The sequence below is a fragment of the Meles meles genome, chromosome 15, assembly GCF_922984935.1.
Source record: "Meles meles chromosome 15, mMelMel3.1 paternal haplotype, whole genome shotgun sequence".
NCBI lineage: Eukaryota > Metazoa > Chordata > Mammalia > Carnivora > Mustelidae > Meles > Meles meles.
Window position 1 is genome coordinate 66,042,409 of NC_060080.1, and position 288,358 is coordinate 66,330,766.

General features: G+C 42.3%; 1 protein-coding gene and 1 pseudogene across 8 annotated transcripts; one reads left to right on the plus strand and one right to left on the minus strand.

Moving 5' to 3' along the window:
- Window positions 1-18,688: 18,688 nt before the first annotated feature.
- CCDC85A (coiled-coil domain containing 85A) lies at window positions 18,689-216,662 on the minus strand. Of its 8 annotated transcripts, XM_045979919.1 has the most exons (7): window positions 216,285-216,662; window positions 207,811-208,768; window positions 58,881-58,957; window positions 31,797-31,931; window positions 28,670-28,789; window positions 25,080-25,178; window positions 18,689-21,088 (listed from the first exon to the last, which is right to left on the minus strand). In XM_045979919.1, the coding sequence occupies exons 1-7, from the start codon at window positions 216,546-216,548 to the stop codon at window positions 20,999-21,001; spliced, it is 1,743 nt and encodes a 580-aa protein (XP_045835875.1). In that variant the 5' UTR covers window positions 216,549-216,662; the 3' UTR covers window positions 18,689-20,998. The 8 variants fall into 8 exon arrangements, 7 of the variants coding, with proteins under 7 accessions (XP_045835875.1, XP_045835877.1, XP_045835876.1 ...); XM_045979921.1 differs by lacking the exon at window positions 31,797-31,931; XM_045979920.1 differs by lacking the exon at window positions 25,080-25,178.
- An 18,778-nt stretch (window positions 216,663-235,440) lies between these two features.
- Window positions 235,441-236,778, plus strand: LOC123925940 (annotated as a pseudogene).
- Window positions 236,779-288,358: the final 51,580 nt, after the last annotated feature.

A 288,358-nucleotide genomic window follows, 5' to 3' on the forward strand; every position in this document is an offset into this window, starting at 1 on the left:
AGTGCTATGAAGGTAAGTAGTTAGTCCCACAGGTGGCCATGTGTTTACTTTGGGTGGTGAGGAAGGGAAATGGCTCCTGCCAGTTCCTTTGCTCCTGGAGAAGTTCCTCAAGGATTTCTGTCCAAATAAATCTCCTTCTCATATGCCCTAGGTGGGGGACTCCTTTTCCTCTCACACACCTGCTCACCCAAAGCCAAGCCCACTGAATTTTTTAATTCCAGGTTTTGAGTACTGCTGTTTTTAAGAACTCATGTAATTCAGCTCCCCTGGTCTCAAAGCCATGTTATGGGGATTCATCTTTGCCATGCAGGCTCCCCAGTGTGGAGCTCTATTTCTCTCTCTCCTCCATGTGGCAGAGTCCTTCCCTCTTTTTGGAGATCCCCACGTGTTTGTTTAATTTCTGATCATTTCTCCACCCTTCCTACCCGTCTCTTCTCTTCTGCTAGTGTTTGGGTTGTATAGTTTATCTGTGGGATAAGGTGAGGCTAGGTTTCTCCTACTCTGCCATGTTCCCCAGAATTATACCAGTATACTTTTAATATTAAAACTCATTCTTGGGTGCCTGAGTGGCTCAGTGGGTTAAAGCCTCTGCCTTTGGCTCAGGTCATGATCCCAGGGTCCTGGGATCGAGCCCCGCATGGGGCTCTCTGCTCAGCAGGGAGCCTGCTTCCTCCTCTCTCTCTGCCTGCCTCTCTGCCTACTTGTGATCTCTGTCTGTTAAATAAAATAAAATCTTTTAAATAAAAAAACTCATTCTTAAACAAATTTACTTTAATCTTAGCCAGTACTGACCATGTATAAAATTTAATTTCAGAAGTTCCTTTTCTATAAGCATTCTACAACTTTTTTACATTCAGATTTTGTCCTATATTTCTCTAACTAGCCTCACTATAGGACAAAAAAAAATTGTTTTTTCAACAAAAATGTATTTCCATTCCTTGTACTTTATTTTTATCAAAAACATACATCCTTTCTTGCATATAGAGTTGTTCCCATATTATTTTTAGCAGCTTTAACCTCACATATTAATTAGAATTTTTAATTCTTTGAAGATTTAACTTCTAGGAAAATGAGCAGTAGTAACTGTGTATTGTCTGTTTCAGCAGCATTTTTTGGACTGGCAAATTTATGAATATATTTAATAACTTTAAGAATCATGTTTCTTCAGGGGCGCCTGGGTGGCTCAGCGGGTTAAAGCCTCTGCCTTCAGCTCAGGTCATGTTCCCAGGGTCCTGGGATCGAGCCCCGCATCGGGCTGTCTGCTTAGCGGGGAGCCTGCTTCCTCCTCTCTCTCTCTCTCTCTGCCTGCCTCTCTGCCTACTTGTGGTCTCTATCTGTCAAATAAATAAATCTTAAAAAAAAAAAAAAAAAGAATCATGTTTCTTCATAGTACAATCTTTTTAATAAAGCACAAAACATGTTTACATATGGACCCAAATTTATTTTTGGTTTCTCTGTAGTAAGAAGGCCAAAGGTAGATATACCTATGCTAAGTACTTAAGGTTTATTATTTATCTTATTTGGTAGTGACCTAGATATTCAATGAATTCAACCTAATTCAGTCTAATTCATCACTTGGCAAAGCTTCAGCATTTTAGGTTACCAAAATAATTTGGGAAAGCTGTTTTAAAAATTTACCTAGGGGCACATGGGTGGCACAGTCGTGTAAGTGTGTGACTCTTGAATTTGACCCAGGTCATGATCTCAGGATCATGGGATCAAGCCCCACACTGGGCCCTGCACTGGGCATGGCACATGCTTAAGAGTCTCTCACTCTCTCCCTCTACACCTCCCTCCCTCCCCACCCCATGTGTGCTACACACTTGCGCACCCTTTCTCTCAAAAAAAATTACTTAAAAACTTGTTTTTTTTGTTATCTGTTTGATTTACTTGTTCTTAATAATTATGCTTAGATTATCCAAAAAAACTTTGGAGACATCAAAGTCAATCATCTTCCCATGCTAGTATTTCTTTTAAACATTTTGTAATAGACGTAATAGTAACTTTAAACCCAGACAAAATAAAATTTTAATTTTAAGGCTAATAACTTTGAAGACATGTCTATTTTAATTAAACAAACAACATTAAATTATTTTGAATATTGAATAATTTTTCAGAGCACATGATCTTGAAAAACATTTGGGTTAGTTTCTTTCTGAGAGTTTTAGAATGCTGATACTTATTAGTGCTTGCCTTTAAGTCAACTATAAACAACACTTGTATAAATTTTAATACCATCCAGAGGTATAGAAAATACTACATTTATAACATATGTATGGGAATACATTTGAACACACAGATCGAACACAAACCAAAATCTTATGCCCTTTGTTTTTACTATTTGTGGAGAGGGAATTATAGATCTGATTTCCAAATACCTCCTGCTCTTTGTTCTGATTAAAAAAAAGTCCAGGGGCGCCTGGGTGGCTCAGTTGTTGGGTGGCTGCCTTTGGCTCAGGTTATGATCCCAGGGTCCTGGGATTGAGCCTCGCATCTGACTCCCTGCTCAGTGGGGAGTCTGCTTCTCCCTTTCTCTCTGCCTACTTGTGATCTCTGTCTGCCAAATAAATAAATAAAATCTTTAAAAAAAAAAAAAGTCCATATTTCAAAGAATGGCTCTTAGGTTCCAGAGAAGGTAGAGGTAGAAAATTTGCATTATAAAGGCATAAGGACCATTTATGAGGTTTTTTTTTCCCCAGGGAAACGTTTTGGGACAGAATGCCTTCTAATCAGAGGTGCTAGAGCCTGGGAATAAGAACATGTCTAGCAGTTTGTATTTTAAAAAGGTCTCTTCCTTTGTCCCCTTTTTTCCTTTAGTCATGGGTGATAGTAGATTGTTTATATTTCAAAAACATGAAAGAATGTATAGCTGTACACAATAGAAAAAAATGCAGGTTTTTTTTAAGAGATTTGATATAATTGCTATTAAAATTTTTCCCTTAAGTACAAGATAATTTTGTTCTAATATCCTGATTTTTTTGTAATATCTATAAGCATTTTGAGAAGAAAAGGGGAGGTTTTGAGATTAGTGAAGGTACGTAGGCTTAGATTTGTTTTCAGAGTTACAATTCTGGTTTTGCTGAGATTTGCAAAACAAAGACATTTTTGGTAATTTTTTTCTAAAGAACTAGATTACATGTTGAATATTAAGGAATTGACACACCATTTTTTTTCCCTTTGGTGTAAGTGTAACTTTATTTTCTTTACAGTGCTATACTAGTTTCAGGTGTACAGTCTAATGATTCAATAATTCCATACATCACCTAGGGCTCATCACAAGTGTACTCTTTAATTCCCATCACCTATTTAACCCATCCCCCACCCCCTCCCCTCTGATAACCATCAATTTTTTCTTTATAATTAAGAGTCTGTTTTTTGGTTCGTGTCTCTGTTGCTCTTTTTCTCTTTTGCTCCTTTGTTTCTTAAATTCCATGTGGGAATGAAAACATATGATATTTGTCTTTCTCTGACTTACTTAGCATAATACTCTCTGACTCCATCCATGTTGTTGCAAACAAAGATTTCATTCCTTTTTGTGGCTGGATAATATTCCATTATATATCACTTCTTATTCATCTATCAGTGGATACTTGGGCTGTATTCATATCTTGACTTGTAAATACTGTTGCTATAAACATAGGAGTGTATACATTTCTTTGAATTGGTGTTTTTGTATTCTTTGGGTAACTACCTAGTAGTTCAATTGCTGGATGGTAGGATAGTTCTACTTTTAACTTTTTAGGAACCTCCATACTGGTTTCCAGAGCAGCTTTAGCAATTCATATTACCATCAAGAGTGCGTAAGTGTTCCTTTTTCTCCATGTCCTCAACAATACACGTTGTATCTTGAGGTTTGTTGTTGTTTTGGCTTTTTTTTTTTTCTTGGTTTTGCCATTCTGACAAATGGGGTGAGGTGATATCTCATTGTAGTTTTGATTTGCATTTCTCTGATGGTAAGAGACATGACCATTTTTTCATGTGTCATCCATCCGTAGATCTCCTTTGGAGAAATGTCTGTTCATGTCTTTTCCCCATTTTTTAATTAGATTTCTTGTTAGCAGTTGTTAAATTGTATAAGTTCTTTATATATTTTGGAAACCCTTTATTGAATATGTCATTTACAAATATCTTCTCCCACTCCATAGGTTGTCTTTTAATTTTGTTGATTGTCTCCTTCACTGTGCAGAAGCTTTTTATTTTGATGCAATCCCAATAGTTGATTTTTGCATTTTTATTTCCCTCGCCTCAGGAGACCTCTCTAGAAAAAGTTCCTATAATCAATGTAAAAAAGGTTACTGCCTGTATTCTTTTTTAGGATTTTTATAGTTTCAGGTCTCACATTTATGTCTTTAATCTAATTTGAATTTATTTTTGTGTATGGTGTAATAATGAAATCCAGTTTTTTTTCTTTAGCATGTTGCTATCCAGTTCCCCCAACACCAAATACCATTTGTTGAAGAGACTGTCCTTTTTCCATTGGATAGTCTTCCCTGCTTTGTCAAAGATTAAGTGACCATATTGTTGTAGGTTTGTTTCTAGACTTTTCTATTCCATTCTATTGATCAATGTCTATTTTTGTGCCAGTACTGTACTGTTTTAATTACCACAGCTTTGTAATATAACTCGAGTCTGGAACTGTGAGGCCTCCAGTTTTGCTTCCTCTTTTTTTTTTTTAATCTTTTTTTTTTTTTTAAGATTTTATTTATTTATTTGACAGAGAGAGAGATCACAAGTAGGCAGAGAGGCGGGCAGAGAGAGAGGAGGAGGAAGGCTCCCTGCGGAGCAGAGAACCCGATTCGGGGCTCGATCCCAGGACCCTGAGATCATGACCTGAGCCACCCAGGTGCCCCTGCTTCTTTTTTTTAAATTAACATTTAATGTATTATTAGCCCCAGGGGTACAGATCTGTGAATCACCAGGTTTACACTCCAGCTTTGCTTTTCTTTTCAAAATTGCTTTGGCTTTTCGAGCTCTTTTGTGGTTTCATAAAAATTTTAGAATTGTTTGTTTTAGTTCTGTGAAAAAATGCTGTTGGTGTTTCAATGGGGATTGCATTAAATGTGTAGATTACTTTGGGTAGTATAGACATTTTAACAATATTTGTTCTTCCAATCCACGAGCATGGAATGTCTCCATTTCTTTGTGTCATCTTCAATTTCTCTCACCAGTATTAATTATAGTTTTCAGAGTTAGGTTTATTCCTAAGTATTATATTCTTTTTGGTACAGTTCTGAATAAGACCGTTTCCTTAATTTCTTTTTCTGCTGCTTCATTATTACTGTATAGAAGTGTGACAATTTTCTGTACATTGGTTTTGTATCCTGCACCTTGCTGAATTCATTTATTAGTTCTGGTACCTTTTTTGATGATGTCTTTAGGGTTTTCTATATATAGTATTATGTCATCTGCAAACAGTGAAAGTTCTATTTCTTCCTTAACTATTTGGATATCTTTTATTTCTTTTTGTTATCTGATCTCTGTGGCTAGGTCTTCTAGTACTACGTTGAATAAAAATGGTGACAGTGCACATCTTTGTCTTTTTCCTGATCTTAAGAGAAAAGTGCTCAGTCTTTCCTCATTGAGTATGATGTTAGCTATGGGTTTTTCATATATGGCCTTTATTAGGTTGATGTATGTTCCTTCAAAACCTACTTTGTTGAGGATTTTTTTACCATGAATGGATATTGTGCCTTGTCAGATGCTTTTTCTGTCTCTATTGAAATGATCATAGGGATCTCATCCTTTCTCTTATTGATGTGATGTTTCATGTTGATTGATTTGCAAATATTGAATGAACTTGCAACCCAGGAATAAACCCACTTGATTGTAGTGAATGATTTTTTAAATATATAGTTGGATTTGGTTTGCTAGTATTTTGCTGAGGATTTTTGCATCTATGTTTATCAAAGATAGCAGCCTGTTCTCTTTTTTTGTGATGTATTCATCTGGTTTTGGTATCAGGGTAATGCTGATCTCATACAATAAATTTGAAAGTTTTACTTTTTCTATTTTTTGGAATAGTTTGATAAGAACAGTTATTAACTCTTCTTTCAATGTCTGGTAGAATCTGTCTGCAAAGCTGTCTGGTTCTGCAATTCTGTCAGAAGTTTTTTGATTACTGATGCAATTTCATTAGTGGCAATTGGTCCATTCAAATTCTGTATTTCTTCCTGCTTCAGTTTTGGTAGGTTATATGTTTCTAGGAATTTATCCATTTATTCTAGGTTGTCCAATTTGTTGGCATATACTATACTATAATATTCTTTTATAATTGCACTTCTGTGGTGTTGGTTATTATTTCTCCTCTCTCACTTGTGATTTTGAGTTCTCTTTTTTCTTGATAAATCTGCCTAGAGGTTTATCAATATTAATTTTTTCAAAGAACCTTCTGGTTTCACTGATCTATCCTATTGGTTTTTAAATTTTGATTTCATTTATTTCTGCTCTAATCTTTATTATTTCCTTCCTTTTACTGCTTTTGGGTTTTTTTGTTGATGTTGTCTTTTTCTAGATCCTTTAGGTGTAACGTAAACTTGTTTCTTTGAAATTTTTCTTGCTTCTTGAGTTAGGCCTCTATTGCCTTAAACTTCCCTCTTCAAACAGCTTTTGCTGCATCCCAAAGATTTTGGACTATTGTATTTTCATTTTCATTTCTTCCATGTAATTTTTTTATTTGTTTGATTTCTTGGTAGAGTCATTCATTCTTTAGCATATTATTTAGCCTCCATGTTTTTGTGTTCTTTTCAGTTTTGTTTTGTTTTGTTTTCTTATGATTGATTTCTAGTTTCATAGTGTTGTCAGAAAAGGTGCATACAGTTTGCCTGGGTGTTTCAGTTGGTTAAGCCTCTGCCTTCAGCTCAAGTCATGATCTAGGGATTCTGGGATGGAGCTCCGTGTTGGGTTTCCTGCTCAGCTGGGAGCCTGCTTCTCCCTCTCCCTTTGTCACTCTCTTGTGTTTTCTCTCTGTGTCAAATAAAAAATCTTAAAAAAAAAAAAAAAAAAAGGCACCTGGGTGGCTCAGTGTGTTAAGCCTCTGCCTTCAGCTCAGGTCATGATCTCAGGGTCCTGGGATCAAGTCCCGCATCGGGCTCTCAGCTCGGCAGGGAGCCTGCTTCCTCCTCTCTCTCTCTCTGCTTGCCTCTCTGCCTACTTGTGATCTCTTTCTGTCAAATAAATAAATAAAATCTTTTAAAAAGAAAAGAAAAGATGCACACAATGACCTTGATCTTTTTGAATTTGTTGACTTGTTTTGCGGCCTAATATGTGATCTTTTATGGAGAATGTTCCATGTGCACTTGAGAAAAATGTGTATTCAGATGTTTTAGGATGGAATGTTCTGAAAATATGTGTAAAATCCATCTGGTCCAGTGTGTCATTCAAAGCCATTGTTTCCTTGTTGATTTTCTGTTTGGATGATCTGTCCATTGATGTAAGGAGGGTGTTAAAATTCCTTACTAAGGCTGTACTACCTTTGATTACTTTTAAATATTTTGGTGCTTCCATATTAGGTGCATAAATATTTACGATTATTATATCTTCTTATTGGATTGTTCCCTTTATTAGTATAAATTATCCCTGTCTCTTGTTACAGTCTTTGTTGTTTAAAGTCTATTTTGTCTAACGTAATATTGCTACTCTAGCTTTCTTCTGACATTCATTTGCATGATAAATGTTTCTCCATCCCCTTTCAGTCTGCATGTGTCTTTAGGTGTGAAGTGAGTCTATGTAGTCAGCATCTAGATTTTTTTTTTTAATCCATTCCATCATCCAGTGCCTTTTGATTGGAGCCTTTAGTCCATTTACATTCAAAGTAATTATTGAGAAGTATATTTTTATTGCCATTTTGTTCTTGTTTTCTGGTTGTCTTTGTAGTTCTTCTCTGATCCTATCTTCTCTTGCTCTCTTCTCTCACAGTTTCCTGGCTTTCTTTGGTGATATACTTGGATTTCTTTCTCTTTATGGTTTGCACATCAATTACTGGTTTTAGATTTGTGGTTACCATTCGGTTTATATATAACATCTTCTGCACATAGCAGTCTATATTGATCATTTAAGTTTGAATCCATTCTTTAGTCTTCTCCTTCCCACATTTTAGATATATGGTGTCCTATTTTACATCTATTTATTTTGTGAGTTCCTTGCCGTATTTTACAAAAACATTTTTTACTGCTTTTGTGTTTCCTACTTTCCTACTGTCATTTCTGGTCTTTCCTTTCCACCCAAAGAGTGCCCTTGAATATTTCTTGTAGGGCTGGTTTAGGGATCACAAATTCATTTAAATTTTGTTGAGAAAACTCTTTATCTCACCTTCTATTCTGAATTATAGGTTCTTGGCTACAGATTTTCCCCTTTCAGCTCTTTAAACTTAATCATGCCACTTCTCTGGCTTGGAAAGTTTCTCCTAAAAAAATCCCTTGATAGGAAGCCTGGGCGGCTCAGTTGGTCAAGTGTCTGGTTTTGGCTCAGGTCATAATCTAAGGACCTAGGATCCAGTCCTGTATCTAGCTCCCTGCTCAGTGGGGAGCCTGCTTTTTCCTCTTTTCTTGCTCCTCTCCCCTGTTCATGCTCTTGGACATGCACGCACGCTCTCTCTCTCTCTCTCTCTCCCCGTCAAATAAAAAGAAAAAAAAAAATCTTAAAAAAAAAAATCCTTGCCCTTGTATGTAACTGTCTTGTTTTGCTGTTTTAAAATTTTTATTACTATATTTTTGCTGTTTTAATTATAATATATCTTGGTGTGGGTCTGGTTTTGTTGATTTTTTTTTTTTTTTTTTTTTTTGGAGGGCTCTCTGAGACTCCTTGATCTGAATATTGTTTCCTTCCCCAGATAGGGATGTTTTCATCTATTATCTTTTCAAATAGATTTTCTACCCCCCTTTTCTCTCTTCCTCAGGTATTCCTATAATGTGAATATTGTTATGTTTCATGAAGTCCCTGATTTCCCTATGTCTAGTCTCATTTTGCATAATTTGTTTTTCTCACTTTGCTCAGCTTGATTGCTTTCCATTACTCTGTCTTCTAGGTTATTAATTTGTTCTTCCTCTTCTTCTAGCCAGCCGTTTTTTCCATCTAACATGCTTCTTGTTTTGTTTATTGAGCCCTTTGTCTCTGCTATGTTATTCCTTATGTCTGTGTCTTCTACTCTTTCCTCAAATCCATTGAGTATCTTTATGATCCTTACTTTAAATTTTCTATCAAGCATGTTACTTACATCTGTGTCACTTAGGTCTCTGGACACGGCCTTGTCCTATTCTTTCATTTGGGACAAATTCCTCTGTCTTCTCATTTTGTCTAATTCTATGTGCATACCCTGTGTGTTAGGAAAATCTCCTACTTCTGTGCTTGAGGGTAATGGCTTTATGAAGAAAAGGTCCTATAGTGCCTTGCAATGTAGTGTCCCCTGCTCCTCAGGGCCTGGCACTTCAGGGAGTGTCTCTGATGCACGCTGGCATGTCCTGCTGCTATGTCTTGGTTGCTTTATTTTTTAGGCCAGTTGTCTGCAGTGGCTCTCTTTGCCTCTTGTAGGCAGTGTTTGGTTCCTGTGGTGTTAGTAGACCAGTTGGAGGCCATCTTGGGCTTAAGTTTAGTTAGACTACTGATTTGCCAGAGACTCAATAGCACCAAATTGCAGAGCACTTTGCCTGTGAGAAGTTTTCGTTGGTGAACAGGCCCTGCAACCTGAGTGCAGGAGGGTGGGACTTTGTGCAAGCAATGTAGATGGTGAATGTTGGTGCCCAGGCTGGCTCCTGCAGGTGTCCTGTGTTTATGCTGGAAGGTGGGGAAGTAAATGGCACCTGCCAGATCCTTTGCTCCTAGAGAAGTCCCTCAGGAAACTCTGCCCCTCTGGGACAGTCTCTAAGTTTAGTAAATAACTCCCTCCCATATATGCCAAGGCATTGTCCAAACTGCTGCTTCTATGCTGTATCTCTCATGGCTGTTTGTGGTACTGTGTCTTTAAGGGTGGGGACTCAGCTTCCTCTCACTTTCTGGGCTCCCCAGAACAGAGCCCACTGATTTTTAAAATTCCAGGCTTAAGTCTCACTAGTTGTAAGACCTCAAGAAAGTTGTAAGATCTCAATGCCAAATGTTATGGGGTCATCTTCTCCTTGCAGGCTCCTTGGTGTGAGGGTCTGTTTCTCTCCCATCTTAGTGCCTGTGAATACTTCCTTACTTCCAATGGTTTAACTCCTATGTCTCCGACCTTCTCTATCTTTAGTTGCAGAATTTGTTCTGCCAGTCTTTGGGTCATTTTCTGGGTTATTTACACTGATCTGAGTGTTAACTAGTTGCATATATGGGACAAGGTGAGCTTACTGTTCTCCTACTCTGCTATCTTGCTAGCCTTCTCTGGGTCTTGCCTTCGTATCCATTCAGTCACTCTGTCTTTTGATTGGAGCATTGAGCCCATTAACGTTTTTTAAAAGATTTATTTATTTTGAGAGAGAATGAGCAAGCAGGGGGAGAGGAAGAGGGAGAAGAAAACTCCCACAAAACAGGAAGCCCTATGTTTACCTAGATCATGACCTGAGCTGAAGGCCGATGCATAACTGAGCCAACCAGGCACCCTGGATCCATTAACATTTAAACTTATTATTGATTAGTATGTACTATTTGCCACTTTACTTTCTGGTTGATTTTGTAGTTCTCTGTCACTTTCTTCTTCTCCTGCTCTCTTTCCCTGTGGTGTGATGGCTTTCTTTAGTGTTATGCTTGGTTTTCTTTCTCTTCAGCTTTTCCGTATGGTTGATTTTTGATTTGTGGTTACCATTAGGTTCATATATAACATAGGTATCACAGTTTATATTAGTTGATTGTTAAGGTCAAACACATTGTAAAAGCACTAACTTTTTACTCCCCTTTCCATATTTTATATATATGATGTCATATTTTTTTTAAATTTATTTATTTTTATTTGTTTATTTACAGCATAACAGTGTTCATTGTTATGATGTCATATTTTACATCTTGTCATATGGTGTATCCTCTGACTAATTGTTGAAGATATAATTGACTTTACTATTTTTGTGTTTTAGCCTCCTACTGGGTTTATAGGGGACTGATCTATTTTTATTACATGTTTGCTTTTACATGTCAAACATTTTCCTTTTATAATTTTCTCCTTGTTATGGCCTTTTCTTTTCACTGAAAGAATTCCCTTTAGCATTTCTTGTAAGGTCTAGTTAGTGGTGATGAACATCTTTAATTTTTGTTTTGGAAACTCTTTATCTCTCATCAATTCTGAATATCCTTCCTCGGTGGTGTATCTTGATTGTAGAGTTTTGATTTTTTTTTTTTTCCATTCAGCACTTTGAATAGGTCATGCAACTCTCTTCTGTCCTGCACAGTTTCTGCTGAAGATAGCCCATAGCCTTATAGGGGGAGTCCCTTGTATGTAACTGCTGCTTTTTTCTTGCTGCTTTTAAGATTTTCTCTTAATCATTAATTTTTGCCATTTTAATTATTATGTGTCTTGGTGTGGACTTCCTTGAATTCACCTTGTTTGGGACTATATGAATCCTGGACCTGGATGTCTATTTCTTTCCTCAGAGTAGGGAAATTTTCAACGATTATTTCTTCACTTAAGCTTTCTGCCCCCTTGTTTCTCTTTTCTCATTCTGGGATCCCTATAATGAGAATGTCACTATGCTTGATGGTGTGGCAGGTGTCCCTTAACCTGTTCTCATTTTTTCTTTTTGCTGTTCAGCTTGGTTTCATTACCCTGTCTTACAAATAACTGATCAATTCTGTATCTTCTAATCTGCTATTTATTCCCTCTAGTATATTTTTTCATTTCAGTTGTATTCTTCATCTCTGTATATCTATATTTTTATAAATATATATTTATATTTTTATATATCTATATTTTTATAAATACACACACACACACACACACACACACACACACACACACACACATAGACATATATTTACACCCCCCTCCCCGCCCCTGCCCATCTCCTGTTGAAGTTCTCACTGAGTTTATCTACTCTTTCCTTAAATCTGGTGAGTAGATTTATGGCCATTATTGTGAAATTTTTATCAGGCATATTGCTTATCTCCATTTCACTTAGCTCTTTCTTGTGATTTTTGTTTTGTTCTTTCATTTGGGGCATATTCCTCTCTCTCTTCATTTCGCCTAACCCCCTGTGTTTGCTTCTGTGTATTAGGTAGATAACTGTGTCTCCTGGTCTTGAAAATAATGGTGTGGTACAGAAGAGGTCCTGTGGTGCCCTTTAGTGCAAACCCCCTTGGTCACCAAGACCAGGTGTCCCAAACACCACTCCTGAGTAGATTGTATGCTCCCTCCTGTTGTGGCACAATTGCTATGGGCATGCTGGTGATTTGGACTGGCCCTCAGCCCAGCTGTCTGCAATGACCTTCACTTGCTCTGGGCATACTGGGCAAGGTTTGATGACTGTTGAGAGGCCTAGCTGCAGCCTCCACCGACTTCCTGGTGGACAGGGCTGTAATTCACCCTGACTGTCCCCATTTAGCTGCTGGGACAACTGTGGTACACCAAAGGGCAGGGTTTTCTCTCAACGCAGCATTCTAGGAGGCTCAGCTATGGGAAATGCAGGCATACTGGTGTGGGGAGTTATTTCTCCTGCTCCTTGGGACAGGAGTCACTTTGGAATGGCACCATTCTGCCAGGGCTGGCTGCCAAGTCTGATGGGACGGGAGCTGCTTTTGAGCTGTGCCTTTCCAGGTGAGCTTGTTGTGTGGGGAGGATCTGCAGAGAAACTTCAGGCTAGGACATGGAAGTGCTAGCATGTTAAGTAGAGAGTGTTTGAACAGGTTTGTGAACGAGTCCAGATATGTATGCTGGGTAGCTGATATCTGGAGGGCAAGTAAAGTGGTGCCTATCAGGTCCTGACAATCCTGACCTCCAGCACACATCCTAAGATTTGTCAAATATCCTTCATGATGTATACCACTGGTGGTTTTCGATCTGTGGCTGCTATACTGTGTCTCAGGCCAAGTGTGCTGACCCTTTAAGGGGTAGGGACTACGTTTCCTGTAATCCTTTAGGCTGTCCTAGATTTTCAAACCAGATCTTACAGTGATTCATCTTCCCAGTGTAGGTCCCCAGGGCAGATATGGGGGTCTGATCCCCTTGTGCCTCCATGCTCGTGATGTCCCTCCCATTTGAGATTAGTTGTGCTGGGGTGTTGGTTTTTCACCATGTCTCTGCCCGCCCCCTGCCCCTGTTGATGTGGCCTTTTCTTTTTTGACTAGTTGTGGCAGATCTGTTCTGCCAGTTTTCAGGTCATCTTAAGAGCTAGTTGAAATGGGTATAGTTATTGCTTCATTATGTTTATCAAACTAGCTGAGCTCAGGATCCTTCTACTCTGCCATTTTTCTTGGATTTCCTTGTATATCTTATTTACAAAGAATTTTCACTGATACTGGTGACAGAAAACTAATCTTGGCTGAACGTAATCTTGACTGAATATGTTGCTAAGACAGTCACCAAGCAAGGTCTCCTACTGTGGCAAGTTGCAGATATTGTATATGCACGGGTCTCTGGAATATCATGGTTTGGCCCTTTTTAAAAACTTATGGTTTCTCCAGTGAAGACTTGCATGAGACCCATCTCCTTAAGTGTCCCCTGGCTCCATTTTAAAACCTCCCTTGCCACAAATTACCCAATTTCATTTCATCCTTTACATGTTGATAAGTTATAGTTTATCCAACCTCAACATGGAAAAAGTACAGGCTACTATAGGATTTGGGTGCTTTGGAGAACTTCTGTTTTCCACTTAGAACAGTATCTTTTTATCTTTCTACTCTCTGGCAAAGAAAGGTCCCAGGTAGGATGGGGGATTATAATAGCAAGCCAACTTTGAGAAAGCAAAAGTACTTGAGAAGCAGATTAAAGCTTTGGGCATCTCCCAAGCAGGGTCATCCTCTGAGTTAGATGTATCCGTGACTCAAAAAAAATACAGGTATGTGGCTGTGGCAGAGACAACCGAAGGAGAGAGTACCCTTAGAACTTTTGTCCTCTTTGGAAGGGGACAGAAGCCTGATCGATGCCATAGAACAATAGCTCCTCGCCATGTGCAGTCCTTCAGTAGAGCTGCTCAGAAGGGAACAGCCAGTCATGGTAAGATCTTCCCTTTGGATCAATGTGTGGGTTGAGAATGTTTCATCCACTCACTTCTGTGGCTCAAACCCCATTTTGACTAAATGGCATGCAGAGGAACACCACGTTTGCCAGCTTACTGTCTTTAGAAATGTTGGTGTCAGTAGACCCTGTAAATGCCCACACTCCTATTCCTATGGTGGGCCTTTGTGGCCTGTACAGAGGGAGTGGGGGAAATTCCAACTCATGTCTCATAAGGGTCTACAGATGGGTCCAGTTGGGGCAACTTGCCCCTATGGACTACATTACTCATCTTCCCAATACTGATACCATCTGGAGGAAACAGGGATGCAGTGGGCTGAATGCAGAACTGTTTGGTTAATGATCACTCATGAGCCCTATCCATTAACCCTTGGCTTTGACAGTTGGGCTATTCTAAGTGATGAACCCTATAGCTTGGACAATGAAATATATACTAAGGGATGGATGTTCATGATTAAGCCTTTGTGGAGTCAGGATAGATGGAAAGACATTTGGGCTGGCCTGTAAAAGCTTAAGGCAGTCTTCAGTGCCTTCCATGTCCTGGTTCATAAGGCACTGGCAATTCTTGGCAGTCAGGAAACTGATGCCCTAGCCCAAGTATGAGCCCTAGCAACTGACCCTTCAGTAGACAGAGCAGACTTGGTATAGAGAAAAAGTGTCCACCATAGCAGCCTGATGGGATGGCATATTGCCAAGGATGCCAGATTACCCTTAAAATACACTGACTGGGCTTATGGACTAACACGATAAATGTGTTTTTAAATGATCCTCAAGGCAACTACAAAAGAATCTGCATCCATCCACCTGAGTTCCCAACTGGTAAGGGATCAGTAGATTGATTATATTGACTCTCTTTCTTCTGGGTGAGGGTTATAAATATGTCCTGGTTTGTGTGGACACTGTAGCTGGCCTAACTCAAGATTTCCCCGTTGCCATGCAAACCAGGCTGCCATTATTAGGGGACTAGAGAAACTGAGTACCATGTACAAATACACTCCTCATATAGATGGTGATCAGGGCCACATTTCAAAGGTCATGATATATAAGACTGGGCAGTCTTCCACTACTATTGAGATTTTGCCTCAGCACTTTTTACCTTATTTCCCAGATGGACTAGAGGATGAGGGGAGGGGTCAGAAGAAGTAGATGGAAAATAAACCTAAGGAATGAGGAAGGACTTGAAGCCCCATTTGCTAATTTCTTTTTATTTTATCACATAAAGAGAATATAGAATCTTTTTTTTAAACAGTGGTTAAAGGAATCACTTGTTTAGACACACTGTTTATTTCAATAAAATAAAGCTATTGCATCTTCCAGTTTGCTGTATTAGGAGACCATATATCCAAGCCATGGCACACAGAGTGTATAATTTTCTTGAGTAAGATTTGGGGCAGTCTGTAACAGAATCCTAAATCAAACTAGTTTACAATAATAAGGAAAAATTGAATCTATTTGAGAGTCCAGAATCAGAGTGGACCCAAGACAAGGTATAATCAGTGTTTCAGGCCACTTTTCTCCACTATTCTCTTGGCTCTACCTTTATCTTAGATGCTCAGGATGACTTTTCTAATGGCAGCCCATGTGACTATAGGCAACAGAAAACTCTTAGCACTCCCACACTGGACAGGGAAAACCTCTGCCCTACCCATCCAGTAGAATTTCTTCCAAGAGTTTAAAAGAGCCTTGTTAGGTCTTATACCCACACTGGACCACAGGAATGCCATGTGTTGATTGGCTTAACACATGCCATGTGTTGATTGGCTTCTTCAGCCAAATATTAGCATGTAGGATGAGCCTACAAAGGCCAGCTTTGAGTCTAGGCATTAATTAAGATTCAGCTCTGGAACTGGAAATTACTTCTGGATTCACTTGAACAATGTAGAGGAGGGATATGTTTCTAAAACAAAGGAGGGCTCTCTTAGGAGGAAAAGAAAAATGAATCCTGGGTAACCAATCAGTGTGTTCATTGTTTGAATGCAAGGGCTAGACTGAGCCTGGGAAATGGTGATGGTTAAAAAAAAAAAAACAAAAAAAAAACCTTAGATACTGTTACTTGGTCTGTCAGAAACCCATTCCTACCTAACCTAGATTACTACAAAGGGAAAACACTTTTAAAAATAAGGCCTATCTGAAATGCCATTGTAAGCTCATGCATCTTGGCCCAAACCCAACAACGAATCCATGGAATCAAAGGCCAATTTCAGATACTTTCTGCTTCTATAAATTGCATTCCTGATTAGCATATGAATCTGTTTCCATGGACATTATGATGTTGTATATTGTATGCTATCACTTCAGAACAGGATCTAGAAAACTAAGGGTCCAACAATGGGAAAGGGACAGTCTTCTTGGTAATAAGACCAGATGGAATTATAACTTCGGCATGGAAACTATTAAAAAAACCTACTGTAAAAATAAGAGGATTTTGTGTTTTAAATCTCAATGAAATGAGACTATATGTTGTGTATGTCTTATTGTTACTTTCAAAAGGTTTTCAGATAGCCTTATGACATTAAAACTTAAAAAATAAGGCAGGGTGCCTGGGTGGCTCAGTCGTTAAGTGTCTGCCTTTGGCTCAGGTCATGATATCAGAGTCCTGGGATTGAGCCCCGTATCGGGTTCCCTGCTTGGCGGGGAGCCTGCTTCTCCCTCGCCCACTCCCCCTGCTTGTGTTCCTTCTCTCACTCTCTCTCTCAATGTTAAATAAATAAATAAAATCTTTTTAAAAAATTAAGGCAATTAAAAAACAGCTCTGAAAAGAAGGATGGAAGAATGAAGGAAAAACGGTAGAGGAAGTAAGGGAAAGCACTATGGGAACAATAGTAGCCATTTCTCTTAACTTTCAGACTTTTAAAAATCTTCTAGTAATTTCTGGCAAAATTTCTTGGCTTCAAGCCTGCTGAATTGCTCTCAGCAGTGTCCTTTCTACTGTACAGTCAATGTACGGAGTTTTTCATGGTAACATTCTCAGGATGTGAAATTAATTCATTATAATGAATGTAGTATTTATCTTTTTTTGAGAATACTGGTCACAGTTGTGAAATTCCCCTTTCTTTTCCTTGGTATATTTTCATTAAGTTGTGTGTTTCTGATTCATAGTCATGGCTTCCCACCAATATTGGGTGATACTTGGCTGCATACCCATCTTAGTATGGATATTTCCTCATTAACATGCTGTTTACCACACAACTTGCTTGAAGAAACGGCTCAGCGTGTTGTGTTTGGGGGATTCCTAACCCTGAGTGTAGGGGACAGTGGGACAAACTTCTAGGCAGGCTGTGTCAGTACCTAATGATCTGGGCACAGAGGGTCCTTTTCCTCTCGTTGTTTAATAAATGGAAGACCTTGCCCTGTGCCTCCAATTCAAGTATCCTTACTCTCTGCTTCTCTGCTCTGGCCTAGGAGAAATTATCCTTTGTTCTCTATCTGACCCAAGGAGGCAGCGATTATATGCAGGAATCAAAATGCCTAGCTACTGTCAGTTGCCCCAGAAGCCCATGCAATGAAGGTTCAAAGTATGCCTAATTTGGAGTACCCTTGCAGCCATTCTATTAACAATCCCTTCCATCTTGTACTTGGAATAATGAATCCGTTGTTTCAGCCAGATATTGTTTGTCTTTCATTTTCCAAGAATTTATCTTAATTGTTGGTTCACAGAATACACTATTTATGTTCTTGTGAGATTATAAATTAAATAACTCTTCTACCATTTTTGGAGTTTAAGACGAGGAGGGAGCTATCGCTGATATTCCACCATTTTGAAGTGAAATTCTTTATTCTCAAAATGTTTTCAGGGATATGAAAAATACAGAATTAAGTAGTTGTGGAAATTTTGTTTTTCAGACTTATTCATTCCTATGAGAATCAGACCATTATCCCTTCTCTCTCTCCATTTCCACCATGACCATCTGGGATTGGCCAGGATAAGGCCTGAGGATATATAAGCTGATCTATAGAAAACAAAGCTTGAAAGTGTGAACCGTGCAGGTAGAATCTCTTTATGTGGTTAATAGACCTTTCACATTGATGTGGTTCCCTCCTAGCCTAATGGTATAACATTGCCGCAGCTCATGGGTCTAGGCTCCTATGTCTTGGAGGGCTCATCATTACTCCTCATGGACGGTCAAGACCATAAGCTTTGGAACTATGGAGACTCTAGAGAACCTTACAATAAGGCAATGAGATAGATGTTCTCTCTTTTCACCATTTTAGGACACAGTCTCAGCAAGGTTACATTGTTTGAACTCATAGCTAAGTTGGCTTTGCTAAGCCAAAAAGCCTTTCTTCAGTGCTGGACTTACTAAAGCATCCGTTATGTTGGCTCCAGCCATTGTGATGTATGACACACTCACATCCGGTGATATATTACTGGATGTCACATCAGTTCTGAATTTTCTATTGTGCCTTGAGCATATGGTAAAAATGTAAAAGGCATTCATTTGAAAAGCTTAGATTATGATTGTCAGTCTGTCAGCTTCGAGGCTGGTAATAATATTCTGCCAAGATGCATAAATTAACCTTTGTTCCAGAGAAAAGGAGGAGATCATTAAACTGGTCACAGAATGATGCCACACATTTTTATTGATAAACATATTAGGTAAAAGCAAGATTCAGGTCATGGACTATTACGTCAGTTAAAGTTGGGGCTAATGCTCAGTGGTAGGAAGCCTTTTCCCATCTTCTCAGTGGTTTCCTAGGAGTAGGTGTGTTCTCTGAGCATGTGGGTGTGTGCATTTGCCAATTTGGGTCTTGGTCTCATAGGTATATGTGTTCCTTCAGTATTGAGGCCAAGTTTTCCACTCTGCACTATCTCCCCTTAGTATATTTCCTCCTATTGATGGTTTTAACAATAATTGAATTCAATTCAATCTATGTGAATTATAACAAGGGAAAGATTTTATAACACTGATTTTTAAATATTCTTAAATACGATTCTAAATTTTTAACTATAATAGAGAACAGTGTGAACTGAGTAACCTGAATATTAAATCCCTCATTTTGAACATATTTTAAAAGATTCCTTTGTTTTATATTTAAGATAATGAATCATCCATATTAGCATCGTTAATACTATCATACAGGAACATTGTGATACTTAGTGACTATTAGAAATCTACTCAATGTAGGAAAAGCATTTTGAAGGAAAGAGAACACTGAGATTAAATAATTTATTACTGTTGCTAAGATGAACACATATACTTGATACTCAATTTTATGCAGAACTTTAAAAAAATAGTTTTAATACAGTATCAAAATTTACACAAGTATTTTGTCAAAAGACCAGTGTTCCTTGTATTAGCTTTCTGCAGTGTCTACCGCAGGCACAAAAACTTGTTTTAAATGTCTTCAGAGCGTAGGAATACAACAATTTAAGGATGAAAGCTTTTCTACGAGAGAAGGTGTAAATATAGCAAGCAATTTTCTTTTACAGAGTAATAATATAACATTTCAAAAGAAAGATGAGCTTACCTGGTAACCCAATTATAATACTTAGATAATTCTATAGTAAATCAATTCATAAATATTTTCAGAAAACAGAGGGCTGTTTTTTCATCACAGTAACATTTTAAGAAGTGTAACGAAATTCCTTCACATTTTGCACCAATAACAATTAATACACTGTAATGAGTCCATTTAAAAACAACAGCAACAATGAATATCTGCTATGAAGCCAATCTGAGTAATTTAGAAGAAATCTAAAAACTGGGAATTGTTGCATTCCTACTTTTACAATCGTAAACTACAATAAAAACTTAGCATTCTGACACAGGCCTTTTGCACATTCATACAAGAAACTATCATTGCATCTGAAAAAACACAATACCTATCATAGCATTTCCAATACACACAGCCTAATATTATGTGTATATATATATATATACCAAAAATAAGAAACTAAGCAAAGCTAGCACACTTCGTTTTCAAACCTCAAGCAATCTGAACAAGAGCTTTTAGCCTCAATGAAGGACATGCGTCAGTTTCATAAAACTGTTAGCTGCTGTAGGCAAAGAAAGCTTTTTTCATAAATGCGGTGCAATATTTTAAAGTTTACATAAAGTTTATTAAATATAACAGCAGATCTAGAAACTAAATTGTAGAAATTGACATCTCACAGCTGGAAACACTTAGAAAAATTATGTTTGCTTGTTCTTTAATTGGAATTAATATTAACATCAATGGATACACTGAATGAATATGGAAGTTGGTATGTCCCCAAGATGTGTCTTCATGAATATAGCAAGATTAAAAGAAAAGCTATATTTATCCTGATCCCTTAAAATAAATGGTACTCTCTGATAAGCACTCTACAAAGTCTTGCTACGCTTCTAGCTGGTAAAGAGAATTTATGTAGTATTTTTAGCACCTCAAAAGTCAAAACAAACATCCCAGAAACTTTATCTTACATCCAAATTCATTATGCATCAGGAATTCGAAATTGTTGACTATAATAGAAGAAACAGGTGCCTCTCAAACTTGGAAAGCTGGAAGACACCTCTTCCTCAACACAGTGTGGTCGGAAAGTCCCACCGTTCTGTGCAATGAGTCAACTCCACCAGACTGGATTCTTCCAATCATGCAGTCTCCCAGTGACAATTTTAGATCTGAGGAGTCAAAAACATTTTAGGTCTAATGAAAATACTGGTACTCAAATGGTAATTTTCAAAGCTGTCTGAAATTGACTTGAGATGAGCTGTTGTGGACATGGAAATGAGAGATGAAATACAGCGTCAGTAATACTAAAGGTTTGAGGGAAAATATGTGCAATGTACAATCACTCCAGGTTATTCAATGAGTCCAGGTTTGTGGAAACCCACTTTTTTCTTCTTTTATCTCTCTCTGGCAGTGACGATCTCTTGTTTGAAAGACTGCCTTTTACATCGGTCCTTTGTACTGGTTTCCAGACAAATGTTGCCTAATCCCAGGACAGGAACCTGCAGCATCTCCAAGTTTCCTCCACACAACCTTAAGAAAGGTAAAATTAAGTAAGTAAGTAAGTAAGCAAACAAAAATAAGGGTCATAATTGCCCCCTCCACAAAGAGAGTTGTGGTTTTTAAATGGGGATCTATGAGGGGGCAAAGAGAAATGTGAAGACGAGACAAAATATCTCCATGAATGAACTCAAACACAGTGAAATGTGATGGAAGTTTCTAAATCACAAAAGCTGCTCAGTAGAGGCAACTACTATGCTTTGTCAGCAATGAGGGTCGAAATTAAATAATGATATGCCAACTTACTCTAGGTACATGGGTGGTCCTCAACTCCAGCTGTACACTGTGCACTTGAAACTTACACAGTAAGTCCCACTCTCGGACTGACTGCACTGGTAGAGGGGAGGCATGGTCATCTGTATTTTTAAAGCTCCTAATATAATTCTGGATAGCCATAACTAAGGACACATGAGCAAAATCACCCTGGTTTCTATATCCTACATCTTGAACCAGGGATACCAAAATGTTTTCTCCACCAAGGAAAGGACGTTTTTGTTTTTGAGCTATTTTAAGCCCTGAGCTACTAGACTTAGGCCACTAGTAAATTTCCCTGGTTGTCCCTACAGAGTGGGGGGTGGCCCCCTCGGTCATAAATCTTAACTACCAAATAATACACTCTCTCAGATTATCAAAGCAGAGAGCATACAAATGCAGGAATAATACTAAGGATACATTCAAGAATCACCAAATAGATACAATATGTCAAAAACTGGGTCATTTTAGAAAGAGGATAGCAAAAGGTGAGATTAAGAAACCCAAGTAAAACCTCTGAATTCACCGATGATATACCAATATGTTAATTGGAAAATGTACTCCCTTCCCCCAATTAATGGTCATAACCCTCCTTAGGGTGATTCACTATAAAGATTATTTTCAGATTGATTCATTCCCCAAAATTTATATAGCTCTAACATGAACACAAAACCAGTTGGTTCATAATTGAAAGACGGTTTCTCTTTTTTTTGTTTGTTTTCGCATTTATTTTAAATAGAGCAGATACTTTAGGGAAACCCAATACAAGTCATCATTACACATAAGAATACAGCATTCTGTCTACCTTCATTTCTAAGCCAATTTTAGCGGACACAACTATGTGGTAGATATGACCTGTCCTATTTGAAGAGGAGTATACTGATGGTCCTTAGACAGTAGGAGACGAATGATCTAGCAATGGAGGGCTCAACCTGCCCACAAGAGTTAGGGAAAGTCTCGTTTCTTAATAGACAGTGAAAAGGAGCAAACATTGAATGGGAGAGCCAAGGGATGCTATGGACTTGCCCTTCCTAGCCCTTCCGTGGTACACACAAACACCGCTGACAGCAGTGCTTTGAAGGTCTCGCTGTATCCTCTGCTGCTAAGCCAAAGACCTCCAGGAGCACTGACACAAAGCATTAGATGGTTACAACTTCAAAGTGCTAGTGCTCCCCAAGTATTCAACTGTAGGATGTCATGGGCCTTAACCCTGAAATTACAATGTGGTGGAAGGAGAGTCCAAGAAGGCAAAACTCTGAAAGGAGCCAATGATACTAAGGTGGACGCAGAGTAGGGACTTGTTAACTCAAAGCAAGACTAGGTGGGTGTCTGAATCAAACAATTTTTCAGCTCTTCTCGGGGAATTTGCAAGAGTCAAATAGACCTAAAAAACTAATATATTGCACTGTAAGAAACCATTAAATCTATTTTTAGGATACAGTTTGGAAAGAGAATAAAAGTATCTCTTCCTAATCAACATGATGCCAACAGTCACTTCTTTGTATAGATGTTGACAACCGATCTCCAGGAGGAACAGCAGAAACAGAGGCAAAACTTACTAACCTACGTTCTGGTTGAGTCTTTGACCTGACCTCACATTATAAGAAAACTTTGTATTTCTGTGACAGTATTATATAAAGCACATAGTTCCTTCATTGGGTTTAAGAACCTTGGCTAGGTTCTAAGAAATTACTTATCTATTAAAATTGCTCACAATCTGTTTTTCTCTTTATTCTCTAGCATGCAGTATGAGTGTTTGGGGGTCATATAATTTATAATGGTGACAAAAACATTTTAAATAAACACCTTTTTCTCTTAGCTTTTAAAGAGTTTCCAAGTGTAAGAGTGCTAACCATCGGATTTGCGTTGGCTTGCGTTTTTTCATCAAACTTTGGGAATCAAGGACAAAAGTAGACAGGAACTGCTCAAGGCAAACAAGGAGGGCAAGCTTTTGGCTTCCCGAAAATATCTTCTACGGGGAAAACCACCACTGCCATTGCATATGGTCTTCTGAAGCACTTTTGGAAATACAGGCCAACAAAAAGATAAACACGAAATAATTGAGACTCAGTCCGCTTCTTCTGTGACTAAGAAATGAATTATCCAATGTCCGGAAGTCTTATATCTAAAACAAAAAGGCAAGAAAACAAGGAATCCTGACATGTATTTTTTACAGAACTTCAGGAATTATGAAAAGTAGAGAGTGTCCCTTCTGGAAGATGCATTGCCTTTCCTTCTTGCGGAAAGAAAGTGCAAGTCCCCAGATTTACCCCACTGGTGATTACTGGTACTCAGAGGACATCTGGGTATAGTCCTGACTTATTGCTCATTAAAGAACAATTCGAGAGAGCAACTTTATTTTGGGATTTTAGCTTCTTCAAATACAAAATGCAACTGTGGGGATCATACCCAGAGCTCCTTCTCTAAACTGCCCAGGGGCTGGGGTGAAACCCCAGCACCTAAATTACAAAGGATCCTGTACTTCTCTTTGGAGAACCACCGGTGGAATGATCTCTATGCTCCTTTCTGGTTCTAGAATTCCTAATGTTTGAACTTTCTCCCTCCATAGTCAAGAGATGAAAGGCTATAGGATTTTTTGTGTGTGTGGCTTAACTATTTGACTTGATCTGAAGGACATACTCAAATTGAAAACTGTAAGGTCAGACTGAAAAGCTACAGAAGGTGGGAAGAGTGGTGCATTGTGGAAATTATGACTTCTAGAACTAATGACCTTTTGAAAACAGATGAAAACAGATGCAGGAAAGAAAAATAGCTACAACACAAAGAAGCAGAAGAATGAAACTGTGGCCCCAGCACATATAAAATGCCCAGGGGACTTAAAACATTTACTGGATTCCAAGAATACCTCAAGGAAGTAGATACATGAGGATATCTGGTCCTAATAGCTTAAAGGTATTTCTAAGCAATTTTGATACCCTCATGGACAAAGAATGTGAGGACAAAAGTCCAACAGAGCCAGTTAAAATCAGTGCTTAATATAATCTGGTTGTTTTAGCTTTTTAACAAACTTTACCAATTATATTCTTGTGAATTCTTGGATTAAATGATATACCCATGCATATTACTCAAAATTTAGTCAGGGATTAATAATAAAATCCAAATCCCATTATTGATATGCATCAACATAGCAGGTCAACTATTTTTTTTTACTGTGTTCTGCTCTGATTTCTATGTGTCTATCTCTTATGTTCATATTTATTTCCTCTTAACCATTTTCTGAGCTTTTATCCAGCACTGAAATGTAAAGATACTACTTTATGTGACATGAAGTGCCCATATCACATGATTTTTTTCCTAAATATGGTTATAAATAAGTTTGAAGAAGGCTGTGTTTTGTTTTATCACAGGCTTTTAAACACTGATTTTTAGGTACCGCTTGAAAGTATGAAACAGAAACCCATTTCTCAAAAGTAGCACCACAATGTTAGGCAATAAACAATTTAAAAATGTTCATAGATCATTCTGGAATCCAGAATTGGCTGATTGTTGCTTACCTCAATATATTTTGTGGCTGTTAATAATACTGCAATAAAATATACTAAAGATAAGAACAAGGGGAATTGGTTTTATTTTTATATAAAAAAATAAAGACATTTGGCCAGCATTTTGAAAAGTAGGTATCCATAAAGTGGTAACTAAGCTATGATGGGGCTTTCAACACAGAATACACAATAAAGCACATTAAACTTACATTGCACATTTCTCTGACTATAGCTTTTTCTGTCTCACTAAGGTCATTTTCATACTCTTTACCCTGTTGACGATCTATAGTTTCCTGAACATCCAAGACCTGGATTTGTTGAAAAAGAAAAGCAAATTTCACATGGAAAAAAACTTGTTAGTTATGAATTAAACCATCAAGGAGCTTCACTTTGTAAAACCTTTGGTTTTCTCCGTGTCTGCACATCAGAGTGGATTAATATATGGCAGATCTTTTAAAAGGGATCAATTCTACTTGATTTTCAAATGGCCATGAAAAGCAATTGTATCACTAATAGTCAATTGAATGTATCTAATTGTAGACATTGATGAATTTAGTTAATTGGGTCATTAAGATAATGTGACTATGCCCACCATTTGGAGAAATTCTTGCTGTACTGTAAAGGTGAGCAATATAATTAACGATGTGCCACATAATCCAAATGATATGTAGACATGGCCTATAGAAAAGAGGACTAGAGGACTGAAGGACTAAACCGGTCAGAACCCAGGAATATGTACATAAGAACGCTACTGGCATCACAGTTCTTGCCTGGACATGTTCCCAGGGCCTAGAAAAGGCCTATGATAATGGTTCTTTGATAATATCAAAGAGAAAAACTGACTCCTTTCAGTAAAAATACTTGAGCAGCACTTTATCTTTCATTATCTTTCATTAGAGCAAAGAAAGAAAGTGTTGGCATGAGATGCTTTTAAGCAATCTTAGAGGCCTCTGATTCCACTTCTTTTACGTTATCTCTAAATGGATTCTAAATATTTCTTCAAATAGGTTTACAAGTTTTCAGGCCGTACTTTCTATAGGTCAAAAGGGGAGAAAACTTTGGTTTTGAGTGTAATTTTTCTCTATATCCTTTTATAAGCCAAAGCACTAAGAAAGCAAAAAGACCCAAGAAAACAAAGCCCCCAAAGTAACGCTTCTCCTAAAAGCTCCAAGAATCCCCACTGAACTGTGACATTGCTAACCTCCTTTGTTCTGTTGTTATCACGGTCAATGCTGATGGTCACACCTAAAGGCGTCGCGTAAGAACTAGCACCAGTGAACATTTGAGCCCAAATAAATGACTTAAGCATGAAGCGGGACCTTCATGTCCAGTTCATAGATAGTTTGCATGGATATTTACTGGAGTTCAGTCCTGCAATAATCTAATTCACAGACTATTCCTTTGTTAACTCAAAATGTCTAGCCATTATTACTCTGTAGGTACTACTACTTTCAGGGAGGATATCATGGTAGTAAATGAAAGAGTTACCCTGCTACTCCAATTAGAATCCGTTCACATTCTCTATATAGTCAGAGGAAATTCTGACTATGCTCAGTGAATATTCATAGAAAACTCCTGGAACAAGCTCATTTGCCTACAAATTCAATTTCTAATGCACCTCAGAGAAGTGTACTTCAACTCAGTTAATTTCAACTAAATGAAGTGAAGCTCCAATTAATAGCATGCATTTTAAAGCAAGATAAATGTGGTGTTATTACAAGTGGGCTAATTTCTCACACTGATTTATAACACTTTTCTCCCAAACCACAGCCACAGAGTTTGTTTGTTTTAGAGCCTAGAGATTTTGGTGGTCGGGGGGCAGAGAGGGGTGGGGGATCTATCAGAAGATGAGAAACTGAGCCATTGTTTTAACTCTTTCACAACAGAGAAATTTTATGTTATAAATCAGCTCTAGGATCTGTGGGCTTTTGAAAACAAAACACATTGGGTGGCTACATTTCTTCTTTTAGGCTGTGATATTCCTAAGACGCATTTCCCAAAGGCAGTATGTCCCATAGGCACATATTTCTGTTTCATGACACAGTTAACTCATGGAAGCAAACGTATTTTGTATTCAAGAGCCTCCCCTTAGCCAATAAAGATGCTTCAGTTGCTCAGTACTACCCATCTGCCGAGTGAGGACACTTAACATGTTCTGATTATAACATAATTATTTTTCTCTCTTAAGATAAAAATTTTATATGAAAATTAGAGAATGAATTCAGAGAAAATTGAAGAGCTCCTCCTTCCCTTCCCTCTTAAGCCATAGGAACACAGGTGCAATGAAAAACTGGGGAAAGATTGCAGTGCTATCCACTATGCTGATCTGACTCGAACTACACTTGCCACTTAATAAGGCAATGGGCAGAAGCAGTCTTCAGTCCGAAATGCAGAGCAGAGTATGTGCAGATGCTAATAGTACAGGACTAAAGACACTTGCTTTTTCTTTTTAAGATGCATCATAAGATGCGTCTGGTTCATGCTCAAGTAACAGCCCGTTTATCAGGCTGCTCATGCTACATGACACCCAAATGCTGCCGCCCAGAGCAAGGCAGTGGTCAGTTGATAAAACAGTCCCCACCGGCTGCACGGCGGTGCCCCTCATTCTGCTGTGTCATCCCATGCTAATTCCTCTCGGTTCCTCACTTGGTGAATTATCCCAACCAAGACGGAAGAGCCAAGTGCACGGCCCTGGCCAGCTGCATGGTTCTGCTACCTTCCCTCATCTGCAATCAGTATATGCTTGGGAGGAGCAGCTCATTTCATGGAAGTTACAGCAAAATATAATGGGGGAGCTATATCTCCTGCTGAAACCAAATCCAATACATATTCTGAATTTCTTATGTGGTTATTTGCTTTATGCATGCCCCAGAAAGGGTGACCCACTCCAAAAGAGTGCATCTTAAGGCTGCTGATAAATCATTCCAAAACCAAAACCATTTTAGTAAAGCTGTGAAACTCCTAGGGCAAGGGCAGGACTGAAGCATGCTACCTACCTGATAGCTCCGAAAGGTTTGATGGAGGCTACGTATTAGGAATCACAGATAATTTGAAGGACAGTGGGTCATACCTTGGAACTGATAAAATTTCAGGGAACCGTCCTAATTGTTAAGGTGATTTTTATTGCCTATATCCGTTTCTTCTCTTAAATAATATATTATTAATTTACTTATGGTGCTTATCTATTAAAAAACTCACTATTGGTAAAGAGAATAAATAATACATTTCAGTTGGATCTTGTTGGCAGATACTCGGAGGATCTGAGTAAAAACCAAAAATAAAACTAGCTTTATGAATAAGACCCTCTGTTTTCTAACACTCTATGGAACAGCTTTAACTAGAGTTTGAAGACCTAATTTCCAGTTAATGGGGGGACAGAGGAGGTTTTTAGTTCAAGATTTTCTTTTAGTCGTGGCACCATGAACTTCACTTGCATGAGGAAAGAAAACTCAGGTATCCTTCCTTATTTTGGCCAACCCTTGAGACCCTCTTTTGAAATCATGCATGCTAACGACACTGCCCATCACATACCCAGAACGAGAGTTTACACACATTGATAAACATGCACATCAGACTTCAACTTCAATGCAGAGTGATATGAATCACATTACTCAAAACAAAATGATAAAACTAGAGATTTTTCAACTGGAAGTACTCAAACTCATAGTTGCAAAAAAAAAAAAAAATCAAAAATTAAAGTCTCTACGGTTAAAACAAGACTGTGAGGACTACCACACTAGAGCGAACAAGCCACGACACAACTGAAATTCTGGATCAACGGTTGGACACAGTTGGTTACCTTAAGAGAATGTACCACGGGTTCAGGCTGCTGAGAAGGTGTGGTATGTCCACTGAAGCTAGCTGGAGAGTTGGGTGGACTGTTACTCCCATCAGCCCCAGATGACAACCTAAAAGAACCCTTAGTAGAAAATCAACAACTTTGTTATTAAAACAAAAGTCGTCTAATAACTGCATAGATGTCATTCAGTATTCAATTTCACTGCCAAATGAGAATCAGCTGCTTAGCTGTGTTTTTTTTTTAGCCTGCCCTAAGACACTCTCAACCTGTTAATTGGAATACGCTTGCTGCTTGACCAGCAAGAACACTTAAGCAAGAGCCATCGCTATGCATGTCCAGATGTCATTCCTGATTTGCCAAAGAGAACAATGCCCCCTCAGGAATGCCCATTAAGAACATTTCAAGAATGATTTTTAAAACGTAAAGATACTCAAGAGTAGGGAGTTTGCGAGATACTCAGCAGCTGAGTTAAACATGCTCACTCAGCAAGACAAATGGTATATTCCATATGTCTCAGGAAATATGCACACATTTCATTCTTGCATTGGAGAAACGGTGTGTCTTATAAAACCCTTCTTGGAGGCAAAGACCCAAAGCGGAGCATTTTCCAAAGAGATTTACCCAAACTCAGCATTTGCTTTACAGAAGAATTATTTTTTGTTTAAAAAAAAAAAAAAAAAAAAAAAAAAAAAAAAAAAAAAACTATGGCCACAAATTATATATTTGTACTTATGTGACTCTTTGACTTCATTGCTGAAAAATCAGCACTCGGGCATGATTAACTTGATCTTTGAGAATGCTCGCCACCCATACAGGAACTGGGGAAAAAGTAAAACTTCAATTATGTCCCCTCCTAGAAAAAGCCGCCAAATGGGAATTCCCTGAAGCTGTTCTTATGGAGATCATGATACTCAAAGGGCCTGAGAGAATTTAATTTCTGCCCAGCAAATCTACAGATTTTCTTCATGCCTAACAGATTAATAACGGCTCCATTTCCCTTGATCTTATGACTCTAATACCCTGAGAAGGAGCCACTGAGGGTGGCTTCATCAAGGGAAGACACAACTGTGCTTAGGGACATTTATTTTCCAGCACCTACAGAAGAGCTTCTGTGTCGTGCATTTTAGGGATGGGAGGGGAGGGTCTGAGAACAGGAACAGGTACAAGTATGGGTTTTATGCAGACCCTATTCTTTGTAGAGAAGTTGACAACTTCCATTGATTTTCACAAAGATGGTCATTTTTGCAGCTTGGAGAATCTTACCCCTTCCCTTGCCACTCTTTCTTCCTACGTCCTTGAAGGCTATCCTTGCCACATCACAAGCCAACTAGAGCCATGTTCTTTTCCTTGCTCAAAGAAATATGCAATCAAATTGGGAGCTGCCCCCATCCTTACTAGCCGCCAGGGAGAGGAAGCTGTAGGACATTTAGGGGACCTCTCCAGCTCTGTCCTCCACTGCTACTAATGATTATGTTAATAGCAGGTGATGACATAGGAAAGCCAATTCTGATAGTCCCAACACCTTCTGGGGGGAGAATGTCTATGTCTCCCTGTATTTGTAATTCAGATCAAATCAGACATAATAGTGCCCAAAACAAATAATAGAAGGAAACTTATTAGAAGTTTTAAGGTGGTGAAGGGGCCCACCATTCCCCTCAATATCACCACCAAATTTTGGACACCCTTTTCCTGTATAGAGATGAAATGTTTCCAAAATGAAGGAGTTCTAAAGGAAGCCCTTCTCTGAAGAGCTCTGGTTCCCTACTATTTTCTTTCCCTATCTGCTTCAAACTTCTCATTTAGGACCTACCAATGCAATGCAGGTGGCCCTCTGGTTGCTAATCTCACCGGGCAGGCCATAGTTTTCAGCTATCCTTCTTTCCAGCCCTTCCTGTCCAACCTTCTGCTGCCCAGCACTTCCGTTTCAAATGTTCCCTTCCCAGAACTGGCAAAACAGTAAGCATATCAATTCTAGCATGCTTTTGCTTGGGTGTGGGGCCTTTGATCTTTTGGGGGCATTAGATTTTAAAGAATGTCTAAAATCCATGATAGCTGGTTTCCCTAAACCAAATCCTTTGGGTACGCTAGCATTGTTAAAACATAAGGAGAGTCCTGTTCTTCCCTTAAACACTACTTTTTGAAATAATAACAATGGCTAAAGTTGGAACTGCCCAGTGGGGACAACTCATTCAGGGATTAAAGTTCTCCTTCAAGTCTCCTTCTGTGCCAAGGACTAGTTATCACTGGGAAGATCATTGTTCGTATTTTATGTGGTTTTGGTAAAGTCACAAAGGTGAGCAAATGCCTGGTAAAGTTGTATACCAACAGGTGCTCCGTCCTTCTCTAGATTATAACGCAATCAAGCACTTCATTCAGTCACATCCCATTTAATTACTCTAAAACAAAAGGCCATGTATCTCTGTGACCGGTATTTGAAGAATTATCTAGATTCAATCAATATCCCCTCTTAGTTGACTAATACATTTTCACATAACTGTTTTTGAAATATGCTGAGTGGAATGCTAGTGAAACAACTGATTTCAAACAGTCCCTTGCAGTTTATTACAATAATGTTAAGCCTGTTTGTTTAAATTGTGACTTGGCTGCCTCAGGAAACAGGGAATTTAAAAAGAAGAAAATCTTAAGAAAACTGGAAATGTGATTCCCAGCTTCCAGGTTGTTTTCCAACGACACGTGATCGCCTAGTGCACATACCACTGCTTGGGTCAGCGAGCACTTTTAAAAGGCGAGGAATAATTTTCTGGGCTGGTCTACAGACAATTCATTTACATGGCCAGGGATCTTTTAAACTCCTTTTCCTGAAAGGTGCATGGTACCTTTGTTCTCCAGTTGCTTGAGGTTACGCAACTTTTCAACCCCAAGTTCAGGAAACAAAACAAAACAAAACAAAACAAACAAAAACAAAGCAAAACAACACCACTGACGCTGATCGTTTAGGAGATGAAAGACTCTACTCCCAGCTTCCCTCCCCAGAACAGACACACACAGCAACTTTCTTTCATGTGTACAGATTTGCTCTCTACCCCCCCAAGTGTCACTTTTCCTCTAGCAACAAAAGCCATCTGTATGCACAAGCAAATGCAGCAGCTGACCCATCTTCACTCACCGGGAGAGTGGGCAGGCATCGTCCTATTCCTCGGCACCCTTGCCACCACTGCAAGACCCGCCGGGCTCTGGGCCCCCAGCCTTTCTCCATATTTGAGCTGTTTCTAGTTGGAGGTTGCCTTCTATTCTGGGTGGCCTTATATTTGGAACAATATAGTACAATCACTCAGAAAAATACTCTTTCCCAAGTCTCAAGAAAGCAGATAGAACAAGAAGCTTAATGAAATGAACCACAATGACCACAATGGCAAGCTGTAACATGCACCTCGAATTAGGGGAAAAAAATAAAGTAAAACTGACGTCCTGTCTAGTAGAGCTAATAATGATTTTTTTTAAAGCTTTTGACTAATTCTTAAGTTACTGAAAAGAGATATGTGATAATACCAAACTTCCAGAAAAAACTGAAGCTACTTAGACAACGTTGTTCATTTGGTTTTACTTGTGAGAAACAGAGAATTAACCGTTAAATCTTCTTCGTGTTTAAAAACATTCGAAATGCAATTGGGAGCACTACACCCTTTTGTTAAGAAACACAAGGTGGGTAGATATATTCACCAACATTTAGAAAAACTGACACTGTATCAGATCCTCAGCAACATTTGTGCACACTGAAGACTGTGTAATGAGCTAGGAGGTCATCGCTGCATTAAAATAACCATTTTACATGGGCTGTATACATCATTATCAAAATATCTATTGATCAGTTAATCTCCAAATTTCTATACTTGTTAGAACTAGAGATACCAGATAAATAAAAAAATTTCAGTTTTTTCTATGGCTAAATAACATGATTCTATTAAAATTATCAGAAGAAAACACTTCAGTCGTGTTTAGTCGTCTCCCTGACAACTTACACTAAGACCCTTATCTAAGTGTGCCCATCTTAATAAGAATTTTTTTTTAAATATAGAAAATTCACCAAATAGTAGCCAAATTCTGGTGTCTGAATGTTTAATTTTAGGAGGTTGAAAAATGACAACATAATTCTTCAGTTCCCACTGATCTCTTTTTGTAGAAGTGTATGCTGTGTTGTGAATAGCACTGGCCCAATTTCCACTCTTCTCCAACGTTTGGAGGCTGAACAATGAAAAAAGAGTAATGATGACCTCAGCTGGTACTCGCAAATCTCTCTTCTGAATCTATGGAATCACTAGAACTGGTTACCTATTACATAAGTCAGCCACACAGATTCCTCACATGTAACAGAGCAAATTATATATTTAGACTATGATGATCATTTCATTGGTAGCAACACGGATTTGAACATGGCTCTTTAAGTGATCGACTAATGTTGTCAGATCTAATTTCTTCCCATCAAAAGAATTCTATCCAGTAATTTATAATGTGGTTTACAGCTTAGAATCCACCTCTCCACCATAGTTCTATTTCTGAGATAATCATTAAAAAGTACTGTATTTTGTTTTTCTTACAAATAAATCCTATCTTCCAGATTTGGTTCCCTTCATTACTCAAACATCTTAAACATCTCTCAGATTTTACATTTCCGGATTCAATGACAGAGTAAGACATACAGGGATTCCTACTTCCCTTTTCCTTAATGTGTAGTGAGATTGAATCTCAATGCCTCTCCAATGAAACAAACTCATTATCGTAACCATAAAATCTAACATCTATAATTATTTAGAAGCCTGCTGGAAGGAGCAGCCCTTTAGCTACAGTATTTCCCCACTTTTGTAAAGTAGATTCAACACGACATAATAGCTGTGCCTTTCAGCATCTTGTAAACGGTTCTTTTAAAACATTATATATAGATTGCATAGTATTATTAATCTCATAAGAGGGGGCCGTATAGGGGCACCTGGGTGGCTCAGTGGGTTGGGCCTCTGCCTTTGGCTCGGGTCGTGATCTCGGGGTACTGGGATCAAGCCCCACATTGGGCTCTCTGCTTAGCAGAGAGCCTGCTTCCCGCTTCTCTCTGCCTGTCTCTCTGCCTACTTGTGACCTCTGTCAAATAAATAAATAAATATTTTTTTAAAAAAAAAAGAGGGGGCCGTATATATGGGCCAGATTTTCATGGAAGAATAAACTACTTGATGGTATAGCCATTTTAATTTTAAAGGGAAAGATACTCTTCGAATGAGGTCTATTGACTTTCTACTCATGCTGGCAACTTTAAAAACAAAGCAAAACTCCAGGTCATGCAAAAACGTACTCTGGACTGGCCATCAATTTGACCTTCGAGTACATTAAATGGTATTTATGTACTAATGAAAGCTTAGCTCTCTCTTAGCTCTCCAATGGTCATCACACTATTTTCTGAAGGCTACCTCATAAAACATAATAAGCCTCACTAACTCTATAGGTAGAATTGTTTTTGGCAACTTCAGAGCTTGAAGCAGGGGCGCCCAGATTCTGCCTATCAACCAGGAGAACAACCTCAAACCTCAAAAAGTCCCTTTCTATTTTTTTTTAAAGATTTTATTTATTTATTTGACAGAGATCACAAGTAGACAGAGAGGCAGGCAGAGAGAGAGAGGGAAGCAGGCTCGCTGCTGAGCAGAGAGCCTGATGCAGGACTCGATCCCAGGACCCTGAGATCATGACCTGAGCCGAAGGCAGTGGCTTAACCCACGGAGCCACCCAGGCGCCCCCCTTTCTATTTTTTTGAGGAGTTCCGTTTTTGCTTGGTTTTGTTTTCTGCAGTTTTCCAAAATTCCAAACTTACAAAGAATGCCTGAATGACCCTACTATTCCCCTAGACGTCTGTGTACTCGTCAGCCACTTTATATCCAGGTACGTAGCATAACCCATAAATTGATTTAGGTATCAGGAGGACCACTCTAAATGCTAATAGCAAAAAAATGCTCTGCGTCAAGACTGAGTGGGAGGTAAATTACAGATTATTTACTATGTGGTAAGTACTCATTATAGAGATCATGAAATCTAGTGCTGTAAGCAAACACTCTAGATCAAGACACAAAAACATCCCTTACTATCACTGAAGAAGATAAAATGTATTGGTACTCTTATCACATGATATCTTGAAGACGTTTGTCTAAGAAAATTGGAACTTGAGATATTTCCTAGTATTGTCCTTACAATACAGACTTCTCCTCAGAATTAAGGGAACAAAAGAAGCCACTCAGTTTTTAAAAGATCATCTAAACAATAAGAAAATATATTAATTATGGTCTCATGGGATAAAATTATTATAATTCATAATAGTTTTAAGAGAACCAACAAGAGGAAGCTATTGTGATTAAGTTGTCTTCTTGCTATTTTATGGTTACATTTCTTTTATTGTTATTGTAGTTAGCATTCTGGAAGTTTCCATTCTTTGGCCTTCCAGAAGCACATATTAAAAGTCTTTAACACAAAAAATGTGTTGTTATATTTTATATAAAATACAGGCTTCCCACTTAGATATAAATCAGATGTAATACATTTGTAACAAACTTTGGAGCCCAGCCCTCTCATCTATTATAGGAAGCCAACTATGGAAAGCTAAAGATTGATCGGCGAAAGTGGTTTCCTGTTAGTTAAAGATGTTCAATTTTTAATAAGGTCTGAAGCTAGGTCAAACTATCATATGGTGCATCAGAATGCATACCTAGTTGAGGAAGGAGGATGAATTTTCTTTCCTTCTTACGGGACAAAGAATGATGCTTTGCTTCATTTCATCAGGAAAGTACTTTGTTCAGTTTGACCAGTCTTCATTCTGACATACTTTTTATGAAACTGCACTAGCACACAAACAGAAGCTTTAGAGGTTACCTTGACAGATCTTTTCCAAAAGATTCCTGTGAATGAGCATAGAAATGCTGAGACCCTCTGCTCTAATACAGGACAGTTAGTTGGCTGTATTCAAAGTGTATTTTTATTTTTTTTAATGATTTTATTTTTTTATTTGACAGAGATCACAAGCAGGCGGCGGGGGGTGGGGAGCAGGCTTCCCACTGAGCAGAGAGCCTGATGTGGGGCTCGATCCCAGGACCCTGAGATCATGACCTGAGCAGAAGACAGAGTCTTTAACCCACTGAGCCACCCAGGTGCCCAGAAAAGTGTATTTTTAAAACTAAAATGAACTCATGTAAGGAATGTCTTCAATACCGATTTAAAATAGTAAGCAGTTTCCTAAATTTATGGCTATTCATTTATTCACTTAAATATTTACTAAGCAGCTACCAAGGTAACATCCCATGTTATGCCAGGTAGATTGGATCTAATCCAATAACTTTTTGTGTAAAAAAAAAAACAAAAAACAAAAAAACTAGCACAGTAAGTCATTGACTTTAGAGGTCACACTGCCTGGGCTCACAATCTTGGCCAGATCCTGAGCCTCAGTTTCCCCATCCATAAAGTGTGGGTACTTATGATACAAGGGTGCCTCACTCGATGAGGCTGCTTATATGAAAAGAGCTCTTAAAATGGCGTCTGGCTCACATCAAATGCTCTGCAGCAATTTGTTGTCCTTATGAATGTGTTTGCTTTGCCTATCAACACATTTTATAAATTATATGTCAACCTACTTTCATATGTTCGTTATCCAGAGTAGTTTTCAACCTGAGGTGAGCTGGCCCTCCAACAGGGACATCTGGCAAAAATGCAGACATTTACTGGCTGTTAAAATTGGGCAATTTCTGTGGGGGCATTTATGGGTTGAGGCCAAGGACGCTGCTGAATGCCTGACAATGTCCAGGTTGGCCCCCACAACAAAGAATTATCCAGCCCCAAAGGTCAACAGTGCTCAAGTTGAGGAAGTCTGATTCAGAGAAGGAGAACTGCACTGGAAAACAGCAAAGCCACATTTCTGGCAACAGCTTTGTAGATTCTGCAGATGAGGGTAAGTGCCCCCCCTCCCCCCCGATTTGGTGATTGGGATGATTTTAAAGGAAACTCTCTGAGCTTCAGCCCTCAAGTGGTCTAAGTATATAGACATCTACCTTCCCATCCCAGATAGGAAATTACTCTAACAGAAGGGAAAGAATTAAAAACACCCCAAACATCCTACTGTTAACAACGCTAGCAGAAACACAATACAAATGGGCAGCACAGGGCAGCGGTCCAAAGAACGAAGAACTCTCTGAGAGGAGACCGAGAGCATGTTGCAAGCACCTTGAGTCCCACAGAGAATTAAATTGGCAGAAGGCGCTTTTCTGGAAATGATGAAAAGAAATAAAGCTTCCTTAGCAATATGGCTGGTAGAGATCCGGCACTCAATTTTAAGCAGTCACACTAGGAAAGAAAACAATTGCCAGCCAATAGAAATGAGGGCCCTGACCCATGAAACAACATCCCGGGGCAGATGAGAGCATCGTGTGAGGGAAATCAGAGAGAAATCCCTACCCGTCCGGCAACCACTCTCTTCTTCACTTGTGGCTCAGGGTTGTATTCAGTCTATGGGTTTGCCCATAGACTGTCCAACAGCTGGACGACTTACTGAGGGCGTGTCTGAGTCCCCAGAATACTCAGCCACGGAGCTCCTGCTACCTGTTAGGACTCTCCTAAATGCTGCCATTTAAAATATTCTTCAAACGGGGTGCCTGGGTGGCTCGGTGGGTTAAAGCCTCTGCCTTCATCTCAGGTCATGATCCCAGGGTCCCTGCTTCCCTTCCCTCTCTGCCTGCCTCTCTGCCTGCTTGTGATCTCTGTCTGTCAAATAAATAAAATCTTTAAAAAATATATTCTTCAAACTACTACATGTTAATATCTATTAAGACACTAGCTGTTGGCCTGGTGCTGTTCTCAATAATTTAATCATTTATGCTCCATAATTTTTGTGTAGGTTCTTAGAGATCTTCTGTTCTGTGCACCCACTGCTTAGTCCCTGGGCTGCAAAGAGATCCTGGGGAGGATCTGGTTGTCTGAAATGGCCCAGGGTTTGGGCCGGGGGTGGGGGGACGTGGGGGGGGATTGGAATAAAAGTGTGTTAATATTAATAACTGATACAGATTGAACCGGTGTATACCAGCTTAAGGTCAGCTCTGTACTCATTTGACTTGCGCCGTTTGAGGCATCTAACTGTGGCCCCAAGAGTTACATCCAGTCTGTATCTAGAATCATAACCCCAGGATTTTGAAACTTGGAATTTTACAAAATCGCCTAAAGAATTTGTGGAAAATTACTGACCATTCACTTTGGAATACTGTAAGAGTCATGCTATAAATGAAATGCAATAGGGATCCAGAGAAATACAGTTGTCAAGAGAATAGTCTATTTCCTGTTCTTTCTTCCATTTGAGTTTGGGTTCAGTGATACTTTTTTGGATCTCATGCTTTTCTTGATACCATAACATACTACGATCCCGAATGTCACTCTCTTGATTCTGGTTCCCATTCATTCATATTCATATTCTCTCTCCCTCTCTGATCCTGGAATAGATTATCTTAAAAACTTGCTTCAATCCTGGCTTTGCTGATACGTAAGTAATGATCATGAGAACTTTACTTTCATTGTTTAACAGATGCGTATCATTACTTGGACCACTCACCTTAAGGTAAACTGATAAGAATCTGGCTCACAGCTCAATTTTAAGCCCTGTCACATTTAACAGTAAGATTTCATGTATCTTTGAGCTCCTTGAGGTCACTGTACTTGACTTTTATTATCTTTGTAAATGTGATCACTAGTACCCTATCTGTACATAGTGGTTGCTCAATAAACTTAGTATATTACTGGATGGTCAAAATCTAGGTGTGAGATTGTGACTTCTCCTTGATCATCTCAAGAACAGTTGTGTCAATGCTTTCCTTGTGTGTCTATACATTTGGTAATTAGAAGCCACTCAACTACTTCCCAAGTAAGTAAAGCACACCTCTAGAGTGCTAGCGTGGCCTGAATCAAGAAGGGAAACTCCGTGTCTTTGATGGTCCAGATTCTGGCAAGTTAAACTCTGAGTAAATTCCCATTATTTTTTGTTGTTGTTCTCATTACCCAGTTACTCATATTTGAGGAAAATAAATTCATCCTGAAAATCTTCAATCTCTTCTACTTCTAAAGCTATAGTAAAGCTCAAATGTGTTAAAATAGCAACTGAAAAGATCACTGGGGTTGGTTAGCAGACCAAAAGTAGAAAGAGACTTAGACCAGGGCATCCAAAGTATATGCTGGTTCTCATCAAAATCATTATGTGATGCCAAACATTAAGTAGTGAAAATAAAGTAATATCAAAAGAGATATTATTCTCAACTTCACTAAATGCAGGCCAATCTGTAAGAATTCAGGTGTTCTCAGCCAGGGAAACTGGAAGATAATATTTATTCACTCATTTTCATTTCTTATGCCAAATAATGGCTAAGATTGTGGTCTGTAGAGTCACAGAAGAGACGGTAAAGAGCTTTAACTCAAAGAACCTAAAATTTTAGACATTTTCCCTGTTTAGGGAAACAGAAGTCATTCAGAAGGATGTGAGGGACAGAGCAGCAAGTACTGAGGCTGACAGGAAAGGCGGGAATCCGATTGTGGAGAACCTTCTACAGCACATGGAGGATTCTGTGCTAAGGCAGGAGCTGTGATTAGACCCAGTTTGTGTTCTAGAGACCCTTCTAGTAATAATGTGAAGAATGATCTAGGTGGGACAAGGCTAGCTGGGATAAAGTCCAATTAGGAGGTCATCCAAGAAATCTAAATGAAAAGTGATTGCTCTCTGCTCACCAGACAACAACATAAGGAATGATAGGATAATACTGACGGACTACAGCGCAGGGCCCTGTGAGCCTTTACGGTAATCTGAATCCAGGATGGGTCCCTGGTTTCTGGCTGGGCACTGGCTAGAGGGTCATGCGGTTAACCAGGCCAGAAAATGCCAAAGCAAGTCATGTATCTAATTCCTTCATCAGATTTGAAAATCAAGATGAAAGAAGTAATTAACAATATAAAGCCCTGAAACATCTCTCTCACAGACACCCTTACAGGGGTTTTCTTCTGACAGGTAAAAGAATTTGCAAAATCTTTAAATGGATTGTCATGCCATGATGAAAATATCCCATCAAATAATACTGTGTTCTTGGGAGAACAACAAAGTAACTTTGAGATACCCGAGACTCCAGGTGAAACTTGCAGATATAGAAATACAGTTTCAAAAATAAAATAAACTAAATGAAAGTAATTACAAAGATTAACACGATGCCTTTTTACAAGAATTAGAGAAGGCAAATTCCAGAAGAAAAGAATCCGTATCTTGAAAGGGCTAGGACAGCAAACACCGGGTATCTCTGTAGCCAGAATGACAGCAGACAAAGAATAACAATGAAGCCCTGATTTAAAAAAAAAAAAAAATTTAGCTGTGAAACAATAGGTAGGAAATGTGAACAATTACATTTACGTACATTCTGCTTCTAGGTAATGAGTTTATGTGCTTAGTTCTTGTCTTTTGTTAACATACAATCCTCAGTGAGAAACACTCAAATTTCTAGGGGAAAAAAATGATACACTTAAATGATTCTCCAATCAGGTTGACATCAATTAAATAGTGAAGATTGATGGCATTTTTGCTGAGAAAAAACATATCTGAAGACTTTTAGGGTTATAAGAATGGGGGTTGAGGAGGCTGGAGTAGGACCCAGAGTCAGGACCTGCAGCTGAATGGCCAGTGTAGACACCCAAAGCAAAAAAGGAACTTGGGTTAACACTGCATTTGGCTTGCTGAACAAAGTTGACTGATGCTGGTGTTAAATCCCTCAGCACTCCCCGGAGCCCGGTGGTAGACGTGCCCAGAGCTAGAGCCCCAGGGACTAAATGACTATTTAAGAGAAATATTTGCTGAGTTGACTAAGAACTGCTACTCTGTGAGGTGGAGTTGGCTGCCCTGGCTTTGGCAAAAGGAAGAGTCTTCTTTCTCCTCTTTTGCTACAGGCTCCCGCACAAAATGGGAAGGTCAAGATGAGAGAGCGGTAGCACCAGCTTCATCCCAGGGCAGCCACTAGAAAGAGTACTTCTGCCCCAACCAGCACAGGATGCACCCCTGTTCCATCCGTCCCATTTCTTGGAAGCTCCATCTTGGGAGGATTCGCAGTGGCTTTATGTGTGAAGACGCACAGGAACAGAAGCAGCCGAAACGAATGCCGTGTAGCCTCTGCACATGAGGTGGAAATGACATCTCTAGCCGGAAGTGATAAACACCCCCCCCCACCCCCCGCAGTGAGAACATCATCTGGGCAGAAAAGGAAGCATCTTGAAAGCATGAGCTCTCTTTTCACAACCAGCTCTTACCAGGAAGGAAGGAAGAGACAAATAGGCTTATGTGTGTCCTACCTCATAACGTAAATAACTTATGATGAAAAACAAGAGTTTTGGATTCAAACTATAAACGCTCATTGGAGTCAATAATATTCAGAAAGGTGAGCCAATGACCCATCAGAGAATTTTAAAATAAAGGGTAAAACTGTAAGGACCGATTTAGAAACTGTCCATGCACCCCCCCCCCCAGGGGATTTACTTGGAAACAAGTCCCGGAAACCAGCTCCAGGTAACAAAGCCCAGAAAAAGGGTGGGTCTGGCCAGGTGGAGACATCCGATCAGTGGGGGGGGGGGGGGGGGGGGGGGGTTTGCATACTGTCTCCTTAGCTATGAAGGAGTAGGGACCCCCGCCCTCTGGGAACTTTTTTGGCGCCAATCCTAATCAAGGTCTAATAGGCTGGTTCAAATGTCTACTAAGGTAAATTGTAATTCAATTGGTCACCTAGCATCACTGTGGAGTTTCCTGTGTGTTACATTTTCATTGGCCTCCTGTGCGTGGCCAGGCCCAACCGCATGGCCTTTGCCCTTAAAACCTAGTCTGTGAAACAGAAGGGTCGCCCTCTCTTGTAACGGGTGCGGCCCCGAACGTTCGGTTAGATTCTTGATGCTTGGCGCGAAATAAAGCTTTGCTTGACTTTCGCCTTATATCAGTCTCGCTCCTTTAATCACGGACCCATTATTGGGGTACCCAGTTTTGGGGGGACCCAACAAAACCACTTTGCAGAATGAGTACACAAATCATCTGTGATTCTGGGAGATTAAAGAAGTTGAATGAGCCTCTCCTTCCAATCTGGACTATATTTTCTCCTTCCCTCTCTTTAAATTTTAGAGTGTCCCAAGGCACAGTCCACAAACCTTCCCCACCCCCGCCCAACATTCATTCAACAAGAAGTTCTAATTCAGTCCCATATCCATGTATTCTTGCAAATTTGTATCTCCAGCCCTAACCCTCCCCGACTTTCTCCTCTATGTCTGACTCTGCAGGTGACATCTCCTCATAGATGTCTGCCTCAGAGGTACCATGTCCAACATAGAACTTGACTCCCCAGTACCTCCTAACCCATCCCCCCTCCAGGGTTCCCCATCTCCATAAACACCACCACCAATCATACAAAATTACTTACATGAAAACCCAAGGAGTCATTCCTGATTCTTCCCAGGGCTGTCACACTGGACTAACCCTGGGCTGTCACTTGCTGTCCAGCCTATGTAAACGGTTCCTTCTGGGGTTGTCAGTCCTCAAACTATGAAGCCACATGCAACCTCTTTCCCTTATAGTCCAGATCTAGTCTATCATGGAGCACTCTCACCTCTTTCGATAAATCCTCTGAATCCAACACTTCCTCACCATCTCCATGCTACCACTTAGTACAAGCTTCCACCACCCTCTCAGGCTACTGATCTAGCTTCCTAACGCATGTCCCTATGTCCTCCCCAACCTGCCTCTAACTTCTTCAGTTTGGTCTCTACCCAGCATTCCTAGTGACCTTCTGGTAATGTAACTAGATGTATCACACCCATACTCCGTTCCTCCAGTGGCTCTCTATGAACTAAGACCCAAACCCAGACACTTGACTTTGGTCAACAAAATCCACAGGATCTGTTACCTGCCTGTCTCTGACCTTACCACCTCACCTCCTGTTATCCTCCGTCTCACACACTCTGTTCCAGCCACACTAACTTTCTTGTGCTTGTTTCCTCACACATGCCTAGTTCACTGCCCCTGAAAGCCTTTGCCCTTGCTGTTCTCACTTCCTGTGATGCTCTCCCTTACTCCTTCCAACCCCTCCTGATGTCACTTCCTCAGAGAGGCTTCTTCTAACTCCATGCAAAATACCCTCTCACTTCAATCACTTACCACTTCTGTACCCTGCTTTTGTTTCCTTCAAAGTCATTATTACTGCCACATATTACATATTTGGCATTTTAAAAAGAGTAGGCCACTAAAATGTAAGCTGCATGAATTCAGGGCTGTATCCCCATTGTCTAAAGCATTATCTGTATGTAAGAGGTGCTCACAAAATATCCAGGGGGTCAACTATTGAAAGAACAGCCAATATAAGCCATCAATTCTCCATGATCTACAGAAATCCCATTCACTTTTAGTTAGGGGTTGTTGTTTTGGTTATACTAAGGAAAGCAGGGGAAGCCCACTAATCACCTATCTTTGAATGGATATCTCTGCACTGATCTAACAATAAGCGTCAACATTTCTCATTCCAAATAGTAAGGTCACTGCTTTTGCCTAACCTCCATGAGATTCTGGGGGTAAAAGACAGCATCAATAGCTGATACAAAAAGCAGTTTCCCCTCATCCCTCCATACAATCTCTGACCACAGCTAATGCCACAAACCAAGGCTGCCCGGTTAGAAATTTTCGTTTCTCCTGGAGCCTCTAGGGCCAAAATTTGGAGAACACTACCCAAGTAAAGGACCTGGCTGACCCTTAAAATGCACGGCTAAAATTTCCTGGAAAGTTTTGAAAAGTAACATCGCAAAGCTTTAGGAAAGGCAAGTTTTAAAAAGAAATTTTTTGAAAGAATTTTTACAATAGTCTCATCCTGGAAAACAATCTGGTTAACCAGTAGTAAGTTTTCCTAAGCTAGCCAAAGTGGTTTAGGAAAAAAAAAAAAAAAAAAAGTCTTTTGCTAGCTCCAGAGGGAAATGACCCGGAGACTAATGAGCTCCATACGCTACGCTACTCGCAGCCTGACCCTCAGCAAGTCACTTGTTCTCAATAGAGAGGCTAAAATGGAGAGTCCTATCAATTAGCTTCATGTGGTGCCTGGGACGGGTGACTAATAGGCCTGATTGCAAGGCACTCTGAAAACATTAAGAGCTATAGAGAAGTTTCCTAATTTCCAGATGGCCATCAGTTGCCATGAAAGCAATGTGAATGCATCTGGCTCTTTTTAAGTTCTTTTCCACCCTTTGGCTCTTCTGAGGTCAATCAGTCCCCCTGACAAAGACCAAAAGATGAGTGAGCATTCTTCTCGCACTCCTATAGGTCTCCTCCTGATCCACAGGAAACACGGAGGAGACGCAAGCTAGCCTTTGCTCTCCTTTGTTCCTTCCAAAGTACCTCGCAGATCCCCATGAAGAGAGACTGCGTGAATGGCCAGAGGAAGGCTTTTCCTTTTTTTGTCCTTTTCAAGCGTAACACAGATCATCATTAAAAACCACAGATTTGACAAAGATCATGGGAGAAGAGAATATGAATGACCTGAGAAATACAGAAGTCACTTTATTCTTACTAGTGATCTCCTGATTTCTCATTCTATCATGTGATGTCCTCACTTAAAGAAAAAGGGAGATTAATTGGTTTCTGACCTCCTTCCATGCCAGAAATGGCTTTCCTCATTCACAGATAGACATGGATTTAGAATTTCACTTGTCTGTGAAGGAGTACACAGCATTTCACGTTCTTTCCAAGCTACCCGTCGTGTGGTATCTATTTTAAAGACGAGCTTGCCCCATGTTATCTTCACCAATTGCTCTAAGATGCATAAGGACACAAAAACAATATAAATCAATCACTCATTAAAGTACAGCTTCAATCCTCAGACATAATGTGTTTCAGAAAAGTACAAACTTCCTATCTGTTAGTACCACAACAACTGTCCTGTAGGGGAGGACTTGCCTTTTCAGTTCAAATGCAAGCATCTTGATCTCCAACAAATTTTCCTCCCAAACCTAAGTGGCTTGTTGGAAAGAACAGCTTTGCCTCTTCCCAACTACTCCTCTGGTTCACTCACAGCACATTTCAAATCCCACATATTGATAACTGAGGGCAGGTGTGGGGATGACAGGAGAAAGAAACTTAAGCCAATGAAAATAGAAATAGTACTCATTGGGGAAAGTTTTTGTATATTATAAATTATTTATGCACAAGTGAAAATTTGCATACCAATATGAGGGACCAATTTAAAAAATAGTATGAAGAGATACCCCAAGAAACTGACAAACAATTTCGGGGTAGAGTAGGTCAGCAAACTACTGTTGGAGTTCAATCCAGACCCTTTCATCTGTTTTATAAGTAGTTTTGTTAGAACACACCCACACCTGTTCATTTAGCTATTCTGTTTCCAGCTCCTCTGGTGGCACTGGAGAATGCCACCAGACTGGAGTAGTTGAAAAACACCATATGGCTCACAACTTTGAAAATATTTACTATGTAGCCCTTTATTTAAAAGGTGCCAAGTCCTGGTTGAGGTGATAAGAACATTATGGCAGACTGGAATAGTCTGGGAATTTTTTGGAGAAGGAGAAGAGTGGCTTACAAAGAAACTATAATTGAACCAGAAAGGATAAGTATTAAGTAGAAAAATATTCTTTCTTGACTAATCAGTTATCTAGGGGCTAGAAATGTCCTTAAGATTAATAAAAGAAGGAAATCTTCCCATGCTGAGAGAATCATTATCAGAGCAATGAAGTCTCTCACTGACTAATAAAACAGATGGACTAACGACTCAGCTGGGTTTCTTGGCAAATTCCCAATTCAGACCCTAAGGATGCTACACCAGAGGTTTGCTCTGGATGGTGATGGAGATCGCAGTGGTGGCTGGTGGTATTTTCACCACTATCTTGCTTCAAAAGACACACATTTGCCTTGCCACAGGTTTCAGCAAAATGGGGAGAATGCTAGACTCGTGATAACAGAAAATCTGGGCACAAACCTTGCCTTAGCCCATGAGTGAACACTCTCTCACCTGCAAAACAGAGATTATCATAGGAGCCAGGGTCAGGATGGGTCAGTATCAAGATGGCTTCCAATAGGCAGGACCTCCACTGATACTTAGAATGTGGTTCTAGGGCTTGGGACAACAACAAACCTCCAAGCCGGAACGGGCCACTCAACCAGCCCCATCTTGTGTGCTGTCTGTACCATGAGGGTGACTCAACTATGAGAGTTACAGATTCTCGTACGGCAGCCATTTTGCTGTGGCCCAAGCAGTGTTTCTCAAGGGATAAAGGTCCATTTCAGGCTGCAGCCCCATCATTTAAGAGCTTGTAAAAATAAAAGAATTGGGCACTCTCCCTTTCATGACCTCCAACATCTCTCCTTGGGCCCTATAGACTTAAGATTCTGAATACTGAAGACCAACAGGATTGCTGCCTTCAAACAGAATGAACATAAAAGATATCTCTAAAATAAGCATAATTTAATAAGGTGATAAAGTATTAAAAATCAATGTATTAGCAACATTGGACATTTTCTAGGCTGAAAGACCAAAGTCTTATTGATTCGTAAGTAACTACAGCATCATTTACAGCCCTAAGAAACCACCCAGAACTGAGAGCTGTCTTATGATGCTCTCATGACTGGTTCTAAAGAACTCTGTCAATATCAAGGTCATGAGCAGGGTACTTGTTTTAAGTGAAAAACATTGGAGAGGCAACTGCCCTTACCTGCCCTCATATCCTTCTTAACCTCATTCCCCAATGTCAAAGGCTCAGTGCAACTGGTTTCCTAACCAAGACAGTCCTCTTTAATTATATGAATGCCTGTGAGGCCACATGAGTCATCCTCTTCAAAAGTGAGCGTTTAGGGGGTCTAGTCTTTTTTTTTTTTTTTTTTAGATTTTATTTATTTGACAGAGATCACAAGTAGGCAGAGAGGCCGGCAGAGAGAGAGAGAGAGGAGGAAACAGGCTCCCTGCTGAGCAGAGAGCCCGATGCGGGGCTCGATCCCAGGACCCTGAGATCATGACCTGAGCCAAAGGCAGAGGCTTCAACCCACTGAGCCACCCAGGCGCCCCTAGACTGTCGAGTCCTAAATCGATCTCTCCAAAGTCCTTTTCAACTGGCAAAGAACCTGAGCTGTCATCACCGACCAGCGTATCATTTGCTGAACTTACTGACAAAAGTGCATGAGTTTTGCTGGTTAAGGACTCATGCGTTAAAATACAAGTGAGACAGAAACAAGGAATGGAAAGTGAATGGGGCTGGTTCCAAACAAAACAACAAATTTCAAAATGCAAAGCTGCTGCAGCTCCCTCTTTGTCTAAAACTCTTTGTCAAAAAGATGTCAGCCAAATTCCAACTGTAGCTTCTGTTACCTTTTGGCTCTCAATACATGCTTGCCACCCAAAAGAATAAAGACCTATCTTTCCCACACAATTCATTTGTGACTAAGTTCTGGAATTGTCATTTTTTTTTTTTTAGATTTTATTTATTTATTTGACAGACAGAGATCACAGTTGGCAGAAAGAGAGAGAGGAAGGGAAGCAGGCTCCCCGCTGAGCAGAGAGCCCCATGCAGGGCTCGATCCCAGGACCCCGGGATCATGACCTGGGCCGAAGGCAGAGGCTTTAACCCACTGAGCCACCCAGGCACCCCATGTCATTTATTTCTGAGTGTGTATTTTATGTTTTTCTTGTATGAGATTTCTGGACTTGTGGATATTAAGTCTTCTTGCATATGAAAATGTTTCAATAAAGAAATTACCTTTTTGGCACTAAGATACACCTGCCTTGGGTTTCAAAAACAGCTGAAATATCTTGGCTATTAAAAAGCCTCCCTTTCTTAGAGCCAGCTTTTACGTAAGTCCAGGATGGCTCCCATCTGGTCCTGGGTTTATTAGTTACTTGTTATCTGGAACATCAGAACTTCTGCATCACATGTTGTTCTGATGCAAATAAGAGGCATTTTGGGTTAAAAAAAATAAGGCAGTACCAAATTTCTTTATTATACGACATTTGAGTCAGATTTACATTTCTTTTTGATCCTTAAATTTCTACATGCAATTTTTCCCCTAATAAACTGCTAAGAGCAGAAGCTTGATTAATAAAACTAGCAAAATAAGTCCAAGGGTATTAAGCAAGGTGGTTAGCTATCTCCTTGTTGTGCTCCATATTTTTTTCTTTTTAAAAAATATTAGGGGTGCCTGGGTGGCTCAGTGGTTAAGTCTCTGCCTTCGGCTCAGGTCATGATCTCAGGGTCCTGGGATTGAGCCCCCCATCCGGCTCTCTGCTCCGTGGGGAGCCTGCTTCCCCCTCTCTCTCTGACTGCCTCTCTGCCTACTTGTGATCTCTCTTTGTGTGAAAGAAATAAAATCTTTATAAAAATATTAATTCAAAAGCTGCTTCTACTCCATTAACCTAGATTATGAAAGTCAGAAAGATCTCCAAGAAGATAAAAATTCTGAAAGAGTGCTTGAATTTTTTGTGTCCTTGGACTAGACAAATACCTCCGCTGAGTCAGTTTTTGGGGAGTACTGATAAACTTGAGGATAAGAAGTTCTCCCAAAGGAAAGAATGAGACAGAAGAGAGACACGTGAATGAAGAATAACAGAGTGCTCTGAAAAGGAAAGAACATTTTTTTCGAATGGACTGATCCTTCACTAAAGGTAACACTTCCTCCCCTCCTTCATTTCTGGGTGTACCCCAAGAACCTATGGGAAGGAGTATTTGTCCCATAGGCTTTAGATCTTGAACAAGGTAGACCGCAAGCAGGAGTGGGGGGATTTTCTCAGCCACGAGAATAAGGCCCTTCAGACTCAAAACAATTGAGGGGAACCCTGTAATTTATTTCCTATGTTGTCTTCACACTGCTTCTCTACACATACTTTACTTAGCTTCCTACAATAAGCTCCTACCCAGTCATACAGGCTGGATGGCCCAGAGTCTAAAAGATATTCGGCAAGAGTTCCATGGGAACTGTAAAGGCAACGCAGGTCATTGTCTCACGGTGTACCCCTGACGATTCCTCTTTAAGGGCAACAAGAAAATCTGAGGAAAGGCCCGGTCCACTGACTGCTAGCTCTTACTTCCGATGCTTTACGGTACAGAACGAATCCAATACATCAGTTAGCCTTTGAAAAAAATATATATTTTTTCCTCTGGACATTGTTCCTTCTGTGTATCCTTTGTATAGCAGACTTCAATTCATATGCATGTCTTGTTTTTCTCCTCAGTCTATCACACCGGAAAAAAAAAAAAAATAATGTGGGTTATATCGGGTCTTTGTCATCTCGTTTTCACAGTAATTTCTTTTTGGCTTATCTCCGAATTGGATTCCTGACAAGTATGTTCTATTTTAAAAATATAAAGAATACAGATGGTTTCCATGTGAGTTGCAGGTAAATAAAAGTTAAATTTTAAACATTTCTTACATTGGTATACTCTTTCGTCGTCATTTTAAAAAATTCTCTCTGAAATGTCGGATCTTCACTTATCCTATGGAATCCTTTAAAATACTTTTAAAATGTGATTTTTAAAAAAATGTTCACATTAGTTTATGTGCTCAGGAAAGAATATTCTAAGCTCAGGTGCTCTTTCTCTATCATCTGTGCCAACTTTTTAACGGTAGCTCCTTCTCATGCAACGACAGCTAACAGGTAAATAATACCTGATTAGAGGACTCATACTTTCGGGCTCTCTTTGAAACTCTGCGTTCACATGCTGGATTTAAAGTCTGTCTCCAGGATGCTTGTGGGATCCCAGGGAGCTCGGCAGAGGAAGAGGGCTGTGCTCTCTGCTTATGACTCATGTTCCAGCCGGACCTCCACTGAGCTCCTCTTTCCCACTGGTAGCAACCCTCTCAATCTACTGCTTTAGTCTCTAGTGTGCTTGACTAAAGACCCCTTCATTCTAGGACTTGGGCACAACCTTTCTTTTTCTTTCTTTCTTTCTTTTTTTTTTAATCCTTGAGCTCAGAATATTCAGGGCTGAGAAGGGACTAACCTTACCAAATGAAGACAAAGACACCTTTGTTCTTGACCAAAGAGGAATTGATAGGCATTTACATACTCAATCTTGTTTATATTTAAATACCTATACTCTTAGGGAAAACTAGTCCCTTTACATTCATTACGGAGGGCTTATACAAAGAAAAAATGAACATTAAGGGACGTTAATGCAATTAACGTATGCAATTGTGTATCTCTCAAAATACACAAGCTAACACTACTCGGACTGGTATGTGAGCCCCTCTATACGTATATTAATGCGACATGAGCTGAAAGATAGACAGCCTTGACTGTTCCTTAAACAGCTATCTGATGAAATCTGATTAACTTTAGAACCCAATGAGGTAGAATAACCCATGATGACATCAATATGTCCCTGTAAATAAGGGACCCACTATGGCATAAAGTTGTAGTTTTAAGGAATATCAAAATAAAAAGGACACCTCTATTTTGTATATACATTATACACATACACAGACTTTCTCTGGATAGAGAGTCATGGATTTGTACAGCTGACCAGAACCTTCCATACCAGTTACAGCTATCTTCTTTGTTACTCAAAGGGTATTAGGTTCACAACGTTTAAGACACTTCATCTTGGTTCTACAGCTTATTAGGCTAAATCCTAGCTCTTGTAATTCCTATTCTCTGTTTGTTCTAGCATCTTCACAGGGATGATTTAATTGCTTGGTAACTAAGAGTCCAAAGTCACTAGGTCTCAGCTTTCTAAAATTAACTCGGTTATGTTTTATTTTTCGCACAATGCTAGCTTAAATATAATTTAGGAAAATCTCAAATCATTTAAAAATTTATTTACTTAAACTGTCTTAATCTGCCAAAGAACTCCATTATTTGTCTCTATTACAGTGATTATATTATGTTTAGGCTATACAGATACTGCCTGTATTATATTTGTCTACTTTATATTTACAAGATATTAAGAGGCATCAACTTTAATTTTTAATGTGTTGGAAGCATGAGTGATCACTTTTCTCATGCTACAGCAAAAAACCACAACACAACAAAACAAAACAAAACAAAAAACCCAAACAACTGGAAGTAGAGACTTTTAAATAAGAAATGCCTGAATCCTGTTGCAGGAAAGGTTTGAATTGGAAAGAGAGGACAAGGTGAAGTGGGTGGGTGCCTTTTTCACAAAAAAGAGAAGTGGTGACCTCCAGTGGGAAATGGAAAGCAAAGGGAGGCAGCTCAGATAGGCTCAATCTCCCCATCTATATAAGCTTTTATTAGACCCAAGTTTTCACAGTTTACTGTTTTTTAAATATATATATATCCATATCGCAATAGTATTTACATTTAACTGATTCCATATCAAACACTATACAATCTTTTCTATCGCTTTCTATATGCAATTATAAAAGGAAAGACTGTTTCATCTTTTTTGATTTTTTACTTTACTTTGGATACAAAATATAAGAAAGAGTAGAAAGTCATTTCTCCAAGAAAACATTAATTTCTCATTAATTAATTCCATCTCAAGTTTTCCCTGAATATCCTCCACGTTGCTTCTCATTCAAATATCTATGATCCTAGTTGATGATAATACACAGTAAAAATTTTTGCTGAGCAAGTCCTTTTTTTTTTTTTTTTTGGTGACAAATTCTGTCAAGAACAGGTAACCAAAATGCTATTTTTATGGCTACTCCAAATAAAAAACTTAATATGCCCTAGTGATAGAATTATTATCATGCCAGTATAGATATAAAAAGAAGTCCTGTTAAATAAGAATGGATACCACAGTCCCTAATAATTGAGTGTTTTTTACATTCAATAATTCTCTTAAGTTTAGTAAGTGGCATAGCTGAATTTCTATTGCATTTCTAGTTCATCTATTTTCTCTTATTAGAATAAAGACTTCACATCACATGTCTGAGATCCTCAAACAATAACCCTTGAGCATGGGGGTGGGGAGGCACAGAAGAATGTTGTAAACCCCCTCACTCTGAAAGCCTCCGTGTTGATTTTGATGTTTTTCCTATGCATTTCACTCTCTTCTGTATTTTCTCTCATACATTTAGCTTTTTCCTAAATCCAGTTTCCCTTTATTAAGGTTCTCCAACATGACTTTTCCCCCCATAAATTTACTTTCCACATCTATTTGTCTCTTTTATTCCAATACACCCACGCCACTTGGGCAGCTCCCATCTGTCCTCCGAAAACTATTGAACTATACATAAAAAATTTTTTTCTTTCCTTTAATTATATAAATCATGGTGATTTGGAGAAAATGGCAACCCACAAGCATTATTTCTTTGGAGGAGTCCATTTTTTTCCCCCAAATGCGACTCCAGCAGCAACCAGCCCTTAATGGATTTAACTAATTTTTTCTATCAGTAGCATCTGGATTCTACTTGTGCCACATAGAGTTGCTATCCATGAAAAAAAAAATTGCCTCAATTTCCCCTTAGGAGTGCCAGAATTTTCAAGCAAGTAACAATCGAAGAATGGCATCACTTGCTTTAAGCATCCTGTAAATCATTACTCTGTGCCTGTTTTTTGTGCAATAGTGACTGATTTTTCTCCTTTCACAGCAATTCCAAACACTAGAAAAGCCAGACATTTATGTTCCTACAAGACAAAAATGACTTGAGAAACAACGTCAGAAAATACAAAAAAGAGAAAGAGCAACAACCTAAGTATCTCCATGGCAAAGGCAGGAGAAGCACATGAGGGAAATTTAGGTGTTAGAAGGAATCCTCTCATTTCTGTCTGGGACAATGGCCATCTGCATAGGTACACACAGGTGAGGGAGCTTTTCAGAGACGTGAGGCTGGACCTGGGGTGTGTTGCCATGGAAGTGACAAACTCAATTTCATTAGAGCCCGTGTACCCTCCTCAGCATTCCTGGCAATGGTGACAGGTTCCTTTCCTTTGTTCAGAAACTTCTCTGGAAACGACCCTGCCTCCTTCCCAATGCACTGCATTGTGAGGCCACAATGTAACCAAATTACACGAGGGGAAGGTTTTTTCATTTCCATTCCTAAAATTCGACTCTTCTGTGTGTGCTAGCACGACAGAAATAGAAACACTTGCTGAAAGGAGCCCACAGTGGCGATCGAGTTGCCATGCTTTTCAAACACTGAAATTTGCTGAACCCACAGCACATGGGCAGCCACAAGACACAAGACAGATCAGGGCACCTTTACGGATTCTAATGAATCTCGGAAAAGTTAATCTCAAGAGGTGGGTGGTTGGCTTTGGAGAGGGACACAGAGTGCTTTCCAGGCAGATGCTGGTGCCGAAGCATTTGAAGAGAGGGAACAGATTTCCCAGTAGGACTTTTAACAAATGTACTTAATTGACTTTGGAATCAGAGCAAACTGCTTATTTCCGGTCTCTTCTTGATGCAAAACCCAAACTCAACACAAAATGGTGAGAAGAATTTTTAAAAATTGGTTTTTACCTCATGGTGAAGTTGGACTAGTGACTGATTTCTTCAAAACATGGTATTATTTATAATAAACTCATCAGCCAGTTGTTCTCTAACATCTACTGTAAGATATTTTCTGGCTGAGTAGACTTCCTCACAGATAGAGCACATAAACATTGTAGACAGGTCTGGATTAAAAATCCTTGTGACCATCAAGAAAAGGATCATGGGATGAGTTGAGAGATCCAAGCAAGATTTTAAAATTTGGGCTAAAGTAACAAATTTCATGGGTACCTTAAAAACTACTACTGTATCTATTTGTTTCCCTCACCACCACCCACCTCCAATTCACTCTGAACAAAAAGGCCTTCTCAGACCATATTCTGTTCAGTATGAATGTCTCATGCAGATATGGGTGTGTATGTTTGTACTAAACTAGGATTCTGAAGTATTTTGGAAATGTGTCAGGGAGGAGAAGTCTCTATAAAATGCAATTTTTTTAAATTTATGATGGATACCACGCATGGCTTAAAGAAAAATAGAACATCTACTTTAAATCAACGAATAGAATGTCTGATAAATGTTAGAGGGCTAAACAAATGCAATGTTAATTAAAATAAGTGTTAAAAAAAAAGAATTGGACCATAAGATAAAAACGGATTTAGCAGCTTACCTATACTGAATGACAAATAGTATAAAATGATTAAAGAGGAGCTATGCATTTTCTAGAAGAACACTGAATAGGCCCACATCTTAGCTTGAGTCCATCCTTCATTAGCTGTCTGACTAGGACTATACTCTTAACATTCTGTGAATCTTGTAGGCCTTTACTTAAAAAAATGGGGTTGTCTCAAGAAATGGGCAGAAGACATGAACAGACATTTCTGCAAAGAAGACATCCAGATGGCCAACAGACACATAAAAAAGTGTTCCACATCACTCGGCATCAGGGAAATACAAATCAAAACCACAATGAGATACCATCTCACACGAGTCAGAATGGCTAAAATTAACAAGTCAGGAAATGATAGATTTTGGCGAGGATGCGGAGAAAGGGTAACCCTCCTACATGGCTGGTGGGAATGCAAACTGGTGTAGCCACTCTGGAAAACAGCATGGAAGTTCCTCACAAAGGAAATAGAGCTACCCTATGACCCAGCAATTGCACTACTGGGTATTTACCCTAAAGATACAAATGTAGTGATCTAAAGGAGCATGTGCACCTGAATGTTTACAGCAGCAATGTCTACAATAGCCAAACTATGGAAAGAACCTAGATGTCCATCAACAGGATGAATGGATAAAGAAGATGTGGTACACAACCACACACACACACAGTGGAATACTATGCAGCCATCAAAAGAAACGAAATCTTGCCATTTGCAACGATGTGGATGGAACTAAAGGGTATTATGCTGAGTGAAGTAAGTCAATCAGAGAAAGACGATTATTATATGATCTCCCTGATATGAGGAATCTGAGAGACAGGGGAGGGGGTTTTGAGGGGTAGGGAAGGAAAAAATGAAATAAGATGGGATCAGGAGGGAGACAAAGCCAAAGAGACTCTTAATCTCACAAACAAACTGAGGGTTTCAGGGGGTTGGGGGAGTAGGGGTAGGGTGGCTGGATGATGGACATTGGGGAAGGTATAGGTACATCACTTTTAACTTTGATATAAAATTTCTTGCACCTGCTTTCTACCATATTGGGTCTTGTATCTATAAATATCTACTTACATCATTGTGGGTGACTCCACCTCATTAGATTCAAAAAATTAAAAAACTTCATATACAGTGGCTACATTTATTTAATTCACATAAAATCTTCATTTAGGGTTCCTATCATATTAAATATGTACACAGTGGAGCTGACAGACCAGTCTGAGCAGTTTAAACACTCTGTGTCTTATGAGAGGTTCATTGCAATCCCATGAAATATTTTTCTATGTAATCAGTAAAAAAATATCCACCTTAGATTATGTGTCCAAGGAAGAATATCCTAAATTCAGGTGATCTTTAATCATCCAATGTACCAACGTTCCAAAAAAATTTCTGAGATTCGCTGATGTCACATATTGCAAGATTTCCTTCTTTTTTAAAGACTGAATAATATGTCATTATATGTATATGCCACATTTTCTTTATCCATTCGTCTCTTGATGGAAATTTAGGTTGCTTTCCCATTTTCGCTAAAGTGAACAGTGCTGCAACGAACACAGGATTGCTAGTATTTCTTTGAGACCCTGATTTTAATTCTTTTGGGTAAATATCCAGAAGAAAGATTGCTGGATCATCTGGTAATGATCACTTGGTAATATGACAAATGAAATAAGCCAATCACAAAAGGACAAGTATCACTTGATTCCACTTATATGAGGTATCTAAAATACTCAAACTCATAGAAGCAAAGACTGAATGGTGATTGTCAGAGGCTGAGGGGAAGAGAAGATGGGGTGCTGCTAATCACCATGCACAAAATTTCAGATATGCAAAATGAATTAAGTTCTGGAGATCTAATGTACTTCACACCTGTAAATAATAATAACTGTTACGCACTCGAAAATCTGAAAAGAGGGTAGATCTCATGTCTTCCTATCAAATATATAAAGGCATTTTCTTTTCAAGTACTAAAATAGCAAATAATATTGCATTTTCTGTTATTACATTAGGACTCTTTTGAAATACTGTGTTCACAAACTGGCCTTAAAGTACGGTTCAGTGATTCTTGTGAGATACTGTAGAAATCACGGCAGAGCAGAGAGCTACATGCTCACAGGGGCCCCAGGCTGGAACTCCAACCACGCCTGCCTCCTGTAGCCTCCTCTTCACCAGCGGATAGAACCGACTCAATCTTCACCACCGCCTTTTTCTAGCTGTTTATGAATTTTAAAATACCATTCATTCTGGGACTTGGTAACTTCAAATGGATGTAAAACTGGACCCACGCTTTATTTCTACTTAGGCCTCCGAGAGGAACCTTCCGAGGAGGAACCTTATCATTTATAAATTAAGAAACTGAAGCCTTTGCATCTAACCAGAGAGAAATCCACAAGCACTTATTACACTCATCTTGTTTACTTTTAACTATGTACTGCTGGGCCAAAGTTGTGACTCTCAGTTCATTATACCCAATTTTACATAATGAATAAAAATAAGCATTAAGGAGATTTCTTCCTCCAGGAAAATGCTTTACATAATTAGTCTACATGCTAAACTATCAGCAAAGAACCTGGCCACAGCCACAAGAGATATCCAGTATACTTGGAACCCCACTGCCAACTATATTCTTTTTCCTATTTATCCTACGTCAAGAAGATCTATTTTTAAACTTGGGAATAAAACAGAATACCTTCTTATCAAGGCACAGAGAGCAAGTTCTTACAACGGGAAAATCAAGTGTTCAGAGATCGAGACTAATGTATGCAGGGATGTCAGCTAGTAACATTGAATTGACCTTGCCAGTCAGCTAACATCATGCAGTCAGAAATAGTTTCCGCAGGGAAAGCACGTAATTATTTGTAATAGCACCAGTAACATCCAAGAATAAGTCGCCTACACCTTTGTGTTATCCGATCCAAATATCCGATCCAAATCTCAGCCTTCCGTGAGTATTCCCTTCACAGGATTCTCACTGCTCTGAAACTTACTGTTTTCCATCCTCAGCTCTCATGCGCTGGCTGCTCATTTCACTTGTATTGATACAAGTACTTGCAACTGGTGGTCCTATCATATCTATCTTAGCTATAAATGAAGGCAACACTCTCAGATACAGAAACTTAACAAAATACCATTTTGAACCGAGACCTATTGTATTCTTTGCATATATGTCCAACAGCGTGTTTCAAACAGTGGATTTTCTTTTCATTAAAGTACCCTGGACATGTAAAAAGCTGTTTAATTCTAAAGCATTGTTTTTCCATTTTAACATCTCTGAAACCAGCAAGAATCTGACATGGTATAATTGATAACATCTTTTTCCATTCTTCGTGGTACTTAGGATAATGGTGCATCCCACATCAATAACAACTTAAGAGTCAGTAAAACATGATCCTTTCTAGCCTTTTCTTGGGGAGAAAGAAAACCTTCTTTGATAGAAAATAGCAATGCATTTAAAAACATATGTTTGAAGACGTCAGCCTGAAAAGTTGTTTAATCTCCTCTACTTCTCGACTGTGCAAGTACTCCGTATTTAAGTACGCACACTCTTGATATATCAAGTACAGCTGAAGACTCTTCTGATTGCGCTTCAAGACTTCTAACACTTTTACAGATTTTTAAAAATCAATCCTGTAATCATTTTCATATTTGTTGTGCCTCTTTTTAAATAGCATAGCGCACATGCTAGCATTTCAATGTTTGACATGAGCCTCCATTCCCACACAGAGGGAAGCTAAGAAACAGATCTCTCTCTCTCTCTCTTTTTTTTCATCTTTTCACTTACATTCTCAGTTGCCCCAGAGATGTTATAACCATATAGGACACTCACAATAACCTGATTATATTTTTAGGTTTCTTGGAACAGAAAGAAGTTAGATGTTTTCAGTCAAGGGTCCTGGCACAGTCATACTGTGAATCTCGTATAAAGGACAAATGGCAAAGAAAACTTTAAAAATGGAAAGTATAGAAGAGCAAAGAGAAAACTCTACCAGCAGTATCTTATTTTATGATGCAAATAATCCCTTCTGTCAACATGAGTATTGACATATGCATAGTTTGAGAAGGGAGAGAAGTAGATTGATTTCATTTAATCTCATGATTTTTAGCCAGCTGACTGGCCAGTGAAAGAAAGAGAAAGGCATTCTTAGATGCAGTACCTGACAGACCAAATCGTCCTTAATGAGCAAAAACAGCTGGAAAACAAAACAAGATTTAAAAAGATCTAAAATATCTTTGCAAAGTGTTCATGTTTATGTGTCTTCTCCCGAATTATAACCAGTCTCTTTCTTTCAGTGAACTACTCTTTGCTGAGTTTTTTAGAGGTGAATTTTCCATTAGTCACTTAGGAAATAGAAATCGTCACCAGACCGTATAAAGAACACTAGTGATTAATGCTTAGAAAACTCCTTTCATAAAATATTAAAATACTTTACTGCCCCCATGTCTGTAAAGGAAACCAACCTAGAAATCAGGTAATTTGTTCAACTCCTCAACAAAACATTCCCCGAGAACCATCACCTCACCCAACATCATTCTCACCAAGATATTTCAGCCCATAGAGATAATATTCTAAGTAAAATATATGGTGAGGCATTAAATCCCAGAAAAAGTGCCACTTTACATTCACCAGGGAAAAGAAATTAAGCCCCAAAGTAAAACTGTCAATTACTGTCATTGCTTTGTTGCACTGAAAGAGTTCAATTAGTTCACAAAGAATTTTAGCAAGTACTAATTTAATTAACATATGAAATCTTCAAACTACCTACAGCTTTCCCTAGCTCATAAGTTAGCAAAATTTTCATTTAAATAAGAGGCCCTTCCCTATATTCTCCAACTACATGCAAGATGTATATGAGTAGTACTAGCAAAGTATTTATTACTTCTTTTCATTTTCTCTTTCTCTTGTTTCCTTCCTTTCAAAATTACTTTGCATTCTTAGTTTCAGACACCTGCATCCTTTGGTTTCACACTTAAGAATCCAGATAACATGATGGTCATTATGGAAAGCACACTCTACATTGATGAATGACTATTTACAAAATGATTTCTATCACTGAAAGGAGAAAATGTAATTGAGACTTAAAATTCCAGATAACATGCTAACAACTCAAATGACACTGACTAGCTATGAGCTTCTGGAAGTCACCCACCTGGGGCAGCATGCGATTTTCTTCCTCCAGCTGTCTTACTCTTGCCTCCAGCTGCCTAACATAGGACAAGGTTGATTCTAAAATTAAAAAGAAAGAACTCACATTATACACACAGGTCTTGTTTAGTGCACTGTCAGGATATTTCTGGTTCAATTTATTCAAATCAGGTAGTGACAATGTAGTCTGTTATTTAAAAAAAAAAAAAAAAAGTCTTTCTCCCCAGAAAACCAGTAACAAAAGCCATTGAAACCACAAGCAAGCACTTTGAACAACTGTACCATGTTAAGAACAAGTAGAGGAATTTCTGGGGGGTGAGGCTGTAGGCTTTCCTCCACAATGCAGCCCTCATGCAGTCCTCAGAATGTCAAACATCTTGAAGACACTTACTCCCTTTTCTACTTATTCTGGGCATTTTGAGCTTTCAAGGCACTGTCCCCCACATAAGACTTTTTGTAATGTTAATTATAACCAAAGTAAATTACAAAGTCATATTAAAAATAAAAAATTAAGATATTTCCAATATCCAGGTCCCTTCATTTTCCCAATAAATACTTCTAGTCTTAAATGCAACATTCATTCTTCTCCCCAATCTCCAGATACATTGGCCGTAATCCAGAGAACCGCCACCAAACAGCTAAGTGGAGGGGAGGCTAGATTTTGACTCTGATTTTGATCGAATATGACACAGACCCAAGTTTTCCCCAAATCTTTAGGTAAGCCAGCAGCTGACTTTAAAACTCATTCTTGCTTTCATTTCTTCAGGAGCGCAAGTGTGTGCTGACGGGTGGCAATCAGCATTAGGCTTAGAGTCTGTGAACTCTAAAGTTGATAGCTTTACCTCAGGTAAGGATTCACAGGTGAAGAAAAGAGGAGTTGCACATTGAGTTACAATCTGACAGGAACCCTTCATTATAGCAACAGGGTTGCCATTGATTCATTACTCAAGAACGAATGCTCGACACACATACTTCAGGTATAGTAAAATGTACATGACAATAGAATACCTCCAGCGTATTTCCATAGTTAATCTTAGAGCAGCATCGTTAATATTAAACCTCGGCGCAAGTTCTTCAGCTTCAGAAACATAAAACAGCAAGAAGACAGATCAAGATGGGAGTGCATTTCGATGGCAAATATTTGGAGCCCCTAACAATCTGAAGTTAGAATGGATACTGATGCAAATTAATACCTTGATCCGAAATTCATCCTAAAACTCTAATTTTTATATGGAAATTGGTTATAGGAACTCAATTCCATTTTTGTGACCTTCAAAGCAGATAGTATTTTATTTTCTTAAAATACATAAGAAACTTCAGTCCTTAATTTGCAAATGTAACAATTAAGCTCATCCCCCATGGGTTTATAGCATGCCCATTTTTCACAAATGTTTGCAGAAAGTCCCTATCACTGACATTAATATAACCATGCACTGATCTCACACCAGTGGGCAAGACTTGAGGTTTGAGCATCCCTCACATAAGAAAGACAAGGTAAAGGAAACTGGAGGCACTGCCCAGAAATACGCTTTCATTTTTTAGCTCATGAAATGTGAAGAGTTTGCTTTATGGACTCTTCTAAAGGGCGAAATAAATAAATAAATAAATGAGGGGGGCATAAATGAATAACAAATATATTGATTTCATGAATCTGCTTTGCTCTAGCAAATGAATAAGTGATTTGCAGATCATTAAAATATGAATGTAAATTGTCTGATTAACACAGTTTTGCAAGCGCCACTCTCTACTCTAGAGAAACAACCACTTGATAAGGCCATCCAAGGGAAAAGTTGCTCAGAAATTCTACTGACACCATGAACAAGTATAATTCTTTTCTTCTGTGCTCATCATTTATATGTTATCTTTATTTTCCCTAAACTGCACTATCCCCTAAGCCTTGATACTTAGAACAGCTCAAACGACTCTACACAGAGTGCTTGGGTGACATTTGAAAATGCCACTGAACGGATTTTAATTCAGTAACTATCTTCAGTCATTTTAATCAACTTCTCTTTTTTAAAGTTTTTCAGTTTACATATTCGATGGTTTCATTAAGTGTCTACCTATATTAAGAAATACCTAGCATGTCAGCTCAAAAAAAGAAAGTAAATTTTTGAACTGGGAAAACATTCCTGAAGTCCAATTTTTAATGTCAAGTTAAAATAGATGAAATCCCCATCTTTGTTTCTCAGCATTCACTGCAAATATAGGCTGGGACAGAAAAAGATAGGAAACATTTTTAGATTGGTAAAGTAATTTTTACAGATTAGCCTTACAAGATAAAGGCAAAGAGCTAAGGAGGGTTTTGAGTTCATTCATTCAACACATCACACACTGCCCCTGTCAGCGGTTTGTGTCAGTCCCCTTCCTAGGGTTGAGATGGAGAGAAGGTCAGTTTCTCAGACTACAAATTCAGCTTTAGGATTACATGCCCATGTTTTGTGTTCCAGAAGGCCCTATTGTTCCAGGTTGTCTCTGTTGCAATTCTTACTGAACAGTGAGAAACAGTAAGTTTCTTACTGAAACAGTAAGAAAACTCCTCAGGGGACGGGGGTGGGGGAGGGACAGGAAGAATAGCTCATGTGCATGCATAAATAAGAGATTCCCCACTGTTAGTTCTTTTATTCATCAAGAACCTGATTATACAATTTCTTAATGGGAGTGGAGGAGGCAAACATTTTTCTGGGTTATCACTGGGTCCTCAAGTCCCTATACAAAAAAACCATCCAAGAAACCACTCAGTCCTTCTACTGTGAAAGGAAAGAATAAGAAACATTTTGTTAAACTTTTAGGCTTGTGAGATTTATTTGTTACTGCTCCATAGGCTAGCCAATCCTGTCTAGTAGTAAGTAGCCAACAATGGGATAGAAAATACATAACCATTTTAAAATAAGATATAATAGGAATAAAGTGTAAGAAACTCTATACTTTTATTTAATTACGCTCAAAGATTTTATTTACTTATGTATTTGAAAGAGACGACGTGAGCCGAAACAAATGCTTAAGGGACTGAGCCATCCAAGCACCTCAAAACTCCCTACTTTGGCAATCCATCACAACGTATATTCCAGTCTTAGCAGAATCCTGGATAAAACACTGGAATAGTTTCCTTGTAAGAAAGAAAAGGAGCCCTTTTATGCTACAGCGCCTTTGGCTGTGTTGGTACAACCCCTTCCCCAGGCTGCTTCTTCCCCTTTCTTTCTCATTCAGGGGATTTCCAAAGTGGTGCCACCTATCACATAAGCCAGGTTTCCATTACACGCAGGGGATGAGGACTGCCGGGAGGCATTAAGGTAAGAAACATCTCTGAAGAACACTGGCATTCTTTTTTTCTTAACTGAGGTATCGCTGACGTGCAATGTTCTCTTAGTTTCAGGTGACAACACAGCGGTTCCAGAGCTCTCTACGTTCTGCCGTGCTCCTGGGTTTTTTGATTATTAAGTGATACCCACAGACACATGCGCACGTAGCCCTGAATTAGAATGCCCTATGATTTGAACTGATCATCCCATCTTCTACCAGGGGCTGACAGCTGTCAAAACTTTGATTTCAGAAGGTCATCTGGCTTTCAGAGCTCTGAGAATGAGGCTCCAGAGAAACAGCGAAACACTAGGCTCACCTAGATCTCCCTAGATCTCCCATGTGTTCCAGAAGGAACCGGTCTTTCAGAAGTATATAACCAGTTGTGGGGAAGGAAGAAGGGAAAGTAAAGGAAATGATCCGGGAATGTGAACTTCAGTGCGGAATCATGCGAAACGTGAGCCCAGAAAGAGATCAGGATTGGCTGATCCAATCAGGAAAGGATTGGCTGCTGTTCTTGGGAACGAGAAACTTGGGCTTCATGGATCAACAGAAGTTTGACAGGCCAGAGAGAATGAAAGTATAGCCACAGGGCAGAAAAGGACCAGAAGCCCAGAATGATCCTGGTGTGAAGAGGGAAAGGAGGCACATGGAGGAGGATAAAGGGGAACATATTAGGGAGAAGGAGGAAAGGCCAAGTTGCTTCCCACAATTCAGGGTATGAAAAACCAACATTGAAACCCAGTTACACAGATGGTGATTTGCTTTTAACATCCCCAAAAGGTATTTTCTCTTTCCACCATGGGAAACCGAGGACATGGACCCGCTAGAAAAGCAAGGTTAAGCACACAATACTGATGTGAAAAGCCAATGACATTGTCAAGATGTTCTCTGGGTAAATCTTGGGCGTATTTTCAAAGCAGAAGCAATTTATCACCATGTATCTTACTTTTCTTTAAACCTACAGGTCAAAGTCCACAGCCCCTCTCCCAGTAAGACAAGTGCAAGAAATGGTCAATAGTCACAAGAATTCTTAAGTTCCTATCTTCTAACTGGTGCCAGTTTCAGAACTGGAATGTACCTTAGGGGTTTCCTAGTTCAGCCTATCCTTGATGCACTGAGTCATTAGGCAGATGAGAGAAAAAAACCCAGAAGGTACTAATTTGGCCTCTAACACTGAGGATTAAATATTTTAAGAAGACTTTGTTTCATTGCTGGGGCACCACAGTGATTGCCCTCTTGGGACTTTTAATCATTAAGTGATATCAAGCTTCTTACATAGGTAAATTCCAAGTTCTCCCTTCTCCCTGATGTTAGACATTCTAGATGGATCTTTCCTTAAAATAACTTGATATTTTCTTTGGACAACATCTGGGACTTGATTTACTTTCATCTTACCTGAAATGCTTTCAATCACACAAAGTAGCTCGACTTTTTCCTCTGCTAGTTTGAAAATACTCTGCTCAAAACGTTAAGCCCTCTCACTTCCCCTTGCTTTCTAAAGTGGCATTTCTTTTTGTAAGGGAACATCCACCCTTGAAATCACCCACGAATTACTGATTATTGTACATAAAAGGTTTATTGTTGGTAGTTGCTACTGTCTAAGGTTTGTCAAACCTCTGAGTAGTTTTGATTAGATGAAGTACTATCGGGTCTCCAAAATTTCAGGGCAGAAAATAATATCTAGTAATGGTCCATTCTAAGACAAATTACAGCATTTGGAAGAGCAAACAGGAAGAAAATCACTTGGAAGATTTTGCAGCTGTGGGTTTGAATGGAAGCTTTTCGATGGCCCTCTCAGAGTCAGCCCCCTCAGCCAGAGGCCAATGACCATGTGGTTGAAATCTGGAGGCAATCTCTTCGATAAACCCCAACTTCTAAGGACACGGCTTGGATTAGTTCCAAATTAATCCCACTGTCTGCAGGCTTTTGCACATTCTTACGAAAATTACTTCAGAATTATTATTTTTAAAAATTATTACTGTTCCGACTTGAAGTGTTTCTCTTTCTTCCTCAGGCAAGCAAAGGTCAGCCTCCTACTTAGAATTCATATTAGCTCCAGAAATATAAGTGATTACATTTCTCACTATAATTTGATGCCTTTCTTATTAAAAAAAAAAAATCTTGCTGGAATCAGCATTTTCAGATTTGCTTGGATATTTCATTCAAACTGCCCTATTCATGGACAGAAATTTTTTTTTTTAATGGAAGTTTAATTGTCCTAAGTAAAAAATGATTATCAGGTCTTGCTCCAGTCCGTTATCTATGGGGCTCCCTCTGTACCAGCCTGAAAGAGATAGGAAATATCTTCCATCCTGTTCCTCCCATGTAGTAAACTGGTCACTGGTTATTCACTGGCCCCACATTTCTTTAGGTCTGAGTCTCTCCGACTCCTTCCCCTGGCCAAATACTCACTCTACTCTGCCTAGTGCAACGCTCCTTATTCTTCTGTGTATGATATGAAAGACAGCTTTCTAACGATTAGAACATCACAAGATTGGAGTATACTGCTTTGGACCATAATGGGCTTGACATTATTGGAGGTGTTTGGAGAAACCGTACTAAGATGCTGCAGAGATATCTACCTATGGATGCTCTCAGGGCTGTTTGAAGTTCAGAGATCCTAAATTTTTAAATTCTTCCTATTTCATGAATCTCTTCTCAACTCACTTGTTAATAAATCCTGTACTGAGTGCCTTGTGATTTCTCTTTAGCTACTTGCTCTATGTTGTTTTTCCTCATATTTTCATTTTTTGCCCAAATATGCTACATGAACATATTCCCTAAACTTCACACGGTGACTGGTGGTGTTCCCTAAGGGGGTTTAATACAGATGTGTCAATTTACTTTAATACCAAGACTTCTTCACCCAACAGAGAGTGTCCTCCTGTATGCCAGACAATGTCCCAGATACTGGGGATATGGCAGCAAGCCAAAGGGGTGAGAGTCTGTGAGTTCACGGAGTTTGCATTTGGGATTGGGGGTCAGAGGGAGATGGGCAACGGAAAGAAAACACAAGGTTCTGGGAAAGTGATCTGTGCAACGAGGACAAGACAGAGTACTGGTGCAGCGAGATCTGGGGAAGTACAGCTAGGTGAGGGAGCATGGCCCGGAAGAGCTCTAAGGCTAACGTCCTACGAATAAGCCAGCTAAGAAAAGACCTGAGAGAAGAGAGTTGTAGGCATGAGGCAAGGTTAATGCACAGGCCCAAGCTCGGAAGATTCGCATTCTGGAATGCAGTTGTGAAGGGGCAAGTGACAGCCCCTGAGACGGGTCCGTCTTGTCACCTTCTTCTCCTCCACTGCTTAGGTTTTTGAAACACTGTCCTCTTTTTGCCTTTTACCGCCAGGCCTAGACTTAAACCTTTTGACCAACAGGCTTCTCTTGCGATAGAAACGTCTAGAACGTGTTTGGTTCTGCTCTCTCTCACATTCAAATTCTGTTTCAACCCACAGTGGCCACGGTTTTCTTTCTAAAATGCTAAGCCCGCTCATTTCTTTCTCCACTCAGAACTCTGCAGGAACCCACCATCTTCCTCCACATAAAAGCCAAAGTCCTTCAAAAGTCCAGCAGAGCCCCATATGATCTGGGCCCCTGGTACCAGTCAACCTTCATGTCACCGCACCCCTTGCTCCAGCCACGCATCTGCCTTTCTGCCCTCAATACCCCAGGTGTGCTCCTGCTTTCTTCTGTTCCCCCTTTCTGCAGTGCTCCTCCCTAGAGAGCTGCTTGCTCAATTCTTCACTTCCCACAAGTCTTTGTCAAAATCTCAGATTCTCCATGTGACTCACAGAGTCCACCTCATTTAATCCTCTCTCCCACCCCCCCCCACCTCTACGCGACCTTCCTGAGCTCCAAGCCTGTTGTACTTACTTTTCTCAAAACACTTCATCACCTTCTATCATACAAGTTAACTTGTGCACGCGTTATCTTTACTGTAGAAGTTCAATCTCTCCCCATCAGAGTGTAAACTCCACAAGGCGGAGACCCTAGTTGTGTTGAGGGAGGACCTCCAGGTGCCTAGAATGGAGTCTCTTACAATTAAAATGTACTGAATATGTCACCTAGTTATGCAGACAGTGCCCTGAAAGGGAATTATTTTATGGTACAGGTAGACACTTTTCCATCACTCCAGGCAAGGCAGGATTTGTATTTAAATGGAGCTATAAATAAGTAAATAAATAAATGGAGCTTAATACCAATTCTGTTGTGCCATTTCAGAAACCTACTAGAGAACGTTAAACTTTGGGTAGAAACTTGGCAGAAGTTCTCAAATTATGCCAGATCAAATCACTGGTGGGTAATTTCAGTATGAAAATGTGAAATGTGCCAAGCAGGCTAAAAAAACTGTGTGTGTGTGTGTGTGTGTGTGTGTTGTGTGTTAGGGAGCTGGAGAGCAAGAAAGAGGTAAAGAGGGAATGAGAAGAATAGGGAGCAAAGAGAGACAGAACAACAGTTGTGAGGATGCATAAAAAATGGACCATTTCTACCACTCATTGCTTAGAATACCATATAAAATATGTCTTGCAGCTGGAAATCCGCTCTAGTTAGTAAGCTGGCATTTTGGTTGGCATGGCACCTTCACTGAACATCTCCTCCCGGCCCCCCTCTGTGGGGGGTGTCCTGAGGGTCCAACGGCACACACACAGCTGTGGGGGTACCGGCAGGTGTCCGCTGAGCCTGAGGGAGGGGCTCGGAGCTGTCAGAGGGCAACTGGACCAGGACGGTGGGCAGCGGTCCATATCAAAACAGGTTATGCTTCTTTGAGAAGGGAAAAACCTGTCATTTTAAAGGTAAAGGAATCAAAGCAAGGGGCTGTCCTGTTTATTTCAATTAGAATGAAGGCTGAAAATACCACATCTCTTTCCAAGACTGCTCTGACAGAAAACATCACAAGTCCCTTTCTCCTAGTGCCACACAAGTCCTGTGTGTTTTGAAACAGTTGAGATTTTGTTTCATTTATTGTCGATAAAAGAGGAAATTAAATGGATATGGAACCCCGAGGATCTGCATATAAGTCAATTTAGAAATCAGAAAAAAAATAATCCTAACTTTGGTACCAGAAAATAGTCACCAAAGATTTGTCCTAATCTCTCCTCTTCCCAAATGAAGTGTTTTTAAAATGGGAGAAAATGGCACTGTTTGCGTATTTGCTGTCATCCACCTGGCCTGTTCCTTGGTAACGGACACACAATTTTTTCAGCCTCCATTTCTCTTTCTCTCTCTCTCACGGAGCTGGAGGCTCCGTGTGGCAAGTTCCTGCCTTCCTGTTCCTTTCTCAGTTGCCTTATGACTAGCACAGACCTACGTGCTACAAGGTGTTCAGTGACTTATTGATGAAGGAAGGAATGAATCAATGTCCCATCACCCTGTACGCAAGAGCTCCCACTCCTAAGCAAAGTTTGTTCTTCTTGGATAGTTTCAAGATTTTATTTATTTATTTGACAGAGATCACAAGTAGGCAGAGAGGCAGGCAGAGGGAGAGGGAGAACCAGGCTCCCCGCTGAGCAGAGAGCCCGATGTGGGGCTCGATCCCAGGACCCTGGGATCATGACCTGAGCTGAAGGCAGAGGCTTTAACCCACTGAGCCACCGAGGAGCCCCTCTTCTCGGACAGCTTGAAGCCGTTAACTCCAAGTGCCGTCAGATTTTCACCTAGAAAGCACACAATAACGTGCAATCTAAATTGCAGTCGGATTCCGAGGAACATTTGGGTCCTAACATTGCCTTCACTTTTACTATTCTCTTTGAAACCATCAGCCCCACAACGGAAGCACTAGGTAAACAGTAATAAATTGGCAAAAGGATGGGGGACTATATGGAAAATATTTCAAACTTTAAAGAGCTGTTGAGCATGAGTACCATTTTCACAGCTATTCGGGGTTCAAATGCGTCTTACTTTCCACTGTTCCGTTGTTGCTGTCCTTGTTGTCATTTCCTAGAGAAAATAACTGCCTTTTCCCAAGGCCAGAGCATAAAAACTGATGTCATTTTAGTAAATGTAACAATTTTTTTCAATGTAGGTGGCCCCCTTGTAAGCATATCTTGTCAGTGTTGTCAACAAATGTGCAAGGAAGTAAATCTTTAAGAAAGCTTTCAAAGGACAGTAAAACCTACAAAAATGTTACTCTTTAGGTAATTATTCTGACTTATGAATTTTTGATTTTTTCTTAACATTTAGATGTTTTCTAAAAGCCTGTATATAGTTTCTACTGTCATACTTGTCAGCAAAGTAATTTTTACCAAATTATACAGCAAAGCATCATTAATTTGGATCCCGTCATTTGGGAATTCACAAAAATTTTTTCAGTTGAGCCTATACATGCTCCCAGCCCTGGCGATGAAACAGTTGGCAGAACAAACTCACTGTAAGACAATTAGGGAGTAGTTCTCTCATATAAGAAAAGCTAAGTTTTCCCAATGTTTCAGCATTTTCTGTGCACACAGATAATGGATGAATCTTGATGGATATTCTAGAATTACCTAGATTATTCTAGAATATCTAGATTCTAGATATAACATTCTAGAATCTATATAACAGATAATGGATTTTAGTATTTTCTGTGCACACAGATAATGGATGGTTAATTTAGATAAACAAAACTAGAAATACCACATATTTTGGAACTTTTTTTATTTTTATTTTTTGGTATACTAGCTCTTTTGGTATATTTATCAAAAAGCACTCTGTAATCACAGGCAGTTAACATGTATTTGAGTACTAACTAGGTGCTAAACACTCACTCTTTCCTGTGCTACAAATATTCACTGAAACCAAAAGGGCCTCCTCTGCTTAAAGAGCATTCTAGAATGGAAGAGAGACTCACATGCATAGACACATAAATAGCTATGGTACTCTCCCAGACACCCTCCAACACTTGGCTTAGACCCCAAATCATCAGAGAAACATACGGGGCATTCAAGTTGAAACCTGAATTGGCAAGTCCTCAAAATGGAAATGAGCCACGGGCACTCCTAGAGCAGAAAGAAGGCTTGAGTGGCTAAAGCAAGGTGGAGAGGTAAGGACAGAGGAGAAAGGATCCTGCTTCAGTAGGAAGGTGAGCAGATGCTCAGTGTGTCAGTGGGCCAATGCAAGGAGCCTGGATTTCGTACTGTTCACATTGAGGAGCCATTATGGAAGGGGGCTTTGCCACTATCATGTTACACAACTGATTTACTTTCAAATGCTCTTCCTGGCTACTCTGTGGAGGAGAGAAGAACATGGGTAAAGGCAAAGTGATGGCTGAGGGGGCCTCTAGGTGTGTGGGGAGAGGACTGCAGGTTACGAATGAGTTACAGCCGTGGGGCAGAGAGCACTGGCCTCACTCGCTACGTCTCTTCGAGGAGACAGCCACAGAGCACATGCACAGAGTAGAGGTAAGGTATTATGGGGAAAAGAGGAATCAAAGATACAGCTACAGTTTTGACATGAATACGGATAGTGGTGGCAATCGTGAGCTGGCTTGGAACAGGAGCACAACGGGGGCTCTGAAATCAAGAAATCTATTTTATTCATGTTAGGTTTAATATTTGTACTGGATATGTGAGGTAAGACCTAAAAGGGGACATAAATTCATAAGTCTGGAACTCAGACAAGACACTGGGGATTTTAGTTTCAAGGTCAAAGTCAAGAGCAGAGAGCCCTTGTGGAAAGGAAGCCTGAGGGCGGGAGCTGGATCTGAGTATGAAAGCCTGGGGGAGGAGGCAGAGTCCCAGGGCCAACACCTCTCTGCAGTCTCCCATCTGTCCCCAACCCCGAGCCTCCGAAAGCTGACCACTGCCCAGCCTCCCTGGTAGACACAGCCTGGATCTGTGTGTCTTGCGCATAGGAATATTTTAATGGGACCCCTTTATCCATCTTCACTCACTTCTGTTTCATTCCTAAATCCAGTCCTCCCACTTTCTTGTTGATCTCTTGCTGCTGCATTTAGCCTGCCCCCCTCATTCTTCACCCTCCGGGACCCCGTGCCCTCCCACAGTACTTGTGGAAGGAGGGAAACAGAGCACAGTGGCTAGCAGTCCTAGCTCTGTGGATTTTAATCTTCCCTCACTGAACACAAATATTGTAGCAAATGATCTTTAAGAGTCTAAGACCCACGGTTCCTGGCTATCAATTATCAAGCACTTTTCAATAATCCTTACTAGTGGTTAAACCACTAAAGGCAGCCAAGATAGGCTTCCTAACAGTACATGTATATTTCTGCTATTTCATTTATTCATCAAACAAAAATTTGTGGAACAGCTACGATGTATGAGACCTTGGGGAAGCAGAGAATATTTAAGATGATGTTGTCATGTTCTGAGAAATGGGGGGAAGCACACCCATGTGTTGGAAGCATACCAGTTCTGATTATCACAGCTCAACATTCTTATCTGAGGTTTGTTCACATTTTCAAATACCGTCCTTTCAGAATATCTCCTTACAGATTTCCGTCCTAACTTTGTACACTTAAAAACTCTTTCCCCCCAAGAAAATCATCAGGTTAAGAAAAATAACATCTTGGGGAGCCTAGGTGGCTCAGTAGGTTAAAGCCTCTGCCTTCAGCTCGGGTCATGTTCCCAGGGTCCTGGGATGGAGCCCCGCATCGGGCTCTCTGCTCAGCAGGGAGCCTGCTTCCTCCTCTCTCTCTGCCTGCCTCTCTGCCTACTTGTGATCTCTGTCAAATAAATAAATAAAATCTTAAAAAAAAAGAAAGAAAAAAGAAAAACAACATCTTGGTAGAAAGGAATATTAACCGATGCCATCGATGAGAACAAAGTATTGGATGTGTACAAAAATAAGAACTCAAAAAACTATAAAAGCACTACTTAATCTAAGTAAAACGATGGTACTCTCAAGATAACAGCTTTTTTTCTGACACGAGGAAACTTGATACAGGAAGTGTATCTCAAAAGTCCCATTAAACACAGCCAATACAGGCCAACTTGAACGTCTCTATCCTGTTTTTCACGTCCTTTGATTTTTAGAGACACTTCATATAGTAAAGGAGGATCGGGTAGGAAGATGGCATTCTAGCTAGGAAAGTTTCTGCTGACCCCAAAGTTCATTTAGACTCTTCTGGATTCACAAGTATTCAATCATTTTGTCTTCACTCAACAGTTGCTAGGCAACAACAGACTAAGCAATTTGGTCAAGCAAGTAAATCAAATGACACAAATAATGACTAGTAACTTTAACTGGATTTATCATGCATTAAACGCTTTGCTAAAAAGGCATATGCATTTTTCACATGTGTTAATGCATTTAATCCTCACTTCAAAACTATGAAGCCGGTATTATTACCCCCATCTTCGAGATGAAAGATTAAGGCTTAACCGTGGTGAGTAACTCCTCAAAGTCACAAAGCTAGTGAGCACGACTCTGGACCTCAACCTGAGATCTGTGCCCATGAAGCCCACCATCTGTGGCATCATGAATGATCCTCTTTGCTGGAGAACATAGGTCCTGAAGAGACACAGAGCAAAGGCTAAATAAAGAAATTAACCAAAGAACGTGACCAGCACCAGGACGGTCTGATTTAAATTCCTACCATAACAGAGCACTATACCATCACTCAACTGATGCATTTATTGACAAGAACGAAAACCCTATCTTTCCCTAAGATGCAAATTAGTGCATCACCTCTTTGGTTCATATGGTGGAGCCTTCAAGTAAAGAAGAGTCAGCCAAAGCGGGGAAGGTAGTTTCACAGTCAACAAAACCATCAAACCATCCCAAGTTAAAGGCCCGGCTCTGCCCAGTCATCAGAGTGCACTTAACAAATGCGGAAGCCGTTCACAATGCAACCTTTGGAAACATTCACAAACTTCTTACAACCCAGGTCTCGGAATCTTCAGTCTTGGAAGAAAATGACGACAAAGGCAAAAGGCAGTTTCCCCTGGGTTATAAATGTCTGATTTTTGTTTTCAAAGTAGCTGCTTTCCTGAATCTTCCCTGGAACAACTTCTGAACAGCTGGACAACCCAATGAAAAGTTCACTCTGCTTAATTTAATGTCACCACTCTCAAAGCTGTTAACTTTCTTCCTGGTGATAACAAGAGACAATTTGATATAAATCACCTAACAGAAGTAACCATAGGCCTTTGGACAGAGGTTGCTTACTCCACCAAATCAGGCATCTCAATGCACTGTTTTTTAAAGTAATCATCCTTGTCCACAAAATCCTATGGACCCTGAAACTATGTATCAATATTCTTTTTTTTTTTTTAATTTTTTATTTCTTTGACAGAGAGAAATCACAACTAGGCAGAGAGGCAGGCAGAGAGAGAGGAGGAAGCAGGCTCCCTGCCAAGCAGAGAGCCCGATGCGGGGCTCGATCCCAGGACCCTGGGACCATGACCTGAGCCGAAGGCAGAGGCTTTAACCCACTGAGCCACCCAGGCGCCCCTCAATATTCTTGGTATGGGAAAAATAAGTAGGTACAACAATAAATTTCTATACCTAAAATAACTGTAATCTTCAAATAATGGTTTCTCAAGATCTGTACAGCCCCAAATTACATGTACAACGATCAAAATGATATATTTTTTAAAGATTTACTTATTTATTTGGTGGGGGGAAAGAGGCCAAGGAGGAGGGAGAGAGAATTTCCAGCAGACTCCCCACTGAGTGATGAACCTGACTTGGGGCTAGATCCCACAACCTTGAGATGATGACCTGAGCCCAAACCAAAAGTTAGACACTCAACTGACTGAGTCACCGAGGTGCCCCAGAAAGGATATTTTAAATTAATTTTGGTACAAAATGAATCTATTAAATTTTGTTCTGATGATACTAATTTTCAGATTGATTATGTATTATCCTAGAATGCTATGTGCTGTATTATGAAATGGCATTCTTAAGTCAATGATTTTTATTCTCCCTCACAAAACACAAGAGTGCTTCCTTAACCTTCAAAGCAGATAGAATTGAAGATCTAAGTTTTCACTGAATTACTTATCACCGTACAGTTATTCTGTTTAGGGAAAACCTTAAATCATAAATAAAAAGTTCATAAACAAAAATTGAAGAAGAAATCAACTGTGAAATGCTAAAACGGACTGTGAATGCCACATTCCTTAGGGAAGGGACTGTGTTTTATTCATGTTTATAACTCCAAATCTGGCACCAACATTAAACTCTAAATAGTCATTATACTAAGGGGCATGTTTCTTCAACATGAAAATAATGGCCTTTGAGTATTTTAAGAGTTCAAAACATCCCTATGAAGTTCAAGTGTATGAGAGGTAGGAAAAAATGCCAGCAGTTAGCTTCAAGGAAGAAAGAAAACTGTAAATAAAGTAGAAGTACAAATAAGATCCCAATAAAAACATTCCCCACAGAACACATTAAGATTAAAAAAAAAAAAAAAGGGCGGGGGCAGGGTGTCTACTGGTCCCAAGTGGCTTGAGTGGGCACTTGAATTAAATAATAATAATAATAATAATAATTATAAAAATAATGTTTTTATACACTTGGGAAAATCCCATTCTAATAAGGTATCTCAGGGCGTGCTGGGTGGAGGGAGGCTGGTCAAAGAGGTATCTCTTGCAGCCGCACGCCTTCAATTATACTTAGCATTATTCTATCCTGGCTCCTCTAAGGGTACACAACTACGGGGCACCATCATTGTGTAAAGAGAATTACAAGTCTATTTTCTCCCTGAGGATAAACTAAGTTATGCAAGAACTTAAAATAATGCAGGAGAGGGTCTGCTAGCAGAATTGTTTATAAATTATATTCCTCTTCCCTCTCTGTATGGCTCAGCTCTCTGCCATTAGCAGCAACAACCTAAATGGGGCTTCTGTTTGAGGCTACTGGCTTAGCAGATTTACTGAGAAAGAATGTCTTAAAATCATCATATTAGATGGAAGAATGGGACAAGATGAATTGTTTTCAATTTCCATTCTGTCCTTAAGAAGTACCCAGGAACATTAAGGTAGAATAAAACGATATCCCATGGCCTATGTATATTCATATCATAAAAAATGATGGATACCTCTTACATTTACAAATATATATATATTTTCATAATGGGCACTTTAGCAAACTGATCTATAGGTAGATTAATCTTCTCCATCTAAATAACAATTCACTTGAAATTTATTTTCCTATTGCTGTCTATGCGGGGATGACAGGGAAGTCAGTCTATCATCAAGAGACACCAACTTCTCTTATTCCACCACTCCTATCAAGCCAAGAATGTAGCTCCGATATACATGGAGAAAAATAAATTACTCGGAAGGAGCACATATAATAATTCTGAAGACAGCTTTCCTCAATTCTATGTAAATAAGGTAAAATCAGCCTTATTTTTATAGAGGCCCAGAAAAATACTAGCACGGTGGATCACTACTGTCATGGAATATTTGATAGATACATAGGGAGGAAACAAACGTTTCCAAGCTTAGCCAAGTCCTACCCATCAGGTCAGAGAAGGTTCTACCCAAGGAAAGGAGTTGCAAATGAAGGTTCTCAAACTCATGAGGGCCAGGAACTGCCTGTTACTATCTTCTGCTGGCTCTGATCGAAATAGCAAACAGCTGCACGGTAACGCCAAAGTTAACTTATACAATACAGAGCGTCCCTGGAGCCCTAACCCAGCCTCCTTCCCAGTGGCTGGATTCAGCCTCCATTTCTTACACTGTCAGCAGCCACCTTCTGTCTTGCTCTTCGGTCTCCGGAACCGAGGCCTTTGCTCATTACCCAGTCACCCTGTTGTGTGGGGTCCAGTGAATTTCCTAGCCAATTTCCAGGACATTTCACAGCACCCAGCCTTTGGCGCCTGGGTCTCCCGCATGACTTGAGCCTCACAGCAGTATGAGCTGTGCCCGCTGTTTAATTTGTTCTACTGTGTTTCCTATTGATCTTATTCCACTTTTATCAGCACCTGGAAAGTACATGCAATATTAGTTTTAAAACAACACTTACTGATATTGTGTTCTTTTAGGCGGCCTTTTAAAAGTTATTTTTTTTTTAAGATTTTATTTATTTGACAGAGATCACAAGTAGGCAGAGAGAGAGAGGAGGAAGCAGGCTCCCTGCTGAGCAGATAGCCGGATGTGGGACTTGATCCCAGGACCCTTGGGACCATGACCTGAGCCGAAGGCAGAGGCTTAACCCACTGAGCCACCCAGGTGCCTAAGTCATCCCAACCTTCTGTACTCCCGAAAGTCCATGTCCTGTGTGCAGATGCTTTCAATCTGCTCTGACAAACTAGATTCCAGGCTCAGGTACCAGACCTGGAATCCAGCCACAAACCAAAAGTCAGGCTGCGGAGTGGAAAGCACCCTTAAGGAAAGCAAAGGCCAGGAAGAAAGGCAGGTGCTAGACCTTCAAAGGAGGCACGTTAGACTTGGAGCTTACTCTGGTTGCCCTGTGCCTGACTTCCAGGACCAAGCATCTTTCCTGTTCATTTGCTTCTATCAGCTTTAACTAGAAATCTTCCAGACAGTTCCAGCTCTTATATGACCCTGCTTTGTCTGTGCAATATTCTCCTTATGCAACTGTAAGAATCACTCCCCCAGGACACTCATGGCGGGAGGGGGGGGGGGGGCGTCTGGTAGAGATGTAGTTAAGAGCCCAGATGCTGGCGTCAGACTGCCTAAGCTTTCATCCTGGCTCCGCCCACCCCCTTCTCTGTGGCCTTGATGAAGTTACTACACTCCTGTGTCTCAGTTTCCCCATCCGTAAAATGGGTTAATAACACATGTACCTCCTAGGTGGAAGACTAAGTAACTAAGTGTAAGGCACGGAGGACAGTAAACCCCAGCTGCCGTTATTACCAGACTCCTAGTGCAAAGGTGGGTTTTACCACCACCACCACGGGCCCTCTCTGGTGGAACAGATGGCTTGCTTAGCTGTGCCCTCCTACTGCAGGGCCATAGTGGCAGAAAGAACTATGCTCAACATTTGTGTCACCGTCTATGACACTGTGGTCCTCATACATGATCGTCAGCCTAGCTTTCTCATCTTAGATCTTCATGAGCTACTCGGTCTCAGCCAGCCACACCAACACTGCCAAGTCACAGCGACTTTCACCGAGAGAACCCCGACTACCGCATGGAGCACTGGACAGCAGCAGAGGGAATCTGAAATGGGAGTGAAAACCAGATGAAGAAAAATGGGGGTGATTAAAAAGAAAGTAGATGCCTCTGCTTTGAAGCAGCACGGATTACAAGACCAAGTGTGCCCAAAATTTGTTTGCTGAGTGTCCATAAACTGACCAGTTACACTTTGGCTGTTAATAAACCCTGTTTAGGTCCCAACAAAGGTCACCATAGAGAGTAGATTTGCCTATCCAACAAATATTTTAATGCTCTAGACACTGGGATATAGTAGAGTGCAAACAACAGATTGCAAGAGAGAAGAAAAGAAATCAATTAACGTCAAATGAGTTAAGGGGAGTGAAAGAATGACTGGATGGTCAGGGAAGGCCTCTCTTAGGAATGGGTATTTAAAAATGATAAATACTGAATGAATGAGAGCCAGCCATGGTTCAGGATGAACCTTCTAGATAGAAGGGGTAGCACCTGCTAAGGCCCTGCAATGGAAATGAGCAGTTTTTTTTATTTTTTGGTTTTTTAGTCAAGAGTAAAATTAGAAAGAAAACTGTTAATCAACAAGTCTGTTTCTGCCTCAAAACAGCTTGGTCATGGGAGGTCATGTGATCTCTCCCAGCTCTAAAGTCCTATAAGCTTATATAACCAGTGATATATCCTGGGGCTCCTGGGTGGCTCAGTCGGTTAAGCATCTGCCTTTGGCTCAGGTCATGATCTCAGGGTCCTGGGATCGAGCCCTGCATCAGGCCCTATACTCAGTGAGGAGTCTGCTCTAGGATTCTCTCTCTCACTCTGCCCCTCCCCCTGCTCATGCTCTCACTTACTCATTCTCTCTTTCTCAGATGAATAAAATCTTTAAAAAAAAAAAAAAAGTGGGGCACCTGGGTGGCTCAGTGGATTAAGCCGCTGCCTTCGGCTCAGGTCATGATCTCAGGGTCCTGGGATCGAGCCCCACATCGGGCTCTCTGCTCCGCAGGGAGCCTGCTTCCTCCTCTCTCTCTCTGCCTGCCTCTCTGCCTACTTGTGATCTCTCTGTCAAATGAATAAATAAAATCTTAAAAAAAAAAAAAAAAGTAAGGTATCCATAGGCAGATTATACAGGCTCTAGAACTCTGGTCTGTTATACAAACATGCCAGAGGAAGGCCTTTCAGTAGATGACCTACACAGCAGACATCAGTCTTCATTAGAAGAATAAAGAAGATGGACGGCATTCTAGAAACTTTGTGGTGATCTACTCAAAGAGGACAGAAAGAGGAGATTAGTAGGATAATCCTCCATGTCACATCAAAAGGACCCCAGGTGGGGCACCTGGGTGACTCAGTCCATTAAGCATTTGCCTTGGGCTCTAGTCATGATGCGAAGGGTCCCGAGATTGAGCCCCGCACCAGGCTCCCTACTCAGTGGAGAGCCTGCTTCTCCTTTTCCCTCTGCTGCTGCTTCTCCTGCGTGTACTGTGTGTGTGTGTGTGTGTGTGTGTGTGTGTGTGTGTGTCTCAAATGAATAAAAAAAAAAGTCTTTACGTTAAAAAGAAAGGGCCACAGAACTCAGGATGGAGGAGATATGGGTAAAGGAGGACTGGAGGTTACGTAGCAGCAGGCAAGCAGATCCACAAACCACTTGGAATTTAAAAAATTATTTCAATTTCTTTTTGTAAACTGAGACAGATTTTATAAAATTTAAACTCCAAAGACTGTTTAAGAGCATCAGTCAGACTACTCTGTTGGGGGCTTTGAAACAAACACCCCTTTCAAGTCCCTCCTGAAAAGCTCATTTCCTATGATGAACACAACTCCAATATTTCAGGTAAAATTTCCTCTTAATGAGGAAGGAATAGAGTCTGGGGACAGATGAACTGGGTTTCTTGGCTAAGTATTTAATTTCCCACTTAGCTTTGCAAGCAGAGATAGACAGCCCTAATTCAAACATTAATATTCATGAAAAAATGGCATAATGTTTCATTTGGAGAGAAGATTTGGGAGAAATGCTACATCTAGCAACACCAGCTTAGACTTTCTGAACTGTTACCTGCTGGTGTAGGTGTGCTCCTTAATACAGAAGGAAACCTCCAATTAACATGGAATTTATTTTGTGAAAATATCTTTACAGATAAATTGCTCAAATAGATGGCTCGGAAACCATAGCAACTATATATTTTAATTAAAGTTTGCCGCTTCGAAGGAAAATCTTGCATAATTGGTACCTACGTGTCTTTGCTGAATTGGCTTAGCTATGGGAAATACAGGCTTTTAATAACGGGAAAAGAAAAATCTTCCCCTTTACCATCTCTCATTTACTACGTGCATCTCTTATACTGTTTTAGATAGCTTGAGTTAATTTTCCAATATGCATAAAGCTAAAATTAGCCCTATGAATAGAAAGTCCACTTAAACACATAACAAAAAAAAATTATAATTCTGGCTTAAGAATGGATTTCCAGGGGCACCTGGGTGGCTCAGTCATTAAGCACCTGCCTTAAGCTCAGGTCATGATCTCAGGTTCCTGGTATCCAGCCCCACATGGGTCTCCCTGCTCGGCGGTGAGCCTGCTGCTCCCTCTTCCTTTCTCACTCCCTCTGCTTGTGTTCTCTCTTACTGTGTTTCTTTCTGTCAAATAAAGTCTTTAAAAAAAAAAAAAAAAAAAAAAAGAATGGATTTCCAGCCATGGATAAGACACACAAAAAGAACAAGATATTTTAAGAACCTTTTGACAACTATTATTAATACTTCCAATTTATTGAATGTCAATGATGTCTGCTTACTATAGAAAAGTGCCATTTTGCCATTTTGTGAATAACTGCCGGAAACAGAAACAGGACTCTTTAACCACACACTTATTTAACAAACACTTACTGGCAGTCAACCATGTTTCTGTACTGAAAAAACAAAAAACAAAAAACAAAATCCTAATAGAGTATATTTAACAGAACAACCCTCTACTGTGTACTTTTGGGACACTTACTGTTTTATCCCTACAATAGTATCACGATGATTCCAAAGATAGGTTGGATGGGATCTAGGAAAGTTTAGTGACGCCTTCCAAGTCAGGTATAAAGACTGTGTCTACACCTGCAAGCCAGTCCATGCCTTCCAAAGAACTGACCAGCTAGCTTCACTGATAGCTCTTAATTTTTGTAGATAATAACAAAGCCCAAAGCAAAACTCAGGTAAATCCCTGACTGATCTTTCTACGCATTTAACAGGAGCAGAGGTCCTTTGTGTGGGCCCTTGAACACAGCTAAAAGCAGAACTACAGTTCTAAGACTTTGCTTAACTAAATATATAAGAGAAAAAAATAAAAGCTGCAAAAGGATCATTTAGTCCCTGATATCAAGAACAGGTTATAATAGAATCAGGCAACTGTCCATATAACCATATAAGTGATGTGGCAAACATTAATGGTTAAAAAGCTACCCAAACCAGGGGTGCCTGGGTGGCTCAGTCGGTTAAGCATCCAACTCTTGGATTCGGCTCGGATCTTGATCTAATGACTCATGCGATCGAGCTCCACATCAGTCTCCGAACTCAGCAGGAATCTGCTTGGATATTCTTTCCCTCTGCCTCTTCCCCACCCTTGCTTTCTTTCTCTCTCTCAAATAAATAAATCTTTAAAAAGAAAAAAGGAAAGAAAGAAAACTATCCTATCCAAACCAAATTTGGCATGGGACAGTTCTTAGGATGATTCCAAATGAAAATTTGAAATTTATTTTACTCGAAATGTATAATCTCCTTAGCAGTGAACTAATCCAAAACTCTAAGCTCTTTTAACAAACACATCGCAGGAATGTATTCATTATTATGATTACTTAACTGTTAACTGTAACATTCCCCTGTCACCACTCAATTCTGGTTCCAGGTCTCCCAACACAGAGTCCACCACTGAGCAGGCTTGTCTACCCATTCCCACCAAGCTGGCAAGATTCCAACTTAACCCAAGTAGGAAAGCTGGATTTATTACTCTTTTTGTCTGCAGTTACTCTGTTTACACGCATTCATTTTCCCAGGTCCTACTTATCCACCTGCCACCTGAAAGAAGGGGGTCTTACTGTGGTCTTACCTCCTCAGATGCATACATTCCTTGAGGGCAGGAGCTTGGCTGACACCCCACAGTGCCTGGTACAATGTTAGACATGTGGTGTAAATGGCATGAACGCTTGCTACCCTAGTAAATATTGCCAGTCTTAAAGTCATTACCGTAAGTAGATTCAATCACTAAAACACAGTCACGTTTACTTCCCCCGTTTATGAAATTTTCCCAATCCCAAAAGATGCTGGGGGGTGGGGGTGGTAGAGATCAAGCTGTTCTTAAGTTATTTATGCAAAATGCAGTCTGATAAAACAATTAGTATTTTTTCCTACTCTGGATGACAAAATGTTTAAACAGATTGTATTAAGGAATTACCTCAGCCAACCCCACAGAACGCGGGGTGATGGGCTGAATTCCAGAAGCTTATTTGTATATCAGTTGTTTAGAAAGAGGAAAACATTTTCCCACTGACAGAAATGTCCGATGTGGGGGTGAGTTTTCCAGAAGCCTCTAAGAGATAAAGTTAAAGGGGCTGGAAGACAAGCAGATCTGGGGAGGCTGACTTTATACCTACCACCAGCGCTCTGAGAAGGGAAGGAGGAACAATTACAGGCACTTGCCACACCCCTTCCTCTGTGTTGTGATCTGGGAAACAGGGACCAGTGTCCCTCTGCCGAGGGACAGGAAATCCCTAACAGCAGTGGAGTCTCCACCATAACTTTCAAGAGGAAAGAGAGAATGAAAAACCAAGTTAAAAGTGAATGGAAGGAGCCATGTGTGGCTACCCAACTGGACAGGGCATTTGTATATCAGCGGCTTCATGAATGAATGGTAGACACACATGAGGGGCCGCTCAACTGACAGGCATCTGAGAAACCACAGAGCCCAGTCTTCCTCAAATTGTGCGTTTCCAAACTCTAGGCCCCCTCACCAGGTCAACGGCTGCTCTGGTGGGAAGACATTCCATGGTCAGTCAGCTTGAGAGCCACAAGGCTAAAGGAAAATCAATCATAGGTCATCACTGGCTACCTTAAGCTAATAACGAACATATTAAGTATTGGTGATATCGGAGGGAGATACACCATACAGCATTCCCCAAACTATTTTGACACGGAATGCTTTTCACAAAAGATAACACTATGCAGGTCATAGGTTGGAAAATGCACTTCAACCCATCCTCTGCATTTTACAGATGAAACTGAGACCTAGAGAAGCACGAATAATTTCCGGAGGTAGCAAGGTTCTATGTGGAACAGCAGGGGTCTGAACTCAGCATTTTCCTGCTCCGGGTCCATACTCCTTCTTCGACAGCAACAGTTTCTAACTCCAGTGCTAACCACAGGTTCAGTTCTGTCAGGGGGTAGTGCCTCAGCCCCACTTTCTCTCCTTAGGACCCTGAGGCTCTGCCTTCCCTTTCCTTTCAGGGCTAAATGCCCATGCTCATTGAAGACTGCCCTTGACTACTGTCCCTAATCTACTGTACTTAATACCTTTTCCAGTCTCCACCGCCAGCTCACCTGGATCTCTGCAGATCACCTGCAGCCAGTATCCCCCACCACAACGTGGCTGATCACCAGCCCAAACACACCTGCTGCCCTTAAGGAACCTCTTCAGCAACGATCACTCCCTGCGGCGACACCATCCCCTGATACCACACACTCCCTTCGCAGGCCCAGCCCCAACTACCTTCTTAGAATGCCACCCACCCCCTTGCCCCGAGGCCTCTGCCCGGTCCATCCAACCTAAGTCCCTGCCCTCCTTGTGAATATCTGGTATGTTCCATCCCTGTTCCTCCCGAGCTATTTGTTGCCACAGGCAACACCCTGTACAATGCCTGTAGGACAACCTTCTGCCACAGCAAGTATCCATGGCAACCAGATGGGGCCAGCAAATAGAATTAAAGTCCACAGATAATTCCCCAAAGTTAGCTTAGCCAATAGATGATTTATCAGAGCAGTCAATGTTTGGCAAAACAGAGTAGAGTGGGCTCCAAATCCTCTTTGTTGCACCATGGTCTGCTGGGCGACGACACGCCTTAAAGTGAGAGCCTGGAAGGGAGAGAAAGCACCGCGAGCCTTGCCTGGCTTCAAGAACAAAACCCTGCCCCAGAAAGGAAGCAGATGAGGCAGGATGCAAATCAGGGTATCGGTCCTCCTTATTCCCGCTCCAGATTCATTGACGTTATTGATGGCCTAGGATATGCCAGGTAATATAAGGAATATAAAGAAACAGAACACACCTGAGATTTGCACAGGTTAGTTAGAAAAATAAAGGCAACATGTATAAAAAGATAAATATTCTTTAAATGTCTACTAAAATAACAACAGAAGACAAAGTTATCGGACAAGGGAACATGATTAACTACCAAATGGCTCCTACTAACAGTAACAGCCAGGGATGTTCCCAGCAATCAGGACAATCCCTCATCTATGAACATAACAAAAGGCTTTCACAATGCAAAGGGCAGTAAGATCATGGGACTCACCCATTCTTCCTTAAAATGGGCACGTTAAGATCTAAGGCATGTGAGGCTTAAGTAAGATGGTAGAGAGGAAGCATTTCAGAAGCTTACACAGCTCTACACATCTAGCTAACATGCTTCTGTATTTCAGGATCAAACCACAGGCTAACAAGTCTATCCTTTGCACACAATACTTCAGAAATAATACATCAACTCAGTTTTGAGACTTGCGAATATCATCAGATTTTCAAAATTTGAGACGAATTGGTACATAGAAAGCATTCGATATCAAATACGCATTAAAATTAAAGTTCCATGCAGATAATATTTCCTTCTGTGACCTTAAAATCACTTTGTGAAGGGGATACTCCTAAAACAAATCATCTTTCCTACTGAGAACTGTACCATAATTGGGTGTCTGTTTCTGACCGAGGATTCAGTATTACCACTGTTGCAAACAGGATCTACCATCTTGTAAAAACAAGGATAAAATAATCATAAGTCTTTACAGTGATGAAAAGTACTAAAGGTATTCTACAAATCCTATGATACGGGCATCGTGCTTGGTACATATTGATTAGACATCATAAATTGTACCCACATCACAAACTACAACCCTGTTACGCTACAAATTCAAGCCCAAGGTACTGTGGTAACTATAATGAACATTAAACAATTATCAATGATTTGTTTGTTTTTGCCTTTTTAGCATGATCTCCAGGTGTTCAAACGTAGTCCAAGAAATTCTGACTTAGGCCACCATTTTCTCCTGAACCGTGTCTCATGACAAACAGAGGCTTTCTAAATCATGTCATCAACAGAGAGCTGTCGTTCAAGAAAAAAGTGCTTGGCAGATATTTACTACAGATAATGATAGCGACGGTGGGGTTTCTACACCTCCAGACTTAGTCTGGAGGTCACCATTACTGCAACACCACTCTTCATCTTCCCCAACCTCCTGCTTCAATCAAAGCTAGAAAACCAGATGCCCAACATCACACCTAAGCAAACAATGCCACTAGGAAGCAAGGGCCCCTGAAACCCCATTATCTACTGCGGTTTCCAGCTTAGTTCCCCTTAGGACTTAGTTCTCCTTGCACTACAGGTTTCCGTTTGGTGGTTGTGGGCTTGGCTGGCTGTCTTGTTGCTACTCTGGACTACCCCCGAGAGACCAGGCATGAGAGCACTGGGGAAGTGGGGCTCCCTACTTCACCTTGCACCAGCTCTGAGAACTTGAACGAGTCACACAGCCTTCAGATCTGGTCTTCATCTCCAAAAGGGAAACTCTACTGCTACATTTTTGGAATTACTGTAAAGATAAACTGAATTCACACAGAAGTTTCTGACACAGGGGCGTCTGGGTGGCTCAGTGGGTTAAGGCCTCTGCCTTGGGCTCGGGTCATGTTCCCAGGGTCCTGGGATCCCACCTTGCATCGGGCTCTCTGCTCGGCGGGGAGCCTGCTTCCTCCTCTCTGCCTGCCTCTCTGCCTACTTGTGATCTCTGTCAAATAAGTAAATAAATAAAATCTTAAAAAAAAAAAAGTTTCTGACACAGAGAGTCTCATTAAACATTAGTTACCTTCCCTTTAGTGCAAAGTCACTACAAACAAGCACAACCACAATGATTAAGAGATCATTAACTCGAGCTTTTAGGAGCAATCTAGAAGGAACTCTCCCCAAAATTGCTAAAAGCTGAAAAACACCAACATTATATGTTTAATCATTGATACAAAGTGTCAAATGGAGAAAGGCATTGAGACCGGAGGAAAGGTATGAATTATGCAGTGTGAACGAGGGCAGAAGAAAAATAGGAAGCAATCAAAGAGGAAGGTTGTCCCCAGTGATGGGCTCTAAGATTTGGGACATTCAAGTTTGTATTCTCTTTCTTTCTCTTCCCCTCAACCTCAGCACCAGAGATCACCAAGAATTCTGAAGAGTGTTAGAAACTGAAACAAAATCTAAATCAAAATTATCCTTCTTTTCCTATGTTGTTAAGTCAAAACGCCAGCCTGTAACAGTAATGTATCCACGGAAATGGATAAGGACACTGCCAATGAACTTACAGGAGATTTGGGTGGAAAGGTCTGATTCCACATTTTTTTCATGAAAGTCACCAGCGTCGCAAGGATCAAGAGTTCCTTGAAGATCTGAATTCTGGAGAGAACTAAAGGTTCAAGCTGTGGGAGGAGTAGGGATTCAGCAGTCTCGCTTTCTGTCTTTTCAGGCCTACAAAACTTAAGTGGGAAATCGTGAACTAACCCTCCCTTCCTGAAAAGCGTGCACAGTTTTCTACACAACCTTGCTTCCATTTGGCTTCCTGGAAGAATTCCTGGCTGCTTCTTTTTTTCAGTGGTTCAGAGTGCTGTACGCTCACATAGTCAGATGTTAAGGAGACAGCTGTGACAACAGAAATCCCATTTTGTTCTTTTTCCACCATTGGGGCGATTCTTAAATGCGTATTCTCAAACGCAGCCAAAGACTTAAAAAAATTATTGGTCAGGGCGCCTGGTTGGCTCAGTGGGTTAAGCTGCTGCCTTCGGCTCAGGTCATGATCTCAGGGTCCTGGGATCGAGTCCCGCATCGGGCTCTCTGCTCGGCAGCGAGCCTGCTTCCCTCTCTCTCTCTCTGCCTGCCTCTCTGTCTACTTGTGATCTCTCTCTGACAAATAAATAAATAAAATCTTTAAAAATAAAAAAAATAATAAAATTATCGGTCAGACTAATGCTAAATCCAGGGAATGTGAAATCAATTAAGAATGTTCTCAGATGCTCCAATAAAATAAAGTTGAAGCAGATCAATTTTTTTGTAGTTTGTGTGCTTGACTGGTCTGATTGATTGATTTAGTTCTTAATATAGAATCATCATTGTGATCCAATTTTGCAAAGGCCTTGTTATAAATTAGAATAGAGGAAATACATTCTGTCTAAAAAGAATTACTCTGAGATTTTTGTTGCATCCTAGGCAAACACTGAGATTTCTTGTTGAGTCTCATAATGGCAGTTGGCAGGAATAACAAAGCTAGATTCCAGCAAGAACATGGGTTAACCTCTTCAGGATCCCTGCCCTGTCCTTGGTCCATCAGAAACCCTCTTGCATTGGGGGGCAGCTCACCACCCCACCACCTTTGTCAAAATAAGCAATCACTGCTCGAGAACCAGCAGCACAAGTGAACATGGCCACAACACTTCACCCAAGGCATGCCCCTGTCTCCCCCAAGACGGGAAGTGTGGGGTAAACACTGGCCGGACCCAGAGACACCAAACGATTCTACCCCTGTCATAGCTGGATGGGACCAGGAGTATGTAAATTTCTTCGGGCCTCTGGTTTTTCCTATGTCGGATGGGATAAAAAGAGGTAAAAGTTGATGGTGTGAATAGTGTGACTCCTCCGGGGCCTTGTACAAATGTTTAGAGGGCCAAAAACTGATGGAGAAAGAAAAAAACAGTAGTTTTCTCCTAGGCAGAGTACACATTATGTTATAACCACTTAGGCAGCAACCATCAAGTCTAGGCATGGGGCTGGCATCCAGCCGACTGTGGTGCAGTGAAGTCAGCCTCAAACCCCACTGCCATCCTTTGGGCCCTCAACCAGCATGATGGTCAGAGTCAATGCCAACTCCTCTCACCAGGATACACCAAAGCTTACTTGTTTAAACCCTTCTTAAAGCTCTTGTCTCAGTGACCATTGGAAGATGAACCAACAACAAGCAGACTCATTTTCCCAGTTCACCAAACTGTCTCAAAGTTCATTTCCAAATGTTGTTAACCAGACATCACACACAATCTCGCCACTTCTCACATGAGCATCACTATTACTTTCTGAGCAGTATTTTCTACTGTGGCATCAAGCAAGTTCTTAGGATACCATAAAATATTTTAGAAACCAAGTCTATAATGCCAACCGGGCTCTGCGAAGATTCTGTGATCATTAATATGGCTGTGTCACTATGCTGTAAGCTGAAGCTCATGAAACGTATTTATAAAAACTGCTGTGATCAGTGGAGCCACCTATCAGATTGAGGAGCTGAATCAGACGTCAAGAAAAATTTAATGTTAACCATTGTAAGAACTCACGTCATAAACCACGTGTTTTCTTCTCAACAGTGCTTGAGCAAGAAATAAAATCTGAAATCTTACACAGCACTTCCTTTCCTATGAAAAATTCTGTTACCTAAGTTCGTATGTTAGGTTTTCTCTCTTTTTTTTTTCCCACAGAAGGAATGCCTAGGTAGGTCCCCATCTGACCAAAATAAATTTTATTAACTCTAAGCACAGAGTTATCATATGAATAATCTTTCCCAATTTCTGGAGGAAGCCGTCTTCAGGTCCAGTTAACAGCTTGGAACTTTGGAAGCCGGGGAATCTACTTTTCCTTTCCACCTCCAAAAGGGCGTTCTGGTTTCTGGAGAAGACTTTGGTCTTCTTCCTCTCAGTCTTCCCATAGGTACATCCTTCTCTCTGACCCTGAAATAGCCTGTCAGTTGCAAGGCTCGGATTCCCTCTTAAGTCTGTGTGACTCCAAAGCCAAAGAAGCTGGCTTTGAGGCGCAAAATACATGCCTACAGATCAAATGAGACAGTACATGAGGTAGATCTGCCAGAGAAGAACATTTTTTTTTTTTTTTAAAGACTGCTACCTGGCATGTCCATCTTTTCTTTTTCTTTTTTTTTTTTTTTTTTAGATTTTTATTTATTTATTTGACAGAGAGAGATCACAAGTAGGCAGAGAGGCAGGCAGAGAGAGAGAGGAGGAAGCAGGCTCCCTGCCGAGCAGGGAGCCCGATGCGGGACTCGATCCCAGGACCCCGATATCATGACCCGAGCCGAAGGCAGAGGCCCAACCCACTGAGCCACCCAGGCGCCCCAGAGAAGAACATTTTGATGAACATAAATCTCTCCTGTGGAAGTAGCCGAGACGTCCTTCAGTAAGTGAAGGAATAAACCGTGGCATAGCCAGACCATGAAGTAACACCCAGTGCTAACAACAACGCACATTGCTAAGTGAAAGCAGCCCATCTGAAAACGCTACCGACTGTATGATTCCAAGTAAAAGACATTCTGGAAAAGGCAAAACAATGAAGGCAGTAATAAGATCAGTGGTGGCCTGGGGTGGGGTGGGAGGACGAAGAGGCAGAGCATAGGATTTTTAGGTCAGTTATTTTCATATTCATATTTCATATGATGTCTATGACATCATAAAGATAGCTATCTGTCATTATACTGTCCAAACCCTCAGAATGTACTACCTCAAGAATGAACCCTGAAGTGAACTGTGGACGTTGGTGATTACGATGTGTCAGTGTGGGTTCATCATTCATAACCCCTGTGCCACACTGGTGAGGGATGTTTATAATGAGGGAGGCTATGCATGTGTTGGGACAGGGGGTCAATGGAAAAACTCCATACCTTCCTTTCAATTTTGCTGTAAATCTGAAAGTTCTCTAAAAAATAAAGTCTAAAAAAAAAAAAAAAAAAAGTCTTGCTGGGGGGTGGGAAAAAAAAGTCTGAAAATGTTGAATCACACTGGCTTCTCATGACTAGTTCAGGGTCATGTCAAGATATGCTCAAGATGGTCTGGGCTGGGATCATACTGCCAGGTCACCAAAGATCCTCCTTAAATATCCAGTCACACTACAAAAATAAAAACAGGATGATCTTGGAGTGAATGAACTTCAGGATGGGAGTGACTCATAGAAAACGTACTTCCTAAAGACACTTAATTGTTTGCTATTGACAATGATGTCATCGTGGCTGTGCTCAGAAACGCCTTTCTTTCCTGCGTTGTTACTGACAACTAAGCTCACCTTAGCTGTCAACAGCCACTGCGCAAAGCACTCAAGAAGTCAGAGTGTGTGTGTGTGTGTGTGTGTGTGTGTGTGTATTTTAGGATTTTATTTATTTACTTAGAGAGCGAGCATGCACGAGCAAGGAGAGGGAAAGAGGGAGAAGGAGAGAAGAACCTCAGGCAGACTCCACAGTGAGCATGGAGCCCAGCGCAGGGCTCAATCTCATAAGCCCGAGATCATGACCAGAGCTGAAACCAAGAGTCTGACGCTTACCCGACGGAGCCACACAGGCACCCCAAGAAGTCACTTCTATATATGAATCATATCCACCTGTCTGTTCATAACAGATGTATTTGGAAACGATCTGTCTGTGTAAATCAAAGTTCCTATATGTCAAGTCATTTGATACCATGTGGTGTTTCTTCTTGTCATAGGTGTCGTATCTTCTGCAGCAATACCAGGAGCAGACAAGAACATCATGGCATTGGAAGGAACTGTCAACGATTACAGGCTACTCCATCAACTTTGCTCCCCTGCAGGCCACTGCTGGAGTATTCTTGGGCTCTTCGTGCAACCCAAGCTATCACTGGGCCCGCCATCTTGCCTCGCCAAGGTAAAGCCTAGCATGTGAGCAAGGCACCAGCTCTGATGCCGTGGATACACTGGTTCTCCTCCTGAGCTGTTATAAGAACACAACTTTGGGCAGTTTTTTTTTTTTAAATATTTTATTTATTTATTTATTTGACAGATATTACAGTAGGCAGAGAGGCAGGTAGAGAGAGAGAGGAGGAAGCAGGCTCCCTGCCAAGCAGAGAGCCCGATGTGGGACTTGATCCCAGGACCCTGGGACCATGACCTGAGCTGAAGGGAGAGGCTTTAACCCACTGAGCCACCCAGGCACCAACTTTGGGCAGTTTTTAACTGCCTTGGTTTCCTCACCTGCAAATGAAGATATTAATACTTTGTAGAATTGCTGTCAGAATAGGAAATGAGTAACTGGCAAAAATAAACAATCAATGACGTTAATTATTATTACTTTTACATGCAGACATTGGTTAAGAAGAGCAAACTCAAAGTTTCCACGTGTGTCACTCAATATAAGAAAAAAGGCCACTTATTCAGTAAATATTAGTTCACTAAATTTATATTTATACTACAATTTACACTACTATGAATTAGGCCTGCATGGAGCTTAACTCCCAGAGAAAACTGATTTTATTGCAGGACTTGAGCCCAGCCGTTTTTTTGTTTTGATTTTTGCTTTTTTTAAAATACAGATAATTTTTGTACTATGGAATTAATATATTTCATCATGGTAAACTTCATTATCTATCATTTTTCTTGCTCTGCATATTTAAAAGTAGGTAATCCCTTTAACTGGTAGACTACAACATGTAAGGAAAGGAAAATGAGTTAAACATTTATAATATAGTATTTATATGCAAAGACTCCAATTTTTTCTATTCAAAGCACAGAAAGTTAATTATAAAGATAACCCCCTAGATTTCTCTGTTTTGGGCTATGGTTTAAGAATTCTTTAAAAAAAATCTTTAACCTTATCTCCAGATTAGAAGCCCATTTTTTAAAAAAGATTTTATTTATTTATTTGACAGACAGAGATCACAAGCAGGCAAAGAGGCAGGCTGGTGGGACGGTGGGGAAGCAGGCTCCCCGCTGAGCAGAGAGCCCGATGCGGGGCTCGATCCCAGGACCCCGGGATCATGACCTGAGCCGAAGGCAGAGGCTTTAACCCACTGAGCCACCCAGGTGCTCCTAAAAATCTATATTATTAAAAGAGTCATATAAATTTTGAATCTAGCAAAACTACTCATTCTAAATTTTCAGTCAATCAACCTGAACTAGGCAAAATGTCTTTGTAACATAAGCAAGCTAGGTAAGGAAAACTGTAACCCCTTTCAGATGATGGTATCCCACTATAGCGTCTTGTCCAGAAGGACCGGAGTTACACCTTGCTCACTGCTGTAAGCACCCAGGCTGGGCCTGGCACATAGTAGATATTCAATAAATATCTTTGCCTAACCAGGTGGCAAACACGCTTATTACTTCAGTAAGCGTACATTTGAGCGTACTCGGCAGATCTCCGGGTAGAAACAGTATGGAGCATGCCACGGATTGAATGTGCACGTTCTCTCAAATCCCTATGGTGAAGCCCTAACCTTCAAAGTGAGGGCATTTGGAGGTGGGGCCTTTGAGCAGTAATTGGGTCCTGAGGGCTCAACCTCATGGGGTTGTAAGGGGATTAGTGCCCTTATAAGAAAAAACACGAGGATCATTCCTCTCTCCCTCCATCATGTAAGGAGACACAATCAAGAAAAGGGCCCTCTCCAGAATGTGACCATGTGGACACAATCAGCCTAGACTGCCAAACTCTAGAACCCCGAGACGTAAAGTTATGGTCTTAGGTCACCTAGCCCATGTTATTTCTGTGAGAGCAGCACAACTGCTAAGCCATGACATGTACTTACTATATAAAATAAATATAAAGAAAGCATTTCTGATTCATACTTTTTACAAATTTAAACTGATATCACCATAATGTCTCTCATTAAACTGGATGTAGGATTATGTATATGGTTACATAAAGAGTTAAAATTTTCTTATTTCTATAAAACATTTTCAACCCAGCTGTTTAGGAAGATGTCCTTTCTTGCTGTTCTGTAATCTTCACAGAACTTACAACACAGGGGAGAGGCTGCAACGTTCCCGTTCATGTTCGTTGTTGTAGCCCTATCATTTTGTACAGCTCCGGCACATGGCAAGCATTTAATACAATTTTTGTGAAGAAAGTGGAAAAAAAGGAAGAGACAGCAAGAGACAGGAGGGACTCTCTTTTTGAACAACTTTATAGTTCAACTGAAAAGAAATGTATCAATCTTGAAATTGTCATTTTGGGTACTGAATATCATTATCTGGGAAACAAGAGTACTTGATTATTAAATCAGCAATGCTGATTACAGAATCAGAAGCACTCTATGCTGAATTAAATTCAGCAATTAATCAAAGCCAGTGTGTCTGTTTGTAAATATCAATATTGAATTTTAAGCATACAAACCAGCCTATCGATTAACACTAAGGCCATGAATTTGATCACTGAATGTTGAGACATAATTTGCTGATTTCTGCAAGTAATGAAACCAAAGCCATTGCTGCAGCCTGATAAAAGGTAAACTGAGGCAAATTAAAACTTTTGAAAAGATTATTTGAACAAACATCAACCGAAATCAGGCAGCATCAAACCAAAAGTGGTTAGGAGCACTCCAACAACAACAACTAGGGGCAAGGTTTTTATAGTGAAGATGTGGTTAACAGAGCAAAGATATTATTTGACTGCTTATAACTTAAGCAATTCCTTTATTTGGCCAAGTCCAGTTAGCGGTTTGTAAATGGCTGTTCTCAAATACCGTTTTCTCATATTCGAGTATATTGACTGATTTAAGTTTTGGTTCACTTATGTAGCTGAGCAAGACATCAGAGCAACTTGAGTAATGGTCTCCTTCTTTAAAAACTTTTACAAGCTTAATCTTGGCTGCCTTTGAGGCAGATACTGAAATTACAGAATCCTTTGGAGTCATCATCTACTGACTATGCACTTGCCTTCTTTTTTTTTTTTTTTAAAGATTTTATTTATTCATTTGACAGAGAGAGAGCAAGCACATGCAGGGGGAGCAGCAGAGGCAGAGGGAGAAGTAGGCTCTCCCCTGAGCAGGGAGACCCAGGGCCCTGGGATCATGACCTGAGCCGAAGGCAGATGCTTAACCAACTGAGCCACCCAGGCGCCCCTGCCCTTGCCTTTTGAATAAATCTGGAAGTAGAGGTTGTGTACTACAAAGATTATACTCTCAACTGCAGACACAGAGCAATATATTTTAGTGCTTTAAAGCATAGGAACCAAGAAGCAAGTGCTGGCAAGGATGTGGAGCAAAAGGAACTCTTGGCACACTGTTGGTGGGAATGCAAGCTAGCGCAGTAGTATGGAAAATACTACAGAGGTTCCTCAAAAAGTTAAAAATAGAATTATCCTATGATCCAGTAATTCCACTACTGGCTATTAACCCAAAGAATACAAAAATACTAATTCAAAAGGATCTACCCGATATTTATTGAAGCATCATTTAAAGTAGCCAAACTATGGAAGTAACCGCAGTGTCCCAGACAATGGATAAAGAAGATGCAGCATACACATAACGGAATATTACTCAGCCATACAAAATTTCAATCCCATCATTGGCAACAACATAGACGGATGTAGAAAATGCAATGTTAAGTGAAACATGTCCGAGAAAGACAAATACCACATGATTTCACCCAGACGTGGAATTCAAGAAACAAACCAAATGAATAAAGAAAAAAGAGGCAAACCGACAGAGAACAAACACATGGTTACCAGAGGGGAGGTTGGTGTGGGGACAGGTGAAATAGTTCGTGGGGAGTAAGAGTACACTTACCATGATGAGCACGGAGTTATGTACAGAATTGTTGAGTCACTATATTGTACACCTGAAACTAATGTAACACTGTATGTTAATTATACCCTAATTAAACACAGGAACTGGAGACTGCCCAGGTTTAAATCTCAACTCCTGTACTCACTAGCCGTGTGACCTAGGACACGTCACTTGACATCTCTATGTATCAATAAAATGGGGTTAATATCTAATTCACATACTTGCTGGAAAATCTAGTTAATACCTGTGAACACCGAAAATAGTATCTGCTAAACTGTGGCTGTTCAGTAAATGGTAGCCATTACTAACAAAGACCTATGTATTCACCTCCACGCCTTAAAGTGACAATATGTCAGTAGCATAATGTACTAAATATACTCATGACAACCATTATTACTCTTTAAATTTTCTTTATAATCCCGAAGATCATATTCCATGGATTTCTAAAATAAATATTTAAAAAATTTTAAACATTAAAATTCAAAATTAAAATTTAAACATTAAACATAAGGAAGCTTAACTCAAGTTAGTCATTTTCTTTAAAGTATTTCAGATATGTTTCTATCTCCTAGGTTCTCCCATGGATTAAAACTTAGAGGGAGCATCAGATGAATTCTATTTTTTTTTTTTTTGCACATTTGTTATTTCAGCATTTCTGAGTTTCATTTTCACCATAACATTGCTGTGGGCAGCCTGACCATTCTTCCCATAATTTGGATTTCCTATTCTGCTACCAGCACAGATGCAAATAAAATCACGAGTGTTATTTCACCTCATAATTAAGTCTATGTGGTCTGGTGAACTCTCATATAAATGCACCAGCCCTAGAGGAATTAGCGATGCCACTGCACAAAAGTCAGGCTTGCCTGCATGTCGTGTTCATCAGATTTAAAACCCATCTCCGAGCCCATCGTCAGCGCCATTGTTTAGTGGGAGTGTGAGAGTGTTTCAAAAACACGATGTATTTGAATTAGCACTTCTGTGAATTCTTCTTAAGTCCAGAAAGCCCAAATGATAAGTGCTACCTTCCATTCAACTGCAAACTCAAAGGTCACTCTTACTGTCTGGGGGCACTGGTCATGAAATGTGATGGGATTCCTGATAAGATGCCCTAACCCCCAATGAGAGCACACTTACGACAGCCCAGTTCATAGCAGTGCAAGGAACCATCACAATTGCTCCCTAGTTAAAATAACTCATGTAATGGGTTTCATCTGATGAAAATCACCAGGAAAAACACAGAGATCGAATATCGACTCTTTCTGGTTTCTGTTCCAAAATTTATCTCTTTCACAGCTCCTCCTGGCTTTGCTTGAGAATGGGAACTTCCTCAACTTCCTCGGCTCTTAATGATGTCAGATCCCAAAAATGTCCTTGCAGGCTGTGAGCATCTAAGCATCCTTCATCAGGAGATAATCAACCAACATACTGCTTGTCTATTAATGACACCAGAACACAACATACTTCATACTTATCAAATAATTGCCCCTTGCAGTCAACAAAGACAGTTCAAAACTTTTATGGATATAATTTTCTTCCTTTAATGAAAAATTTAAAAAAAAAAAAAAAAAGCTTATGGGATTTTCTCATCTGCACTAGAAACATACCTACCAAAAAGGCAAAAAATAATGGATCAATTCCTATAAAGACAAACTCCTCATTTCCCCCAAATCTTCTGCTTCAAGCAATTACCATCCTTTGAATGCCTTTACTGCTCAGTGCCCTTCAAAGGTCCTATTTATTCTTCCAGGTTCAGGGTTTGAATCAAGTTCTTCCTACTTGTGGCAGTCCTTGCTGACCTTTCTCCTTGTGCTCATGAACAAATACCAAGCGAGCGTACTCTGGGCCAGGTCTCCAGCCGAGAATTGAGGGTGCAACAGAGAGGAGAAGAACCAGTGATGCCGTCTGGGTTCCTGGAGTCCAGTATGTATCTTTTGAACTATCTTTCATTGAACCACAAAATCATGCACTTGTTTTCATTTAAACAGTACATACTGGTTACTTCCTCTGGCCAGGGGGGTGAGGATTGAGGGTTTAGAGAAGACCCGAAGCGGTTTACTCCACCTCTAGCACAGGGAATAGGCCAACAAGTACAGAATTACAACGCAACAAGATGCAATCCTTTCTGGGCTGAGGATGAGACTGCAGACGACTTCACAGCAGTTGCGTACGAACAAAGGGCTAGGGCACTATGCTGTGATGTGAGCAGCCTATGACAAAAGTCCAAAGATGTTCTAACTCTGAATTTTGTGAGAAATCTCTGACTAGAAACACAATCGCCATTGTTTCCAACAGTCCACAAGCTTTACACTTGTGTCAAGGACAGGATATTCCTAGAGTTCCAGAAAAGAAGTCAGCAGGTCCGTCCCAAGGAGGCATGGAGTGTAAAGTGGAGAAGCGCTGGCCTGGGAATCCCGAGGAATGACTAGGAATCACTGGCCTGACTCCTCCCTATTTTAGCTTAGCAGGACCGGGAGCACATGGCCTAGTTTCTCCCCCACTCAGGTTCTCAGCTTATATGCGCTGACAAAGCCGTTGATTTCATTTATCTCACAGGGTTCATTTGAGCATCAGATGCCAGGAGAGGGATGGAAATGCGATTTACTAAAATTCCGTTCTCAGTTCTCATAACTGGGCTGGCTGGCTGTAGAGAATGGGATAAGAGGAAGGTTGGAAGAGCTGACCCGACAGACCTTAAACGCGATACCCTTGCACAGTGTGAATCTCACATGGGTATTTGTAAAAATGCACTTTACAGTGCAATCGCTATGTTCCTCTAAGATTAGGTTCACACCAGAGAACAGCAGAAACAAAGAGGTCTTTGTATGGGAAAGAGGGTATCTAGACGCCCTAATCTCTGTCCAGATCTATTTGTACTAAACAAACAGTACGAAAACAAATGTATTTCTCTTAGATTGTTCTCCTCCTGTAATCAAGAGGTTAGTTTTTCTAGTCCCAAATTCTGAGGGGCCAAACCTAAGTCATTTTCTGGCAGGTGGGAAAGAAGAAGGAAATCTCTAGGGCCAAAGCAGGGCATGTTAATCCTAGTGGTGTTACAACTCAATCTCCTTCCTGCCCACCACCTCAACACAAGTCAATCTCTCTCAGAAGCCCCTTGTTACATGTTACTTCATTTTATCTACCCAAGTATCTTCTACTGCCCTAGGTCAAACAAAGCCTCTATTCTTGAAGGAGCAGATCTATGTACTTTCTTTTAAACCTTACCTTTTAAGCTGTTCTTTATGCATAGAATGTCCTTCTTCTGCTTCAGCACCAAGAAAAATCCAAATGCCATACCGTCTATAAAGTTTCTCAGCACCCCAAGCATCATCCCTGAAGACCTTTCCCTCTCACTTCCTATTCACTTGGTGCTGATCCCATATTATCAAGAAATTTTTTTTAAAAAAATCACGATTTAGCCTTGTACCCCTTGTGTATCAGAATCATGGGAGGTAGGCACGTGCTTATTTAAAATAGAGGTTCCCTGACTCTAGAAATTCTGACTGGGATGAGGTGGCTGAGGGAACTATTTTCGGCAGCATCCTATGTGATTCTGTCTCAGATAGCAGTGCGGTCCTACCCAGAGACAATGTGCTGCTGTAAATTCATCCTGTGACAGAATTCTGCACACTCACATGTCTGCACACACACTCAAAACCCACTCCACACCCTCAAAGGACACATTAGTGATCACACAGTAATTTGATTTGCCTCATAAATATTTCATACAACACAAATGAGTATCACTTCGAGTGTGAAAATACTTTAAGGCAGGGCTTTTTAAAATTTCAGCATCCAAAGTCTAGAGGTTCAATATTTTTACAAAACTTCTGGTGCAAAAACTTATTAGCAGCTTGGACAGATTTAAAAAAGAAGAAGGGTTGAATATTGCTCTTTTGATTCATTACTGTTTATAAAATAAAACCAGTGTTTCAAAATCCACATTACTTAAGTAGTGCTCCAGGCTGAACTCTATAGTTGGTATTTGTAGGAAAAATGATTGTGATTAAATGTGACTCAAAGCACAGACTCATAAAGCAAGATTCACAGACCTTCCCAAGGCAAACATCATAAATGCCATCATCCTCACAAAAAAACACCATCCCCGCATGAGAGCTGACAAGAACGGACCGGCCCATCCACACTGACTGCAATGGCCAATGCTGTCAGCTGTTTTTATCACATCAGGTTATGTTGCACATACTTTGGACTGTTTCCTCAAATGTTCCGAGGAAAAAAATTGAAGTATAAATTCGCTGAGTTTACAAACAGAAAAGTCGTCCATCTTTGACAGTCAGTAGTGTGCTGGGGTAACCTGTGTTGTCTGTATATTTCTTTGCCAACCAACAAGAACAACTTGATTAGACATGAGCCAACCCCTCCCCCAACCTGGCTCAGCCTTGTTCCCACGTGACTAAAGTTGCCCATCAGTCATGGAGGGGGAGAGAGGATTGGGGGGAGGGCTGGGAAGCTCAGTCAACACACTAACAAATAAGCATTCAATTTCACTTGCTGATAGACTACGTGGAATCTGTTTTTAGCATCAAGAAATGCCGTTCAAGTTCATTCCCCTTTTCAACAAATATTTACTTAGAACCTACTTTATATATTGTCTGGTATTTACCCTCAAGGATCTTCCAATCTAGATCGTAAGCTGAACTCCAGCCATCCCATCCCTATAGAAGATGAAGTGTTCTATCTTATTCCCCTATTATCTGATGCTCTACCTTGATAACCTATTTATTAGCAAGACAGTTCCTCCAGGTCTGGGACCTATGGAGTCCTTTCTCTGAATCCTCATCACCTTGGGTGGGAGGGGGGCGGTCTGAAGCTTGCATTTATGTGTACTATTGGTTTCTGAATGCAGGCCACCACTAGGATACACCTTTATGTCACTCAGGTGTCTCTTCCCTGCCACCACTCTCTCCCGACACTCTCTCCTTTCTTAGAATAATGCTTATGGAACATGCCAAAGGCCAAGTTACTCAACCAGCTGGTCACCTCCTCCAGTTTTTTCCAAGCCTGGTAACTTTTCTAGTTTCCATCATGTTGTTTGAGTCACTGTACCTGGGAACTCTAAGATATGTGTCTTCATACTTGAAATTAAGTATTTACTTTTAGTTAGTAAAACTCACATGCCAGCTCCATGCCAGCCCCATGCCAAACACATGCGAACACAGCGGTAGAAAGCAGTGGGGCTGGTGGAGGGAGCATCAGCTGCTTTCCTGAAGACAATGGCTGGGATCACAGCTAACATGACTTCAGGGATCTAATTCAGTTTGTCTTGTGGCTTAGAGTGAGGTTTTCCTCGCTCTCCCCAGTTTCCTGATTCAGGACAAGGAGTCAGGGGCTGTTGGCCTTTGTAATCGACAAAGCAGCTGGAGCCTCACCCTCGGAATCAGACAAATTGTAACTGACCACCCTCCATCCCCAGCATTTTCTTTCTCACTTCATGCTGCTCATCCAACCATCAGCCAAACTGCCAGGAAATTTGTTTCCAGTGGCAAAGCTAGGAAACAAAAGGCGTCTGGGCTCCAGGATAGCACAGCCTCGGGATCCCAAGCAGAGATTATGAATTTTAATTCTCCACTGCAACACAGATGCACCCAGGCAAGAACATTAGAACAGGCTAATCAAGGAAGAAATCAGCAGGGGGCATCTGTGTGGCGGATCACTGACAGCACTCTAAAATTAGCACAGCCAAGGCTAATAGCCTCCTTATATCCTCTCCTCCCATTAAAGATGCCTTGAAAACAAGCTACCCAAGAATATTGCCGCAGTTATCACAGTTCGCAAATTGGCAGGTGATATCCTCTAAGTGCACTAGGCCACGAGCTGAGGATTTCCTGAGCACTCTTTACTCTTTGAGACCGAGTGAGTTTTAAGAGGAGTAAGAGCCGAGATACCAGCATAAATAATGCATGAGAACTACAGGTGTGGAAAGCTTTATTCAGACCTGCCACGCTAATGCATGCCTAAGCTGGGTATTTGTTACAAAGTGACCGGATTTGCTCCTCTGTGTGTCCAAAATTGTAATGAGAATGACAGAGTTGAAGAATCTGTACCAGTGATGTAGTCCTTAGCCCTTTTCCAGCTGTTCTGGCCACTCTGCTCCTGCCCCTCCCAGATCTCTCCTCTCCAGACCTTGGACATCTGGCTAGGTAATAAAATCACAGCATTTCAAAGGCCACAAAAGTAAATAGAACTGATTTGTGTGCTTAAATACTAGATTCCTAACCCTGCAAAGCTTTATTTGCAAGTAAGTTAGCTGTCTCTCCTATTTTCCAACTGTTCTTAAATTGTTAGAGTAGTGATGTGACAAATTAGTGATCTCTGGACTCTAGTTATCCTAGACAGAGTTGAAGAAAATCCGAAACCAGAAAAGGGATAGCAGGCTTAAAGTGTTCCCCAAACTCATCATGTCCTCCAAGAATGGCCGACACCATATATACTAAAACCACTTTCCTTCAGAATTTCTGAAGTAAGGAAAATTCAGCTGCCCCAGAAACAGAATTCAGATCTAAACACTTCCTGGGAATATTAATATTTTCCTTTAACTAATTGTGGACCAAGATCACTTTTTCTTTATCATGCAGCCTGTCATGTGGTTCAAATAAGAGCTTTCATGCATTTAGGTTCCTTTCAGATCTGAAATTCCATGATGGTTCCTGGGCAGTGCAGGTGTCTCTAGAACACATGCTCACACCAGAACCCCCACACTTCTACAGTGACCTCTGTATGAGATTTCGAGCACTGGGTATCAGATCGGTCTTGGGAATTCTCTCCTGCTGCCATTTCTCAACCCATACTACTCAGTCAGCTTCAGATTATCTGAAAAGATCTCCACAGCCCAGGATGCCATCCAGCTAGTGCACCCACAAACAAGGAATCGTCATCATTTGTCAACATAACATGAACCTCAGGAAGTTTCCGTGATTATGCAAGATAGTTCTGGTGCCTGGGGCCTGACCCTGCTAATCTCTCCTGCAGCCTACATGAGATGGTCCAGCTGGAGAATCCCAGTTCAAACCTTTCCTGGAGGGGCGCCTGGGTGGTTCAGTTGTTAAACATCTGCCTTCAGCTTGGGTCATGATCTCAGGATCCTGGGATAGAGCCCCGCATTGGGCTCCCTGCTCAGCGGGAAGCCTGGTTCTCCTCTCCCACTCCCTCTGCTTGTTTCTGCCTCTCTCTGTGTCTCAGTCAAATAAATAAATAAAACCGTTAAAAAACACTTTCCTGGGGGCGCCTGGGTGGCTCAGTGGATTAAGCCGCTGCCTTCGGCTCAGGTCATGATCTCAGGGTCCTGGGATCGAGCCCCGCATCGGGCTCTCTGCTCCGCAGGGAGCCTGCTTCCTCCTCTCTCTCTGCCTGCCTCTCTGCCTACTTGTGATCTCTCTCTCTCTGTCAAATAAATAAATAAAATCTTAAAAAAAAAAAACAAAAACAAAAACAAAAAAAAAACACTTTCCTGGAGATTAATATGTGGGTGGCAGATGAGTTTCCAACAAGGAACAGGTTGGAAGGTATGACCATTTCTCAGTCCCCCCGCCTTTATTTTTTTTACACAGACTTAAACACTCTCAGTAGTTGATGCCAAACTCCAGCTAACCATCTGCCCAGTGCTCCCAATTTCGCCAGATGGCTAAGGTTTAAGGAATCTCTGGACCCAGTTCCAAGCACCACCATCCAAGGCCATCCAGTCCTCTCAGAAAGCAGGCTCTGGCACCTTCCTGGATTTAGTGAACTCGTATTTCTCTAATCGGTCTGTTATTGGAATGGGCGGAGAATAGGCCACACCCTGGTCCTTAGGGACTGTCTGACACAAGAAACCTACGCAGGAAGATCCACTTTCTATATGGCCCTCCACTGACTCCACTCGAAATACATCCTCATTCAGTCAGCGAGCTCTTGTTTGTTAAGTATCTACATCACAAGTGCCCCAACTCTTGGCCCAAAACTTGAACAACCATATACACATGCTTTGGAGACAAAAAAAAAAAAAAAAAAATATATATATATATATATATATATATATATATATATATATATATATATATGCCTATGTCACAGAGAGATCATGCAACGGAAAACCTATGCTAGTACAAAGACTGGTGTCCCCAAGACCCAAGAGAATACTGTAGTTTTCTAAGCACAGAGCTAGAAGAGAGGCACTGCCTCTCTGTTGCCCTGAGGAAGTTTCTCCAACTCCTCCACACTCTGCTTAACAAAGAGGTAAGGATCCATTCCAATGAAGCAACCCCGCCTGGCTTGCTCCTCATTTCCCTTGATCATTTTAGTGCCATTGTGGGAAGCATCTGTAATGTGCTTATAGACCCGCGCCTCCACCTCTCAACAAATAAGTATTTCCTCAGTAAATCCCAGTGAGAGTGCACTCTAGAAAAAGCAGTGCTTGCAAAACATCTCGTGTTCATTTTTCAGAATTCAGAATGAAGTGACTAACCCCTGATATACAATAAAAATGATTAAATGCAAACACTACTGAGACTCTGTAATAAATATTTTATGTATTAATATGTTTTCAAAAGTCTTATTTCATTTTTACTGCTTTTCTGTATGGCATTATTCTATTTTAGTACATGCAACGAAATGATCTTCCACGCAAAAAAGTAGGCATTTCTGGCCCATTTTAAATAAGCAAATCGATAATTATTGTGCTATTAATTTGTTATGTAAATTGTTTAAATTGCTAACTCTTTCCTCTTTCTATAATTAGAGACAGTGTATTCCTTCCCAAGGAAAATGGAAAATTTCCTTCCAGAGTCAATGGTTTCCTTCCTTGTGCCCCAGATACACCATCCAGGTGCTCTGTCCCATGATTATTTCACAAAAGCAGTCATAAACTCCATGAAAACCATTCAGCATAATGGTTGCTTAAAGCTCACTCAATGTCAAAATCCACCAAAGTTCTCTTCCCTACTCAAGAAGCTCCCCCCTGGCTTTAGGATCTAACGCTCGTTGGGGACTACCCAAATGCCCTCCTAGGGTAATGCCTGGGTGCCTGGGGTAATCTTGAGTTGCCTTCTCCTTTGACAGGCTTAGGTATGTTTCAACAGTCTCCCTTTCTCGTTTGCTGTTTGTGGAAAAGAGAAAGAAGGAAAGTACTGCATTCTAGTAGGTATGTTCAAAAGTTATTTCCTAACATCCTGGCACAGTTTGGCAAAACAATCTTTTTCTAAACTATTGATGACTCCTTGGGATAAACTTTTTACACGGTGCTGTTACAGTAGGCAAAGTGGCACACAACACAGGGCCATCGGACACATACGCGGAAGCTGCTATTAAGTGGGAACTGTTGGGGAGGAGAGTAAAAAGAGGCAATGAAAGCTACGCCCATGAGATCCTGCCCGTGTGCTGAACTTCCCGATGCTATTTTCACAGACAGAAAAGGAAAATTGCTGCTTGTAGATTTCACATTTTCAAAACTGACTTCTTTTTCATTTTTCAGGCTGCCTGCCTCCCCTCTCCTTATCGATAAGTAAGAAGGATGTCAACACTTTGCAGATTTAATTAGAAAGTAGTAGAATACACTGTCAGCTGGATTTGCAGACTCCTGACACAGAAATCCTCCGGCACAGAGCACCAGTCAGGCACACAGCACCAGAGCTTTGCACCCCACCCTGAAGCCCAAAGCTAGTGTGGTAGGGACCTGGAGAGATTCCCCCAAGGCACCTTCTTCTTATCCTACCCCCCAAAAGCGTTCCCTGCCATTAGATAAGGATGCTAGTGCTCACGGAAACAAGTTTACTACACAAACACCACCTTCTTAATTTGGACAGAAATGATTTGGAACCAGAGTGGAAGCAGAATCCCACACTCCCAAATGGAGGGGTAATGTCTCTTTATTGGAGCCACACACATCCACTGTCCCAGTGAGAGCCCTCCGGGTAGACTCTAGCAGCATCCTTTACAAAGAGGCCAACCTCTTTGCCTTTAGCCCTGTGTAGGCTAGTTTCTGCATCACAAAGAGTGAAATTTTCAGCATGCCAGTAATGCTTACCTTACTACCCTGTGTCAGGTCTGGCCCTTTATAAAGAAACCAACCCATCTCAGAAATCACAGTTTAACAGAACGCAAAGGAAACCTTGACTAAGGTCTTACCACACAAAAGAAAAACAGTTCAGGATTAAGATCAGAAGCAATGTTCTAATCATCTTAAAATAAGCATAAGGGAAAAATTAATTTGATAAGTATGCTAGTCAACTGGCTTCTTTCTTTGAAGCTGTGACTTTTTTTTCGGAGGCAGTGGCATTTAGGCAGGTGTCAGTTTCATTCAACCAAAAAAAAAGAAAAAAAAAATGAAAACAACTGATCAGTTTTCAAAAACATGGGCAGGAAAAACAAACTCAGCAACTACTATCTGGCACATCCCTTTAGTAGTCAGAACGTGGTAAATCCACCGTTTTGAACCCCACATTCATATCAGGTAATACACAAGATTCAGTGACTCAGGTTTCTGCTACTATGTGTTCAGTCCTCATGACTGCAGAAATTGCTGTTACCACTACCCCCCACCCCCCCAACCTGTCCTGGGTATTTCAGGCACGTAGCAATCGGAGGTACTGCCTTAAGAGCTACCATGTACTTTCTGAGCCAACTCCCTGCAAAAACAAGTCTTATATTAGACTTAGGGTCTTTTTTTTTTTTTTTAAAGATTTATTTATTTGACAGACAGAGATCTCAAGTAGGCAGAGAGGCAGGCAGAGAGAGAGGAGGAAGCAGGCTCCCTGATGAGCGGAGAGCCCGATGCGGGGCTCAGATCCCAGGACCCTGGGATCATGACCTGAGCCGAAGGCAGAGGCTTTAACCCACTGAGCCACCCAGGCGCCCCTAGACTTAGGGTCTTAATTGTGGGATTTTCCCGAAGTTCTCTCCTCCAGCCCAGCCACACGGATGCATCGTCACCTTTTCGTATTCTAAATCCCCACCTGTGGAAGGTGCTTAGGCAGGCGGTTCATCTGTCATCATCAGTCAGTCCCTATGTGATCATACAGCACCCAAGGGGTTGGCAGAGAGTTGGGGGGAGATGTAAACCCTCAATTCTGAACAGTCATCTCATTGGGCTGAGCATCAATTCCCTGATGCTTCCCGATTTAAGGGTGTCGGGGACCGGACTCCACTGACGACAGTGATTCCTACAGAACAAATAAAAACCGACCGGCACATGGAAAACTGATTTTGAAGTGTCATCTCTGGTGTACCTCTGGCTTTTCTCTTCACAGAATCTTCCAGGCGCAACCATTCCAACTGGTACACCTGGTGGGCCGCAATTGGGTTATGAATACACCATGGATATCTCCCCTCTCCCCAACTGGAGTGGCCATGCAGTGGCCGAGGGGGCTGAGCTCAGACTCTGGTCTTCTCCGGCTGGGGGTGATCGGGGCCACTGACTCCACCGTACTGGACAGAGATGCTCCCTTCCTGTGTGCCATGACACAGAAAGGCTGCAGCGCTGTTTTGTTCTGCCCTCCTCCTCTCCAACTGGGCTATCGATTGGGTTCATAAGGTTATCCTCTCTATTTAAAATATCTGGGAAAAGTGACACCTTTATAGACTTGCATACTACCTCATTTTCAGCTTCTTTTTATAGACAGTTTCATCAACATTAGCCACAATGCGATGGGAGGATACCTAGCCAGGAACCAAAGTGCACAACGCCTACATCCTGTCCTAGCTGTCAAGGCCTTCGTGGCCGCTTTGGAAGACAGACATAGAAATGGCGTTTCTAAAGGAACTGTACACCAAGACTGCACCTGGTAACACACAGCGCATCGCGTGGAGAACTTCTGTTTAATTCTGCCCAGGTCTGAGGTGGGTCCACGCGATCTACAACAACACAAGCAGACCACACCAAGTTCCTATTCCCTCATCCCGCCTTAAATCCAACAGCAGGAATCAGACTGAGCTTCCAACATGTAAATCAGATGCTGTCACTCCCTCCTTAACTCTCTAATTCTCCACAGGGTTCTTTTTTTTTTTAAGATAAAAGCAAAACCGGTAACTCTGTCTGGATGGTCTAACATTTTCCATCTCCACAGCCAACCTCACTGCATGCAGGGCAAGTATGAGTTTGCAAAACTCCAACCACCTCGGGCTCTGAAGGCTCTTCAAGTATTCTTTCCCACTTCAGGGCTGCAGTGCTTGCTGGTCCTCTGATCTCCCCAGTTTCCAAGGGGATATGAGCCTTTCATCCTTGAGGTTTCAGCCTAAACATCTACTCAGAGAGGCGTTTTCTGCCCACACTAGCCAGAACAGCCCTGGACTCCCTTCCCGCCACAGTCCGGCTCTTCACAGCACTTAGCACCTGCTGTTTGCATTATCTCCAGAAGGCTTCAGTCCTTTAAATCTTCAACTCCCTCACTAATGTCCTGTCATTCACTTTTCTGTCCCTAGTGCCCAGCACAGTGCCCCACAGTGAAGGACCTTCTCAGAACTTGTTCAATGACTGATTCAGGAATAAAGGAGAACCCACAATATGGCTGGATCTATCTATGCATATTAAAGCTCCAAAAGAATTATCGTAGAGAAACCTGATTAACTGTGCCTAACCCAAGATTTTCCATACTTGCTTGACAACAGAACCTTTTTTTTTTAACCACTACCAATTAATAGCCCCAAGGACTAGTACTTCCAAGAATACATTTTAGAAACAATTTTCAGATAAGTATATAGAATAAAATGTCAAATATTGTGTTTTTAAGAGACATTCACTAGGTTCAAAGTAAAGATACTGGTAATAAAAAATTGAAACACTAACAATGACAGTTAAAACTCATGATCTCTACACCAGAGGTTAATTACATGATATCACATACCATAATTACATGACAATTATCATCTACATTATGTACTTCTTCTATTTATCTGCTGGACAGTTAAATGGTCACCATTGGTGATGTTACTAGGAGTTCAACCCAAAGCTGAGTAAGTCTGGAAGCATTCGACAGCAAAATTTCACCATGAATGCAAACATAATTCATTTGACCTCATTTGTCATGGCTGAGAAGCAAAGAGTCATGCATATTTAATCATAAACGCAGGAAATAGCAAAAAGCTTTTTTTTCACCGCACCAAAAAAGATGAATTTTCTTAGGGCTCCTCCCACCCAAACCAGGAAGAAAACAGAGATGTCACTGTTAGCATTGGCCAAAAGTTACACCTCTCCATTAACATGGATTATATAGTTAATGAGTAAGAATCAAAATAGCTGGAATGACAGAAAGATAATAGATTAAATCTAAGACTGATCTTTGAGTGATTATAGACAGATTAAGAACTCACTATAATTGAAATGCCAGCACTGATATAAGAACAAGAGAGGGGAACTGTAGAAGGATGTGGCCCACAGAGCAGAGAAGCAGACAGGAGAGTAACTCAGACAAGGATAATAGCAGGGAAAGAGGGTCTGGGTCAGAACCAGTTCAACCGCTACCCCCCAACTCCTCTGGGATGAGGTCTGACGGATAACCTAGTATCAGCATTCATTCTTCAACTTGATCTGTAGTTGAAATATAAAATATTAAAGCAGAAACACCTAACAGATTATATTTTACTACTAGCATATTCTTAAAGGACTAGAAAGAATGTCCTAGTGGGCTAGAACTTTATCCCCTCAAAAATAAGAATATTAAATGAAACTCCACTTGTTGAGAATTAGTGACAATTTCAACAGAGCCAAAGTTTACCATAGGGTCTTCACAGAGCGTGTAAACAGATCAAGAGTGGGGAGAAGATGGTAGCGGTACCAATTGAGGGGGTTCTTTGGGATCTGGTGTGTACTTACTCCCAGCCCCAATCCCCAACCATCCCCCATAGTCACCTTTGCCCTGTTTTGGACTATATACTCCAAACATCCCAAACATGCCACGTTCTCTTAGACTGCTCCCTCTGTTCAGAATGCCTTTCTACCATCCACATCACCCCCTCTTGCCCAGCTAAATCCCACTTCTCTTTCAAGGCTCAGCTCAGGTGCCTTCCATGAACCCCCGTCCTTCTCAGTCTGGGTTAAGGGCATCTCCCAGCCCTTACACAAGTACATGAGAATATTCATACTATACTGTATGGCCCATCTACTTGGCAATTTATTTGTCGGGCTTATAAGCCCAGTGTCTGCCATTCTGAATAGTCAACAGCAATCGATTCTATAGGTTAGAATGAATACGTGAAAAAATCCATTTGTAAAAGAAACAGAAGAGTGACAATCTGAAACTGAATTCAGCCAATAATCAGCAATCGTGGGTTCTGGTGCCTCCTGACTTATGAGTACTTTGTCTGACATGCTAATTGCAGTTTGGGCAGCTCTGCCTATACCCAGGAACCCTGTTCTATACCCCATCCTGGCCCCAATTTCTTCCCGATGCTATTATACCCTCTCTGATTAAATTATTGAGACACACTGCCATGTTAGTGTTAGTGTGAAAGTCTCAGTAACTACAGGGTCACCATAAGTGGGCAAAAGGATTTCTGCACACAGACCATTAGAAATAATTATCACTTTTCCACCCCAAAGAGCAGACATAATGGTCTCCCACAAGTCATTTGAACTATTAGTGTGAACACTGAACTACAAATTGGCAAGGTTCACTGACCAGGAAAATGGTGTTAATTGTGGTGCTCTGGTTTCAGTATCTATAATTTAGGCAGAATCAGATTTGTTTTAAAAATACATATATATTGATTTTACTTTAATGGTGGTAGGGCAAGTAGATACAGGGTCCCAGGAGATGAACTGTATTTCTCCACTGGTATGTTCTGAAATGTGCCACTAAACTTGGTTCTGGAAATGTCATTTTCATGCCAAATTAAAAGTAAACATAATTATGGGTAATACATTAAAAGTACCTAACTAACCCACTCTGAGGCTAAAATATGCAGACACACATACCTAGATCTAACTTATTTCATAATAATTTCATTATTTATTTATTGAAACGTGTCACTCAAAAGCATTAAACTCATTTGTGTTTATAAGGCAAGCTTAAAAACTGGCAGGGAATTTCATTGTAACTCCTTCCTGGTTTTCTGCTTTGGGAAATATATAAGAATTTGATTATTTTGATACTAAAGGGGGGAAAAAGAACACAGGCAATTTTAAGGACAGAGAGGCAGCAGGTGAAGATAAAGCCTGATGAGTCATGACGAGCTTGCTGCAAATAAAAACACTGGTATTTTGACCAGAGAGAAAACTATCCACTTCACTAAGGGAAGACTTCCATCTCCCTCAGTCCACTCCATCCCTCAACAATGAGTAAGTACCATGTCTGTAGTGTCCTCTCTCAGCTGCGGGGGGGTGAGCCATCAATCACCCCCAAAGGCACTGGATTCAGAGATGAAGCTGACACCAGGCTCTGTGAAGGAGCCTGCAGGAAGGGCTAGAAGGAGACATGGCTTAAACCTTCCCCAGAGAGGCCCTGCCATGGTTCACAGCAGTTCTGTGGGGAAAAGAGAAAACCAGAAGATAACAGGAAAGGAACTGAAGAGGCTTAAAGCCCTGCTCCAAACTGGCAAGAAAACTTCACACTCTTCCAAGTAGTACTGGGTCTGAAAGTTGAGCTCATCATAGACCTGGTAGGAGAAGAATGTAGGATGACAGAGAATCAGTCATGGAACTCCAACATGCCTTCCAGAAAATGTTATTCTAGTTATGATAGAATAAACTGGAATTGGACTTGCCCTCTTGGCATACACTAAAATGGCAGATGGAATACTGGCAACTGTTTCCAGACTAAGACAACAGGACATGGAAAATAGTAATCTCTGAGAGAAGGGAAGCCTACAAGGTGAGCCCACATTTGTTCTGGCTTTCTACCTAGAAGCACATGCTGGAATTGGCACAGGGAGGCAGAACCCAAGCAGAGCACTGTGTCCCTGTGCTTGGAGATTGGAGCTTGGATCCACCAAGGCAACTGGACTTTGTGAGGCTGGAAAGTGGGGAGGAGGTTGGTTTCTAGAGGGTTGCCCAGAAGTCTGGCAGTCTCCCACAGTCCTTGACTCACTGCTGGGATGTCCAAGTGTGGAGTAAGGCTCTGTCAGGCCTAGCAGAAGATAGCTGATGCAAGGATGAGTCATAAACGAAGCTACCGGATGCTGCCCTGTGCTTAAAGCCAGTGGAGCCCTACTGTGGCCAGAGGGGAGGAACCTCACCAAATGCCTTTGCATTCAGTTAAGACAAGAGAAGGGTCATACCTGTGGAGGAAACAAAACAAAACAAAACAAAACAAACTCCCTAAAGTAAGGAGTCATGTGTGTTCTAAGAACAAAATCTAAACTAGTGCAGTCCCCACAGAGAATAAAACCAAGTCTGACAGGATCTAAGGTATCCACCAGTAATTTAACTATTGTCCAGAAAAGAAGCCAATCTCCTTCAAAGAAGACAATGCACTTAACATTCCCTACAAGAATTATCCTAGTTTCCAATATATAAGAAATTACAAGTCATACAAAGAAGTAGAAAAATGTGACTCATAATAAAAAACAAGCATTCAATATAAAGATACCAAGAGCTGACCCAGATGTAGGAATGAGTAGACAGGAATTTTAAAATAGTTATTTTAAATATGTTCAAGGACTTAGAGGAAAATATGGACATATGCATTAACAGATGGAAAAATCTCACCACACATAGAAAAGACTAAGAAAATTACTGCAAAGTAATAAACTTAAAATTCAAAATTCACCAGAGAGGCTTAATGGTCTTTTGGACACTAAAGAATAGAGGATCAGTGAACTTGAAGACAGATCAACAGAATTTACCCAATTTGAAGAACACAGATAAAATTATTAGCCAAGTAGAGCCTCTATAGAGTCTCAATAGAACCATTATTTGCTAATAAAAAAAATTTAATAAAATGGGTAATTCAGTGGGCTCAAAACAAACAAACAAACAATCTACCCAATGGTCTAACACATGTTAACTGTTGGAAAAGAAAAGAAAGAATGGGGCAGAAAATATGTAAGGAAATAATGGCTAAATATTTTCCAATTTGATGAAAAACCTCTATCTACAGATCTAAGCAGCTCAGGAACCAGAGGCAGATAAACACAAAGAAAATCACCACTAGTCACATGATGTCAAACTGCTGAAAACTAGAGATACAGAGAAAACTGTAAAAGCAGTTAGAGAAAAAACAAAAACCTTACCTCCGAAGGAACAATGATTCAAATTGCAGATGACTTTTCGTCAGAAACAATGAAGACTGAACAACAAAACAGCTCTCTGTACACTTTCTTGGGGGGCAGGTTGGGGAAGAAGCACTGTGACCCTTGTAAACCCGTAGTTCTATACGCCATGAATATATCCTTCAAACGTGGAGGTGAAGGAAAGACATCTGCAGAAAAAATAAAACCTAAGAAGATTCATCTTTAGCAGACCTGCACTACAGAAAGATATTTTTATAGTCTGAAGGAAAAGAGTACCAGTTCAAAGTCTGGTATTACAGTCTGAAGGAAAAGAGTACCAGTTCAAAACTCATACTACAGGAAAGGAAGAAGAGCAATGCAAATGGTAAATATGTAGGTAAATACAAAATACCAAAAAGAAAACTTTATAAAGGTAAAATAATATCCTTATGCTGCACAGTTTATAATGCATATAGAAGTAAAATATAGGATACAACACACAAGGACGAGAGAATAAATGTAATTATATCATCACAAATTTCTTACATTGTACATGAAGTGTATAGTAAAAATTCTGAGAAGACTGATAAATTCAGTATGTGCTGTGTAATTCTCAGGACAATGATTTAAAAATACAAAGGGGGGGCGCCTGGGTGGCTCAGTGGGTTAAAGCCTCTGCCTTCGGCTCAGGTCATGATCTCAGGGTCCTGGGATCGAGCCCCGCATCGGGCTCTCTGCTCTGCAGGGAGCCTGCTTCCTCCTCTCTCTCTGCCTGCTTCTCTGCCTGCTTGTGATTTCTGTCAAATAAATAAAAAAAAATATTAAAAAAAAAATAATAAAAAAAATAAAAAGTAAAAATACAAAGGGTTAGAACTAAATTGCTTAACAATCAAGCTAAATTGATTAACAGTAAATTAATCTAAATATTAAGGAAAAATGAAGCAAAGAAAGGAAGAAAAAAAGACGGCATAAATAGAAAACAAATGGTTTTCCTCAACTCAATCATAAAAATCATATTAAATTGAAACTGACAAATACTCTAATTAAAAAGCAGAGACTGCTAGATTAAAAAAACAAAATCCAACTATATGCTACCAGAAAGGGACTCATATAAAAATATAGGAGATCAAGGTAAAAGGACAGAAAAAACATATATCATGTAAATAATATGCATTTAAAAAGATGGTGTGGGGGCACCTGGGTGGCTCAGTGGGTTAAAGTCTCTGCCTTCGGCTCAGGTCATGATCCCAGGGTCCTGGGATCGAGCCCCGCATCGGGCTCTCCGCTCAGCAGGAGGCCTGCTTCCTCCTCTCTCTCTCTGCCTGCCTCTCTGCCTACTTGTGATCTCTCTCTGTCAAATAAATAAATAAAATCTTTAAAAAAACAAACAAACAAAAAAAAAACAGTAAACCAAGAATTAGTAAGGACTTAGGCATTTCAAACATTATCAACAAATGGACATTTTAAATCATTGTATCTAAACCCTGGGTAGCTCAGTCAGTTAATCTACTGACTCTTAATTTCGGTTGAGGTAATGATCTCAGGGTCATGCATTATGCATTAACAGATGGAAATGCATCTGTTTTGCCCTGTGAGGGCCTCCACGCCATGCAGCCTGCTTAAGATTCTCTCTCCCTCTTCTTCTGCCCCTCCCTGCTGCTTGTAAACACGTGCTCTTTCAATCTCTCTCTCAAAAAAAAATAATTTTTAAAAATTAAAGATAAAAATAAAGACCGTTACATCCAGAAATGTCAGAATTCACAATCCTTTTATGTGCAAATAGATTCTCTAGAAAGAACAATTAAAGTCAAACTACATTTTAAATTGCTGAAACACTACAGAGAATGACATATGAAAATGAAATAAATTAGCAATCAATGTGAATATCTAGAAATTCCTCAATATTTAAAAATTAAAGACACTTATAAATAACTTAGTTATTAAAGAAAAATAGCAGGAAACTGAAATTAATGAGTGATAAACACAGAATATATCAAAATGTATGGGATACAGATAAAGTAGTGCTTGGAGGGAAATACAGAGGTTTAAATACCCTAGAAGAAATAAAAGGCTTCAAGTCTATTATTTAAATTTCCTTTTTAAGAAGCCAGATAAAAGGGGGGGAAATTAGATGGATAAAGATAACAAAATTAATGAAATCAAAAAATAAAACAAAGATAAATGTTTATTTAAAGTATTACAACTGATAAACCCTCATCAATACTGATACCAAAAAAAAAAGGAAAACACAAATTGCAAACACCGGAAAGCAAACATATTAGATCCTACAGATCCTACAAATAATAACAACCATACACCAGTTAATTTTAAAAACTCAGATGAAATAGACACGTTCCTTGAATATATGTTACCAATATTGATTCAAGAAAACTAGCATAACTGATGCCAAAACCAAAGAATTCTTTTTAAAGTTGCAGATCAAAATTCTTCATAAAGATAGCCTTAAACATTTTTAATAGAATATCCAAAGCCAGCAAGATCTAGAAAGAAGTCATAAACAAGTAGGGTTTCTTCCAAATACACATTTGGTTTAATAGTCAAAATCAATGTAATTCACTTTAAGAGAATAAGAAAAAACATATCATCACAATAAACACAGAAAGAATATTTGACAAAATCAACACCTATATATGATGAAAACTCAGGAACCTGGGCAGAGTGTACAGCATTATAAAGGACATCTGCAAAAAAGTAACAGAGTGCTGGAATAACTAGGAGCCACATATAGAAAAATGAATCTATACAAAATGAATCACGTACAAAAAGAATGAATCGCAGACCCTACACCCTTCATACAAATTCAAAATGGATCATAGACCTAAATGTAAAATGCAATACTTAAACTTCTTGGACCCTATCATAGGAGAAAACCTAGGAACTTGGGTATGGTGATGACCATTTGGATACAAAATCAAAGACATGATCCATGAAAAATAATTGGTAATTTGGACTTTACTAAAATTAAAATCTTCTGCTCTGGTAAAGACCACACCAAGAAAATAAGAAGACAGAGGCACCTGGGTGGCTCAGTGGGTTAAGCCTCTGCCTTGGGCTCAGGTCATGATCTCAGAGTCCTGGGATCAAGCCCCGCATCAGGCTCTCTGCTCAGTGGGGAGCCTCCTCCCCCGCACCCCCCCCCCCCCGCCTCTCTGCCTACTTGTGATCTCTCTGTCAAATAAATAAATAAAATCTTAAAAAAAAAAAAAAGAAAACAAGACAAACCACAGACTAGGAGAAAATATTTGCAAACAACACATCGATAAAGGACTGTTCTCCAAAATATACAAAGAACCCTGAAAACTCAACAATAAGAAAACAACCAGATTTTTAAAAAAGGGCCAAGGATCTTAACAAACACCTCACCAAAGATTTATCGATAGCAAATAAGCACATGGAAAAATGTTCCACATCATACATATGTTATCAGGGAAATCCAAATTAAAACAATGAAATACTACTACATTCCTGCTACAATGGCCCAAATTCAGGACACTGACAACACCAAATGCTGAAGGGGATGCAGAGCAACTCTCAGGAACTCTCAGTTCTCAGGAACTCTCATTCATTGCTTGCAATAATGCAAAAGGGTACAGCCACCTTTGAAGACAATTTGGCAGTTTCTTACAAAACCAATACTCTTACAATACCATCCAGCAAAAACAGTCTTTGGTGTTTACCGAGAGAAGCTGAAAATGTATGTCCACACAAAAACTTGCCCATGGATGTTTATAACACCTTTATTCAAAACTGTCATAACTTAGAAGCAATCCATTACATCCTCCAATAGGTGAAATGATAAACTGTTATATCCACACAATGAATCATTATTCAATGCTAAAATAAATAAATAAAATAAAATATCTAGCCATGAACAGGCATGGAGGAAACAAATATATATCACTAAGTGAAAGAAGGCAATCTGAAAAGACTACATACATATGATCCCAACTATATGACATTAGGATAAAGGAAACACTACAGAGACAGTAAAAAATCAGTGGTTGCCAGGGGGTTGGGAATGGGGGAAGGAATAGAAAATAAATGGGGCACAGAGGATTTTGGGGACAATGAAACTAACATTAATTTGGGTATCTGGAAATTCTATTATGGTTATATGGGGGAGGGGAAGGTCCGTACTTCTTCTATTTCTGAGGGATACACTATATACACTAATATTTACAACAGGGATTTCCCTTAAAACACCCTAGATGCATATTTCTATACAACTTTTACAATTAAAATGTAAACGATAAAAAGATAGCTAACCATGTCAAGATTTGAGGTTACTGCCTTATAGGATTTGATGACCAATGGTTTTCCATCTCCCAGAACTCAAAATCACCTCCTATTATGTAGCAAATGTTATTTCAGCTGCGCACTTAACTGCCCCCCACACACAAAAGAATGCTACTGATAAATAATAAACATCACAAAACAGGTAAAATCAGTTAAATGAAGAAAGAAATGTTAAAAACTCAATCACACCAAAAAAAAATGTGTGTGGGGGGGGGTAACAGGTAATAGTGGAATACTGAATGCTTTTCCTAAGATAAAAAAGGACTCCCATCATTTCTATTCAATATAATACCTGAGTTCCTAGCATGTACATTAAGGCAATAAAAATAATAATGCAGATTGAAAAGAGATATAAATGTCTTCATTTGTACATGTTTTTTACCCAAAAAGTCTTAAATATTTTATTAAATCATTATTAAACTACTACTACTAAGAGAATTTAATACTGTCACAGATACAAGGTTAATATATAAAAGTCAACTGTATTTCTCTATACTTGCAGAAAAATAAAAAATATTTTAATGTCATTAACAACACTTTAAAAAAAGTCTTCAGAAATATATTTAGGAAAAGATGTGTAAGGCCATTATTCTCAAAAATACAAAAACTCCTGACAGAAATCAAAGGAGCCTAAATAAATGGAGGGTAAAAAGAATGGCTCAGTATTATTAAGATATATAGATTCAACACAACATAAATCAAAATGCCTTTAGGCTTTTTTTTTCTTTAAGAGAACTGATAATTTGATTCTGAAAAATATCTTACTTCAAATGAGGAAAATAAATAAATGTAACAATAAATGTAGAGAACTAATGATACCTAATTCTAGGATTTATTATAAAGGTAGTTATTAAGACCGCTGTTCTATTAATACAAGGATAAACAAAAGAACAGAGTCCAGAAAAAAATATCTTGTCAATTGATCTTTGACAAAAGTGCCATGGTAATTCAATGGAGAAACAATATTCTTTTTTTTTTTTAATGATTTATTTATTTATTTGACAGAGAGAGAGATCACAAGTAGGCAGAGAGGCAGGCAGAGAGAGAGGGGGAAGCAGGCTCCCCGCGGAGCAGAGAGCCCGATGCAGGGCTCGATCCCAGGACCCTGAGATCATGACCTGAGCCGAAGGCAGCGGCTTAATCCACTGAGCCACCCAGGCGCCCTGAGAAACAATATTCTTTAATAAATTGTGACAGAACCTAGATATCCATATAAGAAAAAAAAAGGGACTTAAACTTTCCTTACATGACAAAAGAAAAAATAACTTGAAATACATCATAGATCTAAAGGTAAAAATCTAAAATGACAGTGCTATTCAAAAATATGGGGGATAACATTTGCAATCTTGGATTGCAAAGATTTCTTAGAAAGCACAAAGCAAGTACGAACCCCTAATTTTTTTTTTTAAAGATTTTATTTATTTCTTTGACAGACAGAGATCACAAGTAGGCAGAGAGGCAGGCAGAGAGAGAGGAGGAAGCAGGCTCCCTGCTGAGCAGAGAGCCCGATGCGGGGCTCGATCCCAGGACCCCGGGATCATGACCGAAGCCGAAGGCAGAGGCTTTAACCCACTGACCCACCCAGGCGCCCCAACCCCCAATTTTTAAATAGATACACTGAACTTGATTAAAATTAAGATTTCTTGTTCATCTATTAGGAAAATTATTACATTTTTAAGAAAATGACAAGTCAAGCTAAGGCTGAGAAAATATTTGCTCTACGTATATTTGTGATATGCAAACAACTACAGATATCTAAAGAACTCCAACTCAATAAAAGAAGATGAACAATCCAATAAAAAGGGCAAAATACATGAACAGACAATTCAGTAAAAAGATACACAAATAATGAACACTCACAACATAAAGTGTTCAACATCATTATTCATTAGGGAAATGAAAATGAAAACTGCAGGATATTATTATATACCCACCAGAATGGCTACAAGTAAAAAGCCTGAAACTACCAAAAGTTTATGAGGATATGGAACATCTGGAACTCTTATATACTGATGATGGTAAGATGAAATGGTACAACTTTCAGAAATTATCTGCCAGTTTTTAAAATAAAGCTCACCATACACATACCCTATGACCTCCAATTCCACTCCTAAATATTTACCTAAAATAAATGATACCATGTCCAAAAAAATTTTGCACACAGCTTTATTTATAATAGACCAAAACTGGAAACAGAAAATCCAATGAATGCAGTCAAATTAATACAAAATAATAAACAAATTAATTGTGTTATAGTTATATAATTGAACAGAACATATATTATTAAAAAAGGGAGTGAACTAATGATACACACAAAATAGTTTCAGCTCAGAAACATGTTTAGTGAAAGACTACAGACACAGAGTAGATAGTATACAATTTTATTTATATCAAGCTCGACAAAGGCAAATCTAAAAGAAAAGGCAAATCTAATTAATCTGTGGTGCTGTTTATAAGAAAAGTGGTTATCTAAGTGGTTTAGAGATTGAATCTAAGGGGGTACAAGGTTACTTTCTGGGGTGATGGAAATTTCCTACAATTTCACTAAATTATTAGTTCTATGGAAATACTATTTTTCAAAATTCATCAAATTATACACTCATGATACATGGACCTCACTCTTGAATTTTTTACCTAATAAAAGGTCAGAGTGTAGGACATATTACAAACACTAATTTTTAATGCTAAAAGAGAATGTGAAATTTCATTAGTTTGTGAATGTACCTAGTTAATAATGCAGTTCAATTAGAATATGGTACTACCTCCTCACCAGAAGTGTTTGTGTATGTATGTGTGTGGGAGATAAGCAGAGAGAAAGAGAGAGAAGGATTGGGGGGGGGGGGCAGGGGGGATTGGACCAGAAATGACTTTTCTGTTAGATGGGTTTGCTAACATTACTGCCTCTTCCCCATAGCATTCTTCACTGATACTGTCTAACACTTAAGAAGGAAATAGGTATTTTCTCAGTAGCTGTATCCCAATTCCTATCACTCTTGGTGAATTGCTTAGATCTTTAAGCATCTCTTTGACAAAGAAATGGCTCACCCAAAGCCATGAAGCATTTTCACTAAACCATACTGCACTCAAGAGGTCTTTAAATAAGATCTAAATTGCTCGGTCTACGGATGAGAAAACTGAGGTCCAGAAAGGATAATGACTCTAACTGAACCATATAACCTCAAGGTTAAGAATGAAGCATCCCTGTCCAGCTGGCTCAAGGCAGAGCCAACTCCAAATGCCAGGCCAGTGAAATTGCAGGAATTTCCATCAAATTCTGCAGAAGTGAATGGGAAGTGCTGCACAGAATGAAAAGGTTCTAAGAAAGAAAGATTGGCACCATATATCAAGTGAAGGCATGCCTTGTGTTTAGGAGGTTGAGCACAGTTTGCAAAGTAGTTTAGAAGAGATTTTAAAACTTTTGGATTTTTTTCAGGTTTTTATTTTTGAGGATTAGGGACAGTGGTATCATTAAAAATGCAACATAGGAATTCCTAGTACCCATTCTTCCTCCCCAGAAATACCAGTTTGAACTATCTTCACAGTAAAATACCTTCATAGGAGCCAAGGATTTCGGGTGAGAGATTACAGCACCTGGTGAAGTTCAGAAATAAGAAAAGCACATTGAAGACGGCAGAAAAACAGATTGAACCTACCCACATCACCTCTCTCCCACACCCAAGTAGACCAACACATAGAAAGGCACCCTCCCTATGGATGAAGGAGAGTAAAGTCAGAGCTTCATGTCACCACAGATCCCAGAGCCAGCCCACCTCAGCAAGAAGCCAGCTCCTATGGCCATAGGTGGCATCCTATGAGCTCCCACCAACCCAGGACCCCAGCTCATCCCTGCCACTGTGGGTTTCTGCAGCCCCAGGTGGCTGACCAAACTGAAGAATTCGATAAAGAGCTTCAACAGAAATGAGAAGAGCTTCAACCAATGAGAAGAACTAAAGAGCAAGAAAACAAGTCATTTGAAATCACCCACTCACAGGAACAAAAGGAAAAAAAAAAGATGAATAGAATAAAGAAAGCCTATGTGAATTATGGGATATCTTAAAAAAAAAAAAATGTATGCATTATTGGAGTCCCAAAAGAAGAAGATAGGGAAAATCTATGCATTATTGGAGTCCCAAAAGAAGAAGATAGGGAGAGAGGAGCAGAAAACTTATTTAAGAAATAATGGCTGTGAACTTCCCAAACCTGGGGAGAAATTCAGACTTCTAAGTTACATACAAGTCACCCCAAAATACCAACCTAAAATTATTTCCTCCAAGACACATTATAATAAAACTGTCTAAAACCAAAGACAAGGGGCACCTGAGTGGCTCAGTCGGTTAAGTGTCTGCCTTTGGCTCAGGTTATGATCCGAGTCCCGGGATGGAGACTGGCATCAGGATGCCTGCTCACTGGGGAGTTTGTTTCTCCCTCTGATCATCCCCCCCACCTGGGTTTTCTCTCTCTCTCTCTCTTCCAAATAAATAAATAAAACCTTTTAAAAATAAAATAAAATCAAAGAAAGAATTTTAAAAACAGTAAGAGAAAAAGAATTTCTCACATCCAAGGGCACTCCCCCCAAGGTTTCTCAGTAGAAACCTTGCAGGCCAAGAGGGAATGGGATGATATATTCAAAGTACTGGATAAAAGATACACACACACACACACACACACACACACACACACACCCTGCCAACCAAGAACACTTCACCTAGCAAAGTGATCTTTCAGGGATGAGGCAAGATAAAAATTTTCCCAAACAAACAAAAGCTACAGCATAGTTCAGCCTGCCTTACAAGACACTCAAAGTTCTTCAGGCTGAAATAAAAACACAGTAATTAGTAACATGAATACATGTAATAATACCAAACACATCTTAAATGAAGTTTATAATCAAAGTCAGAATGCTCTAATGTAGTAATATGCTAGTGTGTTAATCACCTAACTCTAGTATGAAGGTTTAGAATACAACAGTAAGAAGAACTAGAGCTACAATTGCTAGTGAATACACAATGTAAAAACAAGTAAATTATGACATTAAAAAACTAAAATATGGGAAAGGGAATAAAAGGATAGAATTTTGGTATGTGATTACAGTCAAGTTGTTACCAGCTTAAAATAGACTGGTGTATTTAAGTTTTATGTAGGCCTCCTAGTACTGCAAAGCAAAAACCTAAAGTATACACATAAAAGTTAAAGAGAGGGGAAAAAGAGCTTATTACTATGGAAAATCGTCAATTCGAAAAGAATGTCAGCAAAAGAGGAAGAAAGGAACAAAGGATCTACAGTTAGAAAACTAATTGGATGGCATTATTAACACTTACCTATCAATAATTACTTTAAATGTAAACTGATTAAATTTTCCAATAAAAAGCATAAAGTAGCTGAATTGGTTAAAAGAACAAGCTTCAACTATATGTTGCTGATAAGAGACTCACGTCAGTTCTAGAGCTATTTTTGGAGAAGATAAAACTGAAAAAAAAAAAAAAGAAAAGTCTCAAATACATAAAATAAAAAACGAAAGAAGAGATATTACAACTGACATAACAGAAATACAAATCATCATGAAATTACTATGAACAATGATATGCCAAAAAGTTGGATAACTTAACAGTTATGGATCCATTTCTAGAACATACAAACTACCAAGAGTGAAACAAAGAAAGAGAAAATGTGAACAGATCAATTATGAGAAAGGAGACTGAAACTTATCAAAAATCTACCAAAGAAAAGTCTCAGAACAAAAGACTTTACTGGTGAATTCTATCAGAGATACAAAAAATTAACAGCAGGTGCCTGGGTGGCTCAGTCGGTGAAGCATCTGACTCTTGACTTCTGCTCAGATCATGATCTCAGGGTTGTGAGATCGAGCCCTGTGTCTGGCTCTATGCTGGGTGTGGAGCCTACTTAAGAGTCTCTCTTCCCCCACCCCCAACCAAAACAAAACAAAAACCCTGACATTTTTTGGGTGCCTGGGTGGCTCAGTGAGTTAAAGCCTCTGCCTTTGGCTCAGGTCGTGATCCCAGACTCCTGGGATCGAGCCCCGCATCGGGCTCTCTGCTCAATGGGGACCCTGCTTCCCCCACCTCTCTCTGCCTGACTCTCTGCCTGCTTGTGGTCTCTGCCTGTCAAATAAAGAAAATCTTTTAAAATTTTAAAATAAAATAAAATAAAAAATTAACAGCAAATTTTCCCAAACTCTTCCCAAAAAAAGAGGACAGATCACATTCAAACTCATTTTACTAGACCAGCATTACCTTGAGTCAAAAGCCAGAAAAGAAGAAAACTACAAACCAATATACTTGATGAATATAAATGCAAAACTGCTCAACAAAATACTAGCAAATGGAATTCAACAATACACTGAGAGGATTATATACCCTAATCAAGTGGAATTTGCTCCAGGGATTTCCAGATGGCTCCACGTACACAAATCAATCAATGGGATACAGCACATAATAGAATAAAAGATTAAATTCATATGATCTTCTTAATAGATGCAGAAGAAACATTTGACAAAATTCAATCATTTTTCATGATAAAAAACTGGAAAACTTCTCAAAAAACTGGATATAGAAGGAATGCACCTCAACATAATAGAAGCCATAAATGACAAACCCACAAGCTAACATACTCACCAAAGGTCGAAAGCTTTGCCACAAAGATCAAGATGACTATTCTCTCCACTCTTTTTCAGTATAGTATTCGAAGTCCTAGCCAGAGCAGTTAGACAAGAAAAAGAAATAAAAGGCAACTAAATTGGAAAGAAAAGAGTAAAACTGTCTGTTTCCAGAGGATATGATCTTATATACAGAAAACCTTAGAGACTCCACCAAAAAACCTGTTACATGTATTAAATGAATTCAATAAAGTAGAGGATACAAAATCAACGTACAAAAAGCAGTTATTTCTAAAAGCCTATGGCATTTGGTATTCCCAGAAGGTCTCCCATTCAAGTACTAACCAGACCTGATCCTGCTTAGCTTCCGAGATCAGGCATGTTCAGGGTGGTATGACGGTACACAAAAACCTGTTATTTCTATATACTACTGAGGAACCTACCTCTAAAGAAGAAATAAGGAAAATGATCTCATTTACAAACATCAATAACAATATTTAGGAATAAATTTGACCAAGGAGGTAAGAGACCTATACATCGAAAATTGGAAGGCACCGATGACAGAAACAGAAGAAGACCGCAATAAACAGAAAGACAGTAAATGCTCATGAGTTAGAAGATTATTGTTAAAATATCCACACTACCCAAAGTAATTTATGGATGCGATGCAATTCTATCAAAATTCCAATGGCATTTTTCAGAAAAAGATCAATCCTAAAATTTTATGGAAACACAAAAGATCCCCAAGTGATCCAGATAAAATAGAATAAAGCTGGAGACAACATAATTCCTGATTTTAAACTTTACTACAATGCTCTAGTAATCAAAGTAAGATGGTATTAGTTATAAAAGCAGACCTTAAACCACGGGAACAGAATAAACTGCCCAGAAATAGGCCCACATGTATACAGTATATTTGAAGCCAATAATACTTACTGGGGAAAAGATGGTCTCTTTAATAAATGGTGCTGGGAAGATTGGATATTCACATGTAAAGAATGAAATTAGGCCCCTATCTTCTACCACTCACAAACATCAGCTCTGGATTAAAAACTGAAACATAGGGGCGCCTGGGTGACTCAGTAGGTTAAGCCTCTGCCTTTGGCTCAGGTCATGATCTCAGGATCCTGGGATGGAGCTCCACATTGGGCTCTCTGCTCAGTGGGGAGCCTCCTTCTCTCTCTTTCTCTGCCTGGCTGTCTACTTGTGATCTCTCTCTCTGCCAAATAAATAAATAAAATCTTAAAAAAAAAAAAAACTGAAATGTAAAATTTGAAACTGAAAAACTACTGGAAGAAACCACAGGGGGAAAAGCTCCTTGATGTTGTTCTTAGCAAAGATTTTTTTTGGCTAGGACGCGAAAAGTGAAAGCAATGAAAGCAAAAAAACAAGTGGAAATGCATCAAACTAAAAAGCATCTGTGCAGCAAAGCCATCATTAAAATGAAAAGGCAACCCATGAAATGGGAGATAATACTTGCAAACCATCTGATAAAGGCTTAATCTCCAAAATATCTGAGGAACCCATACAGCTCAATTGAAAAAAAATCCGATTAAAAAATGGGCAAAGGACTAAGAAAAGCAGAACATGTCCCTCCCATGCCAAGCTCCTGCAACTGAAGGTTGGGCACCGAGTAAAAGGACAGGAGAATGAGGGGAGCCCTAAGCTATGTATCAGCTTGAAGATTTTGACAGGGCCAGGTTGGAATGGGCTTTCTTAGCTATCTGTTAAGTGATCAGAAAGCTCCAGTTACTCAAGCTATCATTAAAAGAGCAATTCAATATAGCCTGGTAGAAGGCTGTGATGAGAGAAAAGTGAAACCATTTCTTCTACCTACGTACCCAGTCCTCTTCACCTCAAACTACCAGTTTATGTTACAAACAAAACATTTTCTTGATTTTCTTCTTGAAAAGGGGAAGGAGAGGAGAGTAAATATCTGAACCAACAGAGGATCTAGAAATTGGCATGGTGAAAAGACACTAAACACAGGTTCTAATGACACTTCTATACCGATAATCACTTACTAAGCCTCTAGCCAGAGCGGATGTCCCAAGTACCTGACTGGTATGTCCAACTCTCTACTGGACATCTCCTTCCAGTAGTTTTAAGGTCTCCACAGTCAGAGTGTTCGAGACTGAAACTAGTTTCAGTCACCTATCCTCACCTCACATTCTCCTCCCATGTTCTCAGTTGATCTAAGCAACATGGTTCCTGTGTCCATCTGGTCTTCATTAGCTCTCACCTGACTGCTATTTTCCCTACACTGTCTCCCTCCTCCAATGTGTTCCTCTCCGAGTCACCTCAGAGTCATCCTCCATGTTCCTGTCATACTGATACTTCCAAAAGGCAAATAGGATTACATTGTATTCCCATCTACAATCCTTCAAAAACTTTCTGGTGCCTTCTTCAGCTTGCAAGGTCCTTAAAGATATGGGTTACACCTACCTTCCCAGCTATATCTCCCACATGTCTTCACATGCTTTCCTAGTCCCACCAAACTGCTTGGAGCCCCATGAACTCTCCTGAGTTACTTCCCCTACATTCTGCTCTTGTCTCTCCCATGTCCTCTCATCTAGTCTGAGTTACTCTAACTCATCTTCCGAAACTCTGAGCAAAAGTCACATCTCAGAAACCCAGCTGAGTGAAGGGTCATTCTTACTACATTACGGTGTTTCCTAAGAAGAAACTCCTAAAGGGCAGCTCTTCGGGAGACTAGACTGACAGTCTAGAGCCTTGTCTTACTCAGGTTAGTATACTATACTAACTATACTAGGTTGGTATATTATAGGTTAGTATACTCTACTACTACACCACAGTTCGTATACTCTGGGCAGAGTGTCTTGTACACAGCAGGTGCTCAATAAATGTTAGCTGAAAAAAATAAAGACATGAATGAACCAATGAAGATATGGGTTCTGTTGAGAAGGTCTTCCAGAAAATTCTGAAATGTAATATGAGGCGATTATCATATAGCAAGGTCAGCTTTGAATCCTGCCTATGACATTACACAAGTCACATGAATTTTTCATGCTCCCCTGTCTCCATTGCATATAGAGAGATTGGTTAAATAACATCTACACAATTATTTTCAACTCTAAAATCTTACAGTGCTAGGATTGAGAATCAATAAGGAATCGAAAGCAGGAGAGATCTGAGCTGGACGTAAGAATGAACCTTTTAAGGAAGAAAACAAGGATTTTCTGCTCCCAGAGTTTTCAAGGGAAAATCAAACAACCATCAGCTCTAAAAGGTTTAATCATGCTCCCAAAATAAGGAAACGTGCAAGACGATTTTTAAATTTTTATGTCCTTTCCCATTTGTAATTTGAGGATACAGACATCAAAGGCACCAATAGAAGTTCCCCATTAGTGAAGAGCAGGGAAAAAGCGGTCTCTGGCAACTCGGGCCCAGGATCCAGCTTCCTCACTAGAGCTGCCCTTATGAAAGAATCAAAAGTCATTGAAGGCAGAAAGTTATGTTAAAACGAGAGGGCTCTGTGCCCTTACAACAACTTAGCAACTCAGAGTATCTGAGAATTTGTCTGCTCCTGGAAGTTCTGGAGGCTCTATTCTCTGCTCCTTGGGTTGTTTAATAAAGCTGAGATCTTAGGGTTCCTTGCACTGACTAGAACCTAAAAAAGACAGCAGCTCAAGCAGGAAGATGCTTGCCTAAGTGGTCACTGGTTTGCATTTGCAGTCCAGATGTACATCAACCTTCAGGTTAAAATACACTCACTAAGACTTAAAAACTGCCTACGTCACTCTAACCAGTCATCCTCAGCAAGCAGTGTACTAAGAGCCAGTAAGCAAAAGGAAAACTCTAAAGAAAAAAGCAGTTCCTTGGCTTATAACCTTGCAACCCAAAATGTGCATATTCCTGGGACTAATTCTACATTTACACCCAAAAGCTTAATTAAGAAGAAGAAGAAGAAAGAAGAAGAAAGAAGAAAGAAGAAAGAAGAAAGAAGAAAGAAGAAAGAAGAAAGAAGAAAGAAGAAAGAAGAAAGAAGAAAGAAGAAGAAAGAAGAAAGAAGAAGAAAGAAGAAAGAAGAAAGAAGAAAGAAGAAAGAAGAAAGAAGAAAGAAAGAAGAAGAAGAAGAAAGAAGAAAGAAGAAAGAAGAAAGAAGAAAGAAGAAAGAAGAAGAAGAAGAAGAAAAGAAAATAATGAGTTTCTAAATTTACCTAATAGGAATATAAGAAGGGGAGTTGCCCTATATCTATTTCATATAGTGTGAAATTGTCTCCAAGCTATCAATCTCACTAAACTGATTAAGTGTGAAATATTTTTCCTGAACCAAATTTAAAGAGAACCCTTACAGAGGAGGAGGAAACAACATGAGGCTAGCCCACAAGATCTTAATTTTTCCATCTCATTGTCAGTCTTTCCTCCTAAACTGCAAAACAAGACCGACAAACGGTACTGAAACCAAAGGACAGATTTACTCAGAAGGTTCACAATGAACTGTTGCTTCCTGTTTCACAGAAAGGACAACCAACTTACATTTTGTTTGCTGTCAAGTGACTTGTGTCCCCCCAAATTCTTATGTTGAAACCTTAACCACTAATGTAATGGTATGTGAAGAGGAGGTCTTTGGGAGATAACAAGGTTTAGATGAGGTCGCAAGCATTGGGCAGTCATGATGGGATGAGTGCCCGGATAAAAAGAGACATTGGAGAGTTGACTTCGTCTCTCTCCCCTCTGCCTCCATGCACATCCCCAAGGAAAGGCGACATGAAGACAGCAAGAAAGTAGCCATCTGCAATCCAAGGACAGAGATTCCACCAGACATCTAACCTTGTTAGCACCTTGACCTTGGACTTCCAGTGTCCTGAAATGTTGAGAAATAAACTCCTGTTGTTTAAGGAACCTCATCAGCGGTATTGTGTTTTGGCAGCCCAGCCTAAGACACAGATTATGCAGAACAGATTATGATGGTTAATGTCCTGTATCAACGTGGCTGAGCTATTTTTGATGATGTGTGATCAAACACAAGCCAAGATATTTCTATGAAGTTATTTATGGATGTGATTAATCTTTACAATCAATAAACTCTATGTAAAGCAGACTCTCCTCCGCAGTGTGAATCCAATCAGTGGAGGGTCCTAAGAACAAAGGGCTCCCAATAAGGCAGCAATTGTGCCTCAAGACTACAACATCAACTTTGCCGGAGTTTCTAGGCTGCTAGCCTCCCACATTTCAAACTCGAACTCACATTACCTAAATTTCCAGCCTGCTGATCAGCTCTATAAACTTCAGACTTGCCACCCTTCCCCAAATGTTCCTAAATACCTATATTTTTCTGTGTTTGTGCATAGATAGAACACACACATATATACATACAAACATACATATATGCTCTTCATAGAACCCTGTCTAATGTACAGGTTTAAGAACAATGACAGAATGCAAACCTGGAATAAATAATCAGTGATGGGGTAGAGTGGGGGTAGGGAACAAGGAGAAAGAACACAACACATAGACCTTTCCCAAGTTATCCACAAGGGTTGGGGTAATTTACAGAGCTTACTGAAGTATAGGACAGTATTTTAGACTTATTGACTGGTTTGATTGATAAGTCTAAGATAGTTAAATTAAAACTTAGTATTACTTACTCTGATCATGTTTACTGTAATTAACATTGTGTTTTACTTAGAGATAATAATGGCCCACTTTTCTCACTTGCGTAGTTTTCAATTCATTCACTTTTTACTATTTGCCTTCAGACAAGCCATATTCCTGACAAAGGATATCCTCCCTCTGATAAGCAAATATCTGATACTGTCAACTCCATTTTTCCTGGAGTCCTCTTCACCATTACGTCCCAGTCACCCTTTTTCTAGAGCCAGCTCCATGACACAGCCGTCATCTTGGAACTGCCCTTTTCCTTTCTCCAGCATGGCACGGTCTTTTTTCTGGAAGCCCTATCCTCCTCTCCCTTGATTTATTTATTCATTTTGTTTTTGTTGTTTTTTTAAGGATTTTATTTATTCATTTAAAGACAGAGAGGGGGGGGGGTACAAGCGGGGGAGGGGCAGAGAGACAGAGAGAACCAGACTTTCCTTTGAGCAGGGAGCCCAACATGGGGATTGATGCCAGGACCCTGAAATCATGACCTGAACAGAAGGCAGATGCCCGTTATCCATTCATTTGTTTGAAGGACATCCTCTAGTAACTTTCCAAGAAAGACGAGATGGAAGGTATATTTTTAAATACTTCTATTTCTGAAAATATTATTTTACTTCACACTTGATCATTTGCTTGAGTATAAAATATCAAGCTGAAGATAATTCCCCTCTATTTTAAAGGCACTGTTCCTTTGTGTTCTAGAACCCAATGTTGTTCCTGAAAAGTCTGACTCCAATTCCTTTCTGTTTCTTTCTTTTTTCCTCCTGGTTATGGAATTTCTCAATGGTTTTCTTTGGTCTAGGTTTTTACCTCCATAGACCGGGGCACCCAGGGCACACTTTACAAGTACATGTCTTTCTGCATTTTGATGTGTTCAAAAAACCCAGGTCTTTAGATTTTAAAAAATGGCTTCTTTGTTGATTTCCTGCCCTCCTTTTTTGTGGTCACTTTCTAGAATATTGGATTTGACCCTCACAAATGGATCTCCTGTTTTCCTATCTTTCATCTCCTATTTTCCATGTTTTCTTTTTATTTACTTTCTAGGAGAGTTTTTTTTTTTAATTTGTTTCCTGTCAGTGTCTTTCTCCCACGCTGAAAGTTTTCCTCTAATACTCTGTAATCTTCACGTCTGTTATTCACATTTACAAGTTAAGAGACTAAAAATCTCTGGATGGTTGAAATGTCCGGGTTGGGTACTTTGTCTTTGGAGACTTCAATGAAGAGCAATCAGTTCTCTGGCTGAAGTTCTTTGTTTGAGAGGCTCTCAAATATAAAGACCCAGAAATCTTTTCATCCAGGAGTCATTCTGTTTCTCAAGACACTAATTTCCTACTCTCCTGCCTCAGGAGCACCTACCCTGTAGATTTACTGAGTCTCCTCATTGTCCGTCTTGTGCCTTATCTTTGCCTTCTGCGTTGTATGTGATATCCCTCCGTGTGGAGCTTCCCAGTTAGGTGCTAGAAGACAGGGATGGGAGGCTGGTGAGGAAAGGATCACGTGACTATGTCAGGTGGCGAGGCAGCCAAGGAGCCCAAACCCCCCTGTTCCTTAAGAACCTTCTGAATAAGCGTATTTTGGCAGCTTTCAAACCTAGCTCAGTGCCGCCTTCTGTGGTACCCGCTATTTCTAAGGCCATTAGAGGTTGTATAAGTTGAATCCATTTGCTTTTGGTCAGTATACCTGGTAGCTTCCTTTGTTTTGCTAAGTTGGCTCCCACTCCTCTTGCCTCGCTTCACCTTGCTAAACTTTACTGAGGTCTATTACCCATTGATGCCCATTTTCTTTGGCCTTGGAGACCAACACCATTCGGTGAGTTTACTATTGTTTGGTAGTATTTTGGGCGGAGAGGGAGAGGAGATAAAAAGCAAGTGGTCAGTTTGTCATCCTAAACTCTGCCCAAAGCACCAATTCTTAGTCTCACACCACCACTGGCTCACCTATTTGGAAATAAAAGCTACCAACTGGCCCTACCCTCACACCGCATAGATCTCCCCCAGGGTTCCTGCTCTAGGCAGAAACTGGAAGGACCCTGGAGGGAAGCTTTCAAATCCAAATGGTGTCAAACTTGAACCTCTACCCTTTACCTCATCAGTGTCGTCGTTTGCCAGACAGCAAGGACCAAGCCAGGTAGGGCCTGCCACTGATAGAAGAGCCCAGATCTGATCTATTTCTGCCCCTGAGCATATGGTCTTACGCTGTGTCTGAAGCAGCCCAGCCCTTGACCTGATCTGAGGCATTCCCTCCTTCCCAGACACAAAGGAGATGCCTGCCCTTGTCTCTGTGCCTAGCCTCCCATCAGGCATGGGGAGCTCCAGCAACAAAGACCTCCTAATTAGTGTACACTTTGGGGATAGAATGATGGATTGGGGGCAGCCAGAAACCAAGAGGTAAGAAATTAAAGGACTTAACACCCCTGGCCTGTTTCTTTATAAGCATCTCTGCCCTGAAATTCACCCACATACCTCTGACACTTGTGTCATATTTGCGGATCAAAAGCAAAAGGCGGCATGAAACGGGCAGGGAGCCTCTCTGGCTCATATCCCATGCCTCCCACACTCCAGTGAATGCTCCTGCCTTCTTGGCATCGGAGCCCCACCGGCCTAGCCAGTGACACCGGTCTGCTCCTCCCCACTATAACTTAGTTGTCGGGATGCCACCCTGGGCTTTGCTTAACCAAGCAGATGATCTACCAACTCTCCCACTGGGCTCTGTCCAACAGTAATTCATTACTCCAATCATTCTTATCTCTACCGAGGACCGGTTCTTGGCCAAATCTGTAACTCCTCAGAGTTGACCTATATCTGACCCACATCTGACTCTAGCCTCATAACTCCAGTTTAGGAAATCCTACAGGAGAGGTGATGGAATGTACTAGTAACAGATTCCACACTGGAGCCGGACAGACTTGGGCTCGGTACCAGCTCTGGCATTCATTAGCTGTGGGATCCTGGGCAAGTCACTGCATCTTCTTGAGCCTATATCCTCATCTGGAAAACGGGGAGAATAATAAATTCTAGTTCAAAAAGTTGTGAGGATTCAAGGAAATTTTATAGTAACTATCAATTAGCGGAATACATGAAACAGAACAAGCATGGGATACATATTAATCTGCCCCATCAAAGCTGGCCTGAAATTAGTAGCAAATTCAGTGGTTTTCGTGTGGTGGACTGCATAGACTGTCTGGGAAGCATCACAAGGACCCCGCTTGCCTTGAGTTCCTAAGTTAATCACCTTTACCTTTAGTGCTGATTTCTGGATGCTTCTAAATCCCTGGACCTTCAAATGCACAAACAGCCAACATTTGGGACCCACCACAATATGAAATGCACATTAAAACAGCAAAAACAAAAATGGGAGGTTATTAGTTAACTTGAACTTGTAAAAATCACTACAAAAATAACTTCTCTAGCTTTAACAGTTCTTGATTTAAATGGAAAATTACATTCAGCGGTACACAGTAATGGACACAATACTGCAGGTATCCATAAAGTGTCTATAACTTTTCATCCCAGGTGTTTACATGGGTTGGAGGACACTATTCATTCAAAGCTTTTCTCATTCTTTGGTATTTTATGATCACATTTTCTTTTTTTTTTTTTTAAAGATTTATTTTTTTGACAGATAGAGATTACAAGTAGGCAGAGAGGCAGGCAGAAAGAGAGAGAGAGGAGGAAGCAGGCTCCCAGCCAAGCAGAGAGCCCGATGCGGGGCTCGATCCCAGGACCCTGGGATCATGACCCGAGCCGAATGCAGAGGCTTTAACCCGCTGAGCCACCCAGGTGCCCCTGGTCACATTTTCTTTGGAAATCTGAGTAGTAGCAACATTCTACCCAATTACCCAGGACTTTCAAAAATCAGCCTTCAAAAATACATTATGAGTTAATAGGAGCATGAACTTTTTTTTTTAAGGTATCGTTATTTGCTATCAATTGCAAAATTTTATGAATAATAAGAAAATGATGCTAATTCTTATTTTCCCACAATTCCTCAAGTTGTCAATTTCCAACCACTAGGCTAAATCATGAAAACTTTCTGGACCCTACCTGTACTAATTAGTATAACAGAAAGGTGCAAATCAGTCAGTCTGGACTGACATAAATACATGTATACATTCACAGGCCAAGATCTTACTAATTCCTGCAGTGGAATGAAAATAGCTGGGGCATACATGACAGGCTCTTTCTGCACAAAATGAAAATGCCACTCACTTAGCCTGACAAAGCCATTACTATGAGGAAGCATTTAGCAGACAAGACTCTGAACAGCATTCCAACTGACAGATATGCATACCCCATGTTAAGTATAAAATAAAAATCAGCAGCCAAGCTAATGTACAAGGAAAATAGAATAGTGCTGTTTATAGTAATGAATCATCAGAGATAATCCAAGGGAATGAATGGGTATTAACTCCCATCTAGTGCCCCAGGTGGGTCTGATATTTGCATATCCTCGCTTAAAAAAAAAAAGTAGCAGCTTTCTACCCTGGTTGCTTTTCAGCAAGGAGGAGGGGGAGGGGAAGAAGAGGAAAGGGGGAGGGAGGAGAGGGATGGTAGTGCTAATGCAGAGGAAAGGGTCAACCTCAAACACAAGGGAACTTTCAATCACGTGCTTAAATTATGAGAACTGAATGTGACCCTGGGGATAGAAGCTGGTGAGAGGAAGTGCCACACTGCTTCCCTGGGGAGCACTCTTGGTGATGGATTTGATGACTCATCAATACGTATTAGCTAAGGCAGATTTACTATGATTGTAAGGAAGCTTAAGCTAATTAGGACTCTCATTTGCAAGGGCCTCTTCCAACAGCTTGGGAGGAGCCCTAGCCCTGTGATGATTCACGCTTACATCTCTGTAAAATCTGCAGAAAGGAGATCTACTGCCACGACCATTAAGACTGTTCCCCTCTATTCCTCTTTCCTCCACGTTTCCTTCTCCTTACACCCTGCCAGATACATGCAACTACTCCCTGCCAGGTGGTGTGGTGTTGTCTTTGGGGATTTGGAACACCGCTAAGGAGCACTGAGTTGGGAGTGCATTAGGCTGGGACTTAGTAGGATACACTTAGGAGTTTCTAAGCAAGGTTAAGTTATCGCTAAGTGTTGATGAGGGAAGAGAAGGCTGACACCTTGCAACCTTCCCCCACCCCTACTCCCACTCCCGGGTGGGATATATTGTGACATTCTTTAGGAATCTCCCAACTATCTTAATGTTAATACCTTGTTAGAGGGCATCAAGACCTCAAGGCATCTGGTATCTTGTAGGTCCTCTTTAGCATATGAAAGTTCTACTGAAACCTCCCTTTTTCCTTACCTTCCCCAACCCTATCCTAAGTAACCTGCCATCCCTCACAACCCCAGGGCAGCAGCTGTCTCAGGATGGGTCCTGTCCCCCTGCTTTAAAAAACCACCATTTTGCATCAAAGAGGTCTCAAGAATTCTTTCTTGGTCATCGGCTCCAGACTCCACCCCACTGAACCTCACCTATATTCTAAATTCATCAGTGTCCTGGTGGAGAAATGGCTTCCAGGAACGCTCCTGTCCTAATTTCTGCTGCATCATGATCCAAAGACACAGGGCCAGAGATGGCAAAATAAACAGCCCAGGACCAAAAAGGACATAGAGTGGGGAAGGAGAAAACATGGCTTGACTAAATAAATGTTCAGAGCCAGGAATCAGTTCATGGAAAAGTCTTCCAATTCTTAAAGAAAAGTATTTACAGCAAAAGAAACTTAATTGAATTTCCCAATTTGACAGCAACGCTGAAAAAAAATGTATGACATTATTATTAATCCATAAAATTTTCCTAAATTAGCAATAAAAATCAAAGTCCAATCAACCTCGAGAGAGGGAAAACAATTCTCTTTCTAATCTCTCCATAGAAAATATTACAAAAATCAGGACGCATGGGTGGCTCAGTTGGTTAAGCAATTGACTCTTGATTCTGGCTCAGGTCATGATCTCAGGGTCATGGGATCAAGCCCACACAGGGCTCCACACTAATTATGGAGTCTGCTTGAGATTCTCTCTCTCCATCTCCCTCTACCCACACCCACTTGCATTCTTATTTTCTTTAAAAAAGAAAAAGAAAATATTACAAAAATCACTGTTGTATGAAGTGCTCAAAGACCATCCAGCCAAAAGTTTGGTTTTTTTTTTTTCCCTAAAGATTTTATTTATTTATTTGACAGACAGAGATCACAAGTAGACAGAGAGGCAGGCAGAGAGAGAGGGAGGAAGCAGGCTCCCTGCTGAGCAGAGAGCCCGATGCGGGTTTCCATCCCAGGACCCTGAGATCATGATCTGAGCCGAAGGCAGAGGCTTAACCCACTGAGCCACCCAGACACCCTCCAAAATTTTTCATATAACAGACAGTGGAGGCATTTAATTTAAAAATTACATATTTTTTCTGGATATTATAGAATAATGGTGTTGCTCACTTTTTAAAAAATATGTAATTTGCTGTGAGTTCTTTTCTCATTCTAAATACAGTACTGTACTAGTCTTGTCTTGCTTTAAGACATTCTCCAAAATTTTGTTTTAGGCCCCATAAAACCTGGGTCTGCCTCTGCATATTAGATCCTTGCCTTCAACATTCCATAGGATAAATGCATAGCATTCCTGATGCATATGTGAAAGCCCCAGCAATTTAGAAATGTGATTTAGTATTAACCTGAAGAGCTCGTGTAAATCTTCTAAAAAAATACAATATAATAACCTAAAAGGTTTTAAGAGCAAAATTTAAACTATTTTGTCTATCAAGCTTCAAGGGCATCATTTAATCCTCACACCAAAGATGTCAGAGAAAGTCTAGGAGATTTATCCTTCAAATTACTTTTAAGAAAAATGATTGGTAGAGGCTTCCAAAGGCTAGCCAACACCACACCAGACATCACTAGCAGTTATACCACTGCCCATTTGGCCTTTTTCTGTAAATTTTGTCCAGGGAGAAATTCCAGATGTTCTTAAATTCTGGGAGTTAGATACTGACCAACAGGTTTACATTCTAAGTGTAATCTGGGAGGCGGGGGTTCAGAGTAGTTCTAAAAAAAAAAAGAAAAGAAAAAAAAAAGCAGTCCTGAATTATCCTAAATCTAGCTCTCTAGTGTTTCTAGTGAAAAGTGGGTCTACATGGTTGCCTTCTGACATTAACTGAGCCAGTTTTATCCTTTATAAAGATTGTGAGGACTCAATAAACTTGCTCAAAAGCCCCCCAGGCTCACCCTGGATGCCAGCAGGCCAGAACCACATCCCATCTGGCCCAGTCAGAATGAACACAAGGGGCTGTGCACTGTGATGAACACACCGATTATCTTTCTGAAGAAGAATCCAGAACGCACATGGATAAAAGCAGGTTGAAAATTACTGAGGTATGGACCACACACGCAAAAAGGCACTTGAAATCAATCTTTTCACAGATCTAAGTTTTTGTATCTTAAAAAAAAAAAAAGCATCAGAAATAGCAATTCTGGTTGTTAACGAGCTCTGCCCAGGGAGCTGGCTTGAATCCTGTTCTGTAGCCTTGGCCAGGGATGGTGAGAACTGGCAGGAAAGCGGGGTCCGGGAGGTGGAGAAGTTGATCTCTATTTTTAGGGCCAGTAAAAATTGTTCAATTTTAGAACAGCTTCTACTTCTCCGTTGGAAATATACCACAAACCATGCCCATGAACATATTTCATGGTCCGTAATTACATACTACAATAGATCTACATGACCTGTTTAAAAACAACAACACTATGTGCTTGCACATAAGATTCACAAATAAAAAAGCCTCTGAAGATCTTGTTCTCAGGAGGGAATGGGTCTTACAGCTGCTCACTTTTCTGCACGGCCAGACATGCTCCACCTGCCTGACCCCACCCTTGACACTCATGGCCTGCCATCTTGTTCTTCATGGCACAGCAGCAGAGAAGGCTTCATGAACTGCTAATATATTTTAAATGTCCTCACTTGTACAAAGTGCTAATAATCCTTAATGAAGAGGATATCACTAAGGGCCAAGGCCAGAAGCGGGTGACCACAGCAGGGAGGGAGAAGCTTGAGTAACAACAGGAATCAGGAAGACGTTAACCCATGTAGGACTCTGAAAACACAAAGCCATGAATGCTGAATTGTACATTTCAGGCTTTCCTCAATTTTTTTTCATAGAAATCAGGGTTAAGGGGCACCCGGGTGGCTCAGTCAGTTAAGCGGCTGCCTTCAGCTCAGGTTATGATCCCAGTATCCTGGGATCGAGTCCCACATCGGGCTCCTTGCTCGGCAGGGAGCCTGTTTCTCCTGCCTCTTCCCGCCACTCTGCCTGCCTGTACGCTCCGCGCTCTCTCTCTCTCTCTGACAAATAAATAAAAATAAAAAAAATCTTAAAAAAAAAAAAGAAAAAGAAATCAGGGTTAATCTTTGCTAGTAGCTGTGCTGTGAAAACTCTTCTCCACAGAAGAGATTACTCTAATATGTGGGCTCCAGCAAGGCAACCCTGAGACTGGTGACAAAGAGGCAGCAGAAGGAAGGACGGCCTTCCTTCCTACAGCTTGTGCTTCCCCAGTCAATGCCTCCTTTACTCCCTTCCCTGCTCCCTACTCCTGGGGTTGCCGGGGGCATCCATGAGCAAAGGTGGCCTGCACCTCCCCCAACCCCCCTGCCCCCAGTGAGGGGCACTCTGGTTATGTCACACGTGGTCTGCACTACAGAAAAAAATAAAGGAGGGGCAGAGGTAACCCTAGGATGAGGAGGTTACTGTTGTGTTATTTTATACACACAGCTCCAGGCCTCCTCCAAGAGGTGACATTTGACCAGAGATTTAATTTTTAAGGGCCTCACCATGCAAAGTACCTGCAGGTAGAAGACAGAGAGAAGCGCACATGCAAGAGCCCTGAGGCAAATCGTAAGGGTGCTACTGAAGAGCAGGAGTACGAGGATGGCCTGCTGGGGAGGGAGGGGAAGGCTGACGGGAGAGGAGGGGAGGTCAGGGAGAAACGACCAGATAGATCACAGAAGACCTGTCTCTGCAGTCCTCTCAGGACTTCTGCTTTCAGACTGTAAGAGGGAAGCAGTCAGGAGGGTTGTGCGGAGAAGAGTGACCGAAGCACAGGACAGCACCGGGTGCCGTGTGAAGGGCAGTCGGGAGCAAGAGGACCAGCAGGGACCCCAGTGAGGAAGCGGATGTAATGGTCCCAGAGACAGACAGACTATGGCACGGGAGACTGGAGCACTGGTGGGGGGATGGGGAGGAAAGTCAGGGGTGGGGTGGGATTCTGGATAGGTTTTGAAAGCACAGCCCACAGGGCTTGTGCTGGTATTTTGGATATGAAATTTCAGAGATCGATAGGATGGGAGTCATGGGCAGCCAAGGTTCCTGGTCTGGGAAATGAAAAACATGTCATTACTAGGCAGGAAGACTGATCAGGCAGGGAGAGAAGTGGGTTTTTTGGGGATGAGGGTGTTAGAAGTCTGGTTTGGGACACGTTAAATTTGAAAACCCACTAGATAGACAGGTAGACATGTCAAGGGAGCACATAGAGAAGTCTGGAGTTCTGGAGAAGGTTAAGGCCATAGGTAAAATTTGAAAGTCAAGAGCACAGACCTGCTATAAGGGACTGTTCACACACGAGACCAGATGGAATTGCTCGAGGAACGAGGCGACTCAGAAAAGGGAAGAGTATCTAGGATTCAAACTCTAGGCTGTCCAATGTTTTAATTTGTAAGTTGGAGGAGATTAAAAAATAAATTGGGAAAAGGGGCTGAGAAGGAGTCCCTCATAAATTATTCCATTGGCCCCACTGTAAAAGGAGAACGAATCAGTTCACGGTTTTCAAGAGCCAAACTCTCTACTGCAGGAAGGAGGCTGCTGAAGTGTCTATACCATCCCACTCGCCGGTTTCCAACACAGATTCTCCCATACACACAGGCACATGCGCTTTCTCTCAAGAACGCACTTTCACATACACCCTCACATCCAGGTTGCACCTTTACAGAACAGCCCCAAAATACAGCTAAAGTGCCAACTTGGGCTTGGCTCTCCTGGCTAGGGCTCCCTCCGCAAACCCGAGGAGGCAGGCAGAGTACCGGCAGGGCATCAGGGAACTCACAGGCATCTTAGCTTCAAGAGACTGTCCTGATTCAATCACAAGGAATGGGAACAAAACTCAAAGAAAATCATTCCACCTATCCCCAAACATTCTTGCAAGTTTAAATGAAGAATTTGTATCTTAGTCAAGTTTTCACACTTACAGAACCTGACACAATCTAGAAGCTCTCTTTAGGTGTACACGGAGTGCAAGGCAGAGAGGTCCAGGACATCAACGACCCTCGTGCCTCAGGACCTGTACCATCCCTGAGGGCACCGGGCTGCCTGAAGTCCGGAACTCCGGATGACACTGCATTTCTCTGCCAGATGTCACACTGCCCAGGAAAGGTCAAGTTTTCCGCACTCCAATTAAGTACTTTCACTTGCTTTGTGCTGCTTGCCGGATTCCTAGTGCTACTCTGAACTAAGTATGCATTTGGTCCCTGCTGGTCTCTTTGTTAATCAACGCTTTAAGTGGTCTTGGAAAAAAAATGTTCCGAGGCGCCTCTTATTTTCCAGGCAACGTAATTGAAGCTGTATTTATACTGTGCCCAAGTCATGGAATGATCCAGTGGGGGAAGGAGTGGGCAAACCAAATGCACTGTTCAGAGGCACATGGCTGAGCATTTTCATTTCCTATTTGTGAGCGGCTGTGCGGGCATCCTTCAGATGGACAGTGTCTGTGCTCTGGAGCTTGCCTGCGAGGAGTCCATTGGAGAGCCTAAAACTGAGAAGAGACAGCGACGCCCTGCCTTGACCTTACTTTGAACATAAGGTCTGACCCTGCTGCTGTCTCTCACAGATACAACCGCCTCTGGTTACCAGATACCACAGAGAATTTAATGAGCCCGTACCAATGTGTGGCTCGTTTACTGATGGCCACCATTGGGGATGAGCATCCCCTGGTGAGGTGCAGACAACTCTTGATTACCGGGGGCAACTGAGTAACACCAGCTTACTCAGCACTACCCAATGGCCTAATCCTGGCCTTCTCACGTAGGAGAAACCCGTACAAGACAAGGCCAGTTGAGTAAAAGCCAGTTTCCTATTAGAGCGAAAGAGAGAGACATTTCCAGCAATTACTAGCTGGAAGGAGTCAAACAAATCTTTCTGAGCAAATCTTATTATTCTGCTTGAAACAAATCCCCCAAATATCTGAGGCACTCTTTGTCCTACCAAATTTTGTTTAAAAATCCCCAGTCAATATTAGGTTAATTCTGAATAACCCACCCTTCAGTTCTCTAAACCTCAATCAAGACAAAGAATCAGTTTACCACACAGGATGGGTGACTGCACACCTCCAGGAAACTAGCCACACCTCCAGTGACCCTCGCAAGTTTTCTCTACAATCTCATTCCCCTTCCAGGCATGTGAAATCGCTTCATCACAGTGAAACGGGTCTCAGGCACAGCTGTCTGCTCTTAGCTTCAAAGGACTCCAAAACTCTCCAACAGGTCACATGGCAGAAGTTCACTAAACCCATACTAAGAGAGTATGGGGAGTTCATCTCATTAGTTCTTTCTTCGTTGCCAGGGGAGCCAGGACAGTGGATGCGGGAAAGTCGTAAGGGTGAAGGGCCAGCTCGGGGCTCGGGTTGGACCTTGGGGCCGTGGAGTAGGACAGTCTGGGAGTCGAAGGGCATGCGAACAGTTCTACAAAAATTCACTTCACCCACAACACGATTTGCATCAAGTCACTAGCATTGTTCCTACTTTTCAAAGGGCCAAGTATAGCAAGCTCATTCTCATTCCACCAGATGGTAAGTAAGTCCTTGAGAACAGGGGCTGTGCCATGCATATGCCATAGATCATACCTTGCATATGTTTGATGCTCACTCATTAAATGTTGGGTAAATTGAAGTAAAACGAAGCATGGATTTTGTGACTGCAACCCAAATGATCCTACTGGGGTAGGATGTATGCAGAATGTCAGATGGATTAAAGGAGATAAATCTTAGCGTGTGCATTTGGTTACCTGACATATGATGCTCAAAATGGCAGCAGGACGGAGCCAGAATCATTTGGATGCAGTAGGATGTACAGACAACATTTATGAGGGAAAGAGGATAAGAACACCAAGCTTACAAACGACCCATCCTGCTGCTCCATTTCTCTCTGCAAAGCTGAGGGTTTCAGTTCTAGCCTAAGAATAGCACCATATGTTTGTACAGCCCTATGGTTTTTAAAGTGCTATCACAGGTTTCTCCACAATCTCCCTGATGAAGGAGGTTTCGTTTAGGAGACAAGAAAGCTATATTTCACAAATTTCCCCACTATCACCCAGAACAAGACTGATCTGGGCTGGAAATCCAGAGTCCCGATGCCTATTTAGGGCTGTGGCAACTTCATCACTAAATCAGATGTTCTTTTTCTTTTTTTTCCAGATTTATTTATTTGAGAGAGAACAAGACAGAGTGTGGGGGAAAGGGACAGAGGGAGGAGAGAGCAAATCTCATACAGACTCCCCACTGAGCACAGAGACGACGTGGGGCTCAATCTCACGACCCTGAGATCATGACCTCAGCCAAAATCAAGAGTCAGATGCTTAACTGACTGAGCCACCCAGGTGCCTCCAGATGTTCTTCTTTAAGAGCTGAAAACAGAACTAGATATGTACAATAGTTTCCCAGTTTTGTAACACTAAGGTGCATTTTAAAAACTGTTTTTGGGGCGCCTGGGTGGCTCAGTAGGTTAAGCCTCTGCCTTCAGCTCAGGTCATATCTCAGGGTCCTGGGATCGAGCCCCGCATTGGGCTCTCTGCTCAGGAGGGGACCTGCTTCCCTCTCTCTCTGCCTGCCTCTCTACTTGTGATCTGTCAAATAAATAAATCTTTAAAAAAAAAAAAAACCTGTTGGTTTTTGTGAAAGCCAGATCTACGAGAAACAGAAGTCTAATAAAGATTAGAAGCCCTGGAATGGGATACAAAGACCATTCAGGGTACAGGAGATATTCAGCCAACAAACTGAATCGCTGGAAAGGTTTTAAAAAGGACGCTCATTTATGTGTCCAAACAACCTCGTTTTGACACTCAGGTAATAATCTGACAGGTAGGGTACCTAGCCCTCCAAAGCCAGTGGACTTCATGCCAACTCCAGGCAACCTCACCCCAGAAGATGCTTCCTGGCAGCAGCACCCAGCGAAGGGATTCTTTGGGTCACAAAAGCACCACTACCATGCTCGCAGCCTGTCCCGCTCATCGGGCTGAACTGCAGAGTCACAGGCACAGGGCTACTCCTGCAGGCGGGAAAACTACCAGGACATTAGGGCTCAAGGAAAATTGGACAAATTTATCATGTGCATAGAAGCCCAGATTTGAATAGATTAGTTCCACTAAACTCATATTTCAAGCATGACATCTCACATTATGGGCAGTGGCAGACATCATATTGAACGTTGACCAAAAGAAAGATTCTTGTGATTCCTTGTCAGAATCCACCATTATTTATTTATTTTTTTAACCACTCCCCCTACACTCCAATTCTAATCCCTAGGAAAGCCAAACTCAAAATAATCCCTTCTCCAGCAGGAGGCTAATGGTGTTCTGGGGAGAGCACTACTGGTCACTTTCTTTTGACTGTTGCCCTATTTGCCTATTTGTCCTTGGTTCTGTTTTGGTTTTTTGGTTCCATACTATCTTCCTAGACCTCAAGATGCATGCTGACTTTCACACTGGTATTTCACTCCTTCCCATCAGTCATCCTGTTCTGACTCTCTGGTTCCCTTTATATCTTACTTCTCTTATTATCTTAAATGCCAGCATTTAAGCAGGTTTGACCAAGGGAATATTGAGGTCTCAGCAACATAGATTCTTAAGGAACTGGGTCAAGATGGATTTGGTGAAGACGATCCAGTTATCAGACTGGCCCCCAAGATGAGTCATGGGAAGTTCAGCATTTGGTGTCTAAAGACACAAGGAGAAATCGGATCCTGTGCCAACATCAGAGCCTGAAGAGGCCCAATTTGGCAAGAAGGACAAAGCAGCTTCATGGTGTTTAATCCTTGAAGGGCAGGACTTCAGTCAATGGTGAGGTTTCCAGTCCCTGGACAGTAAGCTCTAGGAAGACTCCAGAAGGTGACCAAGGACCAGCTATGCAGATGGGGTTTCAGGCAATCCCAAGCTCACAGAGGAGCAGTAAACAGAAACTGAAGGAGATCGATGGCAGGCTACTGCTCCACGGGCAGGCAGAGGCCAGGATTGAGCACATCCTTATCAGACAAGGGAGCCCAGAAACAGAATTAATCCCACCCCCACTCACCAGTGGACTGCCAGCTCCCAGTGTGCACATTCGCTGTCCTACTCGGGAGGTCAGGGATTGGATGGGCCTGAGATGTGAGAGGGAGGCCTAGAAGGCACAGCTGGAGAACGGGGACTGGGGAACCCAGGGCGCACCAGCTCTGTGGCCACAGCTCTCTTGGGCCTCTCCTGTTTGCTACCATCAAGATATTAATGCCAATATGTCAGTGTCTGGGAGTACGGAGGAATGAAGCCATCAGTGCCTGTGATCCAGTCTATAGAGAGTGAGCCCCATGCAAAAACATTATGAATAATATACTCCTACCACCCCAGGTCCCCCAGTCCCCATTTGTCAATGTTCCTGGCTCCGTTCGTCCTCAGTCCTACAGAACCTCAACTGGTTAAGCCCAGCATTGAAGGAAAAAGCCATAACCCAGGTCACTACAAATACAAGATTATCCAACCTCACCGAGCCTTCGAGGTTGCCCAAACCTTATTTTGATTCATCTCACTTCGACCTGAACCACTTGACCTGTAGCACTTACCTCAAACTCTGTCAAACGCTCTACATTTTCCCCATCTATTCACTCTCGCAGGGGACTTTCACATTTTACTGAGAAAAAAAATCAAGAAAATCCAATTTAAAGGCTCCAAATTCCTTATAGTCTGCTTCAGAACATGTCTGTGTTTTAACTCTCCTACCCTGTATCTCACGAAGAACTATCCCCTGTTCTCACGTGGCCAGTCCCAGACCTCATCTCTCCCCCTCTGGACTTGGCAAAATCACAGCTTTATCCGTTAGTTCTTTTCTCTCATAATTCAACCTCATTTTTTCCTCTTGACTTCATCCCTGTCTTACTTACATTCAAGTCTCTACCATCCAAGGTCCTATTTTCCCTTTTCAGCTACCACATTGTCCCACCAAAATTCTGGTGTGCTCATCAGAATCTATACCAGAAGGTCAAATAGTCTGCTCAGGGGCCCTCCATCCATCAGTCCATCATCTTCTATGGAAAAGGACTCAAGCCAAGGCCAGGCCACAGCCAGAGGGAAAGCAGGACAGCACTCTCACCACCGCTGCCTTCTAAGTACACACCCTTCGTTCTCCTGCCCCCACTCACCCCTGTCTTTTTTACCGCCTTGCTCTCAGTGGGCTGCTAATAGATAAATCAGACATTCTCTCATTCTTTGTTTTCCTCCTACCCTCCTTCTGCAAACTCTTCCACTGGCCTCTCTATCACTCCACTGTCTTCATTCTTTTTTTTTTTTTAATTTTCAGCATAACAGTATTCATTGTTTTTGCACCACACCCAGTGCTCCATGCAATACCTGCCCTCACTATTACCCACCACCTGGTTCCCCAACCTCCCACCCCCTGCCCCTTCAAAACCCTCAGGTTGATTTTCAGAGTCCATAGTCTCTCATGGTTCATCTCCCCTTCCAATTTCCCTCAACTCCCTTCTCCTCTCCATCTCCCCATGTCCTCCATGTTCTTTGATATGCTCCACAAATAAGTGAAACCATATGATACTTGACTCTCTCTGCTTGACTTATTTCGCTCAGCATAATCTCTTCCAGTCCCGTCCATGTTGTTACAAAAGTTGGGTATTCATCCTTTCTGATGGAGGCATAATACTCCATCGTGTATATGGACCACATCTTCCTTATCCATTCATCCGTTGAAAGGCATCTTGGTTCTTTCCACAGGTTGGCAACCATGGCCATTGCTGCTATAAACACTGGGGTACAGATGGCTCTTCTTTTCACTACATCTGTATCTTTGGGGTAAATACCCAGAAGTGCAATTGCAGGGTCATAGGGAAGCTCTATTTTTAATTTCTTGAGGAATTTCCACACTGTTCTCCAAAGTGGCTGCACCAACTTGCATTCCCAACAACAGTGTAAGAGGGTTCTCCTTTCCCCACATCCTCTCCAACACACGTTGTTTCCTGTCTTGCTAATTTTGGCCATTCTAACTGGTGTAAGGTGATATCTCAATGTGGTTTTAATTTGAATTTTAATTTGAATCTTCCTGATGGCTAGTGATGATGAGCATTTTTTTCATGTGTCTGATAGCCATTTCTATGTCTTCATTGGAGAAGTGTCTGTTCATATCTTCTGCCCATTTTTTGATATGATTATCTGTTTTGTGTGTGTTGTTGAGGAGTTCTTTATAGATCCTGGATATCAACCTTTTGTCTGTACTGTCATTTGCAAATATCTTCTCCCATTCCATGCGTTGCCTTTTTGTTTTGTTGACTGTTTCCTTTGCTGTGCAGAAGCTTTTGATCTTGATGTGATAGAACAAATCAATAAGAGAAGAGAGAAGAACCACATGGTCCTCTCAATTGATGCAGAAAAAGCATTTGACAAAATCCAGCATCCTTTCCTGATTAAAATGTTCCTGAGGGAACATTCCTGAACTTCATAAAATCTATCTATGAAAGACCCACAGCAAATACCATCCTCAATGGAAAAAAGCTTGCAGCCTTCCCATTGAGATCAGGAACACGACAAGGATGTCCACTCTCACCACTCTTGTTCGACATAGTATTAGAAGTTCTAGCAATGGCAATCAGACAACAGAGAGAAATAAAAGGTATCCAAATTGGCAAGGAAGAAGTCAAACTCTCTCTCTTTGCAGATGACATTATTCTTTATATGGAAAACCCCAAGGACTCCACCCCCAAACTACTAGAACTCATACAGCAATTCAGTAACATGGCAGGATACAAAGTCAATGTACAGAAATCAGTGGCTTTCTTATACACTAACAATGAAAATACAGAAAGGGAAATTAGAGAATCGATTCCATTTACTAGAGCACCAAGAACCATAAGATATCTGGGAAGAAACCTAACCAAAGAGGTAAAGGACCTGCACTCGAGGAACTACAGAACACTCATGAAAGAAACTGAAGAAGACACGAAAAGATGGAAGACCATTCCACGCTCTTGGATTGGAAGAATAAACATTGTTAACATGTCTATACTGCCTAGAGCAATCTACACTTTTAATGCCATTCCGATCAAAATTCCACCGATATTTTTCAAAGAGCTGGAGCAAATCATCCTAAAATTTGTATGGAATCAGAAGAGACCCCGAATTGCTAAGGAAATGTTGAAAACCAAAAACAAAACTGGCGCATCATATTACCTGATTTCAAGCTTTACTACAAAGCTGTGATCACCAAGACAGCGTGGTACTGGCATAAAAACAGACACATAGACCAGTGGAACAGAGAGTCCAGATATGGACCCTCAACTCTATGGTCAAATAATCTTTGACAAAACAGGAAAAAATATACAATGCAAAAAAGACAGTCTCTTCAATAAATGGTGCTGGGAAAACTGGACAGCTATACGTAGAAGAATGAAACTCGACCATTCTCTTACACCGTACACAAAGATAAACTCGAAATGGATAAAAGACCTCAACCTGAGACAGGAATCCATCAGAATCCTAGAGGAGAACATAGGCAGTAACCTCTTCGATATCAGCCACAGCAACTTACTTTCAAGATATGTCTCCAAAGGCAAAGGAAACAAAAGCAAAAATGAACTTTTGGGACTTCATCACTGGCTTCATTCTTTTCCCTCCCTGGCAGCTTGTCCTTGATCTCCTTCCACAGCCACACCTCCGCCCACATCTCCGCACTGCAGGGGTGCTGCCGGCCCCTGGTCTCCACTTTGCTTCTACATCCTCATGCCCCTTCCTCAGAAACTGACTCACCCCTTCTGTGCCATGTCCACGGCTCCCAGGGCAGCAGCTCAAGGGAGAACATATGACACATTCTAATATGTCTATGATTTAAGAATTTTAAACCCAGATTTTTTACCTCAGCTGGTCTCAAATAAAAGACAGCCCTTCCTCCTGATTTACCTATTTCTGCTGATGGAAAGGATTTCAACAACTTACCCCCATCTTCACTCCCTTTTCCTTTCCCTCCATCAGTAACTAACATGCAAGTTTGACACAACATCTTTTGTACCTTCTCCGTGCCAGGTTCAGAGGACGGCTCTCCTTGTTTCTATTTAGAAATTTCCTCATTTAGGTCCACAGAATAACTGCCTACCTCAATTCCCTGCCTCCAGCACCTCTCCTGACCCATCTTATACCTTATACGTGCCTGAATACACACCTGATTCCATTCCTTAAACATAACTCAGCTCCCCCACTCAAATGTACCAGTTCCTCATACAGGCATCTAAGAGCGGCCAACGTCAGCCCAAGCTTTCCTTCCTCCTACGCGTGTGTCACGGGACTCCTCTACTCCTGCACCTTGCTTCTGTCAGACTAAGGACTATATACGCCTCGCCCATGCCTGCCTCCTGCTTCGCCCCCACTGTTTTCTGCCCTTACCTCAACCTCCCCATCGTCTTCTCTCACTCTACTCCCTCTCCCAAATACAGGTTTGCCTTATAGGAGGGCTCACCTATAAGACTTCCTTCATAAAAACTTTCCTGGTCCCCCCAATTTAAGACATCACCTTCCTCTTTTGAAGTCCTATCGTACTTTGGGTCTCATTTGTGTCGTCTGTTACATTCTGGGTTACGCGAGTGTTTTACACTTTGCTACCATCTCCCCAATACACAGACATACATGATCATCTCCCATGAGCTCTCTTAAGTCAAAGAGCGGGTCTTAAGTTCCTGCTTCCAGCAGGTACGTACCACAACACCTCACACATGGAAGGTACTTGTTAAACATGTTGCCAAGTGAAGAAGAGCAGCCAGAGGTCTCTCACCTGGTAACTTCTCAGGTCATGGGTCACTGGAGTTCTTCTGCTTTCATGGTCCAGGAAGGGTGAGCCCATGCAGACTTCAGATGAACGTCCCCCCAAGCGCTCTTTCCTTTTCCCTCTCAAACATATTTGACAAGTTGAATATGGCTGAGATTACTACTACTTTTTTTTTTTTTTTTTTAACTTTCAAGCACAAAGTGAGAAATAAATGGCATTCATCTAGCAACAATCCACGACTATGGTCTGATTTTTTAAAAAAATCTTTTCAGGTGAGTCTGCAGGGCTGTTTACTCTTTTCACAAGTTCTGGAGTCCCAGGGAGCTTGCTAAATGCATATGGCAGTCATTCACACAACCTAGGCATTAGGCCAGGAGGTCTGTATTTATCTGGCTGGACAAGGGAGCCAAATCCAGCCAAACAATACTTCAATCACCTGTGCGGCTCTTAAATGGAGCTAAAAATGGCCTGCCCTCCTTTGAATTTGTAGCGTGAACACTGAAGACCTAATCCTCAAAAAAAAAAAAAAAAAAAATTAAAAAAAATTGACTTAATACTGTAAATGAAATTCTTAGGAGTGTAATTCATTCCCTCCCTATGCATGAGTTATTTTAGTCAGCCACTTTATAATTCAATTTTCTTTAGGCAATTCACAGCTAGGCTGACTGACAGGTTTTAAAGTGATAACACCAATCAATAGGCCACCAAGGACACAGTGGGCTCACTTAATAGTAACAATAAGCAGGTCCCTGACATCTGAAAGAGTCCCATTAATTAATTCTCATACACCGTCCTACAAGGTACCTTGACTCCACTTAAGAAGATCTGTAGTCAATCCCACCCAGCATGTTGGTTCTATGTTCCATAAAAACAGCATAATAATAAATGCGCAACTATTCAAAATGCAACATGAACCACTGTTTTTACATTTCCCCGACAGCAGCCTGTTCACAGGGTCCTCCATAGTCCTGACCTGTAATCAAGATAAATTTGAATTCTGATGATCACGAGATAACCTGAATATTAAGTCATGCTGTGGAACTTATTATACATTTCAGGATTATAAACAGGAATCCTCGACGGGTCTCGAATTCTATATAGGCTAGGTACATCTCCCCTGTCATCCCCTTCATCACCCCAAGCATATCTATTTTTGAAGTCTCCTGCCATCGACAGCTCTCACCTGTAAGAAAGAAATACCTACACTCTTGCCAAGGCTAACTCAGGACTCCGCTCTTGTCTCCGCTAAATCCTCATCTTCCTGTGTTTTCATTTTCTCTTTGTCCATAGAATCACGATTCTAGGCCAACCGTCATGTCCAGGATTCACCCTCTCCCCCAAAAAACACCTAACCCATGACTTTAGTAATATCTCAGAAATCCATCATTTTCCCCCTCCCTGCTAGAAGATCATCAGTGACCTCCCTCAATTCTCTAGCCCAAGGACCTGACCTCACTCTCCATCTATAATGTCTACAGCACTGGACAGTGCTGGCCACTGCTCCCTTCTGAAGTGCTCCTTACCTGAGCTACTGTAACTCTGCGTGCTGTCCTCTGATTGTTCCTCTCCTCTCTGGAGGAGTCTGTGTCCTCCTGGTACAGGTTTCCCAAAGGGACAGTTCCTACCCCTGTTTTAGTTTCTCCTGTCACTCCTTGTACTGCTTTCAACATGTCACCTCCAACCCTCCCTTCTAGAGCTGGAGTCCTGAACTTCCAATGGTTTGTTAGCCATTTTCTCCTAAAAATACCCCCCAGACTAAACATGACCTCAACCAGAATTATCGTCCCTCCCCCTAAAAGCTTCCATTCATTTCCTTACCTTAGTGAACTATATTTTAATTCTACACTCACCTGGGTGCTAAAGACTAGCTTTCTTCTTGACTCCTTCCATTCTTACCACCCACATTTTATACACCCCCAAACTGATCCGAGATGTCATTTGCATGGTCACTGAAAAGTTCTCCTCCTCTGAATAACCATAATCACACTTCAGTGAACGTCGTCATCACTTCACACAGAAACTATACCTTCCAGTCCCCTGCAGCTAGTCTGGTAGGGTGATCGCTCTGGCCAATGGGCCACAAGCAGAAATATTTTATTTCTGAATGGGCAGAGAGAAAACTAAAGCATGAGAACTCCATGTCTTCTCATCTCATGCCACAATGACTCACAATCCTTTAGAAAGAAAAGCCTCTCTTTGGTGGGGTCCCTGATGACCTACAATTAGGACCTTAGCAAGCTACATTATCCACACAGAGGGGGAGGAAGAACTAAACCTCTGTGATGCTAAGTGCCGGGAATCTGGGGCTTAATGGACTCCTCACACATACCCTGGCTGCTTCCTTTCATTTTTCAAACTGCCCTACTAAGACAATGCTTTTCTCACCATCCTCTCCTGTCCAAATGATACTACTCTTGCAACAGAGTCATCATTTTCCCATAGAAGACTTTGCTGATGCCCATCACTACAACCAGTCCTTATGTACTCATAACACCATGCATTTCTCCCTTGCAGTACTCATCATTGTCATGCATTTGTTGTTTCTTTAGCTAATGTACATTTCCACGACTAGCCTAGAAGCTCTCAGAGATCAGGGATATGATGCCTCTTCCAATTCACCATTGAAACCCAAGGTCCAGCACAGAATAAAGAAATTAATAAGCACTGGCAAACTGAGTCAACAGTACTTACCTTTTTTATCTACACAGTCTAATGCAGCACTTGCTTGGTACAATACTCAGGCTTTTTTTTTTTTTTTTAAGATTTTATTTATTTATTGGACAGACAGAGATCACAAGCAGGCAGAGAGGCAGGCAGAGAGAGTGAGAGGGAAGCAGGCTCCCTGCCGAACAGAGACCCGATGCGGGGCTCATCCCAGGACCCTGAGATCATGACCTGATCATGAAGCTTTAACCACTGAGCCACCCAGGTGCCCAATACTCAGGTTTTTAACAGGAGGTAATTAATCAGCATGGCATCATCAGACACAATAGACATGTAGAGTACAAATGTCTCATCACCTCTCTTCAGTTGTTTCAGGGCAAGATCCAGATTCATACCCTTAACACCACTGCTACCATCTCCACCTCAAGCAGGGACAGAGAGCAGCACTGAAACTCACAGAGTCAACAGTCGGATTGTAGGGGCTCCTCTGAGACCTTGCTAAGAGTGCTTTACGAGTTGTGAACAGGTAGTAGGTATCATCCCTTCCATATTCATCAAATTTAACAGTTATCAGGGGTGCCTGGCTCAGTCGGTTAAGCATCTACCTTTGGCTCAGGTCATGATCCCAGGGTCCTGGGACTGAGCCATCAATCAGGCTTCCTGTTCAGTGGGGGCCCTGCTTCTCCCTGTACCCGTCCCCCACGTTTGTCCTCGCTCTCTCTCTCACACACACCCTCCCTCTCTCAAAGAAATAAAACCCTTTAAAAGAGAACAGTTATCATTCCTTCAAATATTTGAACAACCACTCCAGTGAACTCCGGCCTCCTAAGTTACGCATGTGTACGTGTATGTGTATATATTTGTACGTGTGTGTGTGTGTGTATTTATATTTTCATATATATATACATAGATATATATACTCCTCAAGAGTAGAGCTGAGGGCAGTAAGTTATGAGATACAGGAATAAATGTGGCACATTCTTTTAATACCCAACATACCAAACTATGACTTAGAGCCAACATTTGCTTGGATGAACACAAAACTAATTACACCTGTCCTTTGTTCTGCTGACATGTAAAGCCACTGTGGTTGAGCTGACAGATGATATCAGCAGTTGGCATCACCATTCTTTCATGTCTCTAAGCCAGAAACATGGAAGTCATCCTAGACACCTTCTCTTCTGGTCTTTGTTCCCGATCATTCAACAAGTCCTGATCTTCCTTGCTACAAAACAGCTCTCAAATCCACCCACTTGCCTACATTGCTACCACTACCCTGGACCAAGCCACCTCTTCCCCAGCTTAGAATATTGCAAGAGCCCCCTAACTGGTCTCCCCATATTCACCGTGACCCCTCCTCAATCCATTCTTTTCTCTGTATCCAGAATGATCTTTACAAAACACACGTGACTCCCCCATCTTTACTGCTTTTAGAATGACTCAAAACCCTGTACGATAGTCCATGAGACCCACCATGGTTCAGTCTTACCTTCCTTTCCAGCCTTCTCCTGTACCAAAAAAACCTTTTTTCCCATCCCATGCTTGTCTTTTCTCCTCAAAGGCTTCCTGCTTCCTCCTGTCACAGAATTCCTTACCAGGAAACTCTCCCCTCAGTCTTTGCCTGAAACCCTGTTCTACTCATCCACAGCTCTCAGCTCAAGTCACACTTCTTTAAGGAAGGCTCTCCTGGCTTTGTATCTGACCCATGCTCCAAACCAGCCTGTACTGTTGGGAGTTGCAATTACAGAGGCTGCAATTCTTAGATAGGGAGTAGGAACTTAAAGGGAATACAACAGGGGTCCTGGGGGCTGGTCAAGTTGTGTTTCTCGATCTGGTGCTGGCTAGACAGAACTGCTGAGTTTGTGAAGATTCATCAAGCTGCACACTTCATACATACACACTCTCCTACGTGTATATCACACTTCAGTGAGAAGCTTCTAAAAACTCCAGAGCACCTTGATCCTAATCTATTTCTCCTTTTACATATTCTGCCTTTGCCCAGCTGCAATTCTACATCATTGGACTTACGTCTAACCCTCCACCATCGACTCTAAGCTCCATTTGCTCACCATAACCCTACATGTGCCTGCCCTAGGAAAGCACTCAAGAAATAATGCATGACTCGGCCAGCCAGCCTCTAATGGGATGAATCTCACAGAAAAAGAAAGCAGGTCAAAGGGAAGGACACAGGCTATCTGGCAGAAGAAACAATGGCCGTGCTCTCTCTCCCGCTGTGGACATTCTATTCTCTCAGGGTCCCTCTCACACCAGTGCTCAGACCCTGTGACAAAGCACCAGCTCTTTAGCTTAGAAAGACCAAGACCTGTGTCATTTAGGCAGAGTGAAAGAATCAAAGGGCACACCAGAAGAGGGAGGGAGGGCAGTAAAGGAGGCACAGTAACGAGGCCGGAAAAGCAGGGCGAGGCAGAGCGGGCCAAGGCGAGGAAAGGCACCTGTGCAGAGACAGCCACAACGGAAGGAGCAGCCGGCCGCCAGCAGCCACGCAGCCCAAAGGTGGTTGAGCCAAGAGGAAGGTGCAACTTGATAAAACATTAAGAACCATGTTTACTATAAGAACAGAGAAAGGAAAAGAAACAGCAGAACCCGACAAAAATATGCAGGCGACAGAGAAACAGAGTGCCAAGACAAACCGGCAGCCAAGACGGTGAGCCTCCACGCCAGACGCAAAGCCACACGAACACTGCCCACGTCTTCCCCAATGGCAGTCCTCGCTCTCCGCTCCGACTGGCCCAGATGTTCCAGAGAACACAGCCACCGTCCAGTAAGCATTCACTAGGCACCTAAAGGGTGCCGGGCAACGGGCTGACATGGGGGCACAAAGCGACAGCAACCTAAAGCAAGGAGGCACAAGAGCCCAAGAGATGGGCTCAAGCACACACGCCCTTCGCTTCCCCCAAGCCTGCGACATACTGGCGCATTAACTTCCAGGTTCCTGGGGATGTGTCTGGGGGAGGACGTGATGAGACACCTGGTACAGGTAAGAGCAGATGAAGAAGAGTCTGGGACCAAAAACATCCCATAAGGAAACACACACACACACCCAAAGGAGAACTGAACTAGGCTGGAAAGAACAAATACAAAGGGGTTAGAGTGAAAAACAAAACAGGAGAGACAGGAAGTCAGGGTGATGCACTAAGAATCTGGCAGAAAAGAGAGGACAAAATAAAAAAAAGATAACATTTATAATAAGAAACTTCTCCATCTAAAATCCTTCAAATGCCCTTCTAATATTCTTCTATTTGCTCTGGTTCAATGGACCATCTGTGGCAATGACCAATGGTCACTCAATGAACACAGATCTGATAGCTCATCAACCAAGTTCAATTTTTCAGGATGTTTAGTTTTACTTTTAGTTTTTTGTTTTTTTTTTTAAAGAAGTATATTGTACCAAATTGACACACAGTATAACCCCTTCCTGTAATGCGTCTACTTCTCGAAACCCAACAAAGAAATCTTTAAATCGCTTCTTAGGAGACCTAGAATTCTCAGTCCTCCAAAGTCCTGGCTGGGGCCCCCCACCTTCCCTGAAGCTTTCTCTCCCTCCCCACAGGTGTCTTCGCTGGTTAGGCCAGCTGCCATGTCAGCCACCATGCCAGAAGTCCAAGGAGAGCTTTTCCTTCCCTATTTTCTCTGGCCAAGTCTATCATCTTATTCTTGGTACAGTGTAACATCCTTCTCAATGAGGTTCCCAAAAGAAAATTTTCTGCTTTCCAACTTTAAACTAAGAATATTTTCCAAAGGTTGCATATACACAGCCCTGGTACATGGAGATAATTGTAAAAATCTGCCATACTCTTTATGCCAATTACACAATTGGGTCCAGGGAACATTTCTATGGCTAATGCTTAGAAAAGCATTCCAACGTAAAATCTTGCTGTATTTTAAGCGGACATCGCCAGGACCAACAAGTACCAAGCCTTTAGCGAACAAATACTTGCTTCCAGAGGCTTCCTGCTGTCCCACAGACTCTTCCCATCTACCTCAATCTCACCAAAATTGCTGAGAAGCAAACCTGTGAACACACAGATCTCATCTACACAGCCTGGCCTGCCCTTCATGGCTGCTGGCACACCGAACGCATTTACCGCCTCAAGAAACTCAAAAGCAGAGGCAGAGCAGAGAATGAGGCAATGAAGCCATTTAAGTATAGCTATGGCTAGGCCTGGCAATGTTACAGCAAATTAAATTTTAATGAGACACAGAAAATGCTGAACCTTCAGAAAGTTTATCAAAGGAAGGGGCATATAAAGGACACAAATGCCCCAGGGCCCAGGTGTAGACACAGAAGGATAACTACATGCCAGGGCCACTCAAGGTCATGAATTTGCAAACTACACAGACATCTAGATGTGAGGAGAGCAGCCCTCTGCAAATATGCTGGCTTTTACTAACAAGGCAAAGCAAACTGATGCAGGCTTCTTCCAGAAGGCTTCGAGAAAACGGGTATGTAACAAGGTCAAGTGAAAGATGCTGTCTAGACAAAGGCACCCAGCCTCAATACAGCTGCTGACCAAGGACCCAGTGACCTGGAAGGCCCCAGTGTGGCTTCTGAGGTTGCTCTTCAGGGACGGATTCACAGATGGGACGTGAGCAAGAGTGAGTGTGTGAGTGTGTGTGTGTACGCGCGCGCATGCTCCTCTAGCCGCTCTCTACCTTCCTCTGCCCTGTTCTGCGCCCCAAAGATTGCATCACCCTGGCTTTCCCTGCCTCCTACTTTCTCACTGAGCTCTGCCAACAAGCAGACCTCGCAAGAGATGGGAGTCAAGAAAGAGAATAAGAAGGATCCTCTCCCTGCAAAGCTGTGCCATGGCAGTGGGTACATCCCTCTGCCTAAGGCAAAGTTTACATCTGCTGGCCCCTCCCGCCTGTGACAGCCAGCTCCTCCCCTTGTTCCTGCTTGTCTGGTCCATGTGGATTGCAGCCAAGGGCTCTCCTGGCTTCTTGCTTTCCCCTAGTTACTGAGCAACACTTGCAGGATACTGGACAGAAGGAAGAGAGTGAGATCCTGATTCCTATTCCCTTGGTGCCCACTCTCCAGTGCCACCTTAGACTGAAGCATTCATCCTCTGACTGAGGTTACAGCCCCTACCCCTATCCTCATTGCCTAGAAATGCCCAAGTTCTTATGGTGCCCTGACTGTTGCAGGCGCCCACCTGATGTGATGTCCAGGACAACTGCAACAGCCAAGAGTATGGGTTCTGGCGTCTGACTCCCTGATATGATTTCTGATCTTGCTAGGCATTAGCTCTGTGCCTTCGGACGAGTGATCTGCCCCCTTCCCCACCATGGGGATCCTAATGGAACCCAGCTCAGATGTCGTCATGACGATTAAGTCATGTGTGTGCTAAGTAAATTTACCGCACTCCCTGTCACGTAAAAGTGCTCGATAAATGTTAGTCATTATTGTGACCACAATTATTATTTAGAGCCATCACTCTCCGGCTTCCCTGAATTGTTACTATTGCCTGAAATCCACACTTTTGTGATGAGCCTCTACATTGCTAGAAGCCACTGTTAAAATGGAAATGCTTTGGGGATATTTGGGAAGACTCTGTATCCTCTGGCCAATTTTCTTCTGTGAATCTAGAGTTGCTCTAAAAATAAAAATACATTATTAAAAAATAAGATATTAAAAAATAAAAATAAAAGACCTCAGGGAGAGAGGACACTACCAGCAGCTAGGACCAGCTAGCTACCACTCCAAGCAGGAATCTGCCCAGAAACAACCAGCATGTGGGCCTGGACAGGCAGGACTCAGTGGATCGCCACGATGAAAGCCCTGGGACGCCTGGGCCTTTGAGTGGGAAGTGAAGCCTTGAGAGACAAGCGGGTCACAAGGCAAAGAAAGCAGCACTGGGAGGGAGGTGGATAGGCGCCCATGACGTGTGTTATCTGCTGTCCCGTTGTCCTGAGGGCAAGCCATACAGGGCCAAGAAGCACGTGAGTCTCCTTTGGAGTGTGCAGGCCTCACCTTAGCATCCGATCAGGGGGCTAGCACTATCTCCAAACCACATTTCACCAAGGCTGGGGACCAAAGCAAGGGACCCCCCTCATGCCCAGAAGAGTTCCTTCACCTTAGAATCCATCATCTTTCCTGTCAGCTGGCAAAACATGCTCCCTCCAGAGCCAGTGTTTCTGTAGAATATTTAGAGAGCAAAAGCATTCATCACAGTGATAGAACCTGACTTCCAGAAATTGAGGCATCTAGAGACAGGCATCTGAGTATTATCACTTACATCCCCTGTCACTTTCTGAAATGATCCAATGAGAAAGACAAAGTTGCTGTAACTTTCTGGCAAGCAGGTAAAGCATGAGTACACCTGACATGTCTCCCTGCTCCCCAACAAACAAGGGGCACACTTCTAAAGCACTCTCGCTTTCCTCTCTGAATGGCTTGCACCTCTCTACACAGCTTCTGGTAGCAAAACACTGGCCCCAATTCCAATATCCCCAGATTTTCCACTTGTTTATTGAATCAGAGCATTCCTTCCTTTCTCCTGTGATCTAAAGGAAAGAATTTAAAGGGGCTGTATTTTACAAAACTATATTATAAGAGAGAATATAACTTCCATCTTTGGTGTCCTTCATATCCTCTCTGATGTCTTTTCATTTGTTTACATTTTTTAATGGTCTGGTCTCTTCCATTTCATCATTTTATCAAAGCATAAAAAGAGACACTTTTCAGTCACCATCAAAACAAGACACAGTTTGGAACTACCCAAACAAAACACTTCACAGTTAAATAATGTGGCTTCAAGGAGCCCATTTTTCCCTGTGGACTCCTACTACATTAAAAGCCTGAACACTTTTAATGAGAAAAAGCAGGACAACACTCCAAAAACTTTAAGATCACTGAGGAACACCCTGTTAGTCCTACGAGGTGTGTGATCTATGCAAGGCAGAAGTGCACAAGAAAAAAATGTACCTTTCAAGTTTCTTTGCTTTTCCTCCCAAGGAAATAGTCCATGGACCGGTTATATTCCATGTCTTTAATCCCCAGGTAAGTATTAAAATCAAATTTAAATTTCTCAGGACTCAATCTCACTGGATCCCAGTGGGTTACTGTTACTTCTCCCACGCTACATGTTTTCATAGCAACCCAATGTCAGAGAGCCTCATAGCCAACCTAAATAAGGGATCATGACACCCATGGGAAGAGCTCTGGAAACTCACTGTGGTCTGTTCACTTTCAGATTACCCCATATCCTTAGGCAACCACACACCAGGCCAATCTCGGCTCCTGGGAAGAACCTGTACCATGGCATACTAATGTTTTGAAAGGACATCATTCAGCACGTAGCAGATCTGAAACTTTGTAACAAAAACATTAGACAGAGAAGCCTCACTGAATTTTCATAGGATCATATAGCTGAAAATCCTAAAAATCACAACTCCTTCAAGTCCCTCACATATACTTTGGCTACAGGGATGACTCGAGTCAATCGTTCTTTTTCAAAATACATGTATTTTCAAACCATGAAGTCAGAAGTGAAAGGGCCTGAAACCATCAACTTTCAGGACAAAAACAAATCCAGCAAGTCAGTGTTTATTTTGTTTTCTAACCTCAATGAAAAAAAGTCTATCTGTGCATTGAAAACTACAATACTGACATCTAAGTGGACTCTCCTAGCATATCCTGAGTCCCCTCTTCCTCTTACATGTTTTCCTTCATTACTTCACACTGAGTCTACCATCTTCCCAAGAAATTGCTAAAAAACAAACAAAAAACTTCTGTCCTCCTTTCTCCAAATGTTCCCATCTAAGATTTAAATGGTGGGTACAGATTTAAAAAGTAACTCACACTCTAGGGAAAAGTTTCTTTGCAGTAGCACAATTTCACTTTACCTTCAGGATAGCCTAGTTTCCAATGACTCACCTGGAATGTCTGAAACCAAATAAAGAAATTATCCTCTAAAGTCTACCCAATTACAATGCTATGATTTGCCTTTACGTGCCAATTCAGATCACAGAACTCCATCTCACCTCACATCCCAAATGCCACAGAATTTTGCTAAAAAGTATAGAAAGAATTCCAACATAACACCTGTTCCTCTCAAGACAGTAGCCTGAATATCAAATTGATTTTAAAGATTAAAAAGATTATACACCATGACGAAGGAAGATTTCTCTCAGGAATGCAAGGTTGGTTCAACATATAAAAATCAACATAATACACCATATTAATAGGATAAAGGACAAAAACACAACTGATAAAATCCAATACCCTTTCACAGTAAAAACACAACAAACCAGGAAAAAGCCAAATTTCCTCAACCCAATGGAAGGCATATATGACAAGCCCACAGCTAACATGATACTTAGTAGTTAAAGACTAAAATTTTCCTTCTAAAGTTAGAAACAAAATCAGGAGGTCTCCTCTCACTACTTCCTTTCAAAAATTGTACTGGAAGTTTTAAATAGAAAAATTGGGCAAGAAAATGAAATAGAAAGCATCCATACTAGAAAAGCAGTAAAACTCTCTTTCTTTGTAGATGGCATAATCTTATACTTAAAAAATCCTAAAGAATCCACAAATAAAATAGTAGAGCTAATAATGAGTTCAGCAAGCTTGCAGGATGCAAAAATCAAAGTGTATTTCTGCAAACTAGCAACACACAATCCAAAAAAATGAAATTAACAATTGCACTTACAAGAGCATCAAAAGCATACTTGGGAAAAAATTTAACAGAAGACATGCAAAATATAAACCCTGAGAACCATAAAACATCATTGAAAGAAACTAAAGAGGACCTAAATAAATGCAAAGATATCCCATGTTCACTAATCATGACTTAATATTGTTAAGACGGCAATACTCTCCAAACTAATATACAGTCAACACAATCTCTATCAAAATTCTAGCTGGTTTCGGCATTCGTGGGTGGCTCAGTTAAGTGTCTGACTCTGACTTGGGTCATGATCTTGAGGTCCTGGGATCCAGTCCCATGTCAGTCTCCCCACTCAGAGGGAGTTTGCTTGTCTCTCTGCCCTTCCCCCTGCTTGTGCTCTCTGTCTCACGCTCAAATAATAAATAAAATCTTTAAAAAAAAAATCTAGCTGGTTTCGTTGAAGAAATTGACTAACACGTAGAAAATACATATAGAATTCCAAGGGATCCAGACCAACCAAAATAATCTTGGAGGAGGGGTGCCTGGGTGGCTCAGTGGGTTAAGCCTCTGAAGGCAGAGGCTTCAGCTCAGGTCATGGTCTCGGGTCCTGGGATGGAGCCCCACATCGGGCTCTCTGCTTGGCAGGGAGCCTGCTTCCCCCTCCCCCCTCTGCCTGCCTCTCTGCCTGCTTGTGATCTCTCTCTCTGTCAAATAAATAAATAAAATCGTTAAAAAATAATAATAATAATCTTGGGGGGGGGGGAAGTTGAAAGACCCACCTTCCCAATTTCAAGGTTAACTACAAAGCTGGAGTAATCAAGACAGTATAGCACCGTCATCAGAGCATATAGATCAGCAGAAAAAAACAGAGTCCAGAAATAAACTCTCACATTTAAATATGACTGATTTTCAACAAGGGTGTCAAAGCAATTCGAGAGAGAGAGAATCCTCTTTCAACAAATGGTGCCAGGACAACTGTATGTCCACAGGAAACAGAACAAAGCTGGACCTCTACCTCATACCATATACAAAAATTAACTCCAAATGGATCAGAAAATGAAAAGTAAGAGGAAAACTACAAATCTTTCAGAAGAAAACATGCACATAAATCTTCCTGACTGGTTTAGAGTGGTTTCTCAGGTAGGCGCCGGAAGTACCAGCAGTCTAGGAACAGGTAAATTTGACTACACAGAAATTAAAATTCTGTTGCACTTCAGAGGACACAATCAAGAAAACAAAAAGCCCACGGAATGAGAAAAGGTATTTGCAAATCATATCTGATAAGCAACATGTAATCAGATTATATAAAAAGAACTCTTAAATAAAAAGAAACCCAATTAAAAATGGGCAAAAGATTTAAATAGACATTTATCCAAATGATACATGCAAATGGCCAGTAAGACATGACAAGATGTTTACCAGTCATTAGGGCACCTCACATCAGAACTACAAGAATACCATTTACACCTACTAGGATGGCAATGATCCAAAGGACAAACAATAACGAATGTTGACAAGGATGAGGAGAAATTGGAACCCTTCTACGTTGCCAGCGGGAATGTAAAATGGTACAGCCACTTTGGAAAACAGTTTGGCAGTTCAAGAAGTTAATCACAGAGTCACCATATGGTGCAGCAATTTCACTCCCCAAAGAGTTGGAAAACATACGTCCACACAAACACTTGTTCACAAATATTCATAGCAGCATGATTTCTAATAGCAAAAAAAAAAAGGAAACTCAAATGTCCCTCAACTGATGAATGGATGAAAGATGGTACATCCATACAGGGGACTATTACACAGCCTTAAGAAGAACTAAAGTTCTGACTGGCTACAAAATGAACAAATCTTGGGCATTATATTAGGGGAAAGCAGCAGACACAAAAGATCACTTACTGCAAGATTCCATTTTATGAAATGCCCAGTAGAGGCAAATTCACAGAGACAGAAAGTATGTAAGTGGGTGCGAGGGATTGAAAGTGGGGGAGACGGGGAGCGACTGCTCATAGGTACGAGGTTTCTGGGATTACACGGTATTGATGGTTGCACAATCCTGTGGATTTACTCCACACCCTTTTAAGAGGTGAATTTTACAGTATGTGAATTACCTCCCAATTTTTAAGATGTTTTGAACTGTACTGCTATGTAGATTTTAAGGTTATGCAAATCCTGGTTAAAAAGAAATCAAGCAAAAAAAAAAAAGAGAGAGAGAAAAGAAAAAGAAATCAAGCAATTCCATTAAAAACATGCCATGGAACAGACCTAAGTACATAAAACAAGTTGATAAAAAGGATCAAGTTATGATGGTCCCTGAAGGTATGACTGCAAAAGCCTTCGGGGACGCACTCCCACCAAGGATTATACATAGCATACTGCCAGGAGTGGTCACAGAGAGTCACACAATATGCTCACAGAAGGAGGCCAGACCATGCCTTTACCAAAATCCAAAATCTGGAAAAAATCTTTAGCTTGGTCTGAAGAATCAATGATCAATACCCTTAGCAAGGCAAAAGTTATCCCAAAAATAGTTTTTAATAATTGTTCATCCTAAAAATGAAGACTGCCCATTTATTTCTCAAATAAGCTGTATGTCTCAGGGTATTTCAGAGCTGTCTCACAGGGCTCCAGATTCTCACTAGGTGATTCAAACTGAAATGCACGTGGCTAGCTCCCAGCAACACGCAGCTTCCTACAAAGTTATTTTCAAGAGGAAAGAGGAATATGCCAGATAAATCTTACGGAGAGTCGTCTGTCAGCCAGTGCAAGGCACTGGTCAGACCGACTTCATGAGCAGATTGCTTTCAGCCCTTTCTCTTCCGGGATCCATCATCCAGAGTTGTCTCTCTCCTTCCCATTTTTGAACAAAGCGAACAGTATGACATGCACCTTGAGTCTCAGGACATTTAATTATCTCTTTTTCTGACCCAAACAGGCTGTCTGCGCAAACTCCTCAGTCTAAGGTGACCCTGACAATCAGCTCAATAAAAAAAAGACAGTGAAATGCCTACTCGGGGAACCTCAAAAAGCACACTCTTCTCTCTTCAACATTTTCAATTTCGGCACACTTGAGAGAAGAAATCTACCTCTCTTTTCAAGTTTCCTTATATTTATTTTTTAGACGCCAAGTGAATTCTGAAGCATACGGATCCATTGGCTCTCAGATAAGTATCACATACATGAGCATGGTGCTCTGTCTCATGAGAACACAATATAAGAAAATAAGGTAATTAATTAAGTTTTAGCAAACACTCAGAGCCATACAGCTATAGTTACAGGTGTACATGATGACTTGCCAAATGAGTCCATCCTCCACGAGATGGATTTTGTGTACAGTGTGCCCATGACTTGAAATAATACAAGTTTATTCCTCTTGCACAGTACCTAACAAGTGGTCTTGTATCAAGTCTTTGAAGGGAAAAATGGATGAGCAGGGGAACAAACTGCACCATTCTGTCACCCTAATTAAGTATCCCCATAAAAACAAAGCCTCCCAACTGATGTTCAAAGATTTTCTCCATATTCTAAATGTATTTGTACAACATTCAACCAAATGAAACTATGGGCTGTACAGAATAGGCCATGAATGTTTTTTTTTTTTTTCATTTCATTTATTTATTTGACAGAGAGAGAGAGGGGGAACACAAGCAGGGGGAGTAGGAGAGGGAGAAACAGGCTCCCCACTGAGCAGGGAGCCCGAGGCAGGACTCCATCCAAAGATCCTGGGATCATGACCTGAGCCGAAGGCAGACGCTTAACAACTGAGCCACCCAGATGACCTGAACGAGTTGTATTTTTTAAAAATGTTTAAAAAGATTTTATTTATTCATTTGAGAGAGATAGAGAGACAGAGATGGAGAGAGAGCGCACCAGCAGGGGGAGAGGGAGAGGGAGAAGCAGGCTCCCACCACGCTGGGAGCCTGACATGAGGCTGGATCCCAGGACCTGGAGATCACCTGAGCCGAAGTCAGACGTTTAACCATCTGAGCCACCCAGGCGCCCCAGTAAGGATACATGTTGTCTTTTTCGAATGACAAAGTCGAACACTGAGTGGGGCTTTTCAATTAGCCTGCTACCTCATGGCAGCACGGCACCGTCTCAAAGAGCAGAGATGAACAGGACAGGCAGGCAGATCTGGGTTCAAAGGCCAGCTCCACAACGAATCCGTGTGGGTGAACTTGAGTTGTTCACTTTGTCTCCTAAAAATCTTGGCTTTCAACTCTGTCCAACAGACATAATAATATGCACCCTTTAACGTGGCCATGCGGATACAAGGCAAACACCGGTATCTCACGCATAACACAGCCTGGCACAAGCTCCGCTCTCCATCAGGCCCCCCACAGCAAGCTCCTAACCAGCGTCTTCTTCACTCACAAAACAAATGACACTTCCTTAAACATTCTGCGACAGCCAGCTTTGCTCATTGTTATCATCCCTCCATGGTAGCCATAGTGGAGCCTCACAATTACGAGTTCCAGTAAAACAGATGAGGTGGGAGCTTGACTCCTAGCTCCACTAGGACACGGACACACACACACACACACACACACGTAAACATAGACTTCATGCTGCCGAGAAGATGTGCACGGAACTCCTTCACCTCCCAAATGCAGTCTCTCTATCTCTGAACTAGGGCTGAGACATTTATGAAAACTGCTTCACGAAGAGCTCCATAAAGATTAGGGATTATTGTTAGGGATAATCAAGATGCTTATGTGTTTTTTTGTTTTTGTTTTTCTCTACTTAATTCCCTTAAGGTATAAATCTACTGAATCTCCATCAGGGCAAAAAAGCGACCTCAGGGCGGAAACACCTGCAGACACCTTCTTTCTTTCTGCCTCCAAAGAGAGCATCTGTCTGGTGTTGACAAAGTGCACAAGCCATATTTAAGTGAGCAGCTCTGCACACTGGGTGAGGTCTGTGGTCAGTCCTCTGAGCAAGGCTATAGATGAGGGACCTATCCCCAGTGGGAATCCCAATATAAAAGAATGCTGAAATAAGAACCACTTAGAAATGCCCCTTTGCTCCAAAGCAGCACGTTGCATAGATTAACCACCTAAAACATTTTGATGAACTAAGTAATTAAGTTCCCAGGAAAGTTGGAAAAGACAGAAAGAAGAGGATAGAATCCATCTTCTTCGGGGGATGGGCCCTACTTTGTTCCCAGCTACACCTCACGGGTGACTGCCTCATTCACACGTTCAGCATGAGACTAGGAATAAGAACCATGGGGACAGAAGCAGCCTGACAAAAAGGCACAAAGCAGAGGCCAAAATGCCAAAGCAGCCATTTACAGAGCCCAAAGAACACCTCTCTAAGAACTGGGTTCCTTTCCTTCCTCCACGAAACTGCATGCTTCTCTTCTCTCATCTGCCCCCAGGTCGTCACCCCTTGTCCTGATACCGTGCAGGACGTTTTTAGACCATGAAAGAGAATATGTAGAATGTGAATGGAGAATTAAGAAAACATGAAATCGAATTTCTCCTAACACGTTAAGATGCGTGAGGTCCCGCCTCCTCAAGCCTCCAGGAGTTTGCTGCTCTTCCTCTCCCATCTGGACAGCACAAGCCCTTCTCTCCTCCTCTCTCATTACCATCGGCGCCTGACTTCCAACTCAACCAAAAGGTCAAGACCAGAAATGGACTCTAGAAGTCAGGCCCAGCAGACACCTCCCCACCGCTCCTGGTCCCCAGTTGCCGAAAGACTCTCCCCTCCCCATTCCATTAGGCGCACGACTGTGCCACTTTCCTGCTCAAACACAGACAGCAGCTCCCTACCCTCCTCCTAATACCGCCAGAGAGTGCACACTAGGCACCAGGGACTGAATGCACACGGACTTTTCCTGCGGTGCTCGCAGTGCCTCCGTGACCCTGGAAGTGAGTTACTGTCCTGTTGTTATTATTATCCCCAACAGTTTTCAAACTCTATACCTGCATTTTCAGCAGTACGCCTTGAACCCCAAATAAACATCTTACTGCCTTGCAGTTCTTCCTTTTTGGCTCTTGCTTGCAACTTCCCCTCCAAAAGGCATGCTCTCCTACTAACCTCCTCTCTTTTCACCGCCCCCTCTCCTTTCAAAGGGGATCCCACACACTTCTCATACCACTTGGCTAAAACTAGCAGCCTTTCTTACTTATTAGAGCTTTTTAGTACCACCTGTATGGGACTTTCATTTGATTTTGACCCTCTTTCTCTCTCCTCTGCTAGACGGACCATTCTTCAAGAGACTTGAATCATATATGATGTCAATGGCTGTGTTCAAATTAGGTGCACAACACATATTTGCTCAAGAAACATCTTATAGATCAATACTAATTTCGAGGAGAAAACCTCATCTCTTTTTCTGATTCTCTCATTGATTAGTTCTTTTTTTTTAAGATTTTTTTTTTAATTTATTTATTTGGCGGAGAGATAGAGCACAAGTGGGGAGAACATCGGGCAGAGGCAGAGGGAGCAGCAGACTCCCCGCTGAGCAGGGAGCCCGATGCGGGGCTCAATCCCAGGACCCTGCAATCATAACCTGAGCCAGAGGCAGATGTTTAACCAACTGAGCCACCCTGATTAGTTCTGTCTTTTCCTTAATTTACCTTTTTCATGCATATGTAAAAACCGGTATCAAATAAGCCTCCCACGGCATTATTTTTCAAAATACATCTAACGACAGTTATTTCATCAAGGTTCTGGTTGGTTCTACAGTAAGTGGACCTTGACAAGAAATTGCAGGAGGAAGGTATGGAAAAAACTTCCCGTGCCTACTCTATTAACTATTCCAAGTAATGAGGTTATCCACATCTTTATTTAGGTAAGCTTGTAGATTAGGAGTCGTCATCAGTATTTAGCTTTATGTTTTTCTCCTATCGTACTGCACACCATGGAAGATGGCATTTCATATAAATCCACTGAAGATATTTTTAGCTTGCACGTAGGTCTCCAGGAAGTTTAATGGAAACTAATGACACCAAAACCTTACATCTGTTTTGACTTGTTTCTGATTTTAGTAAACAGTTTTTCACAACCTGAGATCAACTCATTTATGCCCAGGCTTACCGGTATATGGGAACATTTACTAAGCTATTTCTATCTGCAGAGATGATAAAAACTGGTCAACCTTTCATAATGTGGTAATTATTATTCACCAAATAATTAAACCATAGTGTCTTCCCTAAGTCAGCCAACAGGCAGCACAAGGAAAGAATGTGTAAATACTCAGGTGGAGGGAGAAGAATACATAATTAAGGGGTTAGAAAGATTAGATCAATTCTGAATATCTTTAAGGTCTAAGCTGGCTCCAGAGGACATGTGTATTTCAAAGGGAAATGCAACACGGAGAGAAGAAAAAAAGTGGTTGATAAAGGAGGGCTGACGGAAGGGAAGCAGGCAAGTCTGAGGAAACACTGAGAAGTCCCCAAAGAACCCAGATGGGAATAAGCATGAAACCCAAGACAAAATGAAAATCCCTGGAGGCCTAATTTTTTGTGAAGATTTTATTTATTTTAGAAAGTGGGTTTGTGAGAGAGAGAGAGAGAGAGAGAGAGAGAGCGCGCGCGCGCGCGCGCGCACACGCAGGCACCTACTTGCAAGTGGAGGGGGAGGGGCAGAGGGAGAGGGAGGGAGGGAGGGGGAGAGAGAGAGGAGAGAGAGAGAAGCAGACACCCCGCTGAGCAAGTTAGATGCTTAAGGGGCTGAGCCACCCAGATGTCCCCCCATGGAGGTTTAATTTTTTTAAAAAATCAGAAAAATAATTGTAGATTTATTTGTGAATTGACAAAACCAGTACTAGAAAAGAAAGGGGGAGCGAGTTCAGACGGGGGTCAGTCCAACACAAGAGCTATTTAATGAGGTCCCAGCAAGGGCCAGACAGCCATGCTAAGAGCTGCTCCGCTCACAAGGACAGAAAAGAAAGACCCTGCCCTCCCAAAGCCCAGTGAGGTGACAGGAACAAAGACAGCACCCTATCTAAAAACCATGGCAGATGGCAGATTGAGACGACTGTCAGGAGAGAAGCGCCTAGAGGTTAGGAGGGAAAGGAGAAAGTTCCCGAATGAAAGAAGGAACTCATGAGCACATTTGAGAGAAACGAGGGTTAAATGAACACCGCAAACTGCCTTTTCTTAAAAAGCAGGATGCAAGCTTTCTCATTTTAAGGTGCTTGGGCTGGGAAGAAAGAATTTGGAAATAAAAAAGGCCCAGAACAAGCAATACCCATGCTACAGTGTTGAGTGTAGGACAGATACCCTTCAAGTAGCCGTAAGTACGAGCAGCCAAGGAAAGATGCTCTAGCCAGCATTTCAGTGGAGAGAACAGTTTTCAGGCGCTCTGCCACCGAATCTTCAGAGTAAATTTTATCCAAAATCTTGCACATTAAGTGTGAAAATAATCATTGAAAAATAATCCAACCCTCGGTACATTTCCCATTAGATTATGCATCAGCTGCATAATCTTTTATGATTTTCCCCTTTTTCTTTTGACGTAAAATGTAAGGAGGATCTTTTTTTCCTTGCAGTCTACAAAACAGGGCTTAACAAAATGAGGTCAACTCAAACAAGCACCGGTAAAAAACAAACAACAAAAATCATGGTGGGTAGCATATCCCAAGGGCCTTCCCTCAAGGAGATTATAGTAGTTCTCATTCAGAGGTCATCATGAAGGCCACTCTCAGATTCTCAAATACAACACTTGAAAACTCTGATAACGTCCCTTAGAGCAGGGGTCACCCAAGGATGACCCTGGGCTGAATCCAGCCTACCACCTGTTTTTGTATGGCCCAGAAGCAAAGAAGGAGTTTTTCATTATTCAACGGTTGAAATGGAAGTTCTTTCAACATACTTTGTGACACATGAAATTATGAAATTATCTAAAATTCTAATTTTAGTGTTCATAAATAAAATTGGATTGGAACACAGCCACATCCATTTGTTTACGTCTTGCTGATGGTTTCTTTGGCACCACAGTAGCGGAGCTGAGTAGTTATGACAGAGACCTATTGGCCCAGAAAGCCAGCCTAAATATTTACCATCTACTTTTTTACAGAAGTTGGCTGACTCTTGCTTTAGAACGTGCCAGGATTCCCCAACACAAATGTTTAACATGTATTCCCTCTGCTAGGTTTCAAAAAGATGAGACGAGAAAGCTGTGTGGTTTTAGCATCACAGCTCTGTAGTCGGAAAGACGGGGCTCGAGGCCTGGCCCCCCAGCCACGAGCTGTGTCATCTGCCCAGCGGCTGAACTCAGCAGAGCCTCAGTTTCCTCTCCAGCCCAGGAGAGTACTATCAATCCACACCAACCCATCAGCAGCCTCAGTTTACCAGGAGCTGGACAGGCCGAGGAGTTCTTGGCCTCCCCTTCTTAGCCCACACGCAGATCTTCTTCTGTGGCCCCATTTCTGAGACGTCTATATTTGCACCACACAAAAGGCCTTGGTCATACAAGAGCACAAAAGACAAATCCTGAACCACAAATCTAGTTTTCCTGACAGCAGTCATTCTTAATGCCTTCCAAATCACAGATCAGTATAATTGTGTATTCATTCGCTCAGCAAATAATTCAGCTCTCATGAAGTCTCAGACACATTGCAGACAAGGAGACAGAGCACTAAACAACCACAGTCTGTGGGGGAAACAACTATCGCAAATGTGTACCCTTACATATATGTATCTCCATTTCATATATAAAACATTTTTTAATCGATCTATTTGGGCAGACTCTATGGACAGGATGTGGAGGGTAAGCAAATGCAAGACATCAAATGCAAGCAGTAAATTTTTCGCATGAGCAACTGGTGCCATTTCTAAGGGAGAAGCAGCTATGGAGAAGCAATCCAGAGTTCTGACACTTACATATCCTAGTGCGGATGCTCAAAGGGTATTTATATATCAGAATCTGAATCCTGCAGAGAAGTCGTGGCTCTAGACACAGATTGGGGAGTCTTCTGTATTTAGTATTTAAATCCATGCGACCAGATGAAATCATCTAAACCCGTAGGTAAGAAAGGGAGGTATCTAGAAGAGCAGCCTCCAACACGGAGAGGTCATGAAGAAGAGGAAGACCAAGAACCCAAGTGTAAGAGAAAACACAGCCAGACACGTAGGCAAGAGAGCATGCTTTGCATTTCACTTAAGCATCTAACCACTTTTAGGAGCTAAAGAACATGACAAAAGCATTATCTGAACCAGGAACAGTTCTTTCTTACTCTTATTTCCTCCAGTAATCCTCTACCCAGCACCAGCAGCTACCATGCCCTCTCAGAAGGCCAGTACTGGGGAGCAGGGGCGGCGGGTGGGGTGGGGGGGGTGCAGGCAGCAAGAAGCAAGCGCTGAGTGACGGCTGAGGTCTCTCCACTCAGAGCTCACATCCGAGTAGATGAGAAGAAAACAGATGAGAAAAAAGTAAACAAATGTGCAAGAACTTTTCAAATGGGATTACTGCTTTGAAAAAAATAAACCAGAATCAGAAGCAAAGTGGTTTCTCTCCATTGGGTGCTCTGGAGGACTGAGACCTGCATGTCAAGAGGGAGTGGTCACAGGAAGAGCAGAGGAAGAGGGTTCCATTTATGCTTTTAACATCTCATTTCCAACATCAAGCGTAAAACCACTGGAAAATAATCTAGGCTTTGCAGTTTAGTAGCAATATTTCTAATAGCAGGAAAATAAATATGAACTCATGGGATTGCCTATAAAATGAATGAGTCATTACTTCTTCTCTGAGGTTTTTCAATGACTAATTAAGAGAGTAGGGAGCACGGAAAAAGAACAACTGCTTGTACTTTTACTGCCGGTGTCCAGGAATTACATCATCTGCCCTAGGTATCTATCCCTAGGGTAAATCTATGTTCCTAAATGATCGGTCATGAGTTACTAATATCAAACAGAGAAGAGTTTATTTAGTTCAATTAGTCTAAGTAATTGGGCAAATTTCATCCAGCCTCAAGAACATGTATGAAACACAGAAAATGAAACCAACCATGAACTACAGAGAGCAGAATGTGAGATATGCTAGGCTCGATATTGCCTAATATCCGGATAAATTTTACTAGCTGATTCTGAAAATGACACTGTCTGGTATTAAGAAAAAAAAAAAAAAAAAAAAAAAAAACATGGCCCAGCAATACGTACTCAAGCAAATTTTACAGACAACATTAAGATCTATATTGACCTCACCAAAATTCTGACAATTCGGAAACAAATTTTCCTAGTATAGTATCAGAGTCCAAATTCATGTACATCCTGCTAGTGCTAAAGCAATGTTAGCTCAAGGTCAAAGTCCTATTGATTGCCCAGTGAAAACCGATTTGTTGAGACTGATTCATCTTTGCTTCAGAAATAACACAAAGACCATGTAGGCACTTTAAACCAAATTTGTCCTATATACTGTTCTGAAAAATTGATTACCTTTTCACGTTTCATTTAGAAGAAAAATCTAGACTTACAGATTTGGCTGTTTATAACCGTGCTTCAACTTGATTCTTGTATCTTTAAAAACAAAACAAAAGACACCTTGAGCAAAAATCAGAGGTCTAGGATAGCAAATGTCCTGCTCCTTTTTCTCGCTCTTACTTTTCCCCCTCCTCTAAACTCCGGGCTTTCCACCAATGTCCAAGTTTTTACAAAACTTTGCAAAACTAGGATCTCAGATGACTGGCAATCACTGACCCACAGTGCTTGGCGTGATTACTGGCTACAATGTTAATCTTACCTGAAAAATAAAAGGCGTCCAGTTCCTCTATTAAAAAACTAGAGAAAACATTACACATGTCTAAAAAACTCAGCCAGTCAAAAGAAGGAAATAAAACAGCTGCGAAATAGTACAGACATTCACAGACACGAGTCTATCTCCTGATCAGGTAGGGTTAAGTTCCTTATAAGCAAATACAGGAACACACACATACACACACATGCACACATGGGATATGAAATGGACAAATGAAACCTTGGGTACATTCAAAGAACCCAAAAAATTTCCAAGCAGGGGGGATGGGGAAAGGTCCTAATCCTGCTGGTAGAAGCACCCATGTTGTAGCAGCCCTGGTCTAAGGTGAGAAAATCCTGTCTTTGGCTTGGTTTTGTGTAACAAAGAGATTCTAACCAGGAAGAAGTTGAAGGTCTTTAGAAGCTTTGCAGTCATCATAGGTATCCAGTCCCTTTATTTCAGCTGTGCAACCCCAAAGCCTTAATGTGAATGTTCATCGTATATTACTATCCAACGAATATAAAGTTTAGAAGGTATATAAAAACTTCTGCCAACTTAATTTTGCATCTTAATACGGTCAAGTGCAGTACAAGTAAAGAAGGAGGAAAAAGAGGGTAATGTGTAAGCTTTTATGTTCTTGTCTTTTTATGCCTAGTATTAATAAAACCAGTATTATTGTATACTTGCTGCATGCCAAATAGTGTGCTTATTCAATTCTGAGAACAACCTTATAATGGTTATGTAGTATTATTATCCTCAGTTTATGGAGAAGGAAATTAGGGTACAGAGATGTTAACAATTGTGTTCATATCCCAGATCTTTATTTTTTTATTTTTAAAGATTTTCTTTATTTACTTGACAGACAGAGATCACAAGTAGGCAGAGAGTCAGGCAGAGAGTCAGGCAGAGAGATAGGAAGGGAAGCAGGCTCCCTGCCGAGCAGAGAGCCTGATGTGGGGCTCGATCCCAGGACCCTGGGATCATGACCTGAGCTGAAGGCAGAGGCTTTAACCCACTAAGCCATCCAGGCGCCCTCCCAGAGCTTTTAAATAGAAGAGTCAGAAAGTAACATTGGACTGGCTGGCTTCACAAAGGAAGTTCTTCCTTACACGGTTACTCCTTGATGCTCAGTGGGGGAACTTTACTCCTCAACTCTGCTCTGTGCCATGTCCTTGGAAAAAAAGCATCTCCATTCCTCGGCAATTCAGTCATTTCCAGGATTCTGAAATAGGAAAGCTCTGGTGTGCACAACACTGAGTCTTTGACAATTCTTAAAATCAAGGTAAGCACATTTCAAAAGGTGCAATCAGACCAGCAACAAACATCACTAAGCCCACAGAATGGGGAAGGGGGTGGTTCTGAAAACGGCCTCCAGGGTCCTTGAACTCACAGGGAACAGAGGTTAGACCTCTGTCTATAATGAGCAGGCTGGGCAAATCTTCAAACCAGGAGCCCAAGTCTCAGCCAGAGTATCTACACGGCTCAAACGGACAAAAACCAATTCCTGCTTAAAACATTTCTTGGGAGACAAATGCAAGGAAAAAAAAAATTCAGTACCATGGTCCATTTTCTTGTCCTCCAGGCTATTTTTCCACAAATAATGAAATCATTTTAATAAAAAATGAATAATAAAACCCTGGATTATTTTTAAAATCTGAAAACATTATATCTTCCCTTCTGTTGCCAAGCAACATACTTTTGCTATGATACAATTTGAGACCTTGATTAACATTCTCAGTTGTATAGAAATGATATAGAAACAGGATATCTTGATTACAGAATAAAGTTGTTTTTTTTTAATAAATGAAAGAAAGGAGAAAGAAATAGGACTCATATTAAATCATTTGATTTTTTATACTGGAAACAGTAAGCCATGGATTCCTCAATTTCTGAAAACTCAGTGTGCAGAACTGATAATAAAGAAGGATTCTCTACACTACTCAGATTGCTGCAGCCATGTAAAAACACAGCAAAGTCCCTCTTCCCACATTAGCTGGAATCACGCATTGTCAGTTACTGAATGGTTTTCATTAGCTTTTGCACCTTTTACTGCTAGAATTTGCCTGTTGAAATTATTCAGGACGCATCCCTGCAAGTATTCATATAACAAAGAAAAAGCCACCAATATTTGGTTACAGAACTCTAAAGCTACAGACCCAGTCCATGTTAATAGCCTTCTACTTGAGCAATGAAATCAGGTATCAAAACTGTGGGCAGAAATTTCAGAGATTTCAAAGGTGTGAGACTATCATTCATTAATCCTATAAAGCCAGTGGGGAGAGTGGGAGGACTGAGTAATGGTAACATTTGGGAGATACAATGAAGATACAAGAGTTCAACAAGACAGGGAACCTGGGTGGCTCAGTTAGTTAAGTGTCTGCCTTCAGCTCAGGTCATGATCCCAGGGCCCTGGGATCGAGTCCCACATCGGGCTCCCTGCTCCATGGGGAGTCTGCTCCCTCTGACCCTCTCCCCTTTCATGCTCTCTCTCACTGTCTCTCTCTCAAATAAATAAAATCTTTAAAAAAAAAAAAAGAGTTCAACAAGACAGAAGAAAGGAAATTCACAACAGCAAAGTTAACACCAAATGTAACAATATGACTGAGGTTGAAAAGATCAAACTGGGAAAGTATGATCTCGAGAGTAAAGGATCTTGGACTTTTAGATGAATGGGGTTCAATATAAGTTATAATATGGTTGCTTAAAAAGCATTTTAAAAATGAGCAAATGCTAAGTTCTGGGCATTGGGCTAAGTGCTTTCAATACTACCAGTTCTATGTGACAGCATCCTTTCCCACATTCATTCAATCAATGCATATTTAATGAGCACACACTATGGTCTACAGGCACTGTTCTAAGAACTGGGTAACTGATGGTAAGCAACGCAAAACAAATACAGTTCCTGCCCTCATGAAATTCACAGGCTAGAGGAGCTCCTTTATTTTATGCATGAGGAAATTAAGCACATCCAAGTAACTTCGGCACAAAGCTAATAAGTAGCAGGTCCGGAATTTAAACTTCAGTTTCTTTGACTCCAAAGCCTAGAGTCTTAACTACATTACGTAAGTCCTGACTTGGCAGATCCTAATTCCATTGTACCTTGCAGAGCTATCACACCTGCAAAATTATATTCAGTTCCCTGTGACGCACTTTAAGAGGGGCCTTGAGTTCCTCTTGATACATTCCATTTCGTCAATCAGGATAATGAAATATCTGGAGAATATATCAGGAATATGGTCTAGGTTGTATAACCAAAAAAGGTTTAGGTGGAGATGTGATAAACATCTTTACTTAACAGAAGGATTTTTACTTTGAAAAATTAGGAGATCTACTCTATAAAGTCTTAAGCATAAACCGAAGAGAGGACATAACAGGGGGTGGGGGGTGCGTGGGGGGAATGATAGCAAGGCGGCGGATTTTAGTCCAACGAAAATAACTTTCTGACAGAAAATATGTCCAAAATTGATTATTGGTGGCTTTAAAACAAAATAAGATCCCATGAACTAAATTTCCTTAAGTGGAGAATGGCCAATAAACCATTGAAGGTGATACGGAGTGCATGTGTTAACGAAGGTCGGATCAAATGGTAGTTTCTAAAAAACCACTCAATTTAATATCTTGGCACTCTAAAAGAAAATCATAAGGGCGCCTGGGTGGCTCAGTGGGTTAAAGCCTCTGCCTTCGGCTCAGGTCATGATCCCAGAGTCCTGGGATGGAACCTGGCATCAGGCTCTCTGCTCAGCGGGGAGCCTGCTTCCTCTTCTCTCTCTGCCTGCCTCTCTGCCTACTTGTGATCTCTGTCAAATAAATAAATAAAATCTTTAAAAAAAAAAAAAGAAAAGAAAATCATATACTTTGTTTTCTGACACACAATTGAGGTAGCTGGATATATTTATATAGAAGGAAACAAGTTCTACTATAATTTTCTTTTTAAATTATGTTGATAAATTATCAAAGAGAAAAGCTCAATTAAGTATCAATTTATCTTTAACAACTCCCTTTAACACTTGCTGAAAATACCAAAACAACAAAATAGCCAAGAAATGGCAAGAGTGGGCTGAAGCCAACCCAAAAACTGAGACTCTAAGTTGAGTTGTAGAATATAAATGAATATTCAAAACTGAATTCTCTACCTTCAAATCTAAAAGGCTTCGAATTATGATATGTAATCTATCACAAGATCACTGAGCATAATCATACATTTTAGCCTATGTGAACTGCACTCCCTGGAGTTGTCCAATACACAATTTGCAAGACCATATGGCCCAACCCTGCCTATCCTTCCTAAACCAAGGGAACATGACTGACCCTCTTCCAGTCTGACACACTGAGTTCCATTTCCACTGACACCCAAGGCTTCATAAGCTCAATTTACCTTTCACCCCCACCTCATGACAGCCGATGGAACATCATTACAAGACTGCCTAACACAGCAATCAAATTAATGATTCTGATCTCACTGGCCCACTGCTCTGAGTATCCTAAGCAAGATCCATGTCTGGTTATGACAAAAACCCAAAACCGAAAGCTAAATTTTTTTTTTTTTTTTTTAGATTTTATCTATCTATCTATCTAAGAGAGAGAGAGAAAAAACACAAGTGGGGGAAGGAGTGGAGGGAGGGGAAAGAATCTCAGGCCGACACCCTGCTGAGCACCGAGTCGGACAGACATGGAGCTCAAACCCTTGACTCTGAGATCATGACCTGAACCATAACCAAGAGTTGGTTGCCAAACCGAATGAGGCATCCAGATGCCCCCAAATCTCACTATTAATAAAAGCAATAATAATTTCTTTTAAAAAGATCTCACTAATATAGACTTTTTTTTTCTTTAAATAAACGAGCTACAAAAGATAAATTTTTTTATTTTTTCATCCTCTCCTTGACTTGAAGTTGAGGTTCTGGTAGTGGAAAATTGTTTGAGATTTCCCTCGCATACAATGTTATTTATCTCTCAGCCTTTTTGTCGTTCTAGAAGATCAGCTGCTGAGATCAGAGAGTACAGCTGCTGGGAAGAAGACTTCACTATGGTGATGAAAGTCTGAAACAGTTACAGAGGGCTATGAAAAAAGATGTTAACCAAGTCCAATAAAATAGGTTCTTTTTTTAAAAAAAAAAGTCTATTTTGCAAATTATATGACCTGCTATGCATAAAATTCTACAGAAGCCGTTAAAAACCATCAGAATGAAAAGACCTCGAATAGCCAGAGGAATGTTGAAAAAGCTAAAGTTGGTGGCATCACAATTCCCGACTTCAAGCTCTATTACAAAATTGTCATCATCAAGACAGTATGGTACTGCACAAAAACAGACACAGAGATCAATGGAACAGAATAGAGAGCCCAGAAATGAACCCTCAAATCTATGGTCAACTAATCTTCGACAAAGAAGGAAAGAATGTCCAATGGAAAAAAGACAGCCTCTTCAACAAATGGTGTTGGGAAAATTGGACAGCCACATGCAGAAAAATGAAACTGGACCATTTCCTTACATCGCACACAAAAATAGACTCGAAATGGATGAAAGACCTCAATGTGAGAAACGAATCCATCAAAATCCTTGAGGAGAATACAGGCAGCAACCTCTTCGACCTCAGCTCCAGCAACTTCTTCCTAGAAACATCACCAAAGGCAATGGAAGCAAGGGCAAAAATTAACTATTGGAACTTCATCAAGATCAAAAGTCTTTGCACAGTAAACGAAACAGTCAACAAAACCAAAAAACAACTGACAGAATGGAAAAAGATATTCACAAATGACATAACAGATAAAGAGCTAGTATCCAAAGCCTATAAAGAACTTAGCAAACTCAACACCCAAAGAACAAATAATCCAATCAAGAAATGGGCAGAGACATGAACAGACATTTCTGCAAAGACATCTAGATGGCTGACACATACATGAAAAAGTGCTCAACATCACTCAGCATCAAGGAAATACAAATCAAAACCACAATGAGATATCACCTCACACCAGTCAGAATGGCTAAAATTAACAAGTCAGGAAATGACAGATGCTGGCGAGGATGCGGAGAAAGGGGAACCCTCCTACACTGTTGGTGGGAATCCAAGCTGTGGCAGCCACTCTGGAAAACAGCATGGAGGTTCCTCAAAAAGTTGAAAATACAGCTGTCCTACGACCCAGCAATCGCACTACTGGGTATTTACCCTAAAGATACAAATGTAGTGATCTGAAGGGGCACCTGCACTCCAATGTTTATAGCAGCAATGTCCACAATAGCCAAACTATGGAAAGAACCTAGATGTCCATCAACAGATGAATGGATAAAGAAGATGTGGTGTGTGTGTATATATATATATATATATATATATATATATATATACACACACACATATACACACACACACACACACACACACACACACACACACACCATGGAATACTATGCAGCCATGAAAAGAAATGAAATTTTGCCAGTTGTGACGATATAGATGGAACTAGAGGGTATTATGCGGAGTAAAGTAAGTCAATCAGAGAAAGACAACTATCATATGATTCTCTGTTATGAGGACTTTGAGAGGCAGGATAGGGGGCTGTAGGAGGTATGGAAGGAATAAAATGAAACAAGACAGGATGAGAGGGAGACATACCATAAGAGACTCAAATCTCACAAAACAAACTGAGGGTTGCTGGGGGTAGGGATAGGGTAGTGGGGTTATGGGCATTGGGGAGGGCATGGACTATGGTGAGTGCTGTGAAGTGTGTAAGCCTGACGGTTCACAGACCTGTACCCCTGGGCAAATAATTCATTATATGTTAATAAAATAATTTTAAAAGCTCATCAGAATGAATGAATTCAACAAGATTGCAGGACATAATATGAATATACAGAAGTTAATTCTCTTTCTATATACTAGCAATGAATAATCCAAAAATGAAATCAACAATTCCATTTATAAGGGCATCAAAAAAGATAAAACACATGAATAAATTTAACAGAAGTATAAGACTTGTACACTGAAAACTGCAAAACATTACTGAAGCAAATTAAAGATCTAAATAAATGGAAAGACATCCTATATTAATGAATCAAAAGCCATATTGTCTGATCTACAAATTCAAAGTAAACCCTGTCATAATTCCAGCTGCCTTTTTTGAAGAAACTGACAACTGGATACTACAATACAGATGGAAATTTAAGGGACCCAGAACAGCCAAAATACTCTTGGGGGAAAAAAAAAAAAAACTAAACAAAGTTGGAAGATTCACATTTCCCCAATTTCAAAACTTACTACACAGTTAAAATAATTAAAACAGTGTGGCACCGGCTAAAGGACAGACATATGGACATTTCTCCAAAGTAGATACACAAATGGTCTTTAAACATAAAAAGTGTTCCATATCATAAGTCATCAAAGATATAAAAACCAGAACCACCATGAGATACCTCATACCCATTAGGATGGTTAGGATATAAAGAAAAAGAGAACAAAAGAAAAAAAGCAGACATCAAGTGTTGACAAGGATGCACAGAAGTGGAGACCTCGCACACTGCTGGTGGAAATGTAAAAATGGTACCTTCCCTCTGGAAAACAGCCAATAGTTCCTCAAAACGTTAAACACATATAGGTGCCATATGACGTAGCAATTCTATTCCTAAGGATTTATCCAAGAACTGTGAAAACATATGTCCCCACACAAACTTTTTATATACATGCTCACAGAAGTATTGTTTCCCAGAGCCAAGATATGGAAGTCCAAATGTTCATCAGCTGAGGAATAGATTTAAAAAATTTGGTATATGCATCCAATGATTATTGTATTGTGTTATTCAGCAATAAAAAGAAATGAGTTACTGATGCATGCTAGAAGATGGATGAACCTTGAAAACATTATCTTAAAATGAAAGCAACCAGTCACAAATGACCATATATTGTATGGTTCCATTTATATGAAATCCATAATAAGTCTATAAATACAGGAAGTAGATTAGTGGTTTCCTCATGGTTGTGGGGGAAATGGGGATCGACTATTAATGGAATTAAAAATTCAAGAGGATTCTTTTGGGGGTAATGGAAATGTTCTAAAATTGTCTTCAGTCATGATTGTACAAGCATGAATATACTAAAAACCAAATATATATATATATATATATATATATATATATATATATATATATGCTTATTTATTTAATGGGTTAATTTTATATGTGAATTATACCTTAAAGAGAGGAAAAAGAGTGAGAAGAAAAGTACTAAGGGGAATGAAGGAAGGGAAGAGAGAAAAGACAGTAAGTACCACCAGGCAGTTGAAATAAACTCTAGAGGGTTTATTTAGGGGAATGGGAAGACCCATGTCCTCGTGTCTTTCTTAGATCTGACACAGCTATCCAGATATTGGTATGACCGTCAAGCCTTTGGGGCAGCAATAGTGTTCGTCACAATAACACCACGGTAGGGAGCACTTTCAGCAGATTGGATACAGAAGTAAATTACCCTTTAGACTTCCGATTTAGGCTACTGGCTAAAAATACCAATTGCAATTGTATGTTAGGAAGGTCAAGTATTTTTTCCTTCTTGGACACAAGTAGCAATCATTTAAAATGGTGATTATTGTATCAAAGACGGAAGCAATGATTCCAATCTGTATTTTCAGAGGATGAGACAGAAACTTAACTATTGAGGGTCATTCATTTTTCAGAGCTCTATAGAGCAGTGCTTAACAAATTATGGCCCTTGGACCTGTTGCCTGGGCTTGAAAATAGTTTTATTGGAACAGAGATAAGCCCATTCATTTACATACTGTCCCTGACTGCTTTTGTGCATAGTTCTGACACAGACACCTCCCCCGCCCCTCCCCCCAGCAAAGTCTAAACCATTTACTGTCTGGGACTCCCTGGAAAAATTTGCTAATGGCTTCTCTAGAACAAAAGGACTAATTCAGCTTTTCAACAAAGGATTTGCATATCCAAATCCAACACTCTCCTTTTCAAAACAACCACTTAATCAGATGGTTTATGTTTATTTCAGGGATGCTACCAGCACTCAAGGCTTTTTTGAAACTCCCCTTTAGGGCTGTCTTTAAGATCTGAAATGTATGCTTTTTAAAATTCTAGCAATGGAAGTTCTTGGCACTTTTAAGTAGTAGGTAGCTATTTGGAACCAAGATGGCAAATCAAGATGGGTTAAACTATCATTGGTTTTAAAATCAAGTTTAACTCTGAAACAAGTCATCTGGCATTCTCATGCAGCATGTAAATTGCCTTCAAAAGCAATTTCAAATGGGTTCCAAAAATGATTTTTGAGTAGAGACAGAATCTTTGGAATAATTGTTGAGCCTCCTACTACCATTATTTTGAAAAAGAAGCTCATTTGGATGTATAAATTCTGGTATATTGGTTAAACCAGTCTCTTTACTTCCCAGTCACATCTCATACTGGGGACTTTGGATACATTTATTATCTACGGGTGGAAAAATGTGTCTGATGTGCCCCTGAATATTATGTGCCAGGAAAACAGATTTGCAAAGACATTAACTCTCCATGGTTCAATTATCCTTGATGGGCTTCCTAATAGCGGGAGGGCCTGCGTATCTTCTTCTATGACTAGGTCCAGAAATTCATTCTTCTATAAAAGAGAAATGTTCCAGCTCAGTGGTTCTAACAGGGCATACTCTTCTGTGAATGAGAGCAGACAAAAAAAAGGGGGGGGGGGGCGGTGTCCCTGTAGTTCAGATGCTTTCCAAGTCTTTCGCCAAAGATACATCATAACAAGGGTTACTGCACTGATTTCAAAAATTGGGGATCACTTTTAAAATGATAAACATAGGCCAAGTTCTTTTTTCAGAATTCATATTGTAGGGCTCACAAAAAGCCAACGCAAAATGCATCATCCAGATTTTCTGCTTTTGTGGTCTTTAAAGTGTAGTGAAAAATCAACACTTAAACCTCTGAAGAGTCAGAAATCTCTAACCTAGCAAAATGTTTAATTTTTATAATTGTTTCCAAGTAGTTGCCCATTTTCTTGCCCCTCTGTAATTTGACAACAATTTTCTTAGACCACTTGCCTTTACTGAATCTTTCCATAGCATCTGATTTCCTTTTCAGAGGAAAATAACTCTCCTTTATAGTTCTAGTCCATCAATCTGTGCAGTATTTCATTAAATTTTAAGATTTCAATAACAACGAGTGCAACGGACGTACACAGGTTTGGGAATACACACAGCTAACTCCCAGTAAGCAACAAATTCCATTAGTTGGGAGAAATACACAAGCTTACCAAGGAGTATCCTTCTAGCTGCAAGTGCCAAGGGCATCAATAGGTTTTATAGCAAAAATGGGAAGTATTGGTCTATAAAGTAGGGTGAGCGGCAGCAGGCTAAGTAAACAGCTACTATCTAGTAAGTATGTATGTGCTACACAACTCCGTGATACGACCTAAATGCCTTGGCAGCGGCAAGTTTCAAATGCCCAAAAAAACCTTACATGCAGACTCATTCGACTCTTGTGTGACCATCTAGAAGTCCAAGTCCATCTAAGACTTCTCTATGAGATGATCTGTGGCTCATCTCTTATTCATAAGCGAGTGCTGGTTATTAGTGTACCAGGAAATGGAGTTAGAAAAGCAAAGAACCACAGAAAACATCAAGAGAATGCGGACCTGAAATGGAGAGGTTTTCACAGAATGCACGTTCATCTTGGAAAAAAGAGGATGTGCGTCTCTGGCAAATCCCAGAGGAGGGTCAGTAATGTTTCCTTCAGAAGGCGCCGTGAGACTGAAAAACGAAGCAGGCCACTCCGTACTATTTATACGCCAGGTTTATATTCAGGGTAACTTATTGAGGGGGGCTCAGACCGACAAAAGGTCCAGAGCTACGCAACTGTTCTCCAGCCCTTATGGGAACCTTAATCCACAGTGAAGGGCAGGTGCTGAGGTCAAAGGGCAGTTACCTAGCATGATGCCTTTTGTGTACCACTTTAGGGAAGACCCAGAACCAGCCTTCCAGTCAGGGCTTACAGTAACTTCCAGGGGCCTGGAACAGGTAACCTTGAGGGAGGTCATCCAGTGGGCAAGAACATGACGGAGGACCAAAGATGGAGTCCATGTTGTCAGCACTCCTACACCCAGATGCTTTAAATCGTTAGAATTAACCTCAGTGAAGTTCTCCTTCTTCCCCACATGACCCAATCGAGTGGCCCAAATGTCAGGGGGAGGAGGCAAAAGGGTGGCAATGGTTTTGGTGGTAATGGAGACAGCATCTAAGGACCAAGAGACTCAACATCCTTGGCCTCCTGCATATTGCTTTTCCTCTGGATTCATGCAAAAAGTTATTACAAGCTATTTCTGGGAGCTGAGAGACAAAAGTTATCAATGGAGATCAACTTTTATTGCTATTTTGTTAGAGAAAGCCAGTCTTACTTAGCTTTTAGACGATCCATTTGCGGTTTGTCCTAGCATTAAGCATGCTGACATTTCCATAAAGTGATCTTCCGGAACGCCACTCAGCGACTGAGAAGAAATGAGCGAGTACAGCTGCCTTCTCAGAAATGTCTGACCTGCTAAACTGTCTGCAATGAGAGGAATATTAAATGATGGAGTTTCTGGAAAACAAAGCACCACGCCATGTGGTTTTGTCGTCCTATAGCTTATTCTTTGAAGTCACGTTTATGTTTCTTCAGAATCATTATGAAAAGGTAAGCTGTGTGCAGAAGCTTGGTGACAGCTTACGGACTCGCTATAAATAACCACATTTTATTCTGTGTTAGGTCTCTGTTTTGTGTTCTTAGATCATACAAACTTGGTTTTATTAATAGGAAAAAAATGTCTAAAATGCGTATTCGGCACATGGAGGCTACTTGATTTACCAGCCTTTTAGGCAAATAATATAATGATGGGTGATGGAGCTTAAGATTAAATAGAAAATGGAATGAAAAGGGATTATATAGAAGGGAATATTTGTACCTATATTGGCAAATAAATGTATGTGAAGAAAGGATCTTCCAAAAACACGATACCTCAGAATTCTGAGTATCTTGACTTCAGAACACCATGTCTTCACACGTACTGTCTGCTACACTCTCAGAGCTGCCTTCTTCCTTAGCTAGCAAATCTCTAACCCTTTGGAATGAACTTCAAGGAAGCTCTCCTTCCCCCACATAATCAGTGCCTCCGTACTCCTCGCTCCCATGGATCATAGCACTTCAGTGACATTTATCACACCGCACTGATATTGTTCCTGTCACTCCTGCTATATTTCAGTCCCATGAAGAGAGGGACAAAGTCTGGGTCTAAGTTTTATCTGCCTCAGGATTGAGCATTAAGTCTGACCTATAATGGAAATGAGGAAAATGTTTACTAAACGGCTGAAACAGAAAAAGGAAAAGAAAAAAGGTTGCTAATACAAGGTCAAAAGTAAAGTGAGTAGGTTGTTCGAATGGCCCGGAAGCATACGAAGCAGACACTCCGTCTGGTCAATGGTGTGACACACCGAGACCAGAGAGCACGGAGGAGGGGTTAACAGCCAGGTGTGAGGCAAGAGGCGGAGGCGTGGATCTTGAGAAGCTGGTGGGGAGGAGGGCATTCTGCACAAAAGGAAGCCGCAAACTCACACAATACGCGGACGTGTCGGAAGGGCAAGGAGAAGGTGGAACCTGCGTTCGACTTCACAAGCATTTTGTTACTGCAGCAGGATGAAGCAGGGAGTGGTCACCAAATATGGCCAGACGCTTTAAAATGGGGGCACATTTTTAAAAATATTTTATTTATTAATGAGAGAGAATGCACAAGCAGGGGGAGTGGAAAAGGGAGAAGCAGGCTCTCCACTGAGCTGGGAGCCCCAGCCGGACTCGATCCCAGGACCCTGAGCCAAAGGCCGACACTCAACTGACTGAGCCACCCAGGTGCCCCTCAGGAGAGAGGATTTTAAGATACAAGATCAGATCATCTTTTTTATTGTCTCAAGAGTCTCTGCTACGTTCTTTCTTCCAATTTCTGGCAGATCTTTCCCCCATAATGACTCCACAGAGATGCCTGAGAGAGGAGTCTGTTACTCATCTATGTGTTACTCAGCTTTACCTCACAGAACATGTAACAAGACCTGGCACACTGTAGGAGTCTCTACAGCTAAAAGCTGTGGACCTCGCGGCCACGTATCTGCGTGTGTACACACACAGTGTGAAGGCAAGCAACAGTCTCCACAAAATTCGACAAAGGGCGCCTGCGTGGCTACCAACCTTTCATAAATTAATGCTCATCATTGGCTTTATTAATACAGTAAGAAACAAAGGCAGGGTGTGGTGAATTCCAAGCTTCACAGCTTGGGAGACAACCTCTCAGAGACCCGACATGTAAATGAGAACCAGCATGCCCTTTCTGAGAAAAGGATTTTCTCACTTCAGTGACCACATTTGGGTCTACCTTCCCTCTCCTCACACTGCTCATGCTCCCCATACCTCCTAAGAAGTGACTAGAAGGACTCAAGGAGTCAAATTATAATTTCTAAAAACTTTCACATTAAAAACTTCTGGGCACAAGACAACTTGCCAAGCTTCTCCAACAAGTCAGTGTGATAAGAAAGAAGGTGGGGACCGTGCTAGACAAAAGGAACGTAAGGGCTATGGCAGCTAGATGCCAACAGAAGACGGAGACACAATCCTGACTGGACAAAACAGGATATTTGAAATGACTGTTGATTCTGAATGTTAACCAGGTCATATGTGAGAGGCAAATTTACTGATATCAAAAGCTGGTGATTATTAACTGAGAAAAAAATTACAAAATGGCACATAAAGTTTTTTTTGGGTTTTTTTTTGTTTGTTTTTTGGCTAAACAACAGGTACACAGAAATGCACGTGAAAAAATGTACTGTGGTAACAGTACTCCTTAGTGGCAGGAAGCTGGGTTTTCACTTTTTTATATTGCATAATTCTCTATAATGTCTACTTATTGCTATTGTAAGAAAAAGGCTCTTAATTTTAAGAAAGTAGGGAACGACAGTACTTCTTTAACAAGTACAGCTTTGGCTTTAAATATTTTAGATTACTGTATTAAGTTTAGAGTTCCCATTTGCAAGTTGTTTTCTAAACTCTCTTTCTCACAAATAGAAAATATTCAGCGCTATATCCACAGTCGTAATGTACGATGTATTTGCTGAAATTACTTAAAAGCATTTTGACTGAGGAAAATTTCATGTTGCTTAAGTTTATTCTCATTTTTTGTTGCTTTTGTTTTGGTTTCAGAGCAAGATTTTTCACACAAGATGTTGCATCAGACAAGATGCCATATGTCCCCCGAACCTCAGCAGGAACCACTCTGAGTCTGTAAAACAAATTTAATGATGCTTTCCCATAAATTGACTTCCCTATGATCCTTAAAATATGCACATATTTTAAGAAACCAATAATGAGGCAAACCTAATTAAGAAAGAGATAATTATGACTAACAAAAAACATTGGCAAATCACGTTCAGTGTATTAGGATGTTTGCCATGATTTTCATGTACAATATAATAACTGTACATTGTATGCTTTAATCCTTGGATAACTAAGATACACTACATTAAGCTTTTATAAAGAAATTCATTATTTTGAGCATTTTGCTTCTTTATTCCATATTAAAGAATCTTTTTTCCTTCCATTCTTGATGTTTATAACTTTGGGAAGAAACACTTTACAAATCTTTATAGGGCATCATCACATGTGGATAAAAAAAAGTGAAATAATAATTATCCACTTATTTTAGATTCTAACACTAACATTCCTGTATTTTTACAGCATCAAAAAGAAAAAAAAGAGAAAAAAAAGTCATGACCTCCCATTGAAAATGGCTAAACAATGGAATTCATCTGCTTCAAAACTACCAAAAAATTAAACACAGAAGATCTTTAGAACAAGAACACAGTGGCAACTCCAAAAGGCAAAATACAAAGCCCACCTAAGCAATGGAGGGTGGTTACATACTCCTGGTAAGTCAGTGGAAATGGGTTTCCCTCAAAGCTCCAGTCAGACAAGGCCTCTGAAGAGGTCCATCCCAGCATTAGAGCAACTTGATGGAGAGGGGTAGGTCTGCAGGGGTGGGTTAGAGAGAATATATCTGGAGGCAAGTAAGTTGCAGAAGACACCACAGAACATCCCGGACATACAGCTCACACAAACCCTCTTGCCACCCGCCTCAGCATACCTGTGATCTACTCTTAGAGGAGGGAGCCCACCCGCAGGAAAGCGGGAGATGACAGTCTAACTTCAACGTCTTTGCTGAGTTCCATTATCTGTTCAAGGCTAAAATCTAAGGGAGGACAAACCCACACGGCAAAGACGGTAACCTGTTTGGTGAGAAAACTTTTGAAACAGAAACCCAAGCGGAAACTTCAGATTAGCCCAGTTTACATTACCCTTGCCTCGTGAACAAAAATGAAGAAGAGAAAGAACCCACAGTGAAACAGAGGGTTTTCTCAAATAGTTCCCCATGTCTGCTGAGAAATTGTAGATAAAAGAGCTCAGAAACAGCAAACAAAAATGTGTGTATGTGTGTATACATAGGTATGATTATATATATCCCATATATATGTATATATACATATATATGGCAGAGATCAGATAAAAAAATGAAAATTTTTCTGAGATGAAAACATTAGGAAAAAATAGGTGAAATAGATACAGCTAAAATCCCAATAAAAAATAAGGTGGAGATGGGGTGCCTGGGTGGCTCAGATGGTTGAGCATCTGCCTTTGGCACAGGTCACGATCTCCAGGTTCTGGGATCAAGCCCCATGTCAGGCTCCCAACTCAGTGGAAAGTCTGCTTCTCCTTCTCCCTCTGCCTCTCCCCCTGTTTGTGTGCTTTCTCTCTCTAATGAATAAATAAAATCTTAAAAAAAAAAAAAAAAGATGGAGAGGATTAAGTCACCATACAAAGGAATGGGGGGGAGACAACATACATATAATTAGCGCTTTGGAAGAAGAGCATACAGAAAAAGACTCCAATATGGTCCCGCAGGTGGTCAAGGAACAAATCGACACCTAAATGAAAGATCATGTCGCATCTCTCACACTAACAGAAATGTTTCAGTCCTACAAACTGTGGCTACTGGCAAGCCTATGGAGGGCTGGGAGTTTCATCCACTGCTGATGACACTGTGGCTGCAAACATCCACTCTGGCATGACCCACTATGGCCGTGGACAGACGCCATCCACAACTCAGCGATGCCACTTCAAAGACACACCAAGCAATGGTACATACACTTACACGCATCAGAATACATGCATAAATTCAGGACAGCTTTTTATAATTGCCAAACACCAAGGCGTCTGGGTAGGCTCAGTCTGTTAAGCCTCTGACTCTTGATTTCCGCTCAGGTCATAATCTTAGGGGCATGAGACTGAGCCCCACATCGGGCTCCACATTTAGTGCAAAGTCTGTTTGAGGTTCTCTCTCTCCCCCTCTCCATCGGCCCCACCCCCTTCCCACTCTCGCTCTCTTTCTCAAATAAATAAAATCTTTAAAAAAAAAAGTTGCCAAAAACCAGTAACATCCTTAAGCTGATCAGTAGAATGGGTACATATTTTGTGAAATATTCCTGCAATGGACTACTATACAACAGGGGTCAGCAAACCTCTCCCGCAAAGTGCTAGGTGGTAAATACTTTCCACGTGGAGAGCCTCTGATCTCTATTACAGTTACATAAAAGTCCATTGCTTTCCTATATACTAAACATGGACAACTGTAATTTGAAACTTCAAAACAATACCATTTACAGTAATGAAATATTCTGTGTTCATGGATTTAGAAGACTTGATTTCATTTCCTTAAGACATCAGTTCTTCCCAACCTGATCTATAGGTTCAATGGCATCCCAATCAAAATCCAGCCAACTCTTTTGTGGACATCAACAAATAGTTTCTAAAGTTTATGTGAAAAAGAAGACCCAGAAGAGCCAACACAACCCTGAAGAACAAAATTTAGGGACTCACAAAACTCAGCTTCTATAATCACAAGGCTATAGTAGTCAGGACAGTACAGAATTAGCAAAAGGACAAACATATAGATCAATGTAACAGAATAGAGAGCTTGAAGATACATCAATAGTCAATTGATTCTTGACAAGAAGCGATGGTAATAGTGCTTTCAACAAATGGTGCTATCTGTATGCAAAAAAAAAAAAAAAAAGAAAGAAAGAAAGAAAAAGAAAAGAAAAAAGAAAAAGATTCTAACCTTAAACTTTTCACAAAAAATTAATTCAAAATGGATCCTATATACAAATGTGAAAGTAAAAAACCCCTAGAAGATAACATAGGAGAAAATCTAGGTGACCCTGGATTTGACCATGAATTGTCAGATTGTACCACCAAGAGCAGGATCCATGAAAGAAGACAAATTATGTTAGGTTTCATTAAAGCTGAAACACTGTGCTCCACGGAGGACACTGCTTAAGAAAATGAAAAAACGAGCCACAGACTGGGAGAAAACATTTGCAAAACACCTATTGGTAAAGGAACTGTATCCAAAATATGCAAAGAACCCTTAAAAATTAAAAAATAAGACAATTCAGTTAGTAAAATGGGCAAAAGATCTCAACAAACCTCTCACCAGAGACTTACGAGTGGCCAACACAGAAAAAATGTTCAACATCTTTGTAAATAAAGCATACATACAGTATGGGTTCAGTTAAGCTAAACTTACCCCCAGTAACTCATGGCCTGAGACGGTATCGACTTCATTATAAAGAAAAGCTAGGGACTGATGGGGGGGGGAGCAACCCTTTAAAAAGGCAGGGCAGGGGCGTGGGAGAGTGTAGACTTACCTCAGTTTATAAAATAATTTCTGTCCATCTACCTTTCATTTATATTATGCCTGGAGAGAGATGTAGAAGGTTCACAAATGTAAATGGTGTTCATTTCTGGATAATACAGTCTTGGCTTTTTTTTTCTTTTTCTTTTTTTCCCTAATTTTCTGGGCTCCTTAGGAACTTTATTATAATGTGCCATTTTTATAAAAACAACGAAGTCATTTTTCTTGGGGGGAGGAGGTAGGCATATCACTTTTCACTTTGATATGGTTTGAAGTCTGGACTCAAGGCTCAAACTGAATTTGAGTTCAGGTCTGCCTTTGACCCAAAATAAATTCAACTGTTAACCATGACTCCACCAACTCCTCCTTTCCCATTTTTTCCCTTTAATTGTGCCATCTTCAGGCCATCTTAGATACTAGCTATCATCCAGGGAATAAATAGAGGAATTTGTCCAGCAACTGAAAGAAAATTCACCCACTAGGTAATTAGCGTCCGGATAAAGTCTTTTGCCTTTGTTACCATCGATGCTTACCTATAGTTTCGAAGTCCTGTGGCAATCAATGAAAAAATCCTAATAATTCATTAGACATTCATACCGCACCTACCAATGGAAGACATCAGTCTCAATGTTTTCTATACATGGACTCCATATTCTCAACATCCCTAGAAGGTAGAAGTTTTTACCTCCTCTTTCTACAGATAAGAAAACTGAGGCCCAGAGAGGTAAGGTAACTTGTCAGAGGCCAGACAAGTAGCAAGGAGAAGCCAAGACTCAACTTTCTCACAGGGGACCATCCTTAACTGTGTAGTCTTGCCTCAAGAGAGCGCTTGAGATCACCACGTACTGTCAGTCCAGCCCACGTCCCAAAGCCTATCCAGCCTCACTGAGCGTTATCTGCGGCTGCGTCTTGGCCTCCCACCCACCAGCCATACACTGCAGCTCGCTGTGAACCCTCCTCACCAAAATGCCAATTCAAAGCTAAGGGGTGCCCTGCCCAAACTGGGTCATACATGATCAGGTCACATTTATGAGAACATACTATTTTTGGTTTTTCTATTTTCAGTTATTGGACTGCTCCTTCTGTGTCTGAGTTGAGGCAAGAAAGAAAAAAAAAATTACTTCAACAGCAACTTTTTTATACTTGATATAAATATCTTTAATATCCAGTCATTAAAAGTGCATTAGTCTCTTTTCAAGGGGTTCCTAGAGAGCATAATAATAAAAATTTTAAGAGGCAGCTCAATCCCCATTTGGCCTAGATCCTAGAGTCTGGATAGTCAGACAAAAGTCATCTATCTCTCCTCTTCCTCCAACCTCCGAGAAAAAGGCAGTTCCTAGAAGAACTTTTGTCTGAAACACAGGTAATTTTAGCTTCAGCTCTTGGCAGCACTAAGAACCTGCTGCCAATCACAGCCAAATCTGAAGTCTGCATGGGACAAAAATGTGGGTCCCGGCGGCTACTGCGCCACCTTGCTGCCCAAGCCCCTTCAGCTTAAATCTACAAGGTGGGACGGAAATACCGGTAAATGTAAAATATTAACCTAATGTCCTCATAGCAGACAACAGGGGCCCAGACGAAGCAGTGAGCTTGAGCTGAAATTCTGGACACATGCAAGCACATTCCAATGCTTATTTCTTCTTTTTATAAACAGTAGCAACCAAGGTGATTCATTTAAGTCATCTACTGGAAAAAAAGTGTAGAGCCCTCCCCCAGACTGCAGAGTCAGTCGTAAGGTCTTCCCCTCTCATTCCCTTGATTCTGCGATGTTACAGGCTCTTTACATTCGGTTAGCAACGATTAACTTGCAGGAGGAGGCTTACGGTTCCCTAAGCTGCTGAGATTAAAATGACATAATAAGGAGCTAGGATGTGAGTGAGATGGCTTTCCAACTGTCAAACCAACACAAAACTAGGTGCACTATTATTTCCCCTCTGGAGGCAGGAAGGGACCTAGCATTTATGCCCTGCTACTCTTAACTGGTTACCCACCTGTTACAGGTAAATGGAGGCTCTGAGAAATGAAGTAAGCTGTCTCCTAGAATACGTAGCTTAGGAAGAAACTAGAACCAGAATTTGCAGAGTGTGTCTGGTTCTGAATTCGTGTCCCATCTGCCATTCAGGATGCTCTTGGGAGAATTATTGGTGGAAATGTGGGCTGCTCACTGAGGAACCCGGGAAACGTGCAGGTGCACACAAAGGAAGGTTTTTCTTGACATCTACCAGAGAGGGCTACATTTCCCACTTTCTACTTTTCTAATAGACACAACTGTATCAGCAAGATACATATCTAGAAGATTTTCCTTGTTCTCCTCCCAAATCCATGTTATATGTTCCCTTTCGGTGTGAAAGGCACAGAGAAGGATTCCTTCCCCCTGTCAGACACAAAACCACAGTAAGCTCCTCTACCCCATTATAAATAGACTGTTATTCTGCAAGAATAATTCCGGCATGGAATCACTGGTAGGGTTCAGTCATGCAGCCATCCCATAAACATTTACCCAAAGTCCTACCTATGCCCAACATCAACACGTAGGGACTAGAGATTGTTCGTCTTCAAGAAATCTGAATTAGACTTAGAAGGTAGGTGAAAAAGAAATATTAAAATGGATATAGGCTCTGGGATGCTATAGAAAGCCAACAATGGAGCTTTTAGCACAGAACGGAAAAGACAGAACACGGGCCAAGGCTCCCAGTATAGGATTCAGCTGGCAGCATCCAGAAAGTGCCTGGAAACAAGTGGCCAGTTATGACTGGAGCAACTTAGGGTGGGAATGTACTAGAGCAGGGAGAAGCAATCTCTTTGAACCATGGTTGCTTTAATTCTAACACTCCTTGTAGTATAGCACCCCTAGTTAAGATTTCGTTATTTACAATGACATCCACAGGATATTTCTTAAGTAGTTTAAAAAATAAGCAAATGGCTTGACCCACAGTCTCCAGAATAAGGAAACGCAGGAGGAAATGCACGTATCCAAAGTGAAGAAATAAAGCAGTGAACACATGAGTAAGAGAACCCGTTTCTGCAAACGCAAATCCAGATCATGGCCAACATGAGCATGAATCCTACCTCAGGGGGTTAACTCCCCCAGCGAAAACTCCTACACCACTTCCCAAAAGATGTTTGGAGCACAAGTCCATGTTGCCTTCCACTCATTCCCCTAAAGGGAACACTTACCATTATAAATGTTGACAGAAGATGAACTCTAAACTCTAGTTTTAGTTAAAGAGTTCATCTAAATTCAGAAGTCCCAAGGAAGAGCGGTCATCTCTAACTCAATGCCCTCGGGGACAGTCAGGTAACAGAAATCAGTAAAGCAGTCTGGACACAATGTAATAGGGAGTGAAGAGAACAGCAAACAGAATCAGTCTGCTCCCTCTGTTGCTTTCAAAACATAGTTGCCAATTTTTGTATCATTAGCCTACTAAGAGGTGAGTATCTGGCCCTTCCTTCTCTTTCCATCGTGGTGGACTTGAGATTGCTCAAGCCAATAGAATACAAGAAAGTGACACAGCACCATCTCTAAGGCTAGGTCTCGAGAGGCCCTGTGGCTCTTGTCTTGTCCAGCTTCACCTTGGATCACAGAGTCCCCACGTTGGAAGGCTGCCATGTTGCAGAACGCGCCTAGAAAGAACACATGTAAAGTCTGGACAGTGTATACTGATTTGGGGGATTCCTAAGGAGCCCCGAGCTTTCCTGGCCCAGGCACACATGTAAATTTACTACTCCTCCAGGTGATTCTGGCTCCCCAAATTTAAGTCACCCCAGCTGACGCCCTAGCCACTATGGACTAGAAACAAACCATGCCCACCATGCCATGTGTTCTTTCTAGGCTCTGTTCTCACTGACGCTGACCTGAGAGTGAGCAAGGCCAGTGTCTGGAGATCCTCCCATTAATTAAAATTAGTCAGAAGCTTAATTTGTAGGGGACTTTCTCAATTGCTAAAACACTAGGTATGCCAAACAAAACATGATTAGGATGGGATTTAGTCCTCGGTCCACCAGCTTGCAACTCTTCAGGTAGTATATAGATTCTACATAGAGGCCAAGAGAGGCACCCTTGATGGCAGCCACTTTCAAAGCGCACACAGGCAGTGGTTCAGACCACCTCGCCATCACCCCTTGCCACCAGACCAGCTGTGGCTGCTGCTTTTCCTTGGGGAACACCAGGCAATAGTCAACTCGAGGAAAGGCCGAGCAATTCCCCAGAAATATTCCTAAAAAACACTCCCGGATTTTCTTTGGTTTTCAGTCCCCAATGGATTAGGTCCTAGGCTAATACCTCAAGCCACGATGAGGACAACAAAAGACAAATACAAGTCTGGAAGTCATAAATAGGAGCTCAAGGTTCCCTCCTGGGATCCAAGACCCACAGAGCTGACCAGGAATTCAGGGGTGGAAACAAAGGTGAGCAGGGAGGATACCACAGCAACTCAATAAAAAATAAATGTTTAAATGAATGGATGGATAAGGAACCATTTCAACAGATGACTTGTCTAACCTTCCCTTACACTGCATTCTGGCACCTCCAAAAACACAAAGCCACAACCTAATCTAAGTTCACGTAATGTCTAGAAGTTGCTAAGTCCCTAAAATAGAAATGACCAATTCTCCCAAGTTTCTGTACGTGTTGGGGACCAACCACTACAGTTACTTCATTACAATTCACTATAGATTAAAACCTCTGCTCAAAATAAAAGTATTAACCTGAAAAGGCCATTCTTATTTAAACTACTTAGTAGGGAGTCTTGTATCTAAGCCAGCATTGAGTTTCCAAAGAAAGAAAAGAACAGACTCTTATTTGCATCTTTGTAATTTTTACAAAGTATCACCCAGGCCTAAATTAATCTTGCAAGTGACTATGGTTTTGTTTGTCTGTTTTAATTTTCTTTATAAGAAGCAAAGAAAAAAAGTCACATGAGACTAGGCAAGAATATTTACTTTCAGATAGGTTGCATTCAACAAATTAGCATTCTATTTACTTTCTGTGAAATCACTGTACCACAGCCATCTGCAGGAGTGAGTTAGGATATAATTACCCTATCAGGACTGAATATTAAAGATGACTTGGATATGAACTCAGATTGCAAAGTCAAAACCACCACCATTCTGTGAGCTGGTCAGGTGGCCTTCAGAGAATTACGGCTCAAAAGGGCCAGACTCTAACACTGTGGCCTAAAGATCTTTCCCCTTCTTTTCTGCCTGCATTAGACCCCATGCACAAGAAAGTCCTTAAAACAGGTGAAAAATACCAGTTATCTCCAGTCTGGGTTATAAATGAGGAATTTTTGAGATTTGATATGGGATACCAAAGAAATGCCAGTTTCTTCAGTATTTAGGAGTGGAGGCAAGACCATGAAGTGCCAAGAGTGGACAAGCAGATGGGAGGAAACACCCTGGAGACCAAGAGCCAAGGCTGCCAGCTGTCCGAACAAAGTTCCTCTCTCCTCCGTATCCCTTTTGTCACACGTTCTAGGCGAGGCTGGAGGAGAGCAATGTGGGAAAACCTGCTGGTCATCTCGAAGCCTATAAAAATCACTGTGAAAGCTTCTGAGTCAAGCTGAGCTCAAGAACATTGCTTGACTTCACAGCAAGGGCTTCACCATGAGCCCAATAAATTCTAAAATTCTATGAATCAATCCAGGCTGGTCTTGATGTACATTAATCCAGGATTCCGGGAGCAGTGACAGCAGGGAAGGCAAAGGACCCAGTGTTGCTGTAACGTATCCCGCTGCTTCCAGACACTCTGCGACAGTGAAGCTGTATCTTTGGTGATCTCAGGTAACTGTTGGTAAGAGATGAGGCATATGTTTGCGTGTACATGTGTGTGTAAAATGGACAGGAAACACCCAGAACCAAATTTCATTTTATAGATAAGAGTAGCAATTTTATTTTTTCTGAGCTAATAACATTTAGTATCTTGAATACTATTAAAAACTATCTGTTGGGGCACGTGAGTGGTTCAGTCATTTAAGTGTCCCACTCTTTTTTGTTGTTGTTGTTAAGATTATTTATTTATTTGACAGAGAGAGAGAGAGAGATGTCACAAGTAGGCAGAGAGGCGGCAGAGAGAGATGGGGAAGCAGGCTCCCTGTCGAGCAGAGAGCCCGATGCGGGGCTCCATCCCAGGACCCCAAGATCATGACCCAAGCCGAAGGGAGAGGCTTAACCCACTGAGCCACCCAGGCGCCCCTAAGCATCCCACTCTTGATTTGGTCTCGGGTCACGATCTCAGGGGCCTGGTATGGAGCTCCATGGTCGAGCTCCCTGCTCAGTGGGGAGTGAACTTGAGGGTTCTCGCTCTCTGCCCCTCCCCTGCAACATTTGTGTGCATGCATATGTGCACATACTCTCTCTCTCAAATAAATAAATCTTAAAAAAAAAAAAAAAACCGAGCTTTTAAATAAAACTTCCTATAAAGAACTCCTATAAGACAGGCAATTAAAGGAAACTCAAACTCAACCTTTTCAAAAAGGAACCTCACTGAGGTCACGATAAAGTTCACATTCACCTAATTAAGCTATTAAAATGGAAATTCTGCCCAGATATTTCCATAACAAAGAAAGGAAAAGGGAAGGTGCAATAGGAAACAACTATGTGTTTGGTGGCTTCAAGGATAAACATTGTTATACTTATGTACCAAATTTTGTTACTTTAAGAAAAAAAAACAACATTAAAAATTATCAGCACCTGGGCACCTGGGTGGCTCATTCAGAGCCGAAGTGTCTGCCTTCAGCTCAGGTCATGATCCCAGGGCCCTGGGATGGAGACCCAGTTGGGCTCCCTGCTCTGTGGGAAGCCTGCTTCTCCCTCTCCCACACCCCCTGGTTCTGTTCCCTCTCTTGCTGTGTCTCTCTGTCAAATAAATAAAAATCTTTAAAAAAAATTATCAGCACCTAAGCAGTTATAGGTAGAGGTCAGTAAAAGCTGGGTTTCCTTTACAGAATATCTATTTTGTTTCCTCTCCAGCCACAGAAGGCACCACAAAACAAAAACACGTGGTGGAGACCAAGGAGGAGAACCTAAATGTCCATGACTTCGAAGATGTGCCAATTTGAATGTCTGCCACGGATAAAGAAAATCCCCATGCCTACAAGTTACATTAAATCCCCACACCTGTCCTTACAGATGTGACCAAGTACACACACTGGGTGACGAGAAGAACCCAGAAACGGTGTTGGGGGGACCATCTATACACTGGTCCAGAAATCTGGCTGGTGGGTCCAAATGTTCGCTTTTGGTATCTCTGGGTTGGACCAAATATATTCCAATTTTATAAAGTCAAATCCATTCAAGTAAAAGCTAAGTGTGAACAAAGCAGGTGACAGTAGGGTTGCCCCGGCTGAAGGGTGTCAGTGGTTGGGGTGAAAGGGGTGCAGAGCCTGTCTATTCCCCCTCGGTCGCTTCAGCCTTCTCTCAAAGAGGCTCCACAGACCTGCTAGGGCTTTGAAAGTGATCTGAGACCTAGCATACAACACCACAGGCTAAACATGAGGTCACAATACCAAAGTGGAAAAACATCAAAATGAATGAAATACAAAGGCTAGATTACGTTAATTTTCCTATCTCGACTAACCAAAGGGTCAACACACTTCCAGATAATTTTTCTCTCTTTATTGTTTTAACAGAATTAGTTTAATGATTTTTTATTTAGCGCTTTCTGGCTTCCAGGCAACTGGGCCATATTTTCCCCCAAATCTTATAACATCTTCATTACTGACTCAGAAGATAGTGGTCAGAAGATGGATTTTCTTAACTGATAACATTCACTGTAAAACTCCTCCACTAAAAAGAAGTAGTAATTCAGCATAACCTTCCATAGAAAAAGACAAAATAATGGAAGAGCTTTCTATGAGGGCATAAATCTGCATATATAGAGCTTCGGTCACCGTAAGACCACTTAGCCCATGAACACTTAATAAAAGGAATAAAAACCATTAGAATTAAACTGAGTTATAAAATCCCAACAAGAGTTTTGTTTTGTTTTCAAGCTAACAAACCAGCTTTCTAAGTCCACTTAGTTACAATGTCTAGAGAATGAAGAACATGTGATGTTTCTCCCCATTTGGACAGGAACCCTGCCAGTAGAAGGACCCATGCACAACATTTAATACTGTCTAGCCCCTATTTACTTCCTTAAAACGATCCGCCACATTCTAAGAACGACACCAGCACAGATCTACTCACGTCTTCATCATCTCTCCAACACTGTTTGCTCAATTTCATCTATCCAGACAACACTCCCTCACCCCCGCCATCTCGTGCCTGCTTGGCCAGATCCCAAGCTCTCCCTAGGACTCAAGCTCACAATCACCCTCTGGAGGCGGCCAGTGCTGGCAGGGCAGCCCACAAGCCATCTCTCAGGCCCACAAAGACCTATGGCACCAAGAGTTCATTCTGTTTGGTTCTTAGTCATACACCTTCACAGTCACTTCCACCCTTCCTTTATGGACGTGTCAGAATTCCTAGCATGAAGGGGCGGTGGGTCACTTTCCCGCTCTACCTCACCCATTATCACCATGTTGCACCCACACGAAACACACAATCGCTGTTGAACCCATGTGCATGCTATTCCCCACCATCTTCCATCTACACACGCAACAGTGCAGAACTATACAAAGTGAGTAAGCCATGAACGGAATTTGTCTTTCTACTGCCACCCACGCTCATGAGTCTTCCATCAACTCATGTTTTCCCTGTCATTTGTTTGTTTTACTATGTTGTTTATCACAGGACACACTCTGATTAGCCTTTAATTTGTTGTAATAAATCTCTATTATCCCTGGCATTGCTTATTTCTTGTAGCTGCCTGATGAGTCAAGGCAATGATTTACAATGAAATTGCTGTAGATTTTTGCCCTTCCCCAAACTTAACGTTACCCTCCCGATTTCATTCAAGAGCCTGACTCAACTCAAACACCAGCTATAAAGTGGAAGGATTAAAATGAAGGAGAAAAGGTCTTCATTCTGTCCAGAGATTTCAGAAAAAGACCACTGAAATCCAGTCAGATGGGGCATAACCTCACGTGAAGAGCCTGTTGTCACGGACTGGTCATTGGTTTACTCTCTTGGAAACTCTAGTTGACCGCCATACTCTTCCACCCGGGGCAGAGATAGCAAAGAAACTTGAGGAAAAATCCAGTCTATTGTAGAGTAGAAAATGAAATCCTTCATCCTGACTTTCTAGAGCACTAGTCCACTAAGCAGCGAGAGAAAACATGTAAGAATCCAACAGAAGGCACGTGATTCACACACAGCCGTTCCCCGCTGGAGACCCTCCTTAGCAGGAGAAACCAGAGATCAGGAGACTTTACAAAGCCCAACTGCACAAAGCCCAAGTCACCTCCACGATAGCCTCTTTAGCTCCTTGTTCACCAAGTTGTTCAGACTCCTCAGTGTGGCCACTTCAAAGGGGATGGGTCCGTTTTGACATTGCTAGGAGAATTTCTGCAACCCTGACAAGGGCCCTACAAGGCATAAGGAATGATGCTGAGAGCACATTAGCTCAATGGTCCTCAAGCTGTGCCGTGCACGGTGAAGTTTCCTCTTGAACAAAGATGCCCTCTTGGATACCATCCTCACTGCTCTCAGTTAGGAGCCCGGCCCCAGCAGCACAACCACTGGAGGAAGACGGGTGGGGCAGCAGACGGAGAAGGGAACCCCCAATCTAAGCTGACCAGCCCCGCAGGCTGATGGATCCTTTCTTCCTGTCCTGGGGAGAAAGGAGGCAAGAATCCGGTAGTAAGACCTGGATTGTGATTCCTGGCTTCCACTGGGTCACACAGACCGTGCCTCCGTGAAACCCCATTAACTCTGAGAATTGTTTATTTACATAATCTGGGTGAAACCGGATTTCCTGCAATAGCAGGGATAAAAATAAAGTCCCTAAATGTACTGGATACTGGAAATGTACCTGGGGTTGCACTGTTAAATCTGAACTCTGGGCTCCGCATTATTCCAAAAGAATGTTCAAGGGAGATGCAGCAATACAATCTTGCCAGCTGTTTCCTTTGGGAGAAAGGCTGACCTTTAGTAAATAAATTTGTCTCCTGCTCTAAATGTCCAAATGATCTTCTAGGAGATGATGGTGTTAGATGAGGATTATTACTTTAGAATCCCCTCCTTAAAAAAGTAAAAAGTTGGCAATTCCAAGTTTATTTTTAGGTCTTATGTATCTGGAAAATTTAAATTCTGGGACTATGGACTACAAGTTCTCTATTGGGAGCCCCTCACTTGAGGGAGAAATTATTTTGCCCACAGAAGTCGGTGGTGGACTAAAGGTCACATAGCAAAAAAGTAGCAAAGTCAATTCTATATAGCTGAATCAGAAGCTAGGCAATTGATGTCTTTATTTAATTTTTAATTTATACTGAATTTGTGGGGACTTCTACAATCCAGGGAACTCCATGTGAATGACTTTGAGGTCATTTTCTCTATGGGTAGCCTTATGTAACTGGCTCTCTTCCAATTTTTCTTTTAAATTCTTTTGAGGATAATTGACACACGATGTTAACATTAGTTTCAGAGGTACAACACGGCAATTCAACTTCTCCATACATCATGCTCTGTTCCCCCCGAGCACGGCTGTCACCGTAGAGCAACGCTATTCCAACCCCACTGATTGTACTCCCTCTGCTGTACTTCTTGTTCCCAGGACTTATTCATTCGTAACTGGAAGCCTCTATGCCTCCCCCCACTGCATCCATTTGGTCCATCCTCCCATCTGCCCTTCCCCCTGGCAACCACCCATTTGTTCTATCTATAATTCTGGTTTTTGTAGATTCATTTGTTTTGTTTCAGATTCCACATATGAAGTATCTATTTGTCTGTCTGACTTACTTCATTTCCACACGTTTTCAACAGTGGTGGCACCAATTTACATCCCCACCAACAGTGCACGAGGCTTCTTTCCTCACATCCTTGCCAACACCTGCTAGTTCTTGTCGTTTTGACACTAGCCATTCTGACAGGTGTGAGGGGACATCTCACTGTGGTTTTGATTGGCAGTTGCCTGACGAGTGAGGCTGAGCATTCTTTTAGGTGTCTTGATGCCTTTTAAGAGGGTAGTGCATTGCACTCTAACTCCATGAGAGATTTTATTTTTAAGGGTTTTTAGATACATTTTGGAAGACCTATCATTTCTACTCACACTTAAAATAGAATTTGGCTAAAGAAGGTTTATAGAGTTGTTTTGCTGCTGTAAAGCTTTAAATCAACTTTAAATGCCATACACCAAGGATCAATATTTGCCAATTTAAGGATGGTCATCTATGTATTACTTTAATATATGGGTGAAATCCAATAGATACCTACAAGTAGAAAAATAACCAAATTAGCCTTGTGAATAGGTGTGATAGTACAGCTTAGCTCTCTTTTTAAAATGAATGCCTCTTGTATAAACAGCTATAGACTCTGGTGAGAAAAAGGTTTCCATCAAAGACAGATTTATGTACTAGACCAACCAGCCCCAAAGTAGGCCATTTGGAGAATGCGCCCGGTCAAGCCAAAGAGATTAAGGGTGATAACCTCGTGGCACAGAGTGTTACGGCAAGAAGGACTAAAGTACTGGTCTTCAGTGTGAGTGTTCAAGGGACACTATAAAAACAGACAATTTTCAAGCCTGCTCTTCAGCAGATTTTGAAAAGCTTGCTGGTGCTAAACGGTTTCTCATGAGCATCATAATGCTGCGGCAGCGGTTCATGGCAAGCCACCTGGATAACATTGCTTTCTAGACCCCTAACTGATCCTAATGCTAAATGTACTCTCTTCCAAAGTAGCCTCACATGTCAAACATGCAGATAAATTCAGGCAGATCCCCCCATGGCTCCATGACCAGGACAACTTTGGTTGGTCCCCGGAATAAGCCCTGTCCAGCAACATTTAAGACAGGTGCCTGTTAACGACATGTGCTACCAAACAGACCCTTGAATCTTCATGGCCTTGACCCTTACACCGCCTTTGTCTGCTAGTTCCTGCTCTTTCTTACCCTAAGTTGACCCTTGACTCACTTTCCTGGGAGCAGCATTTAATCCATCATCTGCAGGTAAGACTATTAACTTGCCTTGCAAGGTCTTCTTACTCTGGGTGAACTGGCACTTGCTGTCTAGGGAAAGAGAAGAGATGCTGAAGTAATGAGCATGGTTAATTTGAATTCTCAAGAGTGGTTCAGCAGACCAGGCTCCTTTGAACAGGAATCTGCAACTCAAGATATTCTGACCTTTTAAAAGCTATCAAAAGTGTAACGTAAGTGCACTCTACTTCTGCCTATAGTAGCATAAATCAGAGTAACTGGCTTAATTAGTTTTGTTTGCAGCAAGCTGAGTTATTAAAAAACACAACTCCTTGAGAGCAGTTGGTGTTGCCATCTGGCCCACCCCCTTGCTCCTGGTCTCTCTCCCTTCTGCTCCTTGCAGTCCAGAAGCTGACACTTCTCCAGACACACAGCATCTTGGCTGTGAATGCAAGTGGATGTGTGAGGACAGGAATAAGGTCAGTCCGTCGTCCCAAGAATATTTATCTGGAAGGAATATGGCCTTAAAGTGAGGAAGAGTCCATGTGGGAGGAAAAAGGACAGTAAGGTGTTAGCCTGAGGCTAGGACCAGACTACTCCTACTAAGACCACCTTTCAGGAGCCATCCACGGAGCTGTGAACCTTGTACCCCATCTGGCCTAATCAGAGGTTCCCAAGAAATAGGTACGAGCGCACCTGCTAGACCACCAAGTCTGCTAAGCCCCAGTCTGTGGATGTTCACCTTGTCTCATTCTTATCATTGCAGGGCTCTGGTTTTCAGGAATTTCCAACAGCATTGGAGGAAGAATGGTTCTCTAGTCCCCTTAGGATCTTCACTATCAACATTACCCCTACTTCGAGTGGCCTCAAAGTCTGTAAGATTAAAGGTCTTCCTTATAAAATGAATTCTGTGCCCTGTGAGTCAGCTTGATTTTAGCCTTCTGCTAACTGGCCACTGGCTTTGGAGAATTCATTGAACTTCTCTTAGAAGTCAACTTTCTCCTTCAAAAATGGGAAAGTTGAACCAGATAAAATACAGAGTACTTTACAGATTTAAATTCTAGGATTCTGACTTCCTGAACTAAATACAACCACACTGTCCCAATTTCTTTCTATTTGTCAGCATGAAGATATCCATTCTCAATCAAAAACATACATGTGTGTATATGTGTGCATACATTTCCATGTGTTCATTTACATGCAAATTCATCTAATTAGTTTTTTTTTTTACTGGCAGCACACACCACACCCCCACATACAATTCATGCTTCTCATCATTTATGAACCAACTAGCAACTATGGGCATTCAGGGAGCTGTAGTCTTACACAATCCAAATCAGGGATTTCTTGTAAAAGCAAAAAGACCCTCTAACAATTGGAAGGAAGGAGATGCCTGGGTGGCTCAGTCGATTAAGCATCTGCTTCCGGAACGGGCCATGATCCCAGGGTCCTGGGATGGGAGCCCCACATGGAACCTCATATTGGGCTCCCTGCTCAGCAGGGAGCCTGCTTCTCCCTCTGCCCTGCTCATGCTCACCCTCTCACATGCTCCCTCTCAAAAAAAAAAAAAAAAAAAATCTTAATGCAATAATGAACACACCGAACTAGAAAAGTCATCTCACTGAGGAAGCATCAGAGACTTTGAGTTTGTGGCCAAAAGTTAACCAAAACGTTCAATCCCTCAGCTGTATTAGCCGGCAAAACTAGTGCTGTAAATATCTTGTTTGCAAGGTTTTTTAAAGATTTTGTTTATTTGACAGACAGTGAGAGAGGGAGAAGCAGGCTTCCTGCCAAGCAGGGAGCCCGATATGGGGGTCATCCCAGGACGCTGGGATCATGACCTGAGCCGAAGGCAGACACTCTAGCCACCCAGGCGCCTTTATCTGCAGGGTTTTAGAATGTAAAGATTCACCCCTTTCTTTTATGTACCTGAAAATGAAAGTGAAGGGGTATAAAAATAGCCATCCAAGAGTGAAAGTCAACCCATTTAATGTTCTATTAAATATGCATACTAGAATACAAACTACAGTGTGGGTATGGGCACGAATACAAAAAACTGAAATAGTCTGAGAATCACCGGACCCAACGCTTCTCCCTAATATATCCTGTCTTACAGAAAGACCTACATAAGGATCTGAAGGAAAAAAACCTAAAGTATTATTGAAGTTTTCCCTTACCTGGTAATTAAATCAATGCCTAGTTCCAATCCATATCCAAGACCACATCCCAAGACCTTCCATCACTTTCCATTAGGATTCAGGTACAGAAGCTCTATACTATCCCTCTTTGTTAGGCGAGAACTGTAAATGACCACCCAGCCATGTGTGAATAACCCAGTTCCTGTCTTTTATCTTAAGGACAAACCAGTATTGCCTTCCTAAGAGTGATAATGTAACTTGCGGATTTCTCTGCCACTTTCTCTAACACCTCTGCCTCTCTCCTCTTAAGGATGCCCTATCTCAGAAAGAGAAACCACTTTTTCTATCAGAAACATGAACAGCACTCTCAAGATGAGGCCGTTTATGTCAGGGGCAGCATAACCAGAAGCTCATTTTTCTGCAGACTAGAGACTTTTATAACAGAGCTGAGATTTCATGCCTGTATTCTCAAGTGTCCCAAGGTCTACTCTTGCTACTGAATCTCACATTTCCTACAACTCTTGAAAATCCGCTGATTTTCACAACATGAAATAGTCTTAATTTCTTATTCAGAATGTAAAATATTCTTTATTTCCTAGAATCAAATTCAAGATCATTTTTCAAATGAACAGTTTTCCCCATAAACATTATGGACTAGATAGTATTAAGATAGTATTAAGGGAAACTTGGTTGTGCCCAAGTACCCAAAAAGCAAACACTTCTGAGTTCTTATATTACAGAAATAGCAGTTATCTCAAGTATAATCAAGACCCAGAAAATAAGCCAAGAGGAGCCTTGAAAAGCCAAAGTACTTAATGATGCAGGACCCACAGACCATGCACTACAGCTCATGCATTTTACAGGCAGAAGGAGAATTTAAGGTTCTTCACTCAGATTTAAAAAACAATTGTATTCAACGTGGTTATCCACTTTCCCAAGGTATGACCAGCCAGCACAAAGAACAGAATTTAGAAACAGCAATGAGAAAGAAAGTTAAAGTCGGGCCTGCTGCGGGCAGCAAGGAATATTGCCGCGGGCAGGCGGGTGCGTGCAGTGACCGGAAATCTCTGACTTGAAAGTAAATACCGAGCAATAAAAGAATAGCCATGGGGGGCTATCCGATGTAAGCACTCATGGTTCTCTCCAACATAAGACTGTGAGGCTTGTAAGCATCAGAAGTGGCTAAAGTTCACAAAGTTTGAGAACAGCCTAAGGTCATAAGTTTGTCTGGAAAACTTACTCCATCAAGTAAACACTGGCCAATGGGATTACACAAGTAAAACTTTATTATTATTTTTAAAACTTTGCCAAAGTTTATCTTCACGTTCTTTGTTCTGACCAGTGGAGCTTGACTAAATCCCTACACCGATGCTTCCAGAATAATCTATCCTCACTGTGAGTGAATGCATAGAGCCTTCTATCAGACTCCTCCTGTGTTTGGACTCCTGTGATGCTTCTGAAAAGGTAGCCAATACTCACCATAACTTTGCACGTTTTCCTGTGTGGTTTTAAATTACTTCCGTTAAGAAAGTAAATGCATCACTAATTTAATGATTATTTTTTTCTGTTAGATCTTCTGGCAATGAACCAAAAATACAAACATTTAATTGACTTCAACGGGATCTAAAGAACATGACCGCCATCAGCTAGGAGGGGTTCGGGACTTCATAGCAACAACTGGCTTCCTCCAGTGGATGGAGGCTGGAGGCCAGATGCAGTTGACGCTGGTTTGACTAAACAGAATCAAACTGAATGTTTGCCATTGTTCAGGTACAAATTTATTTATTTACAGAAATATATACACACACATATATAGATTATAGATACAGATGCTCTCCTTTAGAAAAAGGAAAAGGGTCCCCTAGATTTAAAGAATTTTCATAGCTTTATTATTGTCAGTGGAGTTGAAAACCCTAAATTCTACCAGAAAAATACCTTTCTAAGTCATCTAGGTTTTCCAATGGTAGCTCACTTCTTAGATATTTAGCAATTTCTTAAACTACACGTCCAGTATTAAGCTTTCTATGTCATTAAACCAACACGTATTGTCATGAAAAATGCACTATGCTTCGCACACACAAGTATAGTATGATAATTGAGTCTATTTTTCAGAACTTCTTAAACTGATGTCCCGTCGAAGTGTGTATAAGGCTACCAAATTACCATACTGAAGCTTAAAGATCAAAAAACATCATCTCCTTTAACCACTTACATGTCTGTTCACGCAGGAAAACCCAACACTCTAGGGTCCTCAATTTAAATCAGTTCTGGTATTCTGTAACCGTTGAAATTTTCCTCCCCAGAGACATTTCTATTGTCCAAACTCATTCATAAATGATGTTCTGACTTTTTCTAAGCAAAATAAAAGATTTATGAGAGCAATTACTCATGCTATAGTGCCCCACTACTTAATTTACTGACAACATTGCTTCAGAGAATTCCTGCTGGGCTCTTCCACACACGGGTTATCCTCCCCCTCGTCGACAAGGTCATTTTGTGATATCAGCGTTTTTTGTTCACTCATTAATAACCTCAACAGAGAATAAGAAGAAATCTGAAAACTCAGAGTAAAACTTATGAACTGGGCGACGTGACATGTAATATCCTCGGTGGGAAATATTCATTAGCATTGCAGGCATCACACAATCTACACGCACCATCGGCATTCGCTAGAAATGGGTTGGAAATTCATGTGCTCCCCTTTTGGTTTGGATGGGAATGCTTTAAAAAGTAGTTCTGAGCTACACATATGCCAGTGTTTCCCCAAGTTAACCTAAAAATCCCATCCACCCAAAACTCAAATTTTCAACCCACACCCCAAAGGTGTTATCTGCGAACCTTGGGCTGGAGATGAGGAATGAAGTTTCACAGTACCTGCTGGGCTCAGTCCCTCTCAGGCTCCGCATTCAACAAGAGAAGGAAAGACGCTAACTTTCTTTTTCCCAAGAAACTTGGATTCCTCACGGCGTAAGGCACGTCAACCCACCTTATACAACACGCACTCACGTAAGGCAATGGCTTTCACCTGGTCTGGTCATTAGAATCAATTGAGGAGCTCTTTTGCAACACACCCAGGGCCAGACCAATTCAATACGCATCTGCCTGTGCGGCCCAGGTGCTGATGATTATTCAAAGCCCCCACAGTGATTTTAATCTGCAACCAGGTTGAAAAACATTGCTCTCTCTGAAGCAGTGGTTTTGAATCAGGGGCAATTTTACCCATTCCCTTACCCGTGGGACCATGTCTGGAGACTGCTTTATTTGCCATAACTGGGGCTTGCTCGTGGGGAGAGCCCCGTGTGCGGCCAAACCTCTTCAAATACAGAGGGCAACCTACAACCTATTACAACAAAGAATTATCTGGTCCCAATGTGAGTGATGCCACTGTTGAGAAACACTGCTCTAGAGAAGGGGGGGAGGGGGAAGAAACAGCTTGCTCTGTCTCTAGAGATACCCTCACAAAAGGAAGGAAGCTTCCTAAGAAGCTTTCAGGAGGGAGCTGAACACTCATGGACCCTGTCTGTCTCCTCATGGGGGCTCTCACTGCTAGGCTGTTGATGAAGGAGAGTGTGAAGCTACTGGTCACTAGAACATGCTCTAGGTCTGAAAAGTAAGTAAGACCCACCAAGATAGCTAAGCAATTTTTTTAGATGGACAATAAAAAAGAGAGTAACGTTTCTTCTCGTCATCTCTTCTCAGTTGCTGATAATCAGCAATATGTGCCCATAGAATTAAAATAAAGCTACTTTTATAACCTTTTCAACTGGATTCATGATGCCCAGTGGGTGAACTACTTCTATGGGCTTCTGCTCACCTGGAAGGTCAACAACAAACAGCTGTTGCTGGAAGGACCTGAGTTTTCTGCATCGCCCATGACCTGGGCTGAGGAGCTCCCTGTTAGGGCGGTCTGCCAGCTGATATCTGGAAGCAAAATGCCTTGGTTTCTCTGTGGGAGGGAACACTTTCACCTAAGAAAGTTTGAGCCAACTTTGGAATTCAATGGGATCAGGTAAGCGAATCCCCCATTCTCAAGGAGACTCTCTATTTGGGTACATGTCTGGATAATTCAACTACTTCATTTACAGATCTAGTGCACAGCAAGTGACTTGAATGAACAGACAAATGCCTTAATGCCTAGACGAAAGTGTTGAATCTACCTCCTCTTCGCACATGGAATTCTCTGCAAACTGAAAAACAGCTGAATCATAACTTCTAAAAAAGCAAATGCACTCATGAGCATGTTATTCAGCTTGGAGGGTTTTTTTTCTGTTTCGCCTCGGATTTTGTTGTTTTCCAGTCAGCTGCTACTTTAAACATGGCTATACAGTCTTAGCTTTTTTTAAGAAAGGAAAAATATCCCCAAATTCACCCTTGTATCCAGTTGGAAATAGAGCTGCTTTAACCAAAGGAAACTCTTGGGATACCCAGTTCATCAACTGCCTCCTCCATGGAGTTTATAACAAGATGTCCAAGGCACAGTCAACTAAAGCAGTAATTGTTTTCACTAATGTTCCCTTGCTGTGTGTACGTGTGTCTTTTTGGAGGAAACGTTACAAGACCGTATTCTGCCAATATGTGTTTCTTTTCATTTCATTCTGCCACAATGCAGACACACTTCCACCAGCTTTCCCTGTTTTTTCCTTCACTCAAAAACCTCCAAGTGTTCATCCAAAAACACTCATTTTCTCACACAAACTACAGATTATGACTGTACATGACTCAGCAGATCTACAATTTGGGATTTATCTTGGTATCGGTTCCTACTTGTTTCTAGGCCAATGATTCAACCAGAATGTGGGGGGATTCAAAATATGACAAGTCATGTCTTACCATCCATATCAAAAATTAATTTGTGGGGCACCTGGGTGGCTCAGTGGGTTAAGCCGCTGCCTTCGGCTCAGGTCATGATCTCAGGGTCTTGGGATCGAGTCCCGCATCGGGCTCTCTGCTCAGCAGGGAGCCTGCTTCCCTCTCTCTCTCTCTCTGCCTGCCTCTCTGCCTACTTGTGGTCTCTCTCTGTCAAATAAATAAATAAAATCTTTAAAAAAAATTAATTTGTAACGGCGGGATACATACACGCCCAAATTTATAGGCTGATGATTCATAAACGCCTCATTGTGCCACTTCATTTTCTAATTAATTATTGAAATAAAAATGCAATGCCAATGCACTACAAATATACTTTGGTGAGGACAGCAACTGCCAGAAGACTTGTCACTTAAGAATGAGAAAACCTGCCGTAAACATAAGAATTAAATACAACGTAAAAGAAAAAAAAAAGTAACTAAATACAGTGTCATTCTAAAGAATGCATCTCTGCTACACCAAACTTTTATCTAAATAAAATGGTTAAATTTTAAAAATCATTTGCCAGATCACAAAGTCTATCTGCATTCAGGCAACAATGAGCCATGATGTAATGTCATCCTCATCTAGAAATACACCTTACTTCATGCAAGGTGTTTCTTAAAAATTGCACTTGAAATCTTTTCATGTCCTTTAAAGCATGCCTTGATTAAACTAGAGGAGTTCTTTACTTAAAAGAGCACTTTGGGAAAGAAAAAAATTGTAAGTGAACTACCTGGCCCCTAAGTAATATTTTTTCTTTTTTTGGTTCCAGATACAATGTTTCCCTTAAAGAGTGTACATATTCATTTCTCATGCTCATTAAAAAGTAATGGAGAAATGGAAAAGTCATTAACTTGAACTTTCCCGTTAACCCACTGCTCCCTGAAGAACACGCTTCATGGCTAGTGGCTCACCTCATCCATGGCAATGCGACTAAAATATCTTTTCAAATGACTTTCACCTCCTGAGAGAAGTGCACAGCTGCCGCTGCCCACAGCAACCACGGCAGCTTCTGGGCCAGTTCTTGAAGGAGTGAGGGAAGGTGCAGTTAATGTAGCAAAAGCCCCAGCCAGCCAGCCAGGAGGCCTCTGCACCCAGGTCACTGGGCTTCTCCCACCTTCTGCTTTCCAGCCCAACCCCGAAAGCAGCAGCATCCCATCTTTCCCACTCTTTCCAATTCCATCTGCACATAAAAGAGCACTGGCTGCATTAGAAGCCAAGCTTCACGAGTCAATTTTCAGCACGAGGAGAAAAGGATTAGGATGAAATGGGCTCCAACAGGTAAATCGTCAGGTACAGTATTGAAAATGTACCCCTTCCCGTCACTCACTGCTCACATTGGCCACCCCCCACCACTGCTCAGAGCTGACTGTGCACGGACTCCGTAGCAGCTTTCAAATAAAGCAGACAACCTCAGGTATCTTGGATGAAAAAAACCCCCCAGTTTATAAAAACAAGCCTTTTAGTTCTAACTCAGCCATAAGTAACATGAAAGGCTTGGGGGGGGGTTGTTTGTTGGTCTTAAGAAATGATTTTTTTTCCCTGTTTTTGGAGTTCAAAGTGATTTTAGAACCAAGATACAGGAAAGTAAACCCTTTCCAAAAGGTTTAAGATCAGATTTAGGGCCGTGTCACCAAATGCAGTGGAGATTACACTTTGGAAACCAAAGGAGCGTCCAAAGACATCTGTACATTTTCAAGAAGAACCTTTAAACATTTGAGAGGCTATCTCTGGGTGTAAAAACATGTTGTTCAAAGTATGTTTCAGGGAATCTGGGAGAGGGTGGTGGGTTTTGCAAGAGTGGAAGGAAACCATTTGATGCGTTTCTCCTACAAAGGGAAGTGCCCCAACACACGGGTAAAATCCTTAAGATAAGGTAAGGCATAGCTACAGGCATTCAGGCAAGGAGCATCGAGCTTGCTGAGGGATCCATATTTCTTTTCCAACGTTCTTTATAATAAAATTCATTTCTTTATGCACTAAGCTGTCAAATGGATTCAAAAACCTCTGGGTCAACGGTTGGATGAGAACCCCTGTAGGAAACGGCACACACTAGGAAAGTACTCAAGTTCAAGACCAGAAAGCCTTAGGTTGGTTCTCTTTTTCTCTTCAATCCCTACACATCTCACCCTAACCACTCAGAGTCCCTTGGAATTATCGTTCCTCTCCTTCCCCTAACTCCTCACCCCGTCTTCGCCGGGCTTACTCGGCTGAGGACAGTACAAACCAAAACAAATCGAGGGGAGGAAACACTCGGAGCCTCGAGCCTCCCTCGGAAGCCCCGGAAGCCCCGGTTACCTCCCCTCCGCAGCCACCCCTCCATCCAGCGCCTGCACTCCTAACGTGTCTGGAAAGCCCTTCATGGCTCATAACTCTCTAGTGAGTCGCCCCAGCCAAAGCGGTTCCCCAGCACGTACTGACCCACCGTTCATGCCACTGTAGACACTCCGGTGATGGGGTGACACGTCCTCCTGCGCCTGTCTTCGGAGAGTACCCTCCCTGCTGCCTCCGCCGCTGCCTCCGCCTCCTCCGCCCGCGTGTTTGTGATCGGGGCTCCCCCCAAAATGTTGTTTGAGGTGCTCAGGGCTGGTGCCCCTGGTTCTGGGTAGATGGTCCAGGCTCCCGCCGAGGGCGTGTTTCTGCAGATGCTCGGGGCTCCCTCCGCTGTGCCTCGCGTGCTCCGGGCTGCCCCCCGGCCTGTGCTTCTGAAAGTGCTCCGGGCTCCCGCTCAGCACGTGCTTGGGCAGCGTTTCGGGGCTGCTCCCGGGGTGCGGGGGCCTTTGCTGCTCAGGACTGCCCTTGCACAAGGGTTTGTGGTGCTCGGGGCTGGGTCCTTTGAGTGCTTTGGGGTGATCCGGGGTTCCGGCGGCTCGAGGTTTCTGCAGATGCTCGGGGCTGGTGCTGCGGTGCTTGGCGCGCTCCGGACTGCCCTCGCCCCGGGGCTTCTGCAAGTGCTCCGGGCTGCCGCTGCTGGCGTGGTGCTTGTGGTGGTCCGGGCTGTCGGTGCTGCCGGTGCTGGAGGTGCTGCTGCCGTCGCCCACGTCCCGCACGTAGGGCGCGGTGGAGGCGGTGAGCTGGCACAGACTGGCCTGGCTGTCGATGGAGCAGCGGCTGCCCGCGCAGCCGGCGCCCTTCTCCTCGTCGAGCAGCACGCAGAGCTCCTTGAGCTCCATGTTCTCCTTCACCACCTCCTCCTGCTTCACCTCCAGCTCCTTCAGCTTCTGCAGGTATAAGGCCACTTCCTTGTGCATCACCCCAGCCGTGTAGCGGCCCAGTCTCTGCCACTCCCGGGACACCCTCTTGCCTTTCTGCCGGTCATCATCCAGGAAGCAGCAGAGGTCCCTCAGCTCCTGGTTGTCCTCCTGGAGTTTCTGGTTGATATCCTGAAAAGAGAGAGACAGCCATTCAAGGGCGGTCCCCAGGTGAGGCGGCCTCAGGCTCAGACCTCCCGGGAGGGAGACAGGAATTGGTGAATTCTGTGATGTGAGGGGCAGATGTGAGAAGCTGAGAGGCCGCTGATGATTGTCAAAAAAATCACAGTAATGGGTCTGGGTTATGCTCCCCACCCAGGGCTTACTTGTATTATCTCATTGGATTTTCACAAACCACTTGGGAAGTGATGATTATCACGGTTCTTTTAAAGAGGAGGAGACTGGACCTCACAAAGCTTCACTTGCCCAAGGCCAATATCCAGGGAGTAGCCACGTAATTTGCAAGAAAACCCTAAAACCAAGGATCCCCTCCCCTGCCCCACCCCCTTCCTGGAAGAAAATGGCTGCTCGGCAGCTGAGAAATGCTTAAAAGCTCTGAGGCAACAGGCCTTCCATCAGCACAAATACAACACTGCCCGGTGTTCAGCCCCCGACACGGGACCAACAGCCCCGTTCCCACAGGGGACCAGCATAGCTGGCCTCCAGCGGCATTTCTGTCCCTCACATCTGAGCCCTACTGGCATACCCCCTGCTCATCTCCCAGGCATCCCACATGAAACACGAGCAACGCCAAGCTCTTGTGAGATTTTCTTTTCTTTTTAAAAAAAAAATTCTATTTATTTATTTGAGAGAGAGAGCACAAACAGAGGGAGAGGGAGAAGCAGACTCCCTGCTGAGCAAGGAGCCCCTTGGGGGACCCAATCCCAGAACCCTGGAATCATCACGACCTGAGCCAAAGGCAGCCACTTAACCGACTGAGCCACCCAGGTGGCCCTCTTGTGGGATTTTCAAAGTCCCCTCCCCAAACTGCCCCTCTCAGCAAATGCCACTTCCACTCAACCTGCTGCTCTTCCTAAGAGCCTGTGCTTAGGCCTGGCTGCTTCTCCCTCACCTTTCACTCCTGAACTAAACAGCTCTTCTGAGCCCTACACTTCTGAGATTTAACTCATCTTGTCACTCCCATGCTTAGTATGCTAAAACCACCACACTGCCCTGAGAATAAAGTGCAGAATCCTTCAAGTCTCCCAAGACCCCAGTCCTCTTAACCCGGCCTGTTTCTCCTGCACAAATGATGGTCCGCTCACTCATTCACAAGGACTTAGTAAGCAGCTAGTATGTGCCAGGTACCAGTCCAGGCGCTAGGAATGTATCAGTGGACACCGCAGACACCTTGACATCCTACGGCTTTCATTCTGGTGAAAAAAACCAACAACGGCATGTTGTGAAAGTGCTGAGAAGAAAACTGAAGCAGGCTAAAAAATACTATTTTTTAAGAGAAGGCACCTCACTGAGAAGGAAAACATTTGAGCCAAGACTGGGTGGAATGAAGGAGCAAACATGTGAGGGAAGAGGATCGCAGGCAGAGAGAAGGGCAAGAGTTTGCCCTGAGACAAACATGGCTGATGCTGCCCTGAGACAAACATGGCTGACGCTGCCCTGAGACAAACATGGCTGATGCTGCTGTGCTTGAAGCAGGGTGAGCACAGAGAGCAGAGGTGGGAGAGGAGGTGGGAGAGAGGAGACCCAGGAGCGTGGGTGTCAGGGCTGGGTACTGCTGAGCCTCGGCAGCCACGGGATGGGCTCTGGATTGGTGGTGAGCTGAGAAGAGAGAAGTGACACAAGAGGTTCATTTTATAAAGAATCAGCATCGTTCTGTGTGGAAAACAGACCAGAGGAGGGGGGCGGTGGAGAGAAGAAAGGGAGACAAGATAAGGTGGAAGCCAGGAGAGATCAGTTAGGAGTCCACCAGGCTGGTCCAGGCAGAGGGAGAGGATAGTGGCTTACACAGACGGCAGCAGTAGAGAAGGTGGGACCTATCCCATGACCCCCAGTTGAGCCCCACCAACACTGGCCTGGTTTCAGGGCCCAAGGAACAAGCCCTTCCCCTCCTTCACTTAGAATGTGTTCCCCTAACCTTCTGTACAACCTAAAGGCCTCACATTATAAACCACTTCCCCAGAAGCCGTCCCTGACCACTACCCCCTATCTAAAGGAAGTCGCCTTATACACTTCTACCATTACCCCCTTTGACTTTCCCTCTGTGGCACTCATTTCAATCACATATGGCTGAATGTGGCCATGAGAACTCACCAGACCCTGGTCCTGAGAATGGAAACCCCATCTATTCTCTCCACCTCTGTGTGTCCAGAACACAGCACCCCCACTGCAGACGCCTGAACCAAGGAACTTTGAAAACACATTGTGAGGTCCCCCTTTATTCTCCAGTCACACAACGAGTAAAGGGACCGTTTCTTGAAGCACCTTGGTTTGGTGGCCACGAACCAGGGGTGGTTCCAGGACTGTTACCTAAGATTGCTCCTGCTTTCTGAAGCCAGAAAAACTCTGGTCTTGTGACTCTGTTACCTAACCCAGAACTAGAAGTACTTAGAGGAGACCTGATCGCGGTAAACTCAGATTCATTCCAACCCTTGCCTGATGCTGGTGAGAAAATAAACTCTAAAACATCTGCCACCCACACCCAGCACCCCCTGACGGTCTTGGGGCCTAAGATCAGAGTCACCCTGACAAAGAAGAGGATCTTGCACAGTGTGGTTTTAACTCCAATTCTAACTCTTGGCAGCCTATTGGCTTCCTTGTTTCTGATGCCTGTCTCTTCTCATTATCACTTTCTGACTTCAGGCCTGGCCATTTCCAAACACCACCCACGTGGCCTCTCCTGCCTTTGTCTGCCACTTCGTCTCTCTTTCCTCGCCCACCCAAGCCAAGTTCTCTGTGGCCAGACTGATCCTCAAAGATCAGAGAACATCCCCTGAATGTTCTCTCTCCTGCATCAATCCCATCCTCTCCCCTTTTACCAGGAAGATGAATAAACCCTTGGCCAAGCCAGGAAAGCTTTCTCCTGAGCTCCCTCTCTTTGTCAGCTAATTATGAAGCTTGCTTGTATCCCAGCTTCCCAACTAGAAGAAACTGTCCTCTTCCTTACACGAACTTACCTGAGAGGAGAAATTCCTCTGAGAAGTCTCCCCTAGCCCCGGAACAGCTTCTGGCCCCTGGGCGCAACAACCGCAAATGAATGAATCAAGTAACTTTCCCACTTACTGCTTAATGCCTCTAAGATACCGTAGCTGGAGCACTCATCGGACATCATTTTTTTTTTTTTTCTTTTCCAATGTAGTTATCCTAGCTTCTGGGGACAGAATCCATTCTAAAGTCATCCTTTGTGTAGCTGATGCGCCTGGCATGGCGTCTTGCGTACAGTAAATAATATGTGTTTATGGACTGACCAATGTTTTAAAAGCCCTAGGCCTGTGGCCAAAACAGGATATAGCTCTGGCTACCGAGGATTTCTTACTATTGTCTCAGTAAGCCCCTGCAAGGTTGGAGTATATGTCGTAAGTGAGTAAAGGATCTGTTGACATTGATGCTTTCAGGAAAATCAGAAGCTGTGGAGACTGTGAGACAATAAGACTTAAAAAAAAATTAATCTTTCTAAGCTTCAAAAATTATTCGAGGGTGCCTGGGTGGCTCAGTGGGTTAAAGCCTCTGCCTTCGGCTCAGGTCATGATCCCAGGGTCCTGGGATCGAGCACCACATCGGGCTCTCCGTTTAGCGGGGAGCCTGTTTCCTCCTCTCTCTCTGCCTGCCTCTCTGCCTGCTTGTGATCTCTGTGTGTCAAATGAATAAATAAAATCTTTAAAAAAAATTATTCGACATTTAGTTTAATCCTGCCATTTCATAGAAAGTTCAAGTCATATTCTTCTCCGTCTCAATGAACTTCCGTCTGAAAATACTTCCTTTCGACTATCCCACAGCTATTCCTGACTTCTCCAGTACTGGGAAAAACACTGGGGCTTTGTGGAGTTAATGGCTTTCCAAATGGAGGGAAGCATATACTTCCCAGAGTTCCAGCTGGGGTAAAAGGGGTAACGGCCTACTTAGCTTTCTTGATCACCACGCCTTCTTCCAGGAGCAAATAACATTCTTGGGGATACAATTCTGAGCTCTTTCCTTTCCCTTCTGTGGAAAAGCTAAGCAACTGATTTGATAATCACCTTCTAAGCCAGCTTCTTCAAATCTGCCACATTAAGATTTGGGCTTTCTTTTTCAAAACACAGAGTGTCCTTTGAACATTGACACTGTCTAAAGACATCCATCTGTCTAAAGTGGACATTTAAAGGATTCAACCCACCTCATGGCCTACCACTCAAAATTTCATACGTAAGACTCCCAAGTACTCTCTCTGTGGTTAAAGAATTGTTCTAGTTTGTAATTTTTCTTCATTACAGGGAGCGGGAATCTGTGTGTTGGGGAGCAGAGAGGAACATTAACATGATGCATAACCGTTTTACAGAGCCGGTTCCCCCAAATCTGCCCCCATCCCCTGAAACCCCAGGTCAGAGCAAGCTGAGCATTGGTTCAGCACCGCATAGACATGGTTCTCAGAATCCAACTCCTTATAAGATCAGAACCAGAATCCCCTTCTCCACCCTTGCAGGATCACACATTCTAACCAGAGAAGGTCAACTAGCTAAAAGAAAGTCAGCCTATTTTAAACACTGTATATCTGTGTGACCTTGAGAAAGCTATTAACCTCAAATGTATTATGTAATCCTCATCAAACCTCTTCCGGAATTAGCATCCCCATTTAGCAGATGAGAACACTGAAGCTCAGAGAGGTTAACAGCCTGCCCACGCTGCCCCAATTGTCAGACTCTAAATCCTTTATCTCTCCGCTGCCCCACACTTCTCTACCTCTGAAATGTTTAAACGGACAAGTCAGTCAGGGCGTGGACCCAGTCACAGGCCTCTCAAGGGAAAGACCTAGTGCTCGCATCTCCCCATCTCTACAGCTGCAGTACCTAGTAGCCTTGAAAATATTCATTACAATTTCAAAAGCAGATCACAGAAAGGAACGTTAAAAAGAGAAGTGTTGTAGCCTTCATAACCCTAACTTTAAGGCCCTCAACTGGGAGTCCCACACCATCAGAGCCAAAAAACAAAATAAAAAATCCTTCCTTCTAGGGGCACCTGGGTGGCTCAGCAGGTTAAAGCCTCTGCCTTCGGCTCAGGTCATGATCTCAGGGTCCTGGGATCGAGCCCCGCATCGGGCTCTCTGCTCAGCAGGGAGTCTGCTTCCTCCTCTCTCTCTCTGCCTGCCTGTCTGCCTACCTGTGATCTCTGTCTGTCAAATAAATACATAAAATCTTAAAAAAAAAAAAAAATCCTTCCTTCTAGGTTAGCCAAAATAAGTTGAGTGCACATATAATTTACTCAGTCAACCACATTAATGCATCATGAGAGTGTCCAGGGATGTTCTGAACTAAGATGATGGATAGAAGGGAGAAGGCTGGCCTCAGCCAGGCTTCACCACAGCCCCTCAGGGGTGGCCCAGAGGCCTTGGGGGCTATGATGTTGTACCTGGCCAGGGATGATGGAAAGTAGAGGCTGCATCAGAAAGTATCCAGCTCCATCTTTCTGAACTTGATAACGAGGTGGACAGGAAAGTCTATTTTTAAGCCAGGTCATGAATCTAGACCAGGAGACTCTCCTACTTGGGGTGAAACTGCCCTTCGCTGGCCTAATAGGTATTTCTCTAAATGAAGCTACCAGAAAGAAGACCAACCTCCCCCACCACTCACACATAGCTCCCCTCGACAGACACACACATACACACACACACAAGACAATCCACACAACCCAAGAGAATCTTCAAGTATTTCTGAACTATTATGTTGATGCTCCTCCATACAATTTAAATCCTCAGGAAATTGATTAGTTACTTAATTAAAAACTCTTCCAAGCTACATTATAATTCAAACCATGGAAGAAGATTAAATTGGAGGGTTATGAACTATACCTTTGTCCAGCTTTGCCTAAGAAACCCCATCATGGAGGCACACATCTATACATTTACAAGCCCTCTCCTGATGACAGTATCTACCATTGTTTTGCAGTCAAGTCCAGAATTAAAGCTTCTCCTACATTATCCTAATGTCTCGTTGCAAACCCCTAGGAGATGGTTTTTATCATTTGCATTTTATTGATGAATAAAATGAGGTTCTGATAAATTAATTACCCAAGCTCACCCTCCTGGCAAATGAGTATTCTAGATGCAAACCCACCTCTGAGATGATCTTCTCACTATACTAGCCTGTCTGTAATTCCCCAAGAGTATGGTACTTAATGAATAATACTCGAGTAATGAATTAAACCAAAGGAGAGTGGAAGCCTTGGGATTTTTCTGACTGTGGGATCTTTCTAACTGCATCCACTCTAGGAACTAGAGGACAGTGAGTTGGAGCCCTGGGGAAGGCCATCTCCACCTGCACTGGACCCAGCACCCAGGCGAGCCCCTGGCCTTCTGTCCCTCCACACCTCTCTGCCCCAGAATCCCAGAGCAGGAGCATTGAAGCAATTAAGAAAGTGTCTACAGCCCTAGTGGGGTGCGAGTGGAAGGGAACAAGAACAGCCTGTGCCTGCAGGAATTTGCTCCCTGAAGTCCCTGCAGTGTTTTCGTTTGTGTCTGGCTTCCTATAAACAAAAGCAGAACAATGAGAGGAAGGAATATCAGCGGGCACCAGCGCAAGCACTGAGGAGAGGAAGTTTGCGGCGAGCGCTGGCAGGGCGGATCCCGGCCCCCATCTCCTACAGCCCCGCGGGCAGGCACACTGCTGCCACACTCAAAGCTCTCCAAGGAGAAAAGAAGTTGGTGGCTTTTGGTCTTCTTTTCTTTCTTTAAATTTTTTTTTTTTTTCCTAATAGCAAAGAGGGAAGGCTGGTTCCAAAACCAAAGCGTCAAAGCTGACAGCCGGGGTGGTACCTTTCAAATCCCTTCGCCCCCCTCAATGCTGGGTGAAATTATAATCAAACCGGGGGTGAAGGAGGCAAGGGGGCCAAGGAGCCCCAGATGACGCCATCTGAATAGGAGCGAAGGAAAGCGCAGGAGCAGGTAGAAAATGTGAAGGCAGAGCTTTAGGTCCTCTGCACTGGGTGACATACGTCAGCTCCGAAGGTGGCGCCCGCGACTTCTCCCTGGGCACCCCGCCAGTCCTTCTCCCCAGCATTGGCGCCCTTTCCTCAACCGCCGGAGCAGTCACGGCTCCAGAGCACCTGTATCCCTAACCGCCAAGGACAAAGATGCCCTGGACTCACTCCCTCGCTCACCCCTTCCCCTGCCTGTGCCCCGGATCCCCAAACCACTGGTTTTCCAGGAAAATAAAGGTTCTGCATGCCCATCACCTCCCTCCCTACTCTCCAGCATCCTCGGCGCCCGCTCCTCCGGCCACAGAAGACCCCGAAGGAGAGGTCCACACTGGCTCGCCCCAAACAGGGAAGAGGAGGCCAATCGCTTCCAAAGTTCGAAAGAAAGTTTCCAAAGGGCTGGGGAAGGGGAGCAGGGGGTGGTGACCGGGAGAATGGGGAGGATCACCTGTTGACGGAGGAAGGGAAAGTTTGCCTGGCCCCACCTCCCCGGGGCGCCCCGCTCCCCGCCCGGGCCCGCGCTCACCTTGAGCCCGCGGATCTCGCCGAGGTGCAGCTGCAGGCGGCGGTTCACCTCGCGGATGAGGTTGCTGTGGTCCAGCATCGCGCTCACCTTCTCGGCCTCGGCGCGCCGCAGGCTGCGGATCAGCTCCTCCTTGCTCCACTGCAGCAGCTCCTCGTCCGACACTTTGGACAGGTCCTCCACCGCGGCGGCGGCGGACGGGCCGGCAGAGGCCGAGGGACAACTTTCCGCCGCCGCCGCCGCCGGACCTCCAGCCGCCTTCGACATGGTATCCGCGCGGTGGCAGGTGCGAGTGGGTAGAAGAGGCAAAGCGACTCCCGAAGGCGCGGGCGCTGCGGGGCCGCCTCCGCCCACACCCCTAAGCGCTCCGGCGAGTCAGCTGCACCGCCCGGCGGCCGCTGGGTTGGGGCGGCAGGGGTCGCGCTGGGCGGCCATCCTACCTCGCCATCCCCGCGCGCGCGCCCGCGCAGCCCCAGGGCCGGGCAGTTACCCGCGCGCTGCTGCCGAGGCGCGTCCCAACTCGGCGAAGGTCCATGGTGAGGGGCGCCGGGGAGCGGGCGCCGCCGCGGGAAAACCTCGGGGAGCGGCGGGGGCGCTCGGGGGCCGCGCCCCGGTTCCCCTGCCCTCTCCTCCGCTCCGATGTGATACCGTAGCCCCCACACTCTCGCACACACGCACACACGCGCGCACTCTCCTCCCCCTCGCCCAGCTGCAGCCCCGGCTTCACTGCGCTCCTAGGCGAGCTAGGGCGCGCCGGGTTCCGCGGCGCCTCCGGGATTGCTCGAGCGACGCAGCCGCTGCCGGAGCGCTCGGCGCGGCCCGCCTGCTGCGCTCCTCCCGCCGCCTTCGCTGCGCCCGCCGCCGCTCCTAGGCTGCTCCGGGAAGCCTGCGATTTGCAGCCGAGCCGTGCCACGCCGAGGAGGGGTGGAGGGTGGAGGAGTAAAGGCTGGACCCGCAGGAGGAGGAGCCTGCAACGGGGGCCGTCCGCACCTCCCGCGCGGACCGGACGCAACTGCCGCTAGATCGCCTCCCGGGCTCCCGAGGCGCGTTCCCCGCTATCCCGCCGGGGAAGGTCGGGGGCGCGGCTCCTCCAGCGCCGCGGCGCGGGTGGGGCGGGATGCGGGAGAAGCGTGAGAAGCCGAGCGGCCCCCGCTCTCGCAGGCTCGCGCGCGCCACCATGTGGCGGAAGGAGCTCCTTCCTCCGCCCCCTGCGCGCCGGGTTTGTCACCCTGAGGGGAAACAACGCGCGACCAAAATGAGAGACACTTGGTATTTGCAGGGATTGGAGGCCAGGGAAGATAGACTCGAATAGATTAGATAGATTAGATGATAGATGAGATGATAGATATATAGATAGATAGATAGGATAAGATAGATTGATCATATAGACTGACCGACCGGGAGGATAACCGTCGATTTCTACTTTGGAGAATGGGAAAAAAAGGTCAATAGCCAAAAAGGGGGGGGGGGGGTGCGGGGGAGTGTAAGTGGGGTGGGAGAGGAACATTGAAGAAAGCCCTAGTGCTCTGAAAAGAGCAAAGAAAGGCTTTGCTTCGGGGCACTACTCTTTAGGGACCACCCGCCCCGCCACCCCCCCCAGGCCCTTGTCTTTTCTAAAAATCCACTACTTTGTGAAGACCTTCAGGGGCCGGTATTGCATCATTTAAGTTTTATTTGAAAAGCATCAAAGCCTTAAGGGGAAAATAAAATACCTTCACCTCCAGGTTCCCTAGCCTTGGATTTTTAAGGTCAACTCAGTCACCTCCCCTCTGAGCAGAGGACAGCCCCATAAGCAGCCAGAACTGCCAGGGAGATTTCCATTTTCCTCCGCTGCTGGCAGTCAGTTCTTAGTGGTTGGCTTTTTGTGATGGTAATTTCTGGAAGTGGGTGTTCCCTGTCCCTGAGTCCTATCTTTGGGCTGCAAAATTCCCTTTCCCACCTCCCCAGTTCTACCCTCCTGTTGCGTGAAATCAAACCATAGCTGAAAGCATCTGTTTCTTGCCTGGAGAATTAAGATGCACTTGTCCTGGGCACCTCATGTTGATGAGTACTCTCCTCTCCAGGATGGAGACAGGGCCAGAAAAGTGCAGGAACTTCCCCCCAGAGGGCTTCAGAAAGCCAGAGTGCAGAGAGGCCAGTCACCTGGTAGGGTGATGCTCTGAATCAGAGTCCCTCCACCAGCAGGTCACTGTGCGTCCCCTGATAAGGCTACCACCTTTTAACAGATCATCAGATGGGGACTTTCTGGGTCCTAGCTTCCTGGAGAGCAAGGAAAGAGGGTGCAGCCCTCTGACCCAGATGGCCTTAAAGTACCCCTCAGCTTGACTATAAACTTTAGACAGGTTTCTCCCTGACTGTATGTCCCTGACCTCCCTTTTCTTGGAGCACTTCCTTTAGCAAACTTGGAATTGTGAATTCTTTCTCTGCTGCCTTGAGTTGTAAATCACCTCCGGGCTTCTCACCTGTTTCACCACCAGGAATGTCCTGCTCCAGGACCTGGGAGCCATCCCTTGGAAATGTAATATCAAGAAAGATAGCCCCCTCCCACCCTCGCCCCATCTCTCCTTCTCTCTGAAAGGTGTGGAGCCTAACTTCACTAAGTGCCAATTAGCAAACATAAACGGTCTAATCACACTAACCAACTCCCCTCACCCCTTCCCATTCCCAATATCCTCTAGTTCCTTCCCAGTAGCCCACCCTGGGGGCTTAAAAACCCTACTGTGTCTTGGGGCCCTGGGTGGCTTAGTCAGTTAAGCATCTGGCTCTCCATCTCAACTCGGGTCTTAATCTCCGAGTCTTGGGTTCAAGCCCCAAGTTGGGCTCCTGGCTGGACATTGAGCCTACTTAAAAAATAAACAACAACAACAACAAAAAACACAACAACAACAACAACAACAACAAAAACCACCCTCCTGCCTCTTATGACAGAGGAGTGAAGTCCAGTCTCTCTCCCCTTCGGTTTAACTGCAAGTGGAATCTGTCTTTGACACCTCCCCTTCTCTCATGTGGGCAGAAGGCTCTCCTCAGCACAGTTCCTGAGATCTCTTTTGACACAGGAAGGGAAAATACAAGTCCTGCCCCTGTCCCTTGTTAATTGTTCAGCTTGAGCAAATCATCTTACCTCTTGGGGCTCCGACAGCTAACGAGGTAATGGACATGAAGTCCTTTGTCAAGTTACCTACAGAAATGCCACTTTGTTATGACTGATACTACATCTGCCTAGCCCACTCTCTGGAAATTGGAACCACCACATCTGAGTGGTTTTGCCTTCACTGGGTTTGTTCTTTAAAAGTCCAGTTGCAAAAGCCAATGCCAGCGCTCTTCGTTGCTAATTCTCTCAGACAGTTAACCACTAAGCAGCTATTGAAAGGCAGAGATGGCCGAGTGGAGGAACAAGACATGCGGGGAGAAGTCAAGAAGAAAGAAAGCAAAGAGAAATTTTCCACAAACTTCTATACCCTAGCAGCTACTTACTACTGGCTAATCAATGTGATGAAGTTTTGATATTTCTCATTTTGGTCACTGATTCAGGATAATTATGGAATGAATGATTTTGATTCATGTTGCTAAAGTCATGGTGGTATGGGGAACTTGGCTGCTAAAGACAGATGGCTCAAAGCGCAATCAACTAAAGAAGGCATGCATTTTCTCTCATACAACCGACATTCAGTTGAGGGTTGGTATGCTGTCTTTATGGTTTCATCAAAAACTTAAGACTCCTGGGGTGCCTGGGTGACTCAGTCAGTTAAGCAACTAACTCTTGGTTTCCGCTCAGGCATGATTTCAGGGTCGTGATGTCAAGCCCTGCATTGGACTCTGCACTCAGTGTGGAGTCTGCTTGAGATTTTCTCCCTCTCCCTCTACCCCTCCCCCAACTCACACTCTCTCTGTCTCCCTCTCTCCCTCCCTCTCTCTCTCAAATAAATAAATACAATCTTAAAACAACTTAGACTCCTTCTCTCTGCTCAGCCATCCTTAGCATGACTATTTCCTGGCAACATGACTATTTCCTGTGCCAGCCAGCCATCTACATTTGGAGCAGGACAAAGATAGGGCTAAACGTCAAAAGGACACGTGCCACTTTAAAATGTGTCCTGGTGATATAACACAGTGAATCTCATTTATATCCTATTAGCCAGGGCTTGCCATGGAACCACCTCCCCACTACAAGGGAAGCTAGGAAACTTTTTTTAAAGTTAAGCACTTTAGCACAACCCCCCCCCCGCCCTTTTTTTAAAAGATTTTTTATTTATTTGAGAGAGAGGGAGAAAGAGAAAGTATGCAAACAGAGGGAGGGACAGAGGGAGCAAGAGAGAGGTTATCTCAAGCAGACTCACCACTGAGCATGGAGCCCAACACAGGGCTCAATCCCACAACCCTCAGATCATGGCCTCAGCCGAAATCAAGAGGCAGATGCTCAACCGACTGAGCCACCCAGGCACCCCAGACATCTGACTTGACCTCATTTCAGGTCTTGATCTCATGGTCATGAGTTCAAGCCACGTGTTGGGCTCCATGCATGAAAAAAAAGATAAGCACATTAATGCCCCCGAGTAAAATCAGAGTTGTTTTAATAAGAAATAAGAACACATGATATGTGATGGACAACGAACAGTCTGGTATGAAACCCTAGCAGGAGATTCTGCGTATCTGAAAACCAGCCATAAACGACACTAAGTCCTTAAGCCCTGGAGGTTTTCTCTCATCGGTCGTTTTGAACCACCTCCATTCCATCCACCACGCACCATCACCCAGACCAGGCCCTCACTCGGTCTCACCTGACCCTCCTCTGGTCCCTCTGACACCGTCACTTCTCTTGAATCTGCTTTCCACACAGCTGCCCCAGGGAGCTATCTACAAAGTCAAGTGCAGCTGTCTCACCTCCAACCGAGATCCAATCCTTGCGCAGAGTTCTTGGCAGCCCAGCAGTCTGATTCAGACCACTCTCTGCATGCGACTTTGCAGCAGTTCCCACACGGGGCAGTTCCCCCAGGGATGTTGTGCGTGGCCGTGGGCTGGTGTTGCTAATGGAACGCGGGCATACCTGCGTGGATCCCTTCTGCTTGTCCCCTCACCGTCTTGTACTTCCCACATGTCACCGGCAGAAGAGCTGACCTTGGGCAGCTGCTGTTCCTCGGGGCCCAGCCCCACGCCGTGTCACCTCAGGCATCCTACAGACCTGCCTGAAGTAGAGCCTCCTTCCCGTCGCAGACTCTCACACCTGTGTTCGAGTGTGTGACAGCTATTTAAGCCCCGAAGTTTTGGCCAGATACGTCACGCAGCATGAATGCAACCGTCTGCAGCTACAGCTCCCCCCCCCCCAAATCCCTTCAGTGGCAACTCGGGACCGCTCCACGGAACAAAGCCACATTCCTTAGCAGAGCACGTAAGACAGGTGCAGTCTGGCCCTTGCCTCCGCCTGCATCACACCTGGCCTCATATCCTACATTACCAGCGCCAACTCCCCATTCCTCTGTGTCTCCTGATGCTAGTCTCTCATGTGTGGAAGGCCATACCCGCCTTTATCTTCTGGTCGAATCCCACTGGATCCCTCTACCAGCCTCTTCTCCTCCAGATCCCTGGCATCAGCCCATACTTCTCCAGTGAAAGCCGAAGTGAAGGTCCCTCTCCACCCCCATAACCTCTAGCATACCTAAAACAGAATATTGAACTACAGGGTGTTACAGGTGGAAGCTCATATCAACCCAGCCCAACCCCAGCAGAATAGTTTAGCTCGAGCTAGAATTTAATATTATCTCTTTTTCACTTTCTCCAAACCCTGTGAACTTCTGTCATGCCCTGTGAGACTCCTCAAGGCAATCAGAATGTTGTCAAAGACATTGCCGAGTATATCCCATACGCCTTATTGCGACGTTACACCCTAATCCACATGGTTCCTAGGGGCCCATTAGTTTTCATCGTACCGACACTGTGAATGATACAATTGGTGTACATTGCTTTTTGCACTGGCTGCTGGGAAGTCCGATCTAAATTTGTGGCCCACTCTCGGCAATTTAAATAAGACTTAAAGAATAGGACTTGTTAATTTACCTGACTTTGATCATTTTCTAACTTTCAAATTTCTCCCTCTTAATTCCTTCTTTTTTTATCTGAGTTTCCCGGAAACACATACATATGCATGTATACAAACACACACACACACACACACACACACACACACGTGCTCCCTGTGTGGGAGCCGCTGCAAAGTCGCATGCACACGTGTGTGTGTGTGTGTGTGTGTGTGTGTGTGTGTGTGTGATTGGAAGAAAGGGGCAAAAGGGAAGGGAGGCCTTCCTTGTTTCCAGTCAGAGATCCTATAAGTTTTCTGTCTTACCTTGAGGACTTATCCCTCTAAGTAGCTCCTAAACTCTGTGAAGACAAGGCCTGCTTGCTAACCTAGAGTCAGTATTGAATAAAAGAGGGAAGGAAGGAGGGAATAGGCTTGCTCAAGGCCTTTGTTCCATTTTTTTAATCCCCTTGTTTGGAAAGCCTCATCACCTGCAACACATGTAGAAAACCTCCTCCTTTGGCAAATATTAATGACCGTTTAGTGAATGCTACTTTGCAACCCCCACGAGTGCTATGCAGTTCAGAAAATTTTTCTAAATCGTCTAAGTGTAGGACCATACGGTGTTTAATGCGTCAAATCACTGTAAACTGCACTCAGGTGATAGGCTCGTCCACGGATGAAGCTGGACATAAGTAAATGTACCACATGCACAAGGCTGTAGTTAATCTCCTGTGTTGCGTTGTGGCAGGCAACAGGCAGCTATGGAAACAGCCCATCTTGCTCCACCAAGAACCAGTTTCCCGAGCCATACTTTAAAACTCAGTGAAGTGTGGGGCACCTGGATGGCTCAGTCAGTTGGGCATCTGCCTTCAGCTCAGGTCATGATCTCAGGGTCCTGGGATTGAGCTCCGTGTCGGGTCCCTGCTCAGCAGGAAACCTGCTTCTCCCTCTCCTCCCTGCTCATGTTCTCTTCTCGCTATCTCTGTCTCTCTCCCTCAGATAAATAAATAAAACCTTTAGCAAAAAAAAACAAAAACAAAAAGAAAAACAAAAAACTTAATGAAGTGCTCTGGATTTTTCCTTCATTACCTAATTCTGAGTCCAGATCTGGAGAACACGATAGCCGCGTGGAAATGGGACGTAGCTGGGGATCCCAGCAGTAGCAGGAGCTTCTGGTGGTGGTAGATGCTGTGACGGATGTCTCCCAAACCCGCTATCCCCGGGAGCCTCTCTGAAGTTGCTCTGCCCTGATCCGGCCCCACAAACAGAACATTTAGAAGCTCGCTGGCCTTTATTGTATTTTGTTCTGCCAGGTTCTGTAGCAGAAACTGACAGGGAAAGGGTTCATCTAACTGCCAGTAACACCCAAGGGAGAGAGGTCCAGGCAGCCTGCCCCTCAGAGCGTTGAGACCTCGGGTGTCTTCCGAGTCATGAAAACAGCTGCTCTGATCCCTCCTCACATCCACCCCCATCTGCTTTCTGTGGGTAAGGTGAGGCATGCGTTTCAGGGAGGAAACCCAAAAACAAAGGACACTCCAAGAGCCCGTATTTTCTGTTGTTTGTAAAGAAAGTAAGCAGAGCCTTTGGATCGTCCCTGAATCATTAATGCAGTTTCCACTATTAGTCCTCCTCCGGGTCTCTATCCCACAGGTTCTCAATCTTGGCTGCATATTCGAATCACTTGGAGAGTTTCATACATACTGATGCCTGGGCCTCTCCCTGGAGATTTCTGATCTAGTAAACCCCTATCGGGGTTTTCAAAAACCCCCCACCTGATTGTGCCGTGCAGCAGTGTGAGAATTATTCCTGTAGCTGGCGTAGTGCACTAACAGACATAGAGCACAAACCGCAAGTGCGAGCCACAGATATAATTTTAGACTTTCTAGTAGTTGCACTAGAAAAGTAAACAGAAACCAGCAATACTAGTTTTAATAATATATTTAATCTAACCTAATATATTCAACATGTTATTTCAACATGGGATCAACAACAACAAAAATTGTCAATGAAATACTTTGCAATTTTTGGTCATAAGACCTCAAAATCTAATGTGTGTCTTTCATGTACAGCATAACTCAATCCAAACAAGCCGTGTTTCAAGGGCTTGGCAGCCACCTGTGATTGCCAATATTGTGACCACCAGTCAGTGGCTGCCATATTGGACACCGCGGCCACAGACCGTTTGGTTGGGGGAGGGAGTGGGAGAATAGGAGTGGCACCTCTGGTGGGCTGTGCATGACCCTACCCCACCTGTCCTTCTAATAATCTCTAGAATCTGTGAGTGCTACCCTTTAATGGCACTAAGGGACTTTATAGATGTGATCATGGTAAAGATCTTGAGATAGAACAATCATCCTCACTTATCCTAGGGGGTAAATGCAATCATGTGTATCCCCATAGGAGAGAGACAAGGGAGAGTTCACAAATGGAACAGCAGGTGATGTAACCACAGAGGCAAAAATTGGGGTGATGAGGAAAGGAATGCCGGCAGCCCCTAGAAACGAGGAGAGTCCAGGAATGGATTCTCCCAAGAGCCTCCAGAGGAAGGCATGGCCCTTCTGCTACCTTGATTTGAGCCCCGAAGGACTCATTGCAGATTTCTGGCTTCCTGTGAGAGAATAAATTTCTGTTGTTTTAAGCTCCTAAATTTGCGGTCACAATAGGAAGCTAATACAGCCCATTTAATAAGAAAGCACTTCCTTTTTATCTGTATGATTGAAGTTATCACAGTATTTCTTCTTTTATTCCTGGTTGGATACCTATTGATTTTTTTTTTTTTTTTTTCTCCCAGAGGGCAGGGACCTGTCTTACTCATTGAGGAGCTCTCTACCACACTTAGCAAGTAAAGTGTCTGTTGCCAGAGCAGGGCAAAGTATCTGAATCTCAGCCTCAGGGATGCCCACATTCTGGTGCGCATGCAGGAAAAGTGAGACAGAAAGGCAGCCTCCTGAAGAGGTCTGTATATGGGAAAACAACAGATCACACACACCCCAGATGTCCATTGGAACGCCTGCCTGCCCTTGCCACTTGGAGCGTCTTTGAGAAGCCGTGACCCCTGGAGTAGAGAGAAGGAAGAAAGCGCTAAAAGCAGGACTGCCTGACGGGTCTGACCTTTCACAGGACCTGGCCTGTCCCTGCCTGTCCCCACGCAGACCCACCTCCACGCAATCTGGAAATTTCCAGTCCTTTTGCTAAGCTGCCTGAAATAGACCGAGTTAAGCGTCTCACAAGTGAAAATGCCTCTTCACACATTTGCTCAATAAGAGAGTTTTTTTCTCCTCACACAGAAATCAGCTGCCCCGAGGGTGTGGAGTGCAGATTAGGAAGTCCCTCTTAGGCAGTTTCTCAAATAGCCCGACCCTGGCACCATCAATATCACCTGAGAAGTTGGCTTATCATGCCTGCAATTCACTAAAAAATGATAAATGACAGTTGGAACACTGAGGTACACTCACTGCCTTTCAGAATGGAACCTTCCAGGGTACCATCACCACACGGTGACTGGACAGGAACTACCATGGTTGAGGCACACCGTCTTAAGGCATCTGCTCTGGGACAGGTGTTCTTATCTGTTTTACAGAAGAGGCTCAGACCAGACTCACAGTTAATGAATGCGGACGACCATCCTCACGATCACCTTCCCCAGAAGAGAGAGGAGGAGTCTGAGGACTCTGCAGGTGGCTCTCAGGCCCCCAATCTTCCACAAAACCTTCCAGAAGTGGTGTAGGGGTCTTCACCAATGTGTTTGGTGAGACCCAAGTTTTTGGCGTTAGCAGTAGAGTGAGCAAAGCATGAGAACGGGCTCTGGAGTGGACAGAAATGGAGTCTTGATGCCTTTGCCACCTACAGAAAAGAGTCCTAATTGCAGAACAATTTGCAAGGGAATCGTAAAATTTCTTTCATTTGTCTGGTAGCATCTACAGATGTTCGTAAAGCATGTACTTTCCCAGGGGAATGTTCTCATGGGACGCTCTCTGTCTGGGCACCCACTAAGATGCAGGATAACTCCTACCCCTTCAAATCATAGCCTGATGTCACTGGCTCAGAGACACCACCGCTAATCAGGTCACCTAAAGGATCTGCTCCTAATCGCGAGTTCACCACCAGTTTCCTTCATAACACTTACCCTTTGCAATTATTTCTAGTTGTTTGTTTACTTTCTGCTTTGAGCAGGGGGAGGGATGAAGGAAGGAGCTGTATTATGCCTGATGCAAAAGATACTCAGTAACTCTGGGACCACATAACTGGCAGGTGTTTAATATTTGCTCATCAGCACTGCCAACCGCTAACCGCTCTGTGCTTTGTAATAATCCATACACCCCACCCCCAGGAACACTAATTCACTTAGCCAGAGGCTAGGCCTTGGAAATGTGTGTCTGGAGGTTGTTTCAGGGCTGATTCCGAAGTCATCAGTCAGTAGAAGAGCATGTGGAACAGACCCTTGTGCCTGCCTGCTTTGCATGATTTTTATTCTCTTTGCAGTGAGAGTCACGACAACAGCCTGATCCACACGCTCGCTTCTGGGTCTTGGGGATGCCTCAGAGTATCCTCTGAATCCTGTTCACGTGCGTACCACTTGTATGCCCAGGAGAAGCCGTGAATGCAATTTTAAGGCTAACGTTACTTTCTATACATCGTGATTTAACACTCACCACCGTCTTCGGGAGAACGTTCAGGACAGTGGAGAAACTGGCCTTTCTGGGAAACTCATTCCAAGGTCCTTGGAACCTGAAAGTGACATATATCCTTTGGGGCCTTGTAACAGGAAACACCTGAGGTTGACCAGATGGGCTCTCCACAGGCTTGTGTGACCAGACACACAAACGCTCTTGCAGCCATAGATGGGCAGCCGTAGGGTGTAGCGTTCCGGCCACACAGTGGTGGCACCAGAAGAAACAGCGGAAATGAGATGAAGCCCCTGGTCCTTACTATTCATAGCATGGCCTGGGGACCAGCAGCATGAGCTTTGCGGAAGACCTTGCTGGACGCCGGGAATCCCCATCCCTACTTCAGAACTACCCAATGGGAATCTGCCTTTTGATGATCTCCTGGCGATTTATGAGAACATCAACATTTGAGAAACACTGACTTACACCAATGGCAAACGGGAGCTCGGTGAACCAGAGGAATTCAGGAATTCCTTAGCTTACAGGAAATTCCACTGTGGACATATTCAAGGCTTGATCATATCCAAGGAGAGTGTGAGTCAGGGAAACGGGGCTTATCACTCTTGCATTCCTGAATGTCTTGTTTCCTTGAGGAGGGTACACGCTAACTGGGGCCAAGGAATGTTGCTTAAACTTACTGTTCCCACAGCGTGCAACTTTGGGAGCTAGAATTTGGTTTTTGGTAGGCAGTGACATCAGGTAAAGATCGTTCTGGGGGCAGGGGGTTTGACTTAGATCTGCTTCTGGCATTTTCTCTTAAATACTCTGGGCCTAGGAACCTTCGCCAGCCCGCCTATATGATGTGTGAATAAGAAGATCACAAAATTTTAGAAGGTGGTTTAGGAATCTGTTCTTCACATGCTCATAAACATAATGTCCATTCCTCAGAGCTGGGTCTTTCCAGAGTCGGAAGTGTGACCACGTTGCTTTAATCTGCATTAAATGCCCCAAAGGCAAGTTTACATAAAATTGCAAGAAATCAAGAAACCAATTCGGGTAGCAGCTGAAAAACAAAACAAAAACAAAACATTGGTTCTCTAGTTCATTGACTTTCATCTTCTCCCTAAGGCACAAAGAACTCTCAAGTGCATCCTAATATCCCTGGTACTCTTTCCCTTCCCGCCCCAGTCCCCCTCTGCACACTTCTCCTCACACCGCCCCCCCACACCACTGTGAATGATCACCAACAACAGTTCTTATTTTGATGGGACTGCGAACGTGACCTCACACTTAGGCTCTATTGCAGGGATCTGTATGATATTGTGGTGCCCAGAGTATGTGTAGTTTGAGAGCTTTTTTAGAAAATTACAGAACAAAACAGTCCTGAGATACATATGTGTGGTACGAGTGTGTGTGTGTGTGCGTGTGCGCGCGCGCGCTTATGTATGTGTGGATCCTTGCCTTCACAGCAATTAGAAGAGAAGAGACTTTGGACAGTGAAAGGAGAAAACTAGGCTAAAATATATAATTCAGCCCAAGCAAACATGACCATTTTCTCAAGAAATAGAGTAAAAATTAAAATCTGCCCCAGCCAGGATCTCTAGTATTTGTTCTGGAAGGAGAGTACGCTCCTGATCATATCGTTCTATTTTTTTCCAAAAAAATGAAGTACTCAGAATGCATGAATGTTCCAAGAGTTTCATAGGCCTGTGAGGAAGGCTAGAAAGAGTGCAGGAGCAGAATGGCCACTCAGCCAGAGGACGGACAGCCCCCTGCCAGCCACCACCTCGCCACAGAGACATCCGAGGGTCCCCTCTGCAGCTCTATTTGCACACCTTTACAATGAGAATGATAACAAGCATCAGTCATACTTCTTTGTATTAATACAATGAGAGGAACACGTTTGGAAAATTTACACATTGACTCACCAAATGCAACACTCGGGTAATTTCTATGGATATTACTCATCCCTAGTTTGCTGAATCTCCTTCCAGCAAGCAACAGCATTCTCAGGGTTCAACACTAACATAGCAGAGGACTGAAAGCCCTTAATTGCTTCCATTGCTTCCATTCTTCTCTGGAAGAATCACCCATATTCTAAGACTCACACTGAGACCAGGAGCTTTACAGCACAGACAAATCTGAGCTACCAGGGCACGGGGCGGGGTGGAGGTAATTTAGCAAATTACGCTCATCATCCCCCTTCCCACCTCTCCATACCCATTGCCAGAGCCTTTGGGAGGCAGCTATGCTCACCACCATACCACCAAACTGCCAGAGCCTTTGGAAAACTACGCAGGAATTAGCAAAAGTCACCCCTCTCTCTCTCTTTTTTTTTTTTTCTATTTATTTATTTTGACAGAGATCACAAGTAGATAGAGAGGCAGGCAGGCAGAGAGAGAGAGGGAAGCAGGCTCCCTGCTGAGCAGAGAGCCCAATGCGGGACTCAATCCCAGGACCCCAAGATCATGACCTGAGCCGAAGGCAGCGGCTTAACCCACTGAGCCACCCAGGCGCCCCAGTCACCCCTCTCTTGAGTGGCATCTCAAATAGTGCTTAACTCTTCATATACATAAAATAAGGAATTAGCCCATACAGTCATGGAGGCTGGGAGGTCCCAAAATCCACGGTCGGCAAGCTGCAGACTCAGGAGAGCTGACGGTATGTGTTTCGGTCTGAATCCAAGTTCCGAAGGCAAGAGAAGATCAATGTCCCAGCTCAAAGCAAATTCTCCCTCACTCCACTTTGGATTGGATGAGGGTCACTCACCTTATGGAGGACAATCTGCTTTACTCACTCTACTGATTCAAATGTCAGTCTCATCGAGAAACACCCTCACAGACACACCTAGAACAACGTGTGGCCAAATACCTGGGCATAATCACCTAGCCAAGTTGACACACAAAATTAACCATCACAAGCAGGGTGCGTGGCAGACCACAGGCTGTGTTCCACTCCCCCTCAGCCTCTCAGGTGGGCACACTCAGGCAGAGGACGATCCACACAAACACAAACAGTGAACTTCCCTCCATGTGAAGGACCACTGTCAGAAATGACCTCTTCTCCAGAACCAGGGACACTGTAGTCCCGCCTTTGTGGCTCCCTCAATCCCACCGTAGTTTCTAAACCAATCATGGTTTGGGCTCCACAGAATGCCCCAACAAAGTGCATTCTACCTTACGATCTGTTTGAATGCAGCCTCTCTTTAATGTTTCGCCCAGGGTTCCCCAGAGAAGCATCTGAGTTCTATGACTTAGGGAAGGTCAAGGGTACAAAGTTGAACCCTTCCTTCCACTGAGGGAAGCACAGAAATTCCCCTGGACTGGTGGGTCTGCACAACACATTCACTTCCCCCTCAGTGAGGAATGAGAGAACAGAGGAAATCTAAAACAGCAGGAAGAGGACCAAACAATAAAAATTTAAAAAATAAAAAATTAAGCCCACCAAGTAAGAAAGTAAACGAACTGGGAGATAAACAGAAATAACCACTGACAAAGCATTCACTGAGTCCTGAGTCCAGCAATGGCACGTGGACAGAACCGTAGCATATGGCGTGAGTCATTGTTCACCAGCAACGGCCAGGCTGCTGTCAAGTCTCAGCGCATGTGCGACCATGAGGAGTGGAACGTGCCGTACCAGGACAGCCATGGCTGAGGGCCGGCAGTGGGAAGCAAACAAATGCTACCTTTATCGTGTCTCCAAAAAGAAGAGAGTTCCCTGTTGAAGGCTCACGTGTACAATGTATAAATATTTCATGAAGCAAACGGTTGGAATAAACGGCAGTTCCAAGTGAGTGAAAAAAAAAAAAAGGTTTACATGTTGTCCGCTAAGAAATATAAACAGTGCCACCAGGGAGAGCTGGAGAACACAGTCCTTGCTATGGTAACAGGTTTAGAAACCAAACATGACTCTGGTGTGGAAACAGAATCTTTTATTCTGGAGGAATAAGCACAAACTGCCTTGCCTTAAAATATACTTTCAGAGTCCGTCCCTGAGATCTGAAAACCTGGAAATGAGCCCAGATCCAAGGACAGAGACGCTTCGAGAACGGGGCTTTCAGACGACGTTTCAGGCACAGAGTGAACGAACTTCTGGCCTTTGGATAGCCAAGTGGATGGCTGTCGTATAGAGATGCATTTGCTGCTAGATCAAAGGCTACTCTGGTAGAAACTCTGCTTAATCACAGTGATTGGAAACTTGGTTCCAGGCCAGCCTACCCAACAGACACCATGGACTAGGGTCCCAAATGCCCTTAGTACTTGAGCCTCCACTTAGAGAACCTGGACCTTAGTCTCCTAGGGAAAGAGAGACATCATCCTTGTCGCCCTCCCCAGTCCAGCTGCCTGGCCAGCTTCTCCTGGCATAGTCTCCCTTCATGCACACTTGCATGTCCAGCAACTGCCTTAAACCTAGACGGTCCAGACCTGAGCTCCTGGCAGACGCTCAGTCTCGCGCACCCTGTGGGCTCCCCATCTCAGCAAATGGCAGCTCCGTTCTTCCACCTACATGGGCCAAAAGCCACAGGTTCATTCTTGACTTTTTCCTCTCATACTCCTCCTCTAATCATCTGCAATTCTAATGGCTCGACCTTCAAAACATACCTAAAATTTGGCGGCTTTGCCCTGCTCCTACTGCTATCACCCTAATTCAAGCCAGCATCACCCCCTGCCTAGATTACTGCCATAGCCCCCTAACTGCACAGCCTACCTCCTCCTTTTGCCACCCTGAGTCTATTCTCAAACCAGGCTAGTCAGATTATGTCATTCCAACATGCAGAAGTCTTTAATACCCCCACATCACTCAGAGAGAAAGCCCAAGTCCTTAGAATGACCTATCAGGACTTACAACCTGTTCTCCCTACCTCTGGTCACCTGTCTTGCCTTATCTCTGTTCCTTTCCCTTTCATTCACTCTGCCCCAGATTCACGGACTTTGTCCCCCTTCCTTTAATATGTCGAACTTGGTCCTACATTAGGGCCTTTGCATGTGGTGCCCCTTCTGCTCCGAACACTCCTCTTCTAGGTACCTCCCTCCCTTACTCCCTCAGGCTTTCAGGTCTCAACTTGAACATCTCCATAAGGGCTTTCCTGGCCATGCTGCTTCAGACGTAACCCCCTCTCCATGTGGATTGGCAAAGAGCGGGAGGGAGGTGGTCTCTCCCCACACCGACCCAGAGTCTGATGCTCTTTAATGTTTTACCATCTTGTAATGGAGTGATCTGGAACACGTAACCTCCCGGGCCAGCAAGAGGAAGAGAGGGTTTAGAATTGACACAACGACTCTAACCCGCCTGGATAGAGGTATGGCACAGACCAGTTTCCTGCACAGTGCATCAGCTACAGGTAGTCGAACAGTTTTACCTAGTTGCAAAAGGGCTAGGAAGTGTAGTATTCTCCATGCTCAAGAAGGAAAGGAAAACAAGGCATGGGTGATTTTCTGTATCATGAACTATGAGCTGTTTCCTTGGAAATCCTTCATTGCTTGGGCAATAAAGGTTTTTCTCCCTATCTTATTGTTCTAAGGTTCATCTCACAGTGATTCCTTCTCATTCATCCACTCAACAAATACTTTTTGAATGCCCCTATGTGCCAGACGTTGTGAATGATGCTGAAGATACAAGACTGTGTGAGGTAACCTTAGGTTCCTAGGTGCAGTGCCCCATAGTGGGTGGGGGGCGTGAGAAACCACAATATGACTCCAACTGCCCCACCGCAAGTCAATGGCACGCTGCACATGCCCCACGGGGATGCAGGATGGACAGAACAGTCCTACTCTTCCCAGGAACACTGATGTTGTAAGGGGGTGCTACCAATTAAAACATCCCTAAAAGGTCTTGCAGCCGTCTTAGAAACTTAGAGATCCATTATAGACACATGTAGCCACATAATTCATCATGTTCTCCTTTATTCAAGAAATAACAACTCGGGGCACCTGGGTGGCTCAGTGGGTTAAGCCTCTGCCTTCAGTTCAGGTCGTGATCTCAAGGTCCTGGGATCGAGCCCCACGTCGGGCTCTCTGCTCAGCGGGGAGCCTGCTTCTTCCTCTCTCTCTGCCTACCCCTGATCTATCTCTCTCTGTCAAATAAATAAATAAATAAATCTTAAAAAAAAAAAAAAGGGAAAGTGCCTTATTTAAAAAAAAAAAAAGAAATAACAACTCATAAATGTGCATTTGCTTCTCAGAATAATGAGTCGAGCACAATTTCCTTCTTGGGACCTCAGGTGGACACCATGGACTCTTTGGCTGCAATTACACGGAAAAATCTTAACATGCTTGCAACAATAAGACTGAGTTTAATTTGCTTTTAATGTAATGTTTTGGAGTGGAAAATGTAAGATAACAACATTTATGATTACAATTTATGTAAATTAGAAAACACATATTCTCCAAACCACATAACACTATATATTCTCCAAGGAAGCATGCATATCCGTTATTTATGTTACACACCCTAGAATAGGTGTTTATGGACGAGCAGGGAAAAGGAGTGGGGGTCTGGATGAAAGCAGGGAAATGACAGAACGAGAGAGCATCCTGGGATGAATCATGGTACTAATGCACCATCAACTGAGGATTACTACTAAGATGTCAGTTATGAATTTTACACCTTATTTTCCTTGTTTAAAGAGGCACTCAAAGACATTTGTCAAATGGACTAATGAAAAGACATCAATCTAAAATGTGTCTTTAGAGCCAAATTGCCAAGTCTTCCTTCTCCACTTCCATATTCTATTTTCTGATCTAAGCCCAGTGGTAAGTCTAAAAGTAGAGAAGGATGATATATCATGCCTGTTGCCTATCAAATTGACAAACAGAAAAAAAACCTTTAACACTGTGTTAGCAAAAGTATGGAGAAAGGAGTGTTTTCAAGTTACCAATAGGAATGTAAAATGGTACGTGGTACGTCTTTCTCAAAACCCATAGTTCTTGAGATCCATATAAATATTCATAGTCTTTAACCCAAAGCTTCCATTTTCAGGAATTTATCACAAGATATATAACTTACATACAATCAAATTTTATGAGCTAATGTTTGAGGCAATATAAATTGAAATAACGAAAACTGAAAATAACTTAAATGCTCAGCAATAAGGGGACTGGATAAATAAATTATGATATATTCAAATGATAGAGTTGTATTTAATTAAAATGTAATAATAAGAAAATGTTTGTAATAGATTATTAAGCAAATACAGCATTCTAAAATTATGCCATACAATTCTAATTTTGAAAACAGGAAAGATGTACATAAAATGTTCACAGTAGATATATCCATATTAATATGTTAATTGAATGAACATTGAGTGGTGGAATTATGTGTGATTTTTATATATTTTTTTCTAATATATAGGGGGTATAAATTTTAATTAGAAAAATACCATAATAACGAACATCAATGAGATTGAGAATCTGGTTATAATTCTACCTGTTATACTGTGTCTCAAAATAATGAAAAGATTTTCCAAACTGAATTTTTATTTTATTTTAAAATTTATTTATTTGAGAGAGAGAGAAAGAGAGCATGAGGTGAGGGAGAGGGAGAGAGAGAAGCAGACTCCCCATTGAGCACGGAGTCCTACGCACAGCTTGATCCCAGGACCTGAGATCATGACCTAAACTGAAATCAAACACTTAACCATCTGAGCCACCTAGGGGCACACACACTTAGTTTTTTAAGTGGTATGCTTCCCTATTTACAGAATTGTCAGATTTTTTAAAGAAGATTTTATTTATTTATTTGACAGATAGAAATCACAAGTAGGCAGATAGGCAGGCAGAGAGAGAGGAGGAAGCAGGCTCCCCGCTGAGCAGAGAGCCGGATGCATGGCTTGATCCCAGGACCCTGGGATCATGACCCTAGCCAAAGGCAGAGTCTTTAACCCACTGAGCCACCCAGGTGCCCCTGGAATTGTCAGATCTTTTTCACGTGTGCATTCCAATCATCACTCAGTCATACTTTATGTGTTACCCTGAGCTACTACATTATTCCCATGTTAATGATTATAAAGAAAACATTTTAAGGTGGGATTGTGGATAAACAAAATCGTCCCTATAATTTTCTAGATCTGAACCAAGAATTCATTAAACATTTTGTGAAGATTCTGTTTGTGATTAAGATGAAGGGAATCTGTCTTATTGTCATTGTGAGTGTGCCGTTCGGTCATGTCAAGACAAAAACTGACAAAGCATTATGACCCATTTGAAGCTGAGAGTTATATTAAAATCCAGGCTTGCTTTCGCTTAACTAATCAAGAATAATGTTATTTAAACCTTTTTTTTTTTTACTCTGAAAAACCCTGGATGGATAGGTAGATAAGTAAGAAGTGGATGGAGTCAAAATCCAACACCAATATATTTTCTATCTTCCTAGAGATGATAGTTTATTCTAATATCTTGTCACTCAATAAATGGATCTTCTGGTGGTGGGGGGGAAACCTCATACACAAAATAAAAATTAGCCTGGACCCAGATTTAAAATTTACTGACAGCAAATGTTACCTTAAGAAACCACATTCTTGCCTCCCCGCCCCCGACCGCGGAGCAGCACCATGTTGGTGCCGGCGGCCAAAGTCAGTAAAAAGGAGCTCAACTCCAACCACGACGGGGCCAACAAGACCTCAGAAAAAGAACAGCAAGAAGCAATTGAACATACTGATGAAGCACAAAATGAAATAGACAGACTTATTGAACAAGCCAGTGAGGAGATTTTGAAAGTAGAACAGAAATATAACAAACTCCGCCAACCATTTTTTCAGAAGAGGTCGGAATTGATCGCCCAAATCCCCAATTTTGTCACCATCCACAGTGTCTGCACTGCTTGGGGAGGAGGATGAAGAGGCGCTGCGTTATCTGACACGACTTGAAGTGACAGAGTTTGAAGATGTTAAATCAGGTTGCAGAATAGATTTTTATTTTGATGAAAACCCTTACTTCGAAAATAAAGTTCTCTCCAAAGAATTTCATCTGAATGAGAGTGGTGATCCATCTTCAAGGTCCACTGAAATCAAATGGAAATCTGGAAAGGATTTGACGAAACGTTCACGTCAAACACAGAATAAAGCCAGCAGGAAGAGACAGCATGAGGAGCCAGAGAGCTTCCTCACCTGGTTTACTGGCCACTCTGATGCAGGCGCAGGTGAGCGAGGAGAGGTCATCAAAGATGATGTTTGGCCAAACCCATTACAGTACTACGTGGTTCCCGATATGGATGACGAAGAAGGGGAAGCAGAAGAAGAAGATGATGATGATGATGATGAAGAAGGATTGGAAGATATTGATGAAGAAGGAGATGAGGATGAAGGTGAAGAAGATGAAGATGATGATGAGGGGGAGGAAGGAGAGGAGGATGAAGGAGAAGATGACTAATGGAACACTGATGGCTTCCAACCTTCCTTTTTTAGTTTTCTTCAGTCCCTGGGAGCAAGTTGCCGTCTTCTTTTTTTTTCCTTTTTCTTTTTCTTTTCTCCTCTCGTGCTCATTCGCCCTGTTTTTTGAAGTCTCCTTTTTCTCTCCCTTTATACCATGGTTCTCAGCTTATTTTGGGGGGAAATACCTTGAGCAGAATACAGTGGGAAAAGAATCTCTACCCCTTTTTGTTCCAAATTCATTTTTGTCCCTTCCTGTCTCAACAAAAACAAAAACGTTACGGAATCAACACCACTGTGCTCTGTGGGAAAAAAGAAAAACCTTCTGCTCCCTTAGCTCTGCTGGAAGCTGGAGGGTGCTAGGCCCCTGTGTAGCAGTGCGTAGAATTCTAGCTTTTTTCCTCCTTTCTCTGTATATTGGGCTCAGAGATTACACTGTGTCTCTATGTGAATATGGACAGTTAGCATTTACCAACATGTACCTGTCTATTTTCTCTTGTTTAAAAAAAAGAAAAAAAACGTTAAAAAATGGGGTTCTAGAAAGTCAGCAAAGGGTGGGTTTGAGATGTTTGGGTGGGTTAAGTGGGCATTTTGACAACATGGCTACTCCTTTGGCATGTTTAATTGTGATGTTTAACGGACATCCTTGCAGTTTAAGATGACACTTTCAAAATAAAACTCTCTCCTAATGATGACTTGAGCCCTGCCACTCGATGGGAGAATCAGCAGAATTTGTAGGATCTTATTTGGAATTGACATTCTCTATTGTAATTTTGTTCCTGTTTATTTTTAAATTTTCTTTTTGTTTCACTGGAAAGGAAAGATGGTGCTCATTTTTAGACGTTAAAAGTGTGCAAGTTGCTTTGTAACAATAAAACTAAATGTATACCAAAAAAGAAACCACATTCTTTAATCCTACTGTAATGGATATAGTAATAAAACAGATGTGATTTTTCAGCCTATTAAACACACATCAATACAAAAGTGAGGCATGCTGGTAATTAGACAAAAGGTGACTTAATCCAAGGCAAAAAGTTTGCAGTTAACATTTGGAGAGCAGTATTTTTCAATGGTTGGTTATTATTTTAAGGTGCCATTAAGATTTACAAAAGTACATGACTTTTTGTTAAATGTGCACTTGCAAGTCCACTGACCACCTGTTAACTTGAACTATTGGCATCTTTGATATAATCTTTTGTTGTGTTATGTAGATTACTTGAGTTTCAATGAACAGCCTATAAGATCGGATACGTTTAAAACTCATAAATGAAGCTAATGTGAAAAACATTAAGAAATCAATGTTTATGTCTTGCTTTTTTTAAAAAAATGATAACCCTGTCTACATCTGTCTTCATTCACTGCCCTGTCTATATTCACTTCTCCAAATATGAGACATAAACCTCGTTTATATCACATATTGTTATGGACTGAATGGGTCGTCCCAAATTCATACATCAAAGCCCTAACCCCAGTGTAGCTAGGGGTGTACCCCACTTTTGGAAAGTTCTCGTTACACCACTTCACTTTTATGAAAGACCTACATTAGTACCTGTTTTCACCAGCTAAAAAAAATCCAAATAGACTACACACTGTTATGAAAAAAAAAGCAGTTATTGTACTAATGCAGGTGTTTTGTAAAAGCGAAGTGGTATAATGAGAACTTCCCAAAAGTGGGGTATAGTCCAAGCTTCATGTCATTTTAGCTTCCAAAAGGTTTCACAGGAACACTCTACTTTTGAATAGCTGAGGAAAGCTGTATTTGGAGATGGGGCCTCTGAGGAAATAATTAAGGTTAAATGAGGTTATAAGACCGATACCCTGATCCCATAGGGTCTTAGCATTCTTTCTCCTCCAAAACACAAAGAAGAGGTCATGTTGATACAAAAGGCAGCTGCCTACAAACCAGAAAAAGAGCCCTACAAGAACTGAACTGGCCAGGACCTTGATCTTGGACTTCTAGCCTCTACAACTATGAGAAAATAAATTCCTGTCGTTTAAGACATCTAGTCTACAGTATTTTGTTACGGTGGCAGAAGCAGACTAATAAATAATCATTTCATGTAATTTGTATGTTTTATTGGTACTGTGCACCAAATTTGATTAAGATATTAACTGCTTGGCTTCTACTAAATATATAAGCTTCTTCTACTATCTAGACTTTGAATTCATTCTGCATATTGGGAATTATGAGTAGATGGCATTTGAGCTACCATGCTCCATTCCTAAATGAGCGGTAGATTACTGACTGATCACAGCATTCATTCCTATGAATCTACACCACATGTTATAATACTTGTCAGCAATCCAAGCAGTCACCATCAATAGATAGATACATTTAAATTGATCTGTTTGCCATTCATGTATTAGACTATAAACCCACTGAGTGCTTGGATATTATCTTATTTCCTTTCGACAGTCTAAAAACCTCCATGTGATAAAAGCTGAGTAAATTCTCACTGAGTTAAATAAACTGCATCCTAAATATAAGCCTTCTAAAGATTTTTTTTTTTTTTTATTTGACAGAGAGAAATCACAAGTAGGCAGAGAGGCAGGCAGAAAGAGTGAGAGGGAAGCAGGCTCCCTGCTGAGCAGAGAGCCCAATGCGGGACTCGATCCCAGGACCCTGAGATCATGACCTGAGCCGAAGGTAGCAGCTTAAACCACTGAGCCACCCAGGTGCCCCCTAAATATAAGCCTTCTATAAAGAAAATTCCCTACACAGGAGCTTTGGGTCCTGAGTCAAAATAAACTTGTCTTGACTCTACACAAATGCAGGGGAAAGAGAGCAGGTTGTGTACTTTTAACTTTGATGGAATTTTTAACAAGTATGAATAATGAGTCATAATAATGATCATCATAATTCATAACAATAATGCATAATTCATAATAATGATTGGCTCGTTATGCATCATTATGGAGGAAGTTCAAAGCTGGAAGACGCAAGGCACAAAGGATTGGAAAGCCCAGTCCCTTGGCTTGAGGAACCCCCCATCTAGTTGAGGTAGCAGGTGCTTACACATGAAAATCCCACTCACAATACGAATAGAATGTGATAAGGGTCACTGCCAAGTGGATGGTTTTGACAATAGGAGCATAAGCATTCAGAAGAAGGAAGGAAAGATTTTTCCTTTAAGGTTAAAAAGAAATTTGATAGATGAGCTAATTCCGGCAGAGTTCATTTATTTTTCCTCTGTTCTCTCATAACAAGCTCCCCTGTGGTCTTCTGTTGATTTATCAGATTAGCCTATTCCCCAAATAAAGACATACTTTCTACATTGCCCCCACCCCATCATATACATATCAGACGGAAGAGAAGGATTTTCTAAATCCTTAAGCTGCCTGGGAAATGCAGCATGTCCTCTCTTCAAAGACACAATGCACCATGGTCAAAGTCTTGCCATCCTGACTTAAGACCTCCGCACCCTCAATAGCAATTTGCACGGACAGAAAAGATAGGAGACTACAAAACCATCTTTGAGGCCCCAATCCTAAAAACTAACAAATTGGTTGTTTTTCTACCTGCAGGCAGGCACTTCCTAGGGCTATACCTCAGTCACTGAGATGTCAGCAGAGCAGAATTCACACTTTTCACTAAGAATTTGGTCTTGCTGCAGAAGAAAGAGAAATTAAGGAATCAATCCCATTTACAATTGCACCAAAAACCATACGACACCTAGGAATAAACCTAACTACAGATGCGAAGGATCTATTCTCTGAAAACTATAAAATACTCATGAGAGGAATTGAGGAAGACACAAAAAAATGTGAAGACATTTTTTTTGGGATTAGGAGAACAAATATTGCTAAAATGTCTATGCTACCAAAGCAATCTCCACATTCAATGCAATCCCCATCAAAATACCATCAATATTTTTGACAGAGCTGAAACAAGGAATCCTAATATTTGTATGGAACCAGAAAACACCCTGACTAACCAAAGTTGGGGGATTCCAAGTTATATTACAAAGCTGTCATCATCAAGACAGTACAGTACTGGCACAAACACAGACACATAGATCAACAGAACAGAATAGAGAACATAGAAAGGGACCCTCAATTTTATGGTCAACTAATCTCTGATAAAGCAGGAAAGAATATCCAATGGAAAAAAGAAAGTCTCTTCCACAAATTGTGTTGGAAAAATTGGACTGCCACATGTAGAAGAATGAAACTGGACCATTTTCTTACGCCATACACAAAAATAAACTCAAAATGGATGAAAGACCTAAATGTGAGACAGGAATCCATCAAAATCCTACAGGAGAACACAGGAAACAACCTCTGTGACCTCAGCTGTAGCAGCTTCTTGCTAGATATATCTTGTCTGCAAAAGGAAGGGAAACAAAGGCAAAAATGAACTATTGAGACTTCATCAAGATAAAAAACCTTTTGCACAGCAAAGGAAACTGTTGACAAAACCAAAAGACTACAAACAGAATGGGAGGAGATACCTGCAAAGGTCTTATCAGATAAAGGGCTAGTGTCCAAAATCTATGAAGAACTTACCAAAATCAACACCCAAAAAAAACAAATAATCCAGACAAAAAATGGACAGAAGACATGAACAGACATTACTTCAAAGAAGAGGTACAAATGGCCAACAGACACATGAAAAATGCCCCATATCACTCGGCATCAGGGAAATAAATACAAATGAAAATCCACAAAGAGATACCACCTCATACCAGTCAGAATGGCTAAAATTAACAAGTCAAGAAATGACAGATATTGGTGAGAATGCGGAGAAAGGGGAACCCTCTTGCACTACTGGTGGGAATGCAAACTGGGTAACCGCTCTGGAAACAGTACGGAGGTTCCTCAAGAAGTAGAATAGAATTACCCTAAGACCCAGCAATTGCACTACTAGGTATTTACACAAAGGATACAAACATAGTGATCCAAAGGGGCACCTGCATCTCAATGTTTATAGCAGCAATGTCCACCATAGCTCAGCTATGGATAGAGCCCAGATGCCCACTGGCAGATGAATGAAGAAGATATGGCATATATATACAATAGAATATTACTCAGACATCCAAAAAATGAAATCTTACTATTTCCAACGACATGGATGGAACTAGAGGGTATCATGCTGAGTGAAATAAATTAGAGAAAGACAATTATCATATGATTTCACTTATATGTGGAATTTAAGAAACAAAAATAGAGGATCATAGGGGAAGGGAAGGAAAAATAAGACAAAATCAGAAAGGGAGACAAACCATAAAAAGACTCTTAACTATTGGGAACAAACTGAGGGTTCTTGGAGTGGGTTGGGTGGGGGGATGGGATGGTGGGCATGAAGGAGGGCACGTGATGTAATGAGCACAGGGTATTATATGCAACTGATGAGTCACTGAACTCTACCTCTGAAACTAATAATACACTATATGTTAATTAAATGAACTTAAATAAAATAAGAAAAAAAATAATTTGGTCTTGTTGAACTAGTGGTAGTGAATCATCACTGTTTTTTACATTACCAGGAAAACAGCCGATTGCCCAGCACACCACAAGCAATAAGCAAATCAGCAGGACATTTTGCTGAGGTGGGTGTTTGTTAGCATTTGATTACAGAGAGATTCTAAATCATTCTGTGCGTCTGTTGGTTTTTTTTTTTTTAAGTGAAAACTAGAGAAAAAAGAGAAAGTATTAAGCTTCCCACACATGAAGACTCCAAATAGCTGTTAAGACCCTGAAACTTGTACCAAGTGGCATCCCAGGGTTTTTGGAGTAATTCACTGTAGTAGACACTAAGAGCCGTGCCCACATTACTTTTTCCCTGGCAGTCATCCAGTTTATTTATAGAATGAGATAAAAGAAAAGACATATCCTCAGGCTCCATGCTGGGTTCCATAAAGAGGCATCCCTTGTTTTCCTCTAAATTTAAAAAAGCACAGAGAGAATCTTGTTTTCAAGATGTCAAGCCACGTCCTCCTACCTCCTGCCCTTGACCTTGAACCCCACTGTCCTAGGAACCTAGTTTTCCAGGAAAGGAACCAGAATCTGGTTGATGGAGTCACATATTTTTTAAGAATGTCAAAATGACTTCATTTCTGAGAAGAGCTGGGAATTGGTAGAGCTTCCTTCGCTTCAAAAAGAGAAATGTTTCTATTACCGAGTGAATGACTTTCTCCAGCCCATAAACAAACTGAAAGAGCACTAAGGACAGAAATATTGCAAAAGGGGAGAGGGGAGGGGAAGGGAGAAGGGAGGTAAATAGGCAGAGGAGTCTTTCTGGCCCCTCATTCGCCCACCTCTCCCAGTGCCCAAGCAGGCAGAGGAACAGAAGCAAGAGCTCGTACTCCGCACTCCAGACCCCCAGCTCTCCTCCCCTCGCCAGCTCTGCTGGCGAAATCACAGTGTCAGTGTTTCTCTGGCTCTTCTCAAAAGAGAAATCCCCAACAGGTGAAGAGTCCTTTGCCTGGAGTCCCAGGGGTGAGAAGGAGAAAGGAAAAGAGAAAAGAAGAGGAAGAAAATCAGCATTACTGAGCTCATAGTTAATGCCAGATGTATTATATTCTAATTAATTCCAACCATCAGCTATGAGGCCCTGGAGTCAGAGGAGACCCAGATTCGAATTCCAGCTCTGCCGCTTACTAGCTATCTGACTTTAACCTCCCTGAAAGTAGCCTCACCTGTAAAATGGACTTGCTCGTCATAATCCTCTAGGGTTATAGAGAAGATTACACAAGGTCATGCACATAAAGTACTAATGTAAAAGTGGTAGCAAAAATTTATCAAAACTTAGCTCTAGGGCGCCTGGGTGGCTCAGTGGGTTAAAGCCTCTGCCTTCCGCTCAGGTCATGATCCCAGCGTCCTGGGATCGAGCCCCGCATCGGGCTCTCTGCTCAGCAGGGAGCCTGCTTCCCCCTCTCTCTCTGCCTGCCTCTCTGCCTACTTGTGATCTCTCTGTGTCAAATAAATAAATAATATCTTAAAAAAAAAAAAAAACTTAGCTCTATTTTATAGGCGAAGCATAGGACTCAGAAGGACAGGTGACTCCCTCAACCACGAGATTCCCAGAAGACGACACATATCCTCCTGAGATGATGCTTGGCTAGTTCAAAATGTCAGACAAGCAATGCACGTGGCTTTTAAAGACACATGCGTTCTCTACAGTCAGGAGGCACTTATTACACTCCCACTGTAATTGCACGAAATACTGAACTTTAGAAGTAACTTTCAGATGCTGCACGTCAGTCCCTGCCTGCCCCAGGCCAGCCTAGCGCTCAGCGTGAGAACCAGCCAGCTGAGTCTTCCCGCCAGACGAGGCTCTCCTGTTGCCTTCCTCTACCTCTCCTTTGGATGGGTTCCTTTGCACCAGCCACTCCCCGCCCTGAACTTCTGGCCTGTTCTTCAGAGCAGCCCCCTCCACCACTCCTTCTGTGGGATTCTTACCCATGGATCTCGTGGTAACCGAGCTAGAATTCTCACCAAATATGATACTTAACTCTTGTACAGTTCCTGACTTCCTTAACATTACAGGGCCATCGGACTCGTTCACTCCTTCTAGCGACACCAATCACTTTTGCCTTGCGCCGGAGAGAGGCGGTGCCCGAGTCTTGGGCCTAATTTCTCCCGCTGCCAAGCACAACGTCTCCATGACCCCGATGTTCACAGGCACTGAAAGAGCGGAGTCTTGGTTGGCTGGGGTTCCTGAGCGGCTGTGTGGAGTGGATCATTACGCCAGGCCACCCGGATACTTCGTCTAAGTCAAATTCTGTTCAAACCCTGATTTGGGGCTGAGTGTTATTACTGCACAGTCTAGGACGTCCTAATTTAGACGTCCAATTCAATCCCTGCCCGTAAATTAGAATTGGGTCTCTTGCTCTTGGCCGCCTCTCCGAGATTCTCATACCGGGTCCCACTTTGCCTCTCTGGTCCCAGTAGACTCCGCAGCACATGCAGAATGTGAAGTTCTGGGGCGCCTTGGTGGCTCAATGGGTTAAAGCCTCTGCCTTCCATTGGGGTTATGATCTCAGGATCCTGGGATAGAGCCCCGCATTGGGCTCTCTGCTCAGCGGGGAGCCTGCTTCCTCCTCTCTCTCTGCCTGCCTCTCTGCCTACTTGTGATCTCTGTCTGTCAAATAAATAAATAAATAAAAATCTAAAAATAATAAAAAAAAAAAGAATGTGAAGTTCTAGTCATCATCCTGGAGCTTATCATTTGCCTCCCTCCTTCCCTTTCTCCCCCCAAATCCTACCTCAACCCCAAAGAGGTCAGGAGGTAACCCAGCTGGGGATTTGCTCAGTCACCAGAATAGAGAACAGAACGGGGAGTTTTCAGCTGGTGCACGGAGTCTCTAGGGCAAAGAGGAGAAAAGGAGAGAAAGAGATGACATTTTAGAAATCGGCTTAAGTGAGCTAAATCTGAGAGCTGCTCAGATGTAGGAATTAAAGTCTTAGAGTCTTGGAGCTGGTGTTTTAGGATGGAACAATGAGGCCAAAGGGAAAGTGGAGCATGATCAAAAGTGGATGGTCCTGGGCAAGTCCTTCTTGCTTGGTTGGTGCATGTGGCTCACCTCTTTTGGGTCAGTGGGTACATTTGTGGGGGTAATTCTGGCTGGCCTCAAGGGTCAGTGTCTACTAGCACAGATGCCCTGACCAATCTACCATGCCAGGTGACCTGCTAAACCCTACCATGCTTGCAAATGCACAGGGTTTATTCCATGCTCTTCGAGGCACGGTTCCTCTTTCCCCCCAAACCCACCACTTCACACATCTCTCAGCAGTGGGCTCCAACCCAACACGCTTATGACTTGCTTCTTATTCTAAAAGCTTATTCACGTGTGTAATGCAATTTCCCCAGAATAAGCACAGAACTAATTGAGGGACTTAATGACTAATTTTTCAAGCCAAACAAGATGTTCGCATTACCTTTTTAACATTCGAGTTTGTGACCGGATTATCTGATTCATTTATGAAAGCAAAAATCACACCTTATACCCCAAGTAGCGTCAAAAATCAATGTGCAGTGGGAAAGTTAATTAAGGTTATGAAATATTAATTATCCTTTTTGATCTTTTCATTTAAAAAATCCATTCTTCCTTCATTTGCTCTATGTTCAAAGCTCAACTGTAGATGATGCCTCTCTGAATTTACAAGGCTATAAGCGGTGATATTTACAAGATAAATCTACGTATCACACACTGAATATTCAACGGGAAGCAGCGGACTGCCCAGCAGCCCCTCTATTATTGATACCCTGCATATCTGGAGAGATTGTAAATCTTTGCTTATAGACCAAATTAAATTTGTGATTAAACGTAAAGTCAAGAAGTCTTTTACATCAGGCCCCAGGAAGTAGTGATAGAAGATACTGTCACCAAGGAGCTTTCTAAAATTCTCCATTTTAAACAAAGTCAAAAGCTTTTACCATGAAGGGACACCAAGTCACTTCTAGAGTGGCTCTCCTATCACTAAATTCTACCTGACTTGATTTAAGAGCAGGTTTATCTTTGAAAAATTGTTTTTTCACTCAGTGCATATGGGACCTCATATATCCCTTTCACCTTCTGCCAACACAATACTGCTCATTCCTACTGAAACTGGGGAAGGCAGGAATTTATGAAAATGTGTACATTTAAAATCTGAAATCATAAGATATCTTCAAATTCTAAACCACTCTCCTGTATACAAAGCTGGTGCTACTATTAGAACCTATGGAGGTGGTTTCACATTAATTTTCTTTTTTTTTTTTTTAAGAATTTATTTATTTTTTGACAGAGAGAGAGATCCCAAGTAGGCAGAGAGGTAGGCAGAGAGAGAGAGAAGGAGAAGCAGGCTCTCTGCTGAGCAGAGAGCCCGATGCGGGACTCGATCCCAGGACCCCGAGATCATGACCCGAGCCAAAGGCAGAGGCTTTAACCCACTGAGCCACCCAGGCGCCCCGCAAATTAATTTTCATTGTGCTTTTCAGACCACAAACCAGTTTTATTTGGTATTTTTAGTTCATTAAATGGTGAGTATACCATCTAACAGACAAATCAAGTTGGAATAGGGTAGCTTATCAGAGACGACGCCCCTACCCAGCTTTTATAATCGTAGTGGATTCTACTTCTCTTGTGAGAAATTTCTGGGGGGTGCTGTCCCTAGATGGGGAGGTGTGAGCACTCCAGCACCCATTAAGACAGTCAATCTTATAAAAAGAAGCCTGAGTACTCCATCATCCAGGCCCCTGGACCATGCATTGTCACTCCCTCACTCACCTCTACAGTCCAGGGACTTCTTAATGCAAATGATTCTAACTCTGCCTACCGTCTTTCTCCTCTGGGGGTGGGCGAGTATGCTAGGGAAGTAATGCCTCCAGGAGAAGTGCTCAGCCAATGACCAATGAGGACTGGGTGGACAGACTGAATTTTATTGGCCTCTCAGCGGAGAAAACTCTGAAGCATGTTCTATACTACCTTCTATCATTCTCCAGGACGGTTGAGCTTCAGTTGCCCAGGATACCTGATATGTATCCTTCAGTGGCTTTCTTTACCTCCTTATTTCACTTCTCAACCAGCTTCCCAGGATCTCCTCATTGCCTCCTAAAATAAACTCCTCATAGTTGAACCCTTGTCTAACAGTCTGTTTTTGGAGAAATCCAAAGGCAATTCCTTTGTGCTTCTGAGGATTCAAAAGGAAAACTATCTGCCTCCAAATGATGGATACCTAGACAAAGAAGGGTCATTAATTCTGGGTCCATGAGATGATGAACAACAGAATCACCCCTGATTCTAAGTTGGATGCTGCCAGGGTCCCGGGTGGTATTTTTGTGCAGAAACATGAATAAGAAGACATCTTGGAGTCCAACATGAGCAGTATGGCCATGGTTAGCCTGAGGGAGTAGAATCATATCCCCCAAGACTTGCAGGAGGAAAAGCAGGGTTCGATCACCTCTCCCTTCACAGCAAGTAACCAGCAACTGTAAGAAGGCAGTGCAACCCTGAATTTTGAGAAGCAACATAATTTGGTGATGGGAAGCAGCAGCTACTATGGTTACTGAGTCCAGTGATACTCCACTTGGGTACAAAGTCTGGAGCAAGCATTATGGCTGTGCTATCCAATATGATAGCCGCTAGTCACACATGGCTATTTAAATTTGCATCTAAATTAGTGACAATTAAATAAAACTAGAAGTTCAGTTTTCAGTTTGAGGTAATCACATTTCAAGTGTTCAATAACTACATGCAGACACCCTCATGGCAGAAATTTCTATTGGAAGTAGCCTCCCTACTTATTGGGTATTTCAGGAAGAGGGGAAATCTCCAGGAAGAAAGACATACAAACATTTTGACCATAAGGGACCTAATGTACAGTGTGGGGATTAGAGTTAACTACACTGCTAAGGGAGAAAATATTAAATGTTCTTATTACAAAGAAGAAATGGTATTTCTAGGAGGAGATGGAGGTGTTCCAGGGGTAACCATTTCACAGTACAGAAGTGTATCAAATCAATGCGTTGTACATCTTAAATACACACAATATTATGCGTCAATTATATCCCAATAAACCTGGAAAAATAAAGAGGAATAAAAGGTATTAGGATAATCATTAAAAAAAATTAGAAGACATGCGTTTATCTGCACCCTAAGTTTGTGAAGTTCATATCAGTTATAGAATTACAGAAGTTAGGGGCGCCTGGGTGGCTCAGTGGATTAAGCCACTGCCTTCGGCTCAGGTCATGATCTCAGGGTCCCGGGATCGAGTCCTGCATCGGGCTCTCTGCCCTGCAGGGAGCCTGCTTACTCCTCTCTCTCTGCCTGCCTCTCTACCTACTTGTGATCTCTCTGTCAAATAAATAAATAAAATCTTTAAAAAAAAAAAAGAATTACAGAAGTTACAGAATTATCACAAGGGTCTAGAAATTATATAGGCCAACCTCCTGACCCCATGTTTTACCAGCTAGCATGAAAATAAGAGACTGAAAATAAGTACCTGTGACTACTGGAGGAAGTAAGACGTGAATGTTAAGGGAACTAGAAAATCCCTATTGTGACTTAAAGAAGCAGAGGTTAATTTTAACAGGGATCAATAAGACAGGCAAGGAAGGGGTGGGATCTTCCATAAGGCTTGAAGTCTATGTAGGATTTCAGTAGGTGAAAAAGTGAGGGGAGGAGGGGCGCTCTGTTCTAAGACGGAGGCAAGAAAGGGAAGGTTTAATAGCCGGAATGTCTAGTAGTGAACAGTAAAAATGGACCAATGGCCTGGGTCCACTAGAAGGAGAACCAAGAGAATCAAATGGGTCTCCTTCCCAGCGCAAAGCCAGAACTTAAAGTAGACAAGACTCCAGATGTTTCCCTCCATTTACTCATCCTTAGCTAGCTATTGTCAGACTACAGCGTGTGATTTCTCATCCCAAGATGGGCCCCAAGTGTTCTAGTGACCTATGCCCTCAGGGACAGCTGTCTAAAATTCTGAATGTCTTCAAACTAATTCGGATAAACGAAGAGACTACTCTCTTTGATGGTATGACTGCAGAAGAATGCTCTGTTATGATGCTCTGCATCATAGCTCAGACGGTAGCTCAGAGAATCAAAGAAAAATCTTATCTCCTGAGCTTTGAGCAGGACAGGGAGCGCGGCCCTAAAGACCTCAGAAGAAAATGGAAACATGCACATCCCCTGGGCCTTCCCCACCTCGCCTTTGTGCTGCTCTCCCAGGGTGCTCCTTATCCTCTCTGTCTGCATACAGGCTCCGTTGCCCAACCGTGGATATGGCACCATCCCAGCAAATTAGCCTCCCTGTGGTTCTATCAGCAAAGTGGGGCAGCTCCCATTTAAGAACTTCCAGGGGAAAACTCAGGGCCATCTCTAGACCCATCACTGTGTCCAGGGAGCTAGGGACATGTAAAGTGATGCCAGTCCTTGTTTAGACCACATGACCAGGGTTGTGGGGAGAGGAGTTTCCCTCCAAAAGAAGGGAACAGGAAATGGAAGATATAACTTGGCTCAGACATGACCACTCAGGGTAACAGTTGTGATCAGCCACCCCAACTGGAGTACAGGATATAGGGAGCATTTAGAACAGACTTTTGAGGGGGCGCCTGGGTGGCTCAGTGGGTTAAAGCCCCTGCCTTCGGCTCAGGTCATGATTCCAGAGTCTTGGGATCAAGCCCCACATCGGGCTCTCTGCTCAGCAGGGAGCCTGCTTCCCCTCCTCTCTCTCTCAGCCTGCCTCTCTGCCTACTTGTGATCTCTGTCTGTCAAATAAATAAATAAATAAATAAAATCTTAAAAAAAAAAAAAAAAAAAAGAACAGACTTTTGAGGAAAATGGTGGGTGGGGGCAAGAGTTTACAAAGTGTCTAGCTAGAGAGCTACCCTAAGATGTACAAGAGGTCTGATGTTAGCCAGATCTTGTCTGCTCCTTCTTCAGTCTTATAATAATAATAATAAAGGCGAGCTCTCCTAGGGCTACAGCAAAGATTACGATTGTCCCCAATTTGCCAAACTCACCCATAAAATGCAAAGCACAGAGTTCTTCTGTAGGAGCCATGCTGCCATCCAATGCAAAGCCATACCCTGATTCCCATCTACTCCTGTATTAGCTTCAAGATATGTTTCAGACATACTTTGCATTTTTCACTAAGCAAATGTATTTTCTAGGGTTTAAATAATAAACAAATGAAAAATGTATCATGTAAATGTAGACAGTAATATATTTTAAGACGCAAACAGGTTAAAACTAAGGGAGATCCTAATCTGGGAAATCCTCTCCAGGAGACAGCGTTCTTAGGGGGAGACAAAGTGTCCAAGTCACATGTGGTATCTGGTGGTGGCTATTCACTGCATAGAACCAGAGGCATTGCTGAACTTTTGTAACAGAACCAGTGTGAGTTTGATCCTTGATGGGTCAGAAACTGTAGCAGGCAGAGCTGTCCCACAAAGTAAACTTTATTTGCAGCAACTAAGGAGATCACGGGGAATGGCTTCCAAAGCCGTGACGCCCTGAGCAAGGGTGAATGGATTCCTTTCATTTAGGGTTATGATGACTATTTAGATAGGAAAGCCTTGTCATCGCATGTAGAGGTGGGCACGAGGTCACGCATGTGTCTTAAGGAAGCATGCCTATACACACATTGTTTGTTATGTAAATGAGGCTTGTGCTCCTCCTTGGGTGGAGGTTTTAATATTATAATGAGATAAAAGTAGTCATTGGTCACACTAGCGGCCACTCCCTGGTCCATCCGTGCAGGCACAAGTCAGGGGTTAAGTCCAAACTGACCCAGGTGCCCTGGGTCCGGCTAGAGGTCTTCTCAGGGCAGTCCCTATCACTGGAGGGATGGTTTCACATTTCATTCACCTGAGTTATGAGAAAAGCTGGAAAGAAGAACTTAAGGGAAAATGTGGGACAGAGGTTGGTGAGTATAAGTAGGTGGGGAGTAACTGTCAGGTCTGGGAGTCTAGCTGGTGAACTGATCATGGTACCTACAATGAATGGTTTACCACATTCACCCAAAAATAAATGCATCCCTGTAAAGAGAATAAAACTTTCAAAATCCTTTGGAGAGAAGAGCATATTTTAGCTGAACCTTCACCTTCCAGAAAGTGCTCCTCTACTGTAAAGGGGACAGGGTTTCACAGCCATCTTGTGGGCCAGTTCAGAGAAGTCATCCCTGCCTTCAAACAGAGACAAGGGATCCCACACACGGTTTCTTCACAACCTATGTGTGCCTTGGATATCACTTCTGACTGCCAAACTTCTGAATGTTTCCACACTGGCCAAATCCAATTGAAAATTTGGTACAAACTGAGTAGAAACTAAAAGTAAATGCATCATTTGCCTTTAAAACCAGCTTTTTGTCCAGACTTCCATAGAGCTCTACTACTCCTCACAATACCACCATTCTCTCCGTATCTGAGGCTTCCAATCCCATCTCTAGATGACTTCCATCTCAGCCCCCGTGTAGTCACTAAGCGTAGCAGTGCTTCATCCTAGCTCCTTCTTAGCTCATCCTTTCTGTTCATCCTCACCAGTTCTTCCTTAATGCCCTGGGGCCCCAGAGCCAAGTCTGGCCCATCACCTGCTTTTGATGAATAAAGTTTTATTGGAACACAGCCATACTCATTCATTTCTGTATCACCTATGGGTACTTTCACACCAAGACAGCAAGGTTGAGTGGTTGAGACAGAGACCGGCCCTGAAAGCTCAAAATATTTACAGAAAATGTTTTCTAACTCCTGCACTATAATATTGCGAACGGTCTGCCCAGCCTTAACTTCTTTCCAGTTCTCCCTATTTAAAAAAAAAAAAAAAAAATGCCCTAATCCAAAACTTGTATCACTGAATTACCCTACCAATGGATCTTTTTTTTTTTTTTAAAGATTTTATTTATTTGACAGACAGAGATCACAAGTAGGCAGAGAGGCAGGCAAAGAGAGAGGGAAACAGGCTCCCCGCTGAGCAGAGAGCCTGATTCGGGGCTTGATCCCAGGACCCTGGGATCATGACCTGGGCCAAAGGCCGAGGCTTTAACCCACTGAGCTACCCAGGTGCCCCCCTACCATTGGAGCTTAAGACACACCCACACACCCACACATACAGTTTTCAGAAAGTTTGTAAAAATGTTATTGCACTTAGAAGAATTCCCCATCAATAGTATGTTCTACATGATTGGGCGTGGCTTACTCCTCCATCTTCCCTGTTGCCTCTCTCCTCCCTCACCATATTCCAGCCACGCTGGTCTTCCTCCTTCCTTCTAGGCACTGAGCAATTCCTACTCCAGGGCCTTCACAGCTACTGTTCCCTTTGCACCAACACTCTTCCTTACCCACTTCCATCTGGGCAACACCTCTCACCCTCCAGGTCTTTGACTCAATGTCCTCTCCGCAGAGATGAGTTCATGCCTTTCTAAAGATTTCTTTCACTCTGTTATCTCCTAGCACCCTCTTCTTTGACTCTATCAGGAGAAACTATGCATTTCCTTATTGCATTTTACTTGCTGGATTATTATCTGCCTCCCTGCTCCTAATAGGTCTAGGGGGTCAAGCATTATGTCCATTTGTCTCTCATTCCACATCTAGCACCTGCCAAAGAGTATTCTTTCAAATGAGGGATGTTCTATTCATTCCCAAATAATATTCATTCTCTGGCCTAGTATGATATGGCTCTAGTCTATTTTCCAGTCCTAATTACATATCTCACTCCAGGGAAACTGAGATAATCATCATTTCCCACATTACCCACTGTGCTTCCTTACCTCTAATGCCTCCTTGTTTCTCCCCAACACTACTTCCTCCATCATATTTGCCCAGGAAAGCCTTTACCTTCCAGGCTTAATTCAAACAATTATTCTGGGAAACCATATTATAATGAAACATGTTTGAATAATGTAAAGCCAAAGACATACTTTGTAAAGATGTTTCCTACGACGACCTTTAATAGTTTGATGCCCTCATGCCAAAGTCAATGAAATAATAGCAATTTTTACATGAGCTACGCAAAAATGCTTTCCAAGTCTAATTCTCTGACAGGCTTCATTCAGGGACAAACGTTAGAGTATAGATGGATGGACAGCCTTCAGGTTGTTTTCCATTATTTCTCTTGTCCTGGTTTTGAAAGGAATTGAGTAATGATGGGTACTAAGAGGTATCCTTATTCCATGCTTCAGTTCAACTGAGCTAGAAATAGGATTGATAACCTTGTGTAAAATCCGAAGAGCCTAAGACTCATGCTTCCTCTTTTTATTTTTTTATGTAATGTAAAAAATCGTAATGTAATGTAAAAAATGGAGGTATGACATATAACATTATATTAGCTTCAGGTGTACAACATGAATGAGTCCATATCTTTATACACCGGAAAATAATTGTAAGTCTAGTTAATATTCATCACCTTGCATACTTAAAATTTTTTTTCTACTGATGAGAACCAACAAGTGGTTTCCTTCCTACAGAAGCGGCAGGTCTCAGACTCTGGGCTCAGGACTCAGGCTCTGGACTCAAGGGACCCAAGACACAGAAGAGGGAGGAGTGAGAAGGTCAACTAAAAACAAGAGAAATGAATACAATGCTCTGTATTAAAAGGCAAAGTCTAGGAATGTCCTAGAAAGAAAACAAAATGGCAAAGAGATGGGAAATAAGAAAAAAGACAAGAAAATTGGAGCATCAATCCAGATGGTTAAACAGCAAAATAACAGAAGTTCCATGGATAGGTGGGTAGATGAGTCCAGAGAAAACAGAGAGCAGAACCTCATAAAAGAAGTAATGCAGGTGCACACGGGTGGTGCAGTCGACTAAGCATCTGACTCTTGGTTCGGACTCAGGTCATGATCTCAGGGTCATGAGACTGAGCCCCGTGTCAGGCTCCACACTCAGCATGGAGTCTGCTTGAGATTCTCTCTCCCCCTCCCTCAGCCCCACCCCTCCCCTCTCTCAAATAAATAAATATTTTAAAAAAGAAAGACTGCAATAAAATTCCCAGAACATCAGAGAATATGTTTCTACATTGAATAGACCTACCAGGTTTCCGTCCCTGTGAAATTTCATAACTCTAGGATTCTGGAAGGCAATGGAGAAGGGCCTTCAGAGTCTAAGGGAAATTCTGTCCAACACAGAATTCCTTAGTCAGCAAAATCATTAGTTAAGTGTGAGGGTAGACTGTAGACCAAGAAATGGAAAGTCATGTCATCTAAACAAACAAACAAACAAAAAAAATGGGATTCAACACCAGAAAGAAGAAAGCAAAATGCCCAGGGGGCTGGTAAGGAGAGTCTCTGGGTAACAGCTGAGCTTCAGGCCCAGAGAGTAAAGAGCCAAGAGCTACAGGATGGACAGGAATAAGGGGGAGGAGGGATGTGAAAGTTAGGGAAGGTCGAAAGGTCAGAGGGACATGCAGGAGTGCGGGTGTGCAGAAATGACCTGAAGAGACGACTTGATAATTTTCAGACTTCAGGCCTTTAGGGATGAGCTAAGTGAATAAATAAACACAGCCAATCAACAGCTTTAAAGAAAAGAGAGGGTTCTACAGGAAAAGGATAAATTTAGAAGTACATAATTATAATTTAATTGTAGGGTCCTTCCGAGCAACCCTATAAATCATTCTCTTCTTCCCCACCCAAGTTTTAAATAATTTGATAAATAAAAGTAGGAATTCAGATCACTTTGTTTTTCTTCTTCATGATAAAGGTTTATTTGGCTAATGTAGCTTAGTTTTGAGAGCCAAATTGGCTTTGAACCCCAGAATTAGGCAGATTTCCCCACCCAGGCAGGCAGTGCTCCAGGCAAAGCTTGCTCCTTGGCAACAAAGAGCTTCCAGCCGGCAGAAGGACAAAGGGCTGATCCTAATCTACCATCCAGATGAAGCTGCTCCTTCTCGCCTAGAGAGAAGGGAGGAACCACCAAGTGAAGGGCAAGAAAGAACCCAGAATGTTTAGGGGAAATCCCACCTCCTGGAAGAAGACAATAGGAGCAGGGAACAGGCTCCCCCACCCCCCACTAACAATGCCAACATTGTGATTTCACCAGAAATTGTAACAGAGCAGTGTAAGTGTGAGGGAATGCAGACGTTTATGATTGTAGAAACATAGAGCAGCTAAAGCCCTATCTTTGTAACAGAAATTCAATGCAGAGTGTTAAAACGGAAAGTCAAGAAGCAACAGCAAAACATATTAGGTGGCAATAAGTAGCTACAAATAGCTAAAAAGGGCTCCAGGAGTTGAAGGAGGCAGCCTTGGGGAGAAAAGTCTGGGAGGGGAGATGCAGAGCAGAGAACTCTTGCCCCTTCCATATTAACACGTGTCTGTCCTGCTATTGAACTTCTCAGACGTTGGGTTAGGTCAGAACCTACGAAATTGCCACTATTTGACCATTTATGGCTTTTTAAAAAGGCAATGCCATATAGTCATATAGTTCATCTAGAAATGTAACAGAAATTTACTTCAGAAAATCTTTTCAATGAAAGGAAAAGGAACGCATTGCCCCAGGATCCTTCTCTGCCTCTCTGCCTCGAGGCGGATGTGTGAGCCCCCAGGAAACCCCTTCACACTGTGCTGCTGACCTTGCACTACCTGGTGCCTCCACAGTGTGGAGATACCTGTGTGCCTGTCTCCCTTGCTGGTCACTCCTTTGAGTCGGGGGGGGGGGGGGGGGGGGGGGACTCTGTTTATCAGGCTGTCCGCCAAGCAACAGGCACAGAGCAGGACCCCGTATTTTCTAAAACTACCCCTGTGGGGTGCTTGGAGCAAAGGCTTCCTTTCCCAGGGGTTTAAAGTAATCCTTCAGCAGTCTATATTAGGATTTCCCTCATTCACCCCAAACACGCTACTTTGAAGTTTGTAGAATCTCTATCTAGTCTCCTTTTTTAGGAAAAAATAAAACAAAACAAAAACACAACTAAACTTTAAAGCCAAAAACCCATTTTCCCATCCCTGGATTCCCCACTACCCGTCTGCATGTTGCCCAGAAGCCAGGGTGTCCCGTGTCTCTGTCCGGAGACCTGGCCTCCCTGGGGAGCTCCACTCTCTGGCTGCAGATGGAGCCACCAGATTTTCCCTCTTCCCTCCTTCTAATGACACAGAACTTCAACAAATTAACTTCACCTAAGTGTAAGGCTCCTAGTAACTAAATAAGACAGTGCCTGAAACCACAGAGGAATGGAGTTATTGGCCAAATTAAATGAGATCACGCAGGTAAAACACCAAGTGCCGGGAGCATCCAGAGGCGTTTCTGGTACCATCTGAGAGATACACAGCTCCCCCCCCCCACCCCGGGCTGGGCTTCCTTCCCCTTTCATCAATGTTTGCTCTGTGCTTTTCAACCCAGAGATCATTCTTTGCTGCAAAAAAAATGAAGATGAACTCAAGTGAGGAGCTCTGATTTTTTTTATATTCTCGACCAGAACACAAGAATCCCTCCAAGCAGCAGAGCCATACGCACGACCCCACCCCTTGCGGGACTAACTCTGAAAGTCATTTTATGGCTGTTGTTGCCCTAAGCACTTCTTAGGAGTGAGGTCTTGCCTCTCCTCTCTGGCTTCAAGCACTCATGTCTTTCTCTTGTAAATGTTCTCTTGAAATCAGGACTCACGGGTGAGCTCCTATGGAAGCACTCTGGTTTCCCTAAGTTAATTACTCGTCATTGGGTGTATTTCCATTTCCAGAGTCACCTCTGAGGTTTTGAGAGTTCTCCGTCCGTCCCCTGTGCACGACCTTCCTTCCAAGTACCTGCTTCTCTCAGAACTCTGGAGCCCAGAGCACATGCCTTATGAGACTCAGCTTTCCTCCCAGGCTCTCACTGCCTCTGGGATGCCACGGTCATTCTCACAGGGCTCTCTCTCCCCATCACCCTCTCTTGGTTAGAATTAGATCTAAATCAGCAGCTCTGCTGGTTATTTTCTAATAAGCAGGGAAATAACAGCTCATCAGAGAACCCTATGTGTGTGAAGGTGTTTGTGGAGACAAAGGGCAAATGAAGGAGCACTAGTTACCACTCAAAGGAGCAACTCTAATCATGACACTTTCTGACAGTCTGTCTGGCAAGCAAGAGGACGGTTTGCGCCCTGGATAACTTCTAGATATCTCTTCAGTCATTACGTTGAGCCAAACGGCCAGTCATCTAAATGCAGACCATCCGGGTGCTGGGAGGACACGGAGCCGGGAACACGGAGCATCTCTTCTCCTCTCTGAGCCCCTGCTTCCCATGTGGGACCTGAGGGCACTGGACTGGGTGATCGCAGAGGACTCAGCCCTTTGACAGTTTCAAGGTGTTAAGTATAGACTGAGGGTTTCTTCTGACAACTCATGTTTGACCTAATGTTAAATACACTATCTTATCAAAGGAAGCACATTAGAGTTCAAAAAAGAATTTTCAGAGTAAACGAAAGGTACTTCCCTTCTTTTTCCATGTTTGCTTTTACATCGTCATCAAGTTCTCTTTTCTGTAAGTTCATTTCTCTGCAAATGAGACCCCCCCCATCAAATCTTTTTTTACTCTATTGTTCTCTTTCCCCAGTAGATGGCACCCCATTACAACTTTCGGTTACCTTCCGCCTGCAAAGGGCAGACAACGCAGAAAACAGAGTGAAGAGCGTGTGGGGGAGCATTTGTTTACCAAACACAGATAAAGAAGAGGAACTTCATGTTAAACACCCACCTAACATATTCATTGATTTTTCTACAATTTAAACAATCATTTAGGTTCTACATAGAATGTGTCATAAACACCTTAGAATGTTTTGCTCTAGACACACCAGACTGTTGTGTGTTAAAACTGAGTCCTGCCCTTCAAAACGATGAAACTTTGAAATCACAGCTCATCCAATAATGCTGTCACATTGCCATTTAAAATACATTTAGAAAATCATTCTCCAGAAATATAATCTCATGATCAGTTTGCAGCTTACAAGAGAAAAAAGTCTCAGTGCCTCCTTATGACAATCCCTTCCCAATAGCACCATCTTCCTGGATCATCTTCCCATTCCAGAGTTGTTCGGGTTTTTAAAATTTCCCTTAGAAAAGCTATTTGCAAATATTCCACACTCAATGAAATTTGACCATTCCCTTTTAATGATTTTGGAAGGAATAGCACTCAACCACTTAGTACCTTATTTTCAGCCTATATGTTCTGTCTCCCAACTGGCTGCTTTTGCCATGCGGTGGGGGCGAGGGGGTAGAGCATGGCCCCTATCTTAGGAAGGTGATTCTAGGCTATTGGCAAGCAAAGAAGCCAGTAAATGAGATGGGAAAGGCCTCTAGCACTGGGAAACATGAGCTTAGAAATTTGAATTTAACTTCTGAGAAAAGTAAGAAAGTGAGCAAAGATCTCACCAGCCTTGGTCCAGGAAGAACCAAACCCTGCTTCAAGTCTGGCAGTGGATTAGGAGCCCCAGTACTACCCAGACAGGTGTTACCAGGATGGGTCTTGTTGCCCTTGTTGCCCCAGAGCTCCTGGGACCGGCCTGGCTACCTGATACCCTTGGAGCTAGAACCCTCATCAGTTATTACCTGCATGAACTCCTGTTACTCTCCTGGAAGGGAAGCCCGGAACAGCTTCTCTGGGGGAATCTGACCCCTTTACTGCACGCGGCAATATGCAAACATGTAACACCGAGCCCGACCAACCACCACCTTGAATCTGACTGAGGTATCCTTACCTGCTCTCATCTCAGGTGTTGGGTTCCAAGACCTTTATTCTCCAGCTTCTGAAACCTAGCTCAAGCCCTGCTTACTATGGCGATATTCTTTCCCCACTGCTGTGAGCTTCCGTAAACTCCTGGGATTGGGCACCCTGGCTTTTTCCGGTAAGAGACGGGCGCCACAGACCCATCCCCACACTATTAACTCCCTGCTCTCTGCCTGGAGAAAAGATCAACATCTGCCTCTAACTCCCTTCCTTCTTACAGCTGAATTAACCCTCAAGGTCAGTTGCATGATCTTCTAAAGTTCCGCTTACCTGAACACTTAAAAGTTTCCTCGGCAACCAATCCGGTTTGAGTTGGGTTTTCAGTGATTTGTTCCTTTAGCTCCCTCTGGTGGTCGAAGCCTCACCCACGGGCCACCGCACCAACTTGTGGTTTTGATGGTCTGGTGATTTATAGGCACAGTTTACTGGTTTCCTAAGGATATGAGCCTACAGCTTCAGTTAAGTGGTAGGGGAACTAGGCCACTTGACTCCCAGGTTAGGTTTCCTTGGGCAAACCCTCACCAATTCTGAACTACTTTCATATTAACCTTCAATATGTTTGCTTTACAGCCTGAAAGCCCTGGGCCACAGGAATTGGCAAATGAGGATGACAAGGACAATTCTACCAAGAACCTGTATTTCTATGGTATTATGTAATTTTTTCTTTTTTCCCTAATATTTATTTAGCATTTATTCTGTGCTGGTCCCCATTCTAAGCACTTTTCCTGTACTAACTTATTTAATTCTTAAAACAACTCTATGGGGTTAATGTGATTAATATCCCCATTTTTTTAGAAGAAAAGATGGCCATACATTGCTTCAAATGCCACAAGCCAGATAGGACAACAAATATTCATTTTTCAGCTTCATGTGCACAAGTATGTGAGTTACATGAGCCGCTGAGTCCATAAAGAAGTACCAGGCTTACAGCAGTGACCAAGACAAGTCTCTTTGCAGGAGCTATGGAGCCCAAGAAGAGGTGTTACCAAACTTCATTCATAAATTTCAAGCCAAGACTTGTAGGAGGTTAACCAGTAACATACAGATAACGATCAGCTTACAAAGCAACTTAGGAACATGGAAGAGAAGAGATCTAGAGATGCCTTGACATCTGAGATGGGCCAACACTGCAGTCTTCCAATAGAGTGCCCAATGGTCCCAGTTTTTCTGGGGCTGAGGGGTATCCCAGCATGTGGTAATTCCAGTGCAAATGCCAGGGAGCTTCCAGGAAAATAGGGAGAGGTAGGTCATTCAATCTTCCAAGAACTGAGATTTGCTTTGAACTCCTGGAGACTCCAAGGGCCTCTTGTTTCACCTCAACGTTCACAAGCCTCCTGATTTCAGGGGCTTCTGTCTTCCTTCAACATTTGCATGGGGATGGGGGTCTGCACATCAAGCTCTATGTCACCTTCTGGGGACTTTTTAGTTGCTTCAGTACAAAAGAAGGAAATCTTTGGCTTCTTGCACAGAGTAATAAACTTGATACCCCCAAAACAGAACTAGCAGGAAATTTTTTTTTAAGTTTGGGTATAAAGGAGTTCAGAACATGGTACCATATTGACTATTTTGAGTAAGGGCACTTGAGAAACAGTAGGTACAAGAAAGACACTCTAACCTTCATTTTTCCTTCCTGCAAACAGGTAATAAAATTCCCAGGTGAAACATGCCCTCTCCGTACCAAAGGAAGAAATATTCTCATCTCCAGGGACAGGGAGTCAAGGCCAAGAGAAATCTGTAAAAACAGACCTTGGTTAAAATAACTCTTATTTTCCTCTAGTCCCCCATATAGTATCCTTCCATAAGTCCTTCTCTTTGTTCTTTGTTCAAATGTTCTTTGTTCTTTGTTCAAATGGATCTTCATTTCTCTTGTGATAGTTTTTATTCATATATTCATATATACATAAAATTCATATGTTTCTCCTGTTTTTCTATTATGTCAGTCCCATATGGAGACCCTAGGAGGGTGGAGGAAAGTTTTACCCCACTTCCCGATTGGATGGACTAATGAAGTTCAGATCTTTAAGACTGGGAACACTCAGATGGGTGTGAGGGAAGGAAGAGATATCACATTGTGGATGTCCCTCAGCCCACTATTAGCCAATAAAATGGTAGCCCAAGTGGACCATGCATTTGAACTGATGCCCCAGTTCTTTATATACAGGAATTCTTATGGATACTTTTAGAGAAAACCATGAACAAATAACCTTGGCTAAAATAAATACATGTCTAAAAGGACTCAGAAACAGAAAGTCAATTTGATATAGCCAAGTGATTTATTTAACCTGTCTTCCATCTTGCCAAATCTAAAACACTTATAAGAACAAGAAAGAGAATAACTTTAGTACCTGATTTTCTTATCTCTTTTTTTGTACCTCAACTTGTTAGATTTCAAATGACAAGCCTTCCCGAGTTTGGGTAGGCACATAAAAATCCTGTAAAAGAAAGGTCCTGCTAAGGACTTGCTTCCAGGAGAGCCAGTCCTGGTCCTTTGGTAAGCCCTACCACCCAGGTCCTGCCCAGCTGCAGTGTCAGACAATTGTCCCCAATCCTGAGCATTTCCAGCTTGCCATACTCAGATCCATCTTCTTCTCAATTTTGACTTTTGACTCTGACCTCTGAATCTAATCCCTGTTTTTAGCCCCTGTAAACATGATGTTTAAACATCTTCTTCCATCATCAAGATTTCAGCGACAGACATTGTTTTGGTCTGTCCTCTGGGTTCCTGGGGTCCCCTATGGGCCCTGATAGGAACTCACAACCCTAGCCTTGACCCTGCAAAATCTAACCCACTTCCTGTTACTTAGCTGGGCAACATTAGCTGGCCAGGAGTCAGGCCTGAGATTTAGACAATCTGGCATTAACTGTTCAACCCCATGGGTCTCAGTATTTCCATATTAAAAAGGATTCCTGTACTTACCCACCATTGGGCCATTGTGACTTCTCAGAACAACCTTAGAAACCTATGAGGAGGATTGTTATAATCCTAAGAACCTCATTTTTTCTTTTATTGACAGAGAGAGCAGGGGTGGAGGAATGGTGAGCACAGGGAGAGGGGGAGAGATAATCTTAAGCTGGCTTCATGCCCAGTGTGGAGCCTGATGCAGGGTCCATCTCACAGCCCTGAGCTCCAGGACCTGAGCCAAAATCAAGAGTTGGACACTCAACAGCCTGAGCCACCCAGATGCCCTGAAGAACGTTTTTATACAGCATTACCCTCAACAATGCATAAACATTGTCTCTTTGCTTTCAAACTTAAGAACAGAAGAAAGGAGGTGCCTGGGGGGGGGGCTCATTCAGAAGAATATGCAACCCTTGATCTCAGTGTGGTGAGTTGGAGCCCCACGTTGGGTGTCGAGATTACTAAAAGTAAATAAATAAATCAAAAAAAAAAAAAAAAAAAAAAAAAAAAAAGAAGCAGCAGCAAAACCAGACAATGCTGACCTGGACAAGCAAAGCAATTACAAGGCCTTAGGTAAATATTCTGAATTGTTAAAGAGAAAGGTACTGTCTAAAACCAATTCCCAGACCTGATTTGTATTCACGTCCCCAGCCTGGAACCAATCAGCAGCATGGCATGCCGAAACCACCGATAAACCCTTCTTGGTGTAATAAAATGATGACAATCACTCTTACTGCAAGAAAGAGGACACAGGATGTGGAGACCTCACTGCCTAGAGAATCGCTGAACAGGATTAGTAGGAATGATCCGGGCAGCTCAAGTTTTCTAGTCCCAGTGAAACCTAGTCTTTTGTCTAGCACTTTCTCCGGAAGTATCTGAACCAGATTTTGATACCCTAAAGGTCCGGTTTTGTGCCAGTGCTCAGATTCCTGGGTTCAGAGATCAGCTCCCTGGTTGAAAGGGTCCTCACCAAGCCATGAGACAAGCTTTTTGATTAAATGCCCTTTGTATCCTCCTGGGACTCTTTCATTTGCTCTGCCTTTTTTATATCTCTCTGGAATACAATTCATTCTATCTTTTTAAATTGAACACATCTGCTTTACCCTGCCCAAAAGAAACTTCTACCATCCTATTTATTTTAATAGACATGTGATCTACTAACGAACATTGAACAGCAGAGATTAAATGGAAGAAATCTCTCCCCAGTCGTGCTTTATCCATTAAACATGTGTGAATCTGTGATGATCTCGGCTTTCCTTGTGCCCAGTGACTAATTGAGTTTGAGACCGAGGCTGTCAAATGCTGGAATAGGATGATTTATGTTAAGGATATTTTTGGTCTCTGATTTATCCAGCCTCAGAGGGAAGAAAAGAAGTCGTTACCGTATCAGGACTGTGACAATAGGCAGTTTCTAACAATGGGATCACCCTCCTACAACCGGCCAGTCTATTAACAGAAAGCATGTTTGCTTTCACGCACTGCTCCGGGGCAGGTGATCTTGCAGATTTTTATTTGCATTTATTTCAGCTGCAACATTGATTCTATTCCCGGTTATCCTTCCCCAAGATCTTATTGAAGCTGCCATTGGGAACCATGGAAATAAGTGATAGCCTCAGTGAAGAACCAGCTGCTGGGCCCAGCCCTCCATTTAGATGATATATACCCCAGCCTGCCCCTCTCTCAGCAACAGCGACTCAGGAATACTCTGGCTATTCACGGAAGAAAACCATTTCCTGCCAGGAACTTGATTACCCCTGCTCTCACTTGGGACAGTAAAATGGCAGTAGGTGAAAAGAAATTTGAGGCTGATGTGTGTGAACCAGATTTCTAATACCACCCTCTTGGGGGGTCGGGTGGAGAATGGAAGAAGGCACATGAGACTGATTTTTAATTGTTTTAACATACAGGGAGTGCACAACTCAGAACACAAACTCAGACCTGTCAGCTTTAGAAATACTAATAACCTTTAAGTGCTGAATTCTGGTGACTAGAGGTTTGCCTGACACTTTTATCACAAGAAGAATTTAATCAACCAGCCAGATTTGAAAGACGGGCACAGATCCCAATGCGGAGGGACTTCTGACATTTTGTGACATTGCTTCCCTGGATCTTCTCTGCCTCTGGGAGTTGTCTGTCTCTGATCCAGGAGTAGCATCACTGTTCTCCCATCTACAATCTCCTCCAGGCTCTACTGCCCTTTTGCTGTCTGTCCGTCCCGCCCAGAGCACCCTCCAGCCAGTCCACTCTCCACTTCCCACCCTCGCTGGTGCTCACAGCACCTACAAGGTGTTTCTGATACGGTGTTAGATGGATCTTCAGTGATGTGCAAGGAAATGGACGCAGAATGCGTCTGGGGGGTTAGATACCCAGGAATGAGGCATTCAAAGGACAGGTATTCACATCTCAGGGTAGCAGTGGGAAGTAGTTTTCCCCTCCCCTCCCGCCTCTTTTGTGCTCTACCCCTCCTGTCCCCTATCAGGGGTCCAGTGCCTCCAAGTGGCCTCCACAGCTCTGTAGCAACTCTCCATATTGTTTGCTCCCCAAGGAAGGGCCCCACTCTCTTCTCTTTCCCCAACAGCACTGCTCAGAACATCCATCAGCAAGAATCATGCAATGATTGGGCTGTAACTCTCAGATGTAACAGACAGAAACTCATCTCACACTTAAACCACAAAGGAAATTTACATAGACAGGAAGTTCAAGGGGCAAACTGACTCCAGGCATTGTTGGGTCCAGGAGTTTAGACAATGTCCTCAGAAATCTAGCACCATTTCTTAGCTCTGCCTTTTTTGGTCTCAGCTTCATTTTAAGGTGCGGCTTCCTTGTGTGTTAGCCAAGTGGTCACCAGCAGCGCTAGATTCACATTGCTTTTAGGGATCGTGGTCCCAATAATTCCAGTACAAATCCCAGCGTGCACTCTGGCTGACCTAGCTTAATCATGTGGCTGGGTGGATTGCGTATTCTAATTAGTTGGCCTTGTGTCCTATGCTCACCCTAAAGCACTCGGAAAGGGCTCCCGAGTGAAATTAGGGGTTTCGTTGCCACAAGGAGGTGGGTCAAGAGGCATGCAGGGCAAACACAGTGATAGCTGCGATAACAGACCTCTATACTGATGACAATGTCTCAGCCCAGATGAGTAGCTCCACGGTGGAGAAGCCCCCTCCATTAATAACAGTTCGTGGATACAGAGCCTTTTTGAGCAATTCTAGTCATATTTCCTGCATGCTGCTATTAATTGCAGTGATATCTAACCCCCTCGAAGTATTATAACATGTGGAATATTATATGTGGAATATTCCCTGCTATAATATGTGGAATGGACCCTGCTTAGGTATCATTCTCTAAAGGAACAATACTCAAATTTGTTTTTAAGCACTATGACAGTCTTCAAATAAAATTGCATGTAAATTTCAATATCTAAAATAGAAGTGAGGGGCTCTACTTGCAGCTGACAGTTGGAAGGGCTGAACCATGGAGACAAGCAGACACAGAGTGTTGCCCAGCCCTCTCCCACTCGCTGATCCCAAGGGTGCACCTTTGGAACCCTTGGGGTTCCTGAAAAAACTGTTTGCAAACAATAGAACCAGCTGCTCTGGACACCAGGCTCATAGGTCAGCTTAACTAACACCTATAGTTAACTCAGTTCCCTTACCATAACCATTTGTGGAGGAACTCAATGATCACACTAGCTCAGCTGATAAACTGAGTCTCAGCAGGTTTAAACAGCCTTCCCAGGGGCGCCTGGGTGACTCAGCCGTTAAGTGTCTGCCTTTGGCTCAGGTCATGATCCCAGGATCCTGGGTTCAAGCCCTGCATGGGGGTCCCTGCCCTTCAGGGAGCCTGTTCCTCCCTCTCCCTCTGCCTGCCACTCCTCCTGTTTCTGCTCTTTCTTCTGTGTCAAATAAATAAATAAATAAATAGAATCTTTAAAAAATAAAAATAAAAAAAATAAGTAGCCTCCCCAAAGCCATACAGCTGGGTCTGTAAGTGGTAAAGCTTAATTCTAACCCAGTACTTCTTACTCCCAAACCGGTCCCCTTATCTCTACCCATTAGAAACTCAGCACATAGGACAAAAATCGATTGAAAAAAGCAGGACCCAACATTACATAGGTCTAATCTGATCCTACCTATTTAAAAATATAAATGCAGGATTAAATTATTAGGAGATTGAAAGGGAATATACTAAAACATTTTTTAACAGATCATCTGGGTTGGTAATTATGACAATTATAATAATAGCTAAAATCTAAGTGCTTACTACATGTCAGAGATTTTGCTAAGAACATTATCTAAATTGTCTCATTGACTCCTCATGACAACTACTTGGGGCCAGATATCATTATTTTTCTCATTTTACAAAACAGGAAATGGTAAAGGACATGCCCAAAATCATACAGCTTCTGAGTTCTGGGCTCAAACTCAATTTCTGAAGACCTTGCTCATAAACATACACTCTGGTGCCTTTCACTAATAATGGACACGTATTTATTTCTCTATCATGCAAAAAATTAAAGAGTAAGATAAAATCAGACCTGGAACCAAATCTTCTTCAGTGCGTGATTACTAGGCAGGACATGGGAACTTAGTGCGCTTGGTGAATTGTCCACCATACAGGTCAACCTGGGCTGAGGGCCTTTCGGCCTACTCCGGGCCCAGGGTTTGCAGGACGCCCCACCCTGCAAATATCCAGCCATGAGAAGCACCCTCCTTCACCGTCGCCCTCCCTGGGAACACTCGCTGGGTGATCGGCTTCAGAACTAAGGTTATATGACAGGGATCTAATAATCCCTGTTGGTCTGAACCACCCTTCCCATTTTCCCAGACTCTGGTTTAGTGCCTGCTTCTTCTCTAGCCTCCTTTCCTTACCAAGTCTCCGACTCATCTGCAGACAGCACCTACATTGCTCACTTGTAGGTAGCCTTCAAAGGATGGGCTGCAAATGTCCACAAATCACAGCCACCACTTCAAAAAAAGGGCAGAAAAGGCGCAGCTGCCAGCATAATGTCCCTTGGACTAACTAGTCAGCTCCGGCCTGACTCCGGACCGGGGCTCCCGCACCTCTTGGCTCTGCGGACTTCCCTGGTACCATGTCTGCTCCAGGAGCAGGTGGCTGGTGAGTGCTCCCCGTAACTGCCTCCTCGGCGGCACTTCCCTGGCTCCATCCTCGCCGGTAGCGATCCTGGTGTCTTCACCGAGACGCTGAGCTAATCATGCCCTCCCGATGTCCTCAATGCTGTCCTTTGGGTGAAGTGATTCCGAGAGCCAAATGTCTGCATCTAGCAGTAGGCCTGACGCCCACTGTGTCAGCCAGCCGACAAATGTTCCTGGCCCGTGGCTTCCTTCTCGTGGAACGGGTCTCATGGGTGCACCTGGAGCCCAGGTGCGGCCCCTGAGCTGTCAGAGATGGCTGGTCCAGAGCAAGCCTGTGTGATGGATAACCCTCGAAAGATTCTAATGTTTGGTGACTATGGACCGTCCCTGTTCCCAAGGGAACAACTCCCCCAAGCAGTACTCCTTACAACAGTGTCTGCTGAGACACTGATGCATTACAAAATAGGAGAAAGTGTGTGTTATTAAATGAGTTTGGAAAATTCTGCCTCCATGACCTTTCCTGGTAATTCACAGCTCCCATTAGAATATTCAGGAGGCTATGAAATCCTGCAATAAAGAAACCTGCTTAACTAGGCTATATCCAGGGTTGCCTAACCTCATTTATGAGGCCACAGCTCACCCCTCCGTCCCCAAGAACGCCTAGGGGCCCGACACTGGTCGCCGGTGTTCTAATGGGCTGTCTGGAAAATCTCAGTGGCCCGAGAGTCCGGAAGTCATGCAGTTATGTCTCTAGCCAGCTCTGTGCAAGTCACTTCACTTCTCCAGGTCTCAGCTTCTTCATCTGTAAAATGGGGGCTAGATTAAGACCGTTTTCAAAGGAATCCTGAAAGAATCCTGAAGTGTCCATGGGTCTACCTTAGGTGCTTCCTCAGGGGAGGAAGTAGAAGAGAGGTCAGCTTGGAGCCCTTCAGATTCCCTCAGACCCAACTGGCAAAGCTTTGTTGACAGCTGTTTTATATATAATGGAGTTTCCTTGTAAGAGATCCTGTGAAGAAATTCCTTTTGGAAGAGAAAGTGGTGAGAAAAGAACAGAAGGGGAGGAAGTGTATGAGGATGCCCATCGCCATTTTGTTCCCCTGATTCCCACAGTACTGTCTGATGTTCCCAGTTTGGGCATCAGTTTGGCACCACTGCTCCCCACCCCCTGGCCCCCAACAGCCCAACACACCCCCCCAAACTCTCTCAGGTCTCCTGCTAACCAAAGGCTCAGTGTGATATGGTCTGACACCACAATGCCTCCAGCAAACCTCTATTCTCCAAAGAGAAGCACAGGAACTATCCAGACGTTCATTAAAATCCAGATTCCTGCGTTCCACCTCAAGCCTACTGAATGAGAATTCAGGGAGAAGGGACTTGAGAATCTGCATTTTTAACAAAATCCCCAGTAGATTCTTAGCTACTGGAGTTTCAGGTCCACTGTCCAGATCTTGGAAGCTGGGAAATTTCCACACCACAAGGTATTTGATCCCCCACCCTCCAACTCCCTGTTCTGGCACAGCGCTAGAACTCTGTGATAGCCCCCACAGATGGGGTGCATGGGCCCCGGGACCAACTTCATAAGCATGCCCAGAGCAGGCCGAGAGTGAGGCCTGGGGATGAAGGTCCAATGTTGGTTGTTAGGAAAAGGAAGTCTGGAATGAATGAACACAGGGCGCTACAACACTGTAGTGAAGGAGGCTGGAGTTGGGGAAGCAAAAAGCAAGCTAGGGAAGGTCCGTGTGGCCAACATGAGAGAAAGGAGGGCTGGCTGCATTCCAGAAATACAGGGCAACCCATGGCTGGGTTTCATTATGTCCTTTTTAATGTGTTGTGACGGGGTATTCCTGTATTCCCAACTTGTGTTGGTGGAAGTCAACAAATCCGTGCAAGGGGTGGTGGGAAAGCAACAGACACAGGCTTGAGCCAACCTGTTCAGGCTCAGAGAGAATCCCTTTCCTTCTTTCCTCTTCCCCCAAAGTACACATTACCCCCAAGGTCACTGGGGAAGGACACGCGGTCTTTTGGGATAGCTCCTCCCTCATCTCCCAGCTCGCCGGAGGTCATGAGGTGGGCTCCCCAGAGCACCCCAGCACCCTACAAGGACGTCCCACAAAGGACACAGGTCCGCGCAGTTTCCCTGTCTTCCTGAAGCTAAAGAGCTGTTGGCTGGAACCCAGGCAACAAATATGAGCTTGAGAGCTTTCTGGGGTTCATGCTCATGTGCTGGAGCTAAACACAGATCAGGATGAAATCACGAGGAAAAGTCCCTAAATCCCAGCAGCCATTTGCTCTCTAGCTGGGTTCTGGCTTTTCCACCTTCGTGACGTCAGCAGCCTCAGATTTCCATCCATCTTTCCTTATAAAGTGCGTGGCTAAGAGAGTGAGTTTGGGTGTCAGACAGACCTGGGGTTAAATCCTGGCCCCATGGCTCACGTGCTGGGCAGGTGAGATCCCTCCCAAAGCTAAGGGTGAGTAGTGTTCTCCTTTGCAAGGGGTCAGGGGTAGGGGGTGGGTAACAATGGGAGCCACATTAAAATCTTTACAAAGATTCAGTGAAGCAGTGACTGGGCAATCCTTAGCACTGGGCTTCTTAACACATTTAGATTTTTATTGTAATTTCTAATATGTGCTGCAGGCCTCCAACTAAGGCCCTTTAAGGTTCATGCAGCAGAGAGTGCTCGAAACCTTCCTTTTTTTTTTTTTTTAAAGATTTTATTTATTATTTGACAGACAGAGATCACAAGTAGGCAGAGAGGCAGGCAGAGAGAGAGGAGGAAGCAGGCTCCCCGCTGAGCAGAGAGCCCGATGCGGGGCTCGATCCCAGGATTCCGGGATCATGACCCGAGCCGAAGGCAGAGGCTTTATCCCACTGAGCCACCCAGGTGCCCCTCGAAACCTTCCTTGATGGTCAGAAGTTACTGAACTGAAGGACAGGGAGAAGGCAAGAGTGCGCAGAGGGGGAAATGCAGGAACTCGCCTTTGCATGAAGTAAGGAGAGCAGGGATTTCAAAGAGACTTGGGTGCTTTTCACACTAGTTCCTAGACAATAGCACAAACCAACCAATCTTCCTCCTAAACAGGAAAAAAAGTCACGCAGAATTCCAGGATGCTAACTAGAAGAGAGACAGATGGGAATGAAAAGTCTGTGGAAAGGCATCCACAGGTCCTTAACACGATACGGCTTCTCTAATTCCCTCTGGCTGCCCCCCAGTTGGTCACAGGTTTACCCCTCCTCCTCCATCTGTCAGGGTAAGGTGCCCAGAATCACCAGGAGGGCTTGTGAAAACAAAGATTTCTGGGCCCACCCACAGGGTTTAGGGATTGGGGGCTCAGGGGTGGGGCCTGAGAATTTGCATTGGGTGGGGGGCTCACTATGAATAGCACCGGCCTAAGTGCATCCCTGGTCAGTTACTGAACCTCTTTATGCCTCAGGTGCCTCATCTATAAATTGGGGATAAGAACATTGACTTCACAGGGTTCTTGTGAGGATTAAATTAGTTACTCCTCATAAAGTGCTTAGGACGCTTTCTGGAATTTATTAAGCTCTCAATAAATGCGGGTCATATAAGCCATCATCCCAGAGAAGGGGTTGCAGTACGGATGCACTTTGCTATAAAGTTCTCTATGCTTCTTATAGAACCCAAGCTGTCTCTCAAAATGGGCTCTTCTCTCCGTGTGTTCATCACTCCAGCTTCTTTTCAAGCTGTATTTAAAATTCAAAGCACCTAAACTGTACTGAGTACCCAGTGTGAACTAGGAACCCCAAGCAAGTCACCTGGGTTCTTTCTGTCACCTTTGCAACAATCCTGTGAAAGGGGACCATCCCCCTGCTCCTGCAGACAAGGAGAATGAGACCGCCCTATTACCTCCACAGCCGACATCTCCCACTCTGGGTCCCACCGCTTCCACATGGCAAAACTGGGGTTTGAGCTTTCCAATCCCATTTGACTGCAGAGCCTATGTCTTTGTCCATCCGGACGCAGCAGATAGATTTCATCGTGCCGTCATCCCATCTGCTAACGGTCACCTGGGGCGGGGGACTTTGAGGCATAGCTGTCTTGGTTCAAGGGGAAGGACTGCTGGAACTGATTAGACATGTCCAGCCGCCGGGCAGCTGGAGAGGGGGTGTTAACACAGAGGCCAGATATTTGCTGCGCCTGCACTTTGCTATGGCAACACAGATGGTGGTAAAGGCTTCCTAATTCTATCGAAGATTATATTTAAATACACACAAACCAGGTGAATGCCCCCAGGAGTCACTAATGATTTCAGATCCGAGCTCCTCTGCCCACTGTAATTTCATTTACGTGGCATTTCAGCACACACCGATCCAGGCAAACGGTCATGTGACTAAGCCACCTCTGTAGATGATCCAAAACCACTTTTTGTTGCTGTTTGAGAGTTCCAGCAGGGATCCCGTGCTTTCAAACTGTCAATAGACTATCTGACATGATTGATAGATATTCTAGCAAGTCTCTGGACCGTATGCAAGGATTTAAAGAGGAAGGAGAGATTCCATCTTCAGGTGAAACTGAAAACACAAAGCTTTGACCTTCTGAAGCTGATTCCTGGTGGTATGAAGGTATTCCCTTAACCCCACGGTTGTCTAGTGCCAATGCATGGGGAAAACTTGCACTGGGAAGTTTGTTTAAAAGGCAGATTTCCAGTTCCCCTGGGGAATCCTAATCCTGACTGCCAGGGATGGGGCCAGGCAATCTGCACTTTAAATAGTATCGCAGAGTCTTAGGACCATACCTGGGAAGCCCTGGAAAGCCCCTCCAGCCATATGCTATCGAATAGCAATGCTCCCTGTTTGTCAATATGAGGAAATCTTGAACTCAAAAAATTCCTCAGACATCCCTTGGTAGCAGTTTGGAAAAATGCAGCATGTCCAAAAAATTACTATTCATTTTGTATGATTATAGACAAATATGTGTTTTATGTCTATAATAGTGTGTATATGGATATTTGAGAAAGACCAGGAACTCTGGGAAAGATAGAGTTGAGTCCATCTCTGTGCATTGCACAGAGCACACACATATGAATTTAAGAGTTTTGCAGATACTCGGCTAACCTTCCCGCCAACCCTGCCTGCCCACCCTGCCTGTACATGTCCACAGGCCAACATGGGAAATCACTGACCACAGTTTTGATTCCTGTCCACTCTTTAGCATGGCTGTCTCTTGGCATGTGGAAGGGATATCGCTCACCTGAGAGGGAGAGGAGAAGAGAAATCGCATTCACTGAGCCCTTATGTGACAGGAGTGGGTCCATACTGGCTGGTGTATACACATATTTTCATTTAAAAGCAGGAGTCCAATTCTTTCTTCTATCATCTGCATCAACAGAGTAGAAATCCAAATTTGATTAATAAATCCTCATTTTACTATAAAATCAGATATCTCTACCTCTTACATCTCCATTTCAGTTTTCATGCTTTACGTGACTAAAACTCACATTTGAAAATAATATCACAAAAGAAGACCTCACAAAAATCAGCTTTGGGTGAGTACGGGGATTCTCATCTCTAAAGAGACATTTGTTTGGATATTTTGGGGTGGCCCCATTTTGTTCACCAAAATCAAAAACTCCTCAACTTCAGAAATAGAGAAACGGGAAGGCAGGATTGTCTTTCCATAATAAAGAGTATCTGGTTCTAACGGATGTGGCTTAAAAAAGGTGATGATCCGAATTACATTTTGCTTAAATTCACATCGAATTGGCTGAGAAATCCCATGGTAGATGGTGGGAGATGCTAGTCTAGAATTAAAAATTTACACAGTAAATCTATCAAGCGTGTGTGGACAATAAGAAAATGGATGTTCTTCAAAGACAAAGGGGAAGAGATACCTGTGGGTTAAGCCTCTTCCTTCACTCAGATCATGATCTCAGGGTCCTGGGATCAAGCCCCGTATCGGGCTCTCTGCTCAGCAGGAAGACTGCTTCCTCCTCTCTCTCTCTGCCTGCTTCTCTGCCCACTTGTGATCTCTCTGTCAAATAAATAAATAAAAATCTTAAAAAAAAAAAAAAAGACAAAGGGGGAGACAAACCACTGTCACCAGGAAGTGGTGGCCCAGTGGCCCAGTCCTGCCTGGCCCTGAAGGCCATGTGTTTGTCTGATATTGTCATTAAGTGGTAAGAGGGAGGACTTGGGCTGGGGCAAAGACCTGACCTTAAGGACTCCAGGACAAAAGTGCTCAGACAGGTGGCCCCATTGACTCTATTCTCATCATTTCCAGGGAGGCTCTGCTCAGACTGAAGACCATCAGGCTCGTAGGGGGCTGAGCCTACTTCATTAAGAAATGCTCAGAGGCTGATGAGAAAGGAGAGTGTCATTGGGAGAATTTTTTTCTTTTCAATTGCTATTTGTCTTCATGACACCAAGAAGAAGCACAAGGAGATGCAGCAGCCACGTTTAGCTTGTAATGACCTTTCCCCTCTGCTGACCTCTGACCTGGCTGTTTCAATTACACAGACATGGAAACGAAACTCAAAACTTGAAAAAACTCGACCAGGTGATGGTTTAGGAGCTTTTCCCTTTGTGGTGCGGTGCGGGGAGAGAAGTTGAAAAGAAAATCTCTCCAGTGAGACAGATGGCCTCTGGGCTTCAGCTGACAAAGGGTTAACAGAACATCAGGTCCAGTGTCCTGCTTGGTGGTTTAATTGCTGCAGCCAGGGAAACATTTGAGGGAGAGACGGCTGTTCGTGGGGACCTCATTTTTCAAAGACCTGTCAGGAAGCTAGTCCACGGAATGGGCTGAATACAGAAACCGTGAACTGGGTCTCTTTTCCGAATTCAGATGACTCAGATTCTGTTCACTTGTTCGTCTGCAGGAATTCTCCAGTTGTTGACTACCCTGTTTCTTCCATGTGTTATTGCATTAGTTCCCCAAAAAGGCACTCCACAGGGAGGGTGTGTGTGTGTGTGTGTGTGTGTGTGTGTGTGTGTGTGTGTGTGTGTGCGCGCGCGCGCGCACGCGCGTGTGTGTGATTTTAGAGTGGGGTTTCCAAAGAGAAACATGCATCAGAGTCGTTAGGTGGCTTACTACAACAGTAGTGGACCCGTTGGGACAGTCATTTCAGTAGGTCTGGGTGAGGCCCAGAAAAGGGCATTTCTAACAATTTCCAGGTTGCTCTGCTGCTGCTGGTCTTCGGACCACTTTGTGAGAACCACTGTTCTAAAATACACTTTTCACTGTCATCTTTCTGCCTGAACATAATTACACACACACACACCAGCATAACAAACATTACATATTATACGTTTAAAATGCCAGTTATTATTATCACTATTACTAACTACTGTGAGTACTCACCGTGTGTCAGTGCTACTCATTTTTCAGGCAGGTATTATAGCCCATTTTACCAAATTAAAGCCTGATCCAGCCCAAATTAAAGCCCATGTTCCTAACTACTTTAATACTTTTTATTATGTAATTCAACAATGAGTCAAAACCATCCTACAAGTGTTTTTAAGCAATGTCTTTTCTATATTCTAATAAAACATATACTGTCTTAAATCTAAGTAAAATAATATAAATTTTCTCTTCCCTTATGTAATTTAGAGCCCCCCCCCCCGCAAATGAATATCCAAGGAATAGTACAAAATTAACCAGCTGATACATACTGAGCTCTTCCTGGATGCGTGAGGACCACCATGACAAGCTAGTTCCTAATCCAATGCACCCGAAACAATTCGGGAATAGTCTAAGATGAGCGTAAATGTCAGGGAGGGCCACAGATTTTGTTTTGCCTTGATAATTATGCCAAACATGCCAAACAGAACATGGGACCAAATTAATGTCTCAGAGCAGTGGTTCACAAGCTTTAGGCAGCCTGAGAGACGCCCCAAGGACCTGCTGAAACATACGTGGCCGCCTCCCACTTTGTGACTTAGAGGAACCCGTAGGAGGCCCAAGAATTTTCTCTTCTGATAATTTCTCATGTGATGCTGAAGTTGCTCATTCTGAGTCCATACTTTAAGAGCCACTGTTTTAGAACAAGACTTCCTGGATTAACTCAGCTTCTCTGAGTGATCTTTTATACGCTGATTCAGCAGACATTGCTGGTGTGTCTACTGTATGGGAAGCTTCTTTTTTTGTTCCAAGGATAGAGCTGTAACCTAAGAAGAAGAAATCCTGGCCCTCACAAAGCTCACTATCTAGAAGGGACAACTAACCAGAAATAACAAATATATAATGTGACCGGGGGTCCAAAGAAAGACAAAAAAAAAAAAAAAAGTGGGCAGAGGGAGGGATGCTATCTTAGTGGGGTGTTCACCTCTCTGAGGAGACAGTATCCATCAGGGCAGAGAACAAGCCAGTGTGGATGTGTAGGTGAAGAGAGTTCCAACAGGGAATTAGCAAGTATGAAGGCCCTGAGGCAGAGATGTGCTCAGTGTATTCAAGGAGAACTGAGGAGACAGGAGGCAGAAGGAGGGTGTGTAAGAGAGGGAATGGTAGGAGATGAAATTCAGATTTAATAGGAATCTGCATTTTTAAAAAGCTCCCCAGGAGAGTACACATCCAAGTTTGGAAATGACTTCTCGATTGCACTTATTTCTAAAGCTCATCCAACTTGTCTCAGTTCTCATCCACATGACTTTGGTGTGTGAGCTGAGTAGACACACCCCTGGAGGACAGACACAAAGCATGCATTCCCCCCAGGGTCAGGGTTATCGGACATGCCCAGGGACTGAACTCCACATGACTGTCATTTAAAGAAATCATGTCTTCCTCTGAAACAAGAGCCTGAACCAAGCTTGTATACTGAGTGTGCAAATGGAGGAAAAGGGCTGAATCCAAAGAGGAAAAAAGGAAGAGCTTTTAGTGACAAACAAGCTTTGGAGACATAGGAGGGAAATGACAGATATGCATGGCTGTCCAGGGGGATGTAGGGAAGGAATGGAATTTACACGAGGTCCGCAGGGGGTCTGATCTTAGACACAAGTCTATGTGAATCAAATGGAAGTGAGTGTGTGTTAGGGAGTAGGGGAAAAAGGTTTGGAAAAAAAGGGCATGATTCTGTTATGCAAATGGTTGACAAAACCCCCTTATTGAAGAAGGTCCCTGAAGAAATGGACGAACAGGTTGGATTATGAAAGGCCAGGATTAGGTCAAAGTGGAGTGAGCTGGCCCAGGGGAGGAAGAAGAGACACAGAAGCAAAAGCAGAGTGTAGGAGAAGTACAGCACCCCACCAGACCATGACCATAAAGGACAGTTTCCCACAGAGCTGCCGGACAAACACAAACCGGGCAGAGGGCACTTCTCCCATCCTTCGAGAACATGTGGGCATGGAACCAGCTGGCTTTACAAGAGGGATCTGGCATTACGGAGAACACTTTATCCCATAAATAAGTCAGACTCAATTATTTTATATCAAAACAATATCTTAGCTTTTAACGAGCACAACTGCCAATACCCAGAGTCACGCATTATGAATCACTATTTGCTCCTTCCTACACTTTCTAATTTCCTGCTAAGGAGACAAGGCTGAATGGGGTCATTAATCTGAATTAGAAATACTGTGACCTGCTCTGCACTTTGCTTGCTAACACTGTGTGGCGGAGCTGGACTTGGGGGGTGGGTGGCAGTTGACTTTCTATACAGTTCTGAGGAAGGGGTGGGGTGGTGGGGGAGATGTGGAGCGAGTTTTCACTGTTAAGCCCTCTTCAATTCCAGATGCCATTTGGACAACTCGTATTGGGCTTTGAAATCATTGCTCTCATTGATGATGAGAATCATTGCAATCATTGATGCTTTTATTGGAGCTGTTGTCAAAGCTGTTGTTGACAAGCTTGGCTCAGCCTCTGTCTGGATCTCTAGAAGGCTCACCTAAGTAGCCTAAAATAATGTGCTCCCCTTGTTCAGAAAGGGGGATTTGTGTATTGTTCAGGCCGAGTTGGCACAGCCCTATGGACGTGTCACTGGTGACGACATGGAGGGAAGGCTCTAAGGGAAGCTGGACCTTCAAGGCAGTTGGTTCAGAGTCTCTCTTGCAACTGCTTGCTTACTTCAGAAGGAATATAGTGAGTGGTCCTTGGAGAAGCATCACCACAAATCAGACTTATTATGTGGGCTGGGATAATACACAGACAGAGAACTCAAGCTTATTAATTCACCTTCTTTTTAAGACTCTGGTAAGAATTTTGGTGAACTTTCTGGGGCTAATGGGAGCCGGAGACTCTCTCCTTTTTCTCCCCAGGCCCCCAGAACAGAACCACAGATTACAACAGACACCTAGGTCAGCAGCCTTTGGCCAAAAGATGCTATTCTTGACCTACATTACCCTGCTCTGACCCCTAATTGGTCACACCGTTTACTGCTAACAGTGCTACTGGTAAAACTCACTAGATGTAAAAAGTGAGTTCCAAAGGGGTGGAAAATTCACGACAGCCAGGTCTGGGAGGGTCAGTCTGCAAGTGCAGTCCCAACCTTCTGAGGCCATTAAGAAGAACAGCTGTGTTCCCTCAAGTCACTCTCAGATGTCTCTCCCAGACCCAGAATGCGGAGCTAAAGGAACTGTGCTCTGAACTGAGTCATTCATCTGTCCTATCCACTGGGCCCCACCGCACCATTCCAGACTCCTTTAAAGCTGGGAGGATGGGATCCTCAATTTTTCCTTATGGCTAGTGCATGGAAAGTTTTCCCTTTCGGACCCTCCCTCCCTCTCTCCCCCACTTCCATGATTCCGGCTGGGGAGGCCCTTGAAACAGCTCCAACTACAGCCTTGCCCAGAATCTCCTGAACAGGCCGGCCTCCCACTGCCCCCTCCACGTGCCCCCTGCTTGCTGAGAGATCCAGAGGTGACCGCAGTCAACCTGCTTTGGAGCCTTGGGTATTGAGGGTTTTGTTGTTGCTCTAAGTCTATGGAAAACTCAAGTAATTTTCTGTGGTCACAACCCCAGGGTCCCCAGTCAGTGTAATTATAAGTCAATCACTCTCCTTCCAACTCTAGTTTCTCTTCCCTTTGGGCAGGTAAAATCATTACCATGGCTCCTCTCTCCCCTCTGCCAGACATTTATACAGGCCATTTACCTTATGGCTCATGAATCTTCTCAGCTGAATGTTATTTGGTGGTGCTGGTGGCGTCTGAGGGGGTGGACTTATTTATTTAACTCAGAGCAGCAGAAGGCCTGTCATTGATTTCCCCACCCTCCACAGCCTCGGGCTACCTTCTGTTTTGCTAAGTGTGACTGAAGGGTGGATGATCCCCACAAAGAAACCTTCCTGAGGCACAACCCTGGAGGGCCCCTCAACATGCAGCCCTCAGCTCACCAGAGCCTGGCCTGGAGATGCCCCCAGAATACAACAAGGTCAGGGGAAGCAACAGGCTCTCCTCGAGGGAGGCACTGGGGTAGCATAGGGAGAGAGGTCTTTTCGTGTACAGAAAAATATGAAGAACTCCTTCCAAATTTCCCTTATGACACTAATTTGAAAGGGAAAGGAAAGTGCTTTCTTGTGTTAGGTAAAGCACTTCCAAATACAGTATGGTCATTTATGGGAGTTTTGTTGAGCAGAACTGAAGGGGCTATCTAAATTCTCTGCAAGATACCTCCTAATTGTTCTTCGCCCCCTGCTCCTTCAGCAATCCTACCAAATAATCCTACCAAATAATCCCACAGAAAGTGCTCAGTCTATTTTAATTTAATTTAATTTAATTTTAAGAAAGACAGAGAGAGAGAGTGCATGCATGAATCAGGGGAGGGGAGACAGAGAGAGAGAGAGAGAGAATCTTAACCAGGCTCCACACATCTCAGAAACTTTAAAACTCCCTAAATGATGTTCACTTCCCAAGTTCTGGGTTGACAGCTTCCCTTTGCTGAGGGCACAGATTTTGTGGTCGAAAAACCTGGAGCCAGATTCCCTTCCCTTCTTGCCCCTATGGCACACACTTCAGAGGGCTCGTTGCATTTTTAATTTTGTAGTTTAGCCCCTGTCAGCATTTCCACAGCCATTTCTCATGATCCTTCTTCCTTCAGTGTTCTACAACCTAGCAGCCACTCCCTAAAGAGGATGTCAATATAGCTGCATAAAATAATGGGAGAGTGTGGTCACAGAGTCTGGGAGACCCAGGTTCAAGTCCCACATCAGCCAATTATTAGCTGTGTGGTCTTGGACAAGATATTCAACCTGACTAACTTTTAGTGTCTTCATAAATAAAATGGGGGTGATAATACTACCTGCCTTATGGAATAGTTATGATAAAGATGATAAAGAACAGAAATAAGATAATGAATGGAAATACTTAGCCTGATCCAAAATCTATAAAGAACTTAACAAATTCAACACCCCCAAAGCAAAAAACCTGGTCAAGAAATGGGCAGAACACATGAACAGACATTTTTCCAAAGAAGACATACAAATGGCCAACAGACACATGAAAAAGTGCTCAACATCACTCGGCATCAGGGAAATACAAATCAAAACCACAATGAGATACCACCTCACACCAGTCAGAATGGCTAAAATTAACAAGTCAGGAAATGAGAGATGCTGGCAAGGATGCGGAGAAAGGGGAACCCTCCTACACTGTTGGTGGGAATGCAAGCTGGGGCAACCACTCTGGAAATCAGTATGGAGTTTCCTCCAAAAGTTAAAAATAGAAATACCATATAACTCAGCAATTGCACTACTAGGTATTTATCTAAAGGATACAAACATAGTGATTTGAAGGGCCACATGCACCCCAATGTTTACAGCAGCATTGTCTGCAATAGCCAAAACGTGGGAAGAGCCCAGATGTCCTTCAACAGATGAATGGATAAAGAAGATGTGGTACACACACACACACACACACACACACACACACATAGTGGAATATTACTCGCCATCTAAAGGAATGAAATCTTGCCATTTTCAATGATGTGGATTGAACTAGAGGGTATTATGCTAAGCGAATTAAGCCAATTAGAGAAAGACAATCATCATACGATTTCACTCATATGTGGAATTTAAGAAACAAAACAGATGAACACAGGGGAAGGGAAGGAAAAGTAAAATAAGATAAAAACAGAGTGGGAGGCAAACCATAAGAGACTCTTCACTATAGGGAGCAAAATGAGGGTTGCTGGAGACGAGAAGGGTACAGGGATGGGGTAAATGGGTGAGGGCCTTAAGGAGGACATGTGATTTAATGAGCATAGGGTATTATATACAACTGATGAATCACTAAATTCTACCCCTGAAACTAATAATAACACTATATGTTAACTAACTTGAATTTAAATAAAATCTAAAAAAAAAAAAATGAAAGAAATACTTACCCTGGGTCTAGAGCAACACTGTTCAATAGACACACAATGTGAGCCACATATGTAATCCTGAATTCTCTAGTAGTTTCATTTTTTTAAAAAAGGAAAAGTTCCCTATGACCCTGCAATTGCACTACTGGGTATTTACCCCAAAGACACAGATGTAGTGAAAAGATTCATCTGTACCCCAGTGTTCATAGCGGCAATGGCCACAGTCGCCAAACTGTGGAAAGAACCAAGATACCCTTCAACAGATGAATGGATAATGAAGATATGGTCCATATATACAATGGAGTATTAAGCCTTCATCAGAAAGGATGAATACCCAACTTTTGTATCAACATGGATGGGACTGGAAGAGATTATGCTGAGAGAGTCAATTATCATATGGTTTCACTTACTTGTGGAGCATAAGGAATAACATGGAGGACATTGGGAGTGGAGAGGAGAAGTGAGCTGGGGGAAATCAGAGGGGGAGACAAACCATGAGAGACTGTGGACTTTGAGAAACAAACTGAGGGTTTCGGAAGGAAGGGGGTGGTGGGTTGGGTGAGCCTGGTGGTGGGTATTAAGGAGGGCACGTGTTGCATGAAGCACTGGGTGCGGTGCATAAACAATGAATTCTGAAACACTGAAAAGAAATAAAATAAAATAGGGGTGCCTGGGTGGCTCAGTGGGTTAAAGCCTCTGCCTTCGGCTCAGGTCATGATCCCAGGGTCCTGGGATCGAGCCCCACATCGGGCTCTCTGCTCCGCAGGGAGCCTGCTTCCTCCTCTCTCTCTGCCTGCCTGCCTCTCTGCCTAGTTGTGATTTCTCTCTGTCAAATAAATAAAATATTAAAAAAAAAAAAAGAGGGTGCCTGGGTGGCTCAGTGGTTTAAAGCCTCTGCCTTCGGCTCAGGTCATGATCTCAGGGTCCTGGGATCGAGTCCCGCATCGGGCTCTCTGCTCGGCAGGGAGCCTGCTTCCCTCTCACTCTCTCTGCCTGCCTCTCTGCCTACTTGTATCTCTCTCTGTCAAATAAATAAAATCTTTAAAAAAAAAAAAAGAAATAAAATAAGAAAAGAAAATAAGAAAAGAAACAGGTAAACTTAATTTTACATATATATATAAATGTTATCATTACAAAACAATATCGGTATAAAATATTAAATAAGATATCTTTAAATTCTTTTGGTCACTTGAAATCTTGTCTGTATATTACACATCTCAGTGCTGACTAGCCACATGCCAAGTGCTTTTGAGCGTGACTGCTGTGAGGCAACACAGGCCTAAGACATGGTAAATATTAGTTAAAGGCACATTCCTTTCACAAAGTCTCTGTCCTTCCAAGCTTCGGATTTTAGAGATATTTGGAAATGAACTCCGAAGTCATCTTTAGCCCTGGTGCTGAAAGGTCATTTTTGAGTTCCAAAGTCAGTCTTTTCCTGTAAAGGAACAGGCAAGGCCTTTGTGCCCAGGCCCCTGTGCGCAGAGAGAGTTCTATGGACGCTCTTGTCTACCATCCTGACTTCCTGGAACCCTCCACCTCAAAGCTGCAGGGGCTCTCGGTGGGCTAGCCCAATCTCTTCCCTCGAGTACCTTCCACAACACTCATGCCAATCTCTCAGGCCGCCAGCAGTGAGCAGCTTGCCATGCCCCGAGAGTGCCTGGTTCACTTTCAGATGACTTTGGCTTAGAAACCCAGCCCTCTTCTTTCCGCCTGCTGCCTATGGGTCCGAGCACCAGCCCCTGGGGAGAGAATAAGTCAAAGCTTTCTTTGGTGTGATAACTTTACCAGTGTTTGAAATTGGTTCTCAGGTGCCCTCTGGGTGTCTTTGCGTCCAGGATGAGGTTATTTCCATGGTCGCTCATATGACAGAGTTGAAACCCCCTCTCCACACTGGGTATAGGTGCTGGTTGTTATGCCTCCTTTGCAAAGTGCAGCTCCCAGAACTACATGGAAACTGTGCAGTGTGGGCCTTGAAGACAAACATTCCTGATTGCAGGCAACATCCCTTCCCAGTTCCTTCACAGCTCCATACACAGAGGCCAGGAACCCAGAGCCGTCCCTGGTTTATTGCTTCTCTGGGGGATTAAGGTTGCTCCCCCTGTCCCCTTCTGGCCTTGGGGAAGCCCTTGGCCAACCTTTCTCCTGTGTGATATGGAGATTCTTGCCAGGACCGAGCCCTGGGGCTTCAGTTTCAGCAGCTCCCCTCTAGATGTTTCTCTGCCACTGATTAACTTCACACCCAACTCCCATTAAGGCCCAGTTCAAAAGAGTGGGGTGGGCAAGGCCTGTGGCTGTTGGGCCGAGCCGGACACCCTTCTCCAGAGATACGGAAGGAAAGGAGCAGCTGCGAGGGAAGATTAAGCTCGGCCTCAGTCGCATGGATCAATAAATCAGTCAATCTTTATTGAGCTCCTCCGCCTGCACAGGATCATTAGCCAGCATGGACCCAAGAGTTGCAGCTCCGAGTCTGGGACTGGAGGGGGAGGAGAGGGCCGCTGGAAAATAGTTTCACCTCACAAAGGTCAGTGGTTTCCCTGTAGGGTCATTAGCTAATTCACGCTAAGGTGTTAATGACTTATCAGCTTGCTTGCTTTCTAAAGGGACTCTAGTGGGGAGGGCCTGGGTAGGGACCTCCTAAAAGGGTAAAAGATGGAGAAATAAATGCTAAAGGAAAATGTCTCCGTCTGGCCATTTCCCCCAGGGCTCAGGATGCTGAATATGCATGAGGGTCAGGAAAGAAGGGAGGAGCAGAGCTGCCGGGACTCCTACTTTCATTCCCTGCTCCTTCCCCTCTCCAAGTGTGCCCCGCAGCCAGTTACTTGGCCTCTGGAGCCTCTGCTCCCTCACCAGCAAAACAGGAGCGTCCCCCAAATACTCTTGGGCAGATAAAGCACTTGGTACAGCTCTTAGTTTAAAACCAAACCAAATAAAAAACATGGTGATCACTTTTGTTCATATTGAATTAAACCCGGACTGACAAGAGCTATGGTCTTCCAAAAAGGGGATGGTTGGCAGATCTTCCTTGGCCTTCAACTATAGCACTGCCTGTCATCCAGACCTCATTTGGTGGCCTTCTAGAACACTGTCATTTGCAAATTTTCCAATCCTTCTTGATATTCATTCCCATTCATTGATGTGTCCTCCTTATATTACCTCCTAATTAATGAGACTCAGGCAGCTGGGTAGTTCAGTCAGTTAAGCGACTGCCTTCGGCTCAGGTCATGATTCCAGGGTCCTGAAATGGAGCACCGTGGCAGGTTCCCTGCTAAGCAGGGGGTCTGTTTCTCCCTCTCCCTCTTCTGACCTCCTGCTTGTGCTCTCACTCGCTCTCTCTCAAGTAATTAAATAAAACCTTAAAAAATAAATAAATGATAAATTAATGAGCCTCACGAGTTTATTGTTCTAAAATCACCTCCCTGAAAAGTCAAAGGCAGCCTCCTCAGCCTAGTGTTTTGGGATTTGATAATCAGACCGCACTTCCCTTTTGATTCATAATTTTATAGATTCTGCTCCTATCTTAGTTTGGGCTTTTCCTTCTGCAGAGCCTACCGTGTGTCTTTTTGTCTCAGTCTTGCCTGCTTCACATTAGTCATCCATCCATTCACTCATTCACAAACATTTACTGGGTTCCCTCCAAGTGCTGCTGGTAAGGACAGGACCACGAACACGGTCCCTTTCCTCATAGTCATTACATACTATCAGGCAAAGACATTAAGGAATAGGTTGAAAAGCAAATAAGTAAAATAATTCTAGTGTAACGGAGTATAAATAAGGTAATGAAGAAAACAGACAAGAGGCTGAGTGGTGGGCTACTGGAGAAAAGCTCATCAGGAAGGAAGGAAGAAGTCCTCAGGTGGCAAAGAGCTCAGCGCGAGACCCCAAGACACTGTGTGGGGGGGAGAAGGCATGGGGTTGGGGTGAAGGGCTAGGCTAGGGGCAGACCATCAAAAGGGGCTTGAACTTTATGCTAAATTTGTTGAGAAGCTGTTGGTAGGTTTTCCTCACGGCAGTAACGTAACCTGATGTATGTTTTAAAAGGTTACCTTTGCCATCACATAGAACACAAGTTAGGTTTTGGAAGGAAATATCGTAAATTTGGAGACTGTTGCTGTGACCTAAATGAGAGACAATGGTGGCCAGGACCAGTGGAAAAGCAGTAGATAAATTCTAGGCACATTGACAAAATAGAAGTGACAAAAGAAAAGCAGGAGTGGGGAATCAGGTGTCCTGTCTCAGACACACATTCATTTTGTAATGTCTGTGAGGTGTGAAGTGTCCAAAAAAAAAAAAAAAAAAAGTGGATGGGTAGGTGAGCCCAGAGCCCACACACCTGACCAGAAATGAATTTAGAAATTAGACCATAAAGATGACCCATCACCCACAGGAGTCCATCCACTCACCTCCCTCCTGCCAAGTGTTCTAGTACCTCTCCTGCAGACACAATCTCTACCTATTATAATCCCACTGATCTCCAGGAGGGCCAAGGTGTCCCAGAAAGAAACAGAATATGAAAGAAGCAGGAGGCCCAGCTATGCTGTGGAACCATACTCTCTCACTCAATCCTCAGTACTGTTCTGGAAGGGGTTGTTTTGCCCCCCTGGCTCTTCGCAGGTGATATCATCATATGTATTCTTTGGGAAAACAGCCACCTCAGTAGTACTGAAGCAAATGCTCGTTCAGGTTTTGAAAGTGGAGATCAATGACCATTGCTCTCCCTCTGATTGGCACCACATCTTCTGGGCAGATTAATTTACTTTCTGTTTGTTACTCTTGGCTTTTTGAGACAAACGTATTTTACACATTACAGATACCTATAGTTAGGACACCAAACGAAAGGAAACGTGAAGTTTGATAAACAAAAAAAAAAAAAAAAGGGGCAAGAAAAGAGGGGCATCTTTGATTCTGTTGTGACATCCCAGAGTGCCCAGATTTTCACGATTCTTCAGAGTTACCAATGAATGAGTAACTCAGTGAATCATGAGTTACCAGAAGAGAGAAACATTACTTAGGACATCTAAATTTTTCTTGCTTTTACATTTCTTCCATTTTGGTAATGAAAGGAACGTTGGATTCTTTTCTTCTTCTTATGTGTATAGAACCGACTCCTAAGCAAGGTTTAACAAAATTTAAGTTTTGTACTTTCAAAAATATTTCCAGAGCGTAGTAACTGATAAAGGAGATTCTGGTGAAATATGTACCCTAAGCAAAAATCACTGTACCATTAAATGTTTTGCATGCTGTTGTAATATCTTCCATATAAAATTACCAAAATTACCTGCTAACTGTTACCTGCTCTCAGCCTAAGGAGAATAAAACAAAGCCATCAGCACATGCCACGCCAGCAACTTCTTTTCGGTTTCAAACTGCAGCAGGAGCCTGAGTTTGCAAGCTAAAGTAAATGAAACGATTTGATTCTATTTGCTGAAACAGCCCATTACTGTATATCATTTCCGAGATCACAAAATTTAGCACATGTATCGAAGTGTATTGCCTCCTTCTAACTGTGAGGAGAAACTACAAAAACACTGGGTATTGTGATGGATTGAGTTCCTATACATGAATCTGGCTCATTTTCTGGCCATTATCTTGCTATTACCGGAATACAGTTTAAATACAATATATGTCGTAAGTCTTTGTATCTTGCCTGTGAATATGTTGGTGTTTCCTTTAGAAAGACTTCATTCCACATTAATTTCTTTGCCTCTCATCTTCTCAGCTAATTAGATATTTGTTAGCTTCTGATGCCTAAAAGAAAGTGTTGTTGGATGCATGAAGTTACTCAATCAACAGAGAAGATTGTCCACATGTAACAGTTTTAATTTAAATTTAGAAGTTTCTAATGTATTTGTTTTCTAGTTAACATACAAAAGAAGATGTGGGTTAAAGGAAGTTTTTTTTTTTTAAATCTTTCTCTGTGGGAATACATGTGCTTAAGCAACCCAGCAAGCTAAAATTAGAAATGTTCTTTTGTAAAAAGCACACAAAGTCTACAAGAGGCCTGGGAATTGAACAGAGTGGAGAATAAAAAATAATAAGTCATGATAAGGAAATACTTGGTGACCCAGTGTGAGACTTCTGTGTAGACGCTTGTGTTCACCCTGGTTATGTACAAAGCCCTTTTGTGCTCCTGGTTTCTATCTGACAGTTTGATTAGGAAATCAAAATGAAAATATACAGGTGTCTCAACATAATTTGGGGCTTTTTTTGTCTCAATTCAATTGAGGAGGACTTTTCTTTGTGATCAGAGAAGAAGCATACTGTCCCAAACATCCAACAAAACAAAACAAAACCCAACACCTAATCCTTAAAGAGACATGTGTCAAGGAACTTTTCTCACAAATGCTTCTTGATACAGAACATCTTAACAAGAATACCAAGTCGATATTGAGCAAAGATAAAATGTTGAAACAAGAATATTACGAAAAAGAAAACTGCAGGCTCATGGAAACAAATTAGAAAACCAAAACAGAATAACTAAAGGAATAACAAAGACGTTAGTAAAGCAAGGAACAAAATAAGTACCACTGATAGTCAAATTACCAGCATAGAATAAAGGTTTGAAATAATTAAGGTACATGCACATTTAAAAAAGATAAAGCAATGAAAAGAAGACAATAGTCCTTTAAAAATCCTGATACATGGAATGATTATGTATTCAAAATCACAATACAAGAAAATTTATTTGAGTCGAAGAAACATTTTTTTAATTATCTATAGTTGGAAAGAACACGTATTGTGAGAAAATTTAATACAGGACTCTATAGTGGACAGATTCTAGTCAAACTCCTGAATTTCAGGAATAAAACAATTTTAGGCATCTGGACAGAAAAACCTACCAGAGATTAAAATCAGGCTGCCTTAGCTCAATCAATGCTGTAAGACAATGGAACAACTGTTCTGAGGTGAGAATTGCATGACCCAATAATGTGATACCCATGGTGGTGATCAAACAGAAAAGCATTATGAGGTGTAGAAGGACTAAGGAAGCATGCCACCCATGAGCCTGTCTGAAAAAAACTAGACAATGAACACCTGCCAATTCATTTTTAATTAAAATTAAAACCTCAGAAATAGAGAAGGTATGATTTTTTAAAGACTAATAGTCAACATTCAATCCACTTAAACACTGATTCTTAGCATAAAGAAATTGAAGTTACAGGATAAAATGCAATGTTTTAAATCCAAACAATGTACAAATAATAATAAAAAAACTTACAAAAATTGAAGATGGAGGAGAGAAAGGTAAGAAGATGTGCAGTAGTACTAGAGCCTTATTCTTTCATGGCAGGGAGTAAATTTACAATGTTGAAAATTCAAATGTATAACTTTAGAAATCTTGATTCCAATAACAACGTGTTTCATGTTTTCTTAACTTTTGAAAGACCTTTCATGAAATAATGTTTCCCGAGATGAGGAAATATGTGTTTGAAATGCAATAGTTCCTCTGGTTTTACTTCTATAATTTCAAGTAACACTAAATTTAATAATTTTTACTTATAAATAGTATTTATATTTTTATAAAGATAATGATAAAGCACTTTCATCTTTAAAAAGACTGGAAAGAGGGCACCTGGGTGGCTCAGTGGGTTAAGCTGCTGCCTTCGGCTCAGGTCATGATCTCAGGGTCCTGGGATCGAGTCCTGCATCGGGCTCTCTGCTCAGCAGGGAGCCTGCTTCCCTCTCTCTCTCTCTCTCTGCCTGCCTCTCTGCCTACTTGTGGTCTCTCTCTGTCATATAAATAAATAAAATCTAAAAAAAAAAAAAAAAGGACTGGAAAGAGATATGCCAGGATATTAACCATGGTTCATTTGAAGTCATGGAAATAGACATTATTATTGTTCCACCTTTGCTTTTTCTGTAATTTTTTAAATTTAAAAATAAAATTAAAGCAAAGGTTAGAGCTGGACCAGGGATATCGGATAAGAATTCATCCTAGATCTTCCAGATTCTAGGAATTTTTGTATTGAGCAGCCAGGGGACTCACGTACTGCCTGTGTACTACATCATGCACATGTTAGAATTTATGTATATTTGTATAACTGTTTTTACTACTGGAAAAGGAAATTCAATTGCCACTTCTAGTTTTTATTTTATGTATACTCTTCTTACTCTGCCCCTCATGAGGTCCCAGCTTTTTTGTCCTTCCCTCGTTCCCTGGACTGGAGGAATCATGGCCTGGTGTCCACGGTCTGCTCCCTCACTTAGCCTCAGGTTAGCAACTTCCTTTTCTAGGCCTTGCTACCCCACCTATCACACATTATCTCCTTCCTGGCAACAGGACTTCAGTGAGCTAACTACTTAGAGAAGACACTTGGGTTGGGATTGGGAGACACGGAAGAAAACCAAGCATTCCCAGTTGGGTTCCAGTCCCAACTATCTGTAGCAGGAGCTCCAGGAGTAAGGGGTGGTTGGCAGAAAGGGGAGGAGGGCAGCTGGTTCTCAGCTGGACTGAGATGATTGTTCAGCCATGGCCAAATGAAGGCCAACAGCACAAACATACTGATGAGTTCTTCAATTCTTAAACTCTCCTATTCTTTTTTTACAGATTTGGAAGGTGGACAGGTTTGGAGGAAATAGTACAGGGAGCAAGAGAACACATTCTAGGAGCACCTGGGTGGCTCAGTGGGTTAAGCTTCTGCCTTCGGCTCAGGTCATGGTCTCAGGGTCCTGGGATCGAGCCCCACATCGGGCTCTCTGCTCAGTGGGGAGCCTGCTTCCCCCTCTATCTCTGCCTGCCTCTCTGCCTAGT

Coding starts and splice junctions, on each gene's coding strand:
- CCDC85A (XM_045979919.1), bottom strand. CDS start 216,548: ATGTCGAAGGCGGCTGGAGGTCCGGCGGCGGCGGCGGCGGAAAGTTGT. Junction 28,790..31,796: donor GATGCCTGCCCACTCTCCCG/GTGAGTGAAGAT, acceptor TTTTCTACTAAG/GGTTCTTTTAGGTTGTCATC. Junction 21,089..25,079: donor TAGTCAGAGAAATGTGCAAT/GTAAGTTTAATG, acceptor ACCTTTCTTAAG/GTTGTGTGGAGGAAACTTGG.